The sequence below is a fragment of the Gallinula chloropus genome, assembly GCF_964237585.1.
Source record: "Gallinula chloropus genome assembly, chromosome: 4".
In the NCBI taxonomy this organism is placed as follows: Eukaryota; Metazoa; Chordata; class Aves; order Gruiformes; family Rallidae; genus Gallinula; species Gallinula chloropus.
Window position 1 is genome coordinate 32,979,951 of NC_140088.1, and position 288,358 is coordinate 33,268,308.

The 288,358-nt window shown below is 39.2% G+C and overlaps 2 protein-coding genes across 2 annotated transcripts; one reads left to right on the forward strand and one right to left on the reverse strand.

Moving 5' to 3' along the window:
• Window positions 1-31,892: 31,892 nt before the first annotated feature.
• On the reverse strand, window positions 31,893-127,693 carry METTL15 (methyltransferase 15, mitochondrial 12S rRNA N4-cytidine). The gene is made up of 7 exons (XM_084263647.1): window positions 127,570-127,693; window positions 126,787-126,849; window positions 125,410-125,689; window positions 89,954-90,090; window positions 44,697-44,888; window positions 42,493-42,671; window positions 31,893-32,443 (listed from the first exon to the last, which is right to left on the reverse strand). Exons 2-7 carry the CDS (start codon window positions 126,801-126,803, stop codon window positions 31,998-32,000), a joined length of 1,251 nt encoding a protein of 416 aa, XP_084119773.1. The 5' UTR covers window positions 126,804-126,849; window positions 127,570-127,693; the 3' UTR covers window positions 31,893-31,997.
• Window positions 127,694-129,233: 1,540 nt separating this feature from the next.
• Window positions 129,234-167,347, forward strand: KIF18A (kinesin family member 18A; the record flags this gene model as incomplete). Its single annotated transcript, XM_084263725.1, is given in 17 exon segments — window positions 129,234-129,561; window positions 130,157-130,314; window positions 131,407-131,511; window positions 132,485-132,595; window positions 137,234-137,431; window positions 138,462-138,638; window positions 139,142-139,216; window positions 139,468-139,577; window positions 142,814-142,976; window positions 146,817-146,981; window positions 148,098-148,219; window positions 149,523-149,761; window positions 161,802-162,282; window positions 162,763-162,867; window positions 165,340-165,449; window positions 167,204-167,223; window positions 167,225-167,347. Coding segments are annotated over 17 exon segments (2,790 nt in total).
• Between the last annotated feature and the right edge of the window lie 121,011 nt (window positions 167,348-288,358).

The following is a 288,358-nucleotide window of genomic DNA, read 5'->3' on the forward strand; positions in this document are numbered from 1 at the left end:
TGGTATCAATACTAGTACACTTGCATTCCCTATCTGACAAAATATCCAGTCCTAGGAAGTGCTGAACGCATTTAACTCTACTTAAAAAGGGGAGTTATACAAGAGCTTTCCATAACTAAACTAAACTTTATCAGGTCTTGGTCTCTATCCCTGTGGCCACTGAAAAAGACTTTCTGCTTGTATAAGATTATATTATCTTTACCTAAAAAATGGATTGCTTGCAGTTGTGGGTTGGGAGTGATCTCTGGCCCATGCCAGCTACTTTGTGTCCAAGAAACAATTGGGGAAAGAAATATCTGACCTGGCCAAACAAAAGAGGCGAGGACTATTCCAACAAGAAACAGCACACACAACCAAACTTCAGTGCTGGGAAATATTCCCTGTTACTGTTGGACTTACATCTTGGCATGGCCTGAAAACTATAAAGCCTACTTTGTGCAATGCTGGCTATGGACTAAATATTTGAGCCCCAGATAAAAGCCCTGGTAAAAAGGCTACATGTAATGTTCTCTCCACTCATTAGCATGGCAATAAGTAAATACACAAGGAAAACATTACTACCTTCTTTTAAAATTTACTTTTGTCTTGAGTCTAGAACCCATGAAAGACTGAAAATAGCTTCAGTTGTGCTGTTGGCAGCTTTATGTTGTTCTCTGAGATGGTAGCAGGGCAGGTCGTTCCAGCTCATTCTTCGCTTCACAAGTTCTCTAAAAAGACCAACATTTGGTTTCATGATGGAGCCACTGGGGACTGATGGCAACATTAGCAGCTCTTTAAACAGAAATAAAACATATATAAAAGATAGAATTACAGCATGCAAAGCTATGTCTTAGCACCACTGAGATTATTTAACAGATCAGGCAGGCATGCACCTGGTTATGAGACCCACGCCTCCCAACATTTGGGATCTCCATTATTCCAGCACATAGCCTAACCACAATGTCATTTATGAAAGCACTAATAAAAAGTCAGGAGGCTGCTCCCCAGAATCAGCTGTTCTACCTTTTATCCTTTCATTTTTCCCTTCACTGTAATCCAAATAAAGAGCCATGATTTCATATGTGCCTGCCCCTGGTGGGTTACCACCTGTTTTGCAGCTGGTGGGTCTCTCTTTGTATAAAGTAGTTTTCAAAACAGACCTTCTTTCTGGAATCACGTGGCAAATCTTAGTTTCACTAAACCTTACCATCGATTGCCCACATAATCATAGCCACAACCCCAAGCACTGCTGTAATGATGCCAAAAAGACAAAAATCTGTAGTGGTTTGAAAACATGCTTTATTCATCCCAAGATTTAATGGTCTGTTTGCTTCTTCCGGAAGACTACATACTGTGACATTTTGCTTGGTTTAACAGATACTACAAACAATTCTTCTTAAAGCTGTGACCCTTATTTTTGCTGGTTTTGCATAATGTGAAAAGACATATCAATGGTCTCTCCAGTAACACCGAGAATTACGGGAATGGATTTATTCTTCGCCAAAGTATTTTTTCCACACACATAAATTTCCAATGAATCTCAGCATTTCTGTAATGAAAGCTCAGACTTACGCCCTCATATTCTTCCTGATTGGTGTTTAATTTCACTATTCTTTTTATTCCCTGTCCTGTAATAGCAAATGCATTTTATTTAAGAACCTGGGAATGAAGCGTGTCTCTTCAGGACAAAGAATGAAAGCATTGTGGAGATAACTGTTACCCTGATTTAAGTTAAATGCCAGCAGGCCAAGTTCAGGTACACTGAGACATTAGATTTCACTGTATTAAAGGAATGTATATAATACAGGTTTGCATGTTTACTGTCCAGCTAAGCATTGAGGTCATTTATGTTTCTACACAGGAGTATCAAAAGCTTGTTCTTAAGCTTTTCATCTTATTAATGTTCATACATATCTCAAGTGTGGGACACAAGGGGAAATGGCCAGCCTCTTCTCAGTGGTCTGTGGGGACAGGACAAGGGGCAGTGGCCTCAAGTTGGAGCACAGGAAGTTCTGCACCACTATGCAGAAGAACTTTTTTCACGGTGAGGGTGACAGAGCACTGGGACAGGCTGCCCGGGGGGTGTGGAGTCTCCTTCTCTGGAGATATTCAAGACCCATCTGGATGCCTCCCTGTGCGACCTGTCCTAAGGAACCTGCTCTAGCAGAGGTGTTGAATCTGATGATCTCTCGAGGTCCCTTCTAACCCTTACAGTTCTGTGATTCTGTGATTCTTCAAAACAAAACGTAATGTTAGTACCTTTTGACTTCGCCAGACATTTTTGCCTAGGATGGCAAATATTGATCCTGACATGAAGGTAATATATTATTATCTCCAAGTTGTACATGCTAAAAGTGCTTCGTAATAATTATATATAAACTCAAACCCCAATAACAATGCTTTTCCTAAAGATACGTGTTCTCCCTACAGCTATAAACGTATCACTCCCCCCTTTATATCTCAGTTTCTTTTTTCTGACACTGCTATTTCTAAAAAAGCATTGTTTTGGAGAAAATTCTGTATGAAAAGTTGCACTGTGCTCAGAGAAATAGATCACTGACCCACTAAAGCTTTTGTATGGTTACCAGTCTGTGTTTTGTGCACACTTTGGGATTCTCCAAAGTTATCTAGGCTGAAGAAATCTTATCAAAGTCTTTTGTATTATACCAACTGCAGCAGCTTCAAGGGGAATTTTATGCTAATGATTCTCTTTAATCTCCATATAATTCAGGCCAACTAAAAATAGTACTTTTACAAACAATGAATCATCATGACTTTAAGTGGATTCAGTTCTGCCACAATAAAGTTAAAAGCTCTCTTCCATAGCACCTTTCTTTCCTCTCTTCACATAGCAATCACACAACAAGCCAACTGACAAAACCAAATACAACTGTTTTTTCTTCTCCCCTCTTACTTCAGGTATCACAAGTACAACCAGAGTCAAATAAAGAAATAATTCTAAGTACTATATTCATTTGAAGCATAATTCCAGAAAAGAAAGAGAGTTTACTGTTTTTGTAAAAATTAAGAAAATTAGACATGAGATTCTTAAATCTCATGGCAATAGCAAAAGCCAAGGTAATTTCTTTTGTGAAAGAAAAAAAAAAAAGATTGCCTACTCCCAGAGCAGGCTGTAGACCTACTTTTACTGCTGTTCTACCCTCCTGGAATATGTGAGAAATCAGAGATACATACAATGACTGAACCAATTTGTATGATTAATTAGCATCCATGTTACCTTGCACATCAGATCTCTCACAAGATTTCACACAGCGGTATTCTACATGCAAAGATTTCTCCTGGTATGTCACTACTAGGAAACAAATAGCTTTGGAACTGTATCTCTAAGACAGAGCAGGCCTCTGCAGTAAAGAGCTAGTTTTGTATCCTTTAGTCCATTTTACTCAAAACTGGGAAGCAGAATCAGTCATGTTTAAATCCTATGCAGTAACTCATTAGACAATTGAAAATCTTTCACCTTTCAATGACAATATAATTGGTTTCCCAACACAATTCTTGTGGATTCCTTGAATTTTATCAACATCCTTATGAAATCCCCTTAAGACTAGTACATAAAATAGATGTTTATATATGCATTTTTCTTCGACAGCAGGTGGAATAAATGAAGAACTGGAGAGCAAAGGCCAACTATTAATATCATAGATGTTTAGGGCTAGCAGAGATCCAGGTGTTGGTTGATGAAAAGCATTTCCTGGACTTTTAAAAAGCCTTCATGCCTGAACTTCTCTGACATTTGTTTCCAGATCTCATTACAGTTTATTTTATACTTTTTTAATGGAAGTTAACAGTTTGATCCCAGGTTATGCACCTTACTGTGAGATATATCTCTCAATTTTCCCAAATTTCAACCCACGGAACTTCATGGATCTGATGTGGTAAGGTCCTGTAAATGAATGTGGATGTTAGCATTGCGTAGCATGATGGAAGCAAATTCCTATAAGTAGTAATTCTCCTGTTGCTATGCAATGTTATGCAACCTCTCTGACCCAGTACTCAATAAAGAATGTTACAGACATTTTTAGGAGTACTCCAGTTTAAAAAGCACTGTTTAGAATTGTTGCAATATATACACCAATAAAATCAATGTGTACAGATGCAAAATACCAATGAGCAGACAACACAGAGTGATCACAGTGTCTGTAACTCAGCAGACCATCCAGGGAAAGAAGCAGATCCTGTAAGACACCTGGAAGAGTGAACCCCTGCTGACAGTGTATTTTGCTGAGCTATCCCTAATCCTCCCTGGGCAGCGGAAGAAGCTGTTAGTTGAGAATATCCCATTCTCTGGTCTGCCACCTTTCCCAGTCCAGACCACAAAGATTTCAAGGAAAGAGTCTGAACTTTGCATCAGGATGATGCAAGACTATTTTTTTCAGAGACAGCAGTATTTCTCTAGGACTCTGAATTATACTTGAGCAAAGCTTAAATTTAACATTTTGTTACTTCTTTACCAAGTGAAATGTGTAGATCTCTGTGTCTTTGTGATTTATTAAAAATCTATGGTAATTGCTTTTTCCTCTAGAAACATGGTTCTCACTTAGTTTGCAGGTGCTATGAATGTTTGAGGTGTACGTTAACTTGGAATTCTGCCCTTATTAGGATTCAGAGTTTTATATTTTCTCCAGATATACTAAAATCAGTGCAGTGCTTCTAAGAGGGAATAAGAATGCATGAGCAAAAAGTATGTAAAGACATATTGTAGCCCATCTTGTCATATGTGGAGTAGTACCTTACCCGACAAATCTGTATCTTTAGGTTTCCATTATTTCCACTGTACCCAGGGAAGGAGGAAAGTCATAAGAAACTACACTGGAATCTACTTATCCTACAGGTCGTAAGACTTGTAATAAGATTTCCTTGAAAGGCCTAGGAGTTTTTTCACCTAACTGCTGACTTTTTAATGTCTTCCAGACTATAATCTGTGCTTTGATCTGTACCTGGGATACAGACAGAAAAAAGGAGAAAAATCTTGAAAGCACTCAGTGTTGATGCATGGGTAAATTACTTAGGTAACTACTACACAATAGGTAAAAGAATTCAGATTCCACACAACATATATGAGACCTCTACTGTTTCTCTCCCTTTTACATTTTTTTTGGCTTTTATACTCCTTTTCTTCCTCTTTAAACTTCTTCTAGCTTTTCCTTTCTGTTCACTTTTTACTACCAAGCTCTCTCCCCTATCTCTCCATGCTAATAGTCATCAAATCGCTATATTCACAGAAGAATGAACATTAATGTTTGACTCCAATTTTTTGAGTTACCCCCAGAAATTACCATAAAAGACATACAAGGAAGTACAATTACATAACATACCCTAAAGGCAATTAATAGACATGGAGTAATCTGTCCAAGACCCACTGAAGAATATTTACTGGAGCTTACTAAGCCTCAGAATAGCCTGTTTAGAAAGGCTATTCCTGCATGAACTGATACACACACGTACATATTCTGTAAAGTCAAATTGCAACTGTAGGCAAAGAAGGGTGACAGTGAGTTCCTTATGTATTTCTGAAGGAGGCCTTAATGAAAGCAAGTACATCTGGGGTTCACTCTGTTCTGCAGCAATTGAAATAAACTTTACCATTTCACAGAATCCTTAAGAGCCATCTAGTGCATTATGCCTCCCTGCTTACAAGCTTCTTTGTAATTTCTGAGGATCAAGACCTCCTCTGAAGGGTGGAAACTTTGACAACTTATCATGTAAGAAACTAGAATAAAAATTTTCAGAGCGTGGCCATATGAATTGTTCTTTAGACATTCTTGGCTCTGAGTAAGAATGAGATTTTTTAAATATTCAGGTCTTATTGCCCAAATAAGCCAGAAATAGCCAATTCACCTAAGCTGGGTGGGTTAAGTTATCTTGAATGTGTTGCACATCAAGAATGTCAGCATGGGGAATTAGCATAAAGAATGCCAGTAAACTGCCATGTGACTTTACTGCATGTTCCTTATAAATGCACGTTGTTATTCCTTGGACTTTTTTTCCTCAGTGATAAAACATAGAAATTATTCCCTTACGTTACTTGCTTACAAACTTAGCCTTGTTCCTGGAAAGTCTTTCCTTAGAGTTTGCCAAAACCTTTTCAGATTTGTGTATTTCATTATATTAGTCCTTTTTGAATGCCCTTGGAGCATGTTTGTAAAGACAAGGCACTTCAATTTCACATTTAGTGATTACGTAATAGGAAAATGAGCAGTACCTTCACCATAGCCCTTTAATAAATGATGCTTCATGTTTTTTCCAGTAGCCTACTGTCATAGTTTAACCCAGCAGGCAGCTAAAGCAGCCACACAGCTGTTCACTCACTCCCCTCCAGTTACAGACAGAGCATGACATTGTGTGGTAGGGAATATCCCATTGGCCAGTTTGGGTCAGCTGTCCTGCTGTCCTGGCTGTTACCCATCCCAACTTCTTGGGTATCCCATGGCTTCTCATTGGCAGGGCAGTACAGGAAACTGACAAGTCCTTGACTGCTAAGGCAACAACTATATCAGTATGTTACCAGCATTATTCTCATCTTAAATCCAAAACCAGCTGCTGAGAAGAAAATTAACTCTATCCCAACCAAAAGCAGGACATGCACCTACCCCAGACAAATACAGGAACAGAATCACAGAATCACAAGGTTGGAAGAGACCTTTGAAGATCATCAAGTCCAACCATTCCCATCCTATGCTAAACCATATTCCTAGTACCTCATCTACCCTTTTTTTGAACACATCCGGAGATGGTGACTCAACCACCTCCCTGGGCAGCCTGTTCCAGGCCCTGACAACTCTTTCAGTAAAAAATTTTTTTCAATATCCAATCTAAATCTGCCCTGGCACAGCTTCATGCCATTTCCCCTTGTCCTATCTCCTGTCAGCTGGCTGAAGAGACCATCACTCACCTCTCTACAACCTCCCTTCAGGTAGTTGTAGGTGGTGATAAGGTCTACCCTCAGCCTCCTCTTCTCCAGGCTAAACATCCCCAGCGCCCTCAGCTGTTCCTCATATGATTTGCCCTCCAGGCCCTTTACCAGCCTGGTTGCCCTTCTCTGCACTTGCTCAAGGACCTCAATGTCCGTTTTATGGTAGGGAGCCCAGAACTGCACACAGTACTCAAGGTGTGGCCTCACCAATGCCGAGTAGAGTGGCACAATTACCTCCCTAGACCTACTGGCCACACTGTTTTTGATACAAGCCAAGATGCCACTGGCCTTCTTGGCCACCTGGGCACACTGCTGGCTCATATTCAGCCTGCTGTCAACCAACACCCCCAGGTCCTTCTCTTCCTGACAGCTCTCCAGCCAACCTCCCCCAAGCCTGTAGCGCTGCACAGGGTTGTTATGTCCCATGTGCAGCACTCAACACTTGGCCTTGTTAAACTTCATCCCGTTGGTCTCAGCCCATCGGTCCAGTCTGTTCAGATCCCTCTGAAGAGCCTCCCTACCCTCAGGCAGATCAACACTTCCTCCTAGTTTAGTGTCACCTGCAAACTTACTGAGGGAGCATTCAACCCCTTCATCCAGGTCACTGATAAAGATGTTGAACAAGACTGGACCCAGGACTGAGCCCTGGGGGACACCACTCGTGACCGGCCTCCAGCTGGATTTGGTTCCATTCACCACCACCCTTTGGGCCCGTCCATCCAGCCAGTTTTAACCCAGCTGAGTGAGGGTCCATCTGTTAAGGCCAGTGGCAGCCAGTTTCTCAGTCAGAATGCTGTGAGAAACCATGTCAAAGGCTTTACTGAAGTCCAGGTAGACCCCATCCACAGCCCTCCCCTTGTCCATTAAGCGGGGCACCTTGTCATAGAAGGTGATCAGGTTAGTTTGACAGGATCTTCCTTTTGTAAAGCCATGTTGACTAGGCCTGATCCCAGCTGTCTATTTCTTTCCCTCCTTACTTCCTATTTTTCATTCATAGCATTTCTTCTGTGCTGTAGAAAACAGAATGTGTTTTTCAGATTAAAAACTGTTTTTCAAGTTCTGTCTTCGCAGAATCACTCGTTCTGCAATGAGCTACCCGCAATCTTACTGATATCCCAGGAGAGGCAGTGGAGGAGGGGCAGGAATCCTACAGTACCTTTGTCTCCTAACTAGATTATTTATAATTGTGAAATCTGTGAACAAGCTCCCTTAGGAAATATTAAAAATTGATCCACTTTGGTAAATTACTATTAATGCTTTCAACTAAATTAAATAAAACAGTCATGCTTGTACGTCGCTTGCCTGGCAAGTAATAACAACATCCTTACTTTGTTGTCATCTTCATTTTTCAGTTGCTGAAACCTCTCGACTCTAAAGACATACTGAAAAATCAGAAGAAAAAGAATTAGCCTGCCCACAGTTCTTTGGTTCTTCCCTGCTTTGCCTTATTGCTCTCCATCATTGCATACGCTAGATCAGCACTCTTAAATTGAAAGAATGGCATGTTCCTTTCCCTCCCTCTACAGAAGAATAGCACAATAACTGTGCTAAAGATGGGACCATCTTACATGTTCCAGCACTCTCACACTGCTCATTTTCAACTGTTTTGAATCAGCTAAAGTGCCTGTAGGCAGTTCTTGGGCTTTGTATTTTTAAGCCAAACGCCTTAGTACTTGATATTTTGGAAATTATCAATACATTTCTTAATTTACACATTTATTTAGGCTGAAACTGTTACCAAAATGAAACCAGAGTTCCCCATAGATATTTTTGCCAGTTATTGTCATTGATTCCCCATTTGGTTGTCAAAAAAACATCGTTAATGAATCTGCTATAAAGGCATTTTAATTGTGAATGCTGTGAATCATGCCAGCTCATGGGCTGTAAGGAATCTATTCTAAACCACATTTCCTCTTACCTTACAAGTGAGGGATATAACAACTGTGACAATGCACAATGACACTAACACTATAGATGCCTGAAATTTGTGCTTCCAGTGTTATCACTGGTGCACATCTGTTTGCATAGCTGGTATCTTTGTGAAGTTACCAAGTTTATGGAGTTTTTTTTACTTCTTCCCCTCAAAAGCATATTCCCATTTTTTTGTTACTGAGGGACAACACATTCTTAATAATCAGATAGGAATAGTTAAAACTGTAGGCTTCAGGAATCTGTAATATAAAACCAATTTACATGAAATTAATGAAGTTTTTAAGCCACAATTTAATAACTTGACTCTCTTCTAGACAAAATCAACATGATGCACAGATTAATACCATTGTTCTGATTAAAACCAGAATATTTTTTTTTCACCAGAGCATTCTGATCTTAGCAACTCAGGGTGTCCTGAGCAACATATTCCTTGAGAAGATGGTCAAAAAGCCACTTTCTTCCTTTTCTCTCCCACAAACAGTACATTCAACAAGTCCATCATGAGTTTCAGTGATGCAATATCAAACATAGTGGCCTGGGGATCAGAGGTACACCAATTACTCGTATTTCTTATCAAGATACTACTGTTGGATGTTTCAGGTGGTCCTGTTACAATAAGTTCTTATACATCAAGGTATCTCACTGGCCTGCTAGAACAATACTTTTTTTGGAAAAAAAGCAATCTATTTTTCAAGTAACAGATGGATAAACAGATGGGTGGAAAAGTCCACTGAATAGTGTGTTGGCTGCCTGTCATTGCCTGTATGACAGCCAATAAATATCATATGGATTAAACCTGTAAACTAACATGTCCCTATTTAATGGATTCTTTCAGAATGGTACGTGTTTGCTTGCCAATACCCGTATAAACGAAATGCCACTTTGGATAAGGTAAATTTTTGCAAGGAGACCAAACACCTAAGCACAGCTTGTTCTAATATTAATAACGAAAAGCAAACAGGGAAGGAAGCCCCAGGGTAACGTATGTACATTTTTAGAGATTGTCTTCGTGAAGGTACCTTTTTCACACCTGGAAAAGATTCCTGGAAAGAACTTACCTTTCTGACTATTTAGACTTAGGACAATGTTTTCATACTGCTTACATCTCTTTGTGAGAACTTCCTATTTTAGTTTTCAGGCTTGCATAAAGGAAAAGTGCTGAATTAGTAGCCAGTCATGAGAGATACCTACCCACGTCAGACCAACAGTGGGCTATCTATTCTATCTTTTGAGAGATTCTCTTTATTTTGGGCTAACATAAGGTTAATGAAAAAATACTGACATGACATTAAATTCCATACTTACTGGCACTTAGGCTTTTCTGTGTCACACACATCTTGCATTACATATGATGACGATTTGCCTGTCTGTCAAAGTCAGCATGGCTGTAAGGAATGCAAGGCTCCTGCTTATTTTTGGGTGTCCATCAGCACAGAGATCAGTATGTGTAAAATGGCAGTTCCTTTACTTCCAGTCTGTTGTCTCACATTCACTGAGTAATTCCTAGCTCCTCTACTGAGACCAAGTAGATAATATTTTTTGTATTAAACAAACTGTAACTGATTTTACAGACAGTGGTAAAATTCTTACAGGTTTGGTTCCACAAGCTGCAAATGGAGATGAAGAGGTTAAACAATTTCCCCACACTGCACTGAAAAATCTGCCTTGAAAAGGAGTTTGGTTCTGTTGAGCAATGCTCCAATGCTTTCATCACACGGTAACCTTATTCCTGATCTTTTGAAGAAAATACAAAAGCAAATATTCAGGTTGAATAATAACATGTGAATTTAATTATCAACTTTTTTCACATTTAACAATTTTTCACAGGTACTAGAAATAGATATGCTGATTTTTAAAAAAATAATAAATAAAACCGCATTCCTGAAAAGAAAATGCAGAGCTTGTTGAGGTCATAAATCAGTAATAAAATAATCAGTCATAAAACAATCAGGTGTGCCAAGATGGAAAATAATCCAAAAAGAAAACAGAAAATAATTATGAAAATATAATCTATTAGCTCAATACTAATGGGTGGGGTAAATTTCAGTAAAAGTTTCTGAAAATATATAGGAAGTCAGAAAACACTGAGAACAGTATTTTACAAATATCAGATATACTAATGTAGATGCATCCAACAGAACGGTGTATGATGACATGTAGCTGATTAGAATTTGAAAAGAAAAAATACAAGAAAAACCTTGAATAAGTTAAAAAAAGATTTGACCTGAGGAACACGCAGTGGAGATGACCTTCGAAATTTAAAAATAAATTCTGCCATATGAAAGATTTAGTGTGAAGAAATCTTTGCTCTTTCTTTGTGGAGCTCCAAATCCTGTAAAGAGATGAACAGCTTCAAGTTATGTCATTAGTTTAATATTATTTCATTTATATGAAATGTGGCTAATGTGACATAAAAGGAAAGAAAACAGCAAATACTTTAAGACATTCACTTTTAGAGCTAAAAATTAAGAAAAAAAAAAAAAAGAAAAAAAGAAGAACCTGATCAGTTTAGTCCCCCAAAGCATCTGAAGAAGAGAGAGAACTGCAAAGTGTTCAGAGACAGATACAGTCCAGGCTCTCAGGAGAACAGCACCAGACTAATGGTATATAACACTCAGAGAACAGTACGTGCCTGATATCTGCAGAGCACCATCACCTAAGAAAACACAAAAGCTGAAGTAATGTAGTAAGGAAACACATACAAGATCTTTCTGATTAGCAAGGCTCCTGCTCTGTTAAGGGAATTGCTCCTAAGCAGAGATGGGGCCAATATAAAATTGGGCAACCCATTAGTCTAGGATTGTATAAATATATGTTGTACTGAGTCCTTAGTGTAATACAATTAGTCGATGCCTTATTAAATAAAGCATAACAGAAGCCTGTGAATATCTTTTTTATCTTCAGTTTTCCTTAAAAAGCTCTAGTACTACCAAGCAAGACTGAGCAGCCCTTAATCCATGCTGACACCACTCCTTGTCAGTGTATTCATAAACAGGTAACTAATTTTTAAAAAAACAGCTATCATTTTTTCCAGTCTCTTTGGGCATATGAGCCATGCATTTGTGAAGACATTACCTGGATTCAGTCTTGCCAAGGGCTGGACAGTTCCTGAATGGTTGGTTCAATTTTTTTTACACACTACAGCAGCCTTTTGAGTGACTGCATAACTCTAGATCTGACTGAAGGGGCGAATTAGAAGTGGAATATTCTCTTTTAGCGTAATATTACATGTCAATGCATCTTGCTGTACACTTAGTCATCCCTCCACGGGTGAATAAGGCCTCCTGTGAAAGAGCTCCTCTACTCTGGCCATATTACTGTGATTGACAGAATCTGTCAGAAACCATAGTGAGATTTTTGCCCTCTTTTCCTTAAGTTACACATAGCAGAGAGTAAAATTGTTAAAGTAGTAGAAAAGTTAATAAAACCACTGGAAATGTAAATTTTATTTTTACCCTTCAAAGCAGGAGAGTTCCAAATTTTGTCAAATGAAATTTTGTCCAGATGTTTTTTTCTTCCTTCTTTTTTTTAAACACAGAAATCTTACATTCCAAGTATAACTAAATAATTCCATGGAAGTTTAGATTAAAATTAAACGAAGCTTAGATGTGTATCTGAACCTTTTCAAACCTTTCTCCTCCTATTTTCCTTTTTGACTCATTTTTTCTTAATATCCATGTTTTCACCATCTAGAGGATTTTAGTCACTACATACCTGACTACAACTTCAGTCTTGCTTTTTCAACATACAGTGCACACATCTTGCAGTTAAGTGCATCCACTTTCTTTACCTCTTCAGCTTTCAGCCTTATGCACCTCCAACAGCGTAGACAGAGATCCATAGCAACTCCAGATATATGCCTCTGACAGGTGATAATAGATTGTTGTACAGGTTGATGCCACCTGCAGTTGAGTTGACCTGCAAAATGGTTTAACCCAACACAGGGAGAACACCCCTGAAACACAGACATAGAATACACAGCTAAACCACAATTTCCCCTTGTACTGCTAACAGAGGGTCACCTCCAAGGGTTCCATAGATATTATTACTCCCCAGGTAGATGGTCTATTTATATACATTTACTGCCACCAGATTACAGCTGACTAGTTCTGGAAGGAGTCTGGAGGACATCCAGAATGATTTATCTCTCCATGGCCATACTGCTCTCGTAGAGAACTCAGACTTCAAACTGGCTACAGCGTCTAGAAAGGACTCTGGACCATCTTGATTGTGGAGAAAAGTACAGGCAGGTTACAAAGCAGCAGCTAGATGACATACAGCCTCATCACAGACATACTCTTGCTTCTAAAATACTCATGTGTTTGACCCTGAAACATCAAAGCTGAGTTGCTACAGAAATGCTCTTGACAGTAAGCTAGGTAGCAAAACCTGGAATCCTGGAAAATTTGGCTTTTAAAGTCTGCTTTCAATACAAAATAGTGCTAGCTCTACCAGTCACTTTCATATATGCAAAAAACATGATTTGAATGATAATAACAAATCCTTATTACAAGCATGTGTTATCATTTGAAAAAAAAAAAGCAACATAAAAGAATGAGAATGTGTCCATGTTATTGCTAAAGTAATACTTAATGCTGGTTTTAGACCCTGAAGCTTTGAGCTGGATGAAATAAAAACACTCATCAGTATCCTCTTTGTCACCTTCTTTGTTAAAGGGTTCAGCATCTACAGTGGCAGTAACCCCCCCAATATTGCTGGGTTTCTTTCCTTCATCTTCCCCCTCCTCCCCTATGTTAGGCCATTAAAACTATCTATCTAGGACAAGACAAAACTCCACATGAAACATTTTGTAAGGTATGAGCAAGTAGGCTGATACAGGTTTCACATCTCCTATTTAAAAGTCTTAGTGATTCACTTTCAATTACTTTCTCAATTTATTTGTTGATAGAACAAACCCAAAAGCTAAGAAAACTCCAGAAAAGAGGCTGTTATTCAAACACTTAAAAAAGAAAATAAGAGCATGTGGGGATATTAAAGGTGTTTAATTCCTACTATTTTTTTCAACTTCTGTAAATAAATTTTAAAAAAACCCACATATGGTTTAAAAAAATCCAGCTCTTCCTTTGTTTCACTTACATTTATTGGTTCTAATCAGAAATGTTGTAAACTCAGGGTTACTATGCAGTGTTCCTGCCCTTAGACAAATTAACTAAAGAGGAAAAGATCTCATGTAATTCTCAAACCTATTTGGGGGTTCCAAGGGGTTCAACAGAAACTTTTTTTTCAGTGTGTTTTTTAAAGCCTAATCCCTAAAAATGTTCAAATGAACCTTTCAGTGTATTAATAACAAAGCTGTTTAAACAAAACTGCCATTTTAAGAAACGAGCCTACTATTACAAGTACTGTGCAATTTGGTCTTCCCAAACATCTCCCCTAATAAATCCTTTCCAAGCTGTGATTCAGAAAGAGAATAGTTCAGGGGTAACGGCACGGTGAAGCCTTGAGTCATACACACTTTGTGGAAAGAGTTGGTGTATCATTAAGTAATACAGGAGGAGAGAATAATTGATACGAACCTAGTCAGCCAAGAGAGGACAAAGCCTGCATTTGTGATGTGTGACTCAACGCGCTCCTCAGCAGCAGCGTTACAGACAAACAGCTCTCTGCAGGTCCAAAGGAAACAGGGTCTTTCGAGAGGAGAACGTGGAACTTTTCTTTGGCAATTTGCTACAGCCCAGAACGTCTCTGCAGCATCACTCACATGTAAACATGAGTTACACATTATTGGAGAAAATTCAAAACCAACCAAGGCCTCCTTGTTACTTCTGCTACGATATGCATATATTACAAAAATAACACTACATAAATGAAAACAACCTCACAAAGATAAAAAGCACATTTTAAGCATCACTGATGAAGAAACTGGAGTTCAATAACATCATTTGCCATCTCAATTGTCATTTTAGGTAAAGTCCATCTGTTTCTCTACATCCCTGTTCATACCGGACTCTCTAAAACAACCGTCACATCACACAGCAATAGAAATACTGATATTAACTAATGCTTCTAATTAAATACTAACATAGATGGGCAATACCCTTTGGCTTTCTGGGAAGAAAATGGCTATGGCAGTTATCATAATTTGCTGGGGCAAAACAAAATGGAGCAGCAATAATGTACATGACTACCATCCTTCTTCAACTACTCATATACTGAACATAACTACCAGAGATCAGTTAAGTAGTACCCACATAATCAAAAGTGCCCTAGAACAAGAAACTGGCTTCTTTCAGTTCATTCCCCTGGCAGTACAGAATAATTCCTTGCATGATAGTTGTCATTCCTTCATCAAGTCTGATTTTAAATATCCTGGCAAGCCACCTCCACATTTTCTTTGGAAAAATCTGTGCATTAACATAAAGTTTTCAGTTAAATTCACCCTTAATTTAAAAACTATTTATTGCTTTTTCTTCCCCCTTCACACCCCTCAAATTCTCCTCCTTCTTTTTCTTTCCATGTTCCAAGTATTGGTATTCAAACACCCCAGTTCTTCGCAATGGTCACTTGTGAGCCGAACCCTTGGAAGCCGGGTGTGTACAGATGCAAGACGGCACTACAAATAAATAGATGAGCAAGTGGAGGCCATCACCATTGTTCACATTTAGGAGTTTTTGACCTGGCATATGGCAACTGAGCCTACACCAACATACTTCACCTTTACCCTCGCTTTTTCAGGTGTGTTTTTTGACTGTCCTTCAGCTGATAATTTTGTATAATTCAGTAACCTAAAGCAGCAGGGTTTTCATGAGATACAGAACAAGAAAATGTAACTGGAAAAGGCGTGGCAAACGGTAGGGATCAGACTGCATTGTATTTGTGTTAGCATCTTGATAACGTATGTAGGAAACATATGATCTGTTCACCAGCTCCTGAACTTACCTACATAGCCAGTTCCCTTCATCAACCTGCCCTTATTTTCTCAAATACCCTGAGGATAGTCATGCTAAATAATGAAGCATGATTTCTTTGTCTGTATGTATATATGCATACATAAATATACACCTGCATTCATACAACTCAAGTTTGGTAAAACAGCACAACTATATAAACTTTGTTCTGAGGTAAACAAGTAAGTGTAGAACTCATCCAGAACCCTACAGTGTAAGACCTTTGATGCAGACAAATTTCTAGCCTTCAGGAGTCATTAGCCATTGTAGCACTCTCTGATACCTCTGTAAAAGGGAAATCCAATCTAAATTCCAGCAGAGGACGGGAAAAAAAAGAAAAAAGAAACCAAAAAAAGAGATGAAAACATGGCCAAACCCTCATTGTTTTTCTGTACTTACATTTTGGGTAAAGAAAGAAAAAGCAGAATTTTCTTTCCATCTACTTAAAACCTGTAAAAGATATGCTTTTCAGATACATACTTTTCCTTCAGCATTTTGGCTGAAAATGCTTTCCATTTTCCAATGGTCATCATTTTGGAGAGGTATAATACACTCACTAGTAAGGTATTTTCCAGCAGGCTGTACATTATTTCAGTAACATGAAGAGAAGAGAGAGATAGGATTTACATACAGAAAGACAGAATTTGAGAAGAAATATTTTGGCTCCTGGTAAGCAGCAACTGAAAGATACCGCCATGCGAAAGCTGATCTGTGTAACATGAGGTGTTTATCCCTTCAGTCTACATCCAAAGGCTTCAGCATCAATAAAGACCTTACAGTGGTAATTGGCACCATTTCAAACAATTACATGAGTTCACAATTCATTGCTTAATTGATACTTCACTCAACAGAAGGTATTTAATACTCACATAAAACAGCATTTTATTAGAAATGTGGCAAATGTTTTATTTTATAGACAAAGTAGCATGCTAATAAAGACCAAGTTAGAACTATGATATGCTTGTGCAACGGCAATTCTGCAGCAGGAGCTATATTGTAATTATAGTAATAAAAGCTTTGTTGTCAGTCAGTTCTCTATATGTATGACATTCATATGATAAGTATTTACATATTTATAAATAGCTATGTAAGCATGCATATATATATATATATATATATATAAAAACACACATATTTATGATCCACCTTTTCCTGGTCAGAAATGACCATAAACTATAACTATCATTTGACTGAGAAGATGCAGTGCAACAGAAGCCTCCTCTTCCCCTAACAAACACTGTAGAGGGAATTTAGAAGTACTATATTAGCTGTTTCAGATTAGTTGAAGCTTTGGTATGCAGTATTTCTGCAAAGCCAAGCAACTTAGGCAACACGCATTTAGGCATCTAAGTCTTAGCATTCATACCAGAACATCCCAGTCTGACTTGTCATCAGCCAGGGAGGCAGGCACCAAGGTGGGAACAGAATGCAGAGCTCTGCCCAGTCACTGTCTACCCCCTGACCACTGCACCTGGCAAGCACTACTCTTGCTTTCACATTAATCAATACACAGGCTATAACACTGCATTCCCAATTTAAGACTTTTGTCACATCAAGTAACCAGTGCACTGCATAGCACAGCAAAGTACATAAGTTTCATGCTAACTTCAGTTCTATGGAATAAACTGTAGCTCTTTTAGCAACAACTTGGCTTTCTGTAGTATTTCCACACACACCCCAGTTTGAGAACTAAACTTCCCTTGATAAGGGGAAGAGCCTCACTACAGTGTACTGGAATTATCTACAGCAGATGGATTGTTATTAATGGGAAGAGATGGATATGTTTATATAGGCAGGGGAACCATGATTCTATTTTTAAATACAGACTTAATTCATTTAAATAAGGATACCTGGAACTTTACAGAAAGCAGACTGCTGAAACAGGTGATAACACTGTTATTTTTACGTCTTGGAAAAGCTTAAATATAGAAAATAAGATATAATTAATGAAACTACGTGTTTTGCTCTCTGCCAAGATTATAAAAGAAAACAATAGTATGTTTCTGCAGGAACATCTTAAACCCACTCACGAACTAATCTTCAAGGAAAGGAATCTTTCCCAAAACAGCCACTTAGGTTAAATGGAAGGAAATTATGAAACTGAATCACAAAGCTGTAGGGCTCACGGTCATATTAAAAAGAAAAATAATAGGAACCAATCACCCACTCTTTGTCTTCTGTGGCTGCTACTGCTTATTTATTCTATTTTTTTTTAAAGAAACCAAGCAGGCAAAATGAAACTCTCATGTTAATGAGTATGTGTTGACTCTTGTGAAAAGAATAGTGATGACTTCTCCACAGCTGTTCATATTAGCTATTTTTATTTATTGCATAGGCGGAATGACCAGCTGAATGTCCAACAAAAATATTTAAGCTGAAAATATTTTAAGTTGGTTTAAGCTTTCAAGCATTTTTAATTCCTAGGTGAGTGAAGCTTGCTAAGAGAGAAACATTCTTCCCTTTTCTCATTTATTGTTCACAAAATGCGTTTTTGTGGTTTACAGGAATTGCTGTAGCCTGCTCCATACAGGCAGCAAAGTTTCTTCCGTTAAAGCCACCCACAGTGTTGGGCTGTACTTGAGTATAAGCACCTACTTACCTACCCCAGCTGTTGTTATCAACACTGAACATAATAAATGCACCTAGAGGTATCAGTATTTGACTTCATTTATGAATTTGTGCAAAGAGAGGAAAATGAGGAGTTTTTCACAAGTCCCTTTCAAAGATCTATGCCAACTGCAACAAAGATTCCTGTTTGTTTCCCCACAGATGACTCAAATGAGGAGCAGCCACGAACACACATCCAGCAGAGGCTGGCTCGCAATTTGAAAGCAAAATGGCAGAACTGGTTACTTTCTGGAAGAATGCTGGTTAGTTCTCAGGGAAGGCAAAGCCAGCCCTTCACCCAACAAAGCTTTCGCTTGCTCTTTAGGCGAGGAGCCAAGTGGGGCTGGCGCCCCACGCCCTGCTCACTCGGGCTCACCTTGCTGAACCCTCTGCTGCTATGAGCTCTGGGGGCCTGCAAGCACCAGACATCACTGAGCTTCAAGCACCACTCACTTTCTGCGTTACTCAGTCCCTGACCACTTGCTGTCCGAACACAGAAGACAATCCACATCGACCCTATCAAAAGGAGCACTCGGCACCAATGCACCTGTTTGCGCAGAAAGCTCCAAACAGCAGCTCCCCCAACAGCCAGGGATGTCGGTGGTGACAGAGGAGGAGGAGAGGACACCTGGTTGAGCAGTGCAGTCACGGAGTGCCTGCAACGCAGAAGAAAGGTCATAATAATAAAATTGTACAGGATACAATATAATTTCTTACAATATTAAATAATATCTTCATTCCTGCATGTGGACACATGCATACTGGCACTTTATAAACTCCTGGTTGAACATCAGAAAGAATTCCCTATGTGCATTTAATTAGATCCTGAATATTTTTTTCAGACACATTTGGAACATTTCCAAAATATTAGGATCATGATTAAACATAGCTATGAAATTTTGGACACTGTTGTAACTAGGATTTTCATTTTACCTTTGTCATGGTCTTGTCATGGTCCACTGGCTCAGCAAGTTCTGGCGGGGAGCCTTACCATTCATTTATTATTGCAATGTGTGTAGCTCATTATAGCGATAAAAACCACTGAAGCTGAGGGCTTTCATCCACCCATAACCCTGTGTATTTTTTCAAGCCAGAGGCTAAATCTTTTACTGAGGTTTTGATAGATCTTAAAGATCTGTACTTTGTCCCTCAGAAATAGCTTTTTAATTAACTTATTTATTTATTGATGAGTGCAGATGATAAGAAAAGAAAGAAGCAAGGGTAATAAGGAATGCATACATTCCCAGCCTGTTAACCTCTGCTGTTCAATAATGTACCAAAACCTCCTTACCTTTCTTTTTTTCCTCTTTCTAGATAGAAAAGGCAACATGTTCTACATTCGGCACGGAGGAGAAGTAAGCATCCTTGCCAGCTACATTTCCACAGAAATGAGCCCTAGATCAATAGATTTGTGTATTTACAGACATCTGCCACAGATGATAAATCCTCCAGTAGATTAAACTCAGAAGAAATGACAAATAGCTGTTGGCATGCTGCTGGAGATGGGCTATGTTGCCATTTCCCAGGAAAGAGTACAGGCTTCTAACAGTCTAACCTTGTTGGGCAAAAAGGAAACCCCAAAAGATGCTATTTTCCAAAATTACACTTCGCAGCTCTTCTTTGAATTACTGTTCTACCACCATGCTGCTGGTCATCATGTACTACTACAATTAATTCTAGAAAGAAGGACCTGCCACACAACCTGCTACAGAGAGATAATTGCAGATGTTGCAAAGAAAACTGCTGAAGTTCTAACATGACTTGGCATTTAATGACAGCTTACCATGCCTGCGAGTCAGCTGACATGCAATGAAGCAGATCATCACAGAAAAAAACCCCAAGCTGCTCTGGACTCAGGTTAGTGTCTTGAAGAAAATGACAGTGTGAGTGACACAGCTGTTCTGTCCCACATGCAGGATTAATAGCTCTGCTTTAACTATACAGCTTTCATTTCCACTCCACGTGTCCTCGACACAGGTTTAACTAAATCAGTTATTAAAATAAACTCAAGTAATTACAGATCATGTGCGTTTAAGCCAATCCTTTATTCTAAGTGAAATCACAGCAAAGTCACTATTCCTTTTTGATGCAAATCACGTGCTTTTCACACAACCCTCAGGCATCTAACAGCTCGTCATGCCTGTGCACCTTACGTAAGCAGTTTGCTGGGTTAAGAAAAATGACATTTATATTCAGTTGCCCCTTCTTGCCATAAAAAGCTGTTACAGCGTGCACTGCCAAGGCGAGCAGTCAGCTACAGCTCCCCGCTCCTCGCATTCTGGAAAGGAAGCAGTGGCTGCAGCGAATGCAAATAGAGCTCATAATAATTATTAAAGGCACCAACCGGGCACTAGTCACACATTCTAACATTTCTCAAGTTGTCTCACAACGACACTTTAAAGCCTTAGAGCATTTCAAGATGCTGAATTTAACACTGGGTCAGACCCTATATAATTGCTAACTGCCCACCAGTGTGGCATAATTTGGGGAAAAAATGGAAGCATGACTCAGGCGATTTGAATTATATCTCGACTTTAATCACCGAAAGTGATATTCCCAAAGAACTATCTTTCAAATTAAACACTTCTCCCCATTGCAGAAGATATACCCCTCCAATTTAACCTGCCCAAGGAAAGTCATGTGCAGTATTCTTTTTGAGAATGATAAAATGATTCTCCTTCTCCAATAATAACCCTCAATCTTTATCATTACCCAAGGCAACTTTAAATTACACAGTCGCCAATTATGCTGTGCAGTGCTAGAGGTATTCCTCAGTCTCTTAATACCACCGAACGCTCCTTGCAGACTTCAGTCCGCAGCCAGAACCAGTCTCATCCAAAACTCCTGCAGCTTCCATGCACAGTATTGCCTCAGGGACAGGATGAGCAGCGAGTAACCTGCAGACCCCAACTCTCCCTGAAGCATTGGCAGTCTCATTCTGGCAAGGTGCCTCTCATCGCTCAGGAAGCTCTTCTGGAAATATACTGACTCCGGCTATCAGGACTAAGGAAACTGTTTGCTGGGAAAGACTGTGTTTACACAGCTGTATTTTCATTCATGTTTTCATTCATGAATTTAATTCAACAATCTGTCACCTCATTGGGATATAAAACATAAGAAATACTTTTAAGGATCCATTTGCAAAGGTCCAAGTTTAAGAGCAGCTTTTGTGCTTCAGAGTGTAAAATTTCCTGTGTTGAAGATGAGCCGATTAGCTGATAAATCACACATCAGCAGGAAGCCCAAGAAGTCTCCTTCCACTTCAAACCAGTGCCATCATATGTTGCTAACTGTGTGATGACTGGGATTCACAGACACTAAAGATATGTGACAATTACTACAAACGATTTGGCTCAGATTTCAGTTTGGAAGACATTTAGGAGAAACCCTTATGTTCTCAAATTCTATGCATTAATTTAAAAACAAAGATATCTGATCCCCGTCTATTGTACTCCCAAGACAGTAACTAGAATTGCAGCTTTTCAGCAGGCAGTGCTCAACAAAAGCCAGATAATTGTGTGAATAAATGAAAAACCAAGAGCATCTCAAATGGACCAGAGACAGTGATGTATGCAGGGAACATGCATTGCACGCTAGTGAGGTGTGCAATGGCATACCCACATGTGCTGTCTACCTTTACTTCATTAGAAGGTTCCATGAAAATTCCTTATAAGCTGATAATTAATGGCATCCTACACTAATTGAGAGGGTACATACACATTGATACCGCAAAAGAATGATGGCATGCAAGGTGACAGGTAAGGACCCAGTCCTGTATGCACACACCTGCTAGATGGGAAGAGACAGAGGGCTGGGGGGGAGGGGGGGGCCAGGGCTGAAAATGTTAAAAAAAATCAGAAGTAAGGCTACAAAAAGTGACATGACTGTCCTAAAAATAAATAACCAAATTACATTTAGTTATCATAAATACTTATGGAAAAGACATGAGGCTCAAATTCCCATGGTTTCCTCTGCAGCAATGAAGGCTGGGAATCGACTTTAATGTTTCAGGAAATCTGAGACTCACACCCATGGGAAAACTTGGAACATCGTAAATTACAAAGGCAATGAGTGTTGTCAACACTGAATCTGACACAGTGACTTGAACATGGAAACATTTCTTGATTTTTATACACAAAACTAAGTAAAATTACAAGTGTGGAGCTCATTCAGAGAAAAGAAAACCTAGCAAAGCATTTTATAGCCTCTTTATTAAATTAAGAGGAACAAAAGGTAAATGAGATGCTGAAGACTGCCTGTTATTCTGTTGGCTGTAGGATGTGGAGTTGGGACTTTGGCCCATTCGCGTGACATGCTGTGCAAGAGGGAACATGATAGTCAATACCTCCGTTCAGTAACCAACATTAATTCTGTATTCCTAATACGAACAATTAATTCAAAGGAGAAGTTATGGAGAAGTAATTAAGGTCTGTATTTTCTCAAAGTTAAAAATAATTAAAAAAAGAGTCAAACCACCCCACTGTTTTCTCAGCACAATACCATATTTAAAGAAAGGAATCAATTACCTTTTGCAGGAAAAATAAGTACTTCATAATTTATCTTTTTTTTTTTACAAACAGCAGAATCCTGAGAACTAAGCTAAGACTTGGAAAAGCCGAGTAAAATATTTGCCAACTGTAACTATGGAGGTGAATAAACCGCAAAAGAATATTTTCAACATGCTGCTGAATTGCTGAACTACTGGGAAACGTGGTATTATGGAGGACCGCGCTCCCATTGGGATATAACTGGATCCAATTGTCACTGCAATTAGTTTCATTAATTAATAATTTTTTTCACAAAGAAAAATGTTGACTGCTGCTGGTTCCAAGAAAGCCCCACTTAATTTTAAAAGAACAATAACCAGCTTGCCCCAAGGGAAACAACAACAAAATAAGAGAAGAAAAAAGTTCTGAAACGTACACAGCAACCAGAAGACACTCCTTACGCTCAGCTTGCGCTGTGCTGTTTTCCAAATAACGGGAGCTCCATTAATAAAGCATCAGTTAATAAGTCGATGCTCTAAAAAGCAAGATATTGTCACATTTTCAAGGGAGGCTCTGATTTTTATCTACGTGTCAGTCATCGCCCCATCCGCTGCAACAGTGCTCCTGCCCAGGTGCGCAGGGTGCAGCCCAACTCACTGTGTTTACTAAGGGCACGCACAAGGAGAACTGGCAGGGTCCTGGTGTGAAGGCTAGCGTGACACATCTCTAATCATCCCTTAGTTATTTTAGTGTTAGAATACTATTAAATGCAGTACAACTATATAGCAGCGTATTTGCCAAGCTCATTTAATTAATCTATGCTTTCATAATTCTGCATCACCTGCTAGTATTTAATAGCCTGATTAATAGTGATAACTACAGTATGTGCACAGTTTCGGTCTTGAGCCTACATTTTTTAAACCAGTGTAAGCTTTTTATTACCATTAATAGGGGCAGCAACAGTGGAGACCAAATGCACTTTCCTCTCAAATTTCTGTCAGCCACTGGCCCTCTCCAAGAGAGGCAGCACAAAATCAATTACCAGCTTCGATTCCAAGGATTACTTGGACTTCAGTCACCTGAAACCCAATGCCGCCATCGTTAAGCCCTTGTGAAACGCAGTGCAATATGCACCAGTGGAGACCTGCCTCTACATCAAGACCTTCGTTAATTCAGTATTATCGTATTTACTTACTATGGCATGAGCCCAGGCAGCTATCCCAGACTGCTGTACTGCCAGTGGACCCTGTTTTGCAGAGTGTCAAGTCCCTTCTGCCTCAACAGCGAGCCTCCTGCCAAGCCTACTGGGCTTACCTTCTCTCTTTGACCACTCTTCTTGCCTGCCAAGACTTCACCTCTCATTTCTATCACAACTTTGAGAAACGGGACAGTTTAGAAATAAAGCATAACAAAGCTGTACCCGTAAGTAAAGGTGGCAAGATGAGGTGCTCAGATTGTGCACGCAGTAACAGGCAGGCATGTGTCATTACTCTTGAGAATATAAGTTTTGCACTATATTACAAAACAGGTTTCATAGTATCTTCATTTTCAGATGCTTATCAGCCAGGACTGTCAATACTTCTTATTTCAGCTCTCTGCAAAGTCTATGAGAGATATTCTTTAAGCACAAAATTAATTCTGATTAAGAAGAGAAAAATATACAGTTTACAGGAGAGGTGTGCAGAAATGAGCTTGAAATATAATTTGAAATAGAAAAGAAGCTTTTTCTAGCCTGAATTGTTGATGGGTAAGTTCCACACATTTTAGAGTACAAGTTATATCATGATGCTTCAAGATTTTTTTATAATTGCTAACTTGTGATAAAACCTTGTTAGCTATATGTTGCGATGTTAGTTACGTTACAGCTAATATAGAATCACAGAATGATAGAATGGTTTGGATTGGAAGGGACCTCAAAGTCCATCTAGTTCCAACCCCCTTGCCATGGGGAGGGACATCCTCAACTAGCCCAGGCTGACCAAAGCCCCATCCAACCTGGCCTTGAACACTACCAGGGATAGAACTTTCACAACCTCTCTGGCAGCCTGTGCCAGGGCTTCACCACCCTCATAGTAAAGAATTTCTTCCTAATCTAAACCTACCCTCTTTAAACTTGAAGCCATTACCCCTTGTCCTATCACTACCCTCTCTAGTGAACAGTCCCTTTCCCACTTTTCTGTATGATCCCTCTAAGTATTAGGTCTCCCCAGAGCCTTCTCTTTCTTCTCCAGGCTGAACAAGCCTGACTCTCGCAACCTGTCTTCGTAGGAGAGGTGCTCCAGCCTCAATCATCTTTGTGGTCTCCTCTGGACTCACTCCAACAGCTCTGTGTCTTTCTTGTGCAGGGAATCCTAGAGCTGGACACAGTGCTGCAGGCGGGGTCTCACAAGAGCCGAGCAGATGGGCAGAATCATCTCCCTCGACCTGCTGGTCATGTTGGCCTTCATGCAGCCCAGGACACAGTCGGCCTCCAGAACTGCTAGTGCACTCTGCTGGCTCATGTTGAAGCTTCTCATTGATCTGCACCCCCAAGTCTTCCTCCTCAGGGTTGCTCTCAATCCATTCTCTGCCCAGCCCGTAGTTGTGACAAAACATTAATAACTTCAGAAGCCTAGCAGGGACGACTTCTGAGCTCTAATGTACATTCAGCACAAATACAAACCTCTGGCCAACCTGAAACTGAAAAGCAGGCTGCATTTTCTTTGCTAGAATCACATTCACAGACTCAAATTAATGTGGCACGTGAACAAATGACAATGCCCATGGTTTTTACTCAGGGATCACAGCACGTATGAATTCTAAGATATGATTTCTGGAACGTAATTTATTTTCATTCCAGTATCTGCCGTATCCCCCAATACATCACTGGTTATGCGGATTTTTCTACCAGCACAGAAAGAGTGGGGCTTTTTTCATAATGTTAACAAAAAAACCACACAACACATTTTCCACTGGTATGCCTGGAAAAATTGCAAGGGTGCTAAAGAATGGCTAGAAATTTTATACATATAATTTTTATTCTAATAGTAAATTATATGTTTGAGAACTTTACTATGCAAGTTTGTTTCTCTATCTTTTGAAGTAGGCGTCTTGAAGTACTTTCAGATAAGAAAATGACTCACCCTTTGTGCTTTTAAAATTCCAGTTAACATAACTGAAAACAACTATTGACCTATAGAAAAAGTTATCCCCATGTTTTTATATTGTATTTTCACATGGACAATAAACATACTGTTACCACAGTAACTTGCAGGTGTTCTCCAAAAAGCACAAAGCACAGGTATTCCCAGGACAGATAGAGGGAGCCGTATCTCCAGTTTTGCTCCTTAAAGGGACAACTATAAAGAAGGTGTTAAGTTTAAATTTACAAGCATAAAAAGAAATTTAAACAAACTCCAGCTTGTTTTTGACTATTACAACCGAGCAAATCAGGCTTCAATAGCAGCAGAAAAAAATATAACTTGCCCAAAGATCAAGGTACAAGAAAAAGGGTTTGTTTTTTTTATAAACAGCTATGTCAGTACTGTGATACATTCAGGCAACCTGTCACTTGCTCTGTTTTTCTGGTTTAGATTTCCCATGAACAAATATTTGCCCCTTTTCCTGTCTTAGTGATGTAATACCAACATTGAAAAACAGGGCACATCATCAGTAAAATATGTCCAAAAAAAGTGTTAGATGGTATTAATGCTAAGAAAGTTGGATGGACAGGTGTTACAGTTTTCTGAACGAGAAAAGCCCTTCCCTCTCATTCACCCGGGAAAAGCTTACAGAGGATTCAGAAAAGCAAACAAACTTCTAACTGCATAGGAGACAGAGGGAAAAACACACAGTGCTGGATTTAGCGGCATGTGCACCTTCCCACCAGTGCCTTTGATTATGCATAGAAACCATGCCCTGCGTCCACGTACAGAGACGGAGCCTTCACAGCGCGAGTGCTTATCCCCAAAGCAGGCAGCATCAGGCAGTGAACGGAGAAAGTAACAGAATGCTGCACATCCGAAGCTCTGCTGAACGGGGATGTCAACCTCGTTCCTTTTTTTCCTTTACTCCTTATTTCATACACTTTAAACCTATTTTTCTCTTCTGTCTTCCACATAGGCTGGGAGAAGGGGAAGGGGAAAAGTTGTTCTACGTTCATTTAAATGAACACAGCTGTGAACTAAAGTTGCTGGCAAAGAGGAGCTCCAACCCATCCCACTCCTACCAGTTTGACCACAGTGCCAGCAACAGATGAGATGCTCAGAGCCTGGAGGTGGATGACAGGCCAGGCATGCGAGCACCCATCGTGGTTTAACCCCAGCCATCAGCTAAGCACAATGCAGCTACTCGCTAACGCTGCCTCAATGTGACCTGCAATGTGTGCTTGTAGCCCAGAAAGCCACCTGCACCCCAGACTGCCTCAAAAGAAGCATGACCAGCAGGTGGAAGGAGGCGATTCTGCACCTCTACTCTGCTTCAGCAGAGTGTTCAGTTCTGAGATACTCATTGCAAGAAGAATATGGACCTGTTGAAACAAGTCCAGAGGAGGGCAACAAAGATGATCAGAGAGCTGGAGCACCTTTCCTACGAAGGCAGGCTTTTTCAGCCTGGAGAAAGCTTTGGGGAGACTTTCTAGCTGCCTTCCAATAACTACAGGAAAGCTGGAGAGGGGCTGTTTATATGGGCATGGAATGACAGGATATGGGGGAATGACCTTAAACTGGAAACAGGTAGTATTTGATTATAGTAGGAAAAATATTCTTTATGAGTGTGGCAAGGCCCTGGCATAGGCTGCCCAGAGAAGCTGTGGCTGCCCCGTCCTTGGCAGTGTTCAAGGCCAGGTTGGATGGGGCTTTGAGAAACCTGGTCTGGTGGAGGGTGTCCCTGCCCATGGCAGGGGGTTGGAACTAGATGGTCTTTGAGGTCCCTTCCAATCCATATGATTCTACTGAGTCTATGATTATTCAATTATTTGCAAGATTCACTGTAGCACTGCAGTCTTAATTCAAAAAATCCTACTTTAATTGCAGTATACCTCGGGTATAAAAAGGCCTCCTCATTTGATTATACTACTGAAAGGCTTATAAATATGATTGCACAGTATTCTAAATTACAGAGTAGATATAATCAACTGCTATATAAAAATAATAAATGTATGGATATGAAGACTGACTCCCATACTCCACTGAAAAGCATTTGCTGGTTTCAGCAGGGACATAATTAATTTTCTTCCTAGTAGAAGGTATAGAGCTGTGATTTGGACTTAGGATGAGAATAACATTGATAACTGATATTTTGACTGTGGCTAGGCAATGTTTATACCAAGTCACAGACTACCCAGCTTCTCAGACTGCCCCACCAACGAGGCTGGGGGTGCACAAGTAGTTGGGAGGGGACACAGCCAGGACAGCTGACCCCAATTAGCCAAAGGGATATTCCATACCCTATGACCTCATGCTCAGTATATAACTTGGAAGGAAGCTGGCTGGGGGTTTAGGCCATGGTTTGGGAACTAGCTGCTCATCAGTGGTCAGCAGGTCATCAGCAATACTCCTGTGCATCGATTTGGTTTGCATTTTCTATTACTATTATCATCATCTTCCCTGTCATGTTAAATTGTCTTTCTCTCAACTCATGAGTTCTGCCTTTTTTGTCCAATTATCTCCCCCATCCCAGTGAGGGGAGGAGGAGAGTGAGTGAACGGCTGTGGGGTTGATGATAGTCCCAAGTCTACAGAAGTGCCCTTCCTGGAGAGATTTTGGGGCACAAGAGAAGCAGGTCTGACCCCTTTATTAGTTTTGCTAGAGGGGAAGATGTTAAGTAAGATGGGCAGGAACACACTGGCTGATGAGTTCATTACTTCTGTTTTTTCAACTCCCTCTCATTTTTCATGGGCATTTTTGTACAGTGACACTCCAAACAATGAGTAAAGACTGATACCTAAATTATTTTAAAATTAATTTGAGTAAAGCCAGCAACAACCTGTGTCTACAACTGCTTATTGCAAATGTCCACCCCTGTTCATCACCTTTCCTCAGGGCACACACAGTTCCTCATGCTTCCTCCCTCGCTGTGCTGTTCCACCAAGGCTTGCTAACAGCGCTGTACTCAGGAGAGTATTTCCCCGTTCGTACTACGTTCAGAATCTCAGCAGATCATGGTAATCTCAGAAAAGACATCTCAGCAGCTATGACTATAAAAGACTACTGAGAAATTATTCAGCTGCAAGAGTTTAAAAAAGACCTGAAGACAGACATTAATTCCTTACATTACCTGAAAACAGTGTGATTAAGCCTTCCCACTCAAACAGTGAAATGGATTCCTTCTCTTTAGGAAGCAATAGGGAAGGAATTATTGTTGCTAGGTCCTCGTGGGCTAGGAAATGCAGCTACTTATGCTTATAATTCTAGATTATATTACAAATATTGTTATTCAAAAAAATTATTCACAGCCTAACTTTCAAATCATTGCTCTATGCAAATTTCTTTGCCAGGAAAGTAGCTTTGAAAGCCTATCAACCCTTCATATTCATGCAGATTTACTAATCGAACCATGTTTTCCAATGGTTTCAGCAGAAAGTATGCTTATGTGCAGGAATAGTCTCAGAGCTTTTTTTTTTAATCCTTTTTCAATTTTCTTCTACAACCTTCTACAGTATCAACACAAAAAGAAACATAACTTACCAATATGCCCCGCACGCCCATATTCTTTGGTAACACTGTCATCTCTCCACATCTGCCACTTGATATTCCCTACAAATACACCACATACTGGATGTTTCTATTCTTCCCGTAGCACACAGTACACTGTGTTGCTGTATAGCTTGTAAGCATGGCCTACAATCTTTTTTTCTTTGTTATTGATAGATAATCTTGCTTTTGGCTGTATTAAAGTGTATTTCTCAGGTTAAATGGCCACGTTTTTAGAAATGACATAAAATTCGTACCTTGAGAGCATGATGTGCTTTTCAGCAAGACCAGTTTCCACCAGGCACCGATTCCTTCATAAACATCTTTTTTGATTAGGTCAAAAAAGTTTAGTTTTACTAACGTCACATGCAATTTCTTTCCCAGAATATTATGTTTTGAGGCAAGGAGAGGTTAACATTCCAGGACTCTCCATGACAAGTTTAAAGCTGAAAGTGAGGAGACCCTCAGAGGAGAGAAACAGATCCTCCAAACAGACAAGCTCAACAGCCACTGCGCTGCCATGGCTAAGGAACTCCAAGCTAAAGGTACAGAAAAGTCTCTCAGTTCCCCTAACTGAGGGAGTGTATTTATGAAAACTGATGAACAGTAGTTCAACTGTCATAAACGGTACCTTTGAAATCTGACATGAGAAGCATGAATTTTAAGTGTCATCTTAAGAAATTTTAATGCTTTCATATAAGCTCTAGGACAGAGACACACAACTTCAATAACTTGATGGTCTTTTCCTGAAGTGTGTTCCTCGACAACTCACAACATAGCACCACAATCCTTCTAGGCCTATGCTGGAGGCACAACTTTTCCAACCTACAATTTGAGTACATTTCTGTATGGAATCCTAGCTAAAAATAATATTAGCTATTTATATTTAATGTTTGGATGAAAATAATGTCTATTTAAGGTACAGTCTGTTTTCTCTGAGATGTCAACAGTAAGTAATATTATTTGAAGTGGAATGTTGCATTTAATATTTAATAGCATGTATAATGAAACTAGTAGAAAAATATTGCGATTTCAGGAAAATATGAAGCGCCCATCATCATTTAACTGTTATTTCAGATTAGTGATGGGCATTTTCATGTGTGTATCTAAGAATACATTACACGACTTACCTTCTCCAAGGAATTAAACAATACTCGGGTATTTCAATATATTGTATATTATAGACAATAAACCTAAAATTCAACTTCTTTGTGTCAATATGGCCCCAGAAAATATTGTGAAGTAACCATTTACATTAACAGAAAGAGGATGTCTGATGAAAATCAACTCTGGAATGATCTAGTCAGCTGTCTTTCAGAAGCTAGTGCAATAATCATTTAGCTCAGAAATTGCATTTTTTTATTCTACCAGCCAAGCTTTATCACAAAGGAAATCCTGCTACCAATTTGATCATCCAAATGACGACTGTTTCCTGAAGAGATGAATCAGATGTCAAAGCAGCTGAAACTTACACTATTATTTTCCAATCATTTTTAACATACAAAGATAGCAAACCACCAGTCTTTAAAGATACTTAATTCATAGTAACTTACAAAAAAAAGTCACGTTTGACTATCAAATACAGTATTAAAATAGGAAACTGGTTGTTACCATGGGCCTTTTATAAGATAATTCAATACTTACCTAAGTAACAACTCTTAATAAATCATCACCAGCAAAGGAGAGTGCTTCATATGACCCACAATACCCCTTTTTACTGGGTTAATTATATTTCCATTAACACATAAAACCTGTATGGGTTCTATGCACGAAAGTTGGGGTCATAGCAATAAATCCAAACGACCAAATACAAATCTTATGACTGCTAGGGTATCTAAGTGCAAACAGTAGTCATTCAGGTGTCTTTTTCTCCTAACATACATTTGCGATTTAGAATCCATAAACATTAAATAACCAGGTGATCATTCAAATGTAAATATTTACTTTTTTTAAAAAAAGTAAAAGCCCAATTGAAAAGTCTTAGATAGAATATTAGATAGATATTAATTTAAGAACTAGCTCATTCATGCAACAAATCAACTGAGCTTTATATATAATGAACTCCTAGGTGAGTTCAAAATTACTGTAGACTAAACCACACACCTGACTTAGGTGTGTGAAATCCACCCCCATAAAAATGTTTGTCTCAATCAGCTACTGTATTTAGATTGTTACTATCGGGGTTTTGAATCTAATCTGAAGGAAATCCCATAAATACATCAAACCCATAATTTTTATAAACTTAAGTTCTGATGTTATTTTTAAAATAACATTCTATAATGAATGACACACACTTATCTACATTTATTTTACCTTTTTATGCTCTATACTACATCCCAATTAAAAAGAAGCACAAAGGTAAGAAATGTTTTCCAACAGACTTAATTTTATTTATTCAGTTTGATACTATCTGTCCAGTTAACCTTCTGGAAAACAAAATTTAAGGAAATCACACAATTATATAATCAAATGTTTTGCTTTAGAGTTTAACAGCAGCTCTTAACTTGGCCGACCTTCCTCTTGGGTTTGTTTGAATATCCTTGGCCTGGGGTGTGAGAACTTTTTTCTGTATAAAATTCCACCTGGAGTTGGATTTTCCATGAGGAAGGTCTTGTGCATCACGTTCTTCAAAGCCGTTTTTCAGAGCACGTCGTATCTTCTGCCTTGAGCCAAGATTGTACTCTTCTGTCATGCTTATCCCATGAAGAAAACGTTTGATAATACGATCTTCTAGTGAATGAAAGGAGAGGGCTACAAGGCGACCTCCAGGCTTTAGAAACTTCTCAGCTGTCTTCAGTCCTATAAAGAGTTCATGGAGCTCATCATTTACAAATATTCGCAGGCCTTGAAAAGTTTTGGTAGCGACATGTGTAGGTCTCTGAAGCAAGTCTTTCCGTGCATACAGGGCTGATGCTGGAAAAGCACCTGTGAGATTTTAAAACCTGTATGTTAATATCATACTATTTCAACATTGCTATCCTGACATTAATCCACTCGTGCATCGTGACTTTAAATGAAAATATAGCTGAACCCTGAATTTTGAGCTTCCCTCTATTTTTATTTTCGACTTTGATTTCACATTTCCGAGAATAAATCCTATGAAACTATCTGGCTTGTGGTTGGGGTTTTTTTCCTTACAGTCTTTCATGGAATGAAATTTAAATTCCTCAAATGCTTCACAAAATTAAAATGCAGAATGATGGCTGAAACCAAGACAGGGAAAAAACAAAGATTGGCTGGGTAAGTCCTACACCTTACAGCTCCGTATAGTCAATATCGGGTCAGCATTCATGGTTTGGTTTGCACTTTTAAGGTAAAAAATAACAAGTGACACAATTTTTACTCCTTCTAGACAATTATGCATTTCTTCACAGGCAGAGAGAACATGAAGACAGTGTCTACCCGACGCTAAGTATATTTCAATAAATTACTTAAAGCTTGAAAGAGGCAACCCTGTTCTTTGGGGATAAAAGTTGTTGACCGTTATACTGTGTTTCTTCAAACTATCACAAAATACCATGAGAAATTTAGAAAATACAGCTGAAACTGTTGCTTTTCCATGTGCTTATACAGCAGAACAAGTCAAGGTATGCGTTTGTTGGACAAAGGAAAAAATCAGCAGATTCAATAATTTTTACTACATGTGTAAATTTCTCCAAAATTCTTGTAATAGATCTCTGTAGAGATCAACATTTTTATAGAAACTTCGAAATATCATTATTCAATGCATTTTAGGCTTGAACCTTCATTATTTGGATACAGAGCAAAATGCTAGAGAAGCCAGATTGGATGGATCAAAGGGACTAAGTGCAAGAGTTACAAGATCTGTGAAACCTGAGTAAACTTATAATCTATTATGTAAGTGAGTGCAGGACTCTGGTCAAAATAAATAGAATGGATAACGTTAGTGCAAAACTGGAAAGAATTATTTTTCCAAACAAGAGGGCCCATTACAGATAAGGCAATACAGCTGGTGTGTATGTACTAAAACACCCTAATTCCATCACAGTGCTAACCTGCCACACAATGGAGCAATGGGTTTGAAGTAAATGCACTTCATAATCAAGTAATTTATATTCTGTGTACTGGAGTGAAAGAAGGGAACATGGTACCTCTAGAAACAAGTGACACATACACAGGTGTTCAAAAAAAATGAATGTAGATATAATCTGGCACAATGGCACAAAAGAACTTATCAGTGGAGTTCTGGAGAGTTTTAAAGGTAAGACTTTACTTCCGTCAGAAAACGTGTTTGGCATCACATAAGTGATCACCAGTGTTCAAAGGGAGAGGACAATAACGGGATTTAAGAATTCAATCATTAACAAAATTTTTAATACACAGATGATTTATCTGCATAATCAAGTGTTCCCAGCTATGCTCCTCACCTCCTCTGACTCCAATGGTAATAGCTCCTGAATCAACTGAAGCCACCTGCCATAGCTTGGGCTCTTTTCTGTTCCTTCGAGCCAGAAAGTGGTGACAGGATCAACTTCTCCCAGCAGAAACTACTGCGCAGGAATTTGTGGCTTTAAACACCATTTCACAAAACACAGTAAATAGATTTAACCCATGGTAGCGAGGTTCCTCCATCACTTATGAAGGCTAGGAAAAGTTACAGTAGCTAGATAATATAATTTCTGTCTTTGAGAGCACCGTGTTCTATACTTTCTATATAACTTCACTGTAGGAGTCACAAAGTCTGTTTTGATGAAAGAGCTGAACTAAAAGGAGAACTCTAAATCACAGAAGGCGAGGTGTCCCAAGAAGCCAACCGACACCAAGCTCTTCCTACCTGGCACAGGATCTGTTTCTGTATTTCTTTACATGACTAAAAATAAATTCTTTGAAAATGGAACCCTTAAAACAGCCACTGATGGCTATTTGTGTGTCTCTTAGAGCATAACAAAGGAATACTGTGCTAAGCAAAATAAGCAGTTTTACTTAAATGCTCAACTAACAGCTACAAACACCAGTAGTATGCTCAGAACTCCTGAACAGTTATTAAATGAAACAGTGGGGCTTAAAAGCTGGATGCAATGTATCCAAAACCACCACAGGACATGCGTATGTCTCCATAGCAGGCTCTAAATAACTAAATATACGTAGCTTTGTACTCTCCCTAAGACCTGTCTTAGGTTTCAGTCATAATAGCATTTTTCTTCAATAGAATTTGAAGTTGAAACATCAGATACCCGGGTATCTCTTGAGTTCAATTATAGAAGCCATGGTCTCCTGAATAAAAAAAAATACTGTTTTTGTAAAAGGTCTCAAACAACAAATCTCTCTTTTTCTAAGGCTACTTTTAAAACTTTTGAAAACACCCTTCAATCTTCCAAAACCAAGCCTACTCCTGGCATGTTCACTCTATGAGCACAGTCGTAACCGGCATGAAAAAGCGCAGATCCTGTACAAAATATGAGCTGTTAACAAGGTTGTGGGTTAGAAAACAGGGGGTGTGTTCCCATTTCTACCTGTACTGCTCCTGTCCCTTGCTGAACAATTTATAGCTGTGACTCGAACGGCATCAGTTTTATACTTCGATTTTGGGCCATAACTACGCACCTCTCAAAGTAGATCCAGGATTTTTAACTATCCTATTTCAGCAGTCTAAGTATTTTCTAAAAATACTGCTGATTTTCTGGGGATGATCCATTTCTGATATTCTAAGAGTGTTTCAGCTTCCAAAAGTATCACAGATAAAAATGAACGCAGCCCACAAAAGTACAGCATGTAATTTAGGGACAAAACTGTGGTTCTTCATTGGAACCTACCCATAAAAACTGAAGCCTAGAATGAGATCCATTGTTTAAATTTCCACAGCCAATGTCACTGGAATTTTCATTTTAAAAAAAGGAAATTTTATTTCCAATGTCACCAAAATATCTTTTACTTCTCCGAAAATACAAGGATTATATAAGGATCTACTAAAAAGCTGGTCTTGTAAAACTCTGAGTGGTGTGGTTGTCACAATAGAAGGAAAGGAAACCATCCAGAGGGATCCTGACAGGCTGGAAAGGTGGGCCCGGGTGAACTTAATGAGGTTCAACACTGCAAAGTGTAAGGTCTTGCACTTGGGCCAGAAGAATCCCAGACACAGATACAGACTGGGAGAAGAGCTCCTTGAGAGTAGCCCTGATGAGAAGGACCTGGGGATTCTGGTAGATGAGAAACTTAACATGAGCCAGCAGTGTGCTCTTGCAGCTCGCAAGGCCAATGGTATCTTGGGCTCCATCAGAACAGGGGTGGCCAGCAGGGACAGAGAGGTGATTGTCCCTCTCTACTCTGCCCTTGTGAGGCCCCATCTGGAGTACTGTGTCCAGATCTGGGGCCCCCAATACAAGAAAGATGTGGAACTGTTGGAGAGGGTTCAGAGGAGGCCACAAAGATGATTAGAGGGCTGGAGCACCTGCCCTACAAAGAGAGGCTGGGGGAGCTGGGCTTGTTCAGCCTGTAGAAGGCTGCTGGGGGACCTCATTGCAGCCTTCCAGTACCTGAAGGGAACTTATAAGCAGGAGGGGATTCAACTTTTTGAAAGGGCAGACAATGGCAGGACAAGGGGGAATGGATTAAAGCTGAAGGAAGGAACATATAGATTAGATATTAGGGGGAAATTTTTTACAGAGAGAGTGGTGAGGTGCTGGAACAGGCTGCCCAGAGAGGTGGTGGCTGCCCTGTCCCTGGAGGTGTTCAAGGCCAGGTTGGATGGGGCCCTGGGCAAGCTTGTCTGGATCCAGGCCTGGAGGTTGGTGGCCCTGCCTGCGGCAGGGGGGTTGGAGCTCTATGACCCTTGGGGTCCCTTCCAACCCATGCCATTCTATGATTCTATGACATGCTGATACCTGGTCAGAATTTTAGTAGTCTGATTCTGAATATTTTGCTCTTTTGCAATTACAACACTAAATAAACAAAAGAAATTAGATACTTGGGCTACCAGCACAACCAGGACACTAACAGGTCTTTGGAAAGTTCTTTCATCTGTCCTGCCATGGTTGTTGAGTGCAGTGCCTTCCTACAATAATCTATGACAATTACCTATGACATAAATTAATTCCTAATAATAAATTAATCACACACCAAAGAAAAGCAAATTAAAACCCTGGTATAATATGTAAGTATAATACAGTCCTACATGCCCCAGTTGAGCACACACAAATGGCACTGCAGGTCATACATAATAGTACAGAGCACGACATCGGGAAACCTATAAAGAAATGCAGCCAATCCCCCGTAAACTACAACCAAAATCAAACCATTTCCAAGTTCAAAGACTTACTGATCTCTCTTCAGAGAGTGGGATTAACTAATAAATGTGATCTGTGGTAGTGATTTCTGCCATGCTGGCCTTCATCTTTTTAGTAAAGGCAGTAGATTTTGATCTATGCTCCAGGGCTGAAAAGTTTTCCTACCCCACTCTCAGTCCTCTGATATATTTAAATAAAAAACTACTTGTGCTTTTTGGTAAGGCACAAAATCTCTCACCCAGCCCCCTCCAATTACCATGACACTAAAAGAAAATCCTTCCTGGTAACAGGCTGTACAATGTACGAAAATATATATAAAAAAAATCTGTACGGGAAGCTTGTAAAATGAATTTCATTCATAAAAACACCACGCTTCTGGCTAGATGACTGGTCTGAAATCCCAGTGAGAGAAATTATCATTTTTAGTTTTGGGATGCCCTGACACTACTTACACTTTTAAAAATCTAATAGCTTCACATGTTGAAAAGTATTGAAATTTTAAAGCTTGTGAATGAAATTAGCAACGTGCTGTGCCTGTCAATATGAACTATTAAAGTCCCCAGAGTGTATGAGAGTGGGAGAGTTTAAAAATTAATTCAGATCGTGCACCTGTTTGCAGGAATCCGTCTGTTGAATTAGCATTGCATTTAATAAGTTTCTGTGACGCAACTAATGTCCTTTTGTCTAGGCTCCCTCAGTACAGTGTTAATTCTCACCCATCTGAAATTCAGGCAATATTACAAATTCCAAACTGATAATTAAAGTCTATAAATGTGAACCACTCTAAACGAGACTGGCTTTACCAGTTAAAGATATTTTTAAACTTTTCAAGTTTCTTTAATATCTCATCATCAGTTCCTTTCGAGTTAAGTCCAAATGATTATATGATCTCAAAATTACCTGTCAATAGATGACTTATCTAGATAACTCTAAGAAAAATTAAATTTTGAACAAAACTTAATAGATGGCAAGGAATATTACGCACTGAAAAGAAATCATCAGTTGTATGGAAAAAGCATATTCAAATTGCATTCTCATAATTCCACTATTTTTAACCAGTTTTCCTGCACATCGAGTTTAATCTATTGTTTCCAAACCATTCAATGAGCTACAGCCAAAGCCATCAGGAAGCGCATCTTAATCAACTTCCACATATATACTGACAGACCTTCAGTTGAGAACCACTGATCTTTAGTATTTACAGAGCATTCATCATTCCAGATAGCTCTAAGAGAATTATAAACAGTGAGTGGAATTACAGAATCACAGAATCACAAGGTTGGAAGAGACCTTTGAAGATCATCGAGTCCAACCATTCCCATCCTATGCTAAACCATATCCCTAAGTACCTCATCTACCCTTTTTTTGAACACATCCAGGGATGGTGACTCAACCACCTCCCTAGGCAGCCTGTTCCAGGCCCTGACAACTCTTTCAGTAATTTTTTTTTTTCTAATATCCAATCTAAACCTGCCCTGGCACAGCTTCATGCCATTTCCCCTTGCTCTACCTTCTCTCACCTGGCTGAAGAGACCATCGCCCACCTCTCTACAACCTCCCTTCAGGTAGTTGTAGGTGGTGATAAGGTCTCCCCTCAGCCTCCTCTTCTCCAGGCTAAACACCCCCAGCGCCCTCAGCTGTTCCTCATATGATTTGCCCTCCAGCCCCTTCACCAGCCTGGTTGCCCTTCTCTGCACTTGCTCAAGGACCTCAATGTCCGTTTTATGGTAGGGAGCCCAGAACTGCACACAGTACTCAAGGTGTGGCCTCACCAATGCCGAGTAGAGAGGCACAATTACCTCCCTAGACCTACTGGCCACACTGTTTTTGATACAAGCCAAGATGCCATTGGCCTTCTTGGCCACCTGGGCACACTGCTGGCTCATATTCAGCCTGCAGTCAACCAACACCCCCAGGTCCTTCTCTTCCTGACAACTCTCCAGCCAACCTCCCCCAAGCCTGTAGCCCTGCATGGGGTTGTTATGTCCCATGTGCAGCACTCAACACTTGGCCTTGTTAAACTTCATCCCGTTGGTCTCAGCCCATAGGTCCAGTCTGTTCAGATCCCTCTGAAGAGCCTCCCTACCCTCAGGCAGATCAACACTTCCTCCTAGTTTAGTGTCACCTGCAAACTTACTGAGGGAGCATTCAACCCCTTCATCCAGGTCACTGATAAAGATGTTGAACAAGACCGGACCCAGGACTGAGCCCTGGGGGACGCCACTCATGACCGGTCTCCAGCTGGATTTGGTTCCATTCACCACCACCCTTTGGGCCCGTCCATCCAGCCAGTTTTTAACCCAGCTGAGTGAGGGTCCACCTGTCAAGGTCAGTGGCAGCCAGTTTCTCAGTCAGAATGCTGTGAGAAACCATGTCAAAGGCTTTACCGAAGTCCAGGTAGACCCCATCCACAGCCCTCCCCTTGTCCATTAAGCGGGGCACCTTGTCATAGAAGGTGATCAGGTTAGTCTGACAGGATCTACCTTTTGCAAAACCATGGTGACTAGGCCTGATTCCCTGGCCATCATGCATGTGCTGCATGATAGCTCCCAAGATGACCCTTGGGTTGTGTTGCAAGAAGAGATGATGTTCACATGACTGAACAGAAAACTGCTTTTACCCATGTAAACTGCAGGCTCCAATAGCTCACAAATTTCTTTATTTAAGTGCATCAGAAGCCTTCTGGACCACGTTTAGAAAAACAAAAAAAACCCCCACCTTTTTAGAGGGCTTTTTATAGGACCTTTTCATTGGCACAGTATGTAGAGAGAAAACCATCAGGCACTTTGTTAAAAAATTGAAAAAATCAGTTTCTTGATTTAGAACAAAAGAGAGCATGAAATCACTTAGCCTACAACACCTTGGGGTTAACTTGGGTATCTTCACATACAAATTTTTTTTCCAGCTCTACCTTAAAAGTGTAACTCCTGAAAATACAAACTTTAGAAATATCTGCGTGCTCTGTAACTGTTGTGGAACTGGTTTTTTTGTTTGTGTTTTTTAATTATGTCTTTCATTCTTATCTCCCCCTCAATTAGCAACAGCAATACACAAATACGTGTTCTAAACTTTTAGGGGATAGTAGGAAATACCAGAAGTCTAGCATGCTATAAACAGAAATGAAATTTTCCAGTTTCAGGCCAATCTCAATCTAGATTCACCGGTTATCAGCTGGACCCTAACACAAAACTTTGGAGTTTTTCTAGAAAATCTAAAGCCATAGTAACCTATAACGTGAAAGAAACACAGACTGTACATGAATTCTCAGATATTGACACCAGCAGATACACAAATACCCAGCATATTTTGTTTGTTTACTGGCTGCTCTCCTAAGCAAAAAGCTTGATCCTGTTCTGTTTGTTTCTCTGCAAAATCTAAACCACAAGCTACTATTCTAATGAATATTTTATTTTTTAAAGAACTTGACATTTAACTATTAGGTCATACATTTTGCTATGATAAAGTCATGAACCAGTCAGGGGTTTACTTGTGCTACGTCACTAAGAGGATCCTTGTAGCTGAAGTAACTGGCCTTTTAGGTCTGACTTAACTCAGTAGTTTCATTGACATAATTTGCGTAAGAATACAAATTGATGATAGATGATAAATTCAACAAAATATATAATAGTTACCAGAAATTTTATTAAGGTATAATCAGCCCAAAACTTAGTAGGATCTACCATTGTGCTCTTTTATGGAATAATCAAATAAAAATTGGAAGAAATTCTACCCAAATGGGGATCGGTGCAACGATCTTAAAATTGTTTTAACTACTTCAAAAACAAGCACATAAAACATACAGATTTACTATCTTGGCAGATACGTGCTGGATTCATGGTCTTCAGCATGTATTCCATCTGATGCATACCTGATTATGTATCAAGCTGCTCTTCAAATATAGCAGAGAGTTTAAAGTGAGAACAACAAATCCGTTTCATTGTCACAGATAGTGACCGTTAAGTGATGACTCACACGCAGCACATTAAACTAGAAGGGATTTTCAATCACTGTCTTTTATACACTAGTACTGTTATTTTCTTAGTCCAAACTAGTGGACAAAATTATTTCAGAAGTTACCGAGTCGCTTGTTTACAGCTTCCCACACATTACATCCCTGGCACAGCAATATGGCTGCTTTGATCTCAATAATGGTACACTGTTTTAATCAACAGTTTATCAGAAAGCATGAGATACGTGTGGCGAAGACCCGAATTATTGCTTTGTGATGTTCGTAACCATATTAGAAAATGTAACTCTTCAATTTTATAGAAGATTCGTACTGTTTTACCTCTGGATGTTTTAAGACTGTTCCTCACATTCACTATATTTAAAGCAGGGGCTTACAGAAGCAGGCAATGTCTTCAGGTCCTTTCATCATATCAGCTTGGCTGACTGGACATTTTGTTCAAGTATCCTTACACAAATCATAGAATCATAGGGGTTGGAAGGGACCTTGAGAGATCATCGGGTCCAACCCCCCTGCCAAAGCAGCTCCCCAGCTCATATTGCACAGATAGGTGTCCAGACGGGTCTGGACACTCTCCAGTGAAGGAGAGTGCCCCTCCCTGGGCAGCCTGTCCCAGGGCTCTGTCACCCTCACTGGGAAAAAGTTCTTCCGCATGTTGGTGCGGAACTTCCTGTGCTCCAACTTGCAGCCATTGCCCCTTGTCCTGTCTCCACAGAACACTGAAAAGGGGCTGGCCATTTCCCCCTGCATCCCGTACTTAAGATATTTATAAACATTAATAAGGTCCCCCCTTAGTCTTCTTTTCTCTAGGCTGAACAGTCCCAGCTCACTCAGCCTCTCCTCACAGGGGAGATGCTCCAGGCAATACAAACCTTTTGTTTGTTGATCAGTAAGAGTACATCCTTTAAACTTCCCATTTAAGTAATACAAATTAATATGAGTGCAATATTGTTAAAAAGGCTTCTGGATAAAGATACAACATTTATCATTATTCTTTATCAATTGTTAAATTTGGATAGCCATTTTAAAGGTCTATATTCAAAGAAGTCGGCAGTTCAGCCTTATTTGTGACAAGACCCAGTAATTTTCATTAATAAGTATACATATATCTCCCAGAATTACACGTTATAATGTTAATGAATGGGGTTTGTGTCTTGCGTTCTTTCTTGGAAATTTTCACTTGACAACACAACCATGCAGGTTCTTGATGTGAGCACAGTTCCTGCCTAACTACATTTTGTTCAAGTTGTTTACAGTGAAGAGGAAGTAAGATGAAGTGTTTCAATAGTCGCTTCGGGCTGATCTAGTTGGCATTCACAAGGTGAAGCAAGCTATGTATTGCTTTACTTTTTGCTTCCTGATTCTTTAAAGCAGACAGGAATGATCTGATTTCATTCACAATTGGAAACTGCTATGGTACTTCCCCTCAAAATATTAAGATGTAGAAATTTAAGAGAGGTGCATGACGTATGTTATATTTGGAGGCTTATCAATAGCTGGGATAAAGAATTCCCTAGGCTGCTGTCACTCTGTCTTTCAACTTGGTTGGCAAAATGATAAATCACTTCATGTAAAATCTATTATTAAACTAATCGTCAAACTACAATATAAAAAGTGGGAGCTTAAAAAAGAGCGAGGGCTGACATCAGAGCAGAATAGGCAGGATTAGATCCTGCATGATTTCAAGTACAAATAGATCCCTCTGGGACTTTGGGGATTAATATTTTTTCTTCTCAGCCACTGTGAAGAATTAATGAGGGTACCTGCAACAATGCTTGCAAGCTGCTGAGTTCTGGTGATGGGGTATATGCTGCGTGCCTGAACGATGGCTGAAGCGATTTTCTTGGCGTGCCTCTCCTCCCCGTATGTTCTCAGGATGGACGCAAGCGCCTGTTGATCTAAAGCATTCACAACATCAGCAGCAGTGGGCATGTCAGGGTACCTACGCACAAGAAGAGCCAATTAGTTCACTGACGTCAGTTTTCATTGACAAGAGGTGAAGCTTCATAGCATTGAGACATAAAGTCAAACACACACACTGCATACAAGTGCCTTTGAGGTTTTTAAATAAGACAGCAACCCTGTGAAAACAGATATAGCTTACACCTTTTAAAGCCTTTTTCTTGCCACTATAAACGGCATTTGTTCCTTAATAACAATTCAAACAGCTGAAACTTCCAAGTATTAACATAAACTATGCTTAATGAGTTGACAAGAACAAATACATTCCAGTATCATGTTAAAATGGAAACACTGAGTGATTTTTTTATTCAGCCAAGCTTTAGAATATAAGCTTGTCCCTTATGGGTTCATTTTAGTCACCTTGCATTATATGTTATTTTCTAGTCAGAACTGATTTCAAGGATCTTTTCTTTCATATCTCCTGCTATGAAAACGATTGCTCATGAAAATAATTTTACTTTTCACTAAAAGGCATAAGAATTTATATCCAAGTGCTGTTTTGAGAGAATAGAAATGACCCAATATTACAAATAACAGGAATTACTACAATATAAACAGTATAAGCCCTACATTTATTTTTTTAAATCTCTGTCACTTTGCTATTGAAATAGTTCAGGCTATTTTATGAACATCATATATGGGTTTACTAATCAGAGAAAACATCCAACCCTACTTAATAAATTCTCTTCTACAGAGACATGGATGTGCACAATATTTTTCAGGCATTTATTACTCTCCTGCAGTATCTCACAAAAGATAATAAAACTTAGAAATCAGAGGCAAGTAGTATCATAGCAACAACTGTGGCGTAAGGCTTTTGTTATGCCACAGGTATCCTTTGTTCTTATGCTCCTATTCCATGTATGTATCCTCATGATGCAAATACAAGCTTTGAGTTCAGATTTTTGGGATCTGAGGACTGAATCCCACGAGAAACACGTGAGATGTTTACACAAAACTGGAAAAAGTGAGTATCAGGAGATTTGCTGTGTTAAAGCTTAGCATTCATGTATTAGGACAATTCTTCAGAAACTGAGGCTTCCCTTTGGCTCTATGTGAGCAACGAAAGATCAAATGACATTTCTTAAGTCTATGGGCTCATCAAAACACAGAGCAAAAAATATCATTCTCCCCGCAATGCATTATGCAATTACTGCCACTATCTATACAAAAGAGATCTTTGGTTGTTCATGTAGAAACCATGGTGCAACAGAAATGTATCTTGGGTTGTTTGAAGATGAAAACTGCTACATAAGTAGAAATTATCATTCCACCCTTTCATGCTCTTGAACATACTAAACACCAACTCTAATAAATTAAATAGAAGTGATTTATTTAGTAATTGTCATTTGACAAGTAAGACTGATGTGCCTCCTACACAATATGAAAAGAATATTGCTAAGGAAAGCTTACAATAAATCTATGGGCATGGAAGACACCATTCTACTAGTGTGTTAACAACGTCACTGTCTGATTTCAGCTGGCAGATATAATGGATAAACTTTCATTTATTTTACATCACACTCTTTTAAAAGAGAAGATACTGGGTCAGATGGCCACTGCAGAAAACAGGGAGGTTGCTCCTTTCCTGACCAAGCAAGGCAACGTGCTTAAGGGAAGGTTCCACAAATAGTAAGTGTGGCAAAAAAGGAAAGGGGTTGTGAACTTGTAGATCAAGTACAGTCTGAGGAACTGCAGAAATAACAGGGAGACATGGGCCTCTGAAAGTGAGATGCCCCTGTAACTGTACAGTTAACACAGAAGTTAGTGGTTTAATTACTCAACACTAGAACTTTCTTGTTATTTCAAAGAAGGAATATACAATAATCAGTGTTCTAAGTATTAAGATCAAGAAGAGCTCTGTGGTAAAAGAAAGGCAGAATACTGGTGCAAAAGTCATCATTTTACAACGAGAATTCTTTAATTTAAGGGGAAATGAAATGTACGGCAGCTGCTGAGCACAAAGATTTTGTGTTTCAAGGAGAAATATTTTACTGACAGGTACCTGTCACTATCCATCCTCATGTCCAACGGTCCATCCTTCTGCAGGGAAAAGCCTCTTTCAGGTGTATCAAATTGCATAGAAGAACAGCCAGCATCCAAGACAACCCCATCTAGAGTCCCCGGCTCAACTCCAGAGGACATTAACAAAGTCTCTGACTGGCTAAATGGTCCTAGAAGAGCTTGTATCTGTTTCCTGCAAGAAAGTCACAAATAAATAGCCTTGATTTTAGTTATAACAGTGCAGTTTCCTTTGTATAGCAGAATTAGGCAGTAGTGTTCACTTGTCTCAGAAGCACTATGGCTATTCCCAAAGTAACAGTTCAAGTACTTTTTCACCTTACCATTGAAAACTGGTCCAACCCACTCATCAGCACCTACTTAAGCTTCTTTAACTCTTTACTCCTTTCCTGCTTGATCTCACAGAAACAGAAACCTGATGAAAACTTCATTTTTTCAAGATGCAGGAACTCAGAGACACCTTTCGTATTCACAGGGAATGACCTGACAACCAAGGGATCTGCTGTGCTGATCAGGGCCCTTAGTTGAGTGAGGCCTAAGTGCAGGGAAGAACGTTTCTTGGACCTTGAGGAGAAGCAGACAAGATAGAACCAGACTGCCCAGCCTTGTGGCTAACACTTACCTGCCAGGAGAAAAATCCTGGGTTCCTATCACAGAAAAACCAACTTTGTTTTTAACGGTATTTGTTGTTCAAAAATAATTGGGTAAAGTCGGGCCCACTGGATCATAAGTAGAGAAAATACTTAAGTGTAGTTTTGATTCAGGCAGCTAATCACTGGGGAGAGCAGAGGTTTACATGCATTTTTGTGCTTAGCATTCTTCTTTCCTAAATTTAAGGTGGTTCTGGCTTAATATTCCTGTACTGGGAAGCAAAAGTGGCACAGCAAGGGAGCAGATGAGACATCTGAGGTACCCAGAGCTTTCTTGGGTGTCTAAACCTGGACTTCTTATTCTTGCTTATAAGGTGACCTACAATTAAATAAATTATCTACCTCAAAATCTCACTGAATCTCACAGATTAGAAAACACTAACATTACATTTTTAAGCAGCACCTGCCAAAACCAATGTATTTCTGCCCCTAAGAAGCAGCCACTGCTTCCACATGGGATTTTTTATTACCATTTGGATAACTACTCTTCAGCCCCATCAACTCTCACTCAAATTATTACATGGTCCACAAGGTTAACTCATACAATTTTGTCTAAGTTATACCAGCAGCAGTGAATAGGTGGAGAGGGCAACTCCTTTAACTGCTTGGGCTACCAAAGGACAGCTGACCACATATCTATCTTTTGAAACTTCAGCATTATAGTAATTTTGAAAAGAAAACTTCTCAAAATTTCAGTTGAAGTCTAATCCTGCTCTCAGGTCAGTTTAACATCAAGACACCTGGCACTATGACAGTTTAGTCAACTCCAGTGATTAGTTTTAAAGTACTGTACAAACAGGGACTCTGGACCTTCTCTGCACCCATGCAATTAGAGTCAGAAAATGCTACCAAGACTAACACACACACACACACAAAGAGAAAAAGCTCCATTAAAAGGAAGAGGTCATGAATGTAACCATATGGAAGAACATTTAGGAACACAATGGTATCCTCATCAGAGCAGAATGAATCAACCTATTTAACGTACCAAAAAAACTGGGAAATACCTCGAACGAGCAGATTTCATGAGGAATATCACAATCACACTTGACCATTTCTGAATGGATTAATGTCCAGCACATAATTAAACTATTCAGCTTAATAAGAGCTGACAGTTCCTGAAAAGCACAACAATCCCCTCAACATGTTTAAAACAATTTAAGGTGCATAGTTACAGCTTTGAGACTGCATTTCCCCTCAATATAATGAGAGGAATTTTCTTGAAAATGTGTACCACTTAGTCCAACTGGGCAGTGTTCCTAACTTCAAACTCATGCAAACAAATGAACTTTAAAATTCTGGATGTGGGAGATGAAAACAAATAAGACCTGGAAAAAATTATAAATTGCCATTGTTCTGCTCCCCTGGGAAACAGTGATCCATGCTATGAACTAATGCAGTACTGTGCTAACAACCAACCTGAAAAAATATTCTGAACCATATTGATAATTTGCTAGACAGTTGATTACATTTCTTTAAACAAGTCATAAGTACGTAGATGGAAAAGACATTTGGGACAGTGGCCTTTGATTTGTGGTCTGGCAACACCTTGTGATTAGGAAAAGGTAAATAAAAAAAAGTATATTTGAAATAAGTTGAAATTTACTCTTTGGTAGCGAGATGCTTCAAGCCGAAAAATGGTTTGGAGTTTGCAAATAAAAAAGATTGAAAAAGAATTAGATTGACATTTTGATGTCAGGCTTTCAGCTGTGTAAAATTATAGCTTCTGCATAGAATCTGGTTGTTACACACTGCCGTCTGGGTATCAAGAGTGGATATAGGTGTCTTGGTAAATATGAATCTTGACTAAACCTAGATGCTTTTCATGATATTATAACAACTATATTGAGATGTTCAGGCCAGTTCTCTAACTCCTGGTCCTTTTTAGACTACAAGAAACAATTTTAAGCATCTTGGTATCTCATACATTTCAATTAATCAAACCAAGTACAGAACTATGAAAGATTTAATACCTCACAAAAAGAAATACAAATATAAACTGGGTTTGGGATTTTTTTTTAATAGGATAGTAATTATGATAGTGATAATAAGGACTAATCTATTATGAGCATTACGCATTTATTTAAAGAAAAATATTTTGCCAAGCACTCAGAAGCATTTATCAGAACATACTAAAATTCTTCCCTTGTCTGCTATTCTTTACGCCTATGTTCAAATAATAGCTGCCTGTTACACAAATAAATTTCTCTAAAAGCACTTAATTTAGCCTAACATCCTTCTCCCTTCAGATTTTTGTTTACACCAATTGTAAATCCTGTTTGTAGGATAACCTGAAGTAAATAATAAACCACTGCATACCCGATACTAGAAGTGTTTATTTCCTACAGTCACATGCCTTCTGTTCGCCCTAGATACATAGACTTTTTTTTTTTTTGCTTTCTTTTTCAGTGTTCCACTGTTTTCTTTGGGCATTAGAGGATTTCTGTTCCATGACCATACTTATCCAGTGTGAAAATCTGTCTATTACCCTTTCTGTCTTAGCATATTGCAGTAACAGTGCTTAGCGGAGAAAAAAAAGCAGGAAAGGTAAACTAGGAACATCCCTAAATACCAAATAAAACATCAAGCTTATAGTTCAAGAAAGCCTGAGAAAAATGAGCGTATCAAAACAATGCAGACCGGGATTGAACCAGGTTTTAGGAAGGTCTTGGGGACAGCATATGGGACTAATAAAAACCAGCTGGTGATAGATGTCTACTACGGGACAGCTGATCAAAGAGAGACTATTGATGAGGCTTTCCTCCTTCAGCTGCAGGAGGCATCCCGGTCACAGGCACTCATCCTGATGGGGACTTTAACCATCCAGATATCTGCTGGGAATACTACACGGCGAGCTGCAACAGGTCCAGGAGACTCCTGGAGTCTATAGATGACAACTTCCTGGTTCATGTTTTGGACAGACTGACCAGAGGTGATGCATTACTGGACCTGGTGCTCACCAATGTGGGGGAGATCATTAAAGGTCTTAAGGTTGGAGACAGCCTGGGCTGCAGTGACCATGCCCTAGTTGACTTTCCGATCTCAAGGAATGTGGGCCTGGCAAAGAGTGGCATCAGGACCCTGAACTTTAAGAGAGCAAACTTTAGGCTGTCAAAGGACTTGTTGGCCAAGATCTCCTGGGAGGTGGTCCTTAGAGACAGAAATGTTGAGGACAGCTGGCTACTCTTTAAGGATGCCTTTCTGAGAGCTCAAGGGCTCTCTATCCCTCTGAATAAGAAAGTGGGCAGGAGGTCAGCATGGCTAAGCAAGGACCTGCTGGTCAAACTGAGGAAAAAGAAAGGCAAATACAAGCTCGTGTAGCCTGGAAAGAATACAGGGATGCTGTTCGGAGTTGCAGAGACAGGATCAGGAATGCCAAGGTGCAGATGGAACTGAAATTGGCGAGGGAAGTTAAAAACAACAAGAAGGGATTATACAGGTACATTGGCCAGAAGAGACAGGCCAAAGAGAACGTACCCCCCTTGGTAAATGAGAAAGGAGAATTGGCTGCAACTGATGAGGAGAAGGCTGAGGTACTGAATGAGTTCTTTGCCTGAGTCTTCTCTGGCAGCCAGGATTCTCATAATTCTCAAATCCCAGAACCTTGCATCCCTAGAACTCTAAGTGGGAACTGGGGGAGCAAATCCCGCCCCCCCCCCCACCTATAAGAGCAGAGCAAATCTGTGACTGCCTCATGAGACTGAATGTCTACAAATCTATGGGGCCGGATGACATGCATCCCAGGATCCTGAAGGAGCTGGCTGATGTGGTTGCTGAGCCGCTCTCCATCATATTTGAAAAGTCGTGGCTGTCAGGAGAGATCCCTGGGGACTGGAAAAAAGGTCATGTCACTCCCATTTATAAGAAAGGGAGCAAGGAAGACCCAAGGAATTACAGGCCGGTGAACCTCACTTCTGTGCCTGGGAAGGTCATAGAACAGATCCTCCTGGATGACATGTTGGAGCACATGAGGGAAGAGCATGTGATCCAGGACAGCCAGCACGGCTTCACCAAGGGAAGGTCGTGCCTTACCAATCTGGTGACCTTCTATGATGAGTGACAGCATCGGTAGATAAAGGGAAGGCAACCAATGTCATCTACCAGGACTTGTGCAAGGCCTTTGACACAGTCCCCCATCACATTCTTATCTCTAAACTGGAGAGATGTGGATTTCATGGGTGGACCATCCAGTGGATAAGAAACTGGTTAATAGACTGTAGCCAAAGGGTGGTGGTCAATGGGTCTATGTCCAGGTGGAGGCCAGTAACAAGTGGTGTCCCCCAGGGGTCTGTCTTGGACCGGTTCTCTTTAACATCTTTATCAATGATACTGATGATGGAATTGAGTGCACCCTCAGCAGGTTTGTGGATGACACCAAGCTGAGTGGTGTGGTCTACACCCTGAAAGGAAAGGAAGCCATCCAGAGGGATCTTGACAGGCTGGAAAGGTGGGCCCAGGTGAACCTAATGAGGTTCAACACTGCAAAGTGTGTAAGGTGTTGCACTTGGGCCAGAAGAATCCCAGACATAGATACAGACTGGGAGAAGAGCTCCTTGAGAGTAGCCCTGATGAGAAGGACCTGGGGATTCTGGTGGATGAGAAACTTAACATGAGCCAGCAGGGTGCTCTTGCAGCTCGCAAGGCCAATGGTATCCTGGGTTCCATTAGAAGAGGGGTAGCCAGCAGGGACAGGGAGGTGATTGTCCCTCTCTACTCTGCCCTCGTGAGGCCCCATCTGGAGTACTGTGTCCAGGCCTGGGGCCCCCAATACAAGAAAGATGTGGAACTGTTGGAGAGGGTTCAGAGGAGGGCCACAAAGATGATTAGAGGGCTGGAGCACCTGCCCTACGAAGAGAGGCTGGGGGAGCTGGGCTTGTTCAGCCTGGAGAAGAGAAGGCTGCAGGGGGACCTCATTGCAGCCTTCCAGTACCTGAAGGGAGCATATAAACAGGAGGGGATTCAATTTTTTAAAAGGATAGACAAGGGCAAGACAAGGGGGAATGGATTAAAACTAAAGGAAGTAAGGTATAGATTAGATATTAGGGGGAAATTTTTTACAGAGAGAGTGGTGAGGTGCTGGAACAGCCTGCCCAGAGAGGTGATGGTTGCCCCGTCCCCAGAAGTGTTGAAGGCCAGGTTGGATGGGGCCCTGGGCAACCTTGTCTGGATCCAGGCTAGAGGCTGGTGTCCCTGCCTATGGCAGGGGGGTTGAAGCTCTATGATCCTTGGGGTCCCTTCCAACCCATGCCATTCTATGATTCTATGATCAAAAGCTGTTAATGCTAGAAAGGGTCACATAGAGCATTTGAATCATTTCAGGTGATCTTTGAAGGCTACAATCTAACTAAAGCAAATTATCTTGCTTAAGAGGAAAATATTTGTATTTAATACTTGCACAGAATATTTCAGAAACATAAAGCACCTGGGAAGATCTTTTAGCCCCCTCTCTTATAAATGGAGAAGTAAGATTTGCAGCATATGATGTTGAATGGCTTTAAGGTACCTATGTAGAAATCTAAGAAAATTTTTCAGGTATTATGGTCTGAAGATGTAAAGACCAGGCAATACTTGTCCTGAGTTTAGCTCTCATTTGGCACACGAGCGCACAGTAACTGCATGGTAATTTTTTGATAACTTCCCAATGGCTACGAGTCAAGTAACACCTAACTTCTCAAAATACTCAACATGCTAACTCCTTCTCTATTAATTTTGGCATTCTCCAAGGAAAAGTACTCAAGATTTTAAAGGAATACTGGGAAAAGGGTCAATCTAGATATTTTTTTTCTTTAAAGAAAAGGTTATTTTAGCTACTGTGTGTTGTTGGGACCTTAATAGATTTTATTGCGCATCATGCTCAAGAGCTCGCAGAATTCTTGTACTATTTGCTACAGTTGGAAAATAACGTAGAATCCTGGGTTCAAGACCCTTTGTTCAGGTCATAATACAGTATTTTATTATAGTGTACTATGACACATAGCATAGTAATTCTGATAGATGGCATTGGATCCACACTTCTCAATTATGAAAGAGCAGAATGAGAAAGAGTTCAAAGTCTCCTAATGTATTTCAGGCTTTTCTGCTTTCAGCTAACCTCTGGTATTCTGCAATGCTTTGTAAAAATATTTCTTTTTTATTTTACTCAGCTGAGAGGGACGCACACAGGAAAAGAGTAAAGCATGACTACAGCTTCTACAAAATAAACAGAAAATCTTTTCCCCTAGCTAGATTCTGTCCGTTGTCACAGAAGTTACTGTGACATCAATCATTCAAGTAATTTCACAGAAAAGTAAGATTATGCTTTCACGGGGCTTCAAGCATTTTTTATGTGCATACAACAATACTTGCTCTTGATCTTTCAACATCACTCCCCTTAGAAATTCTATGTATGAATACATAGAAAGTTGGGAAGTGATGAACCCTTGTCAACAGTGAATGTTACCATCTAGTTAACCAGAATAAACGGTTTCTTTGAGAGAACTAGAAAAAAAAAAGTTGTTCAACTAACTCTTGCCAACACACAAACAAGGAGATGAACTTGGAGTTTGATTCAGTAACTCCAGTGAAGCTGCCAGCAGGGGTGCCATTCAGCACCAGCTGTAATGAGAATATTGGTACAAATCTAGTTTGATGTCACTGACTCACTTCACCTAGGTCACTCAGCAGCTCTCACAGCTTCAGTGGGCCAGGTACACACAGAAGCAAACCACAACATACTCTCATATTCCTGGAAGTTTCAGCATCCTACTGAGGAGCACTACTCTGCCTCAGTGCAACACCCCTCAAAAACTGCAACTGAATATTCTGCAAAAGATTGTAATTGACTTGTGACAAATGGGAAATCGGCACGGGTTTCATGTTTGCAAAAAGAAAAATAAATCAAAACATCTATCAACTTATAAATGAACCTTCTCATTACATCCCTAGGTTTACAAAAATATTAATTATAGCTTTGAAAAAGCCCATACATCTATTTGGAGAACTGACAGCTCAGTCTAGGCTGGGCTTTATGCTGTGAAATAATAAAACCATATCTCAGACACTGTTTAACAAAGACTGGAAAATGGGAAGATATGCACAGAACCAAGTACATTCATCTTTTCAAATTTGAGGGCAATAGCAACAATTTTATTCTGTGTGTTATGAGCACAGAAATGTTATTTTAAGTATTCATGAATATGTAAACATTTACATGCCACGCACTCTTGCTTAGGAGTAGCAAACATTTAAAAGGAATGCATACATTCTAGAAGTTAATGACTTCTTTCCATATAACCTGAAGATGTCACACCAGAAAAACCCCTAACAAAACCTCCTTTTTGTATTAACCTGTGGAACACTGAAAATCTTATAATGACAGAAATACTATCTCAAAGGTGAAAATACTTACCTGTCTCCTTCTCCTTCTGTCAATTGCCTGTCTTCTTTCTTATACAAACCCTTATAAAACTACTTCTTTCCTACTTCAGTTGCTGTCCTACAGCTTCCAGCAAAACTTCCTCTCCTCCTTACTCTGCTACAGATGCCATGAAACAACACTGTCCTTTGCTCCTTGTGCCTCACTGACTCCAAGTACCAAAAACCTGTTTCTAGCAACCTCTCAAGCATTATCTGTGAGCAATTTCAGGATGCCTCAAAACCAATTGCTCATGCTTTTAATGTTCATGTTTACTTTTTTATAAAATATACATTCCACTACTCTGTCCACTAAAACCAATACAGTTTCAGCAAAGACTACTGCTCTAAATTTAAGGAACTATTAATACTGTTTCAATTAAAGAAGAGAATTGTTTAACTAAAACCACAAATACCAAAGATATTGTCCATAAAATACATACAAAATCTTACCACATCAGACATGTTTCATAGCAGGTATGTTCAATTCCATCAAAAACAAAAAAAGGAAAATTTAAGTTGATAATGAACAATGTTCCTCTCTGGCTAAATTATAGCTTAAAGTCACTTCTATCTGGGGAAAATGGAAGACTAATAGAACAAAATGAGTGATTACTGAGGCAAATTTCAAAGTTATATGCTCACCAAAATTTGAGAAAATTTTATTTTTAAGTTTCCTAAATAATACAAAATTTGGCTCAGTAATAAGAGCAAATTATAGCATTTTATGCAATTTTCAGCTAGCTAGACTTAAACCCTTTGCTATAACATATGCAACACTTACACGTGCCACCTTTATTACATAACATATGTAAACTATGTCATATGCTATCATAATTCAGATGTGCTAAGAAAAGCAAGCCATTAGAATAATTTGCTTTTCATTCATGAGAAGTGACAGCTCAAAGGATAAGACGCCACCCATCAGAAGAATCATAAATATTTCTCTGACTTGACACTGCCCCATCTGGGGAGGTCAGCTTGACACACAGGTTGGCTTAGCCTTTGTGGCAGTAGGACAGTCTTGTTTTACAAGGTTCAGTGGACACAGTGCATGAACAGCTGAATACCTGTATCTCCTCAGGTCTTCCAAACATTCATTGTGACCTCAGCTTTATTAACACTGATGTTAACTTGAAAGCTTGCTTTACACTTCAGGCTCTTTTTTTGTACTGGTTTGCATTCCCACCCTGTTCTCACGCAACCTCCAGGGAAACCACTGCAGCACAAATAGAGCTGAGAACAGTTTGCTAGGTAAGACAGCAAATCCAGTGGCAAAGCTACCAGATGTGCTTTCAAAAAATGCTCATTTTCCATGGTCACAGAAATCAAAGAGTTGAGAGAAATAATCGAAAAAAAGAGAGGTGAATCACTAAAGGATTTATGGTTTCTACTTATGCAGGCATGCTGCATCAGAGCATTTCAGGACCGTTTTGGTTTTCTAAGCACAGTGATTGTGGCTCTACCTCCAATTCAGCCATGAGTGGAAGCAGACATATTTCTGAAGCAAGAAGAGACTTAAGCAGCTCCTTACACATAACTCCATCAGATCCAGTATGTATAGGCTACATACATCAACGAATCTGCCTGTTATTTCAGATCTCCTAATAACTACTGTGTACTACTGTCACAACTATAGCAAGAAGTTTCGATGGTCTTAAAAGTATTTCCACTGTCAGTTTGCACAATCACTGTTTAAGGACAAATATTCATCTCATTCACGTTTGAAGATATTTGTCATTGTAATAAAAGGTAGTAAAGCAACTTTCCTTTGAGCTGATAAATCTTTCCTTAAAATCTCCTCTTTATTCCCCAACATCCAATGTATAAATTGACACTTCCATTAAAGACACAATGCTGCTTCCCTGAACTCAAAAGAAATGTGGCTAGTGGCCTTAGAAAGCAGAAAAGCTCCGTTCAAGTCAGTTGCCAAAAACCCTGTAGAATACAGAAATTCTGGATAGACATCAGCAAACTGCAAATTGGCATCAGAAACAACTGTGCATGAACATCTTTCAGCCCATGAATATACGAATACCCAAATCTACACCTTATCTTTTTCAAAATGCACAGAACGAGCAGATCGCTTCATCCTTTTCCCAGCATTAACACCCAGTCTCAGAGGAACATGAAGGTATCTGAAGGGTTTTAAACTGGGGACAAGGCACACAGATTTATCATTCAATCAGATTTCCTGTTCAATTACTGATCGGTTGCCATCAACTATGTATAACGACCAAAATACATACATGAAACACTACTGTTTCAAAAGACAAGAACTTGTCTCTCCTCTATGTTAAATGAACAAAAAAGTATAGCTTCCCTGCTCTCCCTCCCTACAACATTTTGGTTTGTGCTGTCTAAACATGCTTCTCCCTTACCTCAATCAGTAATTAACTATTGTCTGCATAATATGGATGATAATGAAGAAGGAATTTTAACACATAACAAAATCTCAGATCAAGTAAAGTATTTTTGTAGGAAAATTAAATCATTCGTTACCAATGCTTTCTCCTTTAATCTCATAATTTGAGAAATACATCCTAATTCGTTCATAAACAAGGGATTATGAAGAAAGTGCAAAATAACTGTGTAGTTACCTTTCAAGATTAGAATATAGCTATCCAATTTCCAAGGGTATTCATTCATTAGCTGAATAAAAGGTTTCATTTTTTGACACCTTTTTCTGCATATAAAACACAAACTTGAAGTTAACATAATGGACACTGATGATTTAAAAAGCAACATGCAATGAACTGTCAAAAGGCTACTCCTACCTACACCCACATGTTCAATTGTTTTAGAACGACTCCTATTACAATATGATTTACATTTTGTAAGACTGTTATAAAAACAGAGACACAGAGTGTGTAAAAGCATCTCTTTTTCCTCCCTGCAGAACTGAATAATAAATGTAACTATTGTTAAATTTTCGTTAGCTAAAAAGGCAAATTTACACAATACTTTTCCACATCATAAGTTCTGGCACTCTGAAGTGCTCTATTCACACAGAAAGCTTGCTCACAATTGTGCATAATTGTTGCTTTGACAGACCTGCTGCTTCTGATACATGGAATATATTTGCATAGCCTTTGCCTTGTTAAAAAAATGAGTCTAGACCTCGAGACACAGTGGCAATACTATGACATAATAAATGGAAAAACAATCTGAGCCACAGAAGCTATTTTTTCTTTTCGTAATTATTCAACAGCTGACAGTATTGGAGTGGCCTGATAAAGCCCTATAGGACTTTTATTTCCTTTGACAAACTATTTCTTTGTTTGACATGGTAGTTAAATCTTAGAACACTAAAGATGAATACACCTGGCATCAGGAATTTATTACAAATGAAACAAGCAACTTTTTCCTCCCTCCTGCCATTCCTACCTAAGGTATTACATATAAAAGCATGTCTACATTCCTAATTGACTCCCACCGTAAGCCTTAAACTGTCAGCCCATCACTTGGACAGCGTCACACATCCCAGCTATACGCTTCTAACTGTGGGAAGGAGAAACAGGAGAAACAGAACACAAGAGGAATGTAACTAAGGGCAAAAGCAAAGAAGGGGCATCACTCTGCTGGAAATTACAGAATCCACAAAGCTTTGCTCTTCCTTGTCTTGTACCAGTTCTTAATCCTTTTTGAGACAAGGGAACCAGAGCTTCGCATAACATGAAGAATTCAAGCTTATCATATATGTTTAAATGACAAGCTAACATTCACTTTTCTATTCTTTATTTCTTTCCTAATAGTCTTTAGTATGTTCTTCTAACCACCAGTGAACACTGAACACTGAAGTTTTTGTAGAACTATGTACTAGAAGCCAAGTATTTCATTACTGACTGCTTGGCCAACAGCCCAACACTACGTAAGCAAACATGATGCTTTTGCCACACATAACTTGATAATTAACTGTGTGTTTCCATCTGCCTTGTAATGTCTTGCAGCTCTTCAAAGTATGCCTTCATTTTGCCACATTAGGTAACCTAGCCAAACCAAAAATCATCAGTGATTATACCACTAATTTACTATCTTACTTAGCTCACTTATGAATAAATAGGTTGTGTTCCTTTCCACATATGCTTGTGGTGCTTCACTGGTGAGGTCATTGCTTTGAAATAAGTGTGACCCTTCCAGCTAGGTGGAAAACCTCCACCAGACAACTCCTTTGCTTCTACTACCCATTCTTTTCACAGAATATTTATATCACCTTGTTGAATCATACTTGTTACTTCTGAATTTACCAACTCTCTGAAAACACAAACTCTTCTATCTCAAACTACAAAACACTTATAATTAAATCTGTATTTAGTTCTCATACACCCTACTTGGAAAGAAAATCAGGTGCTTAATCCTACTGAAGATTGTAAGGTTTATATGCATATTTAAAAGGGTGTAATTTACTAGTTTTTCAAATCAAAACCTTAACTCAGGATTTTTAAACACTATCTGAAAAGCTAGGTACGTCCCCTAAGACTCTTAGTTACACAAAAACTACTGAAGTTACACAAAAGAATAAAATATTAAGAACTGTAAGAATGTTTGTAATTTAAAATGATGACATAAAATACAGTTTGGCACCAATTCCATTTCCCAGTGACCTTGACTTTTTTCCTAATTTAAAATTTTCAGTTTCAGGACACAATCACAAAAATACAACTAGTTTGTTCAGGAACCATTAGCATCTTTGTTTTTAGACACGCAATGGTTAGCGTCTATGTATAAACTTAAAGGCAATTCTGTATTAATTTTTTATTCTGTTATCTCATTTATGAAATATCTTGCAATAAAATCTGGCAAATTTAGCTGTACTTCATCAGTGATGATTTTGTCTGACCATCAGTGTTTCATGTATTGACATTTTTAATTCACACAAGTCATGAGACAGAGCATTCAGAAGGACTTCCCTCCTACACAACGAATATCCAGAAACTGTGCAAATTACCTCTAAACTAAACAGATGAATTGAACGCAATGGGAGAAGTAATAGAATATCCATTAAATACTATCTGGTCCTTAAAGTACGTACACAATTTTAAATTACTGCTCTGTTTCTCTCTACTGGGTAAATAGATCCAATTGAGATTCATTGTAAAAAACCCACCCTACTTGTGAAATGAGAGGACATCCAGAGGTAAAACAAAACAGTGAGTCACCTCCAGCAAGAGTAAGCGGTAACTAAACAGTTACATAATCAACACAATCTGATTTTTTTCAAGCAGCCAACATTAACAGCTGAAGTTAAAAGAGACAATATCGAAGAAATAAACTGGAAGAATATAAATGGGAATGTCAGGCAATCAGAAAGGAAGCTGGTGCATAAGTCCATTTAAAGTATCATGAAACATGATCCCTAAATGCCCATAAACAAAAATTATCTGTAGTGAAGTTGCTATTAACCTAGAAGAGGTAATGTAAATCTAGTTAAACTTGTTGCAAGTACCGCGGTAAAGCATGACAGAGTTCATAAGAAAATAACCACAGAAAAATGTGATGAGTTGTACAGCATCACAATGTGAAGTCATGTACTGAAATGGCAGAAAAAACAAACCCTGCACGGACTGGAAGCTCACTGTCTGGGCACAACTGTGAGGAAAAGGAAGGTGAAGTTTTATTTGGTCATAAAATGAACAGTAAACAGTAGTGCGAATACAGCCATAAAAAGGGAAACAAAACACTTGGATGTACAAGTAACAAGTCTCTTCACTGGGAACAGGAAAGTATTAATGTCAAGACTTCATCTGGAGCACTGTACGCCATTGCAGGAGCCTTACCTAAAAGCAGCTCAAAGCGGAACTGGCACACAGAAGCTTTAATAGGATGACTAGAAGAAATGAGAGCTATTATTATGAGATGAAACTACAAAAAAACCCAGACTTGTTTTGCATACAAAAAAGAATGCCAAAAATAGATGTTCATATTCTCTGAGTATTTTAAATGCCATGGAGAGAAAAGAACTAATAGATATTAATCAACTATTAGTTAATTTTATTCAACTAAAATTAAATTAAGTAACTACTTTAACCGGAAATTTAAAGAAACTTTCATATAATGAAAAATTAGAGTCTAGAATAGCTGCAGCACTGCATATAGAACTCCTAATTACTTTTAAGATAGAGCATAGCGAAGAAGATTAAATTATGCAGTGGCCTGTAATACCAGGCAACTGGAATCAATGACCTAGGAGTCCTGCAGCATGTTTATATTTGAACATCTATTGCTATTGTAAAGTTCACCCTGAAAATATTTTAAATTAGAGACGTATACACATTACACAGATTGCACCTATATAAACATACTCCAACCTAGTAATAACACAGCCTTAGGTATATTTTTTAGAAAAAAATTAAAATGAACGCACAAATACAATGTTGGCTCTGAAAAGGCTTCTTTCTCCTAATTTTCCTCAAAGTAATTATGGGGGATTTTTCATACAAATCATATGCCATTGCAGGAGCCTAACACTGACATTGGAAACTGCTATTTGCTGATAGCAAACTCAAAAGACACTGCTCTCAGATAAAATGATTTTTAGCTTTTTTTAAATTCAGAAAAAGAGAAAGCAACTCCTAAACCCTTTTGCTGCTACAACAGTATGATTAGGATCCCAAGGTGAACAACTTGTGATCATTATTGAACAAAGTTCAGTATCTATGTTTCCACAGAGAGAGATAAAATAGTCTAAAGGCATTAAATTAATGTGATATGAAAGGGGAGTTCAGCGATATCCCCCCAAAAAAGAAAAAAGCCAAAACCCCAAACCAAATTCAGCAGCTTTTTAACTCTATTTTTTTCCAACCAGAATAAATGAGAACTGGCTTATCTGAAAAGAACATTTTAACACTATGCTCCACGGCTTACTACTTTGTAAGCTCTATTTCTCTACATTTATGAGCAGCTTTCCATCTGTTTTGCATAGTAGCTGACTCCACAATTAGACTAGCACTTTCTTTTGTATTATGAGCTTTATTAGAGGCTAAGACCTTATAAGCAAAATAATTACAGGTAATTTCCACGTGAAGCTGAATGCCCTTTGAGATGTTAGAAAACACACAGTAACATGATCTTGACAGGCTTCAGAAGACAAGAAGAGTATACTAAGGCATTTCTTTTTTTCCAAAACTGGAATTATCCAACAATCCTTTTGACCCACAAATGTCAAGACTATTAAGGAGAACTTTCTTCTGAGGTGTCATCTTTTTACCTTAGAATCACAGGATCTGAGAATAATTTGTCAAAAGAGACCTGGAGAGGTCTTCCAGATCAAACCCCTGCTCAACGGAGGTCTAATTAGATGGGGTTGCTCAAGGCAAGGTCCCATTGAGCCTTGAACATCTCCAGATAAAGTGATTTCACAAGCTCTCCAGGCAACCTGTTCCAGTACTGCCACCCTTATGGCAACTTTTCCCCCCCAATACCTAATTGGAATTCCCTGCCTTTTAACTCATGCCCCAGAAACTCCAAGGGACTCCAGCTATATGGCAGCCCTTCAGACAGGTAAAAAGCTTCAGTACAAATTGTTCATAAAGGGTTTTAAATAATTTAAGTCTACAAGAAATATAAACATCTGATGCTTTTCTCATTTTTTTTCCCAGAATTATTATGAAATTAAAACAAAACAACTATGTATTTAGTCTGAATATAAAAAAATTAGTCTGACACACCTCTAGAGTGTCAATCCTTGGTTATGTTATGGTTCTGTCACACAGAAAACTAAACAATGAGTCCTGAATCATTTATCTATTTACTTCAAGCAGGTTCATTTCTGTATCAAGGTACCAATATAAGACAAAGTTTTTGATGTTGGATTCTTGGCAGGATATGAAATAATCATTCATCATTATCTGATTACATGAGAAATTGAAGAATCAAATTGTAAATACAAACCAGTTTACAGCTCAGTATTTTTGCACACTCAAAATAACAGTTTTTTCAGTTATTATGTAGTTTCTCACTGGAAGTGTCAATAAACAGTTTCATTGCTCTCCATTTGCTACAATTCTCTGATCAGAAACAATTTATTACTTTGTAGGATAATCCTCACTGGAAAAGTTTTATTTTTTTACTACAAAAGTATGTGTTCCTGTTCACAAGCTGGACTGCTGACACCAATACAAACACAAATAACCAAACTTCAAGTGAAAAAAATTACCACATTGGATAAATTTCTCTTTGTGATGGCAAAGCCATGAATAATCTGTTACATTCTTCAAAAGACACTAGATGGCTCCACTGGTTTTCCTACAACAGCCTCCAGTAAAATTTCAAATCTCCCATGGGAAATGCTAAATAAACACCCTACTATTTCATTTCAGCAGGATAATATATTACCTATAGTACACTCTTCCCCATGGTGGCATGGCATAACACTAAATATAACTCCATTTGAAAAACGTCTATAAGAAAAACTTAAACGGCACAGTATTTCCAATAACAACATACCAAATAAAATCAAACAGAATTCAATGAAGCCATCCGGAAGAACACTCTATCGTTAAGACAAGCATACCTCCAAGTTTTATTCTGCAACACACAGTCATGAACTTCGAGTGGCAAACTCCATCCCCACCACAAACCTCCTGCAGTACCAATGACTTGTGTTATATTCATCACATGGTTATTAGATTTGATACAAAGCATATAGCTCAATTTCATTTATAAAAGTAATCCTCGAGTAATCCCACAGCTATTGGTCCATCTTACAAAAGACTTCAGAAAATATTGCCCAAAGAACTTCCTCTGTGAGGCTGACTGCTCAACATTAATGCATTTGGACAGACTTGTCTATGTATAACAGTTCTGCTTTTGTCCATAAAACCAGCAACTTACATGATACACACATAAACAAATAAAATGTTATAGAAGATGCTATCTGCTGAAAAGATGATCAGAGAGTTTTGATTCTCTTGGATGGAGGGATAGAGACATGTTCATTACATTACACTTTTTGTCTTATACTGAAGGGAAATGAGCAAACCATTCAAGCAAAGGCTTAAATCATGTCAAAGATATTTTTGGGCCTTCTCAAAATGTATTCCTCACCATTTATCTTTACCGCTTCTTTATCTGATGCCACTTTTTTTGCGGATGACACTAGCAAGCACTAAGGTCTTGACTACAGTGAAGAACAGATGGCAACCCAACAAGATTTTTTCAGGCAGCAATCCTGGTCCTGCTGCAAGTCATGTATTTCTCTCCTAATGAAACAGTAATAGTTTTTCTTTTCAATTCAAGACAGCTCTGAGCTGAAAAAACATGGACAACAAAATAAGCATAGTTCTGAAAGGTAGTTAAACAAAAAAAACCCACCCCCACTTCAAAATTTAATTACATCAATTAACAAAATACATCGGCAAGTTGGAGCATAGGAAGTTCAATGCTAACATACAGAGGAACTTTTTCACAGTGAGGGTGACAGAGCACTGGAATAGGCTGCCCAGGGAGGTGGTGGAGTCTCCTTTTCTAGAGGCTGAATATGAGCCAGCAGTGTGCCCAGGCGGCCAAGAAGGCCAATGGCATCTTGGCTTGTATCAAAAACAGTGTGGCCAGTAGGTCTAGGGAGGTAATTGTGCCCCTGTACTTGGCATTGGTGAGGCCACACCTTGAGTACTGTGTGCAGTTCTGGGCTCCACACCATAAAAAGGACATTGAGGTCCTTGAGCAAGTGCAGAGAAGGGCAACCAGGCTGGTGAAGGGGCTGGAGGGCAAATCATATGAGGAACGGCTGAAGGAGCTGGGGATGTTTAGCCTGAAGAAGAAGAGGCTGAGGGGAGACCTTATCACCACCTACAACTACCTGAAGGGAGGTTGTAGAAAGGTGGTCTCTTCAGCCAGGTGACGGCATGAAGCTGGGCCAGGGCAGGTTTATGTTGGATATTAGAAAAAAGTTTTTTACTGAAAGAGTTGTCAGGGCCTGGAACAGGCTGCCCAGGGAGGTGGTTGAGTCACCATCCCTGGATGTGTTCAAAATAAAGGGTAGATGAGGTACTTAGGGATATGGTTTAGCATAGGATGGGAATGGTTGGACTCGATCTTCAAAGTTCTCTTCCAACCTTGTGATTCTTGTGATCTTCAAGCCCCATCTGGATGCCTATCTGTGCAATACGAGCTAGGGAGCTGCTTTGGGAGGGGGGGTTGGACGTGGTAAGGGCCTGACTTGGCTCCAAAATACTCAGTGATTTGTTTTGGGTCCTCCTGTTCCCAACACAATGAGGGCAAATCCCTGGAGCTCAGAGAACACTAGACCAGAGCCCAAACTCCAAGATACTCTTCCTCGCTTATGAAATGTGCGCGTAGCTGAGAACCAAAGAAATCCTAGTCCAAGCTGTCACCCACAAGTCCAGACAGTATCATTTCTATAGCCATGCTTTTATTAAAAGTTACATAAGGCTTTTCAAATGTCAGAAGAAGGATTAAAAAGTTTGTGCTGCTTCAGCAAGAACTGGCTATTGGACTGAGCTGAGAGAGTGTTGATCAGTGGAGCAGAATCTAACTGGAGACCTGTGACTAGCGGTGTTCCCCAGGGCTCAGTGTTGGGTCCAGTCCTGTTTAATATCTTCATGGACTACCTTGATGAGGGAATAGCATCCACCCTCAGCAAGTACCTGATGATACAAAGCTGGGAGGGGTGGCTGACACTCAGGAACACTGCGATGCCATCCAGCGAGACCTGGACAGGCTGGAGAGCTGGGCAGGGAGAAACCAGATGAGGTTCAACAAAAGCAAGTGTAGAGTCTTGCACCTGGGAAGGAACAACCATTTGTATCAGTACAGGCTGGGGGTGACCTGCTGGAGAAGAGCTCTGTGGAGAAGGACCTGGGTGTCCTGGTTGATGACAGGATGGCCATGACCCAGCAGTGTGCCCTGGTGGCTAAGAAAGCCAATGGGATCCTGGGGTGCATCAGGAGGAGTGTGGCCAGCAGGTGGAAGGAGGTGATCCTCCCCCTCTACTCTGCCCTGGTCAGGCCCCACCTGGAGTATTGTGTCCAGTTCTGGGCTCGTTATAAAAAAAAGACAGGGATCTCCTGGAGAGAGTTCAGAGAAGGGCTACAAAGATGATTAAGGGCCTGGTGCATCTCCCCTATGAGGAAAGGCTGAGGGAGCTAGAAAAAAGAAGACTAAGGGGGGACCTAATTAAAGTTTATAATTATCTTAAGCAAGGGAATGCAGGGGGAATCAGCCAGCCCCTTTTCAGTGGTCTGTGGAGACAGGACAAGAGGCAATGGCTGCAAGTTGGAGCATAGGAAGTTCTGCAACAACACGTGGAATTACAGAGTGAGGGTGACAGAGCACTGGGACAGGTTACCCAAGGAGGTGGTGGAGTCTCCATCTCCGGAGATATTCCAGACCCATCTGGACGCCTATCTGTGCAATATGTGCTAGGGAGCTGCTTTGGCAGGGGGGTTGGACCCAATGATCTCTCAAGGTCCCTTCCAACCCCTATGATTCTATGATTCTATGGTGCTATTAGGAAAAATGGCAAAAATCTTCACCATATAATTCGCAAAAGTCTGATAAACAAAATTAAGAGTCAATTATTCCATGTGGCACAGAACTAATTAGGTCCCACCTGAAATACTGGGCCAAGTTTTAGTGTTTAAAAAAAAAAAAGTAGTAGACAAACTGAAAGAGATCCAAGTACCAAATATGATGGTTAGAAAACATGACTCATACGGAAACACTGAAAGTTGTGCTTTGTTTTGTTTTTCTTTCTGGATAAAGAGAAGGCTGGAGGGGATCAGGATGTTGATCTCTAAGAAGTAAAGAAGATGTCAGTACTCAGTTATTCTGCGTGTTATGTGAGCGCAAGTCAAGGAATGCTTGGCTAAAGTGCAGCAAATCAGCTCTAAAACAGACTTTAGGAAACAATTATTTACATATACACCATAAAAAAATGACTAAGAAAGATTATTTATACAATTCCTCTTACTTAAGAGGGTTCCTAAGAACAAGAAAAGAATCTATAATTTCAGAATTCCAGAAATATATTTGATTTTTTAAGATCAAGAATAATCAACCAGGTAATTTGTCTACATTGTTGAAAACCCCATGTTTCTAACATCCATGATTTATTTTAATTCCTTTTTGAAAATCATTCAGGGTTGAAGTTGCATCATTCCTGGGTTCGATCAGGAAATTTGCAGTTAATTTTAACTTGGTAACATCTGATTTCACATCACAGAAAAAGTCACTGATCAAATTTTTGCCTCTATCACTCCATCCTCTGTGCTGTATTACTTCCTGATACTTTTAAGAGAGCATCGGGGTGGGGGTGAGGGAAGGTGTCATTCTTTCTTTTATCACAGGTTTATTTCTTTAGTCAAGAAACAGACAGAATTGCCCCCTTCACACCCTTATTCCCTCCCATCCCTGCAGTCAACAATATCCCAAGTATGATTTCTGACAGGTAGAGATCATAGTGCCTAGTTTTTTTCAGTCCATTTATTAGTAAGGTGCACTTGGCATTAATAAATTAGATTTTGAACATACAGAAGACTTTCTGCTTGAGTCTGCAGAAGTAATCTTTGACTGACTCCCCTTCCTTCTGCATCACATATGTCAAAGTATCTTTTGCATATAAATTGCAGTTTATATAAAATATAACAAGCTCCTCAAAAATTACAAGAAGCATGTAGAAAATTACTATTTCTTTTCTTTTTTAAAGCAGTATTACATAGACAACCCACATTGCTATATTTGTATGTTATAGTTCATATTGCTTCCTGAGAACCAGAAGTCATTACCCACGGGACTTAAATAATCCTTTTTTTCTTTTCCTGTGTGCACAAGTAGTGCATGGGATTTTTTTTCCTAAAACCTCAGCCTGCCAAATATGACAGAAAATGTTACACAGAGTCTTGTAAATTAAAACAGTGGCAAGAAAATCTCTAATATAATCAGTCATTGGCAACTATTACCCACTTCAAACGAGAAATTGAAAATTTTACCTCAAAGCTGAACACAGATGTTAGGAAAAAAGGGGGTAATTTCCAGGAGATTCTACGCTGCACGAAAGAGTCAAGTCTGAACAGAGCAAATGCTTAGAAGCATTTTCACTGCTCAGTTTCATGCTGAAGTAGACAGAAGTGTAAAGCCATGATACTTTCCATCGCAACTATAAAGATGGCACAAATATTTTGCTATCGAGCAAAAAATGAAGTGAGAAAGAAATGCATAGTTGTACAGGTTTTGGGTTTTGCATATAGAGAAATAAGATCTGTCTTTCACTCGGTATTTCTTCCTAGAAAAGAAGACCCTAAGGATTCTTCTAAAGACAGACCCTAAGGATTCTTCTAAAGCTTCTTCTTGGCTATTCCTGATATCCCAAAAAATTTTAACTACTGGTGTTGAATGGTCAATCAATATTTAACTTCTGTTCTTTGCCATTTTGCCTGTCACATTTCACATTTACATCTTTTCCATTAATTTCATCTCTGACTCATGTTATTCCTCTTAAAAATGTCCTATCTCCTTCAATCGTGAATTATTCAGGTTGCTTGGCCTTTCGGGATTTTTCTGAGTCTCCATTTTTCTCAGCAAAGCTAGCAAAGAGCTAGCTATCACAGTTTTCAAGACTTGTTTTTTTTTATCCTTTGATAGCTATATTTTTATCAATTCACAGTCCTGAATTTCCTAGTCTTTTCCATATTCTTCCCCACTGCTTCTCCACAAAGTATCAATGCAATCCCTTAAGTATCTAAAGACATGTTCACCACAAAAAATATCACTAAAAACTTTTCCCTATTTTGTAGGGAAAGGAAGTTTGTCTATTCCTAGGACTTCCTTATTTCTTGCTATTATTCCTCCTTTACCAGCGCATAACCCAAATAGTTATGAGCCATGCTTCTTTTCCACTACATCAATACAGATAGCGACCAATTTAAATACATTCACATTCATTACAAACCAACCCTATCGAAGTGATATGAAATCACTGAAATTTCACAATTGTGCACAAATTAAGATCAAGCTCTGTAGCTAATTACAGTTACATCAGTTTTCCCAAACTGCAACAGAAGTCAGAGTTGAAACACCGAGTTGCAGATATGACTCATTTCTTCACAAAACACTTTCCATTACAATATCTCACCAATTGGACTTTAAATAAATAATCACTTGTGTACCTTGCATCTCTAGTTTAATCTAAATCCCAATGAAACTGTGAATGCTAAGAAAATAAAAAGCATCAGAAATTAATTTGTGGACCATTGCTGCTCCTCTGTTACACACTTTGTTCCTGTAACAATGAGAAGAATGTACGTCTGAATTACAGATATGCATTATGAAGGTTAATGTAGCATATTGAAGGGAGGTGAATATTCTCAAATAGATTAATGTAAAAAGCTAACATTTGTGATAAACATACATAATTTTCTGGGAGAAGGGAAAGCTTAGCAAAAAGGAACTAAAATTATAGTGAAATTGTGCAACTGTTGGCTCTACAATCTGAGCAAGGAAATTACTGGTTTAGGCCCTTTGCAAATAAATGTTCTACTTAAAGGTAGTTCCTGCACTCAAAGTGCCTTCATTCAAAAACCTTCTCTTGTGATTAACAAGACCCCGTATGTCAGGGATACCCACATATCTAGATTTTGTAGCTTGTTAATAGCCTAAAAATTATTTTTTTTGACAGATACTTCAAAACCTTTCAAAATATTACTCTAGTTTCCTTTTTTTCACAGCAAATTTTCCAACAAACGATCATTACTCCAAATCTCGCATGTGCAGTAGCAAGAGAAAGTCTCCAACTGTTATTTTGCTTTCCAAAAGTGACTGTTCGAAGTATTGCCTATACCTATCTCAATTATTAGCACTCAGGAAAGGGCTGGAAAAGTACTTTGTTGTAATTTTAAACCTCAATTAACATAAAATTATAATTCTTAAATTTGAGATTTAAAGTATTTTTCCATCTTTTAAAAGTAGCCAACCTTGCTCTCACATTCAAAGGCATCTGTACAGGAACAAGTAGCTAACAAAAAGCTTCAAACCATGCATAATCCAATGAAGAGAAGGCTGTTTATGATCTCCTTCATGAAGCAGAAAAGCATAAAAAATTCATCTGTCTACTATACAATTTCTTTTAAAAATACATTGAAAGGATCATACAGGAAAACAACTGTGGGTTTTGATGTTCCCAACTTCAAAGTATGGGTTCTCTTATGTCACGGCAGCATGTGAACAGTTCAGAGTGAACAGTCAGACATACATAAACAACATGTGCACACATGAGCAATGAACAAGGCCACTCCTGCTTTCTGGAAGACTTGATGTCTCCTTCACAGTGCTGCTGAGGCAATAAAATAACATTCTCCTGAATTCCCTATTGGCTTTTCCCAAAGAAACAGGAAACATCTCATGCAGTCTGCCTTCTCTTCCAGAGTCAAGTGTAGCTTTTCTCCTTTTTCTTTTAATGGTCTCCAAATCCCATGACCTCTTAGGCAGTGTTTGTGTTCAGTCCCCTGGGCAAACCAACTCCTTATCTGTCAGTCCTCACAACTGTTTTAATACTGCATTTGTTTCAAAAGTTTTCTTGGTTGCTATCCTGCACGAAGGAAATGTTTGTCTCCATTAACTTACTAAGGTCACTAAAACAGACGTGCTGTGTCTGCTGTAGGATTATGCAAGACCCAGAACAAACGCCCAAGTTACAGAAGATGGCTGTGTGGGCTGTCTAAGACTCCACATGTGGCAAATACAAGAATTTGCAACAGAATATGAAAAATTCTTCCCCCTCATGGCTGCTCAAGAGATGGTTGTTCACCTGAAGACCATATTAGCACTACATCTCACATAAATGCAGGTGCCTGATACTTTAAGATCAAACAGCTTCTATTTACTTGGAAAATTAGGATGTGGCTGCCAAAATTAAGAAAACTGAGTTTGCAATCATGACCACTTACACAATATATTGAAGTTGGCCCATTATAAAGATCAGAGACTTCAAAACCAGCATTTTTGCAGGAAACAATGCATGACAAAAGCTGACAATATTCCCACTACTGATCTAAAGAATACAAGATAATTAATAAAGTGCAGGAACAGAAAAATCTTCTTACATAAGAGAGCATTCCCGTTGACACAAATCTACAGTAAAGCAACACGTACAAACAAGTGTTTTGTAACTTCTGCAGACAAGTGACTTCATGCACAAATACACAGTGCATATTACCAAGCCCCCAGGAGAAGATCATCAAAATGATACAGAAGGAAAACCTGTCCTTTGTAGGTTCTGTTTGTACACAACAGCATTTCTTTTTGCCAGAACACAGACGCAATCAGATCCTGTAGCACCCTCTCACGCAGCTGTTCCATCACACTCTATGTAGTGCACACAGATGCTCTGAAGCCTAGGTGTTGCTAAAGTTAAAATTTGGGCAGAAAAAGCCAGCAAACAGAAACCTCTATTGACGTTTCTCTACAATCCATTTGTTTTTGCCAAGCCCACCTCCCCCTAGTTTTCCTCCACACTCTCCCCAGTTCTCTCTCAAGTCTCCAGTGCCTTTCTACATCCTACTGAAGTTACCAGACTGACCTGCGAGCATGACTCAGCTGTAATGACATTAAATTCTAATAAAGGCTCATGCATTTGACAAGGCAGCCTACTTTAACCCCTGCCTCTCACATACACGTGTACAGCAAGCAAACGGAAGTGTGGCTCAATAGTAATTTTTGTGAACTCTGAGTGCAATAATTCATACTTTTATGCTGTTGTTTTTGGAAAGCTACATTTAGTAAGTTATAAAAAGGATCTCTTCCCTTATTTCTATATTGAGAAAGAATCCTAATTGGCCAGAACCAGTCATAAAAATTTAACCATGTTTCTGAAAACACGAGTGCCAAAGGGTAATGCATTGCTAATGGTTGCCAGTGGAATAAATAGCAGTTCTGACGTCAAAACTTTGTTACACTCCAATAACTGGCTCACTTGGGGTTTCAGGTACAGCAAGTTACATGTCAGTTTTAAATAAAGTTATAAAAATAGAATACATGGTGAACCATATTGTCACTATGCAACCTGAAGCCACATGATTTACGTCTAATAAAACGTTAACAAAGGTGATAGATGGTATAAAAATAGTATTTCCTACCTCATAAGATCCTCTTGCTTGGATTTGAGAGGGCAAAACAAGGCAGATATCATTTCTCTTTCATTTTTCAAAAGTAAGCCCAAAACTAGAGTAAGCAATTTTGAGTGAAAGTGACGTTTTTTAAACATTTATAGTACATTCAACCAAAAGACAGTCTAGTAAAATTCAAGTTGTAAAAATGTGCATTGCGATACCCTCTCCAATAAACACCTGAAGTGGGAAGTGGCTTTCCACTGCCTTTCAATACCTTCTACAGCACAGCTGTTTAAAATACTGCCTATACATTTACTTCTGCAAAAGATGCAAATCGTGGGACATGCTTGTCAAACTAGCAGTTTGCAGGTTCGTTGATGCAGCTACTGAGATAATGGACAAAACTGTGGTGAATGTGTGGAGCTTAATACTCAAATCCTTCTAGCTATACCTACACAGAAACAGAGCACAACCTACGGCTGCATCCAGGGAGAAGGTAGAGGACAATGTTCTTAAGAGGAAGAGGACAGAGATAGACTAATCTGAAAGTAAGCTCACAAAACTTATCTAGGGTCCCACATCAATAAGACCACACCATCCAGATCAAACTCCAGGATTAGGCGCTCCTAATATCTTCCTTTCTAAACCTAAAATCTGATCATACAATCCTGTCAAAATAGAACCATTAATAGTAACATTTTCCATTTCGGTCTAGCTGAGGGACCTTCTACAAAAGAAGTCATATCACGTGCAAAAAAAATGAAATTAGCTTAAATATGTTGTTTTGTCAAAATTTTATGTTCATTTAATTGAGCACATCCAAGCAGCTCACAGTTCCAGAGCTGGAACTTCAAGTGTGACATTACTGTGAAATGCAGCTATGAGGAGCATTTGGACAGAGGTAAAAGCTGTCCAGCAAGTAAACCCTCTACCCTGTCACCTGGGTACAAAACGTACATTATCCTGGGTATTGCTAAGGAGGAGACTGCTGCTCCCCTTACCCTCACCTTGAGATTGGTCTCCGGAGATGTGCTTTTCAGACATTATCAGATGGGGTCCTTCTCCTTTGGTCAGGTTATAAGCCTCTGAAAACTGCTGCCTCCTAATTGCAGAGATGGTTCAGCTGTGGCTCACAAAGGGCTTAAACTGGGGGAGGCTGTGGGAGGATTGATCTTCCTTGAGTGTACTCTGAACTAGAAGTGAGAAGGAATTGTCCTGCCATTACTCCTCACAGAAGTTGGAAATCCACAGTGCCACCAAAATGGAGTATGGAAGCTGGTCCTTTTCAGAAGGAATTTCCCTGAGATGGTGCTTCCCCTCTTCCCTTTACCAGGCAGCTTTGGCAAAGCCTGTCAACTGTTCATGGAGTCACTAATAAATCTTTCACTTGAATAGCAAATCTTTTTCAACTCAAATAATTTCTGCCTTGAGCACCTTTTCAAGTATCCCTGGAAGAACTGGCATTATTTCAACTTCAGAGATCAGAATGTAAGCTAAGTAATATAAATATTTGTATCATGCATTCAGCAATATACACAAAAACTCTGGTTCACAATTAAAAAATGCTCAAGCTGGTACTAAATAGTAATTAAAATAACAATATTAATATTTAACACCTGTTCCTTTCACTAAGAAAAAGCATCATGACAGTACCAATCTCAAGACAAAAAAAGTAACAGGAAAAAAATGGCCAAAAGGAAGGAATTCTTACATATTATCATGAGTACCTACTGTGTCAAAACCAGCTCATTACATATACTTCAACATTTTCATTGCTGAGTTGCTTATTCCATTTTCAGTACTTGATCCTAAGTAGAAGAAAGGTACTGGAAGGAAAAATTGTCACCAAGCACCTTTTAAATAGTGAATTATAACCTATTTATATATTGCAAGCATGTTTTTTTTCAGCTGTAAAACAGCCCTAATTTCCCAGTATGTTCTTCCCTCCAGTGAGTAGCAGCAAATGCTAGAAAAAGAACAAAAAGCAACAAGCAACAACTGCCCTTTCAAAGTACAATGGACTATGAACAGTAAATTTCTTTTATAAAGATAGGGCAGCTTTTAATCCTTTCAATAAAAGTGACTTTTGTCTTGCCATATTCATTTAAGTTGTGGCACACAACTTTCTCATGTTGTTTTATTTTCTGACACTGCAGAATAACCATTACACTGCCCAAAACCACAAAACTAGTTTGATTCGCTTTGGCTTCCCCCCTTTCCCCCCACAATCAGCAGTTGTGCTTGTCTAGGCTGACAAAGGGAAATTCATCCCAAGGGGGAACAAGTGTTTCAGGCACAGGTTTCTATGAAGAACAACAGCCAGAGTGGGGCAGGACCATCTAAGACTGAGCTTGTTGAGGGCAATGGTGAAGCAATGAACATTTGCTGCCTTAGCTATGTCCCCATTTTTGTTAGTATCTCTTATCTTCTGCTGCACTGAGATTTCTACCTTTTGTCTTCCCACTGGGGAAATACAAGTTTAAACCCTTTCCTGTATGACAGAAGTGGCAAAAAATCCCATCACTATGAATAACACTCCAAATTCTTCATTTGTTCTAAAGCCATAAAAGAATTACCATAAGAGGGCAGAGAAGAGAGCTCTAGAGAAGCACATGGGCAGGAAAGACCTTGGTCCCCTCAGCCTTGATAGTTTCTGTTCCTCCAAAGGACTGAGCAGACAGCTCTACACAGCACACCTCCTTCCACGGCCCAATTACTTGCATCTTTTACGACACCGTATGATGTTCTCTTGACATCACTATATGTAGCCCAGCAAGGAAGTTATACTTCCGCTTCTTGTAAACAACATAGCACTCAAAAGTCAGTTTGACAACGCCAGTCAATTCTTTCAACTCTTCCCAAGTAGTTTCCAACAAAAGCCAAAGAAAGCGTGTAATAACTTGGGACAATCCTTGATTTATCACTGCAAGGCAAAGACTCATCATCACAAAAATGTATCTTAAAATTCTAGATGACTCCATGAATTCGACTATAAGCAAAAACAAGCAATATAAAAATTGACAGAAAATCAACATCCCAAATTAAGAGACATTCCCTCTCCAAACTGTTCCACTTCAGTACAAGTTCAAGCAAAGACCTTATGCAACTATTTCATCTTCTGGTTAGTACAGAAGCTTCTTCAACATAAAGCAGGTTTATTTCTAATATACTAAAAAAGAAAACCTTGCCAAAAAGTCTGTAAGAGGTCACAAAATCCTGCATGTAATATGCAAACACTTCCAACTTCGCCAGGGGATACATGCTTAGTTTTCTACCACAAATGTAAGAATTCTTTCACATACAGCAGTGGATCACCTCAGATTAATAACAACTTTTAACTATAAATATCATCAATGGTATGAGATTTATATATGGGAATAGTATTAGATTTATGGATGGGAGGCATTCCTCCCCATTCCTCCCATTGTTTCTTTTCTCTTTAATGGAACTCAAAATTTAAGTAAACATCACAGGTGCCAATCATACAATTTCCAAAGAGAAACAAAAAAGTGCCTTATTGATTTTGAGACCTTCACTTTGCTTTCAAATTTGGTTGGTTTTAGTAGTTTTTTTGGGGGTTGTGGTAGTTTCTTTATACCTACAAAACATAGGAACTTTAATTGCAATTCTAAAAATTTTATATCTAAGAGACCTTCCCCAAACATGAAAAAAGGCTATTAATTTTGTTAATAATGCAACAGCATTTCATTATGTTATCACTCTAGCTTTAAGACAAAACTTTTATTTTACAAAGTCCATCCCACATGATTAATCCCCCTAATGATTTTTATATTTTTTCAGGTAAAAAAATATTCTTTAAAGAAAACATTGACTGAGTTTTCCATAAATCAACACATTCTCACTATCAATGCATACATTTAATTATAAATGTATTTTAGTCTTAACAGTCGAACAGAATGGAGACATACAAACCTTTGTATGCATTTTAGAGTCCCTAATTTCCTACTTTTAGGATGAAGTAGGTAACCAAAATTGTATACTCACAGATATCAGAGCTCTGACAATATATACCCCTAACATTCCGTGATCCTGTGTAATATATAAAAATAAATGTGTAACTCACATTTCTATAATACTTCAGGATAGATGACAGTCATTACCCATAGAACTTCGTATATTCAATTTCAGTATTTTGCTTAAGCTTCTTTACAAGGCCATAATTCTTTACATCTTTTATGTAACCGCTTCTAATGCTATACAAAGAAAGGGAGAAAGACGTCTGACCCAATTATAAGTAGGATACAGGCAAGACAGTAACTAAATGTAAAGGGTAATCCCACTGATTTCTTGCTTCCTCACTAGGGAGGAAGCATATTTAAAGAGATAGGGGGCAGAAAAAGATAGTATGAAAAGTTATAAAGGATTGTTTTAAATTAAATCCGTGTCTGTCTAGGCAACCTATTCCATGTTTCAGTTTTTATTTTTGTCTGTATTTGATGCTCTGAGCAAAAATAATACTACAATCTCCATTAAATGCTTATAAGGTAATTATATTCTCAAGCATAGGTTTTATGAAGTTTTAGCACTGCAACTTCAGAAGACTTTAAAGGAAAAAAAACATACTATCTATAGCACACAGTGTTTTTGTAACCAAGAAATATTATTAAAAAAAAAATACTTTTTTCTGCTTTACCACTCAATGCTAGTACCCAGACACAGAGAATAATTAGCAGTTCCTTATAATGCAAACAAGATGGCAGATCAGAACTTGGTGAAGAAATGAAGACTTAGCAGTACCCTCCCTCCTTGCAACATATTCATCACTTATACAGAAAGGATCAAATTGGAACAACTACTTGAAAGATCAAGTTTCAAGAAAACTGAGAAAGGTTAACTTCAGATTCAGATGAAGAAATCAAGTGGCCAGACTAGAAAGACAGACTAAGTACTCAGGCAATGAAAGCAGACTTTGATTAATAAGTTTGACATAAAATTCAGTTTTCTGCATCATGCTTTCTCTGTAATTGCTTGTGTTGTCGAAATCTCTATTATGCCCTAATTTTGTAAGACATAGTTTTCTTCAGCAGGTGAAGTCTAGCTATTCCATTTTTAAGTGTCTCCCAATTATTTTCAAAGCAACATACTCCCCATGCAAGTTAAGGCCCTCAAGGACTTAAAGTCTGATTTGAGTCTGCTGATGTGAAAGCTGGTATGAGGAAATAATGTTTTCTTAGCAAGCAAGAGGAAAATAAGGGAAGATATTCTTGATTTGTTGAACTTCAGACTGAAACTCTTGAACAAAAACTATGATTGACAACCACATTATTCTTCTGATAGACAGCACAAAAAAAAGGTACAATTTTGTTTGTACTGAAAATCAGTGCATGATTCTGGTGTAAATTAATCTAGGACCACTGAAACCACATATATACACAGTAATAAGCCTATGTTTAACTCTCCTTTCCCAAACCTCAATAAACACAAAGTGCAACAGACTATTACACAAGTTTATCCACGAGGGATAAAGACAACACAACAATGAAAACGCCTATTGGAAACGGCTGGAAAGCATTCATTTTATAATTATGAGCCATAGCAGAGGCAAAGAACAGAACAAACTTTGCTATCAAAGTTACTGTTGGCTTCCCTCAGAGAGAAATAGGATGAGCCAATCTAGCTAAGAAAAACCCATTTTATTCCTAACTATATTCAGCATTCTTGCATAACACCAGGAGAATGCAGCTTTACTTTGTGACACATTCACTTAATACAAAACCAAACTAGTCAACATATCCAAAACGTACCATTTGAAACATATTTTTGCTAGGAAGTCACATCATGCATCATCATGATAGCACCAGAATATGATGTGATGTTATCATATAAACTCCATACCCTTTTAAGTACTAACTGTAACATGCAAGCTTTAATAGACATTTTCCATTTGTTTAGCATGCTGCACAACATGCATCACATGAACAATTTATGTACCTTCTGCTTGAGCCACAAGAACAATTCTAGAAAAATGATTGCAACTACAGGACATTTTGCTACTATATTTTCAGCTTCTTTCCAGCTCTCAAGTAAAAAAAATAAAAACAAGATACTTAGTGGTTTAGCATTTAAATCATCCAGTCTTTCAATAATTGTATAGACTTCAGAGACTTTTAAAATTAATCAGAATATGTATTTCCAGAAAAAAGTCTGAAGAAATCACATTAACTTCAGTCCAGTGTAGGAATTAAAATAGCTGTAATTTTCACCCATAGGCTTTCCAATGTTTAGTTCAAGAACATGAAGCCACTTGTACTGTATCACCTAAAGAAAAGGAAATTCAAATCGCTTGCAGCACTGTGGATCAAGAGTCTCACACCGGAGCCCTTATAAAAGGCTGGTGATAGACTTAAAGTTACCTACACTGTCTAAACTTTCAGGCCAAAAGACGTAAGTATTATAAGAGCCTGCAGAAGCAGGGAAGTAAACTCAATGCCAACTGCAAAATTCAACATTTATAATGAAATTATTTAAGTACTACTGTATGGAATATGTGAGGAAAATTATGGAGCAAGAAGAGTTTGTCAACATATAAGCAAGTGCAATCAAGTACCTTGGAAAAGACGGGAGTTTAAAAAAAAATATCCTGCTATTTCACATTCAATAATGTTTCTTCTCTTTAAAAGGCACTAGGTGTCATTAGATAAATGCTTATAAAAGACTTAATCTTATCTGAAAGGATCCTGAGGTTTATATTGAACATAAAACCAGCACAAGAAACCATACTCTTTAGACAGAAACCTTCAATAAGGCCTTGGAAATGGCTGGGTTTGTTGTTCTTTTAGTTCTGTAATAATTTAAGATAGAATATATTCACGCTGCAATGGCAACCTCCAGAGAGGCTTATAACAGATTTTTTTTTTTAACATAACGTAACATTTTTTCATGTTAAGACTGATATCCACTTGAACATTATTGAGAAAGAGATATACAACATTTGATAAATTGAGTAATCACTGCATTAAATATAAAGAGGAAAGTTTAGGTTCTACATAAAATTACAACAGAAAAATCATTATGTGAATTGGTTCTTTGCATTTCTTACAATAAAACAATTTTTTATACTATCAAGTGCAATCAATAAAATAATACTTATTTTGACTTCTATAATTTATTTTCTTTGTTCATCAGCATCAATTGAACTACAGGCTCCTGCCGTTTGTTGTCCTGGTCGATTTTAAGCCCTTAGGTGACTTGTTAGCAAATGATTTGGAAATAAAAAGTGACGCAAAAAGCTGCGTAAATCCTTATTAATCGTTAACTCACTCTACTTTCAAGCCACCTGCAGTACCTCTTAAAGTTGATTATGGGACAAAGACGTCAGAAAGCCAAAACACTGAGAACATTCTGGTTCTAGTTAAAAGGTGCACATTTTTTCATATAAAGCTATATTGAAATTGTCATTCGAGCCTAAAATATTCAAAGAGTTTGACTAAAGCCTTTTAGAGATGTGTTAAACCTTTAACAGGATGCAGATTGAGCACTGTGGCAGGAAAGAACAAAGAATCTCTCACAGAAGATTTTATTTTTAAAACTGTAAATTACGAAAACTGCAGTAGTTTAAGAACTTATTCTCATCCTAAATGAAGCTGACTTAAAAAAAATCCCCCAAAACTTCAAAGAAAAAAGCTCTGAGAATTTGCTGTTGGAAAAGATAATTTTACACTTATCGTAAGGTTGCTTAATATTTACTGCATAGATTTAGGTTATTCTTTTAAACATGGACATATTCAAAACAGTTCCAAGTAAGTCATGATTCGAGGATTTGTCAGCATTTAAAGATCACAACTTAGACAATATTTATAAAAGAAATAGAAAGAAATAGACATGAGTCCAGCTTCACATCCAACAAGTATAACATTCTCTGTTGAGTTTAAGCAAATATGTCCATGACACTGTTGACTTAAACTAATCTTAAGAGATCATTTTAGTAATTGATGTGCTATGCAAGTTACAGTATTTCTCCTCTGCAATAGCTTTGTAAGATAATTACAAGTCATATCGGGCAAGTGCATTTTAAACTTTACAGTAATAATTATTAAAAATTACATTAATTTCATGAATTCTATGAATGAAAAATACAATTATACTCTTTGTGAAATTGTTCAGAAATAGTCTGTCACATATTTATTATGATACAGTCTGAATCCTCACATTTAATTGCTTTCTGGGAATCTATGCTCTTACAATATGTTTTCCTGTAAGGAAAAGAAAAAAAAGAGACAATACCAAATGTAGAACTACATGAAAATTGGATGACAGTTGCATGTCTTGAACTTTCTTTCTTTTCATAAGAAAGTTCTGTGCCAGCTCCACACAATGTCAAGAGCAACACATGTAGTAAACTACAAATACCCATTCCAACAAATTACAGAATTGGTAAAAACCTTTGGGAATCACAAGCAGGTATTTCACCAATATTTGATTTGACGAATCTCAGCTCCTGAGACAGCCAGACATGGTCACATATATCAGTTGCACGTGCACTACATTAAGGATGACATATATTTGAAAGTGTCATTAGAACTGGATGATGTTACGATGCCACTCTATCAGCTTTAAGCCAAAAAAAGCCAATGCCACAATAAAAATAAAAACAAACTGGGCAGGATTGTCCACAGAACTGCAGGCTGGCAGACCTCACCTTCATTATTATAAAACAAGTCATCATGGGAACTCCACCCAGCACATGAAGAGCAAGATTAGAAAAGCCAACAGATTCACTGAAGAGAAAATACTGACCAACTTGATTGCTTTCTAAGGCAAAGTAATTGACTCTATAGATAACAGGGAAGCAGTGGATTTAATTTGATTTTAATACAGCTTTTGATTTTTTCCTCTATTATCTTGGTAGTGAACATCAAAGGCACAAACTGAATGTACACACAAAAAGCTGAATTCAAAGCCTGTTGGAACAATGGATCAACATGTGACTTGCACCTGGAAGTCTAATGGGAGAGAAGAGCTTCCTACCAGACAGAAAGCCCTGTCAAACCTGCCAGAAGAAAATAATTTTGGGTTGAAAGCTTAAGTAGGGTTCAGTGATTCACGTGTATGCTACATACCTGGCTGCAAAATGGGTAAACACATATTTATGTACCATAACGGTATTAAGCATTAATGTATTTCTAATAAACTTGCAACACAATCATTGAGAAGCTTCCAGATTGGCACCCAAATATTGACTTTTGTTACTGTAATTATGACTAGAGGACAATTTTAGTTTTGCATACTTCTTTCTCATTGTTCAATATCTTACGAACTACGATAATTAAAAATAGAAACACCTTCCTTTGAAAACATGAAATTCCCTTGATTATACAATGAGATTCGGTTCTTGTTTCTAGCTGCAGTAAGAAAAAGGTCTTTCAGCCATGAAATCACTGCACAGAAAACTAAGTATAGAATTTTAAAAAGTTTTTAAAATTCAGTAGAATTTTGTTTTATTCATAGTTCTTGCTGCAATATATCTGAATTTATAATAAACTAATTTCTCAATTCATGGAAAACGACATAATATCAAAAGCCTACAGCAGCTTCTTTTCCAGTCCATTTGCTATCTGCAAATACACAAAGAGAAATCCAAGATTTCCTTTGGACAGTACTTTAATGCCCTATCCATCAGGTATGGGACCATGCTAAACGAAGGAACAGATGAGACCAAGTATATCACTATCTTCCATACCTGGTGCTTATTCTATGTTGCCCACAAATGTGTAGTATGCCAGATGCCTGGGAATGGCAATATGGGAATTCCATATCAGAAGAGTGATATGAGACATCTGATCTATTTTGTACTATAAAGAAATAGTCAATAGTGGTCAATAGTTTCACAACTGGTCTCATTATCATCAGCCGTTGTAGTTAGTGTCATTATGAATTAATTTGAATGTTGACAGGTTGTTTCTGAAGGCAAAAGAGAAAAATACTTCAATTCCGCATAAATCTAAAATTTTCCATGATACTATGTTCTTTATACTCTTTCAGCCAGTATCCACAATCCTCTAAAAAATTTCCCTTTGTGAAATGAACTTTCCTGCAGCATTTTCACAAAGTGACAGTGCTAGTTAGTCAAAATGGACACATAGTCAAAATGGTCCTGCTAGTTGAAGTAATACACTGCACACTCAATTCTGTTGTGACACAGATGTTGTTTTTAAATATGAAAAAGTACTAGCATAGTTTCTTGTTTTCTAATCATTTCATTAGCATTAGTTCTTGGATTAAATATTACTAAATGACAGCAGGTTGTACCTTAATGTTAAGTGCTAACATCCATTTCAATTGACAAAGGCAGACGGCAGGATGGGTTGAATTTGGGCAAGCACACTCTTCTGCTCCATACTTGGTCACACATCACTCCACCTTATCCCAGACTGTACTGCAAGGAGTCAATTTGCTCAGTCAATTAAATGGGATTTTTCCCCTGTCTTTTGCAGTAACTCACTCTCTCCATTAGGAACAGCTAGTAGTTACGAATGAAATGAAGGAGGGTGAGCTACTACCTTAAACTGATGGGAAATACGGTAACACACAGCCCAAGTCTTAGGAAAGGGTGGGAAGAAAAAATACGAAAGTTAATTAGGCCTTTCCTTGTAACGGAAAAGTTGTCTTTTGAACAGGTGCTCTGCCAGTTTTCCAGAAAATAAGTCTTAGCCTCTTTCAAAAGGCAAAAGTGTACGTTTTCAGGTCTCCATGCAAGCATTGGAATAAAAAAAAAAAAAAGAAAAGAAAGAAATAGCAGTGCATTCCCAAAGGTAAGGATGCAATGGCTGGGGGAAAGGAGTGCTCAGCAGCCTCTAACTTCTCATGAGTAGTTTAAGGTTGTATTGTAAACAAGACCAATATTACAGATTTTTTTTCTGCTGTTGAGACATGACATTTGTATTGTTTCTTACAAATTTGCACACAGCAACAGTTAAGGTCACTTACAAGTCCATGTTGGTTTCCACCACTTGCACCATTCAATGGTTATAAGGTCACTTCCGTTTCAAGTTACACACTTTCTCCACTTATGTTTTAGACAGAAATTCTATAAAGCCTCTGCACCCAAATCTTTGCTGCTTGACCAAGCTAAGTTGCTGTATTTTTTTGGCATACAAATACAAACCCAGCAATTAACTGTCTGATTGTGTTTTCAGTCCTTTGAATATTCTGCACAACGCTTGGCACAGCTGAGTCACAAAGGCCAAAACTGAATTAAAATGCAAATGATGTTTATTATTACGACAAGAAAAAATAGAATTACATAGTCAAACTCAAAGTAATTCATCTTTATGGTCTATGTCACTTATACGCATAATCCTAATGTATGTATGATAAGAATAATAGTATTTGAAGTACAATGACTCAATCAGGAAAATAATCTACTACTTCCCTCTATGTTTGTGTGTTTCATAGTTAAGTGCAAAGCTCAAAACTGATAAAAAGATGTGTTGACAAATATTTTGATTTAGCTACCTGTTTTCCTTTTTATCACTTTGAAGAAATAAAATTATGAATCAGACTGTAAGCTTTTTTGGTTTAATTTTGTTATTTAGAAAATGACATGTTTAGCTTAAATACTAATCAGTCTTGACCTTGTCTTTATAAGTGACAGGCAGCTTTTTTCAATGTATTTATATCATCTCCACCTTCATAGGAAAACACTGGAATCTTCCACTCAAAGATAATGATCTATGTATAGATGAAATGTACTTTTGCCTTTGTCTGATACAAGAAGGAATATTTCAATACAGTTTATGTCCTCTTGTTTTGTGCAGAGTGCCTCAATGCTTCTTATTGTACCCGTGATCAAAAATAAGCTAAATCTAAATATGTCTTATGACATATCACAAATAGCTCACTAAAACACTGAGAAACATGAAGATGCCATCTTCTCAATAGGACAAAAAGATCTGTAGACCAGAAGCTACTGGGTACAAAAAAACTTCAGATTAGAACCTATGTTCTCTTCCCTTTCTCCCTGTCATTGAAAAAAGCAGCACCTTGAGCTTTGCTGTTATAAAAAATATAAAATTGAAAGTACTCTATCAGTTTCCTTTAAATAGTGCTAATTGATTTTCTAAACACACTTCCTTCTTTCTTTAATGAAAATGTATCCAAAAATCAATTTTTCAGCTACCAAAAAACCACTTTAAACATTTAAAAAAGGTATTTCTAAATTGTTTGACACATTTTAAAATGTTTTAAATAGAATTTAACAAACAAAACATTTTACAGGTATGTTAGTATTGAAATTGTTACAAGAGTAATATAAAAGCACCTTGTCATCTAAATACCTATAAAATTTCCTCATCAAAACCACAAAGATAGAGAACTGGCTGAAAGGAGAAGTTGCTGTCTCCTTTACGGCTCATCTAAGTTCAATAATTATTTGCACATTATAATTATTTACTTCAAAAAATAAAGACACATGTTCCTTTTAGAAAAGATTGCAACCCAAATTAAGCTTCCCAGAATTGTCCTCAGAAACACTCTGCATGGACGAGCTGTAACATTAAACTTTAAAAACATTTGGAACACTTTTATAGCACACTGATATAGATGAGTTAAAATATTATATAATGGACATATCTGCAACTACTGCTGGTGAAAGTAACACTTGACACTGTATTCTACATGAAGTTGAGCTAGTGGGTATATGTAACATCTTTAAAAATAAATTAAGGATCTGAAAAGAAACTCAAATCATCTACATCCAGCTCCACATCCTTCAACAATACCTGGAGGAGGGGTTGGTTTGTTTTAAATTACTTCAGAAGCCTATCAGCCCTCTTCATCAACTTCAGAAATAAATGTCCTCTCATTCTGCAGGAACACTTACTTTATAGTATTCCTAGAAACACGGATGAAAGACTGTGATGAAAGAAAGCCAACCTTCTACAGGATGTTTGTTTCTTGATCACTACCCGTGGTCTAAAAGGTGTTGTGTCTCTAGCTAGAAAGTATAATTCTGTATGTCTAAAGATATCTAAGATGATTCAGATGCATGTGTAGACGACCACACTGACTGACCTGACCTAGCAGTATCTAGAACAGAGCATGAAAGTGAATAGAGGAAAGCAAGAATAACTCAAGCAGAATTGCATCCTGTACACTTTGGATGAGGATCCACCCAGCAGGAACTTTGAATGAGATGACAATATGATGCATCTCTCTGTTTTAATTTATATTCTGTAACTAATATAAACCAACATAAGACACTGTTCACATGGGCTATGGCTCCAGGGGGCACTCGAGGATACTCACTATTGCCTGCTAGAGAACAGTCTGCACAAATTTACCATTTAATGTTCCGTCACTACAGCACAGTAACATCAGAAAGCAAATGCGTTTCGGAACCCTATTGTGCCTTTGAAAAATTCAAGATGATCCACTCACATCAGGTTACAATCTACAGCCTAAAATTATTCCTACTGGAGCTCCCTGAAGCATGAGGTTGGACTAGATGGCATCTTAAGATCCCTTCCAGTGGGAATGACTTTGATATTGTGAGAAATTGCCTGAACCAAAATTACTATACAAATTATTGGATAATTTACCAATTATTCACAACAAACCAATTTTCACATAATATTGAAATGTAAAGTGACTCAGTAATAGTACAGAAAATCATGAAAATAAGCAGTCTATTGCTATAAACCTAATGCTTGCAAAACCTTCTTTCAAAACTTCAAATTGGTCAACATCTCCAAGATTTTTCCTACTAGAATAACATGAAGATGGAGTTTATCTTACAACTACTGAGATCAAAATGGCAGCAATTTGTTTTCCTTTACAAGGAACACATTTTAAAGGGCTGTCCTGACTCATCTGACTGGAAATTGCATTAAAGCTAGCACTGGGATATGAGATGTTCTGTATGAAAACGATGACAAAATCCCAAATTTATGATATAACATTGAAAATAATTTAAATGATATAACCACCAGGTAATTCTGCCAAAATAAAAAAAAATATAAGTATAGAACTGGCATAAAGAAGATAAATATATTGTCTACAGAATGAGCCTTGATAGACTGATTAGTATTCAATCATTCTCCAAATGTTTCTATTGCTAAATAAAAGCTTCAGTGGGAATGTCAGCATAACCACAGGCCACGAAAATAGTATCATTGTATATAAATACAGAGGGGGTATTTGGGCAACACCATGTTCTTAAAAGACACTTTACTCCTTTAAGATGTAAACAGTGCAAATAAGGACTTCTCTTTTATATAACCAGTATATGAAATTTAAACTCAGCTACTAATGTTGGAAATGGCCTGTAGCCATCCCACCTCAATGCATGAGCTAGGCAGATCTTGCAAGTTAAGTAAGAGTCAGGTCAGGACAGTATTTTGTTGCAACCGAGGCAGAAAATATTAGAGCTCTGAAGTGATTTTGAAAATTTATAGTGTTTAAATTCAGCAGATAGAGAGCTTTTCCTTGTCAATCAGTATTCAAATTTCTGGTATGATACACGGCTAAAAGAATTCTGTGATGGAGATATATGAGATATTGTTTCCACATTCATAAATGCACCAAAGCTTAACATCCCACACCTTGATCCCAAAAAGTTCTGCTCCAGCTTTCCAAAAACACATATTAACCTGTTTCAGCCTATATAAAGCCCAGTCTTTCCTGCCCTCACTATGTAATTTAAGTGAGAGCTGTTCTCTGGCTTCTCATTCATACAGCATTTCACTCCCATCACTGTAAATAAACACCAGTTTTAAGACCCACTGCATAGACAATATTGGCACAGAGAACAACTCTGGTTAGGACAGCATTCAGCCTTTCCCATACATATGGATGCACTGGCAACTCCCACAGTCACGCAGGTGCCAGCTCTGTAAGGTACAGTGTACAAGCTTTTTCACCTCTGTAAAAGAATAAACCATCTGGAATCCAAATCTGACCAAATTGCCACAGCAGAACACCACTGTGTCAAAAGCTATCCTTCAGATAGCCTACTGGACAGCTTGCTTGTTCTAGAAACAATTATCACTTCAAAGAATTCATAAACTTCCTTTCCCTTAGGCTTTCCAGCAGCACTCCCACAATAAAGGAAAACAGGACTTAAGAGATACTACTGAAACCGCAGGGGGAAGATCTTAAGATATTTAGAGAAACTGTTGCATTCAACTCCTTCAGTCTTCTCAAGCTTCAGGTTGACACCTGACTACTGGTTGTCTGCTCAACCAGTATATTCAGATTTGTCAATTTTAATGTTACCACCTTTGTTGCATTCTCCTAGCTACATTTTCCAACTTACTTTTAAGATTGATCTACACTCTGTTTAAAGAAACACTCGGATCTGTGCATCTTTTTCCTTCCATCGTCTTCTCTACAGAGGTTCTGTTTGCCTACCCGGTCTGAAATCATGCTACATTTTGAGGATTGCTTAAGAGGTGTTCATATATCTGACTATTTCCACATGAAAGGTGCTCTGTTTAGGCCGAACTAATGCATTCTGCTTATAGGAATAGACATACAGATTGAATCTACATAAAGTATTCTCTAGATCGTGCCCTGTGTTATTTTCCATGGGAGACAATCACTTGTCTTTTCCAAATATCCCACATAGGAAAACATAGATAAGACAGAAGAGATAAAGATAGAAAGGATTGGCTATGCTACACAGAAAACACTGCGCTGCTCAGCAACTAACTTCAATGTGTACCTTTGTTCCTTAAATAAAAGCATTTTTGAGAACGGTTAACTTTTCATCCATAGAAGGCATCAGGAACACTTTCGATGCTCACAGGATACTAAGAATTACACAGCACATTCCTGTTCTAAATCATTACTTGTTACTGATCTCTATCGTTACTTGTAAAAGGACTTAACTACAAAATTTTTTTCTGTTTTCATTTTAGTTATTAGGAGTGGATTGAGTCTGGCTGAGATAGAGTTCATTTTCCCCCTCACCACTTGTGATCGGCCACCAGCTGGATGTAACTCCATTTGTCACAACTCTTTGGGCCCAGACATCAAGCCAGATTTTTACCCAGCAAAGAGTACACCTGTCCAAGCCATGAGCAACCAGTTTCTCCAGAACTGCGCTGGGAAAGTGTCAAAGGCTTTACTAAATTCCAGGTAAACAACACCCACAGCGTTTCCACAGTTGACAAGGTTTTAGGAAAATACTAACGAGCCAAGTTATAAAAATATGTAAAAAAGGAAGAAAACCAATTGTTAAAAGTAGATTGTTGCATGGGGTTTGTTTGCCAGGGCAACTTGAATTGGGCCAAAATTTGAACCACAAACTAGATGTACCAAAGGATCAGACTGTGTGCGTTAAAACCAGCAAAGGTTTCTAGTCTGAGACATGCACATTTTCGGCACGAGAAAAAAAATTCTATTCTTTGCATTTCCATAAGGGAACATATTTGAGTTTTTTACCCAAGAAAGACCTTTTTGGGGAGCAGAATTAATGACAGAAAGGCACTATTTTAATATAATGGTGTTTAAACATATTTTTAGCGCTCTCAACTGCATTTTTCCATTTTAAATTTAAGGCAACTTATCTATGTTGCCTGCCTTTGAGAGGCAGCCAGATTTTGACATATATGGAGAATTCTCTAGAAAGAAATAAAGCTATATGTAACTGACATATATAGTCCAAGCATCATTATAATGATACCTTGACTGCACACTGTTAATTGTATCTCTTATGCACTACAGTCAAAGGTTAAATAGTAGTCTATATAAACAACATAACACAACAAAAACATCAATATATAATGTACTAACCTATGATTTACAAGCACTTAAAATAAGGCTATTGCAACAGAAAAAAACCCAAACAAAATCATTCTATTTTCCCTAGAACAATACAACGCACAGCTGATTGTTCTATCCCACTTCTTCTGTAAACTTAGTGTAACCTGGAAAGCAATACCCACAAGCACCATCACACTCCAAAAGTACTGTAGAACTACAATAAAATGGTAGTTACATTGTATGAATAATTTTACACTATTTATCCTTACTTTTGGGGCATAATTTCTTATTCTGCTCAGAGAATTACAAAGAACATATTGTCTCCTCTGCGTAGGTTTTGCGTAGGTTTCTCATACTTAAAAGATTGCAACGATATTGGTTAATTGCCAGATTTCAGCCACCTCTCTAACCTCTCCCTTTCAGTGGGCGAGAAAAGGTTTGCTTGTAATATGTATTGCTACTGACTGAATTTTATCTTGTTCTCCCAGATTCTCAGCAGCAATTCCCAAGTTAGAGGCTTCCCCAGAAAGCACGTCAAAGGATTCCCACCCACACACTGAATATCTAACAGGCCCTGACCCATTTTCTCCTTATTAAAGCAGCACTATGTACTTAAAAAAATAAAAATAATAAACAGAGAGGCTTAACGAATGCAAGAACTGCAGTTGGAAGTCTACCCTCTTTAGATTTTAGTACTGACAAAATCACTACCAAGAAGCAGAGAGACATTTAAAATATAAACATCAAATGTCTTTTTCCGCAGTGTTCCCATTCAGTGACTTCTTACTCTGGCTGTCTTTCTGCTAAGTTCAAGGAAGACTTCATTTACTAGTTCTGAATATAGAAGAGTCCCCTAATTTAACCATACTTATCTCCTCTTCCATTCCATGGGCATATTTCTCCAACTTGAGCTTTAATAATCTTAGAACTCAGTGACTTAAAACACACAATGCTTTAAAAAAATAAACCTTATAGTAAATAACAGTCAGAAATACATGATTTTACTATGAGTATTAACATTACCTAAGCAGAATAAGCAATAGCAATTAACACTGAATATTTAGAGTTGAAGTTTTTAATGGTAGGGTGGTATTTACAGCAAACACTACTACAAGACTCAAGATATGATGTGCTGGAATTTATTGACATCCCAATTAAACAGGTACAATTTTCTGGTTTCAGCGTTCTGAAAAATACCAGAAAAGAATAATACAACCTATTTTTAGATTATGACAAATGTCAAGAGAAAAATCAATTGATGTATGACTTTCAATTTACCCATTGCATTCACAATTTCAGACATCGTAGGAATCAGTTTTTCCTGGTTATGGTTGCATAACAGCCTTTCCTCCCCCTTGTGCCATCACCTCCAGAGGAAGTGAAGCACTTCAGCAAGTCAAGTAACCTCTCCTAAAACAGCAATGGTAAACAGAAGAGGTGGAAAAAACCCTAGAACAGAAGAACAATGGAGATGTTTATACTTGTGTGTTGCAGTTCTTCAGCTAGTTAAATCTATATGCTTCGTACAGAAAGGACAGTCCTACATTTTTTCCTCAGCTTGCAGTTGCTGTGGCTCCCTGGTGAACCATGGCACTATTTCACCTGGGAGTAGACCTGACCAGATAAATGTGTCATCTTGGATAAATTTCCTCAGCTTTTGATGCCATTAAAGATTTAAAATAAGTCAGTAAAGTTATGATGAAAGATTACACCCTCTTGAAAAGGAAGACCGGGGTCCCTTCCAACCATTCTATGATTCTAACACAGCACAGAAAATAGACAATAAAACCCCATGATATTAGAGCAACCACCCCTTAATGAATGCTAAAAAGAAAAAATCCATTATGTAAACTCTGTATCTCTTAAGGAAATCCTTTATACTTACAACAGATTTGTAAGCAAACCCCAGCTTTATCTGTTATTTACAAATAATATACTTCCTCCTTGCCTCTTGCAATTTAACAATGCTTTACGAAACGGACTTCCCAGGGAAAGCAGAATGATAATGACCACATATACCATATATCAGCATTCTTTTACCTCACTTTTCAACATAAGCTACTATGAAAAAATATAATTTACCATCTGAAAAAGGAACCATCTGTTATTTCCAATAGGAAAGATGGGAAGGAAAACACCAAAACAACTAAGAATATTGTTTTGTATCTTCCATTATATATTAAAGTGGCAAGTGGTCATCTTTCAGTGATTAAGTTTTTTCTTACCACTACGCTACTTAAGAAACCACCTCATTCTAATGATAATTTGTGTCTGTAAAGGTGAACAACAGCATGTTTGGAGTCTAAGTAACCACATTTATATTTTACAAACAAAAGCAAAAACTAGGAGACCTCTGTTTATCAAGCTGCAGTAAGTTACATCAGCTGTACTACTGTACTGATGAAAATCTTTTCTTTTAGAAAAGGTGACAAATACCTTCTGCACTGCTGCTGTCTTATTGAGGAACAAGGTGTTTCTTTAGTGTCTTCTACAGTTTTCTTCTTATTGGAAAGATTTGCTTTTCCTCATGTAAAAGTTGCTTTGAAGTAATACACCAATGATTTCAACCTGGCACTAAGTGCCCTTTCCTTCCTATTTTCCCTACATTTCCTATGTATTAATTATTTAATATTATTTCATTATTAATTTTGTATCTACATATATTTACTTCTTGGTGAAAATTAAACAATAGCACTTTCTGAAATGCTCATGTTCAATTCTACATATTGCACACATTTGCATGAATACACTCATGGGCTGACAGGAAATTGACTGTTTCTTGAATAAAAGAAGAAAATCATAGAACTAAAAAAACTTCAAATTTGCACACAACAATTGTTCATTTAGCAAATTCAGCACAAAAAAGAAGCATGAGCTTTACAGAAAATTAGCTTATTAAATTGCTTAGTAGTTTCTGAAGCCAGTGGCAAGATATTTAGCAAGCCTAATACTGAGTTACAATTATTTTCTTGGGGTTTATTAATTAAAATAATAATAATCTATTTAAAAGGTATGTTATTCCATCCTTTTTTGTGAAATATTTTCCCCAAGTGTATATTTTATTTGTACATCTCTGCTATCAGGATCATCTTAAAGGAAGCAGAGCACCGGAGTCTTTCAAGTCACTTTTTTAATATAAATTTGGCTACTTAATGCATGCTCAAAATTAGCAGAGTACAGAATATGTATTTAACTCCAAAAACCTTAGAAGAACTTGCATGCAAACACCAATAAATAAATTTAACTGGATCTCCTATTTAACAGGGTACATACAACATATAATGCTATTCTTCCATTAGCCATTTATATATACATATATATATAAAACCAATAAAAATAAATTGTATATATAATACCACAGTATCAACATTATTATGCGACCATATTTAAGCACAGAGAAGACAACTTACGGGTACGATTCTGAAAGCTGCTGAGCTATTTTATAAGCTGTGGGGTCCCTGTCTAGTGCGTATATCTTAATGTCGCTGGCTTTCTCTAGAAGAGCTGCAGTGTGACCTCCGGCTCCAAATGTCATATCAAGGAAACACTGTTGAGTAAGAAAGACAATATCATCATTTAATAACAGAGTAGTGATAAGCCAGCTGTTGATTAAAAGCTTCTTTTCTTCATTTCTCATATACTGGAAGAAAACTTACCATTCAGTAAAGTCACAGTGCCTTTTTGGAAATATTTTCATATTTTGTACAGAACTGCAATCATGTCAGAGCAATCTTTATAGGGGTTGTGACCTTCCCCCACCCTGGCATTCCTTCCAGAACAAACGGGTAATCATTTGGTACAACCAATTGCAGTTTCACATTCTTCCCATCTCTTTACATTGTGACTTTAGAGTAGAGCGACTTGTTCAACTGCTTTGTTTGGACTTGCTCAATTTGATGGGCACAAACACATAAGAAGTAATCATCACCACCTGCTCTGTAAGAATACGTCTAAAAGGAAGGCTGACATATTGTGTACTAATTAAAAAAAGGCACTATCATAGTTTTATACCACAGATCAAAGTGTGATGGCAGCACAGGCTCATACATATCCTGACTGAGACTAACGTAACTAGCACAGAAAATCTAAGTTTTCAGGACACAGTATCATTGATAGTGGGTTCACTCTGCAAGGACAGTTATGTATTTATCAAGATATGCTCAAGTCCAATCCTGCTGTGTCTTCTCTACCATCATTACATATCTTATTTTGATGCAGAATAGCATAGGAATACAGACCTTAACAGCAATCACGTTCCAATTGCTACTGTGACATACTCCAAGGGCTTGAGTTACATGTTTTGATAAACAACACATTTCCTTGCTTCTGAGGAGTACTTACTCCCCATGAACATATACAATTTCTTAGGTTTGGATATAGAAATTAAGACTGGAGTACCTTTAGTAATACCATGGCGACACAATTCTCCCTAGTCTTCTGGACTAAAGCTGAAAACACATTCAAGAAAGTTTGAATCTAAAACATACAGAGGTACAGATTCAGCACGAGTTGAATAAAATTTGGCACTGAAATTCCAATAACAAGTCTCTCAGAACTCAAAGTTCCTGAAAAAATGCTTCACCAAAAAAAGAGACCTAAAAAGGCTTTCTATTTCATACCTGAGAAGGGTGATAGTGTCATGAAATTTTACAGAGATAACCTGTCTTTTGAAGTCATGTTAACTCCCAGCCACCTCACAAGAAAAATATCTGGAGCAAATGGTTTGCCTGGAAAAAAAAGGGACTGAGCAATTGGTGTACCCAACAGGAGCAAGGAATAAGGGCAGTTGAGATAAGCCTCTAGAAAGGTGACTCTAGAAAAGTCACTTCTGATGGCTCTGCAGTTTCTGTAGGCCTAGTTCTAGAGAGGTTTCTGTAGTCAAGAGTCCATTTGACCAACAAACTGTCCAAGAGGCTTTGTTCCTAAGACCCAACCAAGGCAGGTTGGGCTATACAGTTCCACTTGTGGGAGAAACACAAGAAAATTAGGTTGAAGTCTTTATCTGTAAAACATCAGTACTGTTTCTACAAGCTTCCTCAGGCACCTTCGTCCTTTGGCCTGACTGATAACATTGGTGCTTAACTCCTTACAAGTCAAGAACTACTTTGTTGACAGAAATAAATGGCTCTTCCCTTAGCAATGTAGGGGCTGTGTGAATGTAATTCCACTTAGAAATATTTCTCTCTCATGTTACTAAGAAAGTATCTTTAATTCTATACTTCAGGAAAAACATACTGGAGCTTTGAAAGGGGCAAATTTTTATTATTTTATGACTGTGTATTTAAACCACAGTAGAAATGTGACCAAACAGCATAGTTTCTGCATCTTTAAATTCCCACAATTCTTTCCTCTTGGTTGATTTAACTGTTGATCAGGGAAAAGATTGGACTCCATGCAAGCTAAACTAAGGGAACAAATACTTTGTATCCTTCAACATGAATCCCTAGCTGTTTTGGGTTTTTTCATTTCTCACATTTTTTTTTGTGAAATTATTTTTGAAGACCAGAGTCATATTGAAGAGAAATGAATGTAAACTGAATTTGTTTACAAATATTATATACCATAAATGTACACACCTTTTAAGGGATATTTTGTAATTTACCTCTTGAAAGAGCGAAGACTCAACAACAAAATATCTTTAGATAAAATCAGAAATTCAAAGGTAATGAACAAAAACCCAAATATTTTTCCAGAAACCATTTTTAGAAAACATAAAGGCTTTTTAATAGAAATCCACAATAATAAAACTGAATATTTACGAGACTAATAACACAACTCTACTGTGGCTAAAAGTAACTGAAAATTACAATCCTTTAAGATCTTCAGGTTGTCATGATTTAATTTCTTTGTGCTATACCATCATGCTTCCTAAGCCTATGCTCAAAAGCAAAACTGTACTGTAATATTTTACAAAGTCCACAAAGGAAAAAAAAACTTGGCTCATCATCCAATATTAAATTGCATCATTCATACATAGAAACAAAGAACTGACAAAGAACTTTTTTTTTAAGCAGTATCAGAAAGTTATGTTTACAGAGGATATAATTTACATACTATGCAAATACTCGCACAATCTATTTAAGCATTCTGGTTTATCTTCTGCCATAACAAAAACGAACATATATTCACTGAAACCAACCTACAAAATAAAAATTAAACAGTCAGAAAAGTGTGGATCTTTTTTAAAACACAACTACAAGAATTTAGCTAGACTTTGAAAATACTTGCATGCATTAAAAATCCAAAGCTACTGAAAATATTTATTTTCTTTATAAGTTCTCACATTATCACTGCTGATCACATTCAGAAAACTTCTCTTATGATAGAGGGTCCATTCAGTATGGGTTCTTTGCTCCACTGTGCTCATACTTGTACCATGCTTGTAGAAACCCAGTACAAGCTATTGAGGCTATTAAACTATTTAGCAAAATTTGTATTATTTCTCTTAGATGAAAATTACTAATAGAACAGTATAATTTTTAACTTCGCATTTATCTTAGGAAATTGGAAAGACTAAGATGAATCTTCTAGAAAACATACAAAGTCTCTTATACACAAATTAGTCCTAAAAATTTGATCAAAAGGGTCTCAAGTGTTATTTAGGATTGCACTAATTCTTCAACAAGACAAAACAAAACCTAGTCTAAACTGCATCTTAATTCCTCTTGGAAAAGATAGGTTGAATCAACATAAGCAATGTCATCTGGATTAGGTTTGGGGGGGGTTTGGCTTTTTTGGGTTTTGTTTGTGGAGGGTTTTTTTTAAAGATAAATTCTCATATTTGATATCAGCTAGAAATCTAGCACTACAATTTTTTGAAACCTCAACATTACCTTTCCTGAAACAGACCTACAACATTGGCAGGAAGTGCTAGAAGCAACTACTAGTATTTTTAAAATAAAAGAGTTTGAAGTAATAATTTAATTATGCTTAACCTCACTAGTAATGTGAAATTCCAGAAAACAGTCTTTCTTCACTGACACATTTCGCAGTTCACCAATGTATGGTCATTTTCTAGACATCTAATTCTTCCCTGGTGACCTCCAGAAACCCACATACAGGTTTGATCCTTTTCACCTTTCTCTTGGCAACACCTCCATAATACTGAGGTTTCATAAAGTTTGAATATCACAAAAGGAAATGACAAGTTGGGGACCTTATTGGTCAAGCAAACACCCAGATAATTTTGTTATTTAGGCAATATTTAATACTGGGTTGGTTAATTTTTAGACTTTTGTGGCTCATTCAAAGAAATTCACATCCATTATTTTGCTTAACAGACTCACCTTCATCTGCCTCTGCTTTCAGCAATTTTAAATTCGGTAAACTCTAAGCCTTATACATGGTGAATATTAATGAGCCATACAGAGTAAATACACTAAAGATTAATACTAGCAGTGCTAGATGTTTGCTAGAATAAGAGAAAGGATAAGGATCATTGCCCTATGACAGTGACAAGCTCGCAATTTATTGTGACAGCATCAAAAAGCTTTAGTTAAGAGTTCATCCAAGCTTTCTCTGAATAAACACATGGTCACCAAATTATAATGCCCTTTCTGAAAGAACCAACACAAACTAATCGAACCTTTAAGCAACAGTAGACAACTGTTACCCAATTGCGAGCACTACATAAAAGAGGACATAGGTCTGATTCAGGCAGAAGTGACTGAAGGACTGCACAGTGTTCGATAAAATACTGCTGCACCAGCACTGATGCATTTCTGGCATCCTAGGAAACCTAATTAAGGATACATTAAGTATATTTCAACATAAGCCAGAGAGGTGGTGGATGCCCTGTCCCTGGAGGTGTTCAAGACCAGGTTGGATGGAGCGCTGGGCAACCTTGTCTAGATCCAGGCTGGAGGTTGGAGGCCCTGCCTGTGGCAGGGGGGTTGGAGCTCTATGATCCTTGGAGTCCCTTCCAAACCATGCCATTCCATGATTATACGATAATTTTCTAAGGTAAATAAAGGCCTTCCATGGATAATCTTTGAACTGCACAGATAAGTGCAAGCATGAATTCATATAGATGCCTCAAACCTAGCAGTTCCACTCAACAGCAACAGTCTACATCTAGAATCTAAAAAAATAAAAAGATCAAAAATATCACCTTAAGTTACCAAATAATTTTATGAAAACCACAACTATTTTGTAGCATTGACCAGATTCAAAATTAATCATTATACTATACTGCTTCATAATATGCTTCTTCTGTAGTCCATCTTTCATACCTGAAACAAAAGACGCTTCATTTTTTCTTCCTCTTTCTCTCTTGCCTAGTAGTTTTTAATCAAATAAAATTAAATGACATTTTATCCTCCTGGTCCTATAAATACCGGAAAAGATTATTACATTAATTCCTCCTGCAGTGACTCACCGTTCCATTGTTATGATTGCCCCATCAGAGTTCCTCTCGGGAATTTTATAATCAGTTTGTGACTGTACGTTTTAGAAACCATTTGGCTCTTTCATGACATACAGACAGCAACAAACAAAAACTTTATAGCTTTCATTTTACAACTTGCTCTAAGATGGTTATAGAGATACAGAGAGTTCATCTTCCTCATTTTTGTACACAAGACTTTTCACTGACAAGCTATGTCCTAATAAACCTTTTAAGAACTTAATTTTATCATGACTGAAGTCTTCTGTAATTCCGCTTATGATTACGTTCTGCATCTAATAAGGTTTACTTCACAAGACCTGATAGCCTTTGTAATGTGTTTTCCTTCACTATGCAACAAAATGAGAATGAAGAATTTATATAAAATTGAAACTTAAATATTAAATTGAAATTATGAGATTTAAAAAAAGATTTCAAGCAAAAGTTCTCAAGAGTTCCATTATTTGTACTTTTTTTATATGCAAGAACTTTATAGCTTTTTTCAAGTAATTTGATCCTTTAGATGTACAGATTCATTTTTTATCTACAAACCTTAATTCTTTCAAGAACTTCATGGCAATCAGCTGATCTTTCACAAAATGTGGGGGGTTTTTTCCTTTCTTTTGCAACCCTGACAATCTCAAAGAGGACTCTGACAAATTGCTCAAAATATCAAAGACATAACAAGTTGAAATATAGTACCTGAAGTACTACACCAAACATGTCTTCTGTGCTGGGTGTCAGCATTTCATGAGCTGTCTCTCTCTTCTCCGTCATTGACCATATGACAGACTTCTGTTATTTATACCTTTTAGGTCTAGACAAACTGGGTCTCACATCTATGATACCAAAAGATCATTATTATCCTGTGATTAACAAGTATCTATGAGGCATTCTCCATGGCTCTTTCCAACAGATAACAGAAACTTCTAAAAACAAGCAACCTGTCGTTCCTAAAAACACGACCTTGCACTGCACAATTGTTTTTTCTTCAACCCCCAGCCCTGTTAATCCACTTTATTCTATTTTTAAAAAACCACTATATTGATAATGATCATTCTTTCTGCCTTCAGGGAATGTTATCACCTGACACATCTTAACTGCAAGTTCACTTATTTATAAAAAAAACAAAACCACCCAAACAGAACCCATCCACCTCACACCAGCCTTACTGGAAAAATGCAGTTCCTTCCTCCAGCCCTTTGTTTCACACACCCTCCAAAGACTTAACATGCTCTCACAGAAGGGACAACTGCACAATTACTCCTCTCTGATGCTCTTGTACAATATCGTTGGCATTTTTCCCTTCTCATCTAAAGAAATTTTTCTTTAAGTGGCAGTCATTCAAGTATAGCAGGATAATGTACTGAGCCAAACATTTTGCAGTACCCTTCAGAGCACATTTGTTGGAGTATCCTCCTCACAAATTAAATGCTCATAAGACCCATTCAAACACAGCATGAGCAAATCACTTCGGAGGTAATAAAGACAGCTATCATGTCAGTGCAACAGAATGGAGTGCCAGTCATGGAAAGACAAACTGATACTACATATATTAGAATGCATGACCTCTGTACAATATGGAAGCAACTCAAATTTCACATTTGCAATACATGCATTAGGAACTATTCAGATGTAGTTTTAAGAGGAAAATGTTGCTCACTAGTAGGCCAAAAGAAGTGAAAAGCATCCTACTTAATTAGTCACCACTTTTAGCTAATAGGAAAGACATACATGCCTACACGCAAAAAAGCAAGGCAAGAGTAGTGCTGTTTTCAGAATAGAAATCATATTTTAAACTTTCCAGAAATACTGAGAAGAAAAATTAATTCTGAAAAAACTATACACTTTGCCAAAACCCTATTAGTATTATATATAAATATATTTTAACAGTGATACAAGCCTGGCAGAGGACTTTCAACTCAAAACTGGGCTTCACAAATGATAAACTGGAATCACAGAACTTTCCGGTGGGAGGTAGAGAAAGGAAATAAATCCACAATCCCTGCTTTCATAGCTAGAAACACAGTCCCAGTCTCAACAGTCCCTGACCCTCCATGCTCCATCCTCCAGATGATAAATCAGGAGTTGGAAAGAATAACAGTTACAAAATTAGTAACTTTCCAGTGCTTGCATAAGGTACTTGTTTTGAAAGTAAATGGCATTCTCTTGACTTTTAAAAATCTTTTAACAAACAAAAAGAATAGAATACTGACTTACTGGAAACAAACTTTGCAAAGAAAAAGAGAAGAACAACTACCCAGCATCCAAGCTATGCTGCTTGACTTTTCAGCTCATTAGAAGGAAGGATAATGCCTGGTATCTACTGCTTGAAGAAAAATAAAATGGAGAAAGACTCTTTTATGCAATTCAGACATTGAGCATCATATTTTTTTACATATTGCTATAGTGGATATTCTAATAAACTTAAGTTCACATAAATAAATTGTTATGTGACGACAGGAATTAATTATTTCTATGACACTAAAGCCACCATCCACTAGTGTATTCCAAGCCAATCACGACTAGGTCACAGTGCTTCTCCTTGTTTTCACTGATCTTCCTTAGTGGGATGACAAGTCAACATTTGTCACAACAATACAGTTTCTGTATCTGAAATAAATGGTGTGTTTTCTTGTAAATGCAAAGGTCAAAATACTAGTATGCTTGTATTTAGAACCGAGATGTTTGTTAAGGCTAACAAATTATTACTGCATTGCTAGGCACTGTTGGTAGGTATCTAAGTACTTACTCTTAATTTATTTGTATTATATTCCACTGGGGTTTTGGGGGTGGGTTTTGGTTTGGTTTTTTTTTGTTGTTGTTGTTGTTTTTTGGGGGGGGGACCCAGAAACAGAAGAATAATAGCATAAACAAAATAATCAACATATTGAAGGATTTTTTTGATTCTTCATTCTCCTGGTGTTTCTATGAGTCATGTTCTCTAAACTTGTCTGAATTTCCTTGTTATTCACAACAGAAATTGTTCATTGTCACAACACAACTTGTTTTCCACTCTGCTTTATTTTTCAAATATCAGCTCTAAGTGCATTAAAGTATAAATATATCTGACCTCTTGTTCAAACATCTTGAATTTGCCACAGCTTATACCATTTTAATACACTGAACTATTTCATATACACGTATGGAGAATAACAAACTAAGTTGAAGTGGGAAGCAATGACAAGGAATTCTACACAAATCTTTTTCTAGCAGCGGTGGAATTTTCTGTCATGGAATAGTTGATCTGCTGTATGCTGTTGTTAGAGCATTTTTCATAACTAATCACTATAAAGATGTGAATTAATAAAGACTTTTGAAAATAATTACTGGGGTAAATTATTTTTTAGTAAAACACGGACTGTTTGCTTGGGCACATATTTTAAGGCCCACAGTGGGGAAAAGAAAAAAAGCAAGAGTCTCTTCTCTGTTCCTTAGTTTTTTCCTTCCCTTGTACAAAAGCTCAAAATTGAAAATTAACCCTCAGTGCTGGCCTTTAACACTGACCTCACGGAAACCATAGTTTCAGTGAACACAGAAGGCTAATCAGCAGTGAAGATCTAAAAAGTGAAGCTGAAATATCCAAACTTTAATATATTTCCTTCCAAGCCTCTAAAAGTAGGGATTCTGTTAAACCACAACACAAAATGGAACTTACACTACAGAAAAGGATGGAGATCCACCAAAGACTTCCATTCCGCTCTAGCCAAAAGACTGGACTGAGAATGCCCAAGAGCCTAAATGGGCTAAATGGTACTAAATGGATAGTACCAAATATGGCTATAAGACAGCAACCTTCCCAAAACCACAGCTCACTCCACACACACCCTCCACAAGAATTGTAACAGATATCAAGAGTGGTATGCATGGAGAATTAATGGAAACCTCCGGGTGCAAATAGACCCATTCATAGAATCATAACATGGCATGGGTTGGAAGGGACCCCAAGGATCATAGAGCTCCAACCCCCCTGCCACAGGCAGGGCCTCAGACTAGCAATAAGAACAGAGCTAGTGCATGTATAAATATTTGTGCATATACAAGTATGAGAGCAGGAAGAACTATGATTTGGAAAAAAAAAAAATAGTGTTTATCAAAACAACTTAACTTTATTCATCTTAGAACTGTTCTGATTTGCAGTCTCGTTGTTCCCAGCTAGTAGTAGTAATGGATGAGAACAAATAAACATGGCTCATTGTATTTCCAACTAATTTTTTGGATCTCAATGGAAGATCAATTACAACTACAGCGTACAAGCAAGTATTTGACATTCCAAAAAACATCTGGTCAATATGACAGAAGACCGCAGAAAAAGCTCTGTTGCTTCGATGTTTACTGTGCACCTTAGAAAACCAGGAATTTATGGGTATATTTAAGTGCCTTAATTTAAGGATATTTGTCCAAATGACTCAAGAAACAAAGGAAAAATATATCCCAGTTGAAATATATGTCCTGTTTTGTAACATGCAGCAATATACTACATGGCAATTTTAGGAACAGAAAAATATTAAATTCTTTTTAATACTCTAAGATACTTAAGACTAAAGTTCAGAGGACCTTTATAGGTTACCTTTTACATGAATACCAATGAATGGTTTAAAAAATGTTGTTCAGTAATTTTATATAATATACAATAATGAGAAAATTAGCTTTTGTTTCATGAACATTAAGCTGTGTATGCATAAGCATTCCATTTTGCACAATAAAATTTAGTTCAGGTAGCAGAAGGCGGGCAACCATGTACCACAGAGCTCTCAAAGTTAGAGCTAGGTACTCCCCCAGTACCTTAGCAAGGCAAGGAGTTAGTGCTATGTAAACCAATTAAGCTAATTCTGGGACCAACCCAGCTTAAAGTATTACCACGCTACCAAAGCCACATGCTTGTTACAGAATTCATTTTTATTTTTATGAACAGAAAAAAAAATAATCATTATTCTGACATAGCATTATGCTCCAACGTACATGTTTTCATAAGAAAATGAATGAATGGGAAAAAAAACTGGTTTTTGCAGCAAAATATTTTAGAATAAAGCAAAAAAGCACTGGGTTTGGTTTGATTTGTTGGGGTATTTTCCACACCACTGTCTGATCCAAACCTCACTGTTCACCAACATGACATGAAGAGTACATTTCTCCTACCATCTCTCTCCACATCAGCCTAGCATCAGGATTTCTATAAACTGTTGACTTTTAATCAAATTATAGCAACAGAAATTATCCCATGCAGCTCAAAGAAACCGCGTGCAAAAACACTGTCTTCATGTGCTGAATACAGTAATCAAAAAACAAGCTAACCATATTTTTGCATTCTTGTAATTTTTTATGTTAGAGAAAAATCAAACATTTCTCCCGAATGCTTATTTACTATTCACACTTCTTACAGCAATTGCCTTTAATCCTTCAATTTTTATAAAAGATTTTAATGCTAAAACAATCATCACGTCATCATCTCTCTCATGCAGACTGTGAGCTTTTTAAAAGAAATTTTAAGATTGCTTTTTGCAAAGAACAGCAAAACTACTTACTTGAGCTTAAGATGTCATTTGAGGTATATAAAAAAAAACGTTCATCTGCACCTCATCACTTCAAGCCACATGTCAACATTCTCTAGAAAAGTTTTGACAGATCAAATTTATGACCAATTATAATAGTAAAGAAAATTGAAATTCAGGACTCTCTTCTTAACACACATTCTGAGCAGAACAGTCCAGAAAATAGCCACCAGCAGGAAGCTAAACTTCAATTTTGTAATAATTTGAAGCCACTGCTGAAGTCTAACTTTGTCAGAAACAAAAATGAAGCATTTTCCAATCTCTTGACAAAGAGTTTCTTTCAGATATTACTTTCCATTTTAAGTTATTAGTACAATTATTTTTCAACAAATTACAATGGTCATTGTGTGCAGCAAATGGAAGAATACAGTTCAAATGAAACATTGAACTATTTCCCTTACGTCACTGAGAAGACACATATAAAAATAAAAGTGAAAAGAAAAAAAAAAGATCTATATTTACAAACAAAACTCCAAATCTATTAACTGCAACACCAATGCAAAGTCTCACATGGGTGAAGTCACTCACACCAGCTCAGTTACACAGAACAATCCGAAATGTCGGTGTTGACTTTTGGACATCTTATTATGGTAACAAACAATCTATTTAGAAGAGACTAATGGAAGTAGGATCACTTTTCGTCTGAAAGACATATGGAGTCTTTTTCCTGTCAACTGAAGTTCATGGCTGGACTCAACTTACAACTCTGATCAGGCTAACATGCGTAAAAAGATACAGTAAGTAGAAATCTTACAAATGTTCTCCTATCATTAGATAATAGTTATGTAACTTTAGAACATTATAAGTAATAACCATCAATAACATTCATTCTGCTATTGTAACATTATACGAAAATAACTTAAAGGAAACATCCTCAATTTGGTTTTGAGCATACCACAGTAATCAATAAAAAACTACCAAAAATCCCAACCAAAACCACACCAACCTGGCATTCTATGGAAAAAAAAATCTCATTGAAAAATAATGGGGTTTTTTTGTTCATCTTCGTTTGAAGTACAAATGCCAGAGCATAAGCTGTACACAGGTACTAATTTAACTACGTTATGAATTAGTCATTAAAAGGAATTCACCATCAATATGAAAAAAATCTACTCATTCAAACTCAAACTAGTTTTTGCTTACTAGCATTATTTCATGTGATATTCCCTACTAATTAATGGCTATGTCAAGAAAAGTTACAAGTTTTAAAATACACTTCAAATATATTATTCCTGTAAACTAAAAGTCAAAAGTCAGTGATCTGAGAATGCCCTGTTTGGTTTTGACATTATTCATGCAGTAAGTTTAATTTTTTTTCCAATAACCAACTCATCCAGTTCTCTTCTCCTTAATTTCACTTTGTAACTCATATCTGATTAAAAATATGTTTCTGAAACTCAAAGGTGCAAATTTTAATTACTTATGCAGACACTCAAAGAAACATGGCATTTGTGATCTCTCAGGAAAGGTCAGCACCCAAACATCATGAAATACTGTGTTTTCTATGAAGTACATAGCAGGAGTTCCATTTCATAAGGTTTTTTCTTAAAAAATAGAAAACAAAGAAACAAAAAACCCCAACCATAATATTCCATATACTCCCTCCTCAGACAAACCCACATCACTATGGTGTTGGATAAAACTGCAACACATGATGCACATTTAAACACTCTGAACATTATCATGTACTTGTATGCATTCAGATGATGCCTGTCCTGCCACCATGGTCCTTTTGTTTTTCAATTCCAATTACTTCAATTGTGCAAAATGGAAGTGCTTTGGGGTGTCTTTATTTTTTAAATGCACACACCCCTCCCCATCCCCACAGAATTGGACAGGAGGAAATCAATAGGAATAATAGAATTATGTTCTTTAGGATACTGAAGCTTAGCTGACTTGCAAATTAAACTTGTTCTATCCTGTATAGCTATTTCTCTTCACTTGTTAAAGGTTTGTAAAGCAAAATCAGGCTATTCCTATTTCTTAGTCAACAGGTTTAATACACAACATTGTCCTCCAGCTCTGCTGTGTCATCTGTCTTGTCTCAAACACAGCAGTGTTTAAGACCTGTGGGCTTGGAGCACATTCAGCAAACACAACATATTACCAGCTTTCCTTTTGATATTAGTGAACCGAGGATACTTCACTTAAGCTGTAGGATCCATATGTCTTTGAAAAGGTCATGCCTGCCGACTCTCTGCTTCCTGCTCAAGATATAAACCATTCAGCACAATGCTGGAACAGGATGCAGTGCACAGAGTTGCCAAAGGTAGCCTGTAATTTAGATGCTTTTCAATTTGCAGATGGTTGGGTTGATGTGTAGAATAAATCATTAGAAGCAGAGTTTGAGCAACCGTGCGACAGATTTATACCCTTATCATGCCAGTTCATGTTAACCTGTCAGGCAGTAGTCTGTGTTAAGGGAGCAACATGTCAAATACCATGCTGATAATGCCTCCTTGAGATAATGCAAGAAGGTAGACTGATGTTATAAAAAAAAAGAGATGTTCTACTTAGCACAGACCACTGCAGACAATGCGCTGTTAAGGGATGGTCTGTGCTGTAGACTAACATACCTTAAGAGCCAAATGAATCCTGGTATCTCCAGACCTTGGCTGATGCTCCATATCTTGCAGTGGATGCTAATTATGTCTGCTAATATTTTGACTTAAAAGATTTGGCATGCCATGATATTACACTATGCCCAACTTGTGTACTAGGTTGATCAACCAGACCTTGTTACAGTCATCTCAAGATTTACTAGTATCCAAATAAATCACATAAACACAATAGAAGTTAAAATATCAACAGAAATCACGTCCCAGAATTAGACCATCAACATTGTTCACAAAGTGTTTTAGAAAGAGACAACCATACTTTGGATCACAGCAGTATCTGAAGTATAGCAACAACAGTATTACTAAAGTTTATCCTTACAACTCATGAATGCAGTTATTGGTACCCAGCTGTAAGCTTCTGTACACCCAAGTCTGAGTGACAACCTAAAGCAAATACAAATATTTCCTGCAAATCACTGTCTCAATATATTTCAGCATCATTTCTACAAATTTTACATTACTTTTAACAGTAATCTCTGCCTGAAGAGGGAAAAGGTCAAGTGTAAAGTGGCAAGAGGAGACACTGCTACTAGGAAAGCAAGTTACAATAATCACCTTTTCATGAAATGAATACAGTATTTTTGTACTACAGTAGAATTCAGACATATATCTATGAAATAATTATCAGTTATGATTAGTTGACACCTATTTTTATTTTACATTAAAAAATTAAAATTATTTATAATGATTTTTTTAAAAAACACTTTTGTGATTTTATAGTATGTTTTACAGCAATTTTTTTCCATATTGTCAATAATCCCTATGGAGTTACTTATAAAGTGAGAGATTGTCTTCCTGTAGCTAAACACAGGCACTCTCAAACAAGCAACAAACACACAGTACATTTTTCAGTAATTAGAAATGCAGTGCTAGTAAACTTCGTAGAGCAGAGAAGATTTAATGACCTCCAATACACCGTAACTGGAGATGCTCATATTCTCATCTAGTATGCAGGTACAATACACTAATACATAATTAAAGAACAGGCGGTTACTGATTTATATTTATGTGAGATCAGCTTTACAAAAAGGAACATACTTCAGACTCACGGGCAATTAAAACCAGATTAATTTCCTACCACAAATATGAGTTCAACCTCCTAGTGAGAACAGTATGACTTATCATTTACTTTAATAAATTTACATTAATATAGCAATCAAAATATAATACAGACCCTGAGAAAAATCCTGTAGTTTACCACTGGCAAAAATAGTGAACATAAACTTGTAGAATTTTACTGGTTTTGTACAATTCATTGATTACAGAAAGCACCTACCCTGCCCTTCAGAGTATATAATTGAACACCAGAAACTTCCAACCTCTCATAGTAACTGCAGCTGGGTCAACAGTAGTATAAGAAGTCTTAATCATCAACATGTAATTATAGTAATAACATCTGTTTCAAGTGCCTGCAGTTTTGACACAAGTCACTGAAAAAGAAGATTTATACATAATATGTAGTATGAACAACAGCTCCTTTATTTTATAACGCAAAACACATTCTCAATTGTATTCCTCATGTATTTTAATATAACATGCAACATTGGAAATCACAGAATCCTAAGGCATGCCTAAATAATCTATTTTGGGGAGGGGCATTCTTTTTTGAAAATATGCTCAGCTGTAAATTATAAAAAGATAAACAAGTGCATTAAGAACATAAACTATATTTTACACGGAACTTTTTAAACTAAATCCTCGTATTTCAACATAACAGTATAGATACTATCATATACCATAAGCTGGAAAGAGGCAGCATACCAAGCTCTTCACTTGACTACACTCTGTTTACAAAGTCAGTACTACCCATGGCAGCATGTTACAAAATGAGAACCTGATTTGGCTCACCTCTGTTAGCTCTTATTAGCTGAAACAAGCATAGAGCAACTATGTCTACCTTAATGACACATATTAGATGTGTATATATATAGTGATTGAATCAACCAGCTCTAACACAGCATTATTTTAAAACACAAAACAGGCACAATGCTATGTAACATGCTACTGTTCATTGGTTTAAAAATCCATACAAATACACAGGAAAGCGGAAAGCTTTTATCACAAGAAGAAAAAGCATGAATACAGAAAATCTCCCCTTTGTCTATTATTTATTGACTGCAAATTGTTTTACTCAGTTTTTCTATAATGATGCTTGGATGCCATGATCATTTCTGGCCACATGTACAATACAATTGTTTTCAAAGACACCTCACTTAAGAGATGATCAAACAAATGAGTGTGAGTAGGAAAGACCATACAGATAACAATTTCATGTAATTACACAGATTAGTAGTCATCTCCCTCAGAGCAAAGCAATTAAACACATTTATCTTCAGATGTAGTTTCATTTACCTCCAAAGGACTATTCACAGGTTTAATGTTATGAACATGCCTAGAGTACTTAGCTGTGTCTGAATCAACATGCATAAGAAGATGTGTCTGTTAGTTTCACGGCTGTGAGCTTTATCCTGTATTTCCATGCAAGAGTTAGTTGCCAAGGAAGAAAAATTTAAAAACAATTATAATTTTGAATCCTCTCTTCCACGAGCAGAATCTCAGCTACTAAAAGCTCCTTTTGGATCTATGTCTTAACACACTTACTGCTGAGCTCCTCCTGACACAAGCCAACCCTTTCTTAATGACCACTGCTGCATGCACAAGCTTGCACAATCCTCTATGCAACCAACCTGACCTTTGCTTTGCTAGTACTGTGACACTGCAGACACACACTGGGAAGTGGAATTACCTGAAGATTGTTTCCCCAAACTGTACCCATGTGCAGGTATTTCATCACATTCTTTCATTCTTCTGAGAATAACTGGTTTGCCATTCTAAATTGATTGCATCAGATTTATCATCAGAAAACTAGTTTAAATCTTAAAAGCTCAAGTTTGAAACTATTTGAAAGAAGCCGATTTCCTTTGTTGCACTTACCATACAGTATAGATTCATAAGGCTAATTAAATAAAATCATCACCAAGTAAGTATGTGTTACTCACTCCTAAACCAGCTACATGCTCAGAGGGAAGACAACGGTCAAATCCCCTTAGTGCTTTAAGCAAACCATAGCAGCAGCCCCAGTACTGTAGTAGCTCAAATACAGTTAATGTAGTATCAGAGGGTATTTGTGTACATTTCCCAAAAATCTGCCTGTAACAATTACTCTTATTCCTCTTTACAGCACTTAGAGTGGTAATACCACTTTGGAAAAGCCTAAATAAATAAACGAGAGCATGCCAAAGGAAAGGACTCATAGTGAGTCTCCTGCTTAGCATCACTTATTCTTTAATGAGAAAAGTGCCAAACATGTTCACATTCCTGACCCAAACACAACACCCTAAAAAGATGGAGGTCATTCCACCACTAAGACCCACAGGTCAGGACAGGACAGAAGCAAAAACTTCTAGAAGTCTTAACTGTTAAGTGAGACAGACTGTTCCAAGAGCAATCATGCACAGCCACAACCAGTGAAGATAATAGCACCACTTACTGAAACAACTGGATGATTTTCATAACTGGTTATTTTCTGCACTGTATATCAACATTGTAGTTTTCTTTACATGGCACTGCACTGATTTGCTCTGTGTGGTCTAATCCTTGTCAGATGTTCAACTGCTCAAACAGAATAAAGCAGATGAAATTTTTATCTAACTGGCATAATACAATTTTTCCAAATGTTTACTTAATGAAATGTTACATAATTCTTTATGCTATTAAGCTTATTTTAAGCTGGGAGGATTCTTCTCCTCTGAATATGAGTTATATTTACCCATGCACCATCCTTATCCAGGCTGGCATTACTCTACATCTACAAACAAGTAAACAAGAGAAATTATAGGCATTGCTGGCCAATCTAAACTGTCTTCCATTTCCTTCAAAAGGGTAGAATCATTCAAGAATAGTAATCTCTATTCTCAATACCACAGGTGTGTTAGCATCCTAAAAAGACACTATACAGAAGAGTTAAATGCCTTACCGCAAACCCTAGCCTCTTTATTTACTACCCCTGTGTTACTCAGTAATAAGATGACAACATATCAGAGTTATGGAGGGGGGAAGACAAAAGCACACCTTCAAATTACCAACATTTCAGAGCACCTCCCCTAGAAGAGAGGCTGAGGGAATTGTGCTTGTTCAGCCTAGAGAAGAGAAGGCTGCAGGGGGACCTCATTGCAGACTTCCAGTACCTGAAGGGAGCAGACAAACAGGAGATAAATCAACTTTTTAAAATGAAAGACAATGGCAGGGCAAGGGGGAACGGATTAAAAATAAAGGAGGGAAGATTTAAATTAGGTATTAGGTGGAAGTATTTTACAGAGAGAATGGTGAGGTGCTGGAACAGGCTGCCCAGAGAGGTGGTGAATGCCCCATCCCTGGAGGTGTTCAAGGCCAGGTTGGATGAGGCCCTGGGCAACCTTGGAGGCTGGTGGCCCTGCCTGTGGCAAGGGGGTTGGAACTCTATGAACCCTGGGGTCCCTTCTAATCCATACCATTCTATGATTCTATGTTTATATCAGAAGTAACCAAAAAAAAAGGTAAAGTCAAAAGGGGAGAGTAGGGATGGTTACAAAAACTCATGTAAATGTAACTGAAAAAATGAAAAGACAAATTAGACCTTCCTTAAAGGTTCATTAAGTAAAAACCATTAAAATCCTAATACCACAACTGTGTGAGTTTTTCCAAAACGAATACAAGTGGCAGATGCATTTGTCACTACAAGCACAGTTGTGACTGTCAATTTATAAGTGAAATTTATTTTCCACCAAAACACTGTATATGCTCACTTTTCTTAGCAGTACAGTATTTTATACACTTTTTCTGAGTAGCAGCTCATTTAAGGAAGCTGGAAAATAATCCAGTTCTGAAACACTGGGGAACGGTCTGTGTCTGCAAGAATCTGAAATATTTCATTGACTTAATTTTGAAAAACGCTTACAATTTTTCAAGCTTCAGATGACCCTATTCATCACCATTTAGTGTTACAAGCAAGTATTTAAAATAAGAGTATGTACAAGACTTTAAAATTCTACTAAAATAACCTATTTCAAAATAGAACAAGTTTTTTTTTCTGTTCGCCAATCCCATTCCACTTTCTAAAAAATCTGAAGTATAAATCTAGCAACAAAAATTAAGTTTGAAGTTTAATTTTTATATGATGCCTGCACTGTTGACATTTTCTCCAGAAACCATTAAATAACATTTAAATTAAATGATGGCGTAAAGACCTGTTTCCTGGTTCTATGTTAAATGGTCCTCAGGTTTAAAATTAAGTGAAGCAGAGAATATCAGGTTTAAAAAAAAAAAAGCCTGCATCAAGTCTTACTATCAGGACTCTTCTCAGTACAAAAGGTGGAGGGGAAGCTGGTAGTCAGTGTATATGCTTACACTACAAAGATTTATTACTGGTATTTAAGAAGTCATGTCACACTACCAAAAATTCCATATCCCAATATCACATCAAATCTGCACAAATTACTTCTGACAGCAGTCATCAGAAATTTTAGTCTTACATACCAGCATGGCTCTGTAAGATCAGAACAGAGAAGATTTCACCATACCTTACCCAACAGATACTGTACTACTACTAAACAAAGTAGCATGTCACAACTTTTGCTTTACCTATTAAACCGTCTATCTCAGCCCACAAGTTTCCTCCTTTACTCTTTCAAATGCCCCATCCCACCACAGGTGGGTGTCCTGGTTTCAGCTGTTGCCTGGTGTTAAACCATGACAATATTGTAATATACCACTTGAACAGAAAAATCCTAATACAAGCAATCTGACATGGTCAGAAAAAATAAAGACATTCTTAAACCACTTAGGAATTTTTTTTCCAGAACCATAAAAGGCACAGGTCTAGGAATATGTTTGTAAGTGTACTTACTGAACTAAAGCCTCTGGAGTTATTTTTAAATTAGTTTCATGCCTCAGTAGTGTTAAAACTTATCTTCTGGATTGTCTAAACACTAGCTCCACCAGGTTCTGAGCACTTAGTTTTGCCTACTCAGCCAGGTCAACAACAGAATTTTTACATAACATTTGCAGAAATAAAGTCTTAGTTATCCAATTATTCTCTCTACCAGCAGCCAAGAGACTAAGAAATATTTCCAAGATTGGTGTTTCTGATGCCATTTAATGATTTCTCCCTCCCACTCACCCTTACCTGCCTGGACAAACAAACTAATGTAACAAAAATTGTGTGCAACATTTATGAAATTACTTCCTCTATCACAGCAAGGGAAAACAATTGACAGTAACATGCTGCATCTCAATACATACAGAAGACAATCTCTTCAATATTGCACTTAAAATTTCTATTAAATTACAGAGGGAAAATAATAGGTATTATCACCATTAGTTACTTCTTTCTGTTATGAAGAAAGCACTGTCTCACACAATTAAAAGGCATGACTATTAATTAGTGTATGTAAGCATTCCTGAATATTTCCTTTCTCAAGGAAACAGAAATTCCAGCTATTAGTGAGACATTCCAGACTTCTGTACTGAAATGCAGAAACCTCATTAACAGATCACAAAAGTCATTTCTTCATCTTCAGTACTTCCACGTAGAACAGACTGATACTGTCCAACAAAACCTAACTCAAAGATGTTTGAAGTGCTAAAAAACTCACAAAATGTATGCCCATTTGTATGTACAAATGGTGTGTGGGAAATGGGATGAGAACAAACAGGAAACTATCACCACTTTGAACTCTATAACCAAGACTAGAAGAGCAACAATACAACTGTCCAAGGAAGAGCCATTACTACTTTATAAATTAATCATATCACACAACTTTGAAGTTAGTATTACTGCTGTAATATACAAAGCAGTGTATGACAGTTCCCAAATCACTCCAAGCTACAAGTCTCCAACACAGAAATCTTTTTGTAAATCTTTTCTATGAATCAAGAGAAGTTTAGCTGAAATTGAATATTTTTGATTTTCTTCAACCTAGAAATTGGATACCTCCAATTTTTTGTTTATTCTCTTTAGTGACTATGAGTCAAAGCAGTGAAGACATAAAGCAAAGCTTCTTTTAAATTGAAAAAGATGCTTTGAAATACGCTGCATATTCTTAAAAGGAATTGCTAGTTTCTAGGATAGATATTATTCTGGTGACCATATTCAAAGTACCTAAGCATCTTCACACTCTCATGACAGAACAAATACCTACATGAAAGTTACAGCCACTTAACCTTAACCTTTTTTAAAACTCTTAACTATATGAAACACCAAATGAATGAGTTGAATTGATGGAAAATCAGAGTACAATTGGGGAAACAGCAAGAACTGGTATAAAATGAGAGGAACTGGATAAAGTCAAGATAAAGATGACAAAGAAAAAGTGCATGAAAGAGGAAATCCTATAGAAAGGAAGAAGGCTGAGAGTGAACTGCATCCTAGGCAAAAGATGATGTGAGGGAAATCTACAATCCAGAAAAACACGAAAATCACATTCAAAGAACAAATTTCAGAGCTAACTGAATGATCGTTTCAGAAGAGAACAGAACACCTTCCGTCACCACTGCTTTATACGAAACTGGGCTTAGATGAGGACAAGAAGATAGGAAATGTGGAAAAGGAGTCCCTTAGGACACATCTCTCTGGTCCAATACAACATCTGAAGGCTGCAGCAATTTTCTGTAGAGGACTATTAACATTGCTTTTATACAGCTGCAGCAGATGGTATGATTCACTTTTCTCAAAATACAAGAGCTCAGGGAACCTGGTGATATTATCAGGCATCAAGTTAGAACAAATAAAAAAGTGCCTTTCATGCAAATATTGAAACGATGGATACCATGTTGTGGTAAGAGAGATAATAATTAACACTTTTCTTTTAAAGATCAAACTTGCAAAAAAGACTATGCTAGTGATATTACACAAATGCAACCCTCAACTGTTTGCTTTTTCCCCTCCGCCACCAGCCCCCCAAGGGTTTCCTTAAACTACTAGAGCATTAAAGGTAATGCAAGGTAGAAAAATAATCATTCTGTACTTCCCCCTTCTGTTAGACTCCCACTGGCACTGCTTTGGGGCACTCCCAGGCTGGACACCTGGTCAGGTATACTTCTGATGTAAACCAGTACTGTGTTACTGATGGTCTTGTGATTTAGTAAGATCTTTAGATCCAAAGAGCTTAGAAGAGAAGAAAAACTGTTCAAGGGAAAAAAAGAAGAGGTTTTGATTACATATGCTATCTCTTCAAGTCTCTAGCAAGCCATTTCTTTACCATCCCAACTTCAGTATTTATCACATATGGAAGGAGCATAGACAGTTTCTAAAAGTTCAAAAATTGTCTCAGAGTTTTAAAAATAAGACAGACAGTTGCAGAGAGCCACTATCCATTCAAGCTTCCACGTCTCAACCCTCAGATGAAGCAAGCAGGAGTCCTACATGAAGCCAGCAAGGTAGGTTGTTGTTTTTTAATAATGCAAATGATAAAAAGAACAATTAAAAAATCCAACCTTTCTTTTCTCCCAAGACACTGAGGTTTGGTTTTTTTCACTTAATGAGACAGTTTTAAGACAGAGCTGCTGTTCCCCCTGCTCCCCAAACAGCTCTTTGCCTCCTCAAAGCTGTATGATGGAAAGAAACACACGAAAACTCAAGAACAGAAAGGAGAAAAGCTCCAACACACTGGAAACCATTGCTGTCATCTGGGGATGACAGGCACTGGGATGAAGAAAAGCCATTTAATAATAGGAAAAAGGGTACAACACAAGATGAACATCAGAAATTAAAACTACACAACTGACAAGCCAATCTGCAAGTGAACAGTAAAAATCTTAATTTAAGTTTAATTTTTAACAATTTTTGTATAATGCTTAGAAAAGCTTAGGAAACTGAAAAAATACCCATCAGTGCTAATAGGACAGTTCTTAATGAAGAAAACTTAAAAAAATCCTCAAAAGACTAAACATCTGTAAATCCACAGGCATGGTACAGAGCTTAATTACCGGATATGTGACCTAACAGGAGAAAAAAATTCAAAATTAGTTTTATAAAAATCATAAAAAGGATAGTTAAAGATAATGGCAGTGGCAGGTCTAGTCAACAGAAACAAGGTCTTAAAATACACAAATTTTAACAGCAAAGAACAATTAATATAAGTTGCTAAAAACAAAATACTTCAGTGGGATGTCAATCAGTAACAGAGCTGACAACTGTGCTTTAATTAAATTTGAGACTGTTACCAATTAGTTAGTCTAGAGCACTACAGGCTTCATGCTGCCTATGACTCAGTGCACTGACTCATCCAGTAAAACTTTTCTTACAGAAGAACTATCCAGGCACCCACAAGGATGCAAGATCAAAAGGAAAGTAGTTTCATCGACCTTCTTCACAAAAGTCTTTTTTTAAATTTAATGACCAAAAGTATATATTGACAATTGCTCAAACAGCTTTATGAATGAGAAAATTTCAGGACCATTTTAACTCCATTTCAGATAAAGATCTCAAATCAAAACACAAGTAATGCTTTGTACAGTTTGAAGCTGAAGCAGCATATTTTAAACCTCTTTTTATAGGCAAGTACCACTATATTGTTAATACCTATCATTTTTCATTGAAAGATCCTGGGTTTTGCCGCTTAGAGCCCTGACTGACTTTAAGAATTGGAGGCAGAATTTTTAACATGTCGGAAGTTCTTCAGTTGATCAGAGGGAGCAGGGTACAGAAAAAGTAACAAAAATGCTTCAGCCATTTCCCTGTTTAGAGGCAAAACATGTTTGCTTATGTTTTAAAATTAGAACATTCTACCATTGCACTACGCAGTAATGGCATTTTCAACTTCGAAAACAAAAATAACAGGAAGATAATTCTGGGTGAAAGGCTCTCACTGATATTCTCATGGACCTCCAAAACATATTAGATTTAAAAGCAAGACTTCTCTCCCAGTTGTCCTTTGATAATGTCAAGCGCAGGATCTCAGACAGAGAAAGCTGTCTCTTGTTCTCCCTCAGATTCTGCTCTGATAGTACCAACAGGGAGGAATGAAGAGTGGATGAGGGATGTCCAGACCCAAGACAGGCAACCCATTAAGAAGCCTTACATTACATACATACAAACTGATGTAAACGTCTCATTTCTCAGAACTGGCTGCTCACTACCATCTCAAGCTAGCTGGACAGCAGCCCTGTAGTCATAGGTTAGATCAGCTTGCTTATTCACCCAAGAACCAATCACAAGGGAACCAATAGTTTTGGTGAGCTCACTCCATGGCTGCACAACCAGCAAAGAGAAGAAGCAGGAACATATATCAAAGTAGTAGCACAGTGCAGTTTCAGATCTCTTAAGCTGCATGACAAGCAAACCAAATAAACTTGAAAAAACTTAAGTGTTCAGTTTCAGGGTTGGAACACAGGGTAGAACAGCTATGGGGTCCTGAGGGTTAAAATGAGCATGAATTAAGTGAGAAAGAATCTTAAGTCATGTTTTGTCCAGAACCTACACTGTGATCTACAAATCTATGTATTTAAAATTAACTTTCACTGATTGAAATATCAATAATAAAAGGGATAATTTCAAGACATTAAGTATTGGGGGAACAAAATATTAAAAAAGGGAGTAATTCTAGACTATTTTCTCACACACAGGTCCTCCTGCTTCTAGTTCATTTCTCCAAGCACTGCTACCTACTAGGTACCTCCATAAGCCAATTTAACTTACCAGCATGGCACAGAAAACTCAAGAAATGAACACTGGAAGCTCTGCCACGCAACTCCTGTGCCATTCACAGGTCACTGCTGCAAACAGACACGTCTCATTACCGGCTCTTACTTTTCTGGCTGTCAAACTGGGGAACTCAAGCTCTGCTTCCCAGACACGCTCACCAACTGCAAGTAGATGTCACTCCATTTGCATCAAAGTTCTAAACCAAACATTTAACTCAAAATGTAAACCTCTTTGAAAAAGCAGGAAAAGGGACAACTCTGCCAGGGCCCCCAAAGCATAGTTTTGGAACTGATGTCTCAAAGTTCTGCCTCATATCTATGATTCCAATATTTCTGTGCTTCCTTACAGGACAGCTGCAAAGATGATTTCTGTGTAATTAATTTGAATTTATTTATCTGGAGAATGAATTGAGCTGGAGAAGGCTGAGGGAAGGCATTTTGTAGCCTTTCAGTACTTAAATGGGGCTTGAAAGATGGGGAAAAAAAATTTTAACAGGGCTTATTGCAATAGAACCAGGCTTTAAGGAGCAATATGAGGGGACAATACAGAGGGGGAAGTTTTTTACAATGAGGATGGTGAAACACTGGCACAGGTTGCCCAGAGAGGCAGTACATGCCCCATTCCTGGAAACATTCAAGGTCAGGTTTAACATGGCTCTGAGCAACCTGATTAAATAAATTTCTCCCTGCTCGTCTAATTAGAGGGACAGGGTCTCTCTAAATGTCCCTTCCAACCCAAACCATTCTATGATAAAGAAACAATGCAATCTCCAAAATCTTCCAATGGGACGATTTCAAGTGACAACTGAACAACTCAGTTACCCTCTACTGCGTTACTCTACAAATTGGAAAACAAAGGACATAAACGACACCTGCTATGCCAAGAAGCATTTTTCATATACTTAGTCTTCTGTAATACTTACATGATACTCCAGTCAACCTCCTTTCTCTTGATAAAAATTGGATATAAAACACAGACTGCTGTGTAATGCAAGTTTTTTATGTCTGTATCTGTACAAACAGTAACTGTTCAACCATAAACTAATGGTTAGACTGTAGCTGTACAAATAGTCCTGAGCATAAAAAATTATTTTTACACATTTGCTGTAAAAAAAATTCTTATGCCTCAACTACAACCAGTACATGAACTACAGAAATCGATACTTTTCAAAAGGCCAAAAAAACTGTTAAATATTTTTGTTACAGAATCTACTGTGTTTAGTTTATGCTTTTATTCCACCAGGTCAAATCTGTTTGCAGTGAATAACTGTTTAACCTATACTAAGCCATACTCAAAATATCTGAATAAGATTACTTATAAAAATTAAGTTAAACTTTTTAATGTCTCACCAAGAAGTAAACATAACACTACTATATTATTGAAGAAAAACCACACACTACTAATTAGGAGCTAGTTGTGGCCAAGGAAGATTTTACTACTTCAGAAGTGGTTTATATTGTATTAACAAAGGCTTTTCAATAAGACAGCATTTCCCATTTATGTGAAAGAGGTTACTCTATAATTTGTATACTTTCCCTAGATAATTGTTATAAACTCAAGGCCAAAGAGGTCTGTATTCAGTCCTGCTAAACAACTACCCATCTACAAAATTCTTCTATTAAAAATATATAAATACTCTCAAAGAAAATACACTATGTGCACTCACTTCACACCTCGCAACATCTATCTCCGGGTTTTACAGAAGGGCACCTGTCAAAGCTTACAAAATCACAGCATCACAGAATCATAGGGGTTGGAAGGGACCTCCAGAGACCATCAAGTCCAACCCCCCTGCCAAAGCAGGTTCCCTAGGACAGGTCACACAGGGAGGCATCCAGACAGGTCTTGAATATCTCCAGAGGAGACTCCACAATGCCCCTGGTCAGCCTGTCCCCGGGCTCTGTCACCCTCATTGTGAAAAAGTTGTTCTACATCTATCAGAAATCTAGAATTCTTTTTTCTAGGAAAAGGTATCAATAAAAAGATTTCTCTTTTTTCTCCATTATGTTTGCATTTCAGTGACCAAATTACTAGGCAGGTAATAGATATATCCATAAGAAAATAAAAAGCGTCTATGAATCTTTCTCCTCTGCACTTACTGCTCTGCTAGAAGTGACACCTGTTGAAAGAATCTACCTCATGGAAGCTGAAAGATATGCAACTTCTTAATGTCATTTAACAACTTCAGACTAATCTTGAAAAGTGAAGACTAACCACCAACCCCTAGGATAGATTCTAAAGCATGTACCTATAAAATGTATTTATTATATTTCTCAGTTTTAAGTGCTGCTTCTTTGGTTGACTCAAGAGAAAGTATTTTTTTATTTTTGCACAACTACCTAAGAATTTACCTTTGATTCCCATTAAGTATACAAAAATTGAAAAGGCATACTTGTTTTGTATGCCTGCCAAAAGGCAAGACTTTTAAAAATATTTCCAATAAAATGGATTGTTAAAAAAATCTTGGCACAGTGAGGCATGCTGTAAAGTTGGTTACGTGTTGGATGACAAGATTTTTTACTAGAGAAATCTCCTTTTAGATAAATGCATGTTAATATATTTCTCTAAGTAAAGAAACTACACAAAATCACAGCTGAAAAAATATTAACACACAAATTTTGCTGTTATTTACATGCAAATAAGAAAAATTATCCTAGGACTAAGAAAATGAGAGGTCAGAGATAGTCCAAGATATTTTTGCATTTTTATCGGGATATATTTATATCATTGCATTTTAGGAAGAACCATTATTTAGTCTTTAGCATACTAATAACCTTTCCTTCCTCTTACAAGAACATAAAATATTTCGTGCAAACGCTGAGTCTCATAAGGTAAATCAGACATCTTTTTCGAAGCTTCAGAGTATCTATTTTGACTTTTAATAATTGTTTCACAACTTTTGCCTCCCAAGGGAAAATACTATCAATCTAGAGAACAACATGCTGTACAGACACCTAGATGCTCTAAAGTCCCTACCTCTGATCCCAAAAAAGCCTGCAATTTGCATTCTGCTACTTCTGTAAGTTAATCCAAAAATGAAATCTCTTACTATTTGAGTGTATGCTCTAATGTCACCTCAATTTAGTGACAAGATACTGCCATGTTATTATATAAAAATATTTAACAAAAAGGAATAAAAAGCAACATCTGGAAAACAAAAACAGCAAAAAGTGGCAAAAAGTGGTTGAGGTTGCCCTGTAGAGCAAAGCAGTCTTTCCAATTTTGCCTGCACTAAACTTGAAAATATATGCAAGAAGCTTCCCAAAACCCTGCACTTTGCAGTATCATCAACATAACTTTTTTGGTACTATGAAGTATATGAGCAGCTTTGTACTGAATAAATAGATCTATAAAGACAATTTCCATACAAACCTTGCTCAAGTGTGCAAGAGCTGAACTTGCCAATGGAAATATTAGAAAGTGATAAAAAGATCTTACGGCATCACCTACAGAAAATAAAGATGACCAAAAAACCTCTTAGCTGTTTTTGCTAATGGCAATAACCTACACCATACAAACCACGTTTTCTGGTATCTACTAAAGAGAAGAGAAACAAATAAAGTACACAGCAAAAAAAGGAATTTTAATTGCAAGCAAAGAGTATCTCCTATCAGTTCTACACAGTACATGTCTTTCACCTATATAAAAAGTCATCACTTTTTTGTTTTCAAAAAATAGGGACTGATAGATGGAACATAATTGGACTGCAAAAGCACCTCTGAGAATTAAACTATTAAAATGTTGTTTATACACCAAGTCTAACAATATATATTAAAAAAAGAAACCTAAATAGTTGGCATTTTGCAGGAAAACAGCCTTCTCATATATTGTTGAACTAAAATATAAAATTATTTCCCAGTACTGGTCTATTCAACAATTCAACATAACGCAACTATGATCACCCATATTTCATATTCATCTCATCAGCACACTAAGAGAGGATGGTACTTAATTATACTAGTATTCAGCTAAAATATCTGTAAGATCACTGACTAGGTCTGCATATTCCAGCATTTCAGTAACTTGCTTTATCAACCATCTCTACATCATTCCACAGAGGGGAAAAAAGATTGTTATAAACACAGTACTTTTTAGCACCCATCAATCACTCAACAGCCTCAATATTAATTTCAGATACACTATCTTCACATGGGTTCAATTTTCTGATTACAGCTAAATATGAAACAGCAATTTTATAGGCAAGATACTCCTTTACTTACAGACTTTTGGGTATCGAAATATAAACCAGCATTTTTACCTCCTCTTTGTTATGATTTTGTCTTCTTCACTTACTTTCTAGAACTGAATACCTCAGTGTGTGACCTTAATTCTAGAGAACAGAGTGGAATACCCCACTCATAAACATCTACAATTTATATTAAAAATACATGCCATCTTGCTCAGTCATCAGCTGTAGGTCCTTCAGAAGCCCGGCAAAAGTCCACCTGCTGGTAAACCACTCTTATCCCCACATGTTCAGAAGCAGAGGGAGCTGCATCCCAGACCCCCAGTGCATGCCAAGCGGCCTTCCTTGCATATCCAAACACATGGACGTATAAAAACATGTTGTATAACTGCGTGAAACATCCAGAAAGATTACTGGGAGAAATTTTTTCCAATGCAAAAGAACAGAGGAGTCCCTTTCCCGGTCCCTTCAGATCAGAGCTGAGAAGCAAACAAAAGCCACCACCTGCCTTTGTCACCTGCTCTTAGACAGCTCTGGCAGGCCTTGCTTCAGTATGCATTATTTACTTTACTCATTTTCCTGAGACTAATGTTGTCTGGAACTAGATTTAATGACATTATGAGTCAAGTGCACCATTATTAACATTTCCATAGGAAATTAAAATTTCAATGTCTGAATGACTTCAGCTAATCACTAGACTTTGCAAGATAGAGCTGATTTCCTCTGCTACCTCAGTTATAACTGAAGAGATATTTAAGATGCAATGAAAATTTTACAAAGGCTCAACTGAAAATCTAATCCATTTTTTAATATTTATGGTTAGCCAACCCAAAAAACCCCATGTACATGTTTTTGATAAGTCTCGGCTGCCAGGTGCCTACAGCAATTTAACATTAGAAATTACACCTTCTTATAAAGAGGAAGCCAGAAACTGTGCTAGTTTATTTTAGTGTTTAAAATAATTACTAGAAAAATATTCTCCCAAGCTGCTGAGCGCCAGCAAACACCACTGGAATAAAGATTCTGTGCTCTGAAACTCTGGGAAGAAAAATATATTTAAGCAAATCAGACCACACATTTGGATGATTTCAGATATCCGTTCATTTAAATATCAAATTTGGTAGTTTAACGTTTTAAATACCTGCATGCAGAACAAGCCTGTGCAAAGCTACTCACAACAGGATTAGCTTAAGCAGAAAGACAAGAAAGTAAGAAAAAAACCTGTAGATATTTCCCATACTCCAATCGTGATCTTAAATTCTTAGTAATATTTTGTGTGGTAGAAAAAGTCTGTATTCCTGTTTGCAAACTCAAATTCAAATATTTAATAAGAAAGCTTAGCCAAAAGGCTGACTAAATAAGACACACAGTACTAGATGGGGAGGAAATGAGTAGCTACATATATTAATTATCACCCTTTCTGCGATCACAGGCTCACTCAAGTTAAAATTTAAAGGGCTTAGATTACTTTCTGGTGAATTTTATTAGTTTTCCCCAAGAGGTGCAAAGACTAATGCTGTCACAACAGAAAAGGAGAGCATATACAGCGTCATTACAAGCTGAGTCACCCAAAAGCATTGAATCTTGCTTTATTATAACACAGTGTCTTAAATAGTCTCCTGAAGCACTATCATTTGTTATGCGATAGAGTGATAACAGCGAGCTAACCCAGGATTACAATAAAATGAAATCTGGCGCATCTGCGAAGTTGTTCCCAGTAGGCAGACCAAGCTCCCTTGCTGGTCTCTTTGGAGATAGCAGCTGCAGGCTTCCCTTCCTTTGCTGCAATAGAGAGATGCAGAACAAAGTTGGTGAGAGGTGTCTCGCTGCTGATGATAATAGCTTTTAGATATGCCTGTCGAGAGCCATGCTGCAGGTGGCAAGAAGAGGTGGTTGGGCAGATGTCCAAGAATTACAGCTAAGATTCCTCCTTCTGTAGCTGTAGCCATCAACTTAGTCTCCCCTCTCCAAGTTTTTTTTACTTTCTCTCCAAAAGGCAAAATCTTGAAGTATAAAAAAAAAAAAAGTAAAAGCTAAATTGATTTCTCCACCATGCCTCATTTTTTTCTTGCCATCATTCAGATGGGATACGTGAATATTTTTCATTTCCTGCAACTATAATCACACAGCAGCACCAGCTTCAAAAACAAGACCAGTTGTGCAGTGGTCCAAATGAATAGTACGTGTCTTAATCTGTCTGCCATTAGGGAATTTATGACCCCTTTATTTTTTAGGGACCCATGACAGGAGACAGCAAAGCAAGAAACTTAAAGAGCCTGACTGGACTTTCTCCATCCTCTCAACTGACAAGCTGTTCATCAACATCACCTCCTGCCTTGTTTTTCCTCCTTGTTCCTTCCTTTCCTCTCTCATCTCAGGATGGAACTCACCAAGACGCAGATACTGTTGAATTTGTATGACATTTGCTGGAATCACACTGTTACATAATACTCCATCTACCTTGTTACTTTTTTATTTAGACTGCTTGTCACAGCAGAGAACAATCACATATAAGTTAAGGAACTTAAGCAAATAGGGTCTGGTTTTCCAAACTTTTTCAAATGTTGTGAAAATATTTTGAAAGCATTTTCCATATTCATGCACTACCTTCCAATGCTAGCTTCACCAAAACAAACCCTTCTGAAGTAGGATTTTAGCCAAGTACTTTAAACAGTGCCATCTATCTGATGACATTCCACTTCAGTATCCTGTTCCACACCACAGAAAATTAATATGCTTATTAACTGAAGCCCCAAAAAGCAGGAATCAAAACTCAATAGCTCAATATGTATGCACTCTACACGTTCCTCATCTGCCTACACAGCTATGATCTGGAACCCAGCTAGCCTCTTTTGGAAATCCTCAACATGCCCAACCAGGAAGTAAGGCAAAACAAGAGTGACTAAAGGGGTGCACAGAATTAAACCACCATCTGAAATAACTCTCACTATGCTCCAGTAACACTAAAGTAACACAGAAAAAAGTGTGCTCAGTAATTACTACAATATTTTCAGAGTTTCTCTGCAACAACCTCTTGCCTCTTGCAAGTTCCAGTAACTTTCTTCTTGTTTTACAACAATGGCTTATCAATCACCACAGAAATCACTGTGCTGCTGCCACAGAAAAACTAACCATACATTTTGCATATGGAAAAACATTTTCAACATGCTTCCAACAAAAAACATAAAATAGTTGTTTTTACAATAAAGAACAGAAAGTTGTGTTTTGTAACCTACTTTCATTTTACAAGTCCAGTGGAAAATAGGCAAAAAATACAAACCCAGTTACTATAACCATGAAGTGTTGTGCTTTTCCAAAACAAGTATTTCAGCACTTGTCTCACAAGGCAATTAATATATCATGCCAAATTTGTAATTTTGGTTGCATCCTACAAAAAAACTTCATACTACTTCAGAACTCAGAATTATTTTTTCCAGGTCACTTCTCAATTCCTGTTTATCTTTGAAAACCTGCAGAAAAGTTCAACTTCAAGAGTCTTTAATGTAAATGGGTTGCTCCAATAATAAAATTGTTTGCAGACGGCTTTGGAAGTATTACACTAAGTATAGTGGACACCAGCATAGCCACGTAACTATTTATATAGTATTATACTTGGAAACCCTCCTCAGAAAACAGAAGTCCACTCTGCTGGGTGCTGTACAGAGAGAGGTTATTTTTGTCCTTAAGAGCTTACACTCAGCATAAGGCAAAAAAAAAACCCCAGAATACTCACATATGGACAAGAATATAAAGAAACCAAACAACACATTCACAACCATTGACTCCCATCTTGCACACGGGCAGTCAGCCTTAGCTTCCTTTGAGTATCATCTAATACTTGACTAACTGTCTCTGCCAAACAGGGAGGAAACCACTGCTCCAGACCAAAAACATCTAGTAGCAGCAGCAGAACTTCAGGAGGTACAAGGTTATTATCTTCAAACTAACTGCAGAGCTCAAACAGAGATTTAGTGACGAAAGGCCGATGTCTGTCAGCAGTGCTTTATGCTTCCTCCTGTTATTTTGGAAAGCACGCTCGCATTCCCTGTCAGCTGAAAAAGATCATTTGACATTTGCATAGCTATCCTGAGAACAATGCACTGTACACCTGAGAGTCCACAAGGAAAGCTCATTGCAAGGCTGGAATGTTTCAAGAAACATCTGTCACTTTCTAGAACCTAGGTATGACACATTGTTTCCAAGACAAAGAGGATACCCCCTTTCAATGAAAGCCAGGTTGCAAAAATAATCTGAGTAACTTCCCAAAGAATCAAAGGGAATAACTCCACAAGAAGTCCTATCTAACTCAAGTTGTCAGATGTTTGGGGATCTTTTTTTACATAATTAATATAATGAGATAAAAAGATCATCTGATATTAACTCTGTTTCTGATGAATCACTTCAACACTGGAGAAAAAGGAATGATCTCATTCATTCTTTCTCACCTCGAGTTTGCCCACCTACCATTTAATTTACAGATATTTAAAAAAGTTTCCAGAACCATCATAAACCAAATAACTCCTAGAGCTTACTATCTCTCAATTTTAGTCAGTTCTAGAACATATTTGATGCAAAAACACAGATATAATCAGACTACAGGCTACCCCATAAATCTGAGTAAGGTATAATCTTATTTCTTGTTCTAGTTAGAGGTTTAATTTTATGTATAGAAGTGTGCTGTTCATGCTGGAGCACTGTCAAAAGCATCTCCTAGATCCATGCAACCTGTAAGAACCTTTGTATTAAGGCCCCTCTGGCATTCATACTAGAACTCACTGCTAGTATGGTATGAAAGAGACTCACAGCTCTAGTTTAAAGGCAAGTTACTACTGCATAGAAAAAATAGGGTGAAAAATCAAGAAAACACGCTTCTGGATGTCCAAAAACATCCATTCTGAAAATATGTTTGGTTCCTCACTACCTTTAAGAGAGCAGAGAAAACTCAAGGTGACCAGACAACTGCAGAAACACTGGTTAAGTATGCTTAAAGAACACCAGTGCACTGAGAAGACTAAAATGCAGTTTAGTCAATACAGTAAACTTAGAGGAAATTACTTGTGTGGGGATTTACTGCAACAGACTTTTCATTGAGGAGAAATGAGGTAGATCAGTAAAAACTCATTTGTAAAATGTGCTTCAAAGACAGAGCTGCTACAGGGACATTGTAGAAACAAGCTCTAAGGCAATAAAAGAAGATTCAAAGATAAGTGGAAATACTATTGCTTCATTGCCTGACAAACAGATTCCACAAAGTCAACAATCAACAAGTATATTCAGTAGGAGGGTACAAACATCTTTATCTCAGCTGTGACTTAACAGGTTACATTTATTTCCTTAGGAACCCCCCTAAGTACAACGAAAAACCCATTCACTGACCAAAACCTTAGGGAGAACATTGTCTTTCCAATAGGATTTTCTTTATATTGGCAACTCCTTGTATTAGGACACAAGAGAGGCCCAAGCCAGCTTTTTTATAACAAAGCATGTAACTTTGTTAAAGCTAAGTAAAGGAAATCTCTGTGAGCACAGCAGAGAATAAAGCAGAAAAACAAAATCCAGGATGAGAACATTGCCTTCCCTGCCCACAAAAGAAAGTGTTCACAGACCTCGGAGTCATGACTAACCTTCAAAGTGTAAATTGATACAACAGTCCTAGGTTTATACTGGTGTTAACAGAAATTGTGCCACCATTTGTGTCAGTGAGAAACAGTTTCAATGCTTGTTCAAAACTTCACTGATGCTTACTCCAGCACAACTCACTTGACACACTGCATCTTTTTGTACACTACTTCTCAAAACTTCAGTCTTCAGAAAGTGCTTTAAAAATAAAAAATATAAGTGCTGTTTTCATTTTCAGATATGCTAAACAGGTTAACAGTATCATAAAAGCTTCTGTTCAAGATATACACTTGTGCTCTGTTACTAGCGGTTCACCACTAGCTCTGGAATCTGCAAAGCCATTTATGTACAGACTTGAAAAAAATCCCACCCAAATAACAAGGTATTTTACATCCATAAATATTTAAATCACCAAAAAGCCTCCAGTTACCACAGTTACTCTGCACAATTTATAACTATGAATAGAGTTTATTTCATAAGTTTTGCTTTGTTTTCTATATCAACACAGTTTAATAATCAGTCATTTCATCAGCCTCTTAATTCTTCAGTAGAAAATTACACAGCAGAAAATATACATACAGTATCACAATTTATGTTTTAATGTGTGGAAATTTCATCCTCGTTCTGACATCTGAATGAAACCTGAACTTAAAGTTCCTATGCACTTTACTAGCTCAGGTATCTTTAAAAGTAGGATGCGTGTACAAGCAACGTGTTTGTTACAACAATTACACTACTTGGATTCTCTGTTTTTTAAAATGATGCACTATCTTCCAAACTAAAGAAAGTCTCACAAAGCAGTGCAACAAGATTTGACAGCAATTTTTTGATCCTCAAATCCACCTCAGACTTGTCATATCCCTTTGCCACTGCTGGAAAATGCATAAACAAGCGTACACACACTTTAAGTTTTCTACTCACTTATGTACCATTTCAGTGTTTGTAGTAAAACTATACATTAACAAGCCTAAATTTTATGAAACAAAAAGCACTAAAATCGGAAATGAAAGCATCTGAAATGTGAAAAACGTTAAGCTGCATAAGAAATCCTTTCAGTTTAATATTGTACCTAGGATCCCTCAGGTGAAAACTATTTCAGTGTATCATTTTTTTAAAGGACTGTATAACAGTACACTTGCAACTACATTGTATATCTGTATGTGGTGTATCAACAGTGCAGTGCGGAGACCTTAGCTACCACAGATATGGAAAGGAATCTACTCACAGCACTGTAGCCAAGTAAGACAACTTGCAATACTTCCACATTACTGACACTAAACCATTATCCAGTATCTTACACAGTCATTTTATAACTACAGTACCTCTACAGTGCACCACATGATGCTGTGTACGCATAACCTAAGGAAATACAGCGCTTCAAACCAAGGGAAGCCATGGAAATAATTATCTCAGAACGCAGTGTGTGATGATGGTTTTTAAAATCTAGATACTTACTACCTCTTATAAAAAAAGGAAGAGCGCTCTTCACAAACTGATGACATAACCATGCATGAGAACTCCCTGCCACTATTAGTAATTAGCACAATGCTTGAAATAAACAAGAGCAATCCAGAAAGACAAAAGAGATTATAACACTTTTAACAAATGCTGCTTATTCGGGGATTTCAGGCATGCAGATACCAGACTTCTATTATTTTGAATACAGAGCCTAATTTGAAGTGCAAAGCAATTTAGAATCCTTAAAAGGTTCAAATGATTCTTAAAGAGCAGCCCTTTATTCCTCTGAACAAAAGTTATCTCTCAACACAATTATTTTTTTTTCTGACTGCTATTGAATCACAAATGTTATTTTACCAATTAACTCACCTGGCCAGGCTGGGGGGATAAACAATTAACAACCTCCTCCAGCATCACCGGTATGTGCAATCTTCCAAAATTACTCTTTTCTGTACTTTGAGGCAATGCTCCAGCTTCACATTTGTGGTTAGCTTGCTCCTTTAACTCATGGTCAGAGAGCTTTTTTGCTGAAGAATGGATCCTTCTGTCCAAAGTAGCCACACTCACTGAATTCAGTTTTAAGTTGTACAGAAACAAACATCTGTAAACTTGGCACAGACGGCAAGATAACATTTTGGAGTTGATCAACCTAGAAAAACAGTAGATGTCAGGATTTAATTGGAAACAACTATTTAAAACAATACGCTTGTTTAAAACATGAAGTGAAAATGCTCTAAATAAAGCTTCACAAACTCTGAGATGGGCAGTTTTATAGAAACACCATGTCATCAAAAAGTGAGAACCTCTCAATTTTTTTTTTGTTTTTTCAATCTACCAATTATTCACATTCAAGAAATAACAGTTCCCATTTCAAAAGGAACACTTTCTTTTCCCTTTCATTAATAGGGCTCCAATTGTGTTAAAACGTCCCATAGATGCAAACATTAAATGACTAAACAAATGTGAGCACAACCAGAACAGTGACTTTACTTTCAAACTGTTTCCCCACCCTTTTGACAAACTTGAGACAATCACACTAGTTCCAAACAGTAGCACTAGTTGCCAAGTCTTCCATATTTCCAGATAAAACAGGAAAGAACATATCAAATATGGCAACCGTATTTAAAACGGTGCTATAATTTAGTGTTACACTTGTAGTTGATATATGGCTCTCATCATGCATTACATGTTTGAAGCACAGCCAGAGAGGAGAATTCTCCAGTGTATAACTAATTGAAATAATATTTGAAACCCTGGAAACATCTGGGTGGTTAGCTACACAGCTTGCCTGTGGAGAACTGACAATTTTATCCATCCAAAATACTCCAAAACCAAGCCAGTAACCTACCAGTAAAAGGCCTCATGTCTTAAGCAAATTTTTACCTTCCGTTTAAAAAAAAGTAGAAGTTTAACATAGGCAATAACAAGGCTTTATAAGACATCTGCATTTCTTTACAGAACAAGCATCTTTGGGAATGCTGTATTATACACTCTCTCCTACCAGGCAGGGAAGCTGCAAAATGTGAAGTTAAACCATTTGAAAAAGTGCCATACTACATTTATCCTATTAACAGATTGATAACCTTATCTTAACTATCAGATTTTTTGTTACCTACTTTGCTTGGATTTACCTAGCTAGAGGCCTCACATATTTTAGCTGCATAGACATGAACATGCTGAATCACAACCTCTGGAAAGTTGTTCTTCTAAGAATTTAAACCTCAGCTGGGCACTATCTCCCCTTACCTTAAATCTGGAAGCATCTAAACCTTGCACAGGCATACCATTGCCCTAAAGCTTTACAGTGATCTGCAATACAGAAAAAATCATATGAACAAAGACCAACAATCACCATCCAACTCACACTGCCCACTGGAACAAGCCCAGGAGATATTAGATAAGAAGGGGCACGCTTTTCTTTCAATAAATCTCATTCCACACAACTGGGGACTGTATTCCTAGAAGTGAGCAAAAGGCACACTTTCTTTCAGCACACCTTAAGTGGCATTCAGCCATAGTTTGAGGCAGTTAGACTTCCATAGAAACAGACAATAAAGGGAGCCAGGTAACAAAAACTCAATTCGATAATGCTTTTCCCCAGAGGCCCTAAGGGACGCAGCACACAGCACTCAGCCCATACCCCAGCCCAAGCCAGCCCCCACAGTGAAAGATGAAAAAGGCTAAGGGCTGCTCCCCATGCAGGTGGCTGGGGAGCAAGAGGCCACCTGCTCAGCCCACCAGACCCAGAATGGGCGAGGGAAGACCCCTTCACCTTTGACCCTATCACTGCCCCTTAGCTCCCACTCCTGAATAGATGATTCCCCAAGAAAAAGCATCTCACCTTCCCCCCCCCGCCCTTCCCCCATATCAAAGCACCACACCTCACCACCACCCCCTTTCCCCAGGCCAAGGTATCTTACCTCCCCCTCTTCCCTCAAGCAAAGGCACCTCACCTCCCCTTCCCCCAGACCCTCCACTCTCCCCAGGAGAGGCTCAAAAAACGCAGGAAGCACCGCGCCCCCGGCACACCTCACGGGGGCTGCTCCTCCCACCCCTAACAGAAGACACCTGCGACCTCCATAAGGCGGGAAAGGGCTGATCCCAAAGGCAACACCAGCCCACTGAGCGCAACAGACCGAGCGGACCCCAGGAGCACCCGCCGAGACAGCCAGGCCCCAGCCGTGCGACCGGTCACCCCCGCGCACTCACCATAGACGCCGTCGCACTGCTGGCGTCATGGTGGCGCTGGCCAATAGGAATGAGAGGGGGGCGGGACGGTTGTGTTTGAATTCGGCGCCCGGGAGTGGCGGCGGTTTGCTCGGTCCTGGCGCTGAGGTGAGTGGTGGCCCAGGGGGTGGCAGGGGCTGAGCTTCTTGCTGCTGACTTTGCCTGTGCTGCGTGTGGGTTCTGGGGGGCAGCTACCTGCGGTGGGATGAGGAACGGGCTAAAGGGCTAGGTGGGGCCGAGTAGGGCTGGGCCGCCTCCCACCCCACCCCCAGCTCCCTTTCGCTTGACTGCTTCACGCCGCTCCTTCCCTGTTACGGCCCGGTCTCTCGGCCTGGTCTCGGTCTGGTTAGGGGCCGTGGGTGGCTCGGCTGAGAAGGGGACAAGCATGCCCCGAAGTTGGAGAAGCGCCGCTTCGCCTTTACCGTAGAGGTTGCTGTCAGCTGCTAGGAGTGAACGGCTCTCAGTTACGAGCTAGGGCAGCCCGTTACAAGGGAATGCTGGTTTGACGGCTGCGGAATGTGCTTCTGTATTCCATGCGTGTCGCGTTGATGTGAATCCCGCTTTAACTGTTTCTTTAAGCCTTCATGCTACGTGACTAAACCAATGTACCCCAGACAAATCAGGCAGCTGGCTGCTCAGTGTCTTACTGAAAAAGGAGAAAGCTGATTGCTTCAATTTTGTGGATACTGGGTAGCTCGTTTGTAAACTTGCTCAAAATAAAGGAAATCCAGTGCATGAATTGTTAAAGTTGTTGATATAAGCTTATAAATGCTCAAGGAAAAATGCTCCTTAGTTTTCCTAAAGCTGCACTAAACTACGTCACTTTTTTGGGCCAGTTGATGCTTGTCCTGGTTCTGGCCAGGCCAGGATTAACCTCCTCGAGCAGCCAGCCCAGGTGAGCTGAGTTAGCCCGGGCTGTTTCCATGCAACTTGACATCGCTCCCCCGTAAAAGGGTCTGGTTGGGGAGGGGTGCTCCTGGGTACCTCCAGGGCAGTCAGAGTGCAGCCGAGGTGTCGGGTCGGTTCTTGTGTCAGGCAGCACTCTGTAATTTCCGGGTCGGTAAGGCACTCTGTGTTATCACCGGGCGTGAGTGTAGTTGGCAGTTATTGTTCTACTTTAACGGTGCTTTTGTCAGTGGACTAACTGTCCTTATCCCAGCCCACGGAGGCTCTTTTTCCTGTCGGAGTGAGCCAGTTATGAGCGGTGCTCAGCCACTGTTTGGGCCTGAACTGCCACAATGCTACTTTCAAAAGCTGTACTATGCTTGCAGCAGTCCTGAGGGCTACTCACAAGGGATGGGCAAATCCAGCACAGGTTCAGGCTATTAGTCCTGATTAAAGGTGTGAACTATAAACTATGTGAAATATAAAGCCCTCCACTCTCTTTTGTCAATTGCAGAAAAGATTCATCTGCTTCATCTGGAAGAGCAGTAGGAGTGAGGAAAGACGACAAAAGGGATGTTGATATGTCTGCTGCTAAGGAAGAAGATGTTTGTAATCATGTGAGAGTGGTGGTCCGAGTCCGTCCGGAGTCTCAAAAGGAAAAAGAGGGCAACTATAGCAGGGTTGTTCATGTTGTTGACCAGCATATATTGGTCTTCGATCCGAAGGAGGAAGAAGTTAGCTTCTTTCATGGGAAGAGACTCACCCATAGGGATATTAATAAAAGAAAAAAGAAAGATCTTAAATTTGTGTTTGATGCTGTTTTTGCTGAGAGTTCATCCCAGTTGGAAGTCTTTGAGCATACTACTAAAAGTGTTATCGATGGCTTCTTAAATGGATATAACTGCACAGGTAATGTTGCTGTTTATCTTTTAGAATGTATAAACCTCACTAAATTCATTGAAGTTTCTACAGTGTATTTGCTGCAGTGTTCTTAAAAAAAAAAAAGCTGAGGTATAAATAGATCTTTTTGCTTTAATTTGCAGGTATCAGAGACTGATTTTTTAGCCTATAGAAGTTAGGATTGCTGTGTTCTATTTTGAAAACAATTTCATGTTAGGGTTTCTGAATTTTATGCAGAAGCTGTTGGGTATGGTAGCCTTTTGAACTGTCTTTAAGAGCTTGGATTTTTAAATAGCAAATTAAATGTGGTGAGGAAATTAAATACCTACAGGCAATAACTTCATGGCTGAGAGTTAGGAGAGTAAGAAAATAAAATTGTCATTTAATTTTTTATGTTTTTAACTGAAAATTCCAAAATAAATATAGTTTTGAAATAGCTTTTGGATTATAGCACTAAAGATGAAACCTGAATAAGAAACTTGATCAGTTTATGGAAATAGCTGTGCAGAATGGCAGGTGTATGTATCACTACTTTTGCATTCCCGATTAGCTTTTTGGTGTTAATTATATCTTTCTGCATTGTTGCTTTTGTGTAAAAAATCAGTGCTTGCTTATGGTGCAACGGGAGCTGGAAAGACTCATACGATGTTAGGTTCCCCTGAGGATCCTGGAGTGATGTATTTAACCATGATGGCACTTTATAATTGTATGGAGCAAATAAAAGAAGATAAAATATGCAATGTTGCTGTCTCTTATTTAGAGGTAAGTGAATTCCAGGATTTCTTATGTCATTTTGAATAAGGTAGACTTTAGTAAATCTTAGTAAAAAAACCTTAGTGAATCCTTTCTGGCACTTGACAAAACATGTCCTTGATTGGAATGGAACGGAATGGTTCAGCACAAATTATTCACAGGCACCTGTTACTGTTTTACAGAATGCTGCCAAAAAAGGATAATCTCTAATATATTCACTAAACATTCTAATAACTTCTGTCTTGCTGATCAGCTACATCCCTCTGAGCATCTGTTGATGTGTACAAGAAAATATTTTCTCAGGGTTATATTTCAGGACTTTGTACTGAAATCCTATAAGCACTGTGAAATCACACAACGAAACTGTATCTAATCCCTTTTCAATTATGCATTTTAAAGTTTTCAGTTTATTTCTCTAAGACATAGTACATCTCATTGAATTAGAGCTGTTATGGCACTGGTTAGTTCTTCAAAAATATTCCTGTTGTTTGTCACCGTCTCTTTTCCAACTTTGATGGCTTAGGGTTAGAAGACTAACATTGATGATAGTTGATTTTACAAGTAGCTGTCTTTGTCCTGCTGTCAAGCAAAAGTAGTAAAATTGTTGCCTTCTGGACTCCTCAAAGTCTTAGTGGAAGAATAGTGTTTCAGTGGGGGAGGAGGAAGCAAAATAGTTGCTTTACTGTGTGCTATTTCAAGTACTTTCATGGGTGAAGAAACAAGGTATATTAGAATTTTAACAAGTACATTTGGAGTAAGAAATTTCATTGAAGTATAGCTGATGAAGTGCAATAAAAGACAAATGCTCTGGATTCATGTTTGCTGCAAATTTTTGGGAGGTAAGGTAGTAAACTTTGCTTTTTTCGTAAAGGCTGTTTACTAGGAGAAAGTGACTCCTACTTCAGTGACTAAAAATTTACATGCAAATTGAATTAATTGATTATTTCAAGGTGAATATAGGTAAACTGCTTGAAAAAATTATACTGAATTAATTTGGTACTTTGTCTTAAGTAGTGAAAAATACTCTGATTTCTAGGTAGTTTAATCCTGTCTGAAGTGGTAGGATATTTTTATTAAAAGCTTTTGAATTCATGTTTAAAGGTCTACAATGAACAGATCCGTGATCTACTGGTGAACTCGGGACCTCTGGCTGTTCGTGAAGATACCCAGAGAGGAGTGGTAGTTCAGGGGCTAACATTACATCAGGTATGTACATAGATACCGAAATTTAGGAAGCCACACAATGTGTTTGAGAACATGCAAGTTCCTGTTGATCTCTGAAAGTTGTCTTCAACTTGATAATTTCCTAGCGGGCTTTTTTTGGCCATAATCTCTGGAATATTTGTAACTTGGAAATCTAGTTAACTACTTGTTGGAGAGCAAGTTGTAGAAAAAGCTGCTAATGTTCTTGAATGCAAAGTAAGAAAAGTATTCAGTCATTATTGAAAGATTACCAGTGGTTTGATGCTCATCTTCAGGTTTTGGAGATTTAGTTTTTGGCTAAAAGATCTTAGCCTTTGTTTAGGAAACTTACTGCCTTTAGTGCCATCTGTAGTATTCTACACCTCTGCAAGGTGTCAGGGTTACTTGCATTTTTAAATAACCACGTCTGATAAGTTGAATGTGTTAGTACTTTTCCAGACCAGCATAGCAATTCTTTGGCAAAACCTGTGACAGAACTTATTTTTCCAATCTGAAAATCAGCTCTTGCAGACCTATTTTCTTGCAGCCTTTTAGTGTTTATTACATGCTATGTAGCTTCCAGCATTTATGTATGTGGAATAATGATTAAACTGGAAACTGTTTTTTGGCTCACTCTGTGAACATCATCCCTCCCAAAACTTGTATCTTGGGGAGGGGGGGTGGCAGGGCAGTGGAGGAATAGTATATCACTGTTTAATTCATTAGTGCAAGAAAAGTTAAACGTTCTCAAATAAATTTTTTCTAACTATGGAGGATCTTTGCAGACTTGTTTAAATTGATTACTAAAAAATAATCTGTGACTTGAATTTCAGCAGTTAGGTGCTTGCTTTTCATACCTTAGTGATTTTTAGGTGAGACTGTTTGAAAAGCCCATTTATTTTTTTGAGGGTGAATGTTCATGTATTTTAAAATCAGTGTAGAATCTCCAGGAATTGACAAAAAACAAGTGTGTTTATATTCTGTTCTGCCCTTAAAGCCTAAATCAGCAGAGGAAATCCTTCAAATGTTGGATTATGGAAATAAAAATAGAACACAACATCCCACGGACATAAATGCCTCCTCTTCCCGTTCCCATGCTGTCTTTCAGGTAAGATGATATAGCAGACGTACAGTGGCCGTTACTGTGAGTTGTAGGTTATCCTCAAAGTTGAAAACAATGGATGCTTTTATTAAACTGTGTGGAACCTTAGTTTGGGTCAGAGGAGATTTAAAGTTTTACTTTTCTTGTTCAATTCTCAGTCCTTGTAAGAATGTAAAAGTTCATAGTGAATATGTTTGAAGTAATTCAATAAAAAGCTTTCTAGTTCCAATAGTTAAACTGGTATTCCTTAGAAGAAATATCTTTTCCATAAAGCTGGAATTCTGAATTTTGAATATACATCTGTATTATAGTCTTAAAAATCAAAAGTTTTGCAGCTTTTGGTTAGTGTTTTCTGGATTCATTATGTTGCTCAGCACTTTACTAGGAAAAATATTCTGTAGAATGCAGTTATATGTCTGTGTATAAACTATGAATCTCAATTAGCACTTTCTTAGCCTTATTTTGATTAAAGTTGATTTTACATTGAAGTGATTCCTTAATATTCTTAATATGTACCAAGTTTTAAGAAAAGCATATATTCTCTGAAAATATCTCCACACGCATACTTGCATCATCAAAATGAAGTGCTGATTTTTAGTTCCACAGATGAGTTTTGCATGCGTTATACGAATCTGCAAGAATTAAGACTTCTCCAGGTTATTGTTGCTTGCTAACCACCATCTTATTCTTCTCTAGTTGGAAGTCTTTGAGCATCTCTTAAATGCACTTTTTTAAACATCAAAAAAATCAGTCTTTTTAGCTAAAACTTGTTTCCATTTGCTAGTGCATACTGCACATTATCTTGAATTATTTGTTTTCATTCTGGCTTGGAAAATATGAAAATGAATTTGAGTTTTGTTCCTTGCATTACAACTAAACTAACCATTAGGCAGTTCTTAACTGTATGTGCAGCCCTAGGCAATGCTTAATAACTGTAGCCAAGAGTTTGTATCTTGACACAGATGATGGCAAGGTAGAGTTAGCACTCCAGAGCTCTACTGTCAATACTAACAAGAAAAGAGGTTAATAAGAGACAGCAAATGTGTTAAATAGCTCTAAAAATTCATAAGAGAGCAAAAGTCATTCCTGCTCAAAACTGCTATGTTTTTTTACATACCTTAGATTTTAGTTTGATATTGCCCTTCCTGGTTTTAATTTATGCTAAGGTCTTGCCAGTGGTTGTACATTTAAGGAGACGACTTCTTACAAAGTGGTCGCATTTGAGAACTGCGGTGTAGTCTGTGTGCTGCTGCTAATAAAGCACAAATTTACTGCCACAGACATGAGATCAGAGAGTGAACTGCTGATTGCTGTTGCTTTAGTTGCTGGGCTGGAATGTTTTACCTCCCTCACCTTTACTCAGGAAAAAGTTGTGTTGTTTTATCTAGCAAGATTTGCATTCTCCTCAGTTTGTATCTATAAGTGGCAAGCAATTAAACTGGGGAGATGTTGCAGACTCATATCTTTAAGAAGGCAAGCAATTCTATAAACAGGGATGCTGGAGAATGTCTTTTCCAGCCTGCATTCTGTAATTATTCTGGCAAATTGATCTCACTTGCAGATATGTCTACTTGTCATCAAATAAACTATACTGACAAAATTAGTATACCCATATCTCCCCACAACTTTGAATGCTGGAAAAAAATGGGTTGCTGTACTTGATCAGATTTACACTTTTTTAATATTCATTATTCCAAACTTTCTGGCTTACAGACAGCAAAGGTGAATGAAATAAAATGCTTGCAGGTGAGAGGATTGTTTACATTTGGCAACACAATTAAAGATCTGCTGTAGGAACAGGAAATACAGCATTTCTGAGTACCTATATATATAAAGACATGTTTAGAATGTAGTTTGCTTGCAATGCACTGAATGAAAACTCTTATTCTCAGTGATTTTTGTGAACACTTTTAATATTATGTTCTAAAATGAACAAGGTCCAGGGATTTTTGTGGTGTATATATACACACTGTAAACTGGCATGATGTGTTAGGCAGTACAAATAACAATCCTCTGATTGTTTACCAAACACTGTTACAATAAACATCTGACTTTGAAAAATAAGAAGTATATACTTTGAGATGGTCTAACTGTCAATCAAGGTATTTAATTGCTTTCATTTAAGTGTCATTTTCTGCTGAGTGCCTAGGTTATTTGTAAAAGTCATGATTTGATAGACAATCATATCTTGAATGTGTGGTTTATATAATAAACTCCTATTGTGTGCTCTCCAAGATAAACTACTGTAGTCTATGAATAATAGCTCATTTAAGAGTGAATGAGTTTTAAGCCTTTTTCACAGAAGTGACTTTATGCTTGAGAGGAGGGGAGGATTATGTCATTTATTGAGCAAATGTGTGTGTAAATAGATGCTTACTAGAAATGCTGCATCTGTATGTACTACTGTAAAGGAATATTTAAAGGAATACTGTTGCTAACCAAATTGGCACAATGAATGCAATTAAAAATTTAAATGATTTTAATGTGCTGTGGTTTAGGCTACACAAGTCCATAACCATACACATTTTTAGAAGTAGATTTCTGGATATCCACCTACTTGATGTGCTTATTAGCACTGTTGGTGTCTTTGGAGTCTGTAAGAAATCATTATGATCTAGTTAGTCCTAGAAGTAATTGCTTCTGTCAGTTTCTCATCTATTTCCACAAACCTGTGACACTCAGCAAAACATGGTTTTCCTGCCTATCCTTTATTGCCTTTTTGGTTTCACAGATACATATGCTGAGAAATCCCTATTGAAGCCTTGCTTCCTCTTTTCTGTTGTTTTAAGAGTTCCTCTTGTTTGTAGAGATCTCTTTTCTGCTAGTTTTGTTTATTGTTCCTAACTTGATTGGAGCAGGATGTTTTCTGGAACTGACTCAGAGTAGTAAAAGACTTGGCTTAGGACATTCTGAGCTGATTTTGGAGATGCAAGTTTTGCCTTACTTGTACCATCTGTCTTGAGTTTGAAATAGCTATCTAGGTCAGGCAATTACTTCATCTGAAAGTAAAATCCCAGGTGCCACACAGTTCTATTGAAAGTGTTTTGCTGATGGACAAAGAAATAGAAAAGATCCTGCTTTGGGGCGTTTCCTGTTTCTTTCAAGTTCTTATAAAAACCTGAGTCATACAACATAGATTGGCTGGTGCTCCACCTTTCCATACTTAACTAATGATAGTTACAGTGTCCTGGTAGAGTACTTATCAATCTGATAGCTTTAGGCAAGTGGCTTTTTTCTCTTTTTATATGGCACTAGAGGTAGTATAACAGAACTTAACTGTGTGGTTTGTCTGTTTGGTATAGGTTAACCTTTTGTGGCAAATCATAAGAATTTCATTCACTCCTGATTACTTTTCTCTTAACTGCTCTGAAGTTTTAATTTCTCATGTACAAAGCTTAAAACTACAGAACCATGTCTTCATTAGTCAAGTGTGTTCATTAAAGTGTCAGTAACAGTTAACCTTACAAATGGCAAAGCACTCAACACAAAACACAGGAAACTTATTAAAAAATCCCGAAAAAGTAAAAGCCATCTAAGGATAACTGCTATTTTTCTTATTGACTGTATAATTATGCTCTGCCTACTTCTTGATAAACCTGAGGAAAGAATATGTTCGCTAGCAGAAGGCAACAAGAGCATCTAGTTCCTTGTATATCTCCTATACTGCGAAAAATTCAGGAAAGGATAAGGGGGAACAAGTGCCCTCAGGGGTCACAGCTTTCCAAAAGACTCTGGAGTAGTATGTGTTTTTGCAGCAGTATTTCCTCCACATCCCCCCCACCCCCTCACCCACCTGCTCTGTGTTAATGGTAATTACAGTTAAGTCGAAGTCACTGAAAGTCCTGACACTTTCCTAGTTTATCCCTGTAGAGATATGTATGTCTATGGTATACTCCTAAAGGTGCCTTTAAAAACCATGCCTTTTTCAGGTTGAAATGCAATAGTGTGGTATACATCTTGAGTGCAGAAGAATTAAAAGCTGTTTTAACTATGAAATTCATTTGAAGCTCGTGAGTCTTTGCCACTGTGGTAAGCCCTGGCCCAGTTGCTCAATTGTCTGCAGCAGGATGGCAGAAAGAATCTCAAAAGGGCAAAAGTGAGAGGGAAATAACTTGTGGTTTGCTTAATCAGTGAAGGGGGTGTAGGAGAAGCAGTCACTTGCCCCAGATAGACTAATGCTCAGCCAGTCCTCAAGCAGGAGCTACTTAAGAGAAATTCGTGGTCAGTCAGGGTCAGCTGTTCCCTTGCAAGCTCTTACCAACCACCCTGATGCTGTACAAATGCTGTTCTGCAAAAGCTAAGCACTGGCATGTCGGTGCTGTTTGAGTCACAAAGCTGAAAGCACCATATGGGGCTTTATTCTGAAAGTGGACTCAAACCAAGTGCAACCACACTGCTTTTCCCCTACTAATACCTAGTGCAGGTGAGTTTGAGATAAGTATTAGAAATGGATTCACTCTTCTGTATTAGGTGGAATTGCTTGTTGGCATTAAATGTGTACTGAAAGGTTTAACTCAGATTTTGAGAAGGCTTTCAATAAGAATTTCTCAAAAGTGTTGTTACGCAGGGACTTACAGCCTAAAGTAACAACAGAATGGTTAGTGGTTACTTTGTAATTAACTTATTCTCTTTTTTCATTTGTAGATTTATCTAAGGCAGCAAGATAAGACAGCCAGTATTAATCAAAATGTTCGCATTGCCAAAATGTCTCTCATTGACCTGGCAGGATCTGAACGTGCCAGTGTGACAAATGCCAAGGGGGCTCGTTTTAGAGAAGGAACCAATATTAACCGCTCCCTGCTAGCTCTTGGAAATGTCATCAATGCCTTGGCTGACCCAAAGGTATGTGCTGCTTTCCTACTTAGCCTTTACCTCCTGGTGGTGTGAAAATATTTTTTAAACTGGTAACATCTGAGAGTACTGGGGATTGCATTGTTTGACACTTGTCACATCCGCATTTTCCTTTACGGTTTTCTTCTTTTTACATCTTCCCTATGAGAGCTGAAGGACAGTTCCAATGGGAAAGAGTTCTGAAAAGTACTGAACAGCTACCTAAAGATAGCAGCTATGATGAATGTGCCTGCTTTTTCTCATGAGTAAATAAATAGCCTTGTTAGAACATATTTTTCAAGAGGTTTATGCCCATTAATGTTAGGGGAGGCAGAGTTTATAGGAGAAAACAATACCTATCAGAAGTTGTCCTTTCGTGCTTATGTACATACACATACATCACCATCTTGGTGGAGCCTGAGGCAGAATTTACAACATGTACAATGGACATAGGAGAGATTCTTTGCATTGACATTTTTGGTGTAGGATTGGAGTCCTAGTGACCTAACATTGTACCATGAGATCAAGATTCTGTAGGTGTAATTGAAAAAAATGGTTCACAAAGCAGACTTTGGTTTGCCTGGAAAGGTGGTGAAATTTCCATCCTTGGAGATACTCAAAACAAAGCCGGCTATAGTCCATGGCAGCTTGTTTTAGCTGATCCAGCTTTGAGCAGAGGGATTGGACAAGGTGGATCTGGAGTTGTCTTTCCCAACCTCAGTTACTCTGTGAACTGAAAGTAGTTTGATATAATTTCCATTTTCTGTTAGTTGCTGGCATCACCAAAAAAAAAAAAATCATTGTTATGTATCCAGACATGAAACAGTAACCTGGCTAATGTACCTGTTACAAGGGTATTAAACCGTTCTAAGAGATTTAAAACCATCTCAGTTGTATATATAATTTTTAAATTCCTTATGTCAAAAGTGCCAAGGCTTTGCCATGTTTTGTGATACTGTTGAAATTCAAAGCAGAATTTTAGGTAGGTGAACATTTAAAGTACAGTTGTTTAATCCATTAAAATGTATATAACTCTCTCTAGAGCAAGAAACAGCACATTCCTTATCGAAACAGCAAGCTGACTCGCTTATTGAAAGATTCTCTTGGAGGAAATTGCCGCACAATAATGATAGCTGCTGTCAGTCCATCTTCTATGTTCTATGATGATACATATAATACTCTTAAGTATGCAAACCGAGCGAAGGATATCAAGTCTTCTGTGAGTATTTTGGTGTTTATTGATCTTTTGTCAAAGTATGATGATATAGTATTTAGAGAAGGAAAGTTACTTCGGAAGATTATAATTTTCATAATTTTTGTCTCAAAACTTTCAATTACCTTTTCTTTGTCAAACCTTTTCTATAATCCTTTGTATTACTTCTCCCAATTTCTCATGTAACATGTTTGTAGTTTTTGTTGCATAGCTTTTATAAAAAAATGCATAAGATATATGTTAACTAGTAAAACTAGTCTGCATAAACACTAAAGGTGCATGCACATGTAAAGAACTTTTTTTTGGTTTGATGGAACGGTGGGGTTGTGGCAATGCAATGGATGACTGCTGAAACAGAGTCATATTTTGGTTTTGTAAGTCAAGGTTTTATTCATCCTTTTCCTCATAGCACAGTGCAAGCGTAACATTCATTGAACAAAAACAGTGTATTGTACAGGAAAACAGGGAGGAGCCTTCTGAAAATTTAACTTGTTTCCTTTCTTTAACAGTTGAAGAGCAATGTTGTTAGTTTGGACAGGCACATAAGCCAGTATGTTAAAATTTGTGATGAACAAAAGAAAGAGGTATGTAAAAATATATTAAGCTTGAAAGACTGAACTTGAATGCAAAAGAGTGGTCATGGAATTGAACCTATTAGGTTAATATTGTCCCAAATTCTTCTATATAATCTCTTGAAGAAAGATGATGAGTAATCTACTAGGAATATCATCTGCTGTCATTTGTAAAAGTTTTCAAGACATAAGCAAGGAATGCTGGGTTAAAAAACAAAAAGCCGACCCAACCTTTATTCCAACTAAGCAGTGTCTCTTTTTAGATCCTAATGTTGAAAGAGAAACTGAAAGCATATGAAGAAAACCAAGCAAAAATTCCTGAAAATCATAATGGTGCAGTACTTTCAAAGAACCAGCAAGAGGAAATAGAAAGGTAAATTAACCACATTATTATCTTGCTTCAAAACTGGAGTTTGCATAAATTTTCAAAGGGTTTGTAAAACAAACTTGCTCTTTTCAATGTTGGCTTCGTCATTTTAACATTGCTTTACTTAATCTAGGTGTGGCATTGCATAACTTCTCACTTCATAACAACTTGGTGGATTTAAAATGAAACAAATGTCAGGATACTTTAGTATGAGATATTAATTTTCCTAGAGGGCTATTCAGTAAAACATCATGTTTCTACTCAATCCAGTTCAGTTGTTTTAGTAATGTGATGCATGGAAGGGTGCAAATCTATCTAACAGGTCAATTTTGTGGGTTTAGAGTATAGTTTTCATAAAAGACAGCTGCCACTGGCAACTATTACTTCAGTAGAATCCTTCCTGCAAGATTTAAGAAAGGCAAGAACTTGAAAGTCTTTCCACAAAGATTTTAATTTGTTTGTAGGCTCCTTATTTTCTATTGCTTTTGTATATCTTTGTTTCTTTTTCTTGGTGGTCTTTTCTGATGTAAGCCTTGTGATAGCACATAAAAAGTAACAAATTAATAATTGTGATGTATTAATTTGTTGCAGAAGTCAATCTATTCCATATGAAGGTTGGGTTTTGGTGTAGAAGTATTTCTGGATCTATCTTTGTATATATCATCACAAATTTCTGAGAATCATTTGCCTAGGTTTTTTCAGTTACCTTTTTTCTTTTATTGTCCCTTTGAATATGGTATTTTTTAACCTGAAAGCCTTCTGAGGCGAAAGTAAAAGTCCATTCAAAGCAAAAAGCTTTCTAGCTGAGGTTCATTTTAATGGTAGCCCAGAGGTCTCAGTAAAGCTCTCATTCAGATTATTTCAATTTAATTTTTCTAAAGAAGTTCAGGTTTTGAAGTCATGCTGATAATTCTGACAGTTTTTCTGCTTTTTTTCCCCACTGTAAGTCTTTAATTTTCTTGTTTTGGCCCTTTAGTACATTCTATGTGTGTAGGAAGAATCAGACAAGAGCAAGGTCTCTAAAATGTCTTTTCAAATGCGGGACATACTCTATGCCAAGATATGTTGGTCAGAGAATGTTTGGGTTTTAATGTCCTGGAATATCCATGGAGACGCATGTTAAGCCTATCCCAATCCCTCTCAATATAGGCAGTTTTGGATGCTGCTGTCTTTTCTTCTTTGTGAGGATGCTGTCAGATTCATCCTACTAATGGTGTGGGTGATGGGTTGATCTCCCCTACTTTTTCACGTGTTCTGAAAGTATTCTGCTGTCTTCTCCCCTCTGTTTGGGACAAGGTAGAGAGAACCCTTATTCACAGTCTGGTGTTTCTGTCCAATGACCTATGTCTTTTTTGGTTCACTGTTAGCTGGAAAAGATGCACTTGATTACCACTCATTTCTTCAAACCTAAAGGTCATTCCTGCTCCCTCTGTCAAAATCTTGCAGTTCCATTGTCTGCTAGCCCTTCAAGTCTTAAGCCTGGTGAAGTAGACAGTGGACACTGGCTTGGGAGCTACCACTGATGAGTCCACGAGCTCTTAAGACGAGGTAGTCCAGAGAGTTTATAACCCAGGTTCTCTTTCGTTTTTAAGTGAAAAAGAAAGGGTAAAGATAACTCTAAGAATAGAAGTGTATTTACTGAAAGAGTGAATCCAGCTCAAGGCCAGGAGCTTTACAAGAGGCTTCTATACTTGATGTATTTGGGATACCAATGATTGTAAGTACACAAAGGGTTGATTTACTGGTAATAGATCCCCACAGTGACTGTACATAGAATCAGAATCTGCAGTGACTCTTTAAATTATGTTCAGGGTTTTAGTGAAGAAAATTGAGACAGAGGATTCACCTTCAACTCCCATTGCTGTGTTTCCCAGGCACCTAGGAGGAAGCAAGTTTCTATGGATACTATGGAGGAAAAGAATTTTCCAACCAGTTGTGTGATGGATAGGATAGTAATGCAGAAACAGCACGGGGTACAAACTCTGATACTCTGCAGCTGCCTGTTTTATTCCTTAAAGAAATAGAATTTCTAAATTCTCTGTGTGTTTTGGTACACTTTTACCTAGATATGATAGCATTCTCTGGACACTTAGGTAAAACTGTTAAATTTGTAGAACTGCATAGAAACATTATTAATTCTTTTTGCTTTTAAAATGAGTAATAAAATAGAATAAAAGACTCAGTTATTCAGACTTTAGACTAGGAAATGGAATTGCTACTTCTGATACATTTTAGCCATGTAGTTGTTTTCTTGTCAGTGTGTATCTTCAGCTTGCTCTGTAGTTGAACCTATGTTTTCTAGGGTTTTCATCGTATTTTACTTTATGATCTTCTATACTAAACACTATCACAACCTCAAATATTGCATGCCTTTAAACCACTTTCATCTTAAAATGTGCCTTTATTCTTATGTGAAGTTCTAATAGGTGAATAGAATGTTATGAAATGGCTTGTATACCAGGCTGGCTATTACTGAGATGTATGGTAGCTTTTGGGCTATTCTGTACTGCCTTTTCAGTATTGAGGAGTGAAATGAAAAAGTACCATCGCTGAAACTTATATTGCAACATGATAATGCTTCCAGGTTTTCTCCTTCTACTTGTTATACTGATTTGAATTGCAGAGTCGGGATAAACAGATTTTGGTGCTGTTAAAACATCAGTTTCCTTAGACTAACTTCTAAGTAACTTTTATCACTAGGGGGTTTCCCCCTTTTAGCCTAGTCAGTGTTAAAATACGATGCATGTTCTGGTTCTTGTTGTCTGGTGATTAAAATTGTACTACAGAACTTCAGAAAAAGCAGGCAACTGAAGAGACTTGTGAGAGATGGCTATCAGGTTTCTGGAAGGATACCTTGTGTATCTACAGCAACAGTAGTCTGACCTGTTTAATAAATCTGTATAAATACTAAACAACATAGCAATTTTTGGATGTAGAGATAAGACTGTGAAGGCTTTAGATGCCTGCCTTTTGAGTCCACATGTCATCTTCATAAATACAGCAAGGTCTACTTTGAGTCATCCCTTCAAAATTTCAAATCCCACTTCCAGTTTGAGTACGAAAAGATCTTACTGACATACTCACACTTGCAGTGCTCATCCATAACAGGCTCTACTTTTTTTCCCTCTTTTTTTATAATCACTTCATTCACTTGGAATTGAAAGCTCCCCCTGTAAAGGAGGTGGTCATAAAAATTTTCAGTAAGTAATCTGTTATTTATTCTGGTACTTTGGTTCTAACAGATACAAAGAAATTCTTAAAAATGTGTTTGCAAACCGTGAGGAAATCAGAAAAAAATACCTCAAGTTGGAAATGCGACTGAAAGAAAACACACTGAAGACATACTACCAGAAACAATGTCATGAACAAATTCAACTGCTATGCTCAGAAGAAAGAGTAGAAAGGGTGAGTATTCTATAACGTAATACAAGGTATTGTATCTCTTCATTTCATTGTACAAAACTATGACTTTTGCTTAAGCCTTCATATGTGTAGTTGATGCTTAAATATCTAATTAAAACAAGACTCACTGTTTATCACTCAACATTTTTATGTTAATACAGAAAATGTAGGGTTAATGCCAAGTGCGCTTTTTTCCATGCTGCACAGAAAACTGTTGATGTGCTTATTGCTGCTAATTGTGAAAAAAATTCCCATTTTCCTTCTGTAGACTTGATTGTCATAGTTACTTAAGATCTGACTATACCTAGAGTCATGGTGTTTTTGCCCAAAACCCAAATATGTTAATATGTGCATGGTACAGCCACTGAAGCTGTTAACAAGCGGAGTAATCCGTTTTGGTTGGTAAGGGAAGGTATGGACCTCATGTTTAAAAAAAACAAAGACATTCTTATTAATGTTTTCAGTTGTCATCAGGAAGGTGTCTGCATAGCTGCTTAAGGACAGTCATGTGAGCTGAAGTAATTACATTTAGTTACCTTGAATTTCAATAGAAGCATTTGGGGGCAAAGTATGAACAACTGCTGTTGTGCAGCATTAAATGCTCACGTCTTTCTAGAAGAATCAAAGTATATATAAGTAAGCATGATCAGGTTGTATCTTTTTTCTGATGAAAGTTAGCTTAAAGGAATATGTGTTATGTAGATATGAAGTTGAGGGTGGGGCTGATTTTGCTTAGTCACAGCAACAATCTGTATTTGGCCGAAAATGATAGTTTACCATATGACTATTTTTTCCCCAGTGATTCACATGAAATTTGGTCCTTAGATAAATGTCAAAGTGAAAATATATCACATGTTTTTCTTGTCATTAATGAAGATATTTCAAGTGACTAATGTGTTCTAGAATTCTCTTCTGTGATAAAACTCCAAAGGAATATTTTTTTATGGGCCATACTTCTAAATGCTGCTTAGAGTGGAGCATAGCTGTATATTTATAATGAGGATTTATAATTTCATACATTCTTTCATACAAATGCTTTTTATGAGCTGGTTTAACTTGTATTTTGAATGTTAGCAGTGCTGCACTCAAATATTGGCTTTGCCATTAGTTAACTTATAGGTGTGATTTACTGAGGGTCAAGAGTCACTGTTCTGTAAGTACGATGCCTTACTAATAAGTCACTTTAATTGTAAAATTAAATGTCATTTTGTGACTACTTTGGAACAAATTGGATTTTAATTTGGAATCCAGTCATTTGATTACAAAGTTACTGCTCACTTTTCCCTTGTGCACTATAATGCTTCTGTTCTCCTTGTATTTTTACACATTTTCTATTTTCCTAATGCCTCTGGGTTTTCTAGCTGTAAAATACACTGTTTAGACTGCAGGGATATTTCTGAAACATTCATTTTCAAGGGAAAATTTTACTTAGTTTCTCATTTTACACTTATGTCTAGTTACTGAGCCTGGACAAATAAAGATTTTAGGTAAGTTAACACAAAGCAAATGATCTCTTATCTATACTTGAACAACCTTGGAATGGTTTAGTTCAAAACAATTTCAGAAAGAAGGGAAAACAATTATATGTGAATTTAGGTTATCTTAACCTATGTTCTTAATGCTTTCTTCTTGCAAAGATTTTGTCACAACTTCTCTTGTGACATTCAGCACATCTGAGACTATGAACAAACCTCTTCCATTTTCCACATACTTGCCCGTGTTTCCAGCTTTTCATAGAATTTGAATGCTGCCCCTTTAAAGAGCCTGTTTATGTTGTCCTCCTTAATGCCTGTTCCTCCCCTCTGTTACTTGTATTTCTGCATCCCTGTCTTCCTGTTTCATGCTAAATACCAGCTGTAGCTGAGTTGGCAAAAAAAACAATAGAACACTGTATAAGGCATACCTCTTTGTATGGAAAGATAGAAAGTCAGAATGTACCCCTGTGTTATAGTTAGTTTTACTATTTTGTTTAGTTTGAGGAGATCTACTGAATTTTGGCCTATATTGGAAGGGCTTCTGTATCAGTTGTGGAATCTGTTTGGGGGGTTTTGCATTTTAAAGACATGGCAAAAAAGCACTTCTCCACTTCTGTTACCACTTTAACACTTTTACTGTCTGGGAAAGGAGCATATTCATGGAAAGCAGTCAATCTTAGTTTCAGTTTCTGTTTACTGCAACTGCTCATGCTGGATCCAAAACACTTGTTGCAAATGTCCCAGCTCTTCAATTCAGGAGGGATGATTTCTTCTGTGGGTCTTTTTATTTTACTTTTTTTTTCAGTTACAAAATAGAGTAGTAACCAAGTACCTTGTCCAGGTATACTTGTCTTTCAGAGGCTCTGCACAGCAAACACAAATAGCCATAGCTTTTTATGTCGGAGCACAAATGTAATATGTCCTTTCTTGGTGATTGATGGGATGGGTTCATCAAATGGTAGGATACTGTCAATACCACCTTCAGTCCTAATACCTCTTCTGTACCATGTAAAAGCTGAAGTATGCAAAACAATGTGTTTGAATTTCTGTCTCTATGGGAAAGCTGTCAGGACTGCCAAGTCTCACTGGTCAGAAGGAACCAGCGGTCATTCCAAGTTTTAGTCTAATAGTTAATTCTTCATGCTGGTACTTTCACTAAGGAGCTGGTCCTTCACAAAGTGACTTTGTTGTCTCTGGATGCTCCTGTCATCTTAGCAGATAAAACAGTCTGAGAAAGAAAAGTAGATTCTGGCCAGAATTTCAGTCTTTGACCTGGTAAGTTGCCTGGAGCTCACATGTAGTTCAGGGCTTTAGCATGCTGGTTCTGTGCTGTGCACACCACGTGCTAAAGTAAGTCTCTGGAAAAGTCAGCATAAACACAAGCTGCCTATCTTCACATACTGCTCCTGTTTTCTACAGTACATTCAGAAGGCCATCAATTAGCAATTTCTGCTAGGTGATACACTGAGTTTCTTTGGATGTTCTGTAATAGAGATCACTTGCCCTGCTAATCTAAATATACAGATTACGTCTAATTGGCTGCGTTTAGAGTGTTGATTTTGGAATGTATAGCTGTAGAGTTTTAGGTTATAAAACTTAAAAACTAACTGGGTTCTGTATGTGTTCTTATTGGGTGTAGCAATGTACTTAAGCAAAACAAAAACCTCACAAGTTCAGGCATAGCTGAACTCTGTGAATTTATCTAATATTCTGAATGACTGGTTGAGTTTGTGACCTAATTTTTTACAGAATACTGCAAGCTATAGTTGTCCTCTGAATAGAAGGAGTATCCTTTGCCTTGATAGACCATTACCTGTTTTATATCCAGCTTGCTGTTGCTTGTTTTGTGCCTTTTTCTCAGATTTCAGAAAAGCATCAGAAGAATTTTAATGCTTTAAGATAAGAGGGTTTTCTGTTTGCCTAATACTGTATCCTTCAGTGGCCTTTTTCTAGGACATTGCTGCATTAGGAGAGCAAAGCAGATAAAATTCCTTCTTCATATTCATGCTTGAGTTAATACAAATTATTAGAGTATGTTGTATCTAGGAGCGTTCTTGTCTGGATGTGCATGTGTAGCCTTTCCAACATAAGATAACTATGGCCTGGAACTGATATTGATCAAATCCACTGTATTTTTAAAGGAATAATCAAATGACTATACTCGGTCAGAGGAAAAAAAGATAGGTTTAAATGCATTTCAGTAATGCCTGTTAGGCATTCTGTAAGGAGAATCCGCTACTTGACTTCTATTGAACAAAATGTTTGTTGTGCCCAGTTGAATATAAAAGTATGGGGAAAAAAATCTTTTTTTGATAAAGATGTTTGTGAACATCATTTGACAATTTTCCCTTTGAATGCTGTTTTTCAGGCCACTTGCAAGCGGGATCAAAGGCTTGCAATGCTTAGAACCCACCATGTGCACTTGCAAAAGAAGAAAGATGAGGAGGTTGAGCATTTTGAGGAAAATAGCAGTTGGCTGCATCGTGTTGAAAATGAAATGCGCCTCCTGGGTCAAGATGGGTGTATTCCAAAGGTAAAATGCCTTTCGCTTCAAGTGCAAATTTCATGCATTGTAGGTAACATTTGACTATATTTAAGAAGGAATTCTTTTCTCTCTTCATCTTGCTTCTGCTTCAATTCTTTAAAGGTGGCTTCAAATTCTAGTGTTAGCTGTTTCCGTTCCTCTGCCCTAAAAGTATTTCCTTGTCTATGGAAGTATTCCTTGTTCATGAATGTATTTGATTACATACCAAATCTCATGCTAAAGGTGGGGGGTAAGTGTGATACAGCTGAGCAGCTCGGATGGCTGCCAGAAAATTGGTCCTGCTCCTGGCTATACATTTCTAGTCTTTTGCAGTAGCTCCTGATGCTCATCTAACCATGTGACAACCTAATTCTTAGCCTGGCCAAAAGAAATTTCTTTTTTGGAGAGTGCTAGGGGAGGAGTGGGAAGGAGGAAAGAAGTGGGAGGTTGTGTTAAGTTCTCTGCCAAGTTTTAGCAAGTAGAGTCAGCTCAGTGCAGCCTCAGACAAGCACCAGAGCTGGTGGGAGAGAAGGGATGAAGGTCTCTGCTGGAACAAGTGGAGGAAAAGAAAGGTGGGGGTTGTTTCTCCCTGCCTTTCAGTTTTGGCTAGAAATTAGAGTGGCTTAAACAATCATGGAACAGACACTTACGTGACTCATACTGGAAGGATATATTTCAATACTTGTTTTTTTTATTGGGAAGACTAAAATTTTTTGATACCTTGAAAGAAATTAAGGTATTTCAAACAAGATATTGGTATCTCAAGATGGTGAATGGAGTGAAGATTTATCCCAATGTTACTGAAATTCAGTTATGAAGCGAGTCCATGGGAAAAGAGGCAAGTGTATTTTGGGGCATGCATGGATAAGCATTCTTAATGCTAAATAAAGCACACCCACTATTGGTCAAAGGAAATCCACAAAGTAAGATTTATGCATGTAAATAAGAATCAAACCATTCATACTTTTATACCATAAAACTTTATTATAATAATACAGATGTACTTCATCTGTACTTTTTAATATAGGACAAACTAACACTATATTTGTTAGAATTTTAGTTTCTTGATTTCAATTTAATGTCCAGTTGTCTGTTGGTTTTTTTTTTTCTTGCTAATTTCTCAAGGAACTCTGTAAAGATCTGCAGTGTTGCCATTTAAACCTAGAAGTTGAGGACCTGAAAATCCAGATTGAGCACATATTGGCTCTGGTGTCCCTTCAAGATCAGCATTATAAGCAAACAGAAAAGTAAGTATGCTTGAATTGCAGGGCTGATAAGGCTTCTAGTCTGACACTTGTAACTTCAGAAGATATGTCTACAGAACTTAGCTTTAGTTGAAACAGAAGGTAGATTTTTCCCAGTTTTTTTACTAGGCTACAGTAGAGTTTTCTTAAGCAAAAAGATGCAAGATGATAACTTTGTAAATATTGGTCAGTATCCACCGTAGTTTAACAGAAATTGCAGGTATCCTAGTGCTGCTTTCTTTGCATAGTTGTTGCAAATTGTTCAATAGATCATGGTGTCTTATTTTCCCCTTCTGTGTTGAACAGCAGTATTGATTAAGTGTTTGTGTTTTGTTTTAATTCATTGCGCTATAGATATTAATCTACCTGTTTTAAAAAAATGTTACTAGTAAACTGGTTGTTACAATTAAACTCTTAGCTAGCTAATCAGACTCAAAAAATGTGACTTTGCAGATAAGCATAGGCTCCTCTCTAGTCAGTCTCTTGGAAATATTGGAGACTAACTTTGAGTGTGCCATAAGGAATGGGAAGTAACTGAAAATATGTTCAGTAAACATGTATATTAAACTTGTGATTAAATCCTTCCAAAATTAAAAAACGAGCTTTTTTCATCCTTTGAACTTTACAAAAATTAATACGTAAACCTGTAAGACTGAAATCAATATTTTTGACGCTATCTTGTTAGTAATTACAATGCTGCTGCTTTGCCTTTTTTAAACATATCCTTTCCTCTGTTGCTTGAACTTGATGTTTAGTCTTGCAGCTGCCTCCACAGGTAATGAATTCTTGTATTAAGATAAAGTTCCTAAACTTCTGTCCCTTAATTTGGTATGCAATTCAATGTGGATCTTACTGTATCTATTATTTAACTTCCTAGTATCTATGTTTATTTGGACTTTAGGCTTCTAATGATGTATGTGTGTATACATATAATTAAGATGTGTTTGGTTTAAACCACATTATTTGGTTTATACTCTTGTTCAATTATCTGGTATTTAGTCTTGAAGTCTGAACTCAAGATACACTCACTATTTCTGTGACATTTGAGGCACTGAGGATCTTTGACACTGAGGGGAAACTATACTTAATAAATGCTTAGAGTGAAATCAAAGATATTGCAAAAGAAAAGTCACCCTACTTAGTCATTAGTATTTTCTCTTGGTGTTATGGCATTCCCCCAGAATAAATTAAATTGCATTGCAGAAGGACTGGCGAAAAAAAATCCCTCATTCCTAATAGTGACAGTGATAAGGATCAGATTAGTTACGATTTAGTCATATTTGTCTTGCCTCTTGTTGTTTTACAGAGTACTAAATACTTTGCTTCCAATCCTTCGCAAGCAATACCTGACTTTGAAAGAAGCTGGGCTGACAAGTAATTTAACTGAGAATGAATTTGGGGAGGTTGAGCAGCTGATTCAAAGACAAAAGTCAGTAGTTTGGGCTGACCAGACTGAAGAAAAAGAACAAAATCAAAACCATGAACTAGAGATGTCAACTATCTTTGCATTCCCACAACTTGTGAATAGACCCAGCACCCCATGCCGTAAGTATAGAATTATTTTGTTCTGCGTGGGAAATACACTCAAACATCTCTCCACAACAGCGAGATATTATGCATAGACACAGTGGGTGTTGAAGGCAAATAAAAAAAAGCCTTGGACCACTCTGAAATTACTTCCCTCCTTCCTTTATTTGTCTTGCTGTACATAGCTCACTCTGAGAATTATTCTGCCAAAACCATTTGTTACTTCTGTTCTCAAAGTGTGTGTACGTGCTTTTTGGCCGATGTTTGTATCGCAGTTGATCATATGAGGCCGTTGATTCCCAGTATTTGACTGCAATGTAAATGTCTGATTGTACTGAGGTTGGTCTTGGTTTTTTATTGTTTCTTTGAGTGGGGTGTTATGGGTAGGGGGTTTTTTTGGAGGGGAGGTGGTGTTGGCTTGGTTTTGGGTTGTGAGTTACTTTTTCTGGGCTGGGGGCAGGTGGAAGGGGTAGCTCTGGGAATTTGGAGAGAGGGAAAAGAAAGCCTGCAGACTAGCATGCTTATACTACCTGTTCTGTCCATGCTAGTCATTCATCAAGGTTGAAACAAGTGTTGGTTTGCTGATTTCTTGTTCCTGTTTGGTGTGAGGGCAGTGGAGCTCAGCATGGGTTGCAGCATTCTTCCACTCTGCTCCATTCTCATTTCCTTTTGTCGTGGTTTCACCCCGGCTGAGGGCCAAGATCCACGCAGCTGCCTGCTCCTTAAAGGAAAAGAGCAGGTTAAAGGGAAGAGGGAAGGGGGGTGAGAAGGGAAGGGAAAAGAAAGAGAAAGGGGCAAATAACCCTAAGATCAAGAAATTAAGAGGCCCGTGGGTTGGGATAAGGATAGTTTACTAAGATAACAGAAAGATACAATGTAACAATACTAACAGGACTTCAAAGCAAAATATATGAAGCTGTTGATACACAATGCAGTTTCTCACCGAACCACACAACTCAGGCCGTGCCACCCAGAGCTGTCCCAGAACCCGACCGTCCCCCAAGAACCGTGCATCCCGGAGCCGCCCCAGGCCTTCCTCCCATCAGCCCCCCGATATCCTGGGCAGGACGTAACTGGCGTGGAATACTCTCTTTGGTCAGTTGGGTCACCTGTCCTGGCTTCGCCCCTCCTTTCTCATGAAGAGCTGAGAAAGTCCTTGACTGTCTGACAGCAACTAGAAACATCAGGGTGTTATCAGCACTACTCCCATTTTACTCTCAAACACAGCATTCATCCGCTGCTACAAATGAATTTAACTCCATCCTGACCAAAACCAGGACACCTTTATAGAAAGAATAGAATATAATCTTGCATTGCTGGCAACCTTTTGGAAAGTCATGGTAGTGATGAGTATCTGCATTTTGTAGCATTACATTCATTAGGAGCCATGATGCTACTGTCATACTGTAATGGAAATATGTTCTGCAAAGTTTTATGAAAGGCATTAAAATAAAAAGCTGTGTGCATATATGCCTATATATTAATTTATTATGTTGGCTATGGTTATCTGCCTGAAATTTGTGATTTTGCACTATGTAAAAATTCCCACCCTAAAAACAGCATTTATGACTTGTTAAGATTGGACTGATGGAAGTATAACTCTTTGAAGAAAGAGAGAAATGCAAGCTTCACTAAACTACTTGTAAAATAGAAACTCAAGACTTGTGTGGGGTGATGTTTGCTTGGAGATATGTATTGTATCTTTGCAAGGCAAACATGAATCCATGCTTCTGGCTGGTCCTTACTTTATATCATGTGCATATCTTTGCTGTACTTTTCCTTTTAGGATAATATTTTGGCAGAACAGGTAGGGAGGGGTAACCAAATACAGATCCAGTAGACTATATGATGAAGTTTCTAACTGTGGAATGTAGTCAGAAATTTTAAATCCTGAAACTAGTAAGCTTTATTAGGGATCTTGATTAATCTGTGTTCCACCTTTCTTGAAGTCCTATGTTGTATGAAGCTAGTTCTGTTCTTACTGAAATTAATACTAAAATAATAGTTATTTAAACTGCACATGAACATTCAAGGCACTGAAATCATTAAAAGCAATTTGAGGGGGTGTCTTCCAAGTTTTCTGTAGATACTTTCCAATTATTCCCATGTTCTAACCATTTTTGAACTCTATGTGCACCAAAGTAAACGAACACCATATTTTTCAGGTAAGATTGACTTTTTCAGCTGTGAATGGTGCCTTTGCCTGAAGATGTCCACATACATTTTTTTTGTGGGTTTTTTATTTTTGCCTACTTCTTCTTTGGAAAAGAACACAGGAGACATTACTTTCACTTCTTGTGCTTTTTATTAGATGCAAGCAAAAAAGAACATGGTAGAAACAAATGTCCTCCAAATTTTGTAACCTTTACAGGAAAGCTTATGACAATTTCTAATGAGACACTTCCAGTATTCTTGTTCTTCATGTGACTGTGTTCTTTCCCTTTACTTTTAACTAGTTGTAGAAATGTATTGATGCTTTTAGGGGATGTTGCCAGGATTTTGGTTGAAGATTTTTAATCTTCTCAATCTACTACTCCTATTCGTAGCTTTAGTTGGTGTGCTAACATTAGTTTTCTTCAACAGCTGTTTCTCCCCTCAATGGTGCTTGCTAGTATAAGACTTACTGTACAGCAGGTAGCTAATGTACAAAAATTTCTAAACATAAGGCATTGTGCAGAATAAGACTATTAAGTACCGATGTACTGAGAACTTGACATTAGCTATTTGAGTTGGAAATTGAGTTGGAATTGAAATGAGAATTGGATTTGCATGCTAGAAGTTAAGACAAATTTCTAAAAGTTATTAGCTGAATATATAGTTATGTAATTTTAAAATATGGGATAAAAAATAAACATGAAAATCAGCAGATCTGCTTAGAAAAAAATAACTATTTTCAAACAACATTTTTACAGTATCACTTTAATAGTAGTGTTCTTACCTAAAATACCACTGGCGTTAACAAAAACATTTCCGTACATCTTGGGAGGTGGGGTAATCCATTTACCATGCTTTATTTTTTTTCTGTTGAACACAAAATAAATGCAAATGAATGGCTCTTTTTCAATTGTTCATTGTAATTCACATTTAAAATACTTTTAATCATTAGATAATTTATGGAAATTCATTTGTCTTGTGCATAATGTATATAACAAACTAAGAAAAAAAAATCAGAAAAAATACATTAGCACAAGAAAATGTGAAGTAATATAAAGGCAGAATCCCAATCAGAAATAGGAAGTGTAGTAATTCCCTTTTTCCTTTAAAGATGAAATAAATTATTCAAGAATCCAATTTCTTCTCTCTAAAGTCATCTCAGAAGTATGCTTGGCAAATGTTAGCAAGAGCTGACCTAAGAATGTAGCGAACAAATAAAAAGGAAGATTTATACAGATTTTCTCACACCTTTGGCACATTGATATTTTATTATTTATAATTTGTTCAAGACGTTGGGAAGGAAATAGTGTTTTGCACCAAGATTAAAAAAGAAAAAAAATCCCTAGCCATGTGCTACACAGTGGTCATTATTCCTTGTATAAAAATCCATATATCACATAAAACATAATTGCATGAACTTCAACTTGTCAACACGAAAGACCAATACAGTTCATTTGGTTCTTACTGTTCATGTTAAGAGCAATGATTTTCTTTTTTTACATCTCTCATTTAATATAAATATGTCATTTTGTGTTCTTCCTAAGAAGTTTCATTTCTAAATCTAGAGTAAAGGGTAGAAAAGTTAATTGGTGGCAATGTAATGTTTCTTTCATATGAAACGAAATTCTAGAGCATCTTAGAGGAAGAGAGTGCACTAGGTCTGCTGGTAGTGAGTTGTATTGCTTTTAAATGTAAGTTAACACATTTGAAACTTTTTTGATATTAAATGTTTGCAAAAATGAGATGCTATTCATGTGAAAAATGGGAAGAATTGAGGAAAATATAAATTCCTCTTCAGTATAAGCTTTTATGAACTTAATTACATATCTTCTGTTGAATTCAAAAGACTAAGGATGGATGTAGTATCCATGCATTACCCATATCAGGAGATTTCAAATTCATTAACAAACTACAAGATACTGTTTAGTCAGTATGCACTTAAAATGGTAGTGATGCAGAAAAACATCTGTGCATGAGGAAAACGGCTGAATTCTGCATGTCATAAAACATGAGGTACTGATCATTGCAGAAACTTTTTTTAATGATACTGTGACCTTTTCCTGGCAGCCCTTTTAAAGGGAACCATGGCATTGTTCAAATGCAAATGAATTGTTATTGAGTGTTTTCATGTAAAAATTAAAATGTTTCAAGTCACATAAATAACTTTTTTGAGGACAGTGATTGTAATCAGAAGGCTGAAGCAGCTGAATCATTTCTGCAGAAATGGAAAAAGCTGTGAAAGCAGAGCCTAACTTCTCACGGGTTTCCTTGGAATTAACTGCGTTCCACTAGCTGATCCTGAAGGAGGAAGTCAAACTAGTCATTTGTGTGGAAAGAACATCTAAAAAGAGTAAAGGGAATGACAGCAAAGGCAAAATGTTTGGGATTTTTATTTGAGTTTTTGTTGAAAGTCTTGCAGAAAATTTTTGAAAAACATATTCCAAATGTGCTTTTTGTATGACGTTTATTGTAGGAAGTGGCTTTGATATTACCATGTTATAGGATCCTTCTTAGTAACAGAAACTTCAGTATGAAAGAATATTAGCTGAATTCCTCTCTTTGTTTCTAATGAAGATCTTTGGAAAGGGTCTTCTATATATAAAATAAGTCATAGCAGGAGAGGAAAAGATCAATATAACCTCATTTAGCATCTGTTTCTGTGGTTGACTTACCAAGATAGTTGGTTCTTCTGCTTAAAATCTGATTTTTTTTTTTTTTGAGAAGGCAAATAATCTTTGCCAAAGCACATGTAGTGGTTCACTACAGGAGCAGACCTCTTTCTATCCTTCTTTTCCTTTAACCTTTGAATCCTTTGAACTTTGTTAAAATGTCTTGCTCTCAGTGTCAGAGGTGTATGTTACTAGCAGCCTGTTAATCAGCAACCTCATCCAACCAAGTAATATTGCTTAGTCATCTATATCTACAGTAGCACTGTCATTGGTACCAGAAATAGCGCTCTGAAAATGATCGTTTTTCCTAATGTTCCTTGCTCTTCTGGCTTGTTTGGCCAGTGCCATATTAATGCAGCTGTGCATGACAAGTAATTTCATCAAAAACAATTGTTTTGCAGTGCATGTGGACACACTCTACATGGAATGATTCAAAGAGTATCTTGTAAAGAATTTGACGTGATCTGAATCTTAAATTTCTGGTTATGCTTCCATGATGTGCCTTTTCTGCCAGTACTTCAGGGTTGGTTTTTTTTAAATTACATATTCACATTTAATCTAGAATGAAAAGAATTTATTTGTCATTTAAGTTAAAGTAATTTTCAGAGTTAAACAACATTGGTTTATACCAGTGAGGGCATTGACATTATACTTTTTAAATATTGCTTTTCCTGATTAATTTTTGTTTCTCAAAGTGAAAACTGTTTTCAGAACCTCTACTGCTGCTCGCTTTCATTATGAAGCTATGGGATTACTGTAATATGTCTTGACCATAATATGAGGGAAGATAATTCTTAATTTATATTCCTATTTTTAAGCCATCTACCTTTTAAGTGTCGAAGAATTGGGGGATTTTGTAGAGGAAATACTGGGTTTCTGCTATCATTTTTGTTTACAAATATGCTATAATTAGATTAGGCTTGTGTACTCATCATGAAATGATAAATGCGGAACCTCACAAAACTCAATTATTTGTGGCAAGTAAAGCACAAGCTACAAAAAGAACATAATTTCAGGCCCTCGTTCTTGGGTCTTAGTTAATGGGGAGCCGTACAGTATTCATAGAGTAGGGACTGATGGGTGGAGAGCTCTGACTGGTATTTGCAAGTATTTCTGTGAATGGGAAAGTTCTTGGCACTGTTTCAGGCATCCCATTTCCGGAAGCCTTACTGTACATTACCATTGAGAGAATGGAATTGATTTACAGGAAAAAAAAAGGCATCTGTTACTTCCCCTGTGACAAACATCTGAAAGTCAAGTCAATTTGTTATTTTGCATGGCAGGAGAAATTGGGGTGTAGTTCTCTGTAGTAAAATACTACAGTGTTTTAAAGTAGGAAAATCATGCGTCTCATATACAAAGGATTTCTCTTGCATTGAGCAGCTTTTTTCACACTGTACTATATGGCTTTAAGTATTTTTCTTTTCACACTCTGCAAAATAGTACACCTGACTACTGGGATCCCCAAGAATGCAGCCTGGATTTTAGTCTTTTTCAGTTTCCAGCTGTTTGTGAAACTGTGGTGACACTGTCCATCACAGTGATGCCTTTGAATCACATGAATATTCGAGTAGTTGAAGTGCATTCACTAGACCTCATTTACAATTTGGAATTCCATGAGTCAGTTGTTAAAAGAAAGAAAACACATGATTAGTATTGTAATTGGATCAATCATTGGTAGCACAGAAATGTTTTTTGAGATGGGTATATTAATATTTTATTTCACTTTAGCAGAACAACCTGGTAGACTTAATTTAGCACAGTTTCCAGAAATAATCTCCATATGCATGTATTAACATGACTTTCAGAAGAGAAGTCTGGGCCATTACTTTGTCCCGAATGTCAATTAAAACTAACCCAATTCATCAAAGTCATTTTGTTGTGAAGTCTACTCGCTTTCACTGTGACTCATGTTTCACCAATACTGCATTCTTTTCATATTAACTCACAGGGCTGTAAATACCTATTATTGCCATGTTTCTCTTATAAATCAGTTCTTCCACATAGTCTTTTGGGACTGATAATACAACAAACTAATGATGGAAACCACTTCATGTTATTTGATGGGGGGTAGCTGGTCAGTGGAAAATTACTTTTCAAGTGAATCTCTTAAGAAAAATAACATCTAAAACAATTCTGACAATTATAATCATCAGCCTGAAATTAAAGATCAGCAAATGGGATCTGTCTCTATATTTGAAGTCGTGCTTATTTTTAAAGAGAAGTGTTGTAGCTGAAAGCACTAGGTAAGGCAATACAGCTTCTAAAATTTTCTTTTAGACTACTCCGTCGGGTTAACTGCAGATGTTTCTGTACAGTATATAGTGATTTATTTTTATATATGAAAAAAAGCAAACTTAACACTGAATCGTGATCATTCTGATGCTAAAGATTGAACTGGCCAGAAAATGTGAAGCAAATACAAGCCATAAACAATATAATTTCCTTGCCCTGTTACAGAACAGATTTGGAGAGTCTTTAGAGTTGGAATGTGTTGTTTGTCTTCCAGTGACAAAGTAATGACAACACTTAATGGTTAGCATTAGACATCTGTCCAGGAGTTACTTAGACTTGTTATTTAACAAAAATATGAATAGCTACAATTGGTCCACCACCAGCTTCACTGTCACTACATTGTATTTAGTAGTTGCCAGTAGCATGCACCTAAGACAAGGCTAACAGGACAAATCTAAAGGCAACAAACTTGCAGCTTCCAGTTCCAGTGCAGTGGGAAATCCTATTGAACCAACTGCATGTAATGATGGCTGGTAGTTATCTGCCTGTTGATAGGTATGGGATTTGCCACAGTATGCTGCAGGGAGCTCAGTAATGTTATTGTTCTGTTGGAGGTGAGCATTGCCTTTAGTGTTAAAGTTAGTATGTAATTTGAATGTGGTATCTACAGTTTGTAGAAAATAACTCCTTATTAACCTCATTTGTGGTGTTTTATTAATGTATTCTCATTTGTTACGAACTGAGAATATACTGTTGTCTTAATTTTCTGTGTTTACTCATTTATATGTAAAATAAAGGATGTGGTAAAGTATATACCATAGATACACATCCCACTGACAAGCACTCAATGTTATCATGTTAAAATCAAATATCTGGGGGAAAGCATTGCATCAGATTGTCGTACAAATACTTTGGTTTTACTAGGCATCACCTGCTATAAAATGAATTCTGTGTTTGCTTTAGTACTGGAAGTTCATATTTGCCACTTAACACAGTACTAAACATTTTTTAGAGTTTTCCCTATTATTGAATAGGACTTTGGGGAATTAATTCTCCCTAGTTTTATCTGCCCTGTTGCAATATAAGCTGCATAGTGAGAGATGACCCCATGTTCTAATTTTTTTTGCTGAAATGTTCAGTGCTTTTTTATATTAAATGCTAGAATGACATTAATTTAGTATTTAGTATAGTCAAGATATGGTGTTTCTGTTTGAGGCATGCTACTTTTGTGTCACCTTGATGTATTATTTTTTTATTTTAAGAAGAATTTATATATATAAACCTTAAAGTATGCCTCTGAATACCAAGGTTTTAATAATATTGAGTAGTCTTTGAAAATAGGTTCTTGAAAAAAGACTTTTTTTAGAGGAGAAACTTTTGATACCATGACCATTTGAAGTCATCTGAAATGAGTGGTGGTTTTGTAGCTATTGTTTATTCTCAATGGCAGCAATTAAAAGCACTTGAAAAAAAATGAAACTGGCTTCAGTATCTTGCCTCCTTAAGACACAAATAAAAACACTGATATTCCTTTATTTTGTGGGTTTAAATTTTTTCTTCCTTTATTTTTTTGAGTTCATAACTTTAGTGCTATATACTGTATAACAGCAAGCTAATGTGAAATTGAGGTGTTGGGGTTGTTGAGTTTTGTGACATCCTGTTTGGTTCATGTTTAGTGAAACAAAGTTAATTATGAAGTTACAGGTGATGGGTTTGTTTGCTTTCTTGTTTACTGTGTTAGGAGCAACTTAATGCTTTCACAAAAAGCCTTGAGAACGGACACTTCTTGAATAATTGATATTCTTTCCAATACTTAACTGGCAAGAAAAGCTAGTTTTAACTTTGTTTTACAATGAGTTTCATTCCAGAAATAGATTTTAAAAATAGGTCTGGGGTTTTATTAACAGCTTATATTTGCCCTGTATAGACTTGCTGTAACTATCTTTTTATTAATGTACTTGTCTTGCAGTATGAAATACTGTTCTTTATGATGAAATTCAACAAATTATTAATGTTGGCAATACTTTTGTCGTCTTTACCTATTTAGTTCATGGTTTAAATGCTTGCATTTACAGTTAATTTAAAAATGCTTCCAGCATTTAGTCCTGGAGAAGCTTCTAAAACTTGGCACTCTCACCAAAATGTTTCTCTATCAGACTTCCTTCCTAGTAACTTTAGGACATTAGCAAAACCTCAGTGTCTTACAGTAAGCAAACTTTCTGAAACTGGAACCTCCCTATCCTAATGTAACAACAAATAGATTTCTGACCATAATTTTTCCCGAAGCACACACCTTTAGATAGATACAAGCAGAAGAAAAAGTATTATTTTTAAATGAAATGTTTCATGGACAGCTATTTCAAAGCTACTAGATTGGAATCCTTAGATAACTTTTATTCTTGTATTCTTCAAAAATAATTCAAAGTTTGTCCTCAATCTTTGGTTGATGACTTGGGGAAAAAAAACATAAGGAAAGAAATGTTAGTCAGTTACATAGAATTTTGTATTCATGAAATCAAAATTAAAGAGCAACCACATTAATGAAACATAGTATTGTTGATAGCATCATGGAGTACATATTGAAAATGCTTCATAAATAACTTTCTTGCTCATTACCAATAAAATCCTACCAAGTCTTGGAGAGAAAATGTATTCATTAAAGTAGACTTATATTACTGCTGATAGAGGTAAAAAACATTAGGGAAATACACAAGCCCTTTTATACTACCCTTTCCATGTCACTGCTTGTGGCAAATATTCAAATTAGCTTAATGTTTAGGTTACAGTCAAGCTACTATGTCTCAACCTGCTGTGCTTCAACTGGTGAATGCTTGCCATGAATTAGAGGAAGATTAGGTACGAGGAAATAATGCATTTTGCGTTTAAAAAAAAATCTGTTACATATATTTTGTGAACTTCACACAAGCACACACATCCAAATTCACAAACCAGCTACTTCATGTGAAGTGGCCCTCTCAGGCCTGTTTCCATGTTTGTGCTTCTTCAAAGCTGAAAACAGCATAATTGAATTGTTCATGTAAATCTTCTAGGCATCTCTTCCCATGAGCAGTTCAGCTTAAATTAACCTGCTTTTATTGTTTACACATTGTTGGATAAAACGCTGCATATTTGTTGAGCCATAGTAGTTTAAACATTGTTTTTTCTCAAACAGCCCTTGAGTGAGGAATAAATGTTTGCTTTGGGTTTTTTCAGTGGTTTCATTGAATTAAGTTCTGGCAACATAGAACAGATTTGTGCCCTATATATTGCGATCTAATTTACTTGCTACTTGTGCACACTTTAATGCTACCCATTCCACCCTCCTGGAACAGGTCTAGGTTTCCTGGTGGTCTTTTAAGTCTTTTCTTATATCCTCACAGCTCTAATCTGTATCTTCTAATTGGGCATCTTATTCAGTAGCTGGGCACGAGTAATCCATCGTAGTGTGTGTGTGTCTAGTTCCAAAGTGTATGCAAAAACACCTGGTGCTGAGATCATCCTTTGATGGCTGTCTTTCAATGAGACTCTTATCTGGGCCTTTCCCCAAGGTGCTTGGGAGAAGTGGTGTTCTTGAAGCTTCTTGCCTGTGACAAATTGGGTTGCAACTGGGTAATGAGGTCAAAATTAAATGGGGGCTGAGAAGTGGTAAACAGAGAAAAGACTACAATCACTTAGTATTTGCTTTTTGTAAGAAACCAAACGTGGAGGTGGGTGGAATAATGCAATACGGGGTTTTAATCAATTTTCCTCCTCTTCAAAAAGTTTTTATGGAACAGCTAAAATGCCATATCTATTAACACATGAAAGAGAACTAAAGAAGCATTCAGGCTGAGGAGTTCAACCTGACTTTCTTGCCCTGAGGCAAAAATGTAATGAAATTTTAGAAGAAATAAATATTTATCAACACTGTTATATGAATACCATAGTTAATTCCTTAGTAACTTGCAGGAGCAGATAAATCAGGAGCTCTTTTTACAGTTCTGTTGCTCATAGGAATGGAGTAGGTGATGCAGAAAGGGAATGTATGATGCTGTGGCTACCAGCTGTAGTGGGGCCAATTCATAGACATCTTAAGGAAACTTATTTCTGCAGTTGGCACTGAAAGTTAAATATAGAAGCAGTTGATGTTTTGACAGCCCTTTCTTACTCTTGATTTCTTTATTTAAAAATCATTATTTTTTATTAACTACTTCGTGGCCACTAGCTTAACCATTTGACTAGTGTTCTGTCTTAAAATGATACTGCTTTACCGAATACTTGAATGAAAGAAAGGCCTTTTTGCTCTTTGGAGATTGTCTTTATTACCACCAGCTTGAAAAAAACAAATATTAGGACATTTCAAGAAAAATACTATTAATCAGGATGAGTGGGAAGGACCAATGACTGCTGCATTACTTCCTTTCTTATTTTTGGGAGTGGGGCTTTTAGCAAAGAGCTTTTCCCAGAGTTGATATATTAAGATGACAGGATCCAAGTATTCTTTCCCTTTTTTCAAAACTAATTTCTCATTTATAATGTGAAAGAGTGTCCCTCTAAGTGAGTGTGTGTCCTTCCTTTTACAACAGTCTCTCATTCTACTGCATGGTATTTGCTAGGGTAAAAATAGCTGTGATCAAGCGGCAGCTGTAGATTGCTGAGATAGTGCCATCTTAGTTTGAGTTGTGTTCTGATAATGTGATCATTTTCAATACTCTTCCATTCCCTGTTGTCATGTGTCATATCTTACTTGTGATTACTTGTAATATCTCTGGGGTTAACTATATCAGCCTATGCATATTTATAATACTTTGAGTGCCACAGAACAAATGCTACCATCTGGACAATGCTGCAATAGAAATAATTTCAGTTATATGATCAAATTAATATGTAAAATAAATAAATTATATTTGTAACAATTTCTGCTAATAAACACATTTCAGCAGGGAAGAGAAGAGGCAAAAGCAATATTTAAGTAGTAAACATAGGTAAATATACTAATGGTGGTTGCTTGTGTTGCACAGGTACGAGTTTTGGTACGCTGTCACAAGAAATCACTGAAAAGACGCTGCAAACAGTAGCGTGTACAGTACCCCTGCAGAAACGGACTAGACGGAAGCTAATGGACTCTCCAGTCACAGTTCAAAGTCCTGCTGCATCCAAGCTCTCCAGCCTGCATCATCTGGAGGATTCTCTTACCAAGGAGGTCCGCCCTATTGTGTATACGCCAGAATCTTGCAGAAAGCCAGTACAAAGCTGCTGTACAGAGACTGTGGTAAAGAAAAATACACGCTTTGCAGGCGTTCAGGAAATCAACACATGTAATATAGCTATGCCAGTGAAAAAGCCAAGTATTATGGACTCCACATGTGACTTAGTTCCGGAGCGCAATGAAGTTGACATGGACTCGACAGTAATTCTCTATGAAGGGACAGGTGAAACAGCTGAAATATCTACTGACTCTGTGAAGGAAGCACAGCCATGCAGCAGTAGCATTCTGCGAAGGCAAGGAATATTATCCAAAGAATTTAATCACGTTTATCTTCACAGCTGGGTTCTTCTATGGATGTCAATTTTATTTCAAAACCCAACACTTTGAAAATCAAACCCTTAATTTTAATCGGCATCATATTCAATTCTGCTATTATTTGAAATCAATGTTATGTTAGTGACAGATGAATTTGAAAACTTATCCTGTTTTACTAGATATGTACTGAGGAGATAATATAGCACTTATGAAATTGTTCGTGATGCCTCAGACAAGATACTGTCTCTAACATGTACTTTTGCAGTCTGTGAAATGGATACTTTAAGGTCTATTTGATATTGAGAAATGCCCTTGTTAAAGCTGCCTCAAGTAGTAATATTGAAACATATTTCTAGTATTGTTTTTCAAGTCAGCATATATTTTTTTACAGTTACGAACAACTTTGCTTGATTTCTACCCCAAATAGATTTTGCAAAAATATAATTATTTTATTTCAGGCTTGGCCTCCCACACTTAAAAATCAAAAATCCTACTTCACTAGTCGAGAAGCCCTCATATATGGCAATGACTTCTGCTGCTGAGAGGAAAAGAAAGGTATTAAGGTAAGATTAAACTAACTCTTCTGTACAAATGAGTCTGTATTCAATACTTAGGTTCTCACTTCAGTTTCAGTATTGCATTTTGAATCTTAAAACCTCTTGTAAAAGTCATCAGGACCTACATATGAGATGTTCTGACTCAAATATGTTTGACAATTCTCTTTTTTCACAGCAAGTTGAGTAGATTCTTTTCTTACTCTTGGTTTAAAAACTTCCATTGTTTTAACAAGTACAAAGTAATCTTGTGTCTTTCATATCTGCTGTCCACTTGAAATAGAAAGATGATGCATTATTCTGAAAGGAGAAATTCCATCAATTAGAATTCTAATTTGTTTGAAAATGTTATGCCTTTTCTGGAACACATTAGAAACTACCAAAATAGAAAGTGGAGAAAATGCTTAACAATACTTATGTGGCCAGTGCCTTTGTTTTTCTGATTATTCATTTCCAGTCTCAGTTATTATGACTTCATTCTTGTGGTCTGCTGTGGGAAGAACTCCCATTTCTTCACTTCTGGTATATAACTCTGAAAGAGGCTTTTCAGTAGGAGCAGCAGCAAAGCAGAAACTGAACAGATGCTGAATGAAATACTTCTTGTTGGTCTGTTTGGTCATCTTAATGTAAGGATAAGCTATCAGGTTTATACTGATGAATCAGCTTTTTTCGTTTTACAAAAGCAAACATTGGTACAACCTATTTAGAATTGAGTCATCTGTTGCTTAATAGTGAGTGGAGCTGCTACAGTATAGATCTTACAGAAAATGTTTCATGACTATTGGAACAAGGTCTATAGAGAGATCACAGGACATGGAAGGAACTTAAACACTTTCATTAGCATATTTGAGATGGTCTTCCAAGAAGATCAAATATTTACCTGATTCTATTTTATGTTCCTGTTCTAATTGTTACTAATTTTTGTTCTAAAACACTTTCAAATTTTCAAATAGTTTATTATTAACTTAAAGTAAACCACTCTTTAGTTTTCTAGTTTCTCTTAAGAGGGGTGCATGGGAACTTTTGGAATCTGATTTATCTTAAGGTAAATGTTCTGAAACAGACTTCAGGAGTACTCTTTTTGTAGTAAGTATAATCATTTCCAAAGTTAGGCTTATCTCTTCCCAAAAGACTAGCTCTTTCTGATATTTTACCTCATTCCATGTCTCAAGCATATGTTTCCCAGTTTCCAAGTTAGAACAGCACTACAGGAAAACTCCACCGTTTTTATTACTTTTTTGGGAATTACTACTTCTGTCTCAGACTGAACTAACTGCCTGTAAACAAAAACTCTTTATGGTTTTGTCTAGCAGTCCATGTTGAAGAGAAGGAATGAAAGCTTCTTATTTACGAAGGAGAGCAATATGCTCTTACTTTTCACATAGTACCTTCTTTTCTTTCTCTTCTTTCCTTTTTTCCACTTAGTTTCCCTTGTTTTCCTTGTTTTAAACAGTTCACTCCAGTCAGCCAACTCTTAACCTGAGAATAAAAATCTAAATTTCAGATGTTTTCTCTATTAGAAATATAATTTTAAACAGTTAATATTGCTAGAACAAGGTGTAAGAGCAGTCAGTCATAATACATAGGCTGCTTTTATTAAACAGCATCACATTGCTATTGGCATAAGTTGTCTCCTAAGAATCATGCAGGAACTGATCTTAGGGCTGGCACAAGATGAGTCTTAGTCTTTACTGCTTGCTATATATTTTGTTTAGGTGGAAAACCATTATTAAGAAAACTAGTGTAAGTTAGGGGACTATAAAGTGGAAATAATATAATATCATTAGAGGAATGGGAAAAGCATGGGAACTTGGGACATAAATAGAATTAGCTTGTTTATGAGGCTGTTTTACAAAATGGAACTGGGGAAGTTAGCAAGGCAAATGTCAAAGAGTAAGGTAGGTTTGTAATTTTCATTCGAGATCTCAAGTCCATCATCTAAAAGGCTACAAAATATAAAGGTTCTGTCTTAATGAATTTGAAGATATAACAACTTCCTTGCAGATTAGCTAAAAAGTATTGTCTGCTATGAAGCCACCCCCTTTAACGATGTTGAAGGCTGTAGAAAAATTGAAGCAAGAAAAAACTATGATTTGTTCAGTAAACATAGCTTGGTCATTTTAAGGATTTTGTACAAGTGTTAAAATTACTTCTTAGTAAAATTTGTGTGTCATGGCCATCAAACTGGCTTCTGTGGTTTCCAAAAAAAACCTGTGACATATTGGTCTGCATTTTAACGTAAGTGGCAACTTTAGATCTTACTTTCACTTAACATCCTTGTTAAGTGTTTGAAAGGAAAAAAGGGGAATAATATCCATATATATATACATATCATAAATTAGTTTATTCTTTGCATTCCATTATATATAACCAATACTGGATAATATCATCTAATGTATTTCTACATTGCAAGGCCTAAGCTGCTATAATTTAGCTTAATCACTTTACTGAAAGCAAGCTCTCTTCTGGCTATTTTTCTAGTTCTGCATCAAACACTGGGTTATGCAGCCTGCAAGATCCTGTTTCTGCAAAACGCATTCGACGAGAGGTTGCTTTAAGCCATAGAGCTTTGCGGGTACCCAAAATAGCAGGTAAGTGCTGAAACCAACCGTATGACATGGCGTTGCTAATAGTGTTTGTACAGGAGGCCCAAATTTGAGCTCAGTATTCAAGGTTTTGTCAATTTAACAGCATGTTTCGCTGTGATCAGTACCCTAAGCCATTGTTTTGAACAGTGTATCCATTCATTAAAAAAAGAAAGCCTGAATGTCTTAACCAGTTATCTAGATGGTATTGAGTTTTGATTAGATACTGCTACACAATTGTTGGGAAAGCTTTTACCCAAGAGTTAGGGTCTTCCACCAAAATTTTTGTGTGATTGTTGAGAGATCTGGTGAACTTTACTAATTTTTTCTTTGCCAAGTGCAGTTTAGCAAGAAACAAAAAACCTCTAATCACTTCCATAGCTGTTTTTAACTGCCTTTGGTTTATAATACCACAGTGTTTGGGTTTTTTTAACAGATATAGGCTTTTTCAGAGACCTACCACTTAAATTTTGTGGCTATTTTGAGCCAACAAAATAGCTGAGGAAAAAATGTTTTAAAGCAATATTTAGGAATTGTTTAGCTTCTAACAGATTACTAATAATAATACTCAGGTGTTATTCCATGAAAGTCTGCACAGCTTCTGAGGTATATAAATCTTCACCATAACAAAAGTAGTTACAAATAATTTTTTCAAGTCGATGTTCACAAAGGTCTCTTGCTCACCACTTCTAAGAAACCTCTGTCTTTCCTGGTGCATGACACTAAGTTGCTTCCACTTGCAGTATATTTTAATGCGCTGATCCTTGCAATTTTCCTTTTATCTCTACCCACTTGTCGTCTCCTCCTCTGTGTCCAGAAATATACTTAATGATGTTTCTTAGTGTTGTTCTTGGGCAGATTAGAGGGGAGATAAAAGATTGCTTGAAGTTTTAGTCTGCTGTTCTTATGAGTCAAATAATGTAGCTCTTCCCTGTGGCATAGGAAATGCCCCAGTTTGGTAGAGCACATGTGTTTTTATGTAAGAATTGATGTGAGGGAGCAAATACATAGGAATGTGTATGAGTCTACATTCATGAGAAATGTTGAGGTTTCTATTGCAAAAAAATTTCTGAAAAGTGTAAATCTGAGGCCAAACATTGCCAAATAAGTAACTGTTAGTTAGACAAAGTGTGTATACATTATGTCAGTATCAATATCTGCTACGAAAGGCTGGCTTATGAAGCTATCAGTTAGTACCTTGGTATTAAGAAACTATGTAATGACGCACCACCTTGTGAAATGGAAAACAGATTTTTGATGCTTCAGGGTTTAACTGAATGTAAAAAGTTTTGTATTTTCAAAAGCATGCATTGGAGGAAGTATGACCATATCATGGAATGTGTAAGGTTGGAAGGGACCATTAGAGGTCACTTCTAAATCCCTAAGAGGAAGAACTGCTTTTGAATTAGACAAAACTTTCTCTGACAAATTGTTCATTTTTCAATACTGCTCTATAATACAGAATTATAAAATTTTCACACATCAGTCGTCTTTTTTTATGTAACAACTGTGCCTTTTTAATAGCTACTTGTGTCAATTGGATATCTAATCATGCGACTTTCTAGGCAATTAGTACAATTGATTACTGAGTTGAGAGTGATTACATTTTTGCTTATGAAAATTATGCGTTTAAGATGGACAAAAAAATACTTGTAATAATTCTTAGACTTGCTCTGAAAAGGATATCCAGGTAGGCCAAATTCTGCTTATGTTATTGAATGAGTATGTCCTGTTTGTAATAACATCTCTTTCTTCACTAGGAGTTAAAACGAGCTGGAAGTAAGAACAGGTTGTGCCAAGAAATCATCAGATGCCTTTCTGAAGGAAACATAGCATTGGGTGTTAAATCAAGGACATCAAAAAATGTTTTACTTCATGCTTGTAAGAAAAAAAACAGGATTTAGTTCTGAGTTCATTCATATTCCAAGCAGGATTGATGGCTAGCAAATGAGAAAAGGGTGACTTTCATTTTCTTCCTATGAATTGTTCTGTTCAAGATGTCTCTCAGTAATGCACTATTTTAGAAAGAACCACTTTTCAGAAATATGAGGATTTTTTTCATTCCAAAATGAGTTCATCTTTTGTCTCCTGTTGAAGCTTACGAATGTCTCTTGTATATTAACAAATTAATAAGAAATTTAATTTGGACTTGGGCATGGAGAAATGCACAGTGTACCCTTTGCCATCATCTTTTTGAGCATTTCCCTATGTTTATGGCTAACAGATTAATACTTCATACAATGCAAGTCTTTCAGGGGATCAGTGGTGCTGTAATTTTTAAATACTATTGGAAATTGATTGCTTCTAATTACTTTTTAATGAGAAGCTTGTGATAGAAAAGTTGATAAAAATTGTTTTGACCTATTATTTTCCCTGAAACTTCCCAATATTAAAATTGTTTTTCATGTGGAAGCAAGTCAAACAGATGTTAATATTAAAATGTGTTCATAGCTAGCATTAGGATGCCAGCTTATTCTTAGGTTATCATGGATAGATTCTAACAAGGTAGTACCAGGAGACAGAATGATATTTACGAAAGTTTTCAATGAATTTCAAATTTTTTCAACCTTTCTATTTTTAGTCTGTTACTTGGTTGTGAATGTTCCTGTTTTGTTTTTCAGGTTTTTGTTATAAATAGTATACTTGTTAATTTGAATAAATTTTATTTTAATAAGAGCAATGCAATGTGAATGGAACTTTTAAAAAAAAATACTCTTTTTCCCTCTCCTGAAAAAATGTCTGAAGTTTTACTGTATTGTTTTAAGTACTCACTGTTCATACTGTATATTCTGATTCATTAATATTCAGAGACCAAGTAGTTTATATATAGTTGTATTGTAGCCTTCAAAGCCTGCCCACCCTGAAGAACATCTTTCTAGTGTTTGGTATGTGCAAATGTAAGGCCATACCTGAACTCCTAAACTAAGGAGAACTAGAGGAAGAGTCCAGTACGAGTTCTAGTGGTGTCAAAGGACTGTCAGAAACAAGGAGCCTGCAACCCAATCAGTTAAGCAACACAAAATATGCTGCAGAGGAATGTTCTGGTTTTCAGCAATAGTAATGAGCTCAAAACAGCTTCATTAGATGGTAGTTATTCTATCACAAGCTTTCTTGTGATAGCAGAGGACTGGACTCCATGATCTAATAGCTTTTATTAATTTTGCTAAAATTGCATAGTGTTCCATATGTTTATGGTTTCATATACTTCTGTTTGTTCTCTATAGTCTTTGATATTTAGACAAACTAATATAAACCTTCATCCCAGTCATATCTCCCCCTAGCTATTGAGTGTTGACATGTTTGTTCTTGATATATTGGAGAGGCATTTTTCTTAAGGCTTCTGAAGAACAAAATGGTAACTGCTTGTATAAGCTTTTAGGGCCACTTGTTGGAGGAATAGACAATATTGCAGAACCTGTCTTCATCAGGGAAATTCAAAGAAGGAATGATTCCTTGAGAAATAGTTATTGCTAGTTCAAAATAATGAGATTTTAAAAATTGAGTCCTATTTGCATTTTAAAGGGACTATAGGTGATAAAAATGGTTGTGGTGAGCATGGGGTCATGCTGACAGCATAATGAGGGCTGAGAAAATATTGGCTCTGGAAACCTCTTTTATGAAAAATTCTAATCATCAGAAAAGTCTAGAGGCTAGAATGTGGGACTTGAGCACATATCAGGTGATGCAAGTAAATTTACTAGCATGAAGTTGGGAAGAATCATTTTCATACTGCTCTATCATGATAAACAATATTTTGGAATTTTAACTAAAGATTTTGGCACCTGGCACAGCTAATACTGTGGGAACCTTACATTTTTGATTTATAGTATTTTTTCAAATTCTCAGTATTTAATTTAAAATGTACATAGGGAGCTCTTGTTCATACTGGTTCACATCTGCAAGGGGCATGTTGGGCTTTGCTTATATAATTGTAATGTTCATTGCTCTCATGGCATGTAAGGCTAAACCAGAAATGTTCTTAAATAAGCTTGTGGATGCAACACTGATAGTCAAGACGGGGAACTGATAAGATTTCATCTCTTTAGTTTTTCATATCTGTGGAATTCATTTGAAAAATTAGCAGTTGAGACAATTAGCACATTTGATGAAAAGTGATTTTCCTATCCATTAACCAAATGTTGGTTACAAGTTTGTTAGCTAGGTATGTGTTTGCTGTGTATAATTAGTGTAAATTAAATGTTTCCAGATTTTACAACAAATTGAAGGAAGGGCTTATATTTGATTGCTGTTGATTAATATTCTGCTGTATTTATTGTACATTTATGTTGTTACATGCTATGAACAGATCTAGACTTCGTAAGCAGAAAGTGCTTCAGAGAACATTCCACGCACAGTGCTGGTACAGAACTTTTCAGTGCCTAAAGCTTTTTGTCAGATGGCCAGTTTCTTCTTGGGTAGAAAGAGTATTGGGGAAGTTGAGGAGCTATGACATAACTCACTTCATTTTCTTGCCAATCTAAGCTGTCTGTTACCTGTTGGCCTGCCTTTACAAACTCATTGAAGTAATAGCATTTATCTGAAGCATACGTTTAATTGATTTCACTCTGTACCATGTAGTGTTAAATCATGCCAGATGGGATGTAATGGAATATTGCACAACATAACACAATTCAGGCTGAATCAAGGATTCACATTATTTGGGTTAATTTAATCTTTAGTGAAGTATTTTTTTAAAAAGTAATTTTAAAATTAATTCACTGGAAGAACATGTGGTGCACCTCAACTATTCTAGTGTGATATTTTACATCCCTAATACTTTGTAGGTATCAAGTGAATCATTTCCTGTGTGAGATGCATGACAACTTCTGCATATTCGGACATGTACATGTGTTGTGTATATGCCCCATGCAGCTGCTGACTTACCCCTGCCCCCTGCAGTGGGATGGAGAGGAGATTGGAAAAAAAAAAAAAGAGCCTTGTGGCCTGTGAGAGAGACGGTTTTGTAGGGTAACACAGGAAGAGGATAATAAACATGGGTCAATGCAATTGTTCACTGTCATGGTAGAAAAAACAACCAGATGCCCAGTCTGTTTCCAAGCAGTGATTGCACCTCCCAGCTAGCTATAGCATGATGTTATATGGTATGGAACATCCCTCTAGCCAGTCAGCTGTGCTAGCTGGGCTCTCCCAATGCCTTTTGCACCTGGCAGGGCATTTGAAGCTGACAAGTCCTTGACTTTAGGAACTACAACTACCTAACAACAACTCAGTAACATCAGTGTGTTATTAACATTACTCTCAAATTAATACAAAGCACAGCACTACACCACCTAATAGAAAGAATAATTGACTTTATCCCAGCTGAAACAAGGACAACATGGCAACTTATCTTGGCTCATTTCGTAGAATCATAGAATTTGTAGGGGTTGGAAGGGACCTCGAGAGATCATCGGGGCCAGCCCCCCTGCCAAAGCAGCTCCCTAGGACATATCACTCAGACGTCCAGATGGGTCTTGAATATCTCCAGAGATGGAGACTCCACCACCTCCCTGGGCAGCCTGTCCCAGGGCTCTGTCACCCTCACTGGGAAAAAGTTTTTCCGCATGTTGGTGCGGAACTTCCTATGTTCCAACTTGCAGCCATTGCCCCTTGTCCAATCCCCACAGACCACTGAAAAGGGGCTGGCTGATTCCCCCTGCATCCCCTGCTTCAGATAATTATAAACTTTAATTAGGTCCCCCCCTTAGTCTTCTCTTCTCAAGGCTGAACAGTCCCAACTTACTCAGCCTTTCCTCATAGGGGAGATGCTCCAGGCCCTTAATCATCTTCGTAGCCCTTCTCTGGACTCTCTCCAGGAGATCCCTGTCTTTTTTATACCAGGGAGCCCAGAACTGGACACAATACTCCAGGTGGGGCCTGACTAGGGCAGAGTAGAGGGGGAGGATCACCTCCCTTGACCTGCTGGCTACACTCCTCCGGATGCAAATTTCACTTATTTAATGCCAAAAATTTAGGTCTAATATAGTTCTGTCTAATTAGTAGAACATTTATGAGTTCAGTGCTATGTACCAAATATTGTGGAAAGCAGTGCCTCATACACAAATGTCGTATTTTAGAGTTTTGAAAGGTTCATAGGCTAAATTATCAGAGAGTTAGAGTATAAAACTCTCAGAAAACCTGTAGATAAATTGCAGTGATGTAGTATGTATATTGGAGAAGGTTAACAAAAATATTTTGAAATATTTTAACTCATGATAAGTGTATTTCTCTTCAGAACATCTGAGTATATTTTGCAGTACAAATCTCAAGCCCCTTTCTAAAGCAGGAGGAAATATATATGTCATTGCCATAATACCCTCTGGAAAGAAGAGTGTGGGTGCTGGTAACTGGGTGTGAGTAGTATTGGCTTTAATATGGTAGTCTTCAAGCCCTTGCATTGTTGAAAATGGAGTGTTGGAACACTCTGCCCGTAAAATATTCAGTATTGAAATTATCCTTTCCATCAAACTAAAGCAGTTAGGAAACAATGCCTGGAAATACTGTTGTGCAGAAAGGTATGTTGTCCAGGCTTTCTTTAGCCAAAAAAGTTCCCTTTTTCTATACTCTACATCCTGAATATACTCCAGTATGCCTTATTGTTTTCTTCTGTAAGTGACTGCAATAAACAGGGACCCCTGTGTTTTACATCTAGCTGCTGTGTTTATATGGTTGAACCCCTGTTTAGTACAAGCTGGGACCCCTAGTAACCTCTTCCTGGTCCCTGGCCAGGCTTTCAGCACAGCTTGTTATTATCAGCTTTCCAAAAAAGCTCATTGCAGACGGTTTTACCAAGAGGTTGACATTTCCCATGACCAAATGAGCAGAGTTTTTTTCAAAAGCAATTTGTTGTAAGTGTGAAAAGGATGTTAAAGATCTTGTCCCACTGGGAAATTCTTAGGAAAACAGACAAAAGCTGTGGGGTATAGTTTGTACTGTGACTCGTTTACTTGCTTATTGTTGCAGGAAAGTGGGTTTATAGGAGCTATATGAAGCATAGGCTTGAGAGGATATCAATATGTTACTGGGGATGGAGTTGGATACAGAAAAAAGAATATATGAAGAATGAGAACAACACTGCTGTCAGTGATGCTATAAACACTGAGGCATTTTCAATAGACTCATTACATCTTCATACCTATTTTGGAAAACACAGTTTTCATGACATTCCGTGCAAGTAGCAAATATTTCAGGAATTCCATTTGAGTGACTACCTTTAACTGTGCATATGCCCCTGCTTCTGTATATTTATACCAAGTGCCTGGGCATGTTGAAAGCCAATGTTGTCCATCGATTTTTGCAGAGTTGTAACAAGCTTTGCTACAAAGATAGTAAAAAAAAGACTTGTGCAAACTAGTGTTTGGAGACACCTGTAGATTTCTACAGGCTATGTAATATTAAGATTACATTTAAAAAAAAATACTGTCCTGTTAAACTGGCAAAGCATAAGAACTTGATTGGAAAGTCCTTTGTGGTGGTGGGAGGAGTTTTCATAGCAGCCTGCATGTGATGAGGAATTTGCTCTTCAAAACAAATATATTCTCTACTGAAGCAGCTGAGTGTTTTGCACCTGTAAGGCTTGGTACTTCAACTACAGAATATAGCAGGTACAATTTGGAAACCTGAGAGGCTAATGAATACTTGAGTTAGCAACGTGGTCCACCTGGAAAATTATTTGGACTTTCCAGTATTTCACTTGGGCTTTTTAAAAATGCATGTCTGTAAATAGACATGAGGAAATCAGTTTTAACAGCTAGAGAAAGTAAATGTTCTTAGAAAATTCATCCACTAGAAATGTAAAATAAGTAGTCTTCCCTGCAGGAAGTTCCAAGAGCTGCCTTAATAGACAGTAGATGTGTAATGGTAAATGACCCGTTTTATTTCTCTGCTGTGTAGTGCTCTTGGGAAAATTATTCCTGATTTCCCTGTTGCTTTAAGTTTAATTGAGCTATACATATTAGGTCTTAAGGGTTTATGTAGCATGACTATTGTACATCTGAGTTCTATGAGGGAGAGATTGAATCTAACATTTATTAGAAGCTACAGTAGAGTAAATCAAGTTTTAAAAATTTAACTGAAACAATTCTGTTGTGGTTTGAATTTTAGCCTATTTCATTGCTGACATTTTTAATTGAATACCTGTAGTTATATTTCACCCAGCATAACACTAAGGTGATGAAGAGTTTTCACAGCTAGCTAGTAAATGCACTTAATCTACTGTAGTTTGAAGCAGTTGGTTCATTTACTTAAAGATATTTATAAAAAAGAAAAAATGAATCAGATAAAATAGCTTGGGATATTAGTGGCTCTGTGTTCCGGAGGAGACTGGAAAATCTGAATGAGTTAATCATATGTTTGCATTGAAATTCAATAGCTGAATTTCTATTTTTCATCCCAACCTACATCTGGGACAGTGACATAAGGGGAAACAGTCTTTAAAAAACAGAAAACACCATCACAGAATATTAGGAGTTGGAAGGGACCTCGAAAGATCACCTAGACCAACCCCTGTGCCAGAGCAGGATCACCTACACTAAATCACACAGGAATGTGTTCAGGTGGGTTTTGAATGTCTCCAGAGAAGGAGACTCCACAGCCTCTCTGGGAAAATACCATGTAATTAGAGACTTAACCGTCTGTAGGTAAAATAGTGTCAAGAAGGACTACGATGCAGATTACACTTCTAGACACCAAAAACAATACTTGACCTACCTTAGTCTGAGCCACACATAAGTGATGCCTCCAAGTTTATCCATCACTCCAATAGGTGTATGTTCAACAGCTTTTGCAAGAGAAAAAAAAACCTTCTAGAATAGTCACTGGAGTACTTAACTGGGGAAGGGAATACTAAAACTGAAGTAAAACTAAAACTGAAGTAATTGTTTAAAAATAAAGTGGAAAGAGCAGATAAATGCTGAAGCTATTCACCCGAGGTATGTATCAAATCAGCCTTTGTGGAGAAGGGTGAGAAAAAACAACTACTTAGAGACAAAGATGACTGTTAGAAGTCAGTATGTGTACCTTTCAACATTGGCAGTAAAAATGTGGAAGCTATGTTTAAAGTTCTCATTGGTTTTCCTCATATAAATACAGAAATTTTAAAATCACTTGCTAAGAAAGTTGATAGGTAAGTACTTTTCTACCTGTTTTTTCAGTGAAAAAGCAAAGAGGAAAGGCCAAGGCAGACAACTTTAGAGGAAGAAATCTTAAAGGAATTCCTGAGATGTGTTAAATGAGACTTTATTGTCAAAGCTTTTCTTGAAAAATAGATAAATTCTCATTTGACATTGCAGTGCTCAAAAGCTGCTTTATCAAGTCTGCAGGGACCACCAAGCTGTGGGGGGTGCAGCTGACATGCTCAAGGGCAGGACTGACATTCCAACCTGAAAAAAATGGCCAAGAAGAATCTTTGCAGCCAACATGGTTGGAGTACAAGATAAAGGCAGAAGGATTAGAGTTTGCTTTTAGCTTGGTAAAGAGAAGGCCTAATAGCAGCCTTGCTTATGCCAAAGGAGGCTGAAAAGATGGGGAAGACTATCAACTGTGGTGCATGGTGAAAGAACAAGAAACAATGCTCCTAAATTGAACTGGAGGTCTTTTTAATAATGAGGATAGCTAGGCGTTGGAACAATTTGCATATGTGGTTGTGGGATCTCTGTCCTTGGAGGTTTCAAGAAAGAACTGAACCAAGTGAGTGACCTGTTCTGAAATCAGTGTTGACCCTGCTCTGAGCAGAAGGCTGGACAAGCTCTCTTCGAACTCAAATGATCCTACAATTCAAAGGAATGGATGAACAGTCTCAAACTGGAGAGCAAATAGAAGGTATTATATAAATGAGTATTTTAAAGGAGTACTAACATCTTCCCTACTAGTCAAAAATGCTAAAGGTCAAATGTAGACAGCTGAACAAATGTGACATGAGATCTATTGTTTCAGTTGTCAGTATCAGTGACTTGTAAGGATGCAAAAATGGTTGTTTGGTTTTGTTGTTTGGCTGTTGGGTTTTGGGTGTTTTTTTCTTAAGCCCCAGGGTTCTACACAACAATTTAAACAATGTAATAAGCAATCTGCTAGAAAATACAGTCAAGATATGGGATAAAGAAATCTATGAGCATGTATAATCTTTCTGTAGAGGGAAGTCATGTCTCTCAAATCCATTAGATTACAGCCTCTGAGCCTATAATTAAGACAGGACTGCTTAGTGTAGTTCACTTAAATTTCAGAAAAGCTGTCAGAAGGTACCTCATGGTGCCCATTAAAGATACAAAGGTGCCTTTGGGCAAAGGGAGAGGGGGCAATTTGTGCAAGAGTAAGTGCTTTAAAGGTCAAAAATGAAAGGTGGGAATAAATTACCAGTTTTCAGAATAGAGGAAAGATTATTGGTTCAGTCCAAGTAAATGTGCTAGATCCATAGGGTTTAATATATTCACAAATTATTTCAAGAAGGGGTTCTGAAGTAACGTGTCAAAAGTATTGACACTGAATTATTTGGGTAGTTGAAAGAAAAACTAACTATGAAGAGTTGTAGGAGCATCTCATCTACTGAGTGACTGGGCAATAAAATAACAGATGAAACTGAATGTCAATGAATGCAAAATAATGCGCAAGAAGGAAAACAACCCAACTGTACATACATGACGAGAGGTTCTCAAATAGATATTATGACTCAGGAAAGAGACCTTGGCGTTATTGTAAAAATACCATGAAAACATCAGCTCTGTGATCAAAATAGCAAGAAAATGAATAGAGAACAAATCATTGTGTAAATCCTTGGCATGCCTGCATCTTACGGAGTTGTCCTACACATTTCAAATAAATGTAGTGGAACTACAAAAGGTATAAAGAAGGATGAGAGGAGCGATTAAAGTACAGAACAGCCTGAATACAAGGAATGATTAAATAGATTGGGACACTTCAGCCTGGAAAGTAGGTGATTGAGGAGTTATGATAAAGGCGTATAAAATAATGAGTCACGGAAAACAAGAGACTAGGCAACAATTATTGGCTGTTTCTTACTGTACAAGAACTAAAGGGCAGGTTCAAAACATATGAAAGTTCTTCCCTGCACAGCATATTTTACGATGGCAAGCCATAGTTTAAAATGTGCTAGGTGCCAAAAATCTTTGAGTTCAAAAATGATTAGGCAAACCCATGGAAGAAAAAATGGTTACAGGGAACTGTTGGACCCAGAAAGACTGGTTCCTCAAGTGTGCAGGGCAAAGAGCATGTAGGGAGGCAGGAGGGTAAATTCAGTGTCATTAGCACATTTCAGTGTTGATAACTTCCAATAGTGTCTGCTAAGGGGTGTTACTACAAAGAGAAGACTGGGCTCACTTGACTTAACTCTAATATGGTTATTGTGAGTTTTTCCTTAATATCTTGGGTGCTTAGTGTGAAGAGGCTAGTCCTCCTGACACCTTGTGTAGTCAGCAGAGCTAGAGAGAGGGCAGATGAGATTCTTCTAGAAGGCAATTCAGAAGAGTGACTTTGCTTGAATTCCTTTGGAAATTAACTCGCCTGACAGGTAAGTCTTGTTCCTTGAGGACTTTCAAGTTTGGCACTCTGAATATCTTCTCCCAAGTGAAGCTTATATTTCCTGTCAAGATATTATGCAAATTCATTAGGCTGTACACTAATGAAGAGCAGATTAAGTTTCTGATTTTTTACCCTAGTTTTGGCATCTGAAATTTGAAGTCTTATATGAGAATCTACCCTAGTTAAGGTATAAAAATGTAGGAACTTTTATGAACATCAAATGAGCCAGCTTCTGATCTCAGCAGTGTAATGACTTCATGTAGATTAGGATCTTCCATTTTTGAGAGAAGGAAAACAAAACCCTCAAAAGCTTAAAACAAAAAAGGCCACAAATATCCCAATATTGCTATAAAACTTGCAAATAGTGGGGGGTTTTGTATAATCTAACTGCATAGTCTGTCTTTGTTTTTTCATCTGGTTGAGAGTTGTTCTTCCCTCCTGTTGACCTTTAAATCATGTGTTTCTTAGCCTTCCTAACATTGTGACACTCTTTTGCTCTTCACATATTAGACAAATGAGAAATGTCCATGTTGGACATCCTGGAAGATACAGGGAGATGAATTTTGTGATTGCTTTGCAATAGTTAATCTGAGAGTCAGACATTAAAGATTAAGAAATTAGGAGTGAATTACATAGTAAATATTTTTAAGCAATGACAGTTTCACTGAAAAACTCTGAGCTGTATTGCCTTCATGCAGTTCTTAGCTCTGTAAATCAGAGGTGCTAGATACTTCAGATATGTATTTTAGTATATACTAATCTAATAGTCCTTTATGAGGATATAACCAGGTGGATAGATGATGCTAGGGCAGTAGATGTGGTCTACCTTGACCTCAGTACAACATTTGACACTACCTCCCACAGCATCCTCATGGCTAAACTGAGGAATCGTGGTCTGGAAGGTCAAGTAGTGAGATGGACTGAGAGCTGGTTAATGGGAAGTCAACAAGATTTGATCAATGGAACTGAGTCTAGAACAAGGCCTGTATCTAGTGGAGTCCCTTAGAGGGCAGTACTAGGACCAGTACTATTCAATATATTCATTGATGACCTGGATGAGGGAATAGAGTGTGCAGTCAGCAAGTTTGCTGACGACACAGAACTGGGAGGGGTGGCTGACACGCCGGAGGGTTGTGCTGCCATTCAGCAAGACAGGCTGGAGAGTTGGACAGGGAGAAGTTTAATGAGGTTTAACAAGGGCAAGTGTCTTCCATCTAGGGAAGAACATCCCCAGGTACCAGTGTAGGCTGGGGACTGGCCTATTGCAGAGTGGTGTGGGTGAGAGGGACCTGGGGGTCCTGGTGGACAGCAGGATCACCATGAGTCAGCAATATGCCCTTGTGGCTAAGGCAGCCTGCATTAGCCATGAGGTGGGGTGTATTGGAAGGGGCATGGTTAGTAGGTCAAGAGAGGTCCTTCTCCCCCTCTATTCTGCCCTGGTGAGACCGTGCCTGGAATATTGTGTCCAGTTCTGGGCTCTTCAGTTCAAGAAGAACACAGAACTCCTTAAAAGAGTCCAGCGCAGGGCCACCAAGATGTTTAAGGAAAGGGAACACCTTCCTTATGAGGAAAGGCTGATGCAGCTGGACCTTTTTAGCTTAGAGAAGAGGAGACTGAGGGGTGACCTTATTCATAAGTATCTCAAGGGTGAGAGTGAGGAGGACAGAGCCAGTGATGAGCAGTGATAGGACAAGGGGCAGCGGCTGCAAGCTGGAGCAGAGAAAGTTCCATGTGAGTCTAAGGAGAGACTTTTTCACTGTGAGGGTGCCAGAGCACTGGAACAAACTGCCCAGAGATGTTGTGGAGTCTCCTCTGGAGACATTCAAAACCAGCCTGGATGTGCTCCTGTATGATTTAGTCTAGGTGATCCTACTCTGGCAGGGGGGTTAGACTAGATGATCTTTCAAGGTCCCTTCCAACTCCTAACGTTCTGTGATTCTGTGCTTGTATATAAATATATATTTTCTTAATAAACCAACTTCTCTGTCTAGGAAAACTGGCTTATAGGTGGGGAAAGTTTTGTCTTTGAAATTAGTCTGCAGTCTGATAAGAAACATTTGTCTGAATACTCTCCCGCAACTTCATGTGGTTTAAACTCCCTTCTCAAAAAGGTCTTCTGACAGGTCTTATATTTGCCTGCAAATCCATTTAAAGACACTTCAGTCATCCTGGATATGTTTAAGTTCATGAACTTTTTATTTCTACTAGTTCTTAATTTTTTTTTCTCTTGATCCCTCCCATCCTTCTCCTGGGAACAGCCACACACCACCATGCCTGTTCAATTCTTCATTAGGAATTGCAGAAGCTTGAGAAATCAGAACAGAACATGAGACTTGATCATTTCAAATCACTACAGCATTGCTACTAAATTTTACAATGAGCAAAATGCTTTGACAAGATCAATAGAAGTTTGACAAGCTGAGTTTGTTAGAATACCATGGTATTGTGACTTGTTAAAACTTTTTTTAATGGCCACCTACTTCACTGTATGTTGTACATTCATTTTGTTTAAAGCCCCATTTTGTTCTTCTAATTTCCCTGTTGCGTGTGAATGTCTTGGAATGTGTGATCCCTTTCCACAGGGCACATGCTGACTCCATGCTTTCCAGGACTGTGCTGCAGAAGTGGACGAAAAGGGTTTTCTAATTCTTCATTTTAAGGTAACTTTGAAAAAAAATGTGTGGGTTTTTTTTTTTATAAAAAGCAAAGCCATGTCTATGTGCTCTAAAAATGTAGTTTAGCACTGTGAATCTGCTAAGCTATTATTGCTTAGATATAGGGCTCTATACAAAACAGAAAATAAACTTTGGGGGAGATAAACTGCTGGCCAAAAGAAACGGTTATTGTGAAAGTTGCCCTCCAGATCCTTGGTTGAACAGCACTGCACCTAAGATTTCCCAGTTCCTCTCTTCTGTCCTGATAGTAGGAACTGGGCTAGTTTAACATCCTGTTGAATTTGTTTGTAAAGAGTTGTGTAAAAGTAGAAACCATCCAAGAACTGAGTGATCTCATCTGATTGCAATTACCATGTACAGCACAACTCCTCTGTGTCTACTGCATTAATGCTTTGCACGCGTGTTATGCTGTTTAGAGATGGTTCTTGTGGGCTCCTTGTGCTCAGACACAATGTGCCTGTGCAGGCTGCATGCTGGTGCTCTGCTTTGTTACCTAATCAGATTTGCTTTCTTTCCCTCAGCATGTTCAGGTCTTTCCTTTCCACTTCCCAGTGGTGTAGGATGGGGGTATGGCTGTCAGTATGAGTCCTTTTGATGATGTGTTTTGTTACTGTGGTGAAGATATAAATCTGTGTGTTTTGTTCAGTGTTCCCCAGTTTACAGGGAAAATACACTTTGAGGCTGTGATAGCAACAGCACAGAGTAAGGTTGCAGATCTGAGCAGTGCCCACAGCTTGTGCTTTTGATGGTGAAGCAGGGAGAATATTTCTTCTTGTATCTAAAATATCATTTGCTTTGATAAAGCATATTGTCTAGTGTGCATTTTGGGCTGTGGGACAGAAAGGAGGGGAGAAACATGTACTCTTTATCTTAATTTGAGAAAAGTAAGTGTTGTTTAACATTTTGGTTTTGGTCCATGAATAAATAATAGTAATTCCTTTAAATCCTACATATTTCTCAACTCATATCCTGGATTGCTGTGAAAATTTCGATAATGTGGAGGGATTAACACCAGTATCTTTCAATTTACAGATAGGAAAAAATTAATGTCAAGACAAGTGAGGTAACATCAACAAAGCAATTGTGTGTTGTAGTGACAGGCCAAAGATTAGCTCTCCCCTTTGTGTGTTACCTGCTACGCATCTGGGAATGGAGTTTTGAAACATTGCAGGAGATTTCTGTTCTCGAGGTATCCAGCTGCTCAGATGAGGGAATCTGACATTGCATTGTCTGTATTCAGAGAGTAATTAACTGTGTTTTGCTATGTACTTGCTGTAGAGTATCTTAAAAAAGTTTTCAGTCTGAAAACACATCGGTTCTAGGGGTTTTTAATATCACGATTATCAAACAGAGACTTAAAATGTCTAAAAAATTTCCCAGCCATAGATTTTTCTTTGTTACCTTAATCCAAAAGACCATCTCCCTCAGCAAAATGTTTATAAGGGGTGGTGTAGCTCAACAGAGTCGCAAGCAGAATTTTAGGAAGAACTTTCAGCAAAGGAAATTGAGGCAGCTTCCCTCTAGGAAGCTGGCAGGGAAAATGAAGGGGAGGTTGGATAAACTATTTCCATCTCTGTTAGAAGGCAGAAGAGATTTGCAGCATTGAGAGCAAGATGGAAACTGCTCTGGAGGAGAAAAATGACAGGCACTGCAGGAAATGAGGGGAATGCAACATTTTAGGCAAGTGGATTCCTCGCAACCGGTGCGGATCCATGCAATAACGAAGATGTCAGTGTTTGTTTTAATGCACCTATGTAGGTGTATTCATGTGGGTAACAGCACCTGGATGTCTGAGTGCCTGTAGTTCATTTGTACAGTTTTCTGTGCATAAAGCCTTGCCAGGGGAGGGCAGAACCTCTAAGTTTGGAATTTAGGCATCGAGGAGGTCTTTTGCAGTAGAACAGCTGTCCAAAATTTATTGTAAGGAATGGGGGGGAGGGGAATTGGAAAATTAGTAAAAAAAAAAAATTGGCAAACAGAAAAAAAATCAAATTAATTGTTTGCAATTAAAACTAATTCTGTCTCTCAGTGTCTCTCTGCCACTGACCTGTCTGTATCTTTTCCTCGGTCCTTGATTAAGACTTTTCAGTGATGATTGGAAGACTCATGCATGATAATTTCTGTTACTGTAACTCATAATTTGCACACAAGCATCTTACAGCACCTTTAGTTTAAACAATTGGCATGTATTTTTTTGTTTGTTTGTTCTTCAATATCTAGCCCTTTTGGCATAGAGGCTGGAGTTGCTTAGTTGTAGCCTAGAATTCTTCAGTGATGAGTACAGAGCTCTTCAGGAAATCTCATTTCTTGTGTAGGGTGGAAGTGATGTTGTGAATACCACAAAGGCAGAGAAAGAATACTTTTCTGATCTTTGGCCTGAGTGAAGTAAGTATTGCACCTCAGCCTGACTGTTCCCTTAAAGCAATGGGCAGGTCTTTCAAAACAATTTTTTTCAAGTTCATTTTCTAAGTGCTCACCTTGAGACAATTGAGTCTTGATGTCAATGTTGAACATGTGCAACATTTTGCATTCACAGGAGCAACTGATGTAATCAGCCTCTTTGCTCTGAACATAAAAAAGGCTTTAAAAATCCTTATCTTTTGGAAAACTCAGGTCCTTAGACTAAAAATTGGCAAACAAAATTAGCTGACACTTCTGAACACTTTGGCTTTTATCTTAAATATTCTTTTCCCCTTGTGTAAGCTAGTGATAAAAATATCCTCTTACTTCAAAAGAGTGTTGAGAGGATCAGTTCATTAATGTTTTCAAAGAATTCATATGCTGTAATGGAAGCACTATACTAAATCCCATAAGGAAATTAATAATTCTGTATTCACGGTAGGATTTGGGTGACTATACTGCATGAGAAGGGTATCGAAAGAATTTTTTTTCAGTAGTCTTCCCTTCGATAAGTGATATCCAGCCAAGACAAAACAGTGTGAAGGGAAGGCTTCTGTACTGTAGGGAATGGGCACTCAAGACAAATTCATGTTGCACAGGCAACTGTAAAAATGTGACTTTTGAGTTAACTGTCAAACATTCTCTTAGTATTACTTAATGCTGTTAATGCATGTTGTCAAGCAATTGAAACAGAGGTGTATCTGTTTAATGACCCATTGAGAGAATCCTGTTGACGTGGTCTTAAGGCCAGCTGTACGCTTTTTGAACCTAACAGGTTGTGTTTCAAGTATCTGGCAGAGAGCTTTACACAGTGCACAGCAATTGCAAGAGAAAAGGATATCGGAAAACAACATGAGCAATGCATTATAATTGCTATCATGAGCATGAGGATCCTATTAAATCAGCTAATCTGGGGATTTAGTGCTTCTGAAAAAAACAAATGTCTTCATGGAGTAAAAAAAGCTTCTCAGAATTCTTCAAACTATTCAAAGCTTTAAGAGCTGTAAATGTTTAAGCAGGACCTCCAGATAACAGCTGTACTGGATTCAGAACGCTGTTACAATGGAAGATGAAATCAGAAGGCTAATAGAAATCTAGAGATGGATGAAACATAGCTACACAGTTTCCATAACCTCATTCAACATCTCTTCATTTCAGTGATGAAGAATGAAAGAAGATAATTAAATTAATGGAAAATGGTAGGTGTTGTTGATCCACGTGCATCATGGCCATTGGCCAGTACGTTCTCTGGTGGAAGGAGCAGAGCTGCAGGTGATGCTATGGGAGCTCAATCTTGCTCAAAGTAAAGGCAGGACAAGCAGGTGAATGAACACAACTCCATGGGAAGCATGGCACACTAAAACCAAGGGTGACAACCATGCAGCAAGTTGGGAGTTAAGTACATCTACTAGTGGAAAGTCAGATGATGAAATGAATGCCACAATAACCAGCACTTCAGGGGACCTTCTGGAATAGAGACAGGTAAAGACAGAATACAGACAGCACAGGGGTTGATAATCAATCTCAAAAAACCCAACATAAACAAAAAAGCAAAAACAAACAACGAACACCCACCAGTTTGGCAGTGACATGAAGGTAAAAGTCATTTATACAGAAATTTAAGGTTAACTTTGAAATATTTCATTTAGGAGATTTAACAAATCAGATGCTTAAAACTGACTTGAGAATTTGCGATATATGCATTTACTGGGCACATTCTCAGAGGTTCAATTACAGCTGTGGGTTTGGCCATCACACGAAAGAATAGATGATCTTGAGTGGGCAGTGCTGTGCTGTGGGCAGAAGAAATGGATTTTTCAGGGGTAAAGCCAGTATGAAGGACTGTGAAGACTGCTATTTGGATCTGCCAATTTCCAGTGATACAGATCTTAGGGTGGAGGAGATAAATTTAAAAGCAAGAGAAGTTTTTTGTTGTTGAGATTTATTTTTCAAAAAATCAAGACTTTTTCTTGTGAAGACAATGTCAGTTCTCTTTTACATTGTATAATCCCAAGAATAACAGCTGTGTAATGCATCCCTGCCAAAAATCCACACCAAGTATAGAATTGAACAAGTAAAATTGAGAATCACTGACCTGTTAATTTGAATTTCTCAATGGGGGCTTAAAACTTTATTTAAGTTTAATTTTTACTAAAATCTTACAAAAAGCATAGTCGAGAAAACCCAAAGACCCTCTTAACTTTTTTCTTTACCAAGGGGAACCTGAAACAGAAAAGGGAATATGCTTTCTAGTTGTTCTTCACTTTTACAAAGAGAATTAGATCATGTAAGGTTTTGGACAATAGTTTTTCTGCTCTCATCATAATTCCTAAAAATGCTTGTGATTTTTCCACCCCAGACAGTTTTTTAGTTACACATAAAGGCTGTCTTTGCATGAATTATAGAGACTGTTTTTAGGTCAAGTTAAACAACAAATAAGCACCAATATATAGTACACGATAAATTCACTGAAAAAGTTAATGAAATTTTTAATAAAAGATAAAAAACAGAGAATCAAGTTGTATTGTTTAAAACTATATGCAGGAAGTTTGTGGCTATTCAGAGCAAGGCACTATTGAAAATGTTTAGATATAACTTTAAGAGTAGACTTGGGCGGAAGTAAATATATCCTAACTTGATTCAATTATATCCACGAAGTAATGAAGCAAGAGAGTAAAAAAGACTGCCAGACTATCACTGCTTTTTTTTTCAACACATAATTTTTAAAAAGCTTGGGTGGTAAAACAAAGAAATAACGCAAACAGTTGGATGGGGTTTCTGGGAAGAATGGAGGTGATAAATTGCACAACTGTTCTTACAGCCACACAGTGTACACTGACACTAACAATGTTACTGCTGTTGACAGATACTGCTCTGAGAAGGTGTTAATGCTTTCAGGCATATGCTAAGCTATTAACCCATGCTTCTTCCTTTTCATCCTTTAGAGTTTCACGAGAAACTCTGATGTATTACAGCAGCAGAATCTGCTTTCTTTTTTAATTAAGTTTCAAATTATTTTTTGTTTGAAAACATTGTTACTTGGGACCAAACATCTTAAATTCTTGTTCTTGCTTAATAAATCAAAGGAATGCTGTCTAATCTTCATTTCGGTCTCTAGCAGGAAGCTTCTTCAGGCAGGCAATTAGGAGTCCTCAGCTGCTCTGCTGCTCACTTGGTTTTCTCCACAGATATGAGCTAACAAAGGTTAGTTAAGGCCACCGTGAGGCTTTTTGCTCACTGCCGTCGCAGTGTGTGTTGGACCATGAGCAATGCTGTATTCTGATCTCTCTTACGTCTAGACAGATATTCATAATGAAATAGATGTCTGGATAATGAAGTAGACTCTCGCAGTCCTAATGGGATTGAAGCCTACGGAGGCTGGAAAAAGAGCAACTTGCATTGCACCCTCCAGGGCTGCTGAATTTCACAGGTAAGGTGAGCACGGTCAGCCAGGCGGGTTTTGCCTTATAACCTCACCTTCTCCCCACACACTCAGCCCTGCTTGACCTGGCTTGTACTCTCAAGACTCAGCTTTGTGGAAGGCTGCACAAGCATGTTGATATGAGACAATCAAGAAAAGCTTACACAATACTTAATCTCATCCAAAATTCCCCAAAATACAGAGGTTTTTTTGGAATCAGATTTCACTCTCTAAATATTGTGCACCGTCATGATCATCTAATGAATGATGGAACATGTTTTTACTTGCATATCTTTATGCTTCTTGGCATGTGGAAATCCTTCCCAACTAAAATAAGTAGCTCCCAAAGGCTATGCTCAAGAGTTTCTTGAAATAGTAAGTCAGATTGGAAGGTTCTTGTGTGAGTGCTAGCAGTGGCAGGAAGCAAGGGGGGAGGTTATGGGCATAGGCAATGCGTTTTGTTCTTAACAAAGTCAGACAGCCAAAGAGAGTGCTTAGCTAATGGCAGATCCCTGCTACAAGATGTATGCCATCTTTGAGCTTCTCATAGTCAGAATATGGCAAAATTGCTGCGGATGAGAATTGCAGTGAGACAGAAGTTATGGGTTTGCATCCTTATTCTTGTGTATGTGTAAAGTGGTTTTGTTCTATATATTTTCAGAAAACTTGAAAGTTTTAGCAGTTGAGAAGTGTAAAAAATAATTATGGGTGTGTTTGGGCATTTCCCTAGTGGTCTCTAGGATGTAGCATCATGGTTGCGGGGCTTATTTTTGTTGGATCTTCTTGAGCAGAGCCCAGATGGACGCTGAGCCTAACCCTGCCTGTGCTGACTGCACCCTCCAAGTCAACAGACCTCCAAGTAACTCTGCAAAGTTAAATAATGTTCATAGGTCACTCATGTTCAAAGCATCACTGTTTGGTATTGCCCAAGTAGCTACTCAGTATGAGCGTAGAAAACTTGCAAATGTATTCAGCAAGCATACATTATGCATTTTCCCTTGTAACTGATGACCTTTCATAACATACCTGTGTGTTGGGCATTCATCAGTTGTAATGTGATCTATAACTCATGTAAATGTATCTCTACAAAACCCATTAAATAATATATGGTCCTATTCAAAAAAGTACAACAGAATGAGGGGGTGCAGATTAATGGCTGCCTTTTCTTACCTTTTTTAATGAAGGTAAAATTCTAATTTTTCAATATTTCCAATATTCATTTCTAAATTTCTTTTTCAAATTAAAATAATTTAAAAATTAATTTGCCAAAGCGTATGTTTTCAATATTTCATGGCTTATAAAATATTTTATAACATTCACAGACAGAGATATAGATTTTTTAAAAAATAAAGTTAAGGCAACAATAGAATTTCAGATGCTTTGAGTTTAAATAGTTTTTCAGAAATTACTTTTGGGATTTTTTTGATCAGCCTATAATGCACGCGTATAAAAGAATATGAATTGCACATTGTCCACAGCATTTACCATAAGCACGTGCATAAAGACAGGAACCTTTTTGAAATCTTCAGCTGTGCTAATAGCATTTCAGTCAATAGAATTGTTTACACAGGCTGAAATATTCCCTGTGATTAATAGGGCATAGCGTGACATGAATTTTCTGATAAGATATATCACTAAAAACATGAAATAATATTTACATTTTAGGGCTACTTTTAGAGGCAAGAAAATATTTCATCCTGGACAGGTAGGCATGAATAGCATGCGTTCAGCTTTAGGAAAGAATGTAGCAGTGAAACTTTTGGTATTTGTATTAACAGCAGTTTAATTCTTCTACTCTGAATTGTCCTGCTCTTTGGTATATACATATAGCACAGCTGTTATGGACTTTTTATGGTCTGCTGTTTCCTGAAATTGTACCTATTATGTTACAGTATAGTCGTATAATAAACTGAATCATGTGTGTTTAGGCTAGCAATGCGTAATTAGTTCGAAGAGATCACACACCTGTAAAACTAATACTAACATTCTTGGCAGAATGTTAATTCATTAACCTTACTAAAAGCAGAGAAACCTTTAGTGCATTCTGTGGAGAATGGAAAAAAAAAAAACCCAAACCTCAAAGAAAGTCTATAAGGTAAAACTCCTCAGTCTTTTTAAATTCAGAACAATTCCTTGCAATGCACAACAGGAGGACAAGGATAGAACTAAGCAGAAAGCATAACCTGGGGAACAAGAACAAACCTGAGTGGTGCAGATGGAAACAGTGGCTAAACACTCTGACACAAGCTCAGCTCTAGCTGGACCGATGTTCCCAGCTGCCATAATGGCAAACGTGGTTATCTCTGTTTTATCAATATCTGTATGCCTACAATGGGGCGCACAGCCTTATCTTCTTGTAAACTGTGTTTAATAGCATTAATTAATTGTGACTCACTGGTTCATCCTACTCCACAGAAACTTCTATGGCCTTATTTATCTCACTATTTTAATTAGATAAAATAATATCTGGGCTCAACTGGGGCAGTTACTTTAATTGTGTCGAGTAATTGCAGTGAGCAGAATTAAAAGGAGCGCGGAAGAACTTTCAGGAGCACAACATGTGAATGGTCCCCTCTTGGGTTTTTTGCCTCCTGGATGTCTTTTAATGAGAGTGTTTCTCACTGTTGTTATTGTAAAACAACAAAAATAGTTATGTCTTTCAATATCTTCTTAAATGGCAACAAATAATTTTTCATTAGTACTGCAATCTCTTCATTTGACCATAACGAGATAATATTTTAAAACCCCTAAACTTAAAAAGCTACATTTTTATTATTTTATTTATTGGAGTTAAATCTTTTCAATGAGGACTGCTTAACCTCTGCATTATCTTCTCCGGTACTGGGATGTGTTTCAGGGTTGTCCCACTTTTCCGATCTTCAGTCCACATACAGGCACAGTTTATAAGGAATTTTAACACCTTAGTATACTGGATTTTTTGTTTCCTCTTAGTAGAGTAAAAGGGCTAATTTCTTGAATTCTTGCTTGCTGTTCTAGGAACCTTATGGGATGATGGTATGCATATAAGTGGCAGGTACTATATGTATGCTGTTCCTCTCTGTCCTAATAGTCTTTATTGCCTACTCAAATCAAGATCTTTGCTAATTATCAATAAGTGCTTTATAATGTGTCAATAAAATTGACACCTCTGTGCATCTGTACTCATCATGTATATCCTTATAGATAAACACTAACTTTTAAACAGTGTATTGAGTCTGCCCAAGTTACTTTTAATGTAGGTTATAATTCCAGACTCAATTGAAGAGTGAAAAGGGATTTTATAATTGGTGCTGCTTACAGCTAGGAGATGGGAAAATGATACAGTTGCATGTATCCCTTTCTTCCTGAGGGATACAGCATATGTATTTCCTCAGTAATTTCACTTTTTTGGATATCAGTATATCACAGATGGCTACAAGGTGTGAACTGGTTATGCATGTTTCTATTTTGTATCTTACCAATAAACAAGTTTTTTAAGTTTCAAATTTTTAAATGACTGAACAATTCAGTCTCTTTGGTCAGTGGATGAGGCTGCAGCTGTGGACTTGCCTGATAGAATTTCTCTTGCTGGCTTTTTTCTTGGACTATGTGATTTTGGGACAAATAGCATCACTTGTTATTGCCATACCTTCCTATGGGCTGCATTGTTTGAGGGCTTTTTGTCTATTTTTAGGGAGATGAGAGCGTTTTCTGCCTGTTTCTGAGGTTGATGTCTTCTAACTAAGCCCAAAAGTATGTTAGGTTCCATAAACTTTTTAATAAAATGAAATAAAAACTTTTTGCCACAGCCATGTTGAGCCCTTATTATTGTAATTAAATTACATACATGTACATGTTATTTCTGGAAGGGAAACAAGGCCTGGCTAGGCTGATAAATGTCCATAGAAGACTGGGCCTTTAATGTATCAGCAATGCTTTTTTAGCATTGAAAAAAAAAATAGAGTGGAACTATTTTTCTGATGCTTTTATTTCTATTTAGAGATCTCTTTGAGAGAAGTTTCGTGGCTGCAAGGTGCTGGTGTTCCCTCAGCGGTGTTCCTTTGCAGTTGTGTTATGGCCCATCGAGACAGCACTGTGAGTGCCTACCAGTCACTAGTGTCCCAGCAGCAGGAGAAGCTCTGTAGGAAGGAGGTCTTCACAAATGGCCAAATGTGTAGGGTTTTCTATTGGCTTTTAAAAAACCAAGGTAGGAATGTGGGATATATTAGGGAAAACTGAAACGTGCAGCGAGGATTCCTATTATTTAAAACAGTGAGGAATCCCAGTAGGAGGAAAAGACTTTCTAGACAATGTATTTATTGTGCCTTTTACTTACATTAGTTCTTTACTTGTACTCAACTTTAGGATACGTTCCAGAATAGAAAATGTATAAATTTGGACTTTTAAACAATTTCTTATCTGTAAATCATGCCAACTGTAGTAGACAGGTACCTGAGCTAGCTTTAAATAAACTATACTGGCCATCTTTGCAATTTGATGTTCATCAGAATTCTGTTTACTCTGCTTAACTGTTCTAGGCTTTCTAATATATATATATATAGATTCATGCTTAGGCCAATATTCCACATAAGTATTAATTCCCTATATTACTTTTCAGTACAAGAGCAAAAATTCATACATCTTCAAGCTGATAATTAGGAGACAAAAATAAGAAACATTTGAGCTAAGGAAAACTCGCTGTTTACTCCATATGATGCCTTTTTAATGCTGGGAAAGGTAAACTTAGTTTTGGATTTGAACACGAGAAATAAATTCAGACTTTCTAACCTCTTTAAGCCAGACGTGTTTACCCTCGAATTTACCATGTATCTTAGAGATGTGTAAAGCCTACGTCCTTGTCTCAAGTGGTATGTGTAGACATCTGAGGCAGGTTAACCTTCATTTCTAGTATCCCAATTAATAAATAAATTGCTGAAGTGCTAACTCAGTATATTATGTGTTTACTGTTAACTTAGATTTAATAGCCATGTAAAGACAGATTCTTCACTTGAAGGAAGATGTCTTTGTTCCCTCATTAGGAAGCTGAATTTCCCAGGTGCTGGGATGTTCCTTTTATCTACTATTAAATGGCCAAAGGAAGGACAGTTCCAGCATTGGAAAATCTGCATTCCATTAGAAATTTAAAAGAATAAAGCCACCCATGATCTCACATGTACTAATTGAAACCACATACAAGTAACACATACTTTTGTCAAATAGAGGAAAACAAATTCATGATTAGTAAAATAAATCCTTTGTGGCTGTCAATTACTCTACAAATTCCTACTAAAATTTAATCAATGTAAAGCATTCTAGTTAATGTTCCTATCAATAAGTGGCATCTTTTATTAAGCCATTTAAATTCTTGCTGTCTCTGTGTAGGATTGTTATTCTCTAATGAATAGCCACAACTGAAGGTGGTGGTGGTTGTTGTTTTGCAGTTGAAATTCCTGGATGGGCTGTGTGCTATTGCAGAAATACTTTCTAGAATTTGACTTTTCATAAGTCCTGAGGATGTGCATGTGTCACTGTTTCAGGGGGAGTGCAGGTGTTTATTGCTTCTCTGGATGATGTCTGTCACATCTTATTATTCAAGTTTTGTTACAAGTTCACATTGTCTATGTTAGATGAAAGATGTATCAGGTCACTCTTTACACCTGAATATCTGGCCATAATAATTTGAGTAGGCAAGATTTTCAGTGGGTTTCCAGTATAGTTATGTATTAAGGTAGAAATCTGATCCTCCTGCATGTCACTACTTGGCATTATTAGATGACATAACATTATGTCTCAATGATGGCAGTGATATGGAATACGCAAAAAGACTTTCTGACCTTTATCTAACATCCTTTAGTGACTCAGTGGCTGCCAGGTTTGCCCCTTCTTTCCCTGCCAGGATAGTTATGGCTGACCAATTCTGCTGCTATCCAGAGAAAGCGGCAGAGATCGAAGAAAAAAATCTGTGGCTGCTGAGTTTACAGACATCTGCATAGCTGTGAATCTGACCTTAGACCTTAACTAAAATCCACCTGCTTTATGGTGACCACAAGTGAATTTGATAACACTTCATCTGTGAAGAGGAATTCTGCCTTGTGGGGCTATTCTTTTCAGAAAGCCATGAAGGTGGGAGAGCTGCAATTTTTTTCCACCAAGGACCTAATAGATAGACTTCTGGGGGACAGCTTTAGGATATCTGAGTGGGTTTTATCCTGCATGGAAAGCCTTCCATTCACTTTGGGTTTTGGGGCTGCATTGGGGATTTTTTTAAAGGGGAAAAATGGTGTGTCTGTAGATATGAGGGGGGTTTGTTCCACTTTGCTTGAAAATAATTTTGTCTCTGTTTGAACCTGCTTTGCACCTCAAAGCTTTCCCCAACAGAATGAGCAAGAACACTATAGGGTAGCACTGTGGTCTCTTTCAAAGATGTGAACGTTGATGCACAGTGGGAAGCTGAAGTACCAGTTGCCTTGCCTAAACTCTCAAAGTAGACCTAGCAACACCAAAAATACAACTAAAATATTTCATGTTGAAAACGCAAAACCCTGTTTCTAACACTGCATCATCTTTCTCTTTCCTAGTGCTCTGGCATGGATAATGAAAGCATTATCCTTGAAGATGGGGGGCTGTTTGTACAAGCTTGCTAGAAGTAATGAAGAAGGTGTATGTGTGTGTATATATAAGTTCATACCTCTCAGAAATCATCCAAGCTTTTGCCTTACTTTGCAAGTAAATCTATTTTACAAAACCATTTTCCCAAGACCACTTGATGATGGCTAGCTGCTGTTCAGATCTTTTAAAATTTGTTTTTTGTTAATTCATATTGAAAAATAATTGATCAGATTCAGGTCAGTGGATTTAGTTTCACTCTCATCAAATGACAGGTATGGGTTGCTAGTTACAACACCTTAGCATCTGATACTCTGAAGGTGGCTAAAGAGGAAATATCTCATTTCTTTTAGGATTAGTATTCAACAGTAAATTTACTTTCTATTTTAATGGAGACAAAATGAAGCTGTGCTAACTAGAAACATATAATAAGATGCTAGAGTCAGGATTGGATCTTTAGAAGGATGGGGATGGGCAAAATAAATAATGTTAATGTGAAGGTGTGGTGCACTGAATCTCTTGGATAAACACTCGGTGGTTACCCTTCCCCACTGTAGACATCCTAGCCCGTGAAGGCCAGTTTTTGCAGTGCTAACAAACTGGTGCTCTGCTCATGTCAGACCAGTGTCTGATGGTACCTTCTGCACACTTGGTTGGCCTCAGGAAAATGTTCTTCCTGATGCACTAAAGGAAGCTTCCTAATTTTTCATGAAGTCTCCAGGTGCTTCTGTCCAACTAATCCTTATTCTCACAAAGGAGAACAGTGAAGAGCAGCACTGGCATAGTCGTGATTTGTGGTGTGCAGGGCATGGGGACATGTGGGCTTCTGTGCAGCTTGGCAGGGCACTATCTTTCCGTGCCGACTGTCAGAATCCCCACACAGAGGAGAGAAATATCAGGGAATTTCAGCTATTGACCCTAAATAATTCATGTGCAAGGATGTACTTTAGAAATGTGTTTGTCTTGGTTTCATGGTGACATGCTTTATTTTACCACAAAGATTTTCCTTTCAACACTGATCCATAATAGCAAAGCATCACTGTGTAGGAGTCTGATGGGAAAGCAATTCTGTATAAAAGCTGAGGACAGAAGTATTTCTCAACATACTCCTGTTTATACAAGATGTTCAGTTCATGAAATACCTTCAGGTGACCTATAACCTGTCTGTCTGCTTCACACTCTGAAAATCCCCTTCATCCCCCCACCTCCCATTTCTGAGCTCAGATGTGTCTGTAATCGGAGCCTGGAGTCACAAGGACACAAGTGTTTCCAGGCTGCGTTGACCTTGGCCGTGGGTGGAAGCTGCATGTTTGGTTGTGTGACAGCTTTGCTTACCAGCTTTCAGGAGACACTCTCATCCAGCATGGGGAAAGCGAGACAAGATCCCTGCTCTTGGGAAGAGGCTCTGGTTATCTGTATAATGGCAGGCATCCCTACTTCTTGGTATACGGTTTCAAAACAGCAAATGGGTTTTTGCTGCTCTCGGGCAGAGTGCAGTGCAGTGATGGGAGTGCTCCAAATGCTCCTGTGATCCCTTTTCTTTGCACCGCATTCTGAGACAGTAAATCTTTCAGACAGGAGGTATTTGTTTATACTGCACCTGCTGCTATCCTTGCTGGATTGATACTGTGATGGCATACCACTGTAGTAACGTAGCTGTGTGTTACCCTTTCCCATGCTACAGAGAAAAGCCCTGCCTAGAGCATAGTGGGCTGCAGCTCTGCTGCTGTTGGACAGTCTGCCGTGATTTACTTAATTATGGAACATCAAAGGAATAACGAAATATGCCTATTTTCTGCTAGGGTCTCTCTGGCTGTGTCCTGAAGTACTTTGTGAGTGAGTCTGAAGGGATGCTGAGATGGGGCTTCAGTTTAGGTGCTCCTAATGCCCTCTGTCAGGTCTGGGCCTCAGATTCCTCAAACAAATTTTATGGGTTGTTTTTTTTCCCCTGTAGGCTGAACCTTTGTAAATAATGAAAGTGAGAGAAACCAGATCTGGTAAGCTAATAACTTAATAACTTAGGTAATATAACATGAAAGAGGCAGTACAAGACAAAAGATTCCTCATACTGCTCAATTATTAGGTGATTGTCTAGGGCAAATTATGCATATATGCTAATGTGTTTCAAACTAGGTTTGTGCTGTCGAAAGTGCCACAACAGGCTGTTCTGATGGTCTGTGCCATGATTTGACGCGTGCCCAGTGCCCTGAGGCACTGAGTAACCCATTTGCAGTATTCCATCCTCTGAAAAATCCCTAAACCCAAGAAATGAAGGAATATGACTGCACTAATATTTGATCTAGGAAAGCAGAGAGTGTCTTTGCAAATCTTGTGTGTGCGGAGGAAAAGTTCTCTGTGCAAGCAGAACTAAGGCTATTGGAGGAAAGTGTATATGACAAAGGAGATAACAAACAGTTGGGGTCAAATGCCTTCAACAGTGCCAATTAAATCTCCTGGAAACTGAAACAAAAGACATGGTTCGATTAAAAAAAGCTTACTGTTGCCATTTAGAGGTGTTACACTAGAGACTAGATAGTAGTGGGTACATAACTGCATACAGATGTAGGAGCTGAGTATTTGCATATGTGTGCAGATGTCTGCACGTAGGGAAAGAAAGGAATGTAACTAAGACAAGGAACTTAAGTTGTTCCTGGTCTTTATTTCCATTTCTGATGTTATTTAATGCTGTGCATTACATAGAATATTCATTTTAAGAAACACTTGCAGTTGACGGTAACTGCAGACACACAAGTTGTGGATATATGCTGCTATGTTTCTGATATTCTATGATTTATAAGTTTGATGTTCTCTTAGTGACAAACTTACACAGTTTAATTCCCACCATGGGATTAATTTTTGTTCCTCAGCCATAGGGAAGCATGTCTAGGCATTGGCTGCCTTTGACTAAAACATGATTGACTCTTGTTTATCACGAGCTGTAGTCTTAGCCTGGCTTTCTGCCTAACATGCACCTGATGGAGCCTGAAGCCGTGGGTCAGGGTTGTGTTTTGTCTGCTGCCTAGTATGTGGGTGCTGACACACTCTGTAACTCGTTTGCAGAGTGTCCTCTCTCAGCATGCCTGTAATGTCTGCATTCTCTGCACCTCAAGCAGTCAGGATTTCATCAAGCCCACGTTTCAGGTTGCTGTCACCTTGCACAGCAGGCACAGGCTTCAAGCACTCAAAGACATCTCCAAAATCTGCTCTGACATGGGCACTAATGAGTAGGACAAAGTGGTTAAATACCATGTTTAATGTATGTGCAGTGACAATTCTGCTCCATGAAATGAGTGAAGGCTACAGTTTTCTTATGTTACCCCCAACACAGCACGACACATTACCTGAGCGTGTGGAGCACATAATGGCACATCCATGAAGACCAAAGATTAGCACGAACCCGTTTTTAACAGGTGCTTCATTTAGCTGCTCAGTGCCTTGAGCAAATTACTTGGCTCAGTATCCTACAGCTCTCTCCTTTCAAGTTTAATTTACCCTAACTGGATTTAAGAAAAGCACCATCTCCATATCATCATCACAGCATTGCTCGAGTTCCAATTTGGCAAGATGGAAGAAAGCAGCTCAACAAAAAGCCCCATCCTAGGAGAAATTATACTCCGAGGTAAATGGGTTTCAGAGGGAGATAATTCTCAGATTTAGACCCTGCAGAATCTTAATTTACACTGTAATCCCAGAGTTCAAATATCTCAGAAATATGGTGAATGTTTGAAACCTAAATGTAAGTTAAGAAGCTAAAGATGAGCCTGAGTGCTCAGAATTTTAAGAACTTTAACTTCAACCTCTGCTTTTTTGTTGCTTTATGGTGTCTTTTTTTCTTTTTCTTCTTTTCACAAGAACACTCAAAGTAATGGAGTCAAATTTAAAAGCATAAGAGTATCAGAAAAGGGTAAAGTGTTACACAGTGTAAGATTATTTTCATCCTCTAGAAAAGCAAGTAAATTTAAGACAAAAGGATTTTGCTGCAGTTAAAACATTTAAAGCTTTGGTACCTGTTACCTTTGTCCTAGTCATAAAAATATGCATTTCTGTACAAATGTATACATTTAAACATTTTTTTCCCTATTAATGTTTATGAAAAATCCTTTGAGGAGGACATAGCAGACACAACAGGCACACTTTAGGCATTAGTGGATGAGCATTAAATACACATTTAGAAAATGATGTAGTGTCAAAACCTCATAATGAATTTGTAGGCACCACTGTGATTTTTGAAGTACTGTTTATTCATTTTTGCAAATTAGTATGTGTTGGACAGAAGCTCCAGCCATGGAGAGCATGGCTGTGTTCAGGTGCATGCATTTCTCAGGGAGAAGGCAGCCCAGTACACCCTGGTCTGGCATTCTAGATGGGTGGGTATTTGTAGACATAAAAGGCATAAACCCAATAATTTCCAACTGCTGCTTGTTCTTAATAAGCAAGGAACATTTTGTGCTCTTATAAAAACCCTCTACAAGGATTTTAAAAGATATACAAGCATTACTGCATAAAGCTGCTTATATACACTCTGGGTTAGAGTGATGGTATCAGAGTTGCATTCTGCACTAGTCTCCAGTAAACGATAGAGCATTGCCTATTATCATGTTACTGCATCAGTTTGTATTCTGGAAGTCTCCAGTTACTTAACAGTAGACTCCCTTAAATTATTTATTGTTATTACATATATTTTCTATTATCATAGTGCCTAGGAGCTTTAAACATGGAATGGGACCCAAAGAGTGAGCCCCTGCCCCAAAATGCTTGCAGGGTGAGACAGTATGATACATCTACCAAGAAGCAAGACAGTACTGGCCAGGGTAGCAGGCAGGGTTGAAGTGCATTGATAGCCTACCTTCTGGTTTTGTAGGCATCATGCAAAATAATACAGCTAGTAGTAAATGGCAGCAGACATACCTTCAGTGAATGAAAGCTGATAGGCAAATACAGGGTCCTTCGATGTGGAAGCAAGTAGTTTAGGTTTGATGCGGTGGCTGGAGGTAAATGGAGTAGCCAGCACAACCAACGCAAAGCTGAAGCAATATGGGCAGACAGGTCAGAAAAATTATCTTGATAGAGCATTCAGGGTAGAGATCAGTGGGGCAAGGCTGCATTTGTCAGGGTAGGATGTTGCAATATTTAAGATGGTAAGAGTTTGGATAAAAGCTTTGGCTGTGTGAATAAAGCTCCAATTTCAGGGGTCTTATACTAAAAAAAGTGAGAGATATTAGGTCATAATCTGAATAGCAGAAGTTAGAATGAAGCTGCCTTTCCCTTCTCAGAGAAACCATTAACCTTTTTTGTTCCTGAGTCAGGTTTTTTGTTTTCCATTCTCAGGCTGAAAAAACATGACTCCACAGTGTTAACATGTGCCAGCTGGGTTGACCAGTCAGTTTTATGGCAAATCTCAGAATACTTTTGTCTAAAGTTTCAGATGAGGTGCCAGGATCAGGGAGTTCCATAAGAATATTGGTTATATTATTTTATTCATGTTCTCGCACTCAGGTTTTCAGTAAGAGTTGAAAAAAATACTAAAATGTGCAGTGAATTAGATGGAACTGAGTGTTTATTACTTAATAGAACTCTTGGATTTTTAAACTATTTCTGTCATTTCTTTTGCTCTCTGCTTAGAGATTTTTGAATACTCAAGACTTGTGTTGTATTACACTAGACATTTATATAGACCTGTTAGTTGCATTTCTGTTGATAATATACTTTGCAGAGCCACAGTTTTTAGTTTTATACAGCTCAGCATACCAGTGTCAGTACCTTCTAGCCAAGCATTTCACCATTGCTTTATTGTATACATTACTTGTATACAAATTCCCAAAAGACTGTTTGGCATTTTCAGGGCTGTGCCAGATGACTACAGAATGTACTATAGAATCATAGAATTATCTAGGTTAGAAAAGACCTTTAAGATCATAAAGTCCAACCATTAACCTAGCGCTGCCAAGGCCACTACAAAACCACATCCTTAAGCACCACATCTTACAAGTATTTTAAATATCTCCAGGGATGGCAACTCAACCACTTCCCTGGGCAGACTGTTCCAGTGTTTGACTACCCTTTTGGTAAAGAAGTTTTTCCTAATATTCGATCTAAACCTCCCCTGGTGTAAGTGAGGCCACTTTCTCATGTCCTATGGTTTGTTACTTGGGAGAAGAGACCAATACCCACCTGGTTGCAACTTCCTCTCATGTAGTTGTAGAGAGCAATAAAGTATCCCTTCAGCCTCCTTCTCTCCAGGTCTAACAACCCCAGTTACCTCAGCCACTCCTCATAAGACTTACTCTCTTGACCCTTCACCAGCTTCATCGCCCTTCTTTAGACACACTCTAGCACCTTGACGTCTGTCGTGCAGTGAGGGGCCCAAAATTGAAAACAGAGCTCGAGATGCAGCCTCACCAGTGCTGAGTACATTGGTATGATTACTCCCTTCATCCTGCTGGCCATGCTATTTCTGATAGAAACCAGGATGCTGTTGGCTGCCTTGGCCACTCAGGCACACACTGCTGGCTCTTATTCAGCCAGCTGTTGACCAACACCCCCAGGTCCTTTTCTTCCAGGCAGCTTTACTCTTCCCAAGCCTGTAGTGTTGCCTAGGGTTGTTGTGACCCAAGTATAGGACCTGGCACTTGGCCTTGTTGAACCTCATAAAGGTGGTCAACAGCCTGTCCAGATCCCTCTGTAGACCCTTCCCACCCTCCAGCAGATCAACTCTCCTACCCAACTCAATGTCATCTGCAAACTTACTGGGACTGCACTCCACCCCCTCGTCCAAATCATCACACAGAACACCCCATGTAATTGGCTGCCAACCAAGTGTAACTCCATTGACCATAAATCTTTGGGCCTGGCCATCCTGTCTAAAGAAAACACCCATCTAAGCCATGAGCAGCCACTTTCTCGAGGACAATGCTGTGGAAAACAATGGCAAAAGTTTACTAAAGTCCAGGTAGACATCCACAGCCTTTCTCTTGTCCCCTAAGCAGATACACTTTATAGAAGAAGATAGGGTTATTCAAGCAGGACCTGCCTTTCATAAACCCATGCTGACTGGGTCTAATCATCTGTTTTTCCTGTATGTGCTACATAATGACACTCAAGATAATCTCTTTATAACCTGCCTCAGCACTGATGTCAGACTGACAGGCCTGTAGTTCCCTGGATCTTCCTTCTGGCCCTTCTACAAGAAGATGTGTGTCATATTTGCTAACATCCATTCAACAGGAACCTCCCCAGTTATCCAGGACTGCTGAGAAATGCTGTAAAGTGGCTTGGTGAGCACGTCTGCCAGCTCCCTCCGTAGTCTTGGGTAGATCCCATCTGGCCCCATAGGCTTATGCATGTCAACAAGTGGGAACGTCTTCTGTCTCTGTACTTACTAATTATAGGCTGTTTCCCAATAGATAAAACTGAAGGAATGGATTTACTTGAAGTTCAGACACCTTAACTTCTAGTGAAAAATCAAGCTGTAAGTGACTTGATGATCTCACACTGCACTGACAACAAAACCAAAAGTAAAGCCTTGGATTTTTCCAGAGCTAACCTTATTCAAGACTTGTGTGCTTATGTGGGCATTTGCATCTGGTTAAGAGTATCTGTTTCAATATCCAGAATTTAAAAATGAGAACAATTAATACTCATGGATTCCTGTAGAAGCTAGCTACTTTTCTTTCACATGGAGCATTGCCTTTACTTTTAGAAAAGCTGTGGTTTTTAACTTCAGGTAGACAATGCACTAACAATGAAGCAAGATGTAATTTTTGTGTGATTTACCAGGTTGAGTCAAAACCTCACAGCATAGGAAAATTCACTTCAGTCTGATGATTCACGAGGAAACTATGGACTGTCTTGTCTTTGCCAAGATATTTATTCAGCTTAACTAACTCCAGTTAAGAGCTCACCTTTCTTGGACAATGTAGACATTACTTGAGTTCTGTAAACTAACTTCTTGACCTTTGGAAACTGGTTGTGATTGTTTCGTGCCTTCAGAGGTTGCATGTTTACTTTATTAAACATTAACCACTTTATATACCTTACATCTCTTGCTCTAACTTCCTTCCAAACAAATTTAATACAATCTTAATAGAGTACCATTTCCACCTTTGATACTGTGTCTCCATCTGACTCTGGCTTCAGCATGTTCTTGGTAACCTCTCATGACATGGGCTGAAATTGCAGCCTTTTAAGGTGTACCTTTTAAATTGTGTTGTTGATCAACGTCACCGTTACGCTCATGGTGTCTGACACTGGGGAATGCAGGTATTTGTACAGGTCCTTTAGCTGTGCGGTGTTAGCTGTGCTATCTGTCAAAACCTGTGTGAACACAACCTCTCACTTCCCAGCAAATTTACCTTTTGCCTAGAGAGTAGACCCTATAGAAACCATTTTACTTGGCTTGGTTAGCAAAAGGATAGCAGAGGTGCAGGAATTTTCTCACTTTCCATCAGGACTGAATAAGAACAATGTAGGTTTCCTCTTCTTATTGGGCTTGCTTTGGTTTTCATTAGCCATGCTCATATTATTTGTGCTTCTGAAATTCAAAATCAAATATAATTGACTATGTATGTTGAACCAATGGAAGAGACATTTAGTTGTTCGGATAGTTCTCACATGTAAACAGTAGTGATTTATCTCTCGAACTAACGGGAATTAATTTACCATTTGACCCTAACACTAACAGGGAACACACCTGTGTGCTGAGTCTCATTCAGCATGAAAAAAATAACACTGTTGTGTCAGTCCAGCACTGCTCAGTAGTAGAGATGCCCAGTTTAACCATTAAAATGTGAGGTTAATCAGTTTCTTCCTCATAAAGCAAAAATAAACTTGATCAGCCCTCAAGATCCTTCACAGGGCTGACAGAATGAGCTACTTAAGAGGTGATATACAGATATGTAATGGGCTGGAAGACTAGAAGTAAACTTTAGTGCCCTACTAACATTGGGAGTAGGGAAAATTCTGCCTGGAAAAGAATTAATATATCACCAAGGAGAATCTGGACTAGTAATTCTTTTTTCTGGAAGATGCTTCAGCATGGTCCTTCTGAAGGGGCTGACTAAGCTACCAGGGTTTGATAATAAATGGGAGACCAGTATTTCTTCATACTCACGAGCCATCTATACAGGGCTTTTCAAGAGAACAAAATCCAGCAATCTGTGCTGATGTGTCTGGGAAAGTTGTCTTATGAAGACTATGCCTGTTTGGTGCTGGGGGTGAACATGGGGGTTTGTGACCCAATTTGTTGGTTAGATCCAGGAGCTCTTAGACAAATGTAAGCCTTACTCGGTGCTTACATAAAGAAGGAGCTGGATTAAGCATTGATGAGCAAGGGGAAGAAGTAAAGGAGAAAAATGACCAAACATGGAGCGTATTCTCTTGTCTTATCCTCATGGGTCACTAACAGTTGCACTTTTCTCCATGAGAGGGAGTTTGAGCATCTTTTCATAAAGCTCTCCTGTTTTCTTTTGAGCATGTAGATAGTAAAAGAAAGTTGTGTAAATAGACCTAGATGTCTTCCTCACATGCAGCTTTGTGTTGTCATTGAACAGTATGCTGTTGGTAAAATGAGAACAGGCTTCCAAGCTGCAGTAGCGCTAACAACTACCAGTAGAAGTCCCTGCTCTGTATTGACCTCTGCCTGGGCATTGTCTGGAAGAGTGCCACCTTCTGGGTCAAAACACTGCTAACTGCTATGGTTTGATACCAATTTGACAGTACTAAACCTAGGACTATCCTGTGTTTGCTAGTATATAGTTTAGAGTAATACCAACATCAATAATGCATGCTTCAAAGCTCAACTGAAGTTTCTTTTTGATTATGGAATGATTAGGCAATTAGTCTTCTAGTGGTAATCTGTTGCAGTGTGTTACTAAGGTACATCACTACTGGATTTATTTTTTTAAAAATCCCTCCAGGTAAACCTTCTGGAAAGTCTCTGTTAGTGAAAATGGGGTGACAGGAGCCCTTGATAATATTACATTACCCAGTCAAGGAGGAGAGACATCTCTTCTGTAAGTGCTACTGCATCCAAAATAATTGTGTTAGAAGTGGCAAATGGAAATGGAAGAAAGTGAATGATGTTTTTTATAGTTTCGTCAGGTTCAGAATCCAAAGTGTTTGTACTGCTTTCCTACCCCATGTAGGGGTTGGAATCTTGTAGTCTCTCTTGTACTGAGTTGCAGAAAGTTAATATGTTATTTAGAAGATGAAGTTATGGATTCAGTAATGTTAACCAATTACACCGTATATCTGCCAGAAAATGTTTAACGTTTGGGTTAACTTTTGCATGAAGATGAATGTAACCTTCCTATGTAAACATCCATTCCCTCCTTAACAAAGAAGATCCTGCTATACATAAAATCAAGGGCTTATAAGAGGTTTCTAAAAGATGTTTTGTTGTTATGAAAAAATTTCATCTTGCTCTGGGAGGGAGCAAAATGCAAACGATGTAGAAAATGGACATAAGGATCCGAAAGGCAAAGGAAGCCAGTCACTTAATATATTATCTTTATGTTTCAAATTGTTGCTTTTGAATTTCCTGAGTCTTAATTTAAGGATTCTCTTCATATTATTTTGCCTTTAAATTATTTATGCATTTCTCCATCTTTTATGGTACTCAGTTTCTGGGCTTCCTGCGAGACCTCATCAGCTTCTAGCAACATGCTGAGGCAGTGCTGTAATCCGTCAAAAAGGAGGGGAGATGGGGCTAGCAAAGTGATGCTCTGGGATTTGTACTAGCATGAATTGTCAAAGATGAATAACTAATAATGTGTTTTGCTCATTTCTGAAAAGCTGTGGAAAATCCCTGGTAATTTTGTTAGAATAATTCATTAACTAGCATTTTTATCCTTCATTGTTAAATCTTATAGATCTCTCTTGTTTTCATCAATCTTAGTGAAGAACTCTAGTGTTTGTACATCTTCTTGCTCAAAGAAGTCCATTTTCCAGAACATCTTCACTGGTATTTTGTTCCATTCAATTTAAAATATCTCAATAAAGAGAGCTGCTTCTGTATCCTTCAGATGTGAGGATGCAGTCTGGGACATCTCACTGTCAGGTATTTTTTCCTTGTGAAATTAGACTAAATAAGTCTCTCTTCTTTGCATCCCGTTCCTGCTAAGGCTTTATGTATCTTAATTCTTCTCCTTTCGGAGACTTAGAGGCTGTTATTTGGCTCCTGTAATTTTGCCAAACTGCACCCAAGATCAGATTGTGCAGCATCCTCATCAGCAAACACAGGCTGAGTAAACCTTCAAGAGAACTGTAGCATTCCCAAATGCTGCATGGAACCCAGGCCCTACAGTGTTACTGTTTTTCCCTCACCACACTGAGAAGAAAGTCTGGTTTGGACCCATTTACGGTCTTCAAATCTACTTGGGTTCTCCTTCATTTTCTGGGGCAGACCTTAATTTTTAAATTGAGAAAATGAAGAATACTGTCTTTTATGACCAAGAGGATATAAAATGTCATTGATGGAGCTGGAAAGCTTTTTGCAGTTCTTAGGGCAGTTGGGATTTAATTCCTTCTGTGTAAGAAATATATCTAGAGGCACAAGGGCAAGAACAACAGTGTAAAAGTGCTTGGGAATGGATACCTATTAAATTGAAATTGTTCTAATTAACTCCAGGCCCATGGCTGCATTCTTCATCGCTGTGGGAGATCCCAAGCTGAGTCCCATATTTTCTGTGGCTAACTTGCGACCGGATTTATTGACGAGGGTAGGCTGACTTTCAGAAAGTGTAAGAGACCTAACAGCAACTGTAGGAATAAAAAAGAACATTTTTTTTCATTACTGGCAACTTCCTTGCTCTGACATTTTGACCTCATCCCAAGGTCAACTAAATGTCTCAGAGGAACTGGAGTGATTACAAATCAGCGTTGCCATTGTCCACTAGGTGGATGGAGAACACTTCATGAAAATAGGAAAAAAAAAGCCCCAAAAAAGGTTTCCAGGGAGACCTTCTCAGTAAGTGACTTGTCCATGAATTGAAGAGCAGACCTCTTCACCAGGCAATTTACTGGTTTGCTCAAGTGTCCTCGCACAGACTGGGTGCCCCCAGATGTTGTTCTTCTGGCACAGTGGTGTCAAGTCAACCATCAACACACTCAGCTGGAGTCCTCCTCCTTCCTTGCCTTCCCATCCTCTGGTCCTGTACATTATCAGTTAAGTACCTTGCTCACTCCAGACTGGAGAGATAAGCCATTATCGGGGAAAAATACTTTTTTGGCTGTGGTTGATAGGGAAAGGAAAAAGCAACGAAAAATGAGCACTAAATGAAGATGATCCTGTTGACTGCAAGAACTATCTTTGAAGACTTCTAAACAATCAGAAACTTCAGTTTGTTTTCAGCATATGCTCCCAGGGGAAGGTCATCTGATTCATATCCGTCAAATGTTGAAGGGATGAGTCACAGTCAAACAAATCACACTTTTCTAACTTGTCTTTACACATACGGGAAGGAATAATCTCTCTTCATTTAAAAGGACTTTTTCTTTTTTTTAGCAGACAACACTCAATAACTTAGCCCCATGTTATCTGTTTTCCTTGAATTATGAATATTTATTCCTCTCCATATCCATAAATAATACATAATCTACAGTTGCCTCATTTTTCTCTTATGACCTTTATACACATCCTGTACTTTAAATCAAACTCTTTCATAGTTACAAAAAGCTCTAATTTCCAGTTGAAACTTAATTCAACACCCACCAAAAAAAAATCTTGTCTTCAAATAATAGCTAATATCAGATCTTATATCCTTTACTGTCAGTCAGCCAACATTGGACATGAGCAGGAACGCACTATTCCAGAAGTCATCAGCTTATGCCACAGCCTTTAAGATGTGATAAAAAGCTCATGTTCCTGTGCCCTGTGATCCTAGTCCCATAGTTGCAATGTTGGTGTGGAGGTATGAAAAGTGCCCACTGGGTGCGGCACTCCTATAAAGCTGACAGGACACTGTGCAGATGCAACTCCTGCTGTTCTGCTCCAGGAACATCTCAGAACAAACACTGACCACCCTTTTGCTCTTCAGCGAAGGACTTCTTGTGTGTCACTTGCCCCAGAATGCATAGCCCCCTGGATGAGGCTTTACTTTGGCATTTACACTTGCTTTGCTTTATGTTTTATCGGTCGAATACGTTTCAAGAATAGTATTTGCTACGGCTACACATTTTCTGTCAATATTGTGCATTTTGGTGCACAAAGGTACGCGTTCCTGCTCTGTGCTACCTTCCAGCACAAAAGGTGGAATGGCTTCCCATTGGACCAGGGAGCTGTGTGAAAGGGAACCCAATAAAAGAAGCTCTCAGCCAAATCTATTTCTGGCCAGGGTTTAGTTTGCAGCCACCTGCATGCTTGTACGCCTCACCAGGGAAGGGGCTGCTCACCTTGGGGTACGTGTGCAGGGATGGAGGCCCATGGGTGGCTGTTCGGCAATGATGGCTGAAGCCAGATGAAATGCTGTTAAAGAACAGCTTTCTGAAAGGTTTGCTCTGAACTGTGACCTGAATGTGAAATAGATGTGTTTGCAAGGCATGTTCGGGAAATTAAATTAACGTCTCTGTCTGCAGGGAACTTAAACTCCTTTTTTTTTTTTTTTCCACTCTCCTAAAGTATATTAAAACACCTAAAGAGTAAATCTGAATGAGACAACCATTTTAACAACAGTCGTCTCTCTCTGTTTAAAAAATGCATTAATTTAGATTTATTGCCACATACCCCAAACAATGCTCTGTGAACATGTACGGGTATTGTCTCAGCTACTACACAGTAAGAATCTGAACTGCTCTCCCAAATCTAAACTCTTCAGAGTTAGGTAATTATTCCCATTTTGGAGAAAAAGAACCTTGAAACCCAGAGAATGCATTCAGGACAATTAATCACAGGAAGTATCTGGGGCCAGAGCCAGTTCTTCTGACTCATGGTGCTTCCTTTTTGTTGAAATTCCCCCCTCGCTACTTATTTTTTTATAAAGATGTCATAGAATTATTGTTAAAAAAGAAAAAAGTTTAAAAATTGATGCAAACTTTAGGGCAATCCTGGTTATTAACTCCATTATAACCCGTGTGATTTTAAAAACGTTAAATCTCATATCACATTAAACGTATATCTCTAATCTTCTGTTTTGCACAACTATGTGAAATATTTCTAAGTTATCTTTAAAAGATCTTTGAAACTTATCCTATGGGAAGCATTGGTATTTCATATTTTATTCTGAATTCTAAACTTTTATATTTCTGGAAAATTGGACCTGTCTGTGAAGGGATGCCAGTCTCTTTAGAGCTCCTCTGAATTCAAATGGCCATTTGCCAAGGTAAAAAGTAGTTGAAAACAGTAGTTGAAAAGTTGAAGCGCTGAAATGTAACTTGGAGGAATACGCAATATAAAGGGGAAGGATGGACCCCCTCAAAGTTGCATTGGACCTTGAGGGTAATTTCTCAGATATGTAAACATGTTTTGGCCTTCTGATGGAAATATGCAGCCTGTAGCTTTCTAAGATAATTACAGAGCAGTTTTCTTGACTGCTCTCATTTAGATCCTTTGGTCAGTTTATATAAAATAAATCATGACATTTAGACACATAACTGATTTTGAAATGTCATTTTTTTTCTAGAAAAAAATATATTTATCTTTACATATCTTACCTCATTTTTTCTTGTTTCCCCATTCTCCAAAGAACACTAATTCTGGTCTTTTGCTGTCAAAAAAGTCCCCGTGCTTGTAGGTCTCAGACTTCATTTTGCCTCTCGCCCCATTTATACATCTTCAGCCTCAGTCCTAAAAATGTGTATTATTTCCTACTCATAAATAATTACTTAAAATTTACTCAATAATAATTACCTAAACACAGCTTTATGCCCCAACTTTATTTCTTTCACAGTACTCCTGTCCAGAAGTATTAGTGGGTATTATGATCCTGCACATTCAGTATCTGAAATATATACCAAAAACCCAGTACCAATGGCCGTGATTTTATCAGTCTGGAAAAGGTCAAAAGAGGGTAAACAGTAAGAGTAATCTGTGCACCCAAAAGGAGAACTGAGCTTGAGAATTTCATCCCATCTGTCGATGCTGTGCTCTTGACAATATAACCTAGCTTGCTAAATGGTATAAAATACTATAGTATCATAAAACCTTAGTCTTTGTTTGAGATATACTATGTGAATGTAAATTTCCCTTAAGCAGTTCTATTTGCATTTTAGAAAGACTTTTAAAAATGATGCTTCACCCAAAAAGGTAATAAAACCCATGCCACCATCCCTGGAAAATCTACATGAGGGCAATGTGAGCACATATAAAGAACCTTGGAGATATAATACCTACAATCCAAATTCCTGGAATGGTCTCTATTCAGAGAAGAGGATCTTGTCCCCTTTTCGATCTGACTGCGTAAGTGATTTTGATGCAGCGAATCAATATCTTATTATGTGGGAAAGGTCTCCAAGATAAATTCTGAAGCACAAAAAAGTTAGTGTTAAAAATAACACTTTTTTTTTTAAGTTTCATTTAGATTTACATGTTGAAACAGCATAAAGTGATGTAATGAGCAGACTGAATAGGATGTCACATCGCTTTAAAGCAATGGATGACTTGCCTTAGTGTCTTAATACTGCTGTATCTGTAGCAAACGCTTCTGGAGCCCCACTTGAGAGCTGCTTTAATATCAAGTTAATTCATGTTGATGGCTACTGCCTATTAGTCACCACTTCCAAAAGGAATGACAGCGACTGGATACTTGAAAAGAAATACTGCGGTTGATGATTTGCATTATGAAAAATGCCGGCATCAGATCTATTTTGGTGTCCTTGAGAATCTGAGCTTTGAGAAAATGACATGCAGTTCAGCACTGTGTGTGCATGCCTGGGCACAGGGAGCCCAGGGTCTACTTGAGGGTGCCAGCAGCCCTCCTGTCCTTCACAGTAGACAACCCTTGACTGACAAATGCCAGTATTTGGAAAGAAAGACGTGAACTTCTATCTCGGTCGTGGCTAGAGGTATGACACCACATGGGATTTTGCTCTGTGCTGTTCCCATGCCCCTCCTTTCCCAGTTAATCATCATTATTTAAGACAAAGCTTCAGTGAAAGGGATGGAGGGTGGATACCTCTTTCTGGAGGAAGCTGGGGGCTAATGCACGGTGCCTAGAGGGTAGAATTCATCAGTTGAGATCTACACACATCCCACTCCATCCAGTGGTTGTTCTGGCCATTGGGATTTGTAGGAAAGGACAGCAGGTCCTCCACCCATCTTCTCCTCAGCTCCATCCAGAAGAGTGTCTGGGTAAAGGCAGAAGCAGAGTGGTGGGTTAAAGATTAGTTAAAAGGACAAAATCTTAATGGGGAGGGATTGATGGGATAAAATGAGACTTTTGAGAATTGTCATCTTAGGTTTAGCAATTATTCTAGGCAACTATTTTTCCTGGGGTACCAAAGCTCCCTAAAAAGCATTACCAGTTTTTCTAATATATACACATATGTAAAATTATTTTAAAATAGCAAATATCTAGCAATGTCTTATTATTAATGTTAAAATATTAATTTCTTTCATCTCCTGTTCTTCAGATAAGATTTCTGTTTGAATTTATTGAAACCTTTTCATATGGCTTGTTAGAAGCAGTGTATTGAATTAATCTGTTTAACAATTCTTATAAAGTGGTTGAATAAATTCTGTAGTGTAATGAGGTGTGAAGGTGATTTACTGCCCATGGTTCCAAGTGTTATGTGATGAGGAGGTGACACGTCACCAGGGAAGCTGAATGGTTATACGTCAACAATATGTAAAGGTTAACTTGTGACTTTACAAAGGTGCCCTGGAACTGGATTGGGGAAGAGGCAGGAAGAAGTTTTAGGCATGGAGTATGGAGTTTAAGTAGCTAAAAATTTAGAATGTTGTCTTTGTAGACTCAACAATTTACTAATTTTCAAACAGTTTAAATTTGTATTCATGCTATGATTCCACTAAAACCTGAGCAGATCAATAAGGAAGAAAAATATCTTTTAGGCAACCAGTGGTCTGTCTTGGAATTTTGGACATTGAAAGGTTCTGTAGATTTCAAAGATATCCCTTAAAATATGTTACAAAGGAAATGAGTCATCCTCCTGTCTCAGGGGAATGGTTGCTTAGTCTGATAACATGGGAGGGGTTAAGTGAAGGAATAAGATTTGCAGAGGAAAAACTTAATAATAACCTGGAAAAGAGTAAGCAAAAAATCAATCCCTTTTCCCAGCATTCTTTCCTCCTCTCCCATCTACCCCATTTTAGTCCACATGACAACTTGTAGAAATGTGATTTCAATATGCAAAATTAATTTTGATTAGACAAAAGTCATTTAGAACCTGATTTTGGTATTAGCACTTAGATATGTCAAGAACATCACACTGTTTTAAGTTTGGCACTTTCAAGTAAGTAACTTGGAGCAATCTTGCAAGATGCTGAGTGCTTCTGAGGTGGTCCTGAGCAAACTCTTCCTTCTTTCCTCCCCTCAGCCACATGGAATGTTTTGTCTTTATAATGCTACGAACATTGTTGATGTGCATTGATGAAGGAGTCTATAAACCACTGTAATATAAACAACGAGAGCAGACTCTAATTAATTCTCTTCTGGCTTTCACCCTGATAATGAGATGTAGTTACTTCTTTGTCACTATTGTACTTCTTGTAATGCTTTCTTAGAGAACTCCTTTAGAGAATTTCCCCCAGGAAAAAAAAAAATTAGTGCTTTGCTTCTGCCCTCTGTGCTTCAGTTGTCAAATTCAAGGATCCCTGCCAATGCAGCTCAGTCTTTTTTAGTCAGAAATTCACTTTCAAACAATGCTTTACAATTCCTAGCTAATCTGTTGTATGTTATTCAAACCTCCAATGTATGTCATTTTGCAAGGATCAACATAGCCAAGTACACAGAAGCCTTGAGCTGGCATGTCAAACAAAATGTTCTCTGTTGGAAGTGAACATGATTTCATGGTGATTGAATCATTAGTGTTTTGCGTGTTCACGTCTGAGGCTTTGCAGTGTATTCCAAAGGTTAATTTTACAGGCGCATCCTAGCAGTTCCTGATTATGACTATAGAACAGCTGTTTTGCGTAAATTAACAGCAAGTGTGAAAGCCTAACTCTGGTTTAAATCAGCTGCATAAATCTCTTGAGTTTCCTTGGTTTGGGAATCTCTTGCCTCTCCTTCAGAATACAACATGACTTTCATTCCCATCGATTCCAATAACAAATTAGGTTTTAAACTGGCAGTGAGGCTGGTGGCTATACAGGGCCTCTTGACATTTTCTTCGTCACTAAACCTGGGCCGAGGTCACACAGACGTTATGTGGTCTGCCAATTTCTTGTAACATCAGTGAGATCCAGCAGTCTTTCATGAAAATCTTCCAAAAAAAGCTCATGACGGAGTTGGCTGAGTAGCCAGTAGCCTTCCTCTTTTACAGTAGCTGGTGAGTCAAACAAGATCAGAGAAGTTATAGTGTTATTCTTTACCTGGTTTTGGAGCTTAAATTCACAACTGCCTGCCCATCGCCCAGACGTTTTGTTTCAGCAGGCTTAGCTGCCCTGGGTACAAGGCTAATACAACTAAAGCCCTTACTTGCTAGACAGCCAAAAGTCTCACAAAGAAATTATAAAACTGAATGAGAGCATGCTGTTGTCTCAAGGTCTTCTTCCCTTGCTCTGTAAAGTATCGCTATGTTATAAGACGCATTTTCTGTGCAAATCCCTCTCAGGACAGCCACCCAACCCTTGCTTTCACAAAAATGTAAACTGAGACTGCATCTCTCCCTTTCTGTTATAGGGAAGCTCAGGTGTGAGGGAAGCAGAAAAGCTGAGGACTCCTTCAATGAGCTTTCATATCAATAATTTTATCCTCTCCACATTTCAGCCTCTAAGGTGCAGAAGCATCATTCCCTCATCCAGCTGAGCTGGTATGTGTAGTGCACAAGTTATCTCATTTCAGACAGTGAGTCTTCTCAGATGATGCAGGGAAGAAGGATTTGGCATTGAATTTATGATCATAATAAATGGATTATGCACCTTGGACTAGTCTGATGAAAATTCATAAAAAGGATTTAGAAACTCCTGTTATATACCAAGCGCTTTTCTTTTGCCTCCTTACAGAAATTAATATTTTGTTAACACGTATACTGATAAATGGGATAGCGTTAAAAGTAAGGTTTGCTCCTTCAGTAATGCAACATATTTCTGAGGAAATAAATGAAATGGCTTATGCTGCATAAAGGATGCTAATAGGCCATCTGAAAGAAACTTTCTATCCCTTTTTTGAGCTGTATGACATTTTATTAAATACTTGTTTTGCAGTCAAGTTTTGAGACTTTGAAACTTGCGCAATACATAGAAGCTGCTTATGGTGGACATTTCATTTCCTCAGGAAGAAAACCTATGCATCAAACTCTGTAGGTCTTATATTCCAGCACAAACCTGCCTTGCTGGAGCACACTGAGGTTTGGTCCTGGTGCTTCATGCTGATGCTGTGATCAACCAACCTTCCTGCAATTGGGGCAGGCCTGACACATCCCTCCCAGGGTTGCTAGGAGGCAAGCATCTCCATTTCTCTCCAGATGCATCCTTAGGGTGTCAGCACACGGGGCATAGCTCGGTCTCTCTCGCTGTTACGACAGCCCTCTCTGATTATTTGTGTTACAGTAGCACCTAGAGGAATTAGGCATAGGGGGGTCCCATTAGCCAACCTTGCGTTTTCTATGGTTGAGCTATAATGCAACACAATCTCTTGGGCACGAGAACCATTTTTTAATTAAGCAGTTAGAATACTGCATTATTTGAAGATCATTCAGCTTCTTCTAATCCTTATTTGATTTAGCTTTATTTCGCTAATGTACTTTTTGCTGCTTGTTGTTATCTTTCTCTTTGAATCTGCTTAGAAATCCATTTAGTCTGGGTAATTGCTCCTTCACAAGGCACTTCTCAGTAATGTTCAGCACAATGATCTCATGTCAAAAGATGATGTTAAAATAATGCGACTGGCATGATAAAGTTTTGGGCTTTTTTTAAAAAAAAAGGGAGAAGAAATAAAATTTACTACTTGTTCCTGGTTTTGATTATCCTTCATTACAGGTAATAAAATAATGTGAATAAAAGTTATAAGTATCATACTAAAGGGAACTCAGACAGTCATCAATAATACCAGAAATGACAAACATAATCTTATTTACTTGCACATATTGCGGCAGTCAGAACTCAGTTGTCTGATTACAATAAAGAAAAGGAAGCATCAATATTGCTACTGAAGTCTGAAGGTAATTTTATTCACAAATTAACAGCATTGCTGATGTACCTGCATGTATTGAGTGTACGCTCTATCAAAATAATTCCTTCACAGTGAACAGAGGAATTTGGAGGTGCTGCCTCAGCCTTATTGTACCTGATTGGGTTTTACATTTTTAAAAAATATAAAGATTTATTTTTTATTATATGCTCTCATTAGACTGATGTTTTCACTGCTTCTCAATTGGGTCCCAAAAATGGAGCCTTGCTTTGCAGATTTCTGTGCTAATGGCCAGTAAAAACAGTGGCATGTACTGCAGGATGAGTTCCATTCACGACAATGAACAGACTCTCAGATTCTCAGATTCAGGTTTGAGAATACCAACCTGTGACATGTTTTCATCAGTGCGTTAACCTCTAATTTTAGAGGGGAGCTGCTGGTACCGAGCAAAAGTCTGTGGAAAAGTGGCAGTCTGGTTTATGCTGCTATATTGTTTTGATTAGCATTGATTTCATCCTTTGTTTCTGTGCAGAAATGGGGAAAAAATATTTAAGACTTCTAATATGGCTTATTTTGCAAGGTTTTGTTCATTAGTAGCTTAAACATGTTTCATTTTAACAAACCATCTTATCCCTGTTTTACAAAATAGTGATTTGTTTAAGTTCGTCCAGGTTTCTATCTTTGAGCTAGGAAGGTCTTACTCTGAACTAAAGTGCTATTTTAAAAGAATCTGGGTAGATAGAGACTAGCAGACTAATTTATTATGTCATTTGCTCCATGTCCCTAGTTTGAAGATGTTTGTGATTTCTTTACATTGACCGTGACAACGCAGTATGTCACAGGAAATCTCCAGGAGTGACAGCAAGGATGAATTATAGAGATTGGTGCCTGTTATTGAAGGTGGCGGCTCAGTGAGTTCAACTGCTATCAGTTGCATTTGCGATACCATATGCATTTATTGCTTCTAAATATCTCTTAGCTGCCATTCTGGGTCAACAAAGATTCATGGTATTTCAGGTTGGTTCCAAAGACCTGACAGGTTGATTTTATAGGGAAAGCTCAGGAGGTGAATAATGGCACCTCCCATAACCAACAGCCTGGCAACTCCATTTCTGGTGACTGTACTTAAGGCACAGCTCTGTCTCTGCTCCAGTACACAAAGGGTAAATAAAAACATTATTAGTGGTTCCCAGAAATGTAATGTTAAACAGCAGTGGCATAAAATTTTGGCCTACACTTGTGACAACACAGGGTGGGGAAGAACACTTTTTTCTCTGTTTCCCCTTTTTTTGATTCTTTTTTTGTTTGTTTGTGTGTTTTTTTGCTAGAGTATTACTCATGTCTTGTTCTGGGAGGAGAAGCAGACAACTACCCTTAAATAAGAGAGATTTGTTAATATAGCCATCATCTGATGCTAACAAGTCTGACAGCAACCTGTTTTTTTTAAGTGTTCATAGCTAGGAAAAATGATGGCAAAAGTGTTGTGATTCAGACCTCCCTGAATTTTTTAGGTCATTACCAGCTTAGTTTCAGGACATTTTACAATACAGAGCAAGGTAGATATTGATGCCTGTGGTCAATGATCTCCTTGTAATAGACAAAGTGCTACATGATAGTTTCATGAGAAGATTGATGCTGCCGTCTCTGAGCTGTTGCTGACTCATCCATGGCATCTAATGGATGCACTTCCCTGAATTAATTCCTGCTTCCAGTTCCATAAATATGGCTAAACTAAAAGATACCTCTTAGGAAACATCCTGTCTTCATCTTAATGTCACTTACTCCAATGGTTAATTACTCTTACTGTTAAACATTTGCATCTTATTTCTAGCTGAAAAGTGTCTAGCGTCAGATTCCAGTTATAGCTTATTATCCTTGTGTTGCATTTTCAAAAAGCTCTTTTTACTTTAGAGGTCTTGAAATTATACAAGCTTTCATATTTTCAAAAATATTTTCGTTATAATATCACCAGCTTTTTAAGCAGAACTGTTTTTTCCCCATTCAGTATGTTTCTTTCTTCAGTAAACAACCATTTTTGGATTGTGAAAACATTTTAAAATTATTGTACTTTTTAAAAAATAGTGGTAATGCTTTAGCTTTGATGCTCCAAAGGGATAAGGGAGCCAGGGATTGCACAGTATGGCCATACGTTTTATTAGAGCAACTGATATACACTGGGGAGGGTGTAGGTGAGGGGAATAAAAATTTGGACACGGAAGTATTTCCTGAGAGGTTAAGAGTTTTTTGTGACCAACACTGTTCCAGTTTATCAGTCAGTTTAATAAGAGGTATGACTACTCTTTACAAGTCTTCCTTTTTTTCAATATTTCACAAAACAAGGGCAAACAAAGTTATATAAAGAACATTTAAGTATCTTTTTGTAAAAATAAATGGTTTGGGTTTGTTTTTTTTAAAAATAACCTGCATAAAAGTTATGAACAGTGTTGTTCAGCTCAAAGTAAACAAAACAAAAAAGGTGACATTTTCTGTCAGGCTAAAAGTGTTGAGCTAGAGAAACTTCTGTTATAGTTGTCTCTCTTGTCTTTCATCACTTCGGGGTTTATTCAAGGAAATAAACCCCACTAAATGTATTCGGCAATAAAATATTATATAGAGGCATATAAAAATTTAGTGGCAGGTGAAAAAAATTGGTAGCCAGTCATTATAGTGTTCTCTAACCATTCCGAAAAGTACTTTGGCTCCCTCCTGTCACCACCTTGATCAGTGCTGGAGGAGACAGGAAATTGCACTGGGTGATCAAATAACGTAATTACTTTCCAAAAAATACTAAGTGCTTTTGTTTAAAATAAAGCAAAAATATGTTGATTCTTTCTCATTCACAACATTTACTACATATTTGACATTTGAGCTGCTATAACTGGGAAGAGATGACTCCATCCTGAGGGGAAGGATGTTATTTCTAGAGCTAATTGGCTGGCTGATACCTTAATTCATAAATCCGTGTGCCTGTTCTCATTTACCATGGCTAAAGATACCAGCCATTTATAGCTGGCGGTGAGGACAAGAATACTTATTTTTCCTGCTTTCTTTGAAGTCCATTCTTAAAACTCACTGGCATGTAAAATTCCTTCTCAGTTGATTTTTTTCCAAACTCAAGCACCATTAAAAACATATATAATATCAAATCTTCCCAAAGAAATCTGTCACACAGTGACTGAGAACAACTTCAATTAAATCTTCTTCTTAAGTGAAGAAGTAATTTACACTCAGATTTCACCAGATGAGGTTAATGTAATTATACTAGGGATGTTCCAACAATTGACAGCTCCCCGTAGCCTTATAATCACCTGCAAATTAGAGGAGGAAGAGCTCTGAGTTCCCATTTCTCCTGTGCGTGATGCATACAGAAAGCTAAATAGGGACATTTCCAGAGGCGGACACACCTTCTTTCTGGATGGTTTTTTCCTTGAAATTTCTTTCATGGTAATAGCTGTCCTCATTTTCTTTTTTTTTTTTTCAAATGCACCTTCTCTGCTCAGTTTGACCTTAGCAATTGATAATGTTTAATGTTAAGGCTTAAAAGGGGACTTAAATGAAAACAAACAAAGAAATCCAAATAGTGGAGGCTGAACTATGAATTACAAAATAAAAGATGATTACCTTACCCGCATGATTTAACTCAGAGCACAGGTTTCTTCTAGATAAAAAAAGATCCTTTCCTTTAATGAGAAGGTCGTTTCAGGATTGTTCCCTCCATATCTGATACAGCAACTTTATTTTCCGAATTTACACAGAGATTTTCTGAGACCTACATGTAAAGTGACAAATGACACTTCAAAACATGATTTGTATGATTATTGAGAAAGCCTCCCTCTATTACAAAACAAAAATTATGAGCAACTCACTGTTTAGATGTCTAAAATGAGCAAATAGTTGTACCCTTTAGTGGTTAGAGCAAATCTACTGCATCCAGGAACATCTCAGAGAGTAAGCTATATGGAAAATTTGCCTAGTCCGTTCAAGAAATTACCTTTAAAATTCTGCACACTGCACTGTGTAAAAAATTTTCTGGGACATATATGCGCCAATAATTCCCATACAGATAATTCTGTGTTAAAATAGGCAGGCAAGTGTATATTCCCTTCAGTCAATCTGCTGGCAATGATGCGTGAACAGTTTTAATATTACGTATTGCATTCATGAAAGGTGGGGAGAGTGAGAAAACGTAAGAAAGAGCTTTAAAGTCTTCAGGTATGAATCTTGGGATAACTGAATATTATTTTTATATTTACGTTTTATACTAAAAGTCATGTACTTACAATCCATGGGTTACCAGATGTGTATTTCCTGCATAAGGGAAAATCTAGGCTGAAAAAGAGGTCTTTGAGGTATAGATTTTCTCCTTGATTTCCCTGATGCACCACAGCAGGAATTTTCTTAGTGATATTTTATTCATTTTTCTCCTTCTAATTATCTTTGATTTTTCTTTTCCTGTCCTTCCTTCCATGCTATAGCACAGAAAGTGCCTTTGTGGTGAGCAGAGGGGAATTCCTTCAACATATTTCAGGGAGCATGAAATTCAACCTGGGATTTTGCTGCAAAGGCTAGAGATGAAAAGTGCTAACTAACAAAATCTGCTTGAGGGCAAAGCGTTTTCTCACTTTCATAATGAAATATTCATAGTGTAACACTATTTCCCCCCTACCATGACAATCGCAGGTGAATCCCAGACTGAACTTTTGTGATCTCTAGAAATGGGACCTTAGCAATATCCCTTCTGTCAGGCTTATTCATCTCAGCGCTGGATGCAATATGTACTCAACCAGCTACGCGGCTACAAACTCCTACGTGTACGCTTTCTGTATTTCGTGACTCAGAGTGGCATGCTAAGATCCTTCTGCTACAGGCCTAATTGTCTATGAACATCCCCTGGAATAGATCCGAACCTCAGCTCTTTAGCCCGCGCGTGCCTTTGTACCACTGAGGATAGGGGCTGAGCTGCTGAGCATCACCGAGTGGGGCGGAGAGCTACGTGCTGAGAGCTGCTCTTGCTGTGCTTTTATAGTCACCCAGTGAGGCCTGATTTAAAAGACAATCTCCCTGCAAAGGTAGATGACTAGAAAGTCTAGGTGGCTTTTTGTTTACTTTCCATGTGTTTCTTTGCTTTGGCTTTGCTCTGTAAAGGGAACTTGGGGAGAAAAACAACTTTTCTTTCGAACTAATGCCAGCACAAAACAATCGAAAATGAACCTTGACTTTTCATACCATTATGACACAACAAAAAACTTAAAGAACACTTTCAGTTATGGTTTTGGGGTTTTACTCATTTTAGTAACTTAATACATGGGGTTCATGGATGCCCCACTCAGCATGCCTTCTAGGTGCTGCAGCCCAGGAGAGCAGAAGTTGTCTACAATACTGCCTTAATCGAGTTTTCTAGAACCTGCTTTGGCAGGGGAGTTGGACTCAATGATTTCTTGAGGTCCCTTCCAACCCCTATGTTTCTGTGATTCTGTGATTTCTCCAATTGAGACGTACTGAAATAAAAGCTATAGAGTTGGAAAACAGACACATTAGCAAAAAAAGATAAATTATATTCTGAATGCTGAAAAAATAGTTTCCTAGACTTGTGCAGTATTAGACATGGTTTATTGGGCTGCTGTGCAGTGTACAACATGTGGCACACTTATATTTCATGCAATTAACAAATGGTCAGAATTTCAAAGCTATCCCAAAGGGGTAGCATTAATATATTCATTAGCAACCATCAAATATGTAATAAATATATTCATCATAAAAAATCATTTGTTCCATTTATGCACCTCATTTTGTATGTGTTTGTTTACATGTGGAATAAAGGCGAACACACAAAGTGTTTTCAACTTCCTAGGTGATTTCCTAGATTTCTGAGTGGAAAATTATCCTACATGGATAATCTCAGGTTTTGAGCAAGAAAAAGGAATATATAAAACTAAAAGCATCGTCTGATCCACGGTTCATTGAATTCCACTTCAGAAATGAAAATTAAATGCTCCACACAGCACTTTCAAAGATTCTTCCTATCTAACCTCAAGGCAACAAGTCAACTAATTTTTTGTGGCTTAATTTACGAGTGAAATTCTGCCTCTACTGAAATCAATGACAAAGCCCCTGTGCTTTCAGTGGGGCTGTAATTCCACATCCATGTGCACACTGTGACTGATGGTCTCTGTCACATGTAGCTTCAGGAAATGTCATTTATATACATTTGTGCAGTGCCCTGCACAGTAAAGATTTGGCTTGGTTGAAGGGAGCCACTGAGCTGGTAACATAGTATAAATCATAAATAATACCTGCTAAATAGCTTTGTACAGGAGGTTGCAATTGTGTGGAAAGGAGATTTATACAGTAAGAAAAAATATAATTTAATAACTTTCCTGTTTGGTTTTGTTCTAGCTTGCTTGCAGATTAAATTGACTGTTCAACATATAACATGAATTTTTTTTTTTGATTGCTCAAAGACCTTATAAGAGCTAAGCATAAATTATTTTGTTTTGGATGTTATTAATTTAACTGATAAAAAAATAAACTTAAACATTCCAGATTGTTTTTTCCTGAAAATGCTGCTGTGGTCTTGGTTTGAGTTTGCTTCTTGCTCCTGTAGATGCGTTGCTATTCATTTTTCCTAGAAGTGGTAGGTAAAATAAACTACCTTTAGAAAACATAATGACCTGGCCAAAGGCAGAGGTGAAATGTCTTAGTCTTATCTCTCAACCTTCTGACCTGTTGATGGAAAAGAAACCTAAACATCATTGGTGGTCACCACCAAAGGAAACATTACTTTTGGAGATATTTAAAGGACGTATAGATGTGGTGCTTAGGAGCATGGTTTAGAGGTGGGCTTGGCAGTGGTAGGTTAATGGTTGGACTTAATCTTAAAGGTCCTCTCCAGCTTAAATGATTCTGTGATTTTTAGGTAACTGTTGTACCAGCACAACCCAGTGAGCAAGAGCTTTCTCTCCTCAGCTTTGGTCTTTGAATCTGACTTCCAGACTTGCAAACAAATTGTAGAAATAAGAAAAAACAATGTGTAAGTATAAAAAACAAAGCCCAACCAAAGGACCAAACTAAAAAAACCATATAGCTATTTCTCCATCCAGTTCAGACAGGCTATATTCAAGGGCCAAAGTCCAGTGTGTGCAATTCTAGATCCTTTTACATCTTTTCTCCCCAGAGTTTTAAATACTCAGCAGGAAGTCAGATGAAAATGGAGGATGTGATGAGGTAAAATTGTCATTCAGAATTCAAGCAGCCAAAACAGAAGGAAGCATTGCAGAGAGCGTCTTCTTGGTTGGTCAGTTATAAAGTGAGCTAACATTTGGGTATACTTATTTTTTTGTTTATAGGGAAACTAATGTAACTGCAGAAATTTACCCCTACACTGCTGTGTAAGCTTGCAGAAATAGACGTGGAGGGTAACTGAGAGCTTCCTGTGCCTTATAAACAAATTAAACGCTTGTTACCTCTCATTGCTTTTGACTAATATAGGGAAAAATATTCTCTGAGCAGACTTAGGTGCTTAATGTTGTGATTAGATAGAGAGGAGGATACACGTTGTTGCTTTTCGGCAGTAACTAGCTACGTGTCACAAGTGTCTGATCCTGGTATGTAGCAGCTACAGGTGAGATAGAAACTTCTCTTGGCACAGTAATTTCAGATTGGAGATAAGAGTCTTGGAACCTTTTTGAACAGACAAGAGGCTGCATATGCCCAGCCCACATAATAATGGTGATTATAATGAATACTATTTAAAAAACCTGTTTTGAGACCTCTTGCCTTCATACCTTGTTTTGCCTTGGGATTTCTATAAACTCCTCTCTTGGGTACTGTAAGCTTCATGTATATTTGGATATTTGGTGCTATAAGTACTATGAGTTAACTTTATCTGCAATAGGTAAAGCCCATACCTCAGTGGTACCAACAAATGCATCACATTGCCTTCAACTTTCCAATTAGAAATGGGGAACTATGAGTGTGTAGGTAAAAGTAGTCCCAGTGCCTTTCTCCTCTGCAGACAGAGGATCTGACATTAGCATTTGCAAAAGGATGTTAAGGCCTCAGGAGCATGACTTGGAAATTAGATGAGAACATCAGGAGCTGGCGGGGGAGAACTGGAAAAAAAAGTTACTAGCAGTATATTAATGTCCTTCCTCGAGGAACCGCTGCTGTTTTATCAAGCACCCCTATTAGCTGCTTCCAGCCTCTCGTTGTCACCTGTGGCAGCTTTAACCTTATTCTCTAAAATGATAATGCACTAAAATCAAACTGCCTATTAATGCTGCTAAAAACCTACACCACGTTGTTTCTGTCCAATTTAGTTATGTTTGAAGATTTGTCAGTTAAAACAACATCTCAAAAACATAGTATTTGGTTCTTGAAATTTAATATTTTAAGTGTGTGGAGAGCCATTAGTGGCTGACTTGTGGCACCCTTCATGATTCATTCCCATCCACACTGTGTTTTCCATCTGCACTTTCCCGCGGTGTTTGCCTGGGAATATTACTATTACTACAGCAGCAGATTGCAGCCGCTGATTCCCCCCAGTCGAGAGCATCCTCTAGACCACTGTAACTAGACAATAATGAAGAATAAATGCCTACTGCCCCAATCCAGTAAATTAGATTAAACAATTGAGCATATCCAAAGAAATTAAACCTAGCCAAATAACTCTGAAGGGCTTGGGAAACTGTAGAGGTGGGAAAACTGCAGGTCCTAGGGTAAAAGTTTGTTGTGTTCATTTGCAAATTGATATTACTATAACCTGCTGACCTCAGAAGACATTACAAAAACCTACCTGATCGAGCATCACCTGCCCCTGCATTTTACTGAGTGTTGTCTGTGTTGACATCAGTCATCTCCACCTGTTCCCAATGTGTTCCTCCCCCCACTCCATGCTCTGTGAAAGCTTGCTTGATGTTCGTAGCAGACAGAATCAGCTCAGAGGAAAAAGAGGACTTGCCTACCGGGCACTGACGTAGGGTCACCACCAGTTTTGACACATTGCCATAGGCTCAGGTCATCCTTGCCACATTCCATGGCTTTGTTGGGAAAGGGTGTGTGCTGGCTGGGTATACGTGCATGTGTGTTGTACAGAGAGTGACTATGCTCTGCTTCAAAATCACTAATCCTCTCCGTGCTTGGGCTTACAAGAAGACATTTGGAGCTGAAAAGTGCTTTCCTTCTTAACTTCCTTCTTTCCATGCTTACTGGAGGCTTTTGGATGTGTTTGCACATCTTTCATCCCCTCTGCTCCTAAGGGGTTATTTAGTCCTAAGTGCCTGACATTTACTTGGCTTCAGGTCTTTGAATGAACACAAAGCCAGGCAAGGGAAAAAAAATCTTCTGGCATTATTTCATCATAGATGTGGTGATTTTATAGATTATCCTATTTGTTTTCTTTTTCATGTAAGTAATAGAGAAGCAAGAGTTTAGAAAAACAGCTCTGGCAAGAAAATTCTCTATGTTAGATAATTTTTAAAATTTAAACAAACCCAACAACAAGCAAACAAACAAACAAACAAAAAAATCCAACCGCAAAGAACCCCAACAACTTTAAGACCACAATTGAAAATATTGTTCATTTACCAGTTGTCATGTCTCCTACATCAGCTGCTAAGCGATTAGGTAGGAAGTAGAAATAGTCAGCTCTTGGGAATGGAAGCACCTAGCAAAACCATGAGGATCTTTCACCATTTTGAGAATGAAAAGCAATAATATTTGAAATTCAGTAACATGACAGGTTTTTCTTTTAATTCCTCTCAGCTGGATGGGTGTGTCACATTTTTCCATTTGCAGCTAATCCACAGGGATTATAAGAATTTACTACAACGCTGCAACAAAAAGCTGTTCCTCGATGGACTGTGTTACATGGGGTCTGTAATGAAGACAGTGAGTTTTGAGCTGTTTCAATGGTATGTTTTCCGTGGACATTATGGGATACGCACATTGCTAATGTTTGAAATACTTCAGTCTGGGCTCTCCTGGGGAACATCTATTTGGCCCAGTATGGCTTAGAGTACAAGTTCCCCAAATTAGCTCCAAGTGCATATAAAGTCTCGTTCATATCCTGGAGGCTAAGTGCATTGGATATTAAGTACTCTGTCCAGACCAACTCTCATTCCAGTGTTAGTTTATGGATCTGTAGTCTGATTTCCATTGGCTGAGACAGATGCATAGTCCATTTCTGCCCAGAAATTGATGGTACTGGAAATTTCAGAATAGTCTTAGTTTCTTTGGAAAAAAAAAAATAATCTGTGTTTGTGGGTGTAAATATTTTCATTATCTTTTCTAGGTGATGCTAATCTTGCTGATAAGTTGAACATTTACTTCTGTTAACCCATTCTCTGTCATTTAAAGTTTATCCATTTGACTGAGATGGGAACAGGTAGATGTGCAATGAACTTTTAAAAATTAATTTTTCAGCTAAAAATGTTGTATTAGCAATTCTACCTGCAGCCAGATGTCCCAGGGCTGTCTCACCAGCACATCTGGCTCTGTTTCTTTTGTACAAATCTAATAGTGACATATGAGATTCAGTAAGTTTCTTTGACAAACTGCTAATGAAATGAATAATGCGGTGATTGCAATTACTTTTTTGGAAACAAATAGATCATAAATACTGATGTATCTAAGTTTTATTAGCCACAGATTCTTTCTTTCTTTCTTTCTTAAAAAAAATAAAAATGTCTCGATCTTCTGGCTAATCTAAGGTAGAAGTACAGCCACTGTGCTGATATGCTAAGACAGGTATCCCCTGGTATGTTGTACTAATTGATGGTATAATCAGTATTTTAAATTTCATAGTAGGCTACCATGACTCAAACTTCCTTTTTTGCTATTGCTACCAATGTCTTGTGTCTTGTTTAAGGTATAAAGTCAAAAGCTTGCTAAATTTAAAATTCTGTAAGTTTTCCTTCTTCAGAAACATTAGCTGGTCAACGGATCATCCTATTTCAGAGTATTCTCTTTAGCTAACAGCTCACGGTTTACAGGCTTTGTTCACCTCTGGAAGTATGAAAGGGTGTTGTTTGGGACCACATAGTAAAAGAACAGGGTCCTCAGAGCACGGAATGAACTAAATCCTCCAATAGGTCAGAGGCATTTATGGCTTATTATATAAACAGTGGCAAAGATCAAATAATTTGCACTGTGGGCTTTCACACGCTCTAGGGAAATTGCTGAAATTATTAAAAAATATGGGAAATCCTAGCAAGTAATCCGTCACCTTCACAAATATTTTTCTCTTTGCAACTAATTCCATGCAGATGTGGGAGAGATGCAGCAAAGACGCTTACGTTTGAATCTCTCCTAAAAGGTGAGCTCATTTTCATTTTGATTTTTTTAATATTCTGCCACCTATTGGCAGCTGTGTGTGCTTTAGGTGCTGTACACGGCCCGATGATATACACAACAGCCAATGCAATTTGTGTCCCTGTCTCTCTTAATTAACACGATTATTTACTCTTTTTCCCATGCAATTTACTCTGCAAAAGTTCCTATGGATCAAATTATGTCAGGGGAAACCACCAAAGCATTAAAGTGGTTCCACTGTTTTTTGGTTGGCCTGATGACAAAACAAACTCTCAGATTTTGGACTGTCTCTCACCCTAACAATACATCTTAAATTCTGGGGCCTCTCTTACCGAGTCTAATATGGACACTTTCTATAAATTCTGAGTGGCAAAAACATTTGTGAAACCAAGAACATTTATTTCTATGGGTAACTTGAGACATTAATTTCTTTTGTTTATGATGTACATCGAATAGAATTGGATATCCATTATGCCTGGAACATATTTGGACAACTCTCTAATTCCTTGGAAACCATATCAATCTTGATTAGCTCTTCATGTTCAGAAGCAGAAAAAAGTTTCACTTCAACATGAAGAAACCCTGGATGAGCTCAGTATTTGCTAGTGTTTTTGGAAGATGAATGGGAAAACCTGTGATTTTGATTTTTGTGTAATATACCCCATATGTCTAGTCTTTGTTCAGAAATCTGCTCAACAAAGCTATACACAACGTTCTCTTTATCTCATTTTTAACTCCTAACATGTAAGCTTAACATCACTTTAAAGATTTCATTACTGGGGTTAGGGGTGGTAGAGGGGTGTGGATCAAAGGACCGGGACTGGTCAGTTCCTCGGAGTTTGTTATTTGGGGTTAATCTCCCTTTAAAGATTTTTATCTGTGGATGTGAAATTGAATCTCTGAGACAGCAGATGTGAAAGGCTTTCAACTATCTGGTATATATTGGATGTTGAGCATCTCTTCAAAACAAGAAGGGAAAAATCAGTGTGAGAAGAAACAGAGTATTGGGGCAGGTAAAATGGTCAAATTTTCTGTTTCTGAGTGTGAACGAGGAATTTCAGTCTAGGAATATGCAGAAGTCAGAAACAGTCACTAAGAACGGGAAAGACAAAAAATGATCAGAAAAGGTGGGAGAGTAAAGCAGAGTGACTAACACAAAGGTTTACACACTAATTGAGCCTCAAAAGTATTTGGGCGCATAAAAAAGAAAGGAAGAAAAGCTTCCCAGTGGTTAAATCACAAAGCCAGGCTGTGGAGCCAAAAAAAAAAGAGTCCAAACTATGAGAAGGCAACTGTGGAAAGCAGAAGGCCAAAGTGGGAAAACAAGAAACACTCTAAGTATCTTGGAGGAGAAAAATAAAGGTTACAATGTGACAAGTGGGTTACCAGAAAATAAAGGCAAGAGGTAATTAAAGAATACTGTCGAGGAGTTCATGGATGTACTGCTGTCAGTCTTCTCTGGGGAGGCTGCTGGGAGGCACTAATTTTCCTTGGGCAGAAAGGATGACACAGTCTGGGACTCAGGTGCTGCTTTAATCCATTTTGCAAGAAATAGATCAGCTGAGGGATAACAAGACACCAAATCTAGACAGTCAAACAGCTGAGGGCTTGGGTTTTGACTCTAGAGGAGCTTAGGTATAGAGCTTTAAAAGATTCCCATGTAAGCGGCCAATACGTACTAGATGCAGTGCCTGTAGTAGATACATTTATAATGGAAATTAAAGTGGTGTTTTTCAGTTTCCTCTAAAAGGAATGATGACCTGAATGAAGTACAAGTTAGTGTTCATTACTTCTAGGAAAACCTGTAAAAACAATCATCATAAGTGGATGTTCAAAGTGCTTGGCAGTGGACATGAACCGAAGAGGAAAACCAGCCTCTCTCTGAAGGAAAGATCTTTAATCTCTGGATTTTTTTGTATTCACAAATGACTGCTAAGGAGGCAGAGAAAGAACGAAATAAGACATAAATTGCTATTACGTTTAAAGAGGTTAGTGGCCAGAAAGTAGAAGCTACTCTAAATCTAAACCTGGCAAGGCATCAACAGTGAAATGACCCTTGAAGTGATTGATGGGAAGATCTGGGGGGATTCCAAGCTGTGTCCAGCCATTCTGAGCATATCAGTGAGCCAGTACAGGCACGGCTTTCCTGGGAGGGCAAGCTCCATGGTGTCTTCAACTACATTCTCCATCAACCCTTCCAGCTAGCTACACTCACAAGGAGGACTTTATTTTCATGGAAAGGCTTTATTTACGTATTGTGCAAGAGCCTTTGGCCAAACTAGACTTTGCACAGAAGAACAAATTTCAGTGCAAGCCCCCAGTAAGCTTTGGTTTCTGATGTCAGTGATACCCTAAACCTCCTTATTTGCTCAGTTGTAATCAAATTTACTGCACTAATCTTTGATTCAGGCCTGTAGTTCCCTGTAGGTGCCAAGATCTGGTGTTTGGTGCTTAGGTTTTCACTGTGTTACCTCAGGTACCCTTTCCCAGGTGGCTGCTATCACCTTGCTCTTCATTAAGTGTTTCCTTATAGGTTTGTAGAAAAAAAGTGGTAAGCAGCTTGCTCATAAGGATTTATGGAAACTCTGCACTCCTGTCAGACCCACATATCCTTAGCAAGGCTAGAGAAGGGGCAGCAGAAGTGCCTGACAAGACAAATGAGTAGAAAACAGCATAACAAAGGTGTTATCTGTAAATATACACTCCTGCGGACAGGAGGTGTCATCTTTATTAATGAGGCGCCAGTACTCCACAGAAAGACTCACGTGTCAGTTTAGTATTAATTCACAAACCAACATTGCCTCAGTTCAGTGAAATTCTGTTCGGCATTGAATAGCAACCAGTAAGGATGGGGAAAATGTGGGATATAAATCATGTGAGTGAAAAGTATAAATATATGATTCTATTTTAGAAATCCATCACTCCCTTTTTTTGAAAGTGCCATTTTTATTCCTTGTCACCAAACGTGAAAGGAGACAGCCGAGGTAGAAGTGATTTAGGGATGAAGAAGGAAAATTATGGACTTTCACATAGAAACAAATTCATCTAGAACTGACATATCAGCAGCTTTGGATCCTTCAGAATGCATTTAGACAGGTGATTGGGACAGCATTGGGCTATCTTGTTTGTGTCTTAGGTTGGAAGAGAAGATACAACTAGCAAAAAAAAAAAAAAAATGTATTACAAAATTCTTACCAACTTTCCAGGAATTAGAAGCTGAAAAGCTAGAGGAAAAAATTAAATGAGTGAAATGTGCCCTTCCAGAGCATGCACATTGACAGATAAACAGAGCGCAGACAAACAAAATAGGCTCCATCTGTAGTATCTGTGAAAAAGTGGTGTAATGGTTTTTAGATTTTAATCCTAGTCAGCCCATCCGGGTTCACACATTTGTAATAAAGTAGAGAACGATGTCATCAGCTGGCACCTTTTTCATCAGCTGCCATTGTGCTCTTTGGTGGCTTTGTTACATCCTTTAAGCAGCTACTAGACAAATTCTGGTTATACACACCATCCTGTGAGCAAGCTATCTGTAATAATTTGAAAATCACTCAAGGCCTGGCCTCGGCTTTGTACATGGGTGACACTTACAAGGTCTACAAAACTCTGAATCTGCTGGCTATTGGCAACTAAAAATATAACCGCGGTGATGGCTTTGACACTGGTATTCAGTCTGCTGTGACAGAAGTTTACTTACTGCTGCTAGTTTTAATACCATAAGTGCACTAGTTTCTGAATCCATTTAAAAATGTAGATTCACGTGCAGTAAATGTAAACTCATGCCCTGTTTTATGCAGAACGTCCATGGCAGAAAGTGCCTCCGCTGACCCATCTGCTGAACAGACCACACAGCAACTCATTTATTTCACTGGGGAGGGAGAGAGAGATCATGGAAACTAAAGACTGCAGCACATGTTTTCCTTCTCTCTACTTTGCTTTTATCCATTTTCTCCTGCAATTCAAAAGGGTTTGACGTGGGAGTAATTGATATAGCCTCTGACACAGATTAGCAAGGCCAGTACAGCTTTCATTTAGTGATAGTGTAGGGGCTGATGCTAAGCTCGTGTATTACCATTTTGGTGGTAAGTAATACTGCAAAAAAAAACAAACCCTATTTTCCTTACAGACAAAGTTTCAAGGGAATTGATGCATTTAATGAAAGTGAGGTTACTGGTTTGGACCCTCAATGGACAGCACAGTGGGCTAGGCTGTGGCTGTAATTCGCCAGCCAAGACCTGCTCAGGGAGGAGCTGCCAAAATGCCCAGGTTGGCTGCTGTGCCAGTCACTCCTAGACACGAGTATAGGTGGAGAGCTGGAAGAATAAAGCATGAGTGGGAGCAAACACCCTCAGGGACAGTGCTCAGCAGATATAAAGCAGATTCTAAAAGTCTATGATTACAGGAGGGGTCGAGGAAGCTGAGGAAAAGGATGGGTAAATCTCTCCTCATAGACTTTCTAATCCTCCCATGAAAGGAGGCACAAAGAGAGGAGAAAATCAAATAGTCTCTCTATTGAATTACAAAGCCAACCTGTGCAATGGAGTTGCACAGAGAGTGACTAATTGCCCACTCCTGAGCGAAATGGATGCAGTTGTGAAAGTCTGTGCCTGAGTCCCTCCCCACACCAGCTGGTTCTCCTGCACACTGTGCCACACACAACCTTCTGCAGTTCATCGTGGGCTGTGGACTGAGCTCTAGATCTCATAAATCCACCTTCTAGTGTGCCTTCCCAAGATGTGCCGGGGCAAGAGCCAGAGGCCATCTCTGACTGGCAGTAGGGTCAGTCCTTCTCTTCTTGGGTAGTAGCTAGCCCTTTAGTATACAGGTGCAAATCACACCCTGCCATTCTCTCTTAGCATCCCCAAATGGCTTCTTTTACTGCTGAAGGTAGGCACTGTTCTGGTGGTTGAGCAGGAAGCACAGCACTGCTGGCTTCAAGAGTGAGCTTGTGATGAGGGCAAACCTCTTCTTGTGTTCAGTCCACGCGCTTGGGGGAGAGAGGTGCCTTTGTGGTTCAGCTGCGGGAAAACATCATGTAGTTTGGTTTCATGAGCAAATTCCTTGCCACTGGGCTTTGCTGTGGTGTGTGTACTGATGCTGAATCCATCATTAAAGTAAGTGGGTTCCTGCTGCCCCCCAAGCAAGCATTCACAGCACATGAATTTTGACTTCTGAAATTTTATTTTTCTTCTACAATAATCCACCAGACCTCAGCTTTTTGACTGTCTTTGTACAAATTACCCGAAATGACTGTGTATGGCACTTTAGCATATGTGGGTCGGCTACGTAAAGAGTTTGCATACAAAGTGGTCGCGTATTTTCAGTTACACAAGGTGAGCAGCACAGGCATGGGTAGCAGCTTACAAATACCTGTATCACAAAAGACTCTGAGAGTGACGCTTTAAACTCTGTTCATTCCAGAGAAGTTAACTCATAAGAGGAAGCATATGTGGATTAAAACAAAAGAGAAAAGGTATGATTATACCGAACATCATTCACCCCACACCTTACTTTTCAGAGCCAAAGCTCTGCAACCCTTTCTCGTTCAAATCTCACCTCCAGACTTGTCTACATTTCCCCTGCTAGCTATCTCTCTTACACTGTTTAAATGTACAAATATTTTTGGCTCAGCATGAAAGTTGCCTGGCATGGCCTGGTAAAGACCATCTTTATCTGTTTTTTAACTTTGGCAGAGTTTCATTACTGGGAATGACATTTTCCCTGCTGAGGACTGCGCCAAGCTGATTTGTGCACGTGTGTGAAACAAACACAGGGTAACTTGTGGAGTAAACCTGTGTTTTAGTATTTCTATTTTATTTTATTTTTATTTTTGTTCTAGAAAAATTTGTTTCATCTATATCATCTTCATGCTTGAGAACAGGAATTTAAAAATTGGCTAAGTGTTATTTGGGTGAAGTAAGCAGGTCTGTCAGCCTGATGTTGGCGATGTGCTTTTAGCCATTCTCATGAAAATCTGCTGAAACTTGGCCAACTTGTAAATCCCGGGGGGAGAAAAAAGAAATCTGTTATCTGTTTGCCTGCGCTCAGCAGCAAGAGTGAGCAGTGGCAAAGTTCTCCTCAGCACCTGGCAGCACTGGGCACTAGGGCCTAGGGTGGGCTCTCCTCCAGTTGTCCCTGCTGCCAACACACCCCTACCAAGTTCTTCTGGTGCTTCTCCTGTTGTAGGTTCAGAGGAGAGTAATACTGACATTGGTAGTAGTAATAATAATAATTTTCAGCTAGGCTTTCACAGCATGGCAGTTAAAATATGGTCAGGAGACCATAATGCAATCGTAAGGCAGTGGCAAATGCGTGGTGCAAGTCTTTGCCTGAGCCAGTTTGACTTGCTATAGGTAGAATGAAATAAGTTTGGGATTTTGAGCTCTTATCCTCTAATTGTTCATAAGAAAAGAGCCTAAATTTCCACTTCTTTCTGGCTACTTACCATGCCAGTGATTTTTGTAAGGTGGTTGAATATGGATGGTTTTTCACAGAGAAGAGCAGTTTAAGATTTATTGCCTTTACTATAGTTTTTGACTGGAATTAATTTTTTTAATTGACCCAAGGCATTGAAGTCTAAAGTCATCACCAATAACTAATTTATCTTGGTTAATTAATATCTAATTTATATTAATTGTCAACATGAAAAGTCAACTCAGGGATCAGATTGAACACAAGATGACATGTACAATGAAAATTATGAAAATCACCAAATAGAAGAGATCTTAGTCTTTTTATTTTCTTTCCCACTTCTTCCCCTCCCTCCCCCCCCCCCCCCCCCCCCACCATGCTGCTAACAGCCAGTGCAATTTGCAGGAGTGTGTGGCTACGGGAACTTGCAGGCATGTGCAGTTTGCAAGGTGAGTGAATATTACAGGGCTTCTAATTGATTTGAAAAGTGTCACCACAGACATTCTCTGCTCTGTATTTTAGGTATTTACAGCGTAGGTCAACACACCACTTCAGGAGAGGAACATCTGAACATGAGTACCAGAAACAGACTGGAGTAATAGCACTCGTTCTGTAATATGATGCAATAATCCAGAGAGTATTTGGTATCAATATAAACATATATAAAATATAAATGAAGCTTTGCTAGATTTTCCACCTGCAGAGTAAGAGATTGAGAGCCGAGAGGAGGCTCTGAACCTCAGATCCAGCCTCTCAGGTAAGCACTGACATCCCATTCACATGTAAATACAGCTTTTCTTTTGCAGACACGATAAAGTGCAGCGAAAAGGCTCAGAGAGTGAAATCATGAGTCAAACCAGGCAGGCTGGTTTTTGACAGGGGAGCCATTGGCTTTTACAGTTGTGGCTATGATGCCACTTAGGTGCAGAGGTGACAGTTCCAGCTTTCTGTCATGTCCTGTTGTACTGGTATTTCCATTGGTACCAACTGCGACCGGTGCTCGGTTGGGTGTAATCCCCCCCCGCGGCATTCATCCTTTGTACAATAGGGATGAGAACAATACTTGCCTGCTGTCACCTCCGTGTCTCTAGCTGTGCTGGCCCTCACTGTAGGATCCCAAGCCTGGCTGAGCTTCTAAGCAATTTGTTAATACAAATAAACGTAGATGCAGCCATTATTTACTAAAGATGATGGGCGCACAGCCACCTCACAGACATTTTTAATCCTCTTAATATTTATATTTGTTTGGGTTTTAATCCTCAGTGACATAGAGTTCATGAAATGGGTGCGGAACGTAAAAGAAAGGGAGTTTTGGCCCTTTCAACTGAGTGGGAGAAATACAGAAAACGGGATTTACTGATTGGATTCCTGAGCACTTTGCTATTTGCTGTACAATTTCAAGGCAGGTACATTCTCCGTTAAATCAAGGCCACTGTTTGTTTGCTGAGCGGTGTCTGATAACACGTCAATATCGAGAAATCTAGGGAGTCCTTCTGCTGCTCAAATACTTCCTCGCAGTCCTTGGAATCCGAGAAATGGCAGAAAGGGACCTGATGGTTGAGTCAGTGGGATAAAACAGAATTTTGTGGCCTGGTCCTTTCCTTATCGAATGGCCGCTGCTGTCAGCACTGGGAATTTTCTGTTTGTTTCAGCGGATCCTCAAAGCTTCAGGGTCCTTTCCGAGGGATTTACTTTCAGGCTTCTCTGCTAAAAAGCAACAGTTTCTTTTTTGGTTTTAGCCTCTCAATTCTTTACAGAGAGTTCTGTCAAAAGCAAGTTTGGTTTTTGTTTTGTTTTTTTTTTTTATGTAAAATACAGAATATGAAACAAACTTGACCTGGTATCTTGAATGAATGGATAACTGTGCAGTACCTGGAAGTGTGAAGATTCCCAAGCCCCAAGGAATTGTTGCTATTATGCTATTTCTTATATAGGGCTACATCCTGCCTTCCTCATTAATTGAACACAACTGCTAATACATCCTTTACAATAAGCACTTCTTCATACCAGACATATTTCCTGGATCTATAAAACAGCTTTTAGAAAGGGAGAACTGTATTTAAGGAAGACATTAATATAGTTCCACAAAATGATGCTTGCTGACATATGGAGCACTTTTTGAATAATTCACTTTGAAATTAACACTATAATACCATTTACCTTTTAAGTCCTATTTACTGGAGCTGCAAAGAATTGTTCTCTGGAGATGAGGATAACGGCAAACACCAGACTTTCAGACCTTCTTTGGTTTAATAAAGACAGTCAGATGATTTCGTGCAAAGAAAACCAGTAAGCAGTGAAAACGGTAAAAATTAGAGAGGATGAGTGACAATGTCTCCTTCACCATCAGACCATGCATATCCAGGTTGCTCATTTCAGTGTAAGAGGAGGCTTGTGGAGGTCCTGCCCTCAAACACGTGCTCTGGTGCCAGAGTTGCCCTCACACACACAGCTCCTCAGCTGTGGTGACACAAGTGCGCAGGGGACTGAGCCACAAAGCGGCTCACTGGTGTGATCTGGGTTAAATTTAATCCTCAGGAAAACAGAGATTATTTTGAATACAGATAAATTGCAGGCTGTGATTTGCAGGGCTGCCCTGCAGAGTGACGGTCAAGCCCCACTGCAGCTTTGGAGGTGGCCACCAAGTGCCCTGGATCTGGTGTGGCTCAGCAGGCACCCACTGCTCCCACCACCAGTACTACGGTGAGGAGCAACCTGGATCTCTTCCAGCAAGTCGCAGCAAATGTGCTGCTGGAACTTCCACCTGCTGAAACCAATTGCAAATTTCTTAGTCGCAATACCATAGCTGCAACTTGATTTTCATGCAGTTCATTAATTACTTGCTCTTTAATCAATTTTAGGCACAAATACTGAGGAAAAAATGAGATCTTGGAGAAGTGCTTTTCTACTGATTTCAAAATGACCTTAAATGTGAGTTTCTCTGATTGACAGTTAGTGAGTTTCTCTGATTGACAGTTAATACGGATGTTGACTCTTGGAGGTATAGTGCTATGAGTTTTTTTATTCATTCAACACCCGTTTGGCCCCACTAGCATAAAGGTTTTCAGTACAGTGGCCCGATGCTGCTCTTTGACTGAGATGACTCTCTCAATGAGGACAGCCCAAGCTTCAGGTGCCTTTTTTGCTGAGACGACAGTACAGAGCAGAAACATATACTCATTTCCCATTACGGTTCATACTGAGATTATTTTTTGATTTCCCATTTTGGTTAGCTTCAATATTGCCAACCTCAAACATTCAAAAAAATTGTGAGTCAGCTAATAAAAATACTGAGATTGGTTTCGCTTTATGTACCTGTGGGGCTTATTTTCTTTAGTAAACCTGAAGATATAAGAGCTTTAGACATAAAAGTTACTTAGAAGCATGTAGCCTGAGCTGTTTGCCTAGTCAGTAGATTGCACTCCCTGCCACCACCATCCAAGGCTGCTGATAATCTGGATAAACTGGCACCACTGCCATCCTCAGCCCAGAATAACCTGTACACAGTGTCTTGTATTTTTGTTTGGCTGAAATGTAAACCTACTTATCTGCACTCCCTTTCCAGTGCACTAGTCACAGGGTACCTTGGCAAGAGTAAGAAACTGTCTGGTACAGACCACTAATGGGCTTCTTTCTTTTTTTTTTCTTTTTTTTTTTTTTTTGCTAGAATCTCTGGCTTCAGTGGGAATCACAAATTCTACATTCCTGTTTGAGCCGAGAAATGGATAATAACATCTAGATTTGTCTGAATTCTATATATCCCAGAGGGATCAAGTTTGATTCCCTCCCTTATTTACAATGATACAAGGAAAGCATTTCAATTCTCCAAATGCTCCCTCATGTGGCTTCTTAGTACTAATACTGAAACATTTATGTGTTCTCGGAGATTACAACTCCATGCCAGGAAATAGACTGAGACAACATAAGAGGTATTTCATGTGACCTTTGACATTAGAAAATGATGGTTCCGGATCCTACATGTAAAATGTTACGCTTTTATGTTGTTAAATTAGCTGGGACGCAATTATATGTGCTTGTGCCCCCATGTTGGGGGAAGGGACGAACCTGCACTTTGATCAGGTTTGCCCACTAGATTATCTCATGGCAATAGGTAAGGGATAAAAATCTGAAAATCACGGGACTACTTTAGTGTAAAATCTGGATAAGTGGAAATTTGGTGTACACTGAGTCCAAGGAGAGAAATATGCTTGCTTAATGCATGGCCTCACTTTCACAGCTTTTGCAAGGAAATAAATACAGAAGATGAAGAGAGAAAAGGAGATTGCTGCTGCTTTGAAACTGTGATGAAGAGAAGGCTGTATTTCTCCTTCACTGCATTTTGGGAGCTGTTCCTTTGAGCTCTGACACTTTCTGTTTGGTAACAATGTGGGAAGCTATTGCTGAACCTTGGTAGGGAGGTGGCGAAGCGATTTCTATTAAAAAAAAATGCTTATTTCCAGTCATCTTAATGGCCTAGTCATCAAATGACCTGAGACAGTGTGGCTTCTTTAATAATGGTTCTGTGTCAATGTTATTGCTGGCTCTGCCTTTTCTGGTGCTACTGCTGGCACTGGGTGATGAGCGGGGACTCCACCTCTATGACATCTTAACCTTGGGAGGTAGCGATGGAGACCCTGTAGGCTGGGGGCTTCTCCCCTGCACTGTTATTCCCATGCTGAGCTGTAACATTAACAAGCAGGAAGTGACTAAGGCCTGACAGTTTTCTATTATATTAAAATCTCTGGAATAAGAAGCTGATTTTTCTCCTTATACTTGAATATTGGAGGGACATGACAATATCTCTCTTAAATTTAATCAGAGAATAGATTGCACAAGAGGACACCAGGTTCAGCAAGCATCTCTCACCAGTCATTTACACTAAATACAGGCAAGGTAGCAGAAAGGCACACGTGAGGCGGAAAGCCCAACTGTGCCAAAGAAACGACGTGCTAAGGGAAAATGTTTTGGTGGCCATCTTCAGAGACCTCACCTGGCCCCAAAGCATTTGCATGGTATGCAAAGGCACATATGGAGGTGGGTTTGTGTGTGCTTTTTCTGGAGGTGAAGAAAAATAATATTGCTTTTAGGTCACTTAGACAATCTGGAAATACTTGCTTTACATCTTCTGCACCTCACACGTCCTCTTGGACAAGACAAGGTTTACCTTGAAGAGGCTGATTCTCAAGTCTGGTTCCCTAAAAAAAAAAATTTAAAAAAAAATTAAAAGCCAAAGGACCACAAAATGAATATGGTTAATTCTGGACAAAACATTTCTCACAACAAGAAACTGATTTTGAGTTCTTTTCAAATCCTCCACAAATAAAGTTCTCTGACACTGGAATAGCTTCTTCCAAACTTGGATAAAAAATCTTACAAAAGTGAGAGTCAGCTGTGAGTATTTTGCTAATGCAGCTCTGCAGCTTTCATTGATAGACTTTTTAACCAGAAATGTCACCCAGCCTTTCTCAGGAGGGTGTGGTAGGTGGTCCTGTGGTCCATGTCCAGACGCTGTTGTTGAAAACACTGCAGAAACATACAGTGTTGAAACCTCCCTGGCAAAACTCTTTGCAAGATGATTCTGTGCCCACGGGCACCCAGAGAAATGTGTTCAACATGCACTCACGCTGGTGTCACTTCTAGCTCTTTAGGAAAGTAAGCTACTGACAAAAGAAATGCAACTCTTTGGGAGAGAAAAAAAAAATGCATGTTGGAGAGGGGGGGGATCAGTTACTAACTAAAATCTCGATGTTATTTAAAACACCATTTTATCAAAGTACTTTGGTTTCAAACAAAACAAGAAAACATCACAGGATTGTTTCTTCAGGAAATCTCCATCTCTTTGCTTTCATCCAATTTTCTGACCCATTCTTCAGGTAACTGAAGTTGAGACGGGTATCCAGCATGTTTTCTGAAATCTTTAAGCCAGGGAAGGCGTCAGGAGCAGTTCTTGAACATAGACCATGGAGCATTTCTGAAAGAAGAAAGTTGTTACATCTTCATTAGCAGGTATTCTCTACTTGTTGTGACAAAATGTTTGTAATACGTTGAAGCTGAAAAAAATGATGAGCCTGTCCCATCTTACAGGAGATTGCAAAGATCTTATTAGCATCTACTCCTAAAGCCACAAAGCAAAATGTTTCGGGCCTCACCTCACAAGTCACTTCTCAGTTTTGGATGGTAACATATGAACAGGTCAGTGATTAATAGCTGGAACTGACCTCTCCCAGAGGCAGTGCCAGACTGACTTATTATGGCAACTACTGGTCTCTTTTTTCTTTTTTTTTTTTTTTTTTTTTTTTTTTTTGGTGAAAACACAGTAACATATGAGGGGTCCAGGGCAAAAGACAGATGTGGGTCTGATAGATGTTTCAGATGCATGCCAAGCAAAATGTGAGGGGAATGGAAGTTAAATACTAAAAGTCAGTAAAACTCTTCCAGTTGTGCTAATTAAAAATGACGTCCAATTTGGACTCAGTATCAAGGTATAGCTGAGTACTTCATAGCAGCATACACAAAGTTTATGTTCCTCCTCCTTTCTTGTCTATTCAAATATCCCACTTTTGGAAACACTACAAGGTTTAGTTATTACATTAGTTTGAAATCTGGAAATTATACTAAATATAGCATCCAGTGTAGTTACTGCCAAGCCACAAATATCAGGGTTCTTACCTAGGGCATGATTTGGTCAGTGGAGAATTAGAAGCAAAACCTCACTGCAGCCCTGTTCTTGGGTTGCATGGACATGTTTGGTGCATAGGCAGTTTTAATAAAGGTAAAAGGCTATAAGAACCATATACCAAATACACTCATATTTATGTTATTCCCCTCATCAATAAGTTGTTTCACTTACAAGCCAGCCCAGCTTTCAGAGGTTGCAATGGTTGCTGCTTGCATGTGCTGCTTTGCAGTGGAGCAGGTGACTGGGTCAGTCTGCTGCCATCTCTTTGGAAATACTGGATTTTACCTTTTTTAAACAAATGGCCTCTTCCTTCTGCTTGTCACAACCCAGTAATATGGCAGCGCTGCAGTGAAAATGGGAGGGACTAGCTTGTGAGAACACATGCCTGACTGAAACTCACTGGGAGCTCCCGGTAAACAAAATGCAAATTAAATATTCAAAGTTTTTAGGTTGTGGTGTTTTTTTGCAAAACAGCTGGAGCAATCTACTTTACTTTTTTGTTTAATTGGTCTTACAAGCCAGTATAGCATCCTCATAAATTCACTGTGCTCCATGACCTGAATTCATACTACTTGCATGTGAAGCATCCAGAAATTATATGATTCACTGTTTTGTGTTTATTTGGGTATTATTCACACAAGGTCCTTAAAGCGATGTGAAAAACGTATTTACATTGCAAGAATATTAAAAATAGGCAAGAGGGATTCTAACACTGGGAATTAAGAGGGCTCAGGGACTCCTCATAAAGACACCAAATACAATAGAAATTTTAATTACTAAAAAGGCATATGTAATTCTCCATTTCTGTAATCTCACATCCAGCATGTGTGTACGTGATTTAGACTACTTAGGCACCAATCCAAAGAAGAAAATACCACCAAATCTACCATTATTCACTGACCTACTCGTGTTTTGCAAGTCACTTATACAGAGAAGAAAACAAAGTAATTACAAAAAAAAAAAAAACAACCCAACAAAAAACCCCACTAGAAGAACCCCAAAACAAACCTGCTCTTGAATTATATGTATCATCAGAAATCCCAAAGACTCTGCCTTTTGGAAAGCTTTTACCTGAATGTTGATTCACAGTAAACCTCATTTCACCTCTTTTCACAGAGTAAAGGGACTTTACAATAGCCATAATTCCTATTTATAGCTACCTGAAGACCTCTGGATATGGCTGGGGCTGTGTAAAATGATGTCAGTGTAAAATGACAACTAAGACCCAAAGGGCTGTGACTGATAAGCGGAGATGACTTAATCTATGATGAATAGTGATTTCTCAGGCAGAGGTCCCATGCTGCCTTCTTCCCACCTGTGGCACTGGGGTGGTGTCTCACCCCTCCACGTGGCAGCTCCTGACAGTCAGGACTTTATGTTGAGTTAAACCCAAGTGTCAGTTTATGTTGAGGTAAAGCAAGTGTAGGTTTCCTTCGTATACCAAATTGCAAACTGGCGACTCAGCAGCTATGTTGTCAATAGCTGAGCCATCTCTGCAGAGGGATGCTTGAGGGACAGCTGGAGGCATCAGCCACAAAAAGCATCACAAGATAAATTGTTCCCTCTTGTCATTCAGGTCTCTAAGCATATTTTAGGGAGTATTTGTTGTGCGGACAAACAGGGCCACAAGTACATTACAGTACTTTAAGTACTAGCTCAAACATGTGAAAAGGGTTTTTGTTACATAAGGCCATTAAAATGGGTACAAGTTACGTGGCCAAAATCCTGTACACAGAAAAAGTTTAAAAAGAAGCAACCACCACAGCCTGTTACCTTGTGATTGTTCTTTGTATTTTTTTACCATTCTGCTGGATGGTCAGCATCCGAACGCCAGAGCACCCACTGCTGCACAATTCACTCTAATGTCATTAGAACACAGCAAAAATATTTCAAATTAAACATCTATGAAAAAAGCCAGACTAAAGAAATTATAGAGCATTCAGATATTATAATGGCTGTTGGGATTGATCTGAAGCCATCATGAGTTGGACAAAAAGCATTTATTTACATTCTAGGTTTTGTGAAGTGTTGGGAGTATGAAGCTATCAGTAAACCAGTCCATGTTTCAGTTCAATTTAGTTCATCATTTTTCTGGAGAGATTTGAAACAAAGCTATGACCATAAGCTTGTTCCTGGCTGTAATCGTTAGACAAGTCCTTCTAATGGAGAAGTGCTGTGGTGTGATCTGTCCCGTACGCAGTAAACATGCAGAACAATGAAGAAGTATTTAGTCTGAGGCATGTCAAGCTGAGAATTTTCTGCTCTGTTGGGTTCAATTTCAAAATAAACGAAAAACTGTGGATGTATTTTGAGTTCCCTCTGGCACGTGATGTTCCGTGTCTCCTGAGCCCCTGGCTGGGCTGCAGTGTCGCCGGAGGGTCCTGTCACTCACTTGGCCACTGATCTTCTGCAGAAGTAGAAGAATCAGAAACTGCTGGGTCTAAAGCTGGAGCAGTTCAGCTCGCTTTTATGTTAGCCGTGGCCCTTATTTTCTCCTTATGTGCATTTTATGGGTCTGTGGAAGAAAAAGCTAACTCTGAGGTTAGAGGCCATTGGGTAAATCAGAGACATGTGGTTTTTATCGGGGATGCTATAGTACATGCAAATAACAATAAAAACAGTGGCACAGGCATCACACTGGGGGTTTGAGTCCAGGTTTTTTTCTATTACTGTGATGTAAATCTGGAAAAATTTGGAACTACTTGGCATCTTTGAGTATTTGATCTTATACTGAACTCTAAGACAGAAGAAGGTTAAACGTGAGAGAAATAGAGTCTCCGGAACAGGTAAAGTAAAAAGATGGTGAAATAGCAGTTTAAAGGTAAAACGTAAAAATGGAATGAGTTTCTTTATCTAACTTGGACAGAAATGCTGAGTTTGAAAAAAATGCTTATCTCTAATCGTGGAGTTAACTCTGCTGATTGGATGGAGGGGTGGAAGGGGTGGAGAATGGGAAAGAGGAGAGGAAGAGGTATTTTTATAAGGTAAACTATTGCTGCAGACTGAGTTGGGCTCTTCCAAAGGAACACATTCAGGGAGAAAAAAACAGGAGCTGCTATGTGGATGGTCAGAGACAAAAGATGCTGGAACCCCACTGTTGGCTATGAAAACAGAGGGTGGGAGGTTTGTTTTGGTTCAAGAGATGATTTGAATCAAGAAGGAAAGTAATATGCTCTTGAAGAAAAAATTGAATAGAAACCAAACCCAAGCGGTGGAAGAATGGAAGACAGCAGTGTGATTCTTGTGAACATCTCCTTTTGGCAAGGGTGAACTTGTGTTGCAAAAATCAGTCCTGAGTACGGACCTTCAAGAAAGTGATGCTGACTGAATTTCACTGACAGCTTCTGCTTATTACTACCTGGAACTGCTGCTGCGAGGGTAATATGGAGATGAAAGAGTGTGCATTTTATGGCCAGTCTGTATTTGTAGGAGTTAATAGAAAAATAGCCAGTCTGGAAGGGATTTCTTTTTTCTTTCAGGCTCCTCCGAAGTTCATTCCTGAGTCAACAAGAGAGAAAGGAAACGAGGGAGAGAGTGACTAAATCTGAGGAAGGAGAACTTACGACTAAGAAAAAGATGGAAAAGTTAACAGCTTTCAGTAAGAGGTTTATTTTTCTTTTAAAGATTCTATTTGGTTTCAAATTACCAAAAAAAACAAAATCCGTATAATTCAGTGAGTGTGTATATGAGGGTGTACAGTGATGATAACAAAATGCTCTTAAAAATTCTGAATTACTTGTGGTTTCCACTTTTTTGAGTCACGGATCTGGATCCCCACAGATCCTGGCCCCTGTCTTTAATCAGTGACTCGCTTCCCAAACAGGAGACAGCTATGCATAACTTCACAAAATCTATACCATAAGCATTTCATATCAACTTAACAGGCAGGCTGTTTTTACCTCGTCAGTGCCACACAGTCGTGTCAGCGACTGGCTTCCACTGAGCTCAACTGTTCCCAATACCAGCTACAGAGATTAATATTATTTTTCATCATCCTTCTCTCATAAAGTAATTTATAAGGCATGTTCTCATACATAGCGGTATTCTCGAAAGCACCTTTCCAAGGCTTCCCAAGCATGCTCCAGTTTATACCACACTTCATATATCTGCACTGACTGGGGAAGGAGATTAAAGTGGTCTTTCATGTGCCTGTCAGTCTCTTCTGTCTGGAGATGTTTGTTTTTAAGCAGGATAAATAGAAACACATTAAAACTTGAACACGGGTCTGGCTGGATGGTTCACTGGAAAACTTCACCCTGTAGAAGTCCCAGGGATAAAATTGCTGATGTTTGTCATGCAACATAATTTGGAATAGCAGCATATAAATATACGAATATATAAATATATCTCTAAATTAATCTGTCCCATTATGCAAAATACAAACCACATAAGATAACCAGGAAAAAAATACTATCAAAACACAAGCGGTTTTTAATACACTGTATTAATGTACTTTATCTTTTCCATAATGACATAAGGTTAGAGAAACAAACAAGCCAGTAGCCCAAACAAGACAACAAGTATGTCATTACTGTGTCTGGATGCATGTGCTTCTTTTTTATTATTATTTTTTCCTTTTTAATTTATTATCTTCCAATTGTAGACCAAAATAGACCAGCCACTAAATTTCATATCAGAGAAAGTGTGACAGAGCCAAATTCTGCAATGTACACAGGTGATTGAAGGTACAATAAACTCTTGTTATACTCTACAGATCATCAAAAGCCTGGAGTAACTCACCAGTATAGACATTTTAGCTCCAGTCCTTTCATGTATAGAGGTAACATCCGCTTAAGTTATGCTTAAAATTCTATTAGATGTTATCCTTTCAAAAATATGATAATCATTTCAATATGACAAGTTTATTTATTTTTCTAAATGGGTTATAAATTATGGTTAGTTGCTACATTGGCTCACTTGACAGCATCCAGATTCCCTCTATGTGTATTGCAAGTCTGGACGTGCAAAGGATACAGCATTGCTTCACTTGTCTGTTCTAGCAACAATAAATGATAAAGTAAGAACTTTTTTTTTGTATCCTATTTTATAGATATACATTTTATATGCATTTTTGACATCTTTAAAACAGGTTGGTTTTTTTTAAAGTTTAACTAAAACTTTATTTTTTAAAAAAACCTGAATTTTTAAGCAGTCTTTCCATCAATGTTAGTAGACTTTTACAACAAGTACATCAAAATCATTACACTTCTACCTGAAAAGAAACAAAGCTTCTAATTAGGCTTAGGATTTTGATTAATTTTTTTTTAGTGCAGTTCAGGATATCTAATTTCTCCAGCAGTAAGCTCCCGTAAGTGATGTCATCTAAAGTTTTAGTCCCTTTCCTATATACCAAAACCTCCAGGCAGAGGGATGTGTCACTCCTGAAACAGTGGCAGCAGCCAGTGATAACCAGAAAAGCAGCAAACCAAAGATCTGCTGCTTTGTCTTCGTATAAAATGTGATAAGGATCCTGAAGGCTGACAGGACTGTGAATGTTGCTTCACCACAAGTACCAGATCAGGCCATAAAATTATTACTGAGCAAAAGCTTTTAAATAAAAGCAAATTACACCTACTTTACCTCTGGCAAGACTCGTGTGTTAGTAGCAGCCATAGCATGACTGCTATCATCCATCAGCACCATGATTAATTAGAAACTCCTTGGAAAAAACATCAGACGAAGAGCAAAAATACTGTACCAAGAATGTTTCCCTAGCAAAGAAATGTGCTGCTGAACACCACAATCTGTTTCAGTTTTGACAGAAAGATGTTTCTTGAGAGTTTGCATCTGTAGAAGGGAAAAAAAAAAGTGTTATACAGCTATTTTTATAACAGCCTTTTTTTTATGCATTTCCTTTGCATTTAATAATATATTGGTAGGTCTCCATATAGTCCAAGTGCTGTGCTAAGATTTCCGGTGTTATGCAGGGTGGGGGTGTGTGGGAGGGGGAAATTCCTGGTTTGATTTTTGGCTTCCCTTGATTCTTAAAAGAGAAGGGAGGCCTGAAAACTTTTCAGAAAGGATATTTTTAAGGGTGTATTCAACATTTGGCATTCAGGTTGTCTAGCCTTTTTTTTCCTGGAAGACTCTATGGATCACTGGAGAGCTATTAAGCTTATGACATCAAAGGTGCCATGGAAACAAAACCTGATTAAGAGTGATTTTGGTCAGACTGTTTTAAGCTTTTCTTTTTTTTTTTTTATTTTTAATGCTAACTCAAATGTTTGAATGAACATCTGGAAGAAAAAAAAAAAAGCAACTACAAGGGTTTCCTCTGGTTGTTATAGACTCAGTTCTGTGTGTCTTCCTCGTCAAAGGCTGCAGGTTCCACCCCTTTACATCTTATGAGGAACTTCTCAGAAGCCAAACAACATCAAGCTTCCCCCAGTATTTCTCAAATAAGGGAGAACAAGTACACAAAACAGTACCATTGCTGTGGCTCAAAACTGGCACTTCTCTTCCTGATTCAACCAGGAGGAAGACCAGTTTTGTTCTCTCTGACTCCCTGGAATGGATGGGCTAAATTAGCTCTAGGAAGAGATTCCCTGTTCATCACTCCTGCTGTGAAACCTAAACCATGCTTCTTATGTGGCGTCTCGGGCTAAGACAAATAGCCTGAACGCCTACGCCACTGAAATCAGTGGGTGCTCTGCAAGTACCAGGGAAAACAGATTTAACTTGTAACAAAGTTGTCTTTTGCCTTCATGGAGGTTTTGATTTCATAAATATTTTCCCAATATTTTAATGCTTCGTGCACACTCAGAAGATGATTGCTGTTATTTTTGGTTTGAAACCCAAAAGTAAGCTTAAGTGATATCTGATTGTGGCTTGGTATTTAACAGCTATGCTTCCTTTCTCATGCCTTAGTTTCAGTCATTCTCTGGTTTTGCCCAACCCCTCCTTATAGAGTCATCTTAACCACATCTCTTCTCAAGCTGGAGATCTGTTTTCCATATACCGTTGCTAAGGGTATAACTCAGGAGCGGTGACACTGAGATGTGAAGAGTTATACCTGTAAAAATCCAGTATTTTCCTTTTTTTACCTCTGCTCTCCTACTGCAGACAGTAGGACTCACCCATAGGCCAAGAGCAGCTCTGAAAACACTCCGTCCAAGAAGCAGCCACCAAAAATCTGGCCTGAGAAATATGTGCAATTTGAAGGCTGAGAACTTGGACAAATTTGTTCCGCAAAAGCACCTTAAAGTGTTGTCCCATCCTACCATTACAGCAGCTGCATTTTACCCATTTGGCTTTCAAACGTTGAGAAAAGTTTGCTTCATTCATTTTGTCACTTTGTCTGTGCTTACCCCTGAGCTTTGTGCTTACCTACACAACATCTCCTGCAGTATCTAGCAAAGAGCAGACAGGTTTATTTAGACTCACAGTTACAATCAATTTTCTTCTCCCCACTTTCAGCCAAAACCATTGTGTTGCCTTATTATTTATTTTTTCTGATGGACAGAAGGGGTTGTGTGACTCCAACCTTGCTAGCAACCATGGGGCTGTAGCCTGGAGTGGACAGCTGACCCTGAAGAAGCGAAAACAAGAGCCGGGTGATGATGTTAACACACTACACGTTTCCTTCCCACTGTTAAACAGGCACTGGCTAGCCTGTGCAATGTTCGAAGCCTAACAGGTGAGGTACTGAGGACACAAGGACTATTCCTAGGTATGGCTCATCTAGGGCCAGCTGGTCTCTAACCTACTTGACTGTAAAGCCACCAGCTTTACAGGAAACAGGTGTAAGTGTTCTCAGGGAAAAGGTTCCAGCGTGTGCTGTTGCCAACAGTAAATGAGCGCTGGTGGTGGGAGCAGTCATGGGTATAAGCAGATGGAGCAGTAGTCTACTAGGAATGCTCTTTTCTGTGGGAGATGAACCTTCAGGCTTTTAGCATAGCCACCAGCAGGTACATTGAGTGTTTCTCTACCTCTTTATCTCTCTCAGCACTAGATTTTTCGTTCTTAAGCATTGGTTTAAGCTATGAGCCAACGTTCTTTTTGCTGCTGGGAGCTTTTTGCCTTGACTCCACTCTATCTTATACCTCGGGATTTTTTCTTTTCCTTTTAGAAACACTTTAGGTTCCTCTGCATTTCTGTATTCAGCTGTTGCTCATGTGTGCTTCCCTCAGTTTAGCATCACAAACCAGTCCTGGCTCTTTTGAAAGCTGTCACTTCCGAGATGGCAGCAGCAGCAGTGTGAGCTGAACGGTTGGACTAGCCTGTACGGAGGAAGGGTGAGAGGATATTTTTCTCTCCAAGCTTCATTCAAGTTAATCTTTCCTCTATCCTTATTGATTATTCTAACAAAGACTGACTGTCCTATCATCTTTGCTGCTCTGCTTTTTGAGGGTTTAGAAGTTAAGCAATGCCTTGACTAGAAGGGAACAAAACACTCCACTTTTTTCTGTGTCTAGTGCCTTTTCCCCAAAGACAATGAGAAATTAAGGGGTTACCTGTCTACCGTGTTTTTCTCCATTCACAGGTCTAAAGTACGTATTGGTCACAACCCTAGTCTGCAGTATAGGATTGCAAAAGAAAGCACGCATGAAAAAGAAATATCTGAAGCCTATTGCTTAGCTCTCATTACTCTGGTCCCTGAGGGAAGTCGGTGTAGGGGAAGGTGCAAGGTGGCTGAGGCAGTACTGGCTAAATGGTGGCTCGACTGTGAGTGGTTTAAAGACATGATACCTATAGTGACAGCTTCTGCTTCTGTTATTGTCTTTGTGAAATCCCTTCACCTTTTGCCTATGCACTTTTTATGACAGCCTTTACAATTCATGAGAAACAATGAAGCCCTGCTGTTATGTGTTTCTAAAAAATGTGTGTGTCCCCCAAGACCAGGCTCTCAAAGGATGCGAGCAGAAAAGGGAAGAAGCAGCAGCAGTTACAGAATTAAGCTCAGCTCCTAACCACAGGTAGTTTAAGTCAATAGCACTGCTTGAGGCTCAAGGGCACAGGGGCTGTTTTTCTTGACTCCTCCAGTTCAGCTTTGATTAAGAAGGTTTCCTGTGATGTTAGAGATGTGTGGCTAGGCTCTCTCTTGTACAAACTGCTTGCGTAATTCACACGCAAAGCTTGTGTGAGGCTTTCTTGGGTAAAGAAGGAGTTGCTTTAAATGGCACTTAAACCCATCTGTTCCACTGGAAGGGCCTTTCCTTTATAGGGTACAAGATACGTAAGTACATCTGTTTTCACTACCTTTAGCTAATTTGTTTCCCTCCCTCTCCTAAGAAGCAGCAATGAAGACCTCTGCTCTCTGGTGCCCTTATGCCCAGGTCTTCCTCCCTGCTCCAAGTACCAACATCCCTGGAGGGCTTGTCTGGTTGCATATGGTCCTGATGCTTGGTATGTTCCAGGTTGCTCTTGTGAAGCCAAGCAGGTTATAAACGGCAGAAGAGCTTTGCCCATGTGCGCATCTAACACATGGGCTGGGGCTCGCCTTAGTTCTGACCACACGCACGCAAGTGCTTGGGTGAGCTGCGTGCCAGCAGAGCCCTTCCCACACTAGTCAGCACCGGAGGAGGAGCTCCTGCAGACATGCAATGCAGCTGAGATATTTGGCTTCGTGATTTGTGGTGGGAGAAAGAGCCTCAGCACAGTCGCCTACTCATTCGGAGGCTCTAAAAACTGCCAGTTCTGATGCCCAAAAAGCGTCTGCCCCCACACCCTCTGCTGCTGGTGTGACTCTTTATTTTCTGCTGGGGGGACAAACAGCCCACTCCAGGGAGTCACATACCGGGGGGAGAAAGCCTTCTTGGTGACCATAAATTGCCACAGTAATACAGTAAAAAATAGGGGGCCAGGATGACTTTTCAGTCCAGGCCTTTGTCTGGATTTCCAAGGATACAGGCACAGTTTGTCTTCCAACACCAGACTTTCAGCCTGAACCCAAGCCTGGAAGCAGTCCTGAGCCAGGAACTCCAGCCTGGATTAACCCTGCTTAACTCGCACATGGAAACCAGGAAGGCCATTGCTCTAAGGAGTGACACAGGTGTTTAGATCAGCCCTGGTGGTGTCTGTCTTTCCCCACTGACCCACAGGAGCTGGAGGCAATTAAATAAAATTAAATAGGATCTTAATCTCCTTATGCAGTGAAGGCATGAATATTTTCTTTCTTTGGCTTGCATCCCCAGGCTGTAAGCTCTTTTGTTGCTGCCCTTCACTATATGCTTGTGGGGGTCTAACATGAAGCAGCCCCCAATAAGCCAGGTTGTCTCAGTGCTGCAGCAGCACAATGATGGCTGTTAACGCTGAGCCTCCTCTGGGATCAAAATTAATAAACGTGGTGGAGTTTTTGGCTTAGGAAAATGTAAAATAAACAAAGTAAATAGAAAAAAGGAAGAAAAACAGGTTAGTTTTCCTAGATGTGGGGAACGGCCCTTCCAGGGATCCTGAACCTGGTGGAGGTGAGAAGATGCAGCCCAGTCCCTACTGGAGCTCAGTGGTTTGGGAGATGACCGTGTGGACTCAGGACTTGCTGCCGTCCATGCATGCCTACTCACTGGGGTTCATCCAACTGTGATCTTATAGGTGCTTGCAGCTCTGTGCCCTTCCTTGTGTGTGTGCTCCAAGTGGGATAGGAAAAGTTGTTTGTTTTTCATTTGGGTACAAAAATTTTGCAGGAAGTGAGCAACTCTCCTACCTGTGTTGCTGATGTGGGCTTTTTCCCCACCAGGTTTATGGGATGAAATCCTAGCAAGAATGTTTTGTAGGTCCCTTGATTCAATGAATCACTAGACACACTATCTGCTTGTCCCCAAGGGTGGGCCATGCTGGCAGCAAAAGCACCAAACCCATACAGAAGCTATCTGCCAGGATTGCACCCCTTTCTAGAGCTCCCAAAAGATGCAACTTTTTTTTTTTTTAGCTTCTTCCAGCCCTCTGAAAGCTAGAGGTGATAGATATTGCATGACCATTCAAAGCTTCTCTCAAAGCCTGTTTCTGAAAGCCTGGAGAAAGAGGCAGGGGTAAGAGGGATTAAAAGGGATATATATTTCTTTGGGGTTTCTTGACATCAGTCATATATTTTCTGAATGAAAACCGCTGTATGGTGACATTTATGGCATGGGCATTATGTGTCTGACATCCTACAGAGTAGCAATTCCCTTAGAAAAGGCTTGTGTGTCTGGAAGGCATTTCCTCCCCTTAAACTCTTTAATAGGCAGTGTTTGTTCAACACTTGGGCATGCACATTGAATCCTTTACATTGTCATTCACCAGGGAGCTCTCAGAGGCACTGAATAACTTTGAGTGGTGCCTCCTAAGCTCCTTGCATGTCAGGTCTCGTGTGCTTCCCCTCTAAACGGAGCAGGGCTGGGCTTTACTCCCTGAAAGAGGAGTGGTTTGTAGCAGGGAAACAAGATCTTTCAGAATCCATGAGTTTCGGAGGCTTGAAGAGGAAGCTGTGACTCTGAGCTGTCTTTCTTCCCAGCAGAAACTCCTCCTTGCACAGCACCCCTCCTTTCATTGCATAATGCTGGTAGACTAGTCTAGATAAGACAAACTCTGCCAGAGAGGAGTCACAACTCTGCTATATGGGGTGAAGGGATAACTGGAGGCTCGGCTTTAATTAAAAAAGCCTTAGCTTCACTCCCTCCAAACAGACTTCAGGAGGAATCTGGCATTTGGAGGGGGAGGGTAAAAGAAATCTGAATTTAGAGGACTATCAAGCATAATTAGGACTTGGCATATATTTGCAAGCATGAAGTGGATGTTGAGACAACTTGTGAGCAGTGTCCTGGGCCCGGCAGCTGGGAGGGCGACGGCTGGGAGGAGCAGAGCAGCATAAAGCTGCTCAACAGTAGGCTGGGTCTGCCAGATCCTGGGAGTCCTGTTTGTGTTTAACTGATCCCTCTGGATACCTGAGCAGTGAGGGCAACAGCCAAGTAAAAATTTTAAAGGCAGAGGTTTCTTAGTGAAAAACGCCAATCTAGAAAAAAAATCAAAATATCTGATAAAGTCACTGGGATTTTGTTGCCTGGGTCAGTTTATGGGGCTGTGAACTACAGAAGAAAATAAATCTCTAAATGTTTCATTCCGATAATTCAAACTAAATGTGTCAGGCTTATTTTACAAAAAACGTATCATTGTTCTTATATATATATATATATATAAATCTCTTTTTTAAATACAGTGACATCTTAGCCAGCTGAAGTTTTTATTATTGAGCTGAAATATGTACTATAGGCCCACTTAAAACTCATTATGTGGGGTTAACCTGATCTTGGGTCAGTCAACCCTTGATAAAGAAAGAATTTGTGTCTCGTGTGCCACTTTGGCCAGTTATGTATTTCTATTGGTTTCTGATCAGGCAAATGTGAGAAATTCAAACCAGGAGTGCTGACAGCTATCGTACCAGTTGGGGAATAGTGAAACACACGGGCTCTGAAAGCAGCGATAGAACGTCTTTCTGCACTTGTTTAGGTGGAAGCTGCCAATTGACAGCCTGTGGCCCAGACGCAGCCTATTCCTGAGCACTTTTCTACTATTATTTGAAAGCATAAAACTTGTTGTTGTTGTTGTTGTCAATAAGTTGGGCATCCTGGCTTGCTTGGTTAGGTAAACCCACACTTCTGTATCTTGTTAGGTATGTAACACAGCTTCTGGAAGCACCTGAATATGTCGATGCTTTCTGGCAAAGGTTGTTTTTCAAGTGGGAATTATTCTTGCAGTTGCAGTAAAAAAACCCAAAGCCCTCTTAACAGGAGAAAAATATAAAAAAATATTTTAAAATATTGTGCATTTAAGGTTTCTTCTTATACAGAAAGCTGCAAGGACCTTGTAAAAATTATAATGAATGTAAAGGGTTTAAAGGAGTATGAAGAAGAGATCTGCCTCACCTCTGTTGCTGTGTGGTCAGACCTTGCCTCGGCCAGGGTGGCTGGTCACCTGCATCTTCAGGAGCAGTGGTGGGTCCCCATCACAGGCGATCTGCTTGTTTGCACACACGGATGTGGCATCTGTCCCACACTTTGCTGCTGCACACCTGCCAGTGTTTCTGATGCTTTTGTAACTCTTTTTTTTTAAGAAACATCCAACGGATAGAAGGGGCTGATGTGTAAAATCTGCCACAGCTTCACCTCTTCTCCTGGGAAGAGCATGATTTCTCCCCAGTCCCTGCTTGGCATTGCTCTGACGTACCTGTGTGGCAGGAGGGGTGGTAGCACCTGCCTCTTTGTTGGCTGATGTCTTTCCTGGATGATGATGATTTCCAGAAGATGCAGAACAGATACAGTTCAGTGTTTTGCACACGGTAAAAGCCCAAGGCAACTGTATTTACTAACTAGTTATGCCTGGTACAATGCTGTTTGAGTTGTAAAGTGACTCTCAGATCCTGGCCTCTCCAAATGCTATTTTGGAAGAGATCCCTAAATTTTAGAGGTGCCCTGAGTGCCCTGCTGTGTTGCTCCCTTGCCCCTTGCAGATGGCTGCACACGTCACACAAACTGCGGTATGTCAGTAAGCATCAGTAAGCTTACAGCAAGCATCAAGAAGCTAAATAAATACCTGCTGGGGTGCACTTGCAGTGTTAGGGGGCTCAGGACCCCAAAGAGTGTTCACAGCAGGTGGCCCCTGCAAGGCATCTCCACAAGAAACAGTGGCATGGCCAGGCAGGCACTGGGCTGCCCCAGAGAGAGAAGTAAAAGCCTTAAATGTGGGACTTTCCAACCTTCAGGCTGCCTTAAGTACTGGGAAGATGATCAAACAAGGAATTGTTTCTGGGCTGCTTTTTTAAAGTATAAAATGTGTGTATGCCTAGAGATACATTTTTAAGACATTAAAAAGTGATGCTGTCAAATCTTATAATTTGCCTTTGAAACCAACAGTACACCTGCCCATATTAGGTACTATGCCTTGTACTACTGACACATAAGCTTCCTTGTTTGTAAATCATGCCTCTTAATCTTCTGGCACACTGATTCCCTTCCTGCTAGCCAGCTAGCTCCTCTCTCCTTGCCTGTGTTCCAGCTGTGGTGGGTGTCCTCACACAGAGCACCCATGCCCAGCGCCTGTTTGTCTACCTCAAGGACACCTTCTGTCCTGCTCAAGGGGGTTAAGACTTCAAGACCGTGCCCTACTCCAGAGAGGAAACTTTGCGAATCTGTTTTCACTGAATTAAAACACTGTCTGAGCAAAACATCCTTTATCAAGGGGGATGCTCTGTGTAAATCTAAGATTTTTCCCATCTGTAAAATACCCTTTTAAGGTGTCTTATGTATTAAAACTTCTACGGAAGTTGAAGGAACTAAGTGTATTGGCTTCTTGGCTGGGGCCAGATGGCTGAGCTGCAGGGATGTGGCTGAAGTGAGACTGATTTTCACCATCTGAAGTTCTGGGCAGTTTCTGCACAGGAGTGTAACAGCCTCACTTAGTGCCTTGGGCAAAAAGGCAGCCCTACCCAGCAGAATTTGGAAGGGGAGCCTGACCAATATAGCCACAGTGATGAGCAGCCCTTCCCTCCTGAAAGACTGCCTTATACCCTTAATTACAAGTAATTGGAGCTCATACTACAAAGTTGTTAGAAGCAAACTTTGTAAATGTGCATTGTCATGGAGACAGTATAGATCAGCTGAAGGAGCATATGGTTCTTTACTCCTTCGAGCTATCACTGGAAGGAGTAGACTGAGGAATATATTTAGTGTTTTCTTTTCAACAGATGACTAAAGATAAGGAAATAAAATTAGTTTGAGAAAATCCTCCTCCTTTTCTATGGGAAGTTGGCTGCTCTTCACTCTGCATTAGAAAAATATTACTGAGATTTCTTGGTTTATAGCTGATCATTGACGGGCATTTTGGAAAGGTCATAGCTGAGAGTCTCTTCAGAAACACACAAAAAAAACACGAGTATTTTTTTTCTTTAAAATTATATGAATTTGCTGGTTTTAAAAGAAGGGACTGTGTATGGGGTTGGTTTTTTTTCAGAGATAGAACACAATTCTTCCTTAAAAGAAGAGTCTTTTGATGGTAACTATATGCTCACATCCAGTTTAAGACTGCTTCATTGCCTCAGGGATGATACGCCTGGCTCAAAAGTCCTTCAGCAACCACAGATGAACTGAACACTGGCATCGGTGGAACACGTAGTTCCCTGCAGCCCTGTGGACTTGCCTCTGCCCTGGGCTGGAAAAGCCCTTGGCTGCCCCTATCAAGAAGGCCGGTTGCTTTAATAGTGCATTTGTAATATGCTGTATTAGAGCCATGGTGGAAATAAGGAAACCCTTTGTCTTGCATAGTTGGAGAGAGAGATGCACTCGGCTAAAAAAAGACAGTGAAATTGTTGATGATATCACCATTTCTCAAGAAAAGCTTTGTTCTAGGGAAAAAGGACACTTTTCTTCAAGAAACAAACAAAAGCATGGTGCAAAAATATTTGACCAGCTTTATGAACCCCACTGACTATCAGCTGGAACACTGTAATTCATATGTGTTGGACAACAGATGTAAATAACTAATTACACTTCTTTATCAACCAGTCTTTAGGCAGGATCAGCATTAGTATAATTCCTTAATTAATGGTTCAAGTGAGTAGTGGATTGTTCTCTGCCTTTATGATAGCTGGACTCAGAAAGGCTGTCCTGACTGTACAGTGTCCCAGCTGGAATTACTTGAGGGAAAACATTCCCCTTGCCAGGCTGAACATCTTGTCTTCTCCCAGAGTGCAGGTGGAAGAGGAAGATAGGAAATTCTTTCCACCTGGTTGTGGTCTGCTGAGTAACAGTCATAATCTTTCCCATAATGTATTAGTTAGCATGGTATCTTAGGAATTTGGAGGTTGATGCTATTAGGTGTCTCTGGAGGCAAGAGCACAGACAAAGATGAAAGGGACATCAGCTGGGTGAGCAGCCTAGTGGGAACACAGGAGGTATCGCATTGCTTGGGCCCCTTGATCGCCTGCTGCCATGGCCAAGGATGGGCTGGCTGAAAACTCTTCAGTGCTTGGTTCTTGGGTGACAGAATTGCTTTTTAACTTTGCCATATTGTTTACGTTTTGCAAGACAGCAAGTTGTCTCCTAAAGGGATCAGTGGCAGTCACATGGTGATAAGAGATTGCATGAATATTTGAGAACTGAATTGGCGGCCCTGCCAGGCAGTGTAAGCAGAAAGGGGGTTGTACACATAGGAAAGGGGGATGGCTGCAGATAGTTGTGTGTGTTGGTGTTTCTGCTGTTTCAATGGCAGCTCCGTGACCTCAGGTCTGGAGGAAGGAGATCAGAATAAAGTTGCTCAGACCTGCTTTCTGCTCCCCTCCTCTGGGTCTGTGGTCCAAAGTGAGCTGTTTCTCAGGGTGAGATCTCGTTTCCCTGAGTATGTGTGTGTCAGGCTGGAGGGGGGGATATAGGACACCTATGGGGGAGAAGAAATTGGTCAGGATTGAGCACACGTAGATTTGACTTCGCTGGTACTGAATGTTTGGGTGAATTGTAACCTTATTGTACCTTCTGCCTCAAAACCATACCCATTTTGCACTTGGAAGGTTTGGAAGTTTTTTTAACACAAGACTATCTATTTTTGTTTAAATCGTGCTAGAGTGTGCTAAACCACAATGCTAAAATAGGACATTCATAAGCCTGCAAAGTTGAGCAACCAAAGGAGGGGAGATACTTGAATTAACATGGCCAAACAGTTGAAGTGTGGCAAAATTTCTAGTGTCTGAAAACCAGCGTCTTTACCAGTCGGTCGTACTGAACTGCTTCATAATGGGGAGATGGTACACACCAAAAAAAAAAGCATGTTATATGTCATATAACGTAACTTGACAGTTTTAACTGTGTCTAATTAGTGATATTGACTTGGTAACACCGAGAATGGCTTTTTGCTGGCACTTCACCCCATTAAATTGAATCTTTCCCAAGGAGGAAAATCTAGGAGGCACTAGTCAGTCACTGACTCACTATCAGCTGCCTCCTTGCTAAAGCCTGAATGTATTCCATAGTAAGTTATTTGTCACAGTGACTCAGCATTGTAGGCTCCTTTTTAATTTCTCTCTCTCACCACAGAGCCAAGAAAATCTCCCACCTCCCCATGCCGTATGCTACTGAGATAGCAGTTTGTATCATCGGCCAAAGGATAACACATTTAAATGTGTGCGAGGAGCCTTATAAGGGCATTAACACTTGCCTCCAGGTTGGACGTCACGACGGCGAGCCAAGGAGAAGTGCCAATAATAGATTCCTTGTATTTGTACATGCCGCGGTGACTATTTGTGCCGTTCGTGGGAAACGGAGTGATATGCCAGACGGCGAAGTGTTTCATTTATCCAGAGTCACGGGGGTTGATCCTGAGTGAGTCTTCACTCAGACATACAGCCCTGTTCCTGGAAAGGTCAGCAAGCGGATCCTGCCAGCCCGGGGGCTGGCTGTGGGAGGGAGACTGGGGACCAACCCCAGAGCCTCTCCCTCTGGTGGGCAGCTCCCCTTCAGCCCAGGAAAAAAATCCAGATTAAACGATGGTAACTCTGAGCTGCAACGGTATGTGTGCCTCGTCTTGCACATCAGTACCTTGGTTTCCCTTGTGTAAATTGGGGGTGACGGGGTTTACTGTCCTCTCTGTTCTCTGCAGCCAAGCACCCATCCTGTTAATTGCAGGTGTTCCCCAGCTGGTGCCTCAGCAAGTGGGGAGAAAACTGTCAAGACCAAATTCCTGCTCTGCTTATGTCATTCACTAAACCACAGCTTCACCCGTAGGGAATGGGGGAGGACAGATCTGTGATGTGAAAAATGGCTGGTGGTGCCCGCCTTGATGAAGAAACGGGGGAAAGCAGAATAATGCTGCCGTTTCTCTCTGCCACCTGGTGAGCCAAGCACTTCCTCATGGCACCATCTCATGTTTACTCAAATAATGACCTGTTTTCGTATTGCTTTATCCCTCAGGCTCTCTTGGCCACAGGTGTAACTTGTGGAGAATTTGTGATTTGGGCAGAGATGCCACATGCTTTTGTACTGACTAAGAAACACTCTGTGTCGCCCAGAATTGGTCTGCATTCAGCCAGCGTGAGCTGTGTGGGAACCAGACCAAGTAACAGAGAGCTGCAGGGGGCAGGGAAAGGTGGGTCATATCTGCAAAGTTCCCTAAACATTCTAAATGGGGAGTGTGCCGCAAGATCACTTTTGTTATTGTTTATTTATTTTAATCTAAACGACTATAAAGTACTTAAAGCTCTATCAAAGGATGCTTGAGTGAAGTTTGACTCAAATCCATCTGGCTTCTTGGTGTAAGAGCATGGCTTTCAATTAAAAATTAAAGCTGCTAAGATCCAAAGAAAGGTACACGAAAACCGTTTCCACTTTGCACCCTATGTGATGGGTGACGGTTGACGGGGGGGGGGGGAAGAAAAGATTATTTGGATTACAATAGTATTTCAATGCCTACAAATGGGAGCCTAAACAATGCGGACCTCATTTTTAAACTGTTCTGTGAAATCAGTCATTCTCTCAGGTAGGAAGGCACTGTGCTCCTGTGACCAAATAATCCTGCCATAAAAAGCTGCATCTCCCCCTCTGACTGGTTTGTTGCCAGGTAGGAAAAGCCCAGAGCACCAGGAGTTTGGGAGCCCCGGTATACAGATGTACTTGTCAGTACAAATAGGAATGCCACACGCAGTAAGCCAGGCACTGCCTTCTACTTCACAGCCAAGAGTTTTGCACAAACAAAATGATTGTGACTTATGCTCATCGTTTGGGCTCCCGCGCCGGCCAAGCGGGTGGGTGGATGGCTGTGTTCCTCTCCCTGACGGATGGCAGGGCTTCAGCTGCTGGAATTTTAAGGACCTGTTTCTGTGCTGGCAACTACAGATGGAGCTCTTCCGAGTGACATGTCATCCATCACAAAGCCTCCCTAACCACCTTTGTATCAGGATGTAGTGACCAGACAGCTCAATCGAGTTTTGCATATGCTATTTTTGCCCTGAATCCTTCTGCCTCTTCCTTCCTTGTTACTTGAGCATTTATTTATGAAGATGTTTGCAGTGGGTGCAGAAGCCAAGTGCAATACCCTAGGGGTTAAAAGATGATGTTTACTTAATGTCAGCAGGGAAGGGAGGTGAGCTGGAGGCTGTTGAAGAGACTCACAGCAGGTGAGTTCCCCAGATCCAGCCCTCTCAGAGCAGGGCAGGTTACGAGCTCCAGGGAAAAACTTCCAAGGACAGGATAAGAGTAAATGGCATGTAAGCCTGGAAAATCCAGGCTGCGTGTGTTTACCTGAACATGGGTGTGGGTATGTACATACAGCTGTAGATTACCCCCACACACGCCTCCCCCCTCCCCCCCCCCCCCCCCCCCCCCGGCTCTCCCCTCCCCTGCTGAAAATGTCTGTCTCCCAGGTTGTTTAAGTTAGAAATAGTCTTATGGCAGATCTTGGAATCTTGGGATTTTCCAAAGCTGCCTACTTGTACCCTTCCCAGGAGCAGGGAGACAAGTGGAAATCCAGGTTTTCTCCAGAACAGATGTGCTAAGCTGATAGATGGTCTTGCAGCATGGCAGCACTGTCAGGTTCCTTGTAACTTTGCAAAACTCTCGTCAAGCCACCAAGTCACCAGGCAATACCTTGACAATATCACTTTTTTTGCTTGTTTTTTCTTTCTTTCAAACACTCAGTCATCTTATCCCAGGAACCATTGTCATTACTAAGACTCTTCTGTGATCAAAAATCCCAACTGAGGTGACATTTTCTAACTTGTCTATTTTTTCTGATCTTTCAGCTGGAAATGTATAGACCTTAGGAACTAGCTGTGTAAACAGTCATCTTGCGCATATAGAGGCAACACTGCAGGGAATCCTTTTCCAAAGCAAATGATAGAATGATGTTTCACATTACTGTAGGAACTTCAAAGATGCTGTTGGCTTGTTATTTTAGTACTTTCTCCTAATTTCTACGCAGTTTTTTATACTGTTCTATTTTATATAAGTGCCAAAATATTTTTAATATTTTCCTATGATAACTGACTATAGCCACAATAATGACTTAGAAGATATTTCTTGTCTCTTCTATCAGCAATAGGGAAGAAAAAAATGCATCCCTGGGGTAACGTTCTCAAAAGTAACACTCAGTCTTGTATAAGTGGTACTGGGTAGAAGTGACCCACGTGCAGAAGTAAAAGTAGTAGGAGGAAAATGTTATGCCAGTACTTTTATGTTTCAGTCATGCTCATGTCTGGGATGTTTCTCTGCAAGGGTGCTCCCATACCAAAACTTAGATGGTGTTTCTGGCTATTGATGTTGCCCCCTAAAAGATTAGAGCTCACAGAGAAAGAAAAAACAATCCACCAGCAACACTTTCCAATGAAATGGTAAAAAGTATGTATTCAATGCAAGCTCAAGTAGTTGATCAGTCCCTCAAAAAAATCTCTTCCCCCACCCACAAATACTATATTTCTGATCATCCTTGAAAGCAAATGGAGGCTAGTAGGAAGGTGTTGTTAGAAATGACCCTAAAACTCTTTCTCACAAGGAGGCTGGCTTGTCACTTGATCACTTGCCAATTAACGACAGCCCTGTCAATTATTGCTGAGTGAGAAGTGACATCCTCCAGCAGCTCTGGGATTGATGACCCACCTCTTCCCAAGTACTCCTGTGACACAGACACCGTGCTAGAGTAGTGGGCTTCACGTAGGGCTTTGTGTTCTCTCCTCATGAAGAAAAAACTCTTGGTGTTGCCTTTGCACCATTAGATGCCCCTTGTCCTGTATCGGTATTCAGCTCCATAAATACTTTCTTTAAATTAAAGGTGTTGCCCATATGGTTTGCAATGACAAAATGGGCATCTGCTTACAAGCACAACCTTACTTTTGACTTTCTGCAAAGAGCAGCAGGAAGTGCAGGCAGAAAGCGAGGGTTTGAGCTCTTTTTTTGTTTTGTTTTCCCCACTTCGATTATTTTTGCTGTTTTTACAGCTACTGAAAACTGAAATCAAACAGACAAATCAACCAGCCCTAAACTGCCCTGATGGGACACTGTAATAGGCACCTCAGCAGCTGCGTGGCTCAGTCCTCGCAGCAGGTATGGGCTGACACATCTTGATTAATCAACTGCTTGTGGGCTGGAGAGGCTCACAGCTCTAAGTGATTCAAATAGGGCTGGAAAAGGGGCACGGCTGCTATGGGAATTTCTTTGAGGCTAAAAGGCAAGTATCACTTTTGTCAGAGGAGTTCAGTCTGGGAGTGGGGTCTACGTACGAGGGTCCCTCGTACCTCCCCATTGGGTATCAGCAGCTGCAGGGCAGGTTCCTACTCTAAAATAAAGTGAATTTCTTGGTTGGTGGAGGGGGTTGTGTGGTAGGTGATATGAAAATATTTGGTACGTCCTTCTCTTAGTTCTTTCTCTCTATTTATGGGAGTAAACAGGCCACAGCTGCTGCCCAAACTAGTGCTTTGCACGTTTATGTCTCTAACCGGACGAAATACATTTTTGCAAATAAATGCCCCAGGAAGGCAGCTTTTCAGTTGCAGAGATGGAGAAACCAAGTCATGCAGACAAGGAAAATATTCACCTGCATGTGTGAGCATTGCAAGGGACAACAGAGCCCAAGTCTTTCAATTCCTAGCTGTGCCCTAGCTGTAAATTCTGAAGGAAGGCTTTCATTTTTCCCTGACCCATAGGGACTTCAGCTTTCAGACAGGATCCAGCTGTCTGTGGTAGAGGAGAAGCACAGCTGTGGAGGGACCATCAGCCTGTTACGTAAAACATGATGTAGACACCAAACTGTTCATCTGAAACAGCAGAGTGGGTGTGAAAAGGTCTCTGAAGGTGGAGTGGTGAAACGCAGCGTCCATACAAGGATGCCGGCAGGTCTGGGGGATGCTCCATGGTTAACTGGCACTTAAAAGGGCCTGGCACTAAACTCAGTGTTTCTTTGCATCTGTGATAAAACAGGCAACCTGACACTCAGGAAAGCAAGATTACCTTAGCTAGAGCTAAGCTTACAGATGGATCCCTCAGCCATTGAACAGCTTTCATGTCCAATTGATTTTTCTGTGGGTGAATCAGGGTTGTTCTCTCACGTGGCAGTTTTGTTCTGGGGGCAGTTGGTTGCTCAACCCTTCACCATTAATGCTGTCACTTTCTAATAAAAACATTGATTTGTAGATTTGGGTTAGAATACCTGGGACAGCTGTCACTCTGCCCCAAAGTCATAAATCCTTGTGGTCTTCCTCATCTGCCAGTCCTCTGTGATTAAAGCAAGAGCTCCTTGGAGCGATGAATCACCGAGACTCATAGGTATTCGCCTAGCGCATTACTGCTGCAGCCCACTCTGTGTGTTGTCCAGGCACTGTTTGCCTGACATAAACAATAGATAAGATGTCAAACATGCAGAATTGCTCTGGAAGGAAACAGCAATGATCTCCAGAGCTCCAGGTTTCTTATTTCCTTTTAAGCTTGGAAATTAAATGTGGAGGTCCTCTAAAACTAACACAAACACTGGGGTGGTTGGCAGACTCCTATATTTGTGCATATAAAATATGTTTAGGTGCAGCAGGGAGAGGGATGTCATTAATACCTAATACCGAGCGTGCAAATTACTACTGGATTTTGTGTAATTTAGATCCTCTTGGATTTTTTTCCACAGCATTCTCTTCTTTTTATCAATTTCTTCCCTGTATCTCCCAGTTTGCCTGCATCTTCATTCATCATTCATTTATAAAGCAGTTCAGAGCATCAGAAACCAATTTCCTCTCTGAACCTGGTCCTGTAACAAAACAAGGCTACCCCGCGTGCAAGTGATGTTATAAAGGTGTGCGCTGTTTTGAACAGAGGAGTGTGAAGCAGGAGATGGATTAAAACTAAATAAAAGCCAAAACTGTCTTTTGTGAATTAAGTCTTGTCTTCAGCTCAATATCCCTCTGCAACGTAAAAGTAGATGCTCTTCCCTTTGTTCTCTCACACAGGTTTGTAAATTGTCATGAAATTACACGCCAAGCTAATGGACATTGAAGTTTGACTTGTACTTTCCTTCTTGCTCCTGAATCCTTGCTTCCTTTCTCCAATCAGACAGCTTAATTAGCCCAAGCCCACCCAACAAGTAGCTGGCTAGCAGCTACCCATCCCGCGCACGCTGATCTGCCTCTGAATCACTGCCTTGACTGAGATCCAAGGGCTCTGCTTTACTCTCCCTCCAGGGTGTGCGTGTATGAGCGTGCAAGCACACTGCAGGCAACCTGCATTTCATCCCTATCTGCAGATAGCAAATGTAAATCACCGGGGCTGTTACACAACCGCTACCTCAATTTGTACAAATTTGTTGCTCTGTTCGCTCACACGAGCATTGACGCTGGTGCCTCTGCCCAGGGAATCCCCACAGCAGCAGGACCTGGACGGAGAACTGCATCCTCCTAACGTCTCCAGGAGGCAAGGAGCTCATGCGGCTCTTTGTGTCTTCTCAGAGGTAGGATCGGGTGGTGGGTGACCTGTCTGGGAAGGCACTGGGAACTGTGAAGTATGTTAGGTTCAGAGTAGACTTTTCCCAGGGGGTCTGGGCTTGCACTGCGTGCTCCTGCCTATCTCTCTGACACCCGTGTCCTCCATAGACCATGCGCGTGTAGGAGGAGAAGGTGAGGGAGTCTGAGATATGCACAGTTACAATGGCTCTCATACCCTATGCAGCTCTAAGTTTATTGGGAGAAGCATTGTAACTTTTTGGCTGTTGAACTGCATGTTGTCCATGCAAGTGGGTAAGTAAGAATGCTTTTGCCAATCTAGTCATAAATTATGTGTGGGAAACAACAATTACGTATTAAAATTATTTCTGTCAGCTTCAGTATTTTAATGTTGCTTCACTTTTGGTAAGACTGAGGAAAAATACTGCCCACGCATTTCAGACCCTGCTCTCACAATCTCTTTTACTTCTGTAAACCAAGGAAAGCCATGCACGTGAAAGGACCACATCCACAGGAGAGCATGGCACAGACATGAAGTCCTTCTGAAGTTTTGTTACCCTATCCCATACAAATAATATTCCCAGTCATGTTCTCACCATAGCAACCATAGCACCCCTGCTGGCACCCCTCCTCCAGTGTACCTCTAGGGAAAAGGCTTCAGATATCTCCTTCCAACTTACAGGGCTTCAAGAGCTGAGGAAGAACATTTCTTGTGCTGTTGCTCTCAGTCATTCTCTAATATTTTTATTTATTTATTTTCCCCCACCAGTCGCTGTATTTTCATTCTCATTTATAGTCAGTCTTTGTGTGCATGTCTATATGCACTGCTTACATACATGTGTAAAGAAAGGTCAGGAAGCAGTAGGCCAGTATGGTCCACAACCTTTCACTCTGGGACATGACATCCCTGCTTTACATAGCCACAGTCCTCAGATCAATAGAAGTCTTTTCTCTTGCCAGAGCTCTTTTCTCTTGCCAGAGCAGATGTTAGCCCATCTTCTCCTCTGCCCAGCATCCCTGCACTGATGGGGTGCAGAGTGGTGAAGGGTGGTCGTGTTCTGACTACCTGCCTTCCCGCAAGTGGCTGTAGGACTCACCAGAGGATGGTGTGTAACCACCAGTCCCATGTCTGTAAGTTGAACTTGGAAAGTCTTGTCTGAACTCCAACCTTCACGGCTTTGGGAGGAGCAGTAGGTTGCAAGGGCTGAGATCCAAATGTGAGGCTCTGATTTTAATCTATTCCTAGTAATTTCATTCTGCACAGGAGGCAGCACCTGGAGATGCCTCCTCTTGCTTGCAATCCACCTGAGATACCTCAGCTCTGGTGCCCCTGTGGCATCAGCACCTCCCCAAGTGCTGCTGTACTGGACTGGCATGGCACGCCTCACCAGGACCTTCTCACTATCACTTCTCCCTGCCCTTGGGCCCCATCACTGCCCCCTCTGCTGCTGAACCCCAACAAACATCTTCTCACTTATTAGCAATTCCTGCCTTCCAGCTAGAAACACAGAGAAGGTGTCACCTTCATCTCTAATACCTCCTGGCTCCATGTGCTCCAACCCTGCCCTGTTTCTTCTGGAGAAGCTGCTAGAGAGAGTCCACACGTTCCACTGGCTCCTCTGGCTGGCCAAGGAAGAATAGGCTTCCTACCTCCCAGGGTTTGGCATGCACCCTGATATCAGGGCACAATTATTTCAGGTGCTTCTTGCTTTTGATGATGCTTATGTACCTTCAATGGGAAGAATCACTCAAGACATCAAATGTATAAAATGACAAATGTAAAGATGGGGAATGTTAATAATGGAGGTTAGGATATCATAGTTATTTACTACATACAACTATGAGCATAGACCTCTCTGTACTGCTGGGTTTCAGAGACAGTGGGTTATTCATCAGCACTTTGGGGCTATTTATGTAAATGGCAGGGAACAGGTTCTACTAATGAGTTCACACAAAAAAATCTCTTTATCATAATAAAGAATTAGTTGGGGAGAAAAATTTAGTTAGCTTCATTTAGTTATCAATATAGACAAGCAATCGTTAGAGTGATTTGAACAGGTTTTTTGGTGTTTTTTTCTTCTTTGCTGTTTTTGTAAAAGGCCCAAGGCATGGGAGACAGATCCGGACCTAATGCAAGGTGTCTCAGATCCACAAATACAGACCTATGGCAACTTAAGTAGCTAAGAATCCAATATGCACTTTTCAAGCATTCAAGAGGTTTCAGGTAGTTTTACGTTGATAATTAACTATATAGCTTTTGTTTCAATATTTTCATTTTACTATCACTCTGGCTTGCGTTGCTCTATTCTTTGAGAACAGTCTCTAGGCCAATATCCAAAACATTTTTTGAGAGAGGCTCTGTGGTACAGGAAGGTGTCATGTTAAGATACAGTGATTTATATGCTGCTGATTAAGCTTAAATAATTGAGAAGTACTGGCATTCTATGATTTTCTTCTTGCTTACTTACTTGCAATTAATCATTTGTTTTTCAGCCTATGGTTTTCCTTCTAGATTTTACTCCTAGATTTTTTTTTTCCTTCAGAGTACTGCCACGTACTTTAGATTGACTGGGGATTACTCCAGAGCAAGAAATGTTGAAAGATTTGTGAGAAACCTGAGAATAAGATAAATGTGAGATTATGAGAGACATCATCTTCACAGCAACCTCATCGTTAAGCCAACAATCAAACCCACTGAAAGGCAGGGAAACCGTAGGCCAAGTTTCATTTCAGTCTCATGTAAGTGCTCAGAGACTAAAATTATTAATAGTGATAATCATCTTGGGTTTTCCTGACAAATAATTTGGAATTATCTTTATTACAGTTATCTGAATCTTCACACCTCTCTTCCCTGGTAGTATCTAGGTTGTCTTCTCCTCCTCATGGGAAACAGGCTGCACAAAAAATGAGTCACCAATAAAAGATCAGAAAATATTGGCAGGCTCGTGCTTTGTCCCAAGTGCTGATTGATTAAATGACTGATTAAAGAGGGAAGGCTGGCGGCACGGCAGGGTATGGCTGCCACAGCATGGAGGGCCCCCGGCATTGTGGGGTGCGCAGGTGAGGCTTGCCGCCAGTGCTGCTCAGCACGTGCGCTTTCAGCCACCCCAGCACAGTACACCCCAGCATGGCACACCCCAGCACGGCAGGGGCTTGGGGCATGAGCCGCCCATTCCTCTTGCTACCCAGCTCCTCCAGCTCTGAGGCAAGGTCTCAGAGAAGAACCCAACCACGAACAGAGAGGAGGCATCAGGCAAGGGGCACAACCACGGTAGGCTTACAAGCAGTGACATCCCCTGCCTTCATGGCCAGGGGCTCTCAAGAATATTTTACTAACCTGATCTCCTTCTGTGACAAGACGACCCACTTAGAGCATGAGGGAAAGGCTGTGGATGTTGTTCACCTGGAATTTAGTAAAGCCTTTGACACCCTTTCCTGCAGTATTGACCTGCAGAAACTGGTTGCTCACGGTTTGGATGGACATACTCTTTGCAGGGTGAAAAGCTGGCTGGATGGCTGGACCCAAAGATTTGTCGTGAGTGAAGTTACATCCAGCTGGCAGCCGGTCACAAGTGGGACCAGTTCTGCATAATATCTGCTTAATGATCTGGATGAGGGGATTGAGTGCACCCTCAATAAGTTTGCAGCTGACACCAGGTTGGGTAGGAGCGTTGATCTGCTGGAGAGTGGGAAGGCTGGATCAATGGGTCGAGGGCAACTGTATGAGGTTAAACAAGGCCAAGTGTGGGGTCCTGCACTTTGGTCACAACAACCCTAGGCAGTGCTACAGGCTTGGGGAAGAGTAAATCTGGAAAGCTGCCTGACATAAAAGGACCTGGGGATGTTGGTTAATGGCTCGTTAAATTCATATTCAATCAGTAGGACAAGGGGAAATGTCCTCAAGTTGCACCAGGGGAGGTTTAGGTTGGATATTAGGAAAAAATTCTTCACTTAAAAGATTGTCAATCATGGGAACAGGTTGCCCAGGGAAGTGGTGGAGTCACCACCCCCAGAGGTCATTAAAAGATGTCTAGATGTGGTGCCTAGGTGGACTTGGCAGTGTTATGTTAATGGTTGACTCGATGATCTTAAGGATCATTTCCAAACAAAGATGGTTTTACAATTTCACAGCTTTTTTATAAAAACCTGTTCCAAATTCACTACCCCAGAGTGCAGGCCTCAGACTAAATGCACAACAAACATGTTGTGCTCCACAGGTGAATACTAACCTTTAAAGTAGGTGGTACCAGCCTGAGAAGGCTTCAGAGATGGAAAATCTGGTTGCTGTTCTCTTGCCGTTTGCCTAATTCCTCTACTTTTTCTTCTGATATATGTACAAGTTGAACAACTTAAGTCGTTTTACCCCCAAATTAATAATTGCTCCTCACCAGTGTTTTGCCATTAGGTGGTATGAATGAGTGCATATCCTTTGTATTATGATACAAATATTTTTACCTGGATCTTTTCCCAGAGTGAAAGTAATATACCCAGTGGACACAGGAGAAGAGTCATTATATACTTCTTAGAAAAAAGTGGTGGGACTGCCAAATCTTGACCGGCATTATTATTGTGGGCAAACACTTAGGGACTGAGCTGCAATATCAGAGTCATTTACTGGCAGTTTAAATGCTCTCTGCCTCAGTTTTTCTTTTTGTCAAATGGACACAAAAATGTCCCTCAAAGCTGTAAAGATTAATTCTGGTTTCTGAAAGATTTGGGATCTTTGCCTAAAACAAAATAATCAAATGTGATGTTTCTAGTGATGAGGGGTATATGATGTACAGACTCAGGGATAAGTTATTTGCATAGTTTTGTAGAATTAGGTTTAGCAGTGTTATTACCCACCAGTAATCAGACTGGTAAACTAAAATCAGACATGATCTAACCCTCACCAAGAGAGACAGGCTCATTGAATCAAGCTAATTTGTGTTTTTCTCATATCTCCATACTTACACAATTTCCATTGAAAAAAAAATCTCAATTTGCAGTTGTGCTTCAAAGTATTGATTCCTAACTATAGAAGCTGTACTGTTCTGCGTTTTATCTTTGTTTCTCCAAGAAAGCTGGTATATGCTAGTTTGTGATATTTCCATTGTGAAAGATCCTTAACATTAAACAGTTTTTTAGAACCAAAAGCCCTTGCCCTAAGATACATATGGTTGCACTTAAGCTGAAATCACCACTTTATGTTAGAAAATATTGTTTTCATCATAAAAGGTAAGTGTTCCCAGAAGTGTATTAAAATGCTGAGAGATACAAAAGAGAAATACTGGAATTCAATCTTGGGTACCAATGTAAAAATATTTAAATACGCCATAAATTGCGCAGATCCAGCACTGTTCACTGAAGAATCTTTCAGGTTATTACAATACTTGGTTCAATAGGAGACTCTAAAAGTAATCACGGGGTTCATGTGCTGTTCAGTGGTAGAAACACTTCTAGATATACTTATGTGATGAAGATTCCTGGGTCACCAAAAAAAAAGTTACTTTGGCTCCTATGAGGAGCAATTAGAACAGGAAAGTGCATCAGTGAAGAAAGTGGGAGGGAAACTACGCAGATTATATTGAGTTTAACTCCAGCAGAGGTGACGGAAGTCAGAAAGGATTTAGGTGGCTGAAGTGGATTGATTCACAATCACATAGGCATAAAAGCTTCCTGTACAGAGAGGGTGGTAAGGTGCAGGAACAGGCTGCCCTGAGGGGTGGGGGGTGCCCGGTGTCCCTGGGGGTGTTCAGGGCCAGGTTGGATGGGACCCTGGGCAACCTTGTGTAGATCCAGGCCTGGAGGTTGGTGGCCCTGCCTGTGGCAGGGGGGTTGGAACTCTGTGATCCTTGGGGTCCCTTCCAACCCAGACCATTCTATGACTGTATATATGGTGCACGTGAGGAAAGTACTGATTCTCAGAGACCGTGTAGAACACCATCAAGTTAAGTGGGCAGCATTGGAGGGGCAGTGGGGGGGGGGGAGGGGGGGCAGGGGGCGGTGAGGGTACTAAATGAAAATCATGGCCCTTCTTTGCCACTCTAGCTCCAAGACTTGGAAAAACAAAAGCTGGTTTTGTCATCTCTGCTGGAACAGAGGACTTGCTAATTGCAGCTCAGTGGAGGTTTTGCTAACGGCCCACCTTTTTGACAGGTTAACAGGTAGAGCAAAAGGAAGGATGCTGCAGCAGTATGTGGGCTGTAAATGGAACAAAACCAACTTCAAATCTATGATGCAAATAGAAAGTAGGAGTAGCAATAATATTTTTACCAGCAACCTCTAACACTGCTGAGTTTGATGCGTTTACAATAAAATTCTAAATAAGCCTCCACAAAATCTTCCTCTAGACTTGCCCCTATCTTTGGACAGCTTGATTTTGGAAAGGGATCTCAGCTCTGTTGTTTCAGATGGATTAAGAACGACAGATACAATTCACCTCAACAAACTGTGCATCTAAAGAGATCTGTTTTGTTAAGTGTGTAACTGCTCTCATTAACAGCAATGAATGACCCTATCAAACAGTTAAGCAGGAGTAATAGCACAACCTGAGGCAGAAAACATCATGCAAATCATCCTAAAACAATGAAGGTAGTTAAAACTGTATGCTGCCAAGAGCCCTTAGCTCTAGCCCGGGAACACGACTTTTTTTCTTTCCCTATGAAAATTCATCTCTGCTGTAAGTGAAAGGTCTACCAGAAGGATCTGGGACCTTCTGATTTGGTATCAGAAGTCTTACCCTGTGTACCACTGTTTTCTTCAGCCACGAGCGTATTTATAAAGCTCTAGGCCTCGCCTGCCAAATCAAGACAGTGAGACCATAGTGTCTAGCAGGTTGTTTGTCCCCCAGGGGTTCATATGCATTTTGCAGTAAATGTTTTCAAAGTACCTTGTGTTAAAGGATCCTTGCAGGAGAAGCTTTATTTATTTAGGTCAACATTAGCACTATTTCCTGGCTGTTGTGAATACTGTCTCAGGGGAGAATTTGTTTGTCATTTTAGTCAGAAAATGACAGGATAAAAATATACCGGACAGTTGCAAACATAGCTGGTATGGCTTTTTTTCTCAGTTAACTCGATGCAAGAGCCTGCATGGAGGTCATTATTCTACTAAGTGCCCTGAGTCCGGTGGTAGCCTAATAAGAGTTTCTCTGTATTTCTACTTTCCCTCAGTGCTTTTCTCCTATGTTGTTCCACTCTTCTTCCGTTGTCATCTCACCTTCTTCCTTTTTTACACAGGGGACTCAAAACCACAGTTATATTTGAAAGAGTTCATCATATAAATGCCGAGACAAAGTCAAGGGTCGCTCTTACTCAGAGTTCGCCAGCATCCCTTAATAATCCTTACACGATATGCACTCAGTTCCTCTTGCTCTCAGCTAACTCAGTGTATAATTTCTCCAACAGATATTTTGTTCTTAACAATAACACATTTCCATCATGCTCAATGAGGTTCAAATACGCAGCTGTTACTGAGAACTCCCATGGAAGCTGATAGGGTATTTGACTGTAGAGAAGTAGATTAATATGGTTTGGGAGATAGTTTCCTTTTAAACACTGACTTAGAAAGGAGCTAAAGTATGTGTTTACTTTTTACTCATAGGTACAATTAAGGCTAATCCCCTTTAGTTTTATAAGGGTATTTCTGTACTGGAATTACAGGAGTTCTTTACTAACACAGGACTGTAGAAAGAAGCATTTAAAAATGTGACAAGGGTGGTGGTGTAGCTTATTTTGTTCACTGTCATGTCATACGTTTACTCTTTTTTTAAAGGAAATTGAAGAAAGTATCCATTTTAAAAGCTGACATGTCCACAAATACTTTCCCTGTGATTACACAAAGAGAGATGTATTCTTCCCTAAAGAAAGAGTCCCCCACCATGTCAACAAATCCTGTAATCAGGTTGCAATAGTAACAGATTATGGCTGTCATGTTTCTTTTTTGTCCAGGTTCTGATTTCTCTCCCTATCTCTGGTTTTATTCTGGTAAGAGATACTCAGTGGCTCAATTTGCTCAGGTCAGCCAGGAGAACTTACATGGGCCCATAGTTTCCATTACATTTATCTCATCTCCTGTCTTTTGCAGCTCACCTAAACGAGTGCCGCACTAGCAGATAAGATATAGTCTGAACTACATTTGCATCAGGGGTAGTTTGAGAAAAGCAAAACCTTAATTCTATAAGTTTTTCTGAAGCATTCCTTTTCCATAAATAATCAAAATAATTTAAGCAAAACTTTTTACGATACCTGATGGCAAATAAATATTTAATGCAGAACTTTCAGACTGATTCCTAAATGCTCCCTGCAGCCCTGTTGTGTTGAGAGTAATGCAGGGGGGACCTAGAGCCAGATGAAAGTACAGAGCAAAGAATTTCTCCAGCATGACCAAATTGGTAGCTGATCCAACACTGGGAAGACCCACTTTTATCTCTGCCACATTTCCTCCCACTCTACCCTTCCCTGTTGCCTCTATGGTGAGGGACATTGGGCAAGGTATCCATCTCAAGGCATTTGCTCCAAACACTCCGAGATGTATGCCTTGACCTATGTTTGCTGCAAACACCTAGGGTGATGGAAACTGATGTTCTCCAGATTTATACTAGGTCTGGGTTTTCTTGGGCACACCAAGCTTGAGCCGCCCTTAGGTGTCCTGGTTTTACCAAGTATGAACATGAGCGTCCCACAACTCCTGAAAGAAGTCAATATGCAAAATGCTACCCATTGATGCTGAAGCCACTCTCCTGGAGTGCTGAGTTGAGGTGGGCAGGAGTCAAGACTCTGTGCTGGCTATGGATTCCCCACTCCACCTTGGGGGGAGGGGGGGGAGAAGGGGGGATGGGTGTCTCACCCGTTCTTTCCCTCCAAATGTGTGCTTGGAGGTGAGTGGGTGCCAAGCTGATCTCTGAGGTACAAACACAGTAAGCACGCTTGCTGCTGCCTGCCTACTCCAGAGGATTTCCTGGTGCTTTCAGGAGACTGAAAGCAAGCTGAAATGTTCTAGCACTTTAAAGGAGGACTAGGCATTGGTGGGAGGCTTGTTTAGTATCTGAGTGGGATCATGACTACGATGTTCATCTGCATGTTACCAGCATGGAATATACGCAGTTGGGAGCGGTTTGAAGAGGAGTAGGCTCAGAAAGAAAGGAAAACTCTTCCAGGGAGGGAGGAGGCAGAGTGAAAGACTGCTAACACTTGCAGCATGAAGATCGGGGAAAAGATGAAGATATCAGAGCGGGATAATCTCCAGGAGGAGATCAGGCACGGAAAATCAACACTTGATGGGAGCCTACCCTAAATATGTACTAGGAGGATGGTATTTACCCTCTGGGTAGCAGCAGGGCAGGTGCCAAATCTGCCTGTTGAAGAAACAGATTACCGGCCAAACTAGCACACAGTGACCCCGGGGGACCTTTCTTTCAAACGCACCATTAGATTGCTGGCATGGAGGGAAGCTGGCAGCCCCGTTTCACACCGGTGATGATGTAATATAGCTCTTATCTCAGAAGCGTCTCCATAAAGTTGACAGCTACTGTTATCATCTGATTCTGCTTGAATTGTTAACGCGGGTGTTTGAGGTGGGGTTCCCGTGATCTCTGAAGGAGTAGCCCGGCATAATGGATGTAAGGTGTCTTTTAGCGTGTGCTTAGCAGCCATCTGCACGTTTTGGTAGCTTTTTGAGTATGTGAAAAGCTCAGCCAGTAATAGCTCATTGTTTTCAATGACATTTTAAGGCAGAGAATGAACGTTTTCCGCTCACTTAGGATTTCGGGTTGTTTGGCAGGTTCCTTCAAGGCACTGTGACTTTCTACCAATGCTCCTGCAGTGTTCTTCACATTCTTTTGTCTGAGAGAGGGAAAAACCTGTGACTGACTCCCGCTTAATTAGGCCTCGTCTGCTAAACAGTTATGTCACTATTTACATATGAGTAGTCCCACTGAAGTCGAGTCCTACAGCTGTATACTTCATCTGGTAACAATGTAAATCCAAGATAAACAGACTTGGAACAAGAAGAAATGTACATTGCCTTATATGTATGAACCACCTGAATGCAGCAAATGCTGCGTGGCAGCGTTCTGGCAAAAGCTAACAGCTATCCTATTTCAACACCCTGTAAATACATCACCTGATTGTTAAACGATGGGCCAAACTCTACTCACTACTCCCAACTTTTACTGAGGTGTAAGAACTGTCAAATGAGTAGCTTTAAATTAATTACCTCTACAGCAGTAATAAAACTTCTCTGCACCTACTCAGATCAAATGATTTTTCATGGCTTGGTCCCCCATGGCCTAGGGACCAACCCCTCTAGAGATAAAAAAATATACTTGGAAACAAGTTGTAGGGAAAAGGAAATAGCCAGAAGCTCAGCAGCCGTCTGAGTTTAGATCTACTCTGTCCCCTTTCTTGCAGGAATCCCTCCCAGCTGCCTGTTAGTGACTCTCTTCCATCATTTCTATGCATTGACTGATCCCCCACTATCGGCTCTGGCCCATCAGAACGACTTGGGCTGTTCTCTCACCAGTGAATGGCAGTACAAGAAAAGAACTGATAGCGATTATATTACCTCCCCCTCTTCTGCCAGATAATTCCTATGCTCTAAAGTGTCCTGTATCACCCTACCAATGACCTTTTGTTCTTCCATTGGCTTTGGTGCCAGTCTCTTGATTAACATGCTTGTTTTTTCATTAATTACTTCAGACTGACATGATTGAAGCAATGTAAAGCAAATGCGTGCTTAATATGGTCTAACAAGCATGAGATGGGTTGTCAGCTGTCACCTATCCCCCATGTAATGGGTGGAATTGTGTTATTTTAAGCAGAATACTTGACCAGGAATCTTTTCTACTGAGTTCTCTGAAGGATTATCTGCTTACGGTTTGGTGGGAGTAACCATGCCTTGGTGCTAGCAGCAAACCCCACCAATTTGCTCTGGGAAATGCAGCTGGGCAGGACTGAGATGATGGCATGTCCCGTCCCAGATGTGGCTCTCCTGGGAAGATTTTGTGGATTTTTTTTTTCTTTAAATTTTTACATGGATATAACACTGCAACCTGACAAAGACTTCTCCTGGGCATCTGCAATGACTGAGACCTTGATCAGAAAATTAAAATATCTAAAAGTTAATGAGATGAGAAGTAGGGGAAGAACAGTGCTGTGGATAAAGTACTTCCTTACAAGTGATACAGGTGGAATTACCTTCTCTGTGAAAGACTATGTTTCTTGAGCTATGACATATGTAGATTTTTTTTTTAACTGATACTGCATCTTTATAAAGTTCTATCCAAAACCACAGAGGACTCCACGGAATCAGAAACTTTTGAGACTTAAATACATATTTGTGTAGTCAAAATATGAGTCATGTGACATTCTACCCAAAGTAGATCTTACCATACTCCCCTGAGGAAGAGACAGGAGCTGTTTGCTTAGAGGACTGGGAGAAAGCAGCAGTCACTGCAAGCCCACCTGTTGAAACACTTGTGCTTCCCCTCACCACCGTCCATCCCTGCCCCCCCCCCCCCCCCCCCCCCAATGTATTTTAGGAAGTGATATACCTGGCTGGTATTAATGCTAACTGTGAGTACTTCCAGCTGTTGGAAGACAGCTTCAGCTTCCTGACTGAAGATCAATACTTAAGGATGGGGCTCAGGTGACAGCTGATAGGGTGATGTATTTGGTGCAGCCTTACATCAGCAACAGCTTTTCTGAACAGCTCTGCCTGTTGCATGTCATACAGCAAGTACGTAATGCCAGTGAAGGGACTCGCAGTTCTCTTCAGGGCAGCTTTGTTGAAGACCACTTGACTTTTCTTCTAACACCTTGCCCCCAGGACAGCCGAGGCAGAAAAGTACCAGCTGTACCAGTCTTAGGGCAGCATCTGCTGGTTATTGCATGGATCAACATAAATGGTTGTCATGGAAGAAGCTGCTTGCTTTGGCTCCCAGGCAGAGGTACCTGGGACTCGGGGGAGTGGAGGGGGGGGGGGGGACGGGACGGGACAGGGGCGTTCTGGAAATAAACCACCCGTAAATACAACTATAACAGTCAATCGGGAGAGAAGGGGAGCAGGCAAGGAGCTTCTGAGTCTTGGCCGTGCTTTTTCCTGTTATCAGAGGCAACACCTACAAACTTTGGAGAGTCCAGGTTCAGTTGGCTGCACATCTCCTCCAAAGGCAAAGAAACCCGCCCCACCATCACACACGACCCCTCCCCACCCCATACGCGCTCTTGGCACTGGTGATAAATAAATTCGAGATACGGAGACAAAATGGGGGGTGAGGACTTCGGGAGGTTTGGCAGGAATAATAACCGGAGCTCGACCACTGTTCCTGGGGAAAGAGACCGCCGCGGTGCCCGGGCGGGTGCTCTCACACCGCAAGCGGTGCGGGACGGACCGGGCGATAGAAATACGGGCCGGGGGTGCTGCACGGGGACCCGGGGGGTAGCCTCGGCGGTGCGGGCGAGCTCGGGGAAGGCGGCGGGAAGGAGGAAAAGAGGGTGGCAGGTTCGTCGGGATGCACACCCTCCCTCCCCCGTTTCCTCCTCCTCCTCCCGGGCGGCGGGGGCTCGGCGCGGGGCTGGTGGGGCAGCCCGCCCCCGGGTTGTACCTCCCGGTGAGGGCAGAGCGAGGAGGGGGAGGAAAAGTGTGCTGGGAAGTTGCGGTTCGGGAGAGGCAGAGGTTTCCGAGGGAGCTCGTCTTGGCAACTGTGCCATGTTCCTCTTGTGGCAGGAGCTAGTATGCAACAAGTCCCTGGAGCACTTCCCGTGTGAGCGAGAGTGAATGTGACATTTAAAAAAGCCAAATGTTTACTTACCTGTCACCAATGCAAATCTCCAGAGCCAGCTTGTCTTGCACGGCCCCAGGTGCGAGCCGGGAGGTGGAAGGAGACCGGCCGGGAGTCAGGGCTGAGTGCACAGCGCGCCCGGCCGGGAAGGACTTTCCTCGGGAACTTTCTGTCCCGCTCCGGTTTCCTGGGAGGCGGCTGCGATCACGTTTTATAGCGTGTTAGTTGGTAACCCCTCTCATTCATTAAGATCACGTAAGAACTCAAAGGGAAACGTGACTCTGAGCTAAGGCGTTTGCGTAAATCTATAGGTTTTTAAAACTCCCTGCCAGTTCCTTTCTGTCTTCTGTAGGCACCAAGGTGGTGGAGAGTTTAAGCTTGCGGATATTGCAAAGGGTTATTAGATTCATAAGTCACACCAAGTGGTGGGCGATCCACTGAGCAAAGCAGAAGTTCTCACATGATGACTTCAAACAAGACACATTACCTTCCAGCATCTGTTGGAGAGACTGGATTTTAAGACACTTCTGTCTCCAGGACAGCAAAGAAACAATGGTGAGTACCAATAAAAAAGCCTATTTTTTTTTTTCTTATAACTGGAGAGGGGGAAAAAACCCCCAAACCAAACACACACATATTTTAAAAAAATATAAAAAGGCTTGAGATGTTGCTTAACGACAGTATCTAATATCACGGGCTCGGCTTTCTAGTACTTAATATACCAAAGCGTGTACCCCGCGGGGGCCGGGAGAATTGTGCTTTAGACAGTGTAACTTTAATTGCAACGCTCTTTGATTTAAGGCTGCGATGGAAACACCGCGTTTGAGAAACTTGGGGCTGCCGGTGCCTCGCTGCAGCCGGGCGCTCGCTCCTCCCGGCTCTCTCCTGCCCTCTCTCTAAGCGGGCACAGAAGGCGGCTGACGCCCGGCGTCGGGCGGGGGGGAGGGTGTGGGGGCACCTCCGCGCCCCGCCGCGGAGCGAGGGCCGGGCCGGCGCGGGGAGGGTGTATGGGGGGGGGGGGGGGTTGCGGAGCAGCGCGGCTGCGGCACGTGACAGCGCGCGGGGACGGGGGCGAGGAGCGGCCCGGGCGCGGAGCGGGGCGCGGCGGCGGAGCAGCGGCAGCGGCGGCAGCACCCTGGACAGAGGCGGCGGCGGGGGGGGAAGGGAGGGAGGGAGGCGGCCCGCGGCGGGGCGGGAGGGGGGGTGGGGGGGCGCGGCGGCGGCTCCGCACCGCTCCGCGCCCCGTTCCGCGCCCCTGCGGGACTCGGGGAGCCGCTGGCACTTGGTACCGATTCCCCCGCTCCGCCAGCCCCCGGTCCTTCCCTTCCCCTCCCCTCCCTTCCCCGCCCGCCGCCCTCTCGCCCCGCTGGAGCTGGGCGAAGTTGAATTCCTAGCGGTGCGGGCTGGAATAGGAAAAGGAGGGAAAAAAAAAAAAAAAGGAGGAAAAAAAAAAAAAAAAGAGTCTTGCAAGCTCCGGGGGTTGGTTTGACGGTGTCAACTTTGGGAAATGCCAGTGTTTATCTCCGCGATCTAGCCACTGCTTGTGGTGTTAGCTGTGACTAAGGTAAGCGGAGGGGTGACACCCCCCCCCACCCTCGGCGGCCCCCCTCTGGCTTCTGCCTCTCTGTGGCGCGGGGATGGGTGCCTGCTCTTTGCCTAGTTTTGTTACCTTGCTGGCTGCTCGGTGTGTGGAGGCTAGAAAAGGTAGGAGAAGCTTGATGAGATTGCACTACGAGTTGAGTTAAGTTGTGCCGATTTAATCTGGGAATCTCGTGTCTCTATGTGCGTGTGCATGCTTTGGGCAGAGATGCAACCGATCCTTTACCTAGATAAGCAGATGCGACGGATTCTTTTTTTTATTTTTTATTTTTTTCCTAGCTAAGGATGCAAGTTGATTTTTTTGCATAGCTAAAGGGATGCAGCTGAGCTCTATCTAGCTGGCACTGTGCACAACTGATCTTACATAGATAGAGACGCATCTTTACCTACATGGAGATGAGCTGGTCCCCGGCTTGAGGGATCACTGATGGCCCCTCTGTGTACGCAACCTACGACTGAACGGGAGAGCCGTGCATGTATTGCTGATGATCCAATATCCGCATCTACTTTGTTATAATTAAAACGGGGGGGGGGGGGGGGGGGGAGGTGTTTGACAAGCCTGAAACCCAAACGCAGCCCCCCCACCTGGAGATCATTCGGATAAGCTTTCTGCTCATTTCCCTCGCTCTCTAGTGCCTCCCCCCCTTCCGATTCTTCCTACGTAGAAATGTAGCTAATAATATTTAGTCTCCGGGCTAAAAATAAGCTCTGGAAAGTCAGCAGTTTGGCGGAGCAGCGGCGGTAGCAGCAGTGCTCGCAGGTAGAGAAGCTCTGGGGGTCTCCGGCTGTGCACGGAGACTGTACGTTGATCCCCCAGCACCACCACCCGCGCTGCCGGGGAGGGGGGGGCTCCCGCGGAGGAGGGGGTCTGCACGGAGCCGCTCTGCCTCCGCCGCCCCGCTCCAGCCAGCGTGAGCCTCCCCGCCCAGGGGGGCATCCCGGCAGCCAGGAGCCACCCCTCCTCCCCGTCCCAGGGGAGCCGAGGGGCGGCAGAACCGGGCGGCTCTTGCGCCCCCCGACACAGCGCGGGGGCGGCGGGCGCTCCCTGCGGCAGAGCCGGCGGCGCCCCGCGGCCGGCCCCGCTGCGGCGCCGAGCCCCGCCGGGGAGGGAGCGGGAGAGGGAAGGAGGGAGGGAAGAAAGGAAGGAAGGAAGGAGGATCCCGCGGCCCCGCCGCCCCCGCCTCCCGCCGGGCTCCGGCTCTCACGTAGCGCCGCCGAGGAGGGAAACCCCCCGGCAGGCGGGGGGCTGGCACCGTCGCGGGGGAGGGGGCGGCATCCCCACCGCGCAGCCGGGCGGAGCCGGTGCGCAGGGCACTTGCGCGCCCGGGCCGGACCGAGGACCGGGCTCCCCCCCGCCGGTCCCCGCTCCCGCCGCAGTTGCTACGGCGACCGCCTCCCCCCGGGGGGCACCGTCCTGCTGAGATGGGGGCTCGGTGCCGCCGAGGACCTGCCGCCCTCCTCGTTTCGCGTCACCCCCTTCCCTCCGGAGAGACACGTCCTTAATAGCCCCCAGACGGTGCCGCTCGCAGCACCGGAGCCCGACCAAAATGGAGGTGCTGCAGGACGGCACCGGGGGGCACCGCCGCGGAGCTCCCACGATAGTCGGTCACCTGGCGTCTCTGCTGCGTTAGTATCTGTTGTGGGAGGGCTGGGTTTGTTGGTTTGGGCGTTTTTTAATCATTAAAGAAAAACAAACGTTCTCCCCTCCTGGAGATACGCTAACCGCGGCCTGGGCTCCGCGCCGGAGCCCCCCCACCCCCGGGCCTGGCCGCGCCGCAGGGTGGGAGCCCCCCGTGTGTTCTTCCGTTTCCCCTTGGAGAACTTGGCTTGATGGGGATGCCCATCAGGGTGTGATGTGAGGCATTTCTCGGGACCTCTAAGGTGAGGAGAAACCGGCCCAAGAAGAGAGAGTTCTCAGAAGCATCTGCCATCAGCAGGCTGGGTAAAACTCAAACGCACCTACGTGGCCCTATGGCTTTCATTAAATTAATGCCGAAACGTCCTCTGACCTTTTTTCACTTATGAAAAAGTCAGGTGGTAGAGCTAATATTTGAGTACATCTACTGTGATCTAGTGGTGATGAGCCCTACTAAAACCCATCCACTTCCCAAAATAAATGGTTCTGTTATATAGGAGGTTGCCAAGGAGCTTCTATTTATATGAATTTTCCACTCCATGGATAATTTTGTGTATCTTAATATAATTTAATTCTACACCCATTACTTTCTTACCTGCTCTTAAAACCCTCTTGATTTCCCTTTTCGGCCTCTGTTGCCGTGTTTGTGTTGAATTCTAATCGTTCTCTGCAGAGACGCAGGGGACATACGGCTGCTAACAAATGACACTGGGCCATATTTGGTCACATTTGCTCACGGTGACTCATACCTTAATCTGCAAGTAGCTTTATTGATTTTAGTACCTACTATTTCTCCAAGAGCTGTCACCACTTTGGTGGTGGTTCGTCACCACCTTTCATCTCTTATGGTTATGATACTGTAAAATGTCTGGTCTTCTCCAAATATCCCTTCACACTGCAAAGTTTTGAAATGGCAGTTTTTCTTTCTCCTTTTCTGTAGTTTTTCTTGTATTTTACCCAATACCACGAGTGTCGTCTTCAGTGGTTTGGTGGTTGTCAGGTGGCTGTGTCCAGCACGAGATGGCTTTCTTTTAATGTGTTTTACATAGGTATGGTGTCTCTCTCCAAATTTGTCGTTCTCAGCACCTCTCCGTTTGGGTAACTGCTTGGTTTGCAGCATCGTTCAACCATTTACTCTTTCAAATGCTCTGATAGTTCTCACTATTTATTTTTAGTGGCCACCACTCACGAGCATGTATACTGGAGGACTATGCCTCACATTTCGTTAACCCGAGGTGGCCACGTGCACACTTTTTGCCCTTGTACAGCAAAGCCCTTATTTCTTTATTACACCGATACTATTGAACTCTAAGAAATGCCCCAAGAAAATGCAGACTGGCTGCCATTTAGCAGCCATACGTTGCTTCCTAAATACAGTGGCGTAGGATTGCCATGCCATGAGAAATTCTGGAAAGGTGGATGAATCCTGAGGGACAGATTTTCCTCACATCTCTAAGTCTTACCATGAATCACTGTAGTAAATCATCACTAGGCACTCAAAGATGTAGCTGCTAGATTTTTTTTTTAATCAGATACGCAAACAAAGAGAGCATCCGTAAGATTTGGAGAGATCTAGTTCATTCCTCTAGCAAAAAATAGTCATGTCAAGTGCTGTAAACAGCATCTGTAAGAAACAGTACCTTTCAAAGTTGTTGAAATCAGTAGCTTCCCTAGACCCAGGAAAGAGACAGGTAGCACAAGGTAAAATGCATATGGGTAGACACTTTCACAGGTCCCTCCCCTTTGAGCTAAATTAGATTGGGGCTAAGAAACTGGGGCTAGAAAAACCAGGCTTGTCAAAGTGGTCCTTAAAATGGAGACGATGGCTTTTGGGGCATGAAGAACTAGAAAGAAAGAACTGGAAGACACAGGACTGGTTTTGTAATCCTCATTTTTATTCACGGCTGGTGAGTTCAGCTAGTAATAGGGACCATGGAATATGGGCAGACGATGCCTTCAAAAAGGTAATGATTGTGTGCCTGGAAGTAAGCATTTGAAACAAATGTGAGTATCCCATGTTTCCACTGTGTTTGGGTTTCCAAACGCTTTTACACCTCCTTTCTGCGTCTCTCCCACCATATCATCAAGAATACTAAAATGCCCCAGCAGGGAAATGTCAGGGGACATCCCACAGCGCCCGGGGTGCATGATGAGCAGTTCTGCGTGCAAACCGCTCGCCAACTTCAGTGAATCCCTACACCCACACGCCAGCAAGGTGCAGTGCAGGGCAGGGCACCGACTTCTCCCATTAACTGAAAATATCTCTGAGACGTACTCTTGCAAAATTATAACCGGGAAAACATACCAACTGACATGGAGTTCATATAACAACTGCCCACCCATTTCATTATTTCACAAATGTGTGATTCGTGCTTGTGAGCTGTCACCGTTAACATTTCCATCTGTCTCAATATTGCTTCTATTCTTAGTTGCTATGTGATAGATGTAGGTGTACAAAAAGGATTTTTCCCCCCCTCCCTGTGTCATGAAACAAAATAAATGAAAGCCATATATATGTATCCGCACATTTCATGGAAGATATGCAGGCACCTTTTGTGGTGCTCCCATTACTAGAAGTAGAGGAGGAGTAAGAACCATGTGCCCGTGGCCTCTTGGTGCTGCTAAAACATGTACTCAATGGGGAAAACATAAGTCAAAGTCTAACCACAAAAGAACAATATTGCTTTGATCTCCTTTTGAACACGCAGTTTGAGTGACCTATTTTCCTAATCACGTAAGCATGGGAGTAATTTTACTTACCACGTAATCCTAATTGGTCTTTTCCTGAGGCAATAGCAACAGGAAAGTAGCTGTGACATGGTTTGGTGTACAAAGGATTGGGTCCTCAGCTGTGTAGGTATTTCCAAACCTGGAGCTTTCAAGGTACTGATTGCTTGGACAAACAGAAAACTCTTTGCATAACATAAGCAAGCCCTGCATTTCTCACTACCTCTACGCCAAAACTGGGTTTGACAGGACACCTGTAGAGGTGAACAGACATTTCACAACAGCCTCCAGCAAAAGTGAAATCTGGCTCCAGTGGCTTTATTCCTGTTGTCATTTGAACTTCATGGCAGAGTGAAAACTCCCGGTCTCCTGATGAAAAATGTCTTTTTGAAGTCGCTAATGGATGTGACTGATTTTCACCCCTGGTGCAGCTTGATGCTTCCCAGGGAGGTGGGGATTAGTAGGGTCTGGTCCATGGCGTAAGCTGGGCTGCAGGAGTTTGGCCCCAGCTCCTCCTTGGCAGGTGGCGAGCCTCCGAGCTGGGGCGTTTGTCACAGAGCCAACTCTTCTGTCAGTAAGTGGTTTCCCCACAGTCCCAGGCTGTTGCATGGTCTCCTGTGGGGAATATTAGCGGTGGGACTGTAATGGACCAAGGTCTTGCCATAAGTGGCCAAGTCTATACTTTCTCTTCCCTCTACCTTTTCGTGGTCTGGTCTGTCTGGGTTGGTTTGTTGGGATTTTTTTTCCCTTCCCAAAATAGCACACAAAACCCCAATTTAACAAGTGTAAACCGTACACTCTGGCCTCCAATTTATTTTGACATTTGGCAAGAATGATTACGCAACATGTTCATTAAGTCATAACATTTTTGCTACTTTCCCATTTCAGATCCTTATTGACTGTAGCACATGCAAAAATAATGAACTTACTTATTCTCCAAACGGGAAATAGACCCAAAACCTCCCAAGAAAACTCATTGTTTATGGATGCAATTGACACAGAGACTTTTAAAGCCTTTAGGTCTCACCTGGTTGTAAAAAACTAATGGTTCATTTCTGCAAGGGGTGAGGACGGGTTTATCATCCACTAAAATGTTTATAGGGTCGTGCAGCTAAAGAGGTCTCATCAGACGAGTTGTTTCCTTTTCCTTAAACAAGCCCCTTCCTCCTGACAAGCCTTTGTGGGACCTGGGAATAACGCAGTAAACAGTCTTGGTAGTAGATAATTAGATGGACCAGCTAAAAGCAATATGAAAGGGGGCTGGTAGCACAAGGATTACAGAAGGTGTGTGGGCATTTTGACATCCAGAAAATATTATAGATCTGGTCTCAGCTACCTCAGTCTCATGATGATAATTAAGAAATGTGGGTGTAGAAAAGCTCTTTGCATGGTTTGGTTGGATTATTGCTGCAGTTCAAAACACAATTGGCACAGACACCCACATTGGACATGATCGCCCTTTGATGAGGCAGATACTGACTTTTTAAAGCTGACATAGTTAAAATTATGTCTAAAGTTTATGGGGCCACAAGCTTCTGACTAGACTCTATTATTGTAACAAATGGTAAAATACCAGCTGAAGCAGTTTAAAAAAGAAGTTGAGGCTTGTTGAGGAGGAAGGGACCCTGGCAGTGGGAAGGCTTCAGGATTAGCTATTCTTTCATCTCTTTAGCAAGAGTAGAAGAATATCAGCAGTGTCCAAAGGGTTTGCCTTGTATGTATGGTCATGCACCCTCTTTAAAGATAGAGTGGAGGGAAGAGCAGGCTGGTTCTTCAGCTGCTTCCATTAATAACCCACTGAGTGTAATGGCTGGTGCCTACACAGCTTGTGTGTGTTGTGTGGTAGATCTTCACAGATCTTTTGCCTCCATTTGTTCATCAGCAATACAGAGGTGTTACCAAATTCCTCCATGAGCACTGAACAAGGTGAAAAATAGCATTAATTAAAAATAAAAATAAAACAAATAATCAAACTTCTTTATAAATAGATTTATTTTTTTTAAGAAACACTTGTGAATAGTAAGAGAATGGTGGAGGCTGTCTAGATGGGGACTGCTCATGCCTAAGACATAACAGTATAGCTTCACATACTCACTCTTGCTGTGTGTTATTCTAATATTACAGACATTAAACCTACACCGCTATAAAAATGTGAAAGTATTGACTTCAGGCCTGAGTCTGTATTGAGGTTTATTTATTCTTTTGCATGTTTCACTCCTTAAAATAGCAGCAACGGAAGAAGGTTGTATGGTGGACCAGTGGCCATTCTCTATTTATCACAGCTCCCATTCAGGTTTTCCCTGAGGAACCAGAAAAGGCCACATGTTGACAACGTAGACAGACTTGCAAAACTAGTTGACATTTCAAAATTATCTTTTTTTACAATATTTTCAACACAAACTCAGTTCTATACTGTTTTAAAGAGCATTTAAAGGGGCTTTCAGTATTTACCACCTAAAGCCTCATCATCAAAAGTCTGACAATGGCATTTGATACAATTTTCAGATTCAAAACAAAATATATTGTGAAAAGACAATGGACTTAAGGGAAACAGGTGGTTACCAAAAGGGGAGAGAGAAAAAACCCCAAACAAACAGTTGATTTCTGACAGAAAATGCCTTTTGAAACCTGACCAACTCTACTGAGACTGGGCTGAAGTGAGAGTCATGAGCAGGGGTCAAGAGACTGGAGCCGCTTAGGCACTTAATTGGGTCTGTCAAAAACATGTTCTTTCACATCTGCCGAAAGTTTATAAAACCATCTGAGAGGATATTTGGCTGAATTTTGTAAACAGTTATCTGATAAAATAGTATTGGCCAGGAAAACAAAAAGCCCTAGCAGTTTTTAAGCAAGGCTAAATTCTGGGTTTGGAATTTTCCAGTGGATGAGGATACATCTCAATGCCTTTTGCTTCTGTACACGTCACTTGTTGTAGCCTGAAGTGTGATACCCCTTATTCAGTAGCCAAAAATTTATTGCATCAGAGAAAAGACAAAGAACAATGTATCTATTCGTTATGGGACGTCACCCATATGAGGGGTGAATCTCACAGTATTTCCCACATGACTTTCCTTTTGTGTCCCAAATTTTGGCTATTGACTTAGTTATTCTAAGTCCTTATGCTGCACTCATCAGTCATCAAGGTATTTAAACACCATTCTAAGTGACGTGACTAATACCTGTCACATGTTTTGCTCTCATCCTCTTCCGAGGGAGCAAGCACTTAAAGTCTAGGGTTTTTCCTTAGGTTTTTTAATTGTTTTTTTTAACCTGTGAATAAGTCTTTCACAAAGGCCTTGGTGGCGCAAGAGGTAAGAGCTTAATCATATATTCACCTGATTCTTCTCTTTCTCCGTGGTATTTGCTTCTACCTCAGCAGTCGGTCACTCTATCCACCACCAATTCCCCAGGCAGATCTGGTTCTCAGGCTTTTTTCCGCCCACCACCTGTTGTTTTCCTCTTCCCAAATCCTTCACCTAGACTCAGTCATCAGCTGCCCAACCATGGTCATAGCCTGGGATACGCACTGCTTTTCTTGCATCTTTTTTCTTTTTTTTTGAGCTCTTTCAAAGACCTGAACACATCTGACTTCAGAGGAGCTTTTAATCCCCAGGCTACCACCTTTGGAACCAAACAGTTATTTTTACCATCTACTGTCTCATCAAAGATTTCCTGAAGCGTTCCTTAAGGAAAATTATGCTGGGTCCCAGATTTTAAGGAAACCAAACAAAAAGGCTAAGCCCTTTTTAAGGCAAAGGCAGAAAATTAATTTGAAATGGCCAGAATTTCATATTCAGTTATTCATAGGGATTTTCCAGACAAAGAATGGAGGAAATTCAAACTAATGCAAAGCATACACTTCAGGACCGGAGTAAAGCCAAAATTGTTTTCTTTTGGGTCCATACTGTCCCCTGGAAAGTCAGCCCACTCAGGAGCATTAGGACAAGACCAAGGCAATGTACCTACTCACCTTCTTGACCACCAGAGGCCATTTCACCAGCTGCTGCTTGTGTGTGACAGCTGCCTGGGGCTCTGATTAGCAGCAGAACTTCCCAGCTTGCCTCTGCCAGGGCTGTAAAAATGATGATGATGATGATGATGATGTGTGTTATGCCAGTTCCTTCAAAAACAGAGAGTCAGGTAGATTTCAGCGTGTCCTCCCCCAGGACATACTGCAGATGATGCAGCTTCAGAGTCAAGTCTTGTTGGATCAGCGTGTCTTTCTCTCTCTCAGTTTGGGTTTCCAATGCGATTTACTGGCTGAGGTAACCCCGAAACTCCACACACAGGATCAGCCATCCCCACAAAGCCAAGAATTGCTTTCAACTCAGAGAACTAACTGTAGGTGGATATACTAATATCCTCCGCAGAGCAATAGCCTCCTGCTCACCCTTGCTGCACTCCTGTAAGTGGTCACAAACCACACACTGTTCCTACAGCCAGAGGGAAGGAGATAAGAGGGATGGAGGTCTGTGCAAGAAAGTGGTTTGGACAGGGTAGAGACCTTGCTATGAACAACCACGGGGAAGGGATGGGAGGACATGGAGACCCCCTGGAAGAGGAGCTGTTGTGTGATGTGAAGGAAGGAGCTCCATGGAGGGGTCCCTGGTGAGAAGACATGAGGCAGGTGCCTGGTGTGCTCAGCCTGAACACTCAGGGTTGTCAACCTCTTCTCAAGCCTTGTCCAAAGGGTCCACCTTGGTCTCCTCTTAGAAAAAGGCATCTCAGTGTCTTAGACACAGGCACTCAGAGACTTTGGGCCAGGACACAACACTATTGTTGTGGTGGGATGGAGCTATGAGTCTTCCCCGCACTCCCAAGTATTTCTCCCACAGTGACAGCACGGTTGTACCCTCAGAGAGGAGGCACCTGGGCTGTGACTGAGTTAGCTTTCCTTTATACATTCTCATAGGCACTGTCACTGCTTGGTGAAGCAGAGACGTGGTGGAGATGGTAACGCAGATGGGCAAGTGATAGGGAAGGAAATTTTTTGGTTATATGGTTCAAGCTTGTTTTAGGTACCTGAGAATACTCCCAAAGCCCTCTTTGTTATACCAATACAAAAGAAGTGTGATGGGAGGCTGTTAGCATTTACCTGAAGACTCTACCAGGTTATTTATAAAGATGAATTTTAACCTGACTCTTTTGGAAATGAGAAAACACTGGAGCAGAATGCAGCCCAGAGTAGGACCTACACTTACATGATTTAAAGTGTCATAAAAGTCCACCCCTGTCCCTGCTGGGTTTGCCCTGGCCTGGAACAGTTCCCTGGGATAACCGGTTGTGTGGCTGGGGGGTGGCTACACGGGGCTCTGGGGAACCACTACAGACCCCCTGCCAGCAAGGAGGTCTGGGAGCACTGGGAGATGATGGGCAAGCAGAAATAATGGATGATGCTGGAGCCTGGGTGGCCCCAGACTGGCCCATGCTGTAGAAGCAGTGTTCGGATCTAAAAGAAATAGCGGTGCATCCCAGGGAACACAGGATGAAAGGTCCGTCTTCCAGGCAAACCAGTTTAGCAGTCCCTCAGCCAACTGTGAGCATGTTCTGCCTAGATGTCCCCAAAACCTTGATAGGCGAAGCTGTCTACTGCCTTCTGAGCCTGTGCTTTTTGTGGGATGTTAGTAAAGGTCAGTGTTTAGCTAAAAAATCAATTGGCTAAATTTGGATGGAGGTTTGGACCAGTTTGTCAAACAGATAGGGAGAATGTGCCTTTTTCACTTGTGTTCGTACTTGGGGTCAGCCTTTTTTCCTGTGTGTCTCCAAGTACATGAAATTAACACGATGTTAATTTACTGCAAGGGTGGGGGCCCGAGGAAAGCACCACAAACCTCAAAGTGCAAAATAAACAATGTCATCATTTACGTTTCCCCAACTCTGGTAACTGGTGCAATTTTCTGGTAGGTAACAGGGCCTAAATCAAGAAACTAGTCAGAAACAAGCCTCTAAGTTATACTGGGTTTTATTTACTTTCTTTTATCTTGATACAACTTCTTAAAAGAATATTTTTAACAGAACTTTTAAGCATTTCTAGTAAGAGGCAATAGACAAAATGTCATAATTTCCATATGAAGGAGTTTGTCTCAATGCAATTCCTATCTAAAAAGCCATTTTACCCTAATATGGTCCCAGAGTCTAAGTAACATATTCTGTCGCAATGACTTTTGCATCAAAACAATTTTTCTGTTTCATATCTGAGAAAAAAATGTTGAATATTTAAATTCCATATCCTTTTTGATCTTAATTCCCATCACAGAAGAGCTCTTTAGGCCTCATCAATGTGCTCTAGGTGCAATATCAGAGTATATTTTTCTTATTATGGGATCTAACCCAAATTAAGAAACCAAAGGGGAAGAAGCTATACATGCCTAGAAGGGAAAGGGATACTGCTTGGAGCATGTAGCAGGGTAAAGCATCAAACAGAAATGTAACTAAGGTCTAAAATAATGGTTTAAATGCCTTGCTGCAGAGCACTTGCTTAAGAACTAGCACTCTTCTGATTTAAATACTTTGCATTTCTGTTGACATCAGAGTCAACATATATTAAAACTGTGAGTTACAACAAATTATAGACTAAATAAGCTAACTAATGAAATACAAAGAGGTGCTTAAAGCTACCACTCCCTTGAAGCCTTTACATTTCAGCTGTATAAACTACATGAAAAATAAAGCGTCTAGGAAATAAATAGAGATAATGTTTACAAATTTGTACTCCAATGGCCTGAGTCCTAAACCTCCGAGACCAAGAAAACGTCCCACTAAATGTCTCACCACAGCCAAGGGTGGATTTTACTTAAATAGTCTCTGAGTTGCATCCAACCCTAAAAATAGAGGTTTGGGCACATCAAATAGAAGCAAAAGATAGGAGAGGAGCCAGCATGTAGGCACCGTGGGTCAGCCAATTTGTGAGGTGCTGGATGGTGGGAGTGGGTTGCTACGCTCTGGGAACATGTATTGGACCTGCATATTTGTTCTCCTCCGACCTGTCATTCTGGTGTGTTGGTTTTGTGGTGTGACTGCTGGTAGATGCTCCTGCCCCAACCACCACCCCTTCAGAGGCACCCTGTCCTTGCACAGGATGGCTTCTCCCTGGGACGGGGAAATCGATATGCTTTCCTGTTTGGGAAATTGCATAGAACTTGAGGAAAGTGATTTTACAATATCTTAACATTTGTATTGATTTTCAGACTATATATTTTGGGATTTTTGAATTCCAGAGTAGCCATACATCCGTCCTGTGTTTTGTTTTCATCTCTCAGCATCTATAAATGATAGTCCACGTGCTGCAGAAAGAGAACCTGCTGCACATCCAATTACTCTCATACTATACTTGCAAGGAGGAAAAGAATACTTTAATAGAAGTAGCACAAATATATGTACCAGTACTAATTACTATTTAAAGCAATTCTGCAGTGCAGGTCAATTAAACCATTTCACCTGGCCAGTGCAGAGAAATAAAAGGTCCTGTGCAAATCCCTCTCCCTGGGGCTGGGCTGTGTGTTGTGGTGGAAGGAAAGAGGGAGTGGGAACAGAACCCTCTTTGGAAGCGAAAACTGCCAGACTGACACATGGCTCCCTATTAATCTCCAAAGTGGAATGTAGTAACATTTATACACAACGTGGTTCCAGCCATTAAATTATTGGAAGATTAACAATCCCAAGTGTTCAATAAACAGAAAGACAGCAAACAATTTAAACAGGTTAGTCAAGGGAAATTTTGGCTTTATGTGACTAATCCAGTACTTGTTTCTTGAGCCACAAGTCATAGTAGCTGGAGAAGAAGAATGAAATGCAGTCTGGGTTTCTTTTTAAGGACTCTACTTAATTTTTATTGCTGCACTGATAATTTTACTTTGCAATTAACAAAAATAATTACTGTTCCTCAGAAATTTCTCTCTTTCATGCTTTAGATGGTTAACATGGAAAATGTTTTGAACTCTAGAATTGCTTCTTAGGTAAAATACATCAATAACCTATTTAAAAGAATATTGTCTTGAGTTCATCTTTAAACATATCAGCTCATTAAATGTATTGACGTGGGTGTGCTTTAAAGAGGGACAGAGCCAAAGCACCTTAACCTCTCTGGGAAGATGCAGACTGCTAAGTGCGGCGTAAGATGCCTTCATATGAAAGTAGCACAGGGCAGGAGAGTTGGAAGAACGTTTTAATGTTTACGCATGCTTTTCATTCCCAAGGATCTCAACGCACCCAGGGAGGATACCTCCTGCCAGCTCCAGGCCAGAGCAGGGCCCTGTGGGTGGTGGGCACCCCGGCACAACTACTGGCCTCCCTTCCGGCACCAAGCACTCATCCTCCATCTCTCTTCCCTGACTGTTTGCTTTAGATCTCTTATCACCCATCACGCCCTGGGCAATATCGCTGAGCAGCCCACACCTGGCGAACAGAGTGCTTGAGCTTGATGTTAGAGGAGATTTTAGTTGCTTAAATGGAAACAAACTAGAAAGGTGCATTTGCAGGGCTGCAAACCTGGGTTTGGGAGGGCTTGCTTATTTTTAGGCCATACCCAAAGTGAGCTCTCCACAGTTATGGACTGAGGAAGGTTGGGTAAGGCACGTACCTACTGTTGGCTCTGACAAGATGCCTGGCTAAGTTTATTAAGCCCCTGGAATCCGATCCCTTTAAATATTAAAAATAATCCACTGTATTGCATCTAATTGAAACCCACTGAATACTTAGAGGAAAGGAGAGATGAGTCAATCCCAACACCTTTCACCTACGAGTGCAGCAGCAGTTTTCTGATCTTCTTTAATCATAGAGCTCCAATGTCTGGATTCATCACAGGAGTGTATCTCCAGCCATCTAATCTCACCGTGCTCGGCTCGGGTTTCTCCCGTCCCAAGGAATCACACACACAGCCTCTTTGGGGGAGAGGGGATTTTCTTTTCCCTTCCCATGTCTGTGACTCACTCGAAGCCTGCTTTTTGGTTGTTGTTTCATGCCCTCCTTGCTCTTTGCTGCGACAGAGCTGTGGCTGGGTTGTTAACGGGGAGGTTGGGGGTCAGTTGGGGAAGGGCTCGGGCACTGTACACCAGACAACCCGGTACACTGGATACTCTCAGGCACAGCACAGATACTTTGCTCTTTGCCCAGGTGCCGAGCGTTTAATGCCTCCAAAAGAACAGCAGTAATGCAGAGGCACTTTTGAGATGACTCCCCAGTTTTAGTGAGCGTCAGAGCATAAGGAAATGACAAAACCAACTTTTAATTTTGCTGCTGGGTCAGACTCATTCTCTCCTTTCGGTTTTTCTGGATATGCATTGCTATGGTGCCTTTCCTTCACCTCCACCCAGGCCTTCACCATTGCCCTGGTGCTGTCCAGTCCTTGCCTCCTGCTCCGCTCCATCCTTACCTTTTTGGCTTCACTGTTGTCCTCAATAGGGACCCTCTACCTTGCAGTGCAGGGTCAGCCTGTCACAGCTCCACACTGGCCATGGCATGGAGTGGTCAGGACAAAGGGAGTATCCTCTTGGATACTCTCAGCCCTTCTGCACAGGAAAGAGGGATTGCGTGCCTGATTTAGGAGTCCTGCTGTCTGAGCAGGGCATGAG

Coding starts and splice junctions, on each gene's coding strand:
- METTL15 (XM_084263647.1), bottom strand. Junction 90,091..125,409: donor TATCCCCCCAGCCTGGCCAG/GTGAGTTAATTG, acceptor CTTACTCAACAG/TGTTTCCTTGATATGACATT. Junction 32,444..42,492: donor GCTTGCAAGCATTGTTGCAG/GTACCCTCATTA, acceptor AAAATCTCACAG/GTGCTTTTCCAGCATCAGCC.